At 40.6% G+C, this 243,152-nt stretch overlaps 4 protein-coding genes, 1 non-coding gene and 2 pseudogenes across 18 annotated transcripts; 5 read left to right on the top strand and 2 right to left on the bottom strand.

Moving 5' to 3' along the window:
* Positions 1-9,321: 9,321 nt before the first annotated feature.
* Positions 9,322-131,422, bottom strand: LIN52 (lin-52 DREAM MuvB core complex component). 6 transcript variants are annotated; one of them, XM_046009908.1, is made up of 6 exons: positions 131,280-131,422; positions 125,862-125,936; positions 123,790-123,827; positions 118,523-118,589; positions 117,088-117,171; positions 9,322-11,354 (listed from the first exon to the last, which is right to left on the bottom strand). In XM_046009908.1, the coding sequence occupies exons 1-6, from the start codon at positions 131,308-131,310 to the stop codon at positions 11,299-11,301; spliced, it is 351 nt and encodes a 116-aa protein (XP_045865864.1). In that variant the 5' UTR covers positions 131,311-131,422; the 3' UTR covers positions 9,322-11,298. The 6 variants fall into 6 exon arrangements, with proteins under 6 accessions (XP_045865864.1, XP_045865859.1, XP_045865862.1 ...); XM_046009903.1 differs by lacking the exon at positions 131,280-131,422 and adding an exon at positions 130,665-130,893; XM_046009906.1 differs by lacking the exons at positions 9,322-11,354; positions 131,280-131,422 and adding exons at positions 76,133-76,173; positions 130,665-130,895.
* LOC123944632 lies at positions 48,437-48,903 on the top strand (annotated as a pseudogene).
* A 375-nt stretch (positions 131,423-131,797) lies between the features above and the next one.
* Positions 131,798-154,161, top strand: ALDH6A1 (aldehyde dehydrogenase 6 family member A1). Its single transcript, XM_046008739.1, has 12 exons — positions 131,798-131,940; positions 139,866-139,922; positions 140,908-140,982; positions 141,160-141,321; positions 141,548-141,626; positions 142,040-142,342; positions 144,320-144,441; positions 146,421-146,610; positions 146,827-147,008; positions 148,607-148,786; positions 149,047-149,145; positions 152,168-154,161. The coding sequence occupies exons 1-12, from the start codon at positions 131,890-131,892 to the stop codon at positions 152,270-152,272; spliced, it is 1,605 nt and encodes a 534-aa protein (XP_045864695.1). The 5' UTR covers positions 131,798-131,889; the 3' UTR covers positions 152,273-154,161.
* BBOF1 (basal body orientation factor 1) lies at positions 149,155-190,548 on the bottom strand. Of its 8 annotated transcripts, XM_046008743.1 has the most exons (13): positions 190,377-190,548; positions 186,566-186,794; positions 180,509-180,574; positions 177,596-177,739; positions 167,451-167,531; positions 164,706-164,776; positions 163,597-163,741; positions 162,625-163,118; positions 159,770-159,871; positions 155,765-155,787; positions 155,063-155,134; positions 154,780-154,894; positions 149,155-149,280 (listed from the first exon to the last, which is right to left on the bottom strand). In XM_046008743.1, the coding sequence occupies exons 1-12, from the start codon at positions 190,436-190,438 to the stop codon at positions 154,821-154,823; spliced, it is 1,563 nt and encodes a 520-aa protein (XP_045864699.1). In that variant the 5' UTR covers positions 190,439-190,548; the 3' UTR covers positions 149,155-149,280; positions 154,780-154,820. The 8 variants fall into 8 exon arrangements, with proteins under 8 accessions (XP_045864699.1, XP_045864696.1, XP_045864697.1 ...); XM_046008740.1 differs by lacking the exon at positions 155,765-155,787; XM_046008741.1 differs by lacking the exon at positions 154,780-154,894.
* On the top strand, positions 178,871-180,094 carry LOC123944806 (annotated as a pseudogene).
* Positions 190,549-214,982: 24,434 nt separating the features above from the next.
* Positions 214,983-239,826, top strand: ENTPD5 (ectonucleoside triphosphate diphosphohydrolase 5 (inactive)). Of its 2 annotated transcripts, XM_046008208.1 has the most exons (15): positions 214,983-215,078; positions 216,686-216,754; positions 219,583-219,866; positions 220,509-220,588; positions 222,170-222,313; positions 226,381-226,456; positions 226,729-226,764; positions 227,089-227,177; positions 227,492-227,571; positions 228,633-228,694; positions 230,069-230,170; positions 230,981-231,121; positions 231,827-231,883; positions 234,734-234,849; positions 237,331-239,826. In XM_046008208.1, the coding sequence occupies exons 3-15, from the start codon at positions 219,650-219,652 to the stop codon at positions 237,415-237,417; spliced, it is 1,287 nt and encodes a 428-aa protein (XP_045864164.1). In that variant the 5' UTR covers positions 214,983-215,078; positions 216,686-216,754; positions 219,583-219,649; the 3' UTR covers positions 237,418-239,826. The 2 variants fall into 2 exon arrangements, with proteins under 2 accessions (XP_045864164.1, XP_045864165.1); XM_046008209.1 differs by lacking the exons at positions 230,981-231,121; positions 231,827-231,883.
* Positions 218,707-218,851, top strand: LOC123945261. The gene has a single exon (XR_006819138.1). It is a non-coding gene; the product is annotated as a U4 spliceosomal RNA (small nuclear RNA).
* Positions 239,827-243,152: the final 3,326 nt, after the last annotated feature.

The following is a 243,152-nucleotide window of genomic DNA, read 5'->3' on the forward strand; positions in this document are numbered from 1 at the left end:
TGTCCATCAACAGATGAATGGATAAAGAAGATGTGGTATATATATATATACAATGGAATACTATGAAGCCATCAAGAGAAATGAAATCTTGCCATTTGCGACGACATGGATGGAACTAGAGGGTATTATGCTTAGCGAAATAAGTCAATCAGAGAAAGACAATTATCATATGATCTCCCTGATATGAGGACGTTTAGAGGCAATGTTGGGGGGCTTGGGGGGTAGGAAAAGAATAAATGAAACAAGATGGGATCAGGAGGGAGACAAAGCATAAGAGACTCTTAATCTCACAAAACAAACTGAGGGTTGCCATGGCAGGGGGAGGGGGAGGGTGGTTGGGTTATGGACATTGGGGAAGGTATTTGCTATGGTGAGTGCTGTGACGTGTGTAAACCTGGCGATTCACAGACCTGTACCCCTGGGGCTAATAATACATTATATGTTAGTAAAAAAATTAGAAAAAATATTCATTGAGCATTTATTATGTGTCAAACACACTGCTAAACTATAAACAGCATCTCTTTGGATCCTTCCAACAATCCCCTTGACTGAAGAGAAAACGTTTCAATGAGGCCAGGATTATTATCTGAGGCCAGAAAACTATGAAGCAGCAGAGCTTTGATCCAGACTAGAGTGAACAACTGTCCCATTAGTGGGACTGTCCCTTGCCTTGGGTAACCCCCAATCCCAAGCAAACTGGATGGTTAGTCACCCTAATTCAGATCTGGATTGGATTCAAAAGCTGGGTTCCTTTCCTTTGGGTTAAGATTTCATCCTGAGCCACCCAGGTGCCCCTTAAAGAAAGATTTCATTGAAAGTAGATCTGAGGGGCACCTGGGTGTCTCAGTGGGTTAAGCCTCTGCCTTTGGCGCAGGTCATGATCCCAGGGTCCTGGGATCGAGCCCCGCATCGGGCTCTCTGCCCAGCGGGAAGCCTGCTTCCCTTCCTCTCTCTCTGCCTGCCTCTCTGCCTCCTTGTGATCTCTGTCTGTCAAATAAATAAATAAAGTCTTAAAAAAAAAAGAGAGAGAGAAAGTAGATCTGAGTAGGGTAAGAACAAAATTATTCCTATTAAAAGGGAATTCTGGCACTACCAACATATCAAACAAGGACTTATTCAGCATCTATACACTGAAAAAGAATTTTAAGATAGTCCCTGTCTTCAAGAAGTTTATCCTTTATTTGGAGAGTTAGGAGTAAAGCTTAGGGAATAAAATTAGAGAGTAATAAATAGTAATAATAATCATCCACATAGCGCACACTATGTCCTGGGGGGGCTTACCTACTCTATCTCATTTAATCGTCACCATACAGCTATGAGATACGTACTGCTGCTGTACCCATTTTAGACAAATCAGGGCTTGGTGAGGTTAAGAGATTTGCTTAAAAAATTCACTGAACTGTTCACTTAATATTTGTATGCTTAATGCAAATGAATTATACCTCCACGCAATGTTTACTGAATGTTTACTGGGAAACCACTGAAGATGGGGAACATATTTTTTCCCATACTTAAAAAAAAAAAAAATACTCTCTGCACCCCACATGGAGCTCAAACTCACAACTCCAAGATCAAGAGTCAAGTGCTCTTACTAACTGATCTAGCCGGGTGCCTCTCCCTTACTCCTGATTAGCTTATTTTCAATAATTTGGGGCAACATTTTAAAATAAATGTGTTTTGGCTTGTTTCATCTTAGTTCTTCAAGTCAAAATGCCATTTTTAGCTTCAATGGCTTGAATGCAAATAGGCACAGCGTGAGGCTGTGAAGTCAGAGTCCAGCCTTGCCCAGGGGCCCGGGCTGACAAAGGCCACAGGGCCACAGCCACCTGCCTGGCTCCAGTCTTCGGGCTCTGGTCAGGCCCGCCAGGAATATACAGGGGATCTGTCCCCTGGGTCCTCAAGGCCAGCTCCTCTGTCTACCCCCCACCCCCACCCCAGACCCTATCCCTCACGCAACCGCCTGCCCCACCACCCATCTCTGCTTTCCAGGTTCAGAGGCCTCCACCCAGAGGCACCTTCATCATTCCTGCCTGACACGTCGACTTTCATTTTCCCAAGACGAACCTCATTTGACAATCTCCTGCCCATATTTCTAAGCTCTCTGGGTCTCCCGGTGCTATTTCTCTGTCCTCTCTGGGGTTTGGGACACCAATCATCTGCAGGTTTCATTAGCATGTTGTTTACCCCTGTCTTTCAGATCATTAATGAGGATGCACAGGGAGCCACCCAACCTCACAGCCCCCACCACGCGCCCCCTCCGGGGCCCCCGCGCGGCAGGAATCATTATCCTTCCTGGCGTGACAGGGTCAGAACCAAACCAATTTGCATCAATCTTTGGTGATGTTCTGAGGTGTCGCCTGTCCTGCTATCCTCATGTAACAACGGCTTCGGCTCCCTGTTCCGGCGTGTTCCTCGCTGCTCCGGGAGGATCCCGGAGCCCCGGCTCTTCAGGCTCAAAGGCCCTATGGGTCAGGCAGGCTTCAGGGCCGTGTGTGGTGGCTGACATTTCCCCCTTTGTCTCGCCATCCCGAGCTGGGCAGGAAGTAGCCCCTCTCTGGGCAACAGGATGGACCAGGACACATACACTGGTGACCCAGAGGAGGGAGCAGGGGTCTCAGGCACGGCATTTTTCTTACTCATCATGACTTCTGTTTCTGTTGCAGGGAAGGGAGGAGCAAAGCTCCTTAAGGCCCTCCAAGGCCTAGTTAGATCCCTGGGCCTCTAGATTCCAGGTGCCGGGGCCCGGGGTGGACGACCCATTTCTGGAGGATGGAGTTCATTCTTCTGCATGATTCCATGTGAACCAGCCCCCGAGGCTCTCATCTCTTCTTTATCAGTTCCACGGCCCTGCTTCCCACCTTGCAGGGACCCTGACTATACACACACGTGTTCCCAATAAAGGTGAGAACCTCCCCCCCCACGCACCCCTTATGTCCCTCAGACTCACACAGACTCACCCCCCAGCTCACACAGAAGGCACCTCACGTTCTTTCCGGAGGGTGTAGTGCCTCTGTCTGGCGCTCTGGGATGAAAACAAAGGAGTATCACTCCAGGCTGCCCTGACCCATGCCTACCCCTGACCCCAAGTTCCTCTATTGTTTAATTTTTCCTCCCCTTCTCTCCAGTTTGGGAAGGGAAAACAAGCAGGAAGAAAGCAGCGAAGGAAACTCTCACAGCACAACATTTGGAGGAATGTTTGGCGTGCCCCTGAGCTGGGGAAATTCATCCTTAAGAGTCTACATCAAAATTAGGTGAGATACAGTTTTCTGTGGGGGCATGGACTGAGGAAAAAGAGCTATTTGGCAGCCCTGACTGAACATGTACCGAGAGAACATTTTTCTGTTCCTGAGCAAAGGCCCTGTGGCGTGTGAGGAGGGCCAGGCCCTGGGAAGGAGCATGCTTAGGGCACAAGTCATTTCATCCATACTTTACCTGATGGAGTAGGGTCTGGGGCAGGGCTGGATGGGTGCTCAGTGGGTGCTCGGTAAATACTGAAAGGTTTACAGATTGATAGACATGTTCATACACAAGAATGAAGCTCATTACCATAAACAAATGTCACCGGTGAAGTCTGCGCATGCGCAAGCACACGTGCATGGTACTAGGTTGGGCTGATCGGGCATTTTAAGCCCCATCTACCTGTTTACTCAGCTCCAGAGGCTTCCCCCGCCATATGATGACCACAACACGTGATTCTGTAGGGAGTTTGGAAAATGCAGGAAAAAGCAAAAATTACCCCTCCCCCCCCCATCCTCCAACCAGGCAGTAAGTACCGTTAACACCTTGGGTCTATTTCCTTATAATACCCTGCCCCCCCCCCCATATTGGACATCATGTCGCATTTGTCATTTTACATCTTGCTATTTTAGTTTTGCTTACCCTTATGACAAACTATTTCTTCCATGATATTGTAACCTTTTGCAAACATAACTGGCTGCATCATAGTTCACTATGTGAATGTACCATAATTTAATCAATAGTTCCAGGTACAAAGGACCAGTTGGCTTGAGGTAAGCAGCCCTGTGAGAAAAGCAAGGGATGAGGGTCTGCCGAGAAGAAGGTGGGGGCAGGGGCGCCTGGGCGGCTCAGTCGGTTAAGCATCTGACTCTTGATTTTTGTCTCAGGTTATGATCTCAGGATCATGAGATTGGGTCCAGCCTGGGGCTCTGAACTGACTGTGGAGCCTGCTTGGGATTCTCTCTGCCTCTCCCTCTGCCCCTCCTCCCCCCAAAAAGGTGGAGGCAGTGACAGCAGAGACAAATGGAGAAGAGGAGGCCAAAGAAGAAGTTCTCAGGAGTTGCTTTCCCTATTCCTCAGTGACCCTTATGGTTCTGACCCCTACACAACCCTCCTGGTCCTACCCAGGGCTTTGCTGGTGGCTGCACCCAATGCTTCTCATTTCCACTCTGCCTAAAGTCACTGACTTTTCCAACCTGACTCTTCTCAGCTGCTCCTTTGTGTGAAGCCGCTGGCTCGGGCCTGCTCTGCTCCTGGGGCTTGGCCGCATCCGGGAAAGCCCTGGGATGTGACCTTCAGCCCTGCTTGACCCTGAGGCCCCGGGCTGCAGAGGCAGGTCAGGCTCTTCTCCGCAGGCTCCTAGGGAGGGCAAAGCCCGGACGAGGCTGCTGCGGGGGGAGTCCAGACCCAAGTGAATCCTGCTCGGGCCTGGAAAGGGAGCATCTGGGAGAAGCATGGCGGGATCGGGGTAAGGGTGGGGTGGGGTGGGGGAGGACACAGCAAAACAGGGAAGAGCATCCCTGTGCAGTGACTGGAAGAGTATGGATGCTCAGCAAATGGGAGGACCATCAAGGCTAGTGAAGTACAGCGAGCTGAGGCTCCTGCCGAGCTCAGAACCAGCTCAGAAACCGCCACTGTCACAAAGAACACCTCTCCTTCCCTTGTTCGTGAGCAACAAAGTCAGCCGTGATACTTGCTGAATGTCCACGCCAGCCCAGGCTGCCCCGGAGGGTGGAAGGAGGAGGGCAGGGGTACCCAGGAAACCGTCAGCTCTCGGCAAAGAGTGAGAGAAATGGCTTCTCTGCTTTACCCTTTCCAACTATTCTAGGTAACTGAAAGTTACTCTATTTTCCCTGTAAGAATTACCAATTCTTAACAAATGTGAGTATAATAATTAAATAATGCATGGAATCCATTTTTAAAGCTATATCCATGTAATGGGTATACATTGTTATATATATGTTATTATATTGTTATATATATGTTATATATATGTTATTATATACATTGTTACATTGTTATATATATGTTATTATACCCATGTATACATGGGTATACAGGCACCCATGTAATGGGTAAGATAGGCCATGTGCTGTTCCAAATACTTGCAAGTACTAGTTTAATCTCCACAATGACCCTAGCAGTTCGACGCTACTACTGGACCCACTCCATAAACGGGTAAACTAAACAGACAGGTGAAGCAATTTACTTATGCTCACATGTCTAGCAGACAGCAAAAACAGGATTTGGACCCAGGCAATCTGACGTCAGGGTCTATGCCCTTATCCAGGATGCTTGCCTGCCTCTCTCTCTCTCTCTCTTTTTTTTTTTTTTTTGAGGGGGAGGGGCAGGAGGAGAAGGGGAAAGAGAATCTTAAGCAGGTTCCATGCCCAGTGCAGAGCCTGATGCAGGGCTCGATCTCACAAAAGCCCTGAGATCATGACCTGAGTTGAAACCAAGAGTCGGGCGCTTAACTGAGCCCCCCAGGCGCCCCTTGCCTGCCTCTTTAAAGTAGGAAATGTCCCAAGGACACTGTGGTTTAGAGAGAAGTGAATTGCCTGACCGCACCCTGCCTCTCTTTCCAGATCCACACTCTAAACTGAGACTAGCAAGAAAGCTGTGAACACTGACTGCCATGGTGCAGCTCTTCCAACAAATTCTTAGTAAGCACTTACTATGTGGCAAGTACGATTCTAATCCCTGTTTATAACCAAAGAAACCGTAAGAGACTGCACGAATTTGGATCAGATTCTTTGACATCTCCCAAAAGTTATTTTAAAAAGTCAAATCTTATCGGTACTTCTGTATGTCTTAGGGAAGATGGAAGAACAACAAAGCAATTCTTATTATATGAGCTTTCTGGCTCCTTGGATTCCAGATAATTGTTTTCTGGTATTGGAGGTCCCTTTCCGAAGCATCAAGTAGAGATCCAAACAGAAAGCAGAGAACAGGATAAGATGAAAATATGTGTGAGTCCAACCCCAGCTCAGAGTTTTTTAATTGCGATTCCACATGCCACTCTCCCCTGCATTCCTTTGTCCCTGGCTATGACCAAGTTCATAGCTGTGTCACTCCTAGTAATCCCAGTAATGGGCTGCAATCCTGAGGGAGCGGTGTCTTGTTTATTCAGTGGCCAACCTTTGAGCCACATGGAGTGTGGCCAGTGGTGCTTCTTGCCCTAGCCATTGATGGGCCACTGCTCTGTTTAAAAGGGCTTTGGTGCAGGTCCAAGGATGGTGCCACGGTTGTAGCTGCCCACGATGCCCCCAGTGTGGACATGTGGGAGAAGAGACAAAGAGACCCAAAGGGGACAACTGGCCAGAGGTGGCAAATGAATGGGGTGAGGCAATAGCAGAGAGTGGGTCTCTCCTGAGATCCCAGAATTCTCAGGGTTTCAGGCAACGGGAGCGGGCTGCACCTGGAGCTGTTCTCCCAACAAATGAATGGCCTCTTCCTTCTCTGCCCACAGCCCCAGTGTCTGCCTTTTGGAGTTGGGGAGACATTGCCGCAGCTGCTTCGCTGTTTAGACACCCTGTCCCCTCACTATGTCCCCCCCCCCCCCCCCCCCCGGGCATCTGTCCTCTGGTTAGAGTTGTGTGAAGCGGAAGACAATTTGGGGCTTATTAGTGTCCCAGGGAGACATGTAACTTGTGTTGCTGGGACCCAAACAGCAAGAGTCTTAGCGGCAAACTCCAGCCGAGAAAAGACTGAGGAATTGTCTCACCTAATTACAGGGAATGGCCCTCTTTGTGTTTGTGATTCGGTACGGTTGTCCGATCGCTTTTGATCGCTTTTCTCCATTTGCTGGCTCAGGCCATGCTGGAATTGTGCTAATTAGAAGAGAAATGGACAGAGTGATCCTGTCAGCCCTGGTTACTGGTGGGGACAAAGCGGAATATTATTCTGAGGCAGTGTTTTGTGAGGGCCCTTCTTCCCGCTCTCATTAGGAGGAAGGGGCCCACAGGAGGGGAAGGTTCTGAATGCCTGGCCTGGCTAATGGAGCATTGGGGTGTTCATGTGCTAATTAACAGGCTCTGCCAGCCCTGGTGCCAACCATGAGCCTCGTGGTTGCACCTGGGGCCACCTGAAGCCCCCAAATGCCCCTGATCATGAAGAAAAAGTGTGGGGCGGAGAGTGGGAAGGCTGGTGGCCTCTTTAGGCAGAGTCGGGGACACAGCCCGCAAGGGCCAGAGAAGCCTCAATAGATAGGAACAGTCAGTTAGAGGCCAGTCAGAACTTACAAACTCGATTTGTAAACCACTGTTTGGGGTGGAGGCTCTAAGGCTCTCCGGGGAAAGAGAAGCCTGTGCAGGGGCCAACTGGTTGGCACAAGACAAAGCAAACAGAAAATGGAGAACGTAACCAAAGTGTTGGAGATGGATTTTGTGTAGAAGTTGAAAGCCGGTAAGGAATCATGTTGTCTGACCCCTGTGACCATCTACCTGGGCCCACCAGCCCATTTCCTCCCTTCCTGGTCTGCCTGTTTCTCTTTTTTGCGAGCCCTTAAACCTGGAGGAAGGAAACGGAAGGGAACAGAGCATCCCCCTGGAAAGGAAATTTCTTGGTTTCATCACAAAGCTCCTATGGAAGTCCAAACACCCTTCAGAAACTGAAAAGGCAATGGATTGACTCACCAGCTCCATTTTCACGGCCCAGAAGACAGGAGCTGCCGCTAGAGAACCACAAACGAGCAGCAGTTCCCAAGTGTCCAGTTAAAAAATATGATAAGTGGGTCACCAAAAGACACAGAAAAATTAACAATGGCATCTTGCTATTAATACAGTTAATAGCCTGTGAACTTTTGGTGCTCTGACAATGGAAGGAAGGCCAGGCGAATCAGCAGAGGCCAACCAAGAATCCGAGACACGGAAGAGAGCGAGAAGCAACAAGACTGCTGGTGAGAAAAGACCTGAATAAGAATCTGAAAACTGTCTCCGGAGCCCTGGTGCTATTCCTCTCAGCCGACAGACGCTTCTGTGAGGAAGGCACTCGGAATGGCAAAGGGAAGGCCAAAGAAACCTGTGGGCAAATCATATATAATTGTTTATTGGAAAAATAATCTCTCAAGATTTAGAGCGGCGCAGTGATGATGCTGTCCCTGCGGAGGCAGCTGGCCGGCCGGGCTTTTCCAGGTCACAGAAATCTACCGCCCACCCAGTTGTTTTCTTGGAAATCAGTGATGAGCCAATGGTGCCAAGCAACTGGCTTTCCTCACATGGAATGTTTCTCTGAAAGGGCATGAGGCTCTGCTCGAGGGCAGGTAAACTATCCGTGGGGGACAGCGATGGCATTCATCTTCTTCTCTAGTTCTAGAGAACTTCTCCTCTTCTTCGCATTCTTCTCTAGTTCTAGAGCGGAGTCCAAAAGGAAGTCACACTAAGGATTTTAGTAGGCAGCAGAGAAACATTTGTTTCCAAACCATCATATTTAACTGGAAGTCTGCAAGCAGGTACGGACCCTTCCAGCTCAAAGAAGACACAGAAGAGTAATTAGATGCATAGGAGAGGAGCTTACAGTTCAGTGGAACAAGAGAGATGCACTCAGACCACTTAAATGTAAGGTGGAGTTGGTAAGAGTCAGAAGGATGGGATATGTAAGTGTTGTAGGAATACAGGGAGAAAGATTGTTTCCAGGTGGTTCATCAGGGGTTTGTAGGAAGGGTAGGTTTGATATGTGCAAAAGAGACCTTCCAGGAACTCAGCATCATGAGCAAAGGTACTTAAGGGAGAAAATGGAACTGTTCAGGTTAACTAGAACAGATTCCATATACTGGAGAGGAGGGGTGATGAGGATTACATGCAGAGTGTTTTAAATGCCAGGATAAGAGACCCAGACTTTATTATTAGACACAAGGAGGTATTAAAGGTTCTTAAGTAATACTTTAGGGAGTTGAGCAGTAATGAGGTTGGATGGCCGGTAGAACAGACTGGAAGCTGGGAGATCAAGTAGTAGATGGTCGTAAAGCCCCGCACCACCCACTATGATATTAAGAGGAAAACAGCAGGTTACTTATCATTATAGTTGCACTTTCTGATGAATCCTTTAAGTATGCAACTTGGCCCTTTGAGGAAAAGAAAAACTCACTCTCCTACGAAAGGGACATTTATTATGACGACACAGAAACCATCAAGTACAAAGCACAGTCCTCTAACACCCTGACGTACACACACATTACACATCCATTTATATTATCAATATAAAAATACATCATTAACATTTCTAAGGATGACAAATACAAAACCAATAAATATCACAATTCTAAAACATCTACTTATGTGAAGTGCTGGTGAATAAGATGACAATAAAAGAAAGGCCAAAGCAGACCAGAAAACCAACTACACAGCCTTGGGTTACAGACCTGAGTTGGTTTTGGGGAGGTATCCTCATATTCTCCATGTATGTCTCAATTTCCCCAAACACTTAAAAGTGCCTGATGTCATCAACTCTCAAAAACCAAGCAAAGGAAAAATTTGACGTTGTGGCACTATTTTTTGCCCTCTCCTTCCCTCCCACTCCAACTGCATTTTGAGAAAAAGGAATGTCGATAATAAGCCTAACTTAAAATCTATGCCTCGCCAGCCTAAATTTCTATATCGCATCCAGGCAGAATCTTTTCTTCCTCACTTACCCATCCTTTGTGACTCGTGTTCAAGTTTTCTCCTTATCAATACGTAAAATCGCGTGGATGGCAAAAATGAGAGAAAAACCCAACATTAGTTCTAGCATGGGAAACAAGGCACAAATGTCAGAAATGGTTAACAGACCAGCTAGCTATTTAACTGAAGAGTGTGGCACCCTAGCACGGACACTCAGGACCAATAGTTTAACCACAACTTTCCTTGTAACCAAACACCCTCAGACAACTACTATGTGGATGTTCTTTGCGTGAAGGTTAGGAAGCCTCATGTACTTCTCGAAACATCAGAGGCTGGGGGCTGGCTTACAAGACAAAATACGGAGAACATGTGTAACCAATTTTACGCATGGGTTAGGTTTTCAGGTTTTAACATAGAGACAGATAACTGGCAAAGAGCTCCATAGGAATTGCATTTAGATCAGGAAATTCTTTTTTTCCGCGTGCGTGCGTGTATTTCTGTTACATTGGTGAAATATCTGCTGTGAGAGGGGACAAGGGGGGGCAAAACACTGCCACCATTCCACAGCACGTTCCTTTCAGGTCAATTAGAGATTCTAGTTTTTAATCAAATGGGAACTCCTGTCAACAATCCCCTTCTCCTACCTTTTCGGCCATACTGACTTTTTTGTGTGGGTCTTTAACCGATTCCTGGAACTCAAAAGTCCTTTCTTTCATCTTTAACTTGGTCTTGAGGTCTAGAACCCAATGCAACCTTGCATGGGCCTTTCACTAGTTACTCCCAGGAGGGACTCGATACGCAGGGATCCCCTTTCCTGGAATCAGAACTGATGGTGGGGAATGAAAGGCACTGGGGAATGGGGATACTGTGAGAGGTACAGAATTGTTAAAGCAGGTATACATGTCAAGAAGACTCTGGCTTCTCCAGCTGGGGATTCTTGGAACCCAATATATAACGGAGAGTTCACAGGTCAGTTCACTGGTCTGTTTCAGAATCTAATTGTTCTCTGGTCTCCTCGCACCATAAATACTTCCTAAGATATCAAGTACAAGCCAAAAGAACCTGTCCAATCAACGTGCCACAACTGACTTTGCCATCACCGAATCAAATCAGGTGTAAGATCCTGGGGCTCCTGCATCACTTTCTGAAACGACAGAGCAGAACTTTGACCTTAAAGAATGATGTGCTCTCTGGAATCACCCACATCCAAGGCTGAGATGGTCAAAGTCTGGAAGCTGACTGAGTAACCGCGCTGATCCTTCTGTTGCGATTCAACAGAGCAAATTCCTCTCTTGCCGCCGAATGTCCTCAGAGGTACAGAGTGCCAGGAGCAGGGGAGAGGGTCAGTCCTGGAGGGGCACCCTCCGGCCTCTCACCAGGAAGCAGAGAGTTGCACATCGTCAGAGCTCCACTGGGAGGGAGGGTGCGGTTCCAGTCCCCAGGACATCCCGTCCACAAGCAGCTGCTACTTCTTGGGTTTCTCCAGAATGTTGAGAAATTTCCCCCGTGTCATCTCTCTGGCTGCAATCACAGCAAGTGGAAGATCAATGAAAACCCACAATCTGCACAAGAGATCTCAGGTAAATATGTTTTAAAAAGGCAAACTAAGTCAAATTGTAAAAACAAATTGCTACCACAACAGACTGAATCACCACTAACCTCCAAAAAGAGGGAAAAACCAACCACCACTGACAATGAAAACTGCAGGAAGCCAGCAACTGCTACAGGGCCGACTGGGGAAGACTGTCATCCCCCACCCCCCGAACAAAATTCCCAGGGAATTCCCCCAAACCAACCAACCTCTCTCTCTCTCTCTCCAGAATGTAACCAAATACTCATGTTCACTACGTCAGGGGGTTTGCTCTTGGAGACTACAACCCAACCAAGATTAGAGTCTTCTCTGGGTTGCTGGTCTCTGGACATTTATAATCTCAGATCAGAATCAGAGATCATTTACCCCATCTCTCAGCAGTGGAAGTCCCTGGATGCTATAATGTAACAGGGTTTATATTCCCTCAGTGCAGCTCATCTGTGGATGGTGTAATAAACTAGGGTTTATAGAGCTTTGGTCTTCTCTCTCTTGGCATTGTCAGTCCTTAGATATTTAATACAGCCAGGCAAGGTTTATGTGTCTTTCTCTGCCTTTCGGCACCATCAATCTTTGAATGCTGTGGTTACAAGAGGGTTTATACAGCTACTTTCCTACATATGAGGCTCCAAAATGAAAGTAAAACATTTCTCAATTACAAGGGCCACTCCAGAAGCCCACTGTTGCAGCTTTCCCGAGCAAACCCGCAGGAAGTGGATGTATTATAACACCCCCTTCATCCTCATGCCGACAAAGTCATCTTCCCAGATCTCATCAATAGATTTAACAGTGCTCAAAGTTTCCAACCGTTGGTCCCAGAGGCCAGGAGTCTCCTGGCACCGTGCAGTGGGCTCACAGCAGGCTGCACCTGTGGCCTCTTAAGAGTATGTTCCCATCCTGGCCAAAGACTGAGATGGCTGGAGAGGCACCTGCAGAATGAGAAGGACCTTTGCTCCACCTCTTTGTGGCTTGACTCAAGTCCAGACCGGGTGCTAGATGAGTGGACTCCCCTCCCCCTCCCTAGTAGCTCCTGGTTCATTTGTACAACAGAGAACTACAATAATACAAACTCTGTAACCACAGGGAAGGTTCTGGTACCTGCAGTCCATATGTTCTTCACCTCTCACAAATTCTGGAGCTCCAACAAAGGGCAAGGAAATCCCACTAACTAGGAATGGAAGCTCCAGTGCTAAGTGCTGCCGCAGGTGCCCACGACCCCACCCGGGCTCAAATCAAAACGACTGTTCCTTTCCCTGGTGGATTCGCACCAAACCCTATACAGACAAAGTTCCGGTATGACTTGCAGTTATCTGTTTACATATGTGTCTTCCTGCCCTAAAGGGTAAGAACTGAGGGTAGAGGCTCATTATTCTTTCTATTGCGAGCACTTAGAGGTAGTATGTGCTAAATAAAAGTTGGCTGGATGAATGATAATATACGAAAAAGATTCCAAGCAGGAACACAATGTCTGTTGCCTTCCTTTGCAGAGACAATAAGACCTGTTAAGGGCCTCGGAGCTTCATTCTCTACATTGTGGGTAGTGGTTGTTTTCCCTAAATTTATCTTGCTTATTTGGCAAGAAAAAGAATTTCCTTTGATGAAAGTAATGCCAGATTAATGGAGAGACAGAGGTAGGACTAACTACTCTAGAAGAAATCCAAACAGGTATTTTTCTTCCCAGGGGAGGTGGCGTGGACTTGTAGATGACACGGAGTCTGAGCTCAGTTTATGTTCCAGCTCTAGCACTTAGCAGCGGGGGGACACCTCGGGCTAGGCAAGATCTATGAGCCTGTTTCTTTACCTGCAAAATGAGTAGCACAAGAATGCCACCGCCCTGGTTTTCTCTTGGCTATTCAGCAACGAACATGCTTGGTAGAGTGGTACCATTAACACACCGCCTTTCAAAGGAGGGTAAGTAGTCTGCTGCTTCTCCCGCACTAGTGTTTCCTGAGTGAATGAGTGAAAGAACTATGAAAAGGGATGCTAACAACCTCAAAAATCCCATTCCTTGGAAGCTTTCCCCTTGGCCTGATCCTCTAGGAACTGACTTAAACTTTTGGCCAGAGTGGGTCTCATCATTTATTTCTGCTGGTTGGGTCTCCTGCCTCCTCTCTGGTGCTGACTAAGGAGTGGCACATCGTATCAAATGATCCCGCAGCATGGCTAGAAGCAGGTACTTTGGAAACCAGACGTGGGTAATCCAAAACTCTGGGTAGAACAGAGCCTTGCTCCAAAAATCCTGGGCCTGGAGGTCTGTATTGATCTTACTAATTACTTCTGCCTGCTTCCCTTCATATCCCCGATTCTTTACTGTTTTTTTCCCCAAATGGGAGAATGACCAATATTTTAAGACATCAAATTTAAAAAGACCCAATCTAGTTGAGGGATCAAAAGGATTTAAAAGGCAAAATAAACCGTTCTTCCAAAGTCTCTCAGTGGCAAGCTCTCCTTGAATTTAACCAATCCTTTTTAACAACCCTTTCCCCACTCAATCATTCCCCCCCGCTCCAACCTAATCTGAGCACACAGAGCTGCAGAAAACCACCGTAAAAGTAGAAGTAATTCAAAGACCTCATCTTCTACATGGGAGGGGAGAAACTTTCCCTACTCGCCAGTCCCATATAGGAGATATACGAATTCGTGACATAGCTGCTCCCTAAAAGAGGGCTGTGCCCTATAAATCACCTCCTAAGCACCAAGCCCTCTTTGTGTGCAGAGAAATTGCTGTGGGTCAGGGGCAGCTTCAGACCTCGAGCCCTCCTGTTCACTTGTTATCAGAGATGTTAACATCTCTGATTAATTCACATAACCCCTTATTTTATTCCTCATTTCTTTATCCTTGCCTTGCTGTTTTGCTGTAGCGCAAGGATTCTTACCGACCCGCGACAGTAATCGCCGCCTGCTAGCCGCACCCCCCTAAACCTAGTGAAATTGTTTAGTGATGCCAACCGCGCTTTTAATTTGCAAGACATCAGACACAGAGGTAATTTATACCAACATCTGTTCATTTTTGACTTCTGAAACAAACTCACACATGCTGCTACAAAATCCCATTAGGAGTAGGGAGACAGCCTTCTGCTACTATTCTGTATTCCTCTTAAACACACACACACACACACACACACACACACACTAGCGCGTGCACTCGCATGCAAGCACATACACACCCCTTCCAGCAGGGTTTTATATGTAAATGTATTTTATGAAAAAACTCCCACCAAGGAATTCAAATCTCTCCAGGGAAGAGCCTTTAGAGATGTCTCTGGCTTGCTTACAGAAGAGAGGAAGACATTTACTCCCTTGCCTCATTCCATCCCTCTTGTTCCCACTAGTTACGACTTGGTGCAATTCTTGCATTAATGGCCCTGGTAAGATTGTATGCTCCCCAGCTTGACACTTCCAGTTCCTCTCTTTTCTCTCTCTCTTTTTTTTCCCCACCATGTGTTAGAAGACAATCTTAGAGATGGCAAGATTGCTGGAGTTTTACCTAGAGTCAGTAAAATTTCTTAACCATTTTCTAGTTCTGGGTTAATCCTCTAGGGTTCTGAGGTTGAATAGGAAGGCAACGCTGCTTCCACATTCTAATAATTATGCCAAGAGGGATCCCCTGGTCATCCGCCACCACAGTATCTGTGTGCAGAAGAGAAGCACGGCCTCCATGCCAAGTCATGATCACAGGCTCTCCTCCGCAATGCAGCCCGTGAACGGAGTTAAGTCACAATACAGACTGTCGCCGTAGGGGGAACATGTCACTTGCTGCAGAGAATGTGGGACAGGAGACCACTTGTACACACTCAAAGACAGCAAATGGAGAAACTACAATCAACTTCCAGGTTTATGCAGTTTCTATGTCCCCCCTTCATCCTTTCCCTAAGGCTGTCGGGTTCACGGCAGCTGTAAATACCAGGTCTACTTAGAGAGGTCAGGGCTGAAGGGAGGTCTCTGTCCTGCTCGCTCCGAAGGTGGTGTGTGGTTTAATACAATCTCCTCTTCGGATTCTCCAATTCCTCCATATACAGTTAGCCTTGCCTCTGGCTCCCTTTCTACAATGACTATCCCCAAACTGCCTTCTCTGCAGTAAATTTTCTTGGTGGCTGGTTGAAAAAGATTCAGTGGTACAGATTGATTTCTCACCAGTGAGGGGATGAGGGATTACCAGAGGCACCCTGGTTAACGAGATTGGGTGCAGACTCTCTCACGAGACCAACCCTCTCTGCCAGGGCTTTGCACCTTTCGCCCATGACATATGGGTTTCATTACAGAAAGATTTTCCAGATTATAACTTTGAAGCAATTGCCTGATAAAATTCTGCTCGGCTTTAATGTAGAGAACAATGTAAAGATTAAGTAACTTTTTAATGAAATGGGAGAAACTCATAATGTTTGGTTTTCAATTCCAATGCAAACTACTTTAAATATTTCTGTGCCTCAACATAATTAAAAACATTAGCAAGATGGAGAAAAGTTACACCAGGCTGTCTTTAGGAGACTCTAATACGACTGGCAGGAAACAAAGGAAATAGCAAAACCCTGCGTAAAGAGCAGGGCTTTGAGCATCAGACCAGCTTGGAGTTGCTTCCCAGCTCCTACATGGACCCTGGACCAATGGAGGCAAGTCACCCAAGACATCTTCCCGAGGTTTGGTTTCCTTTTTTTTTTTTTAAATAAAACTTTTATTATTTTTTTAAAGTGAGGTCTATGCCCAACGTGGGACTCATACTCATGACCTGAGATCAGTTGTGTGCTCTATGACTGAGCCAGCCAGGCGCCCCTTGGTTCCCTCATTGGTTCAAGGTGAAATTAACATAAAGGTCACAAAGGTATTTAGTAAATGCTAGCTTCTGTATAATTATCTTTCTTCCATTTCAAACAAGACGTTTATTTAAGCAAAGAGACGCCTGATGGGATTCATTTCAATCTAGGATTCATTTCTTTTCTTTTTTTAAAAGATTTTATTTATTTATTTGACAGAGACAGTGAGAGAGGGAACACAAGCAGGGGGAATGGGAGAGGGAGAAGCAGCCCCCCCACCGAGCAGGGAGCCAGATGTGGGACCCGATCCCAGGACCCTGAGGATCATAACCAGAGCCGAAGGCAGACACCCAATGACTGAGCCACCCAGGTGCCCCTAGGATTCATTTCTTTTAGAGCAATTGTTTCTATTTAAAGACAAAATGCCCTACATGTAACAGCTACGTACAAAAAAGTTATACAACCGCGCTTGGTTTTATAATGATAAATGAAAAACATTAAAATTCTCCCAAATGAACAAGGTACACAAGGAGTTTTTCTTTTTCTTTTTCTGGTTAAACAGTGAGAGCAGAATAACTTACTGGAATACGAGGTAAGAACTGAATGAGCACACCACTAACGGGGAACGGGGATACCGCCACTGAACCAGTATTGTATCCCACTCCGTGTCCGTTCAATGTCGATCAGAACATAGCACTGGTCATGTTGTTTTTAAAAAGCCATATGCTTGTTTGTATATACACCAGTTACTTTATGTACCATGAAGGAGTGAGGAAGTGGAGAATGAATGAAGAGAGAAATCCGTGCTGCTGGGATCAGGATGTGGCGGGAGCAAATTGCAGTTGCCCGAGAATGGGTCCGTGTGCTCTGTGGGAACTGAGTTTTGGAGTAAACAGCAGGTTCCCTTCGTAGTAGACATTTCCTGTTTGCTGCTGGAACACACGTCAACCGTCTCATCAAACTCTATTTCCAGTCAGTGGTGCAGGTGTGTCTCTTTTGTGACTTGGCTGCCTATCAAAGTGGTGTCTGAGCTGCCCCACTGACAAAGCCCGTCATGCACAAGAGGCCTTCGTGAGACAACCGAGTGGCGTGTGCCTCTGAAATCCCACCACATACCTCTCCCACCCCACCACCTTCAAGTTCCCATGACTACTGCTCTTCGTCTCGACCTCTTCCTTCCTTGCGTTCTTCTCTGGCCAAGGGGAGCCCTGGAGCTCCTCAGCTGCCACTTGGAGAAAGAGGTAACAGGTCCGCTCCGAGACTGCACACAGGCAGTCTTGGGAGTGGCCAAAGGAGATCAAACAATTTCCTTCCTAAAAGATCTCAAGGGGCGCCTGGGTGGCTCAGTGGGTTAAGGCCTCTGCCTTCGGCTCGGGTCATGATCCCAGGGTCCTGGGATCGCGAGCCCCGCATCGGGCTCTCTGCTCTGCAGGGAGCCTGCTTCCTCCTCTCTCTCTGCCTGCTTCTCTGCCTATTTGTGATCTCTGTCTGTCAAATAAATAAATAAGATCTTTTTTTTTTAAGATTTTATTTATTTATTTGACAGACAGGGATCACAAGTAGGCAGAAAGGCAGGTAGAGAAAGAGGAAGGGAAGCAGGCTCCCTGCCGAGCAGAGAGCCCGATGTGGGGCTTGATCCCAGGACCCCGGGATCATGACCCGAGCCGAAGGCAGAGGCTTTAACCCACTGAGCCACTCAGGTGCCCCAATAAATAAAATCTTAAAAAAAAATCTCCAATGCGAAACGAAAGGAGCCAGGAATGACCTGCATCCGTGTAACACGTCTCACCTGGAGACCCACACTTGCCGGAGTAATGTTAGGGACTAGAGGCAGCCGCCTTCCTTAACTCTACCAGCAGCTGCTTCCAGCGAAGAGGAACACATACAACCCTAGTTTAGTTTACATCAGGACTCTCAGAAGCGATTTACTGAGTTAGCTTCATTGAAAGAAATGAAGCCATTGGTTTAAAAAATTACTTTTTTGGTCCTTGCAACCTTGAATGCATTCTAATAACTGTGACAGGAGGGATCTCCAGTCATCACAGTGCGCTGGGCAGGAGAAGCATGAAGGGGGTTGGATGAATGGTTATGTCAGTCACACGAAGTGACCACTCCGTACTAGATATTAGGGAAGATTCCAATACAGGAGAAGCGGCCTTTGAGACGGGCTAGTTGTTCACAGGCTATTTTGGTGCGTTAGAGGAGAGCAAAAGGAAATCGATGTGATTTATAATTCCGTGTTCTCTCTCGCAGGAACGTGGGAAGTCTCCGGTTGCTCTGGCAGAGAGCTGGGGTTCAGCAGAGCAGCTCGCCAGACTGGGATCCTTCCCCACACTCCTGCTCAGACCTCCGCACAACACGTACCAGCAAATGATGGATAATTCAAGTTGAGGACAAAGCACTTCTTCATGCCTCTAATCCAAGAGCAGCTGTGCTAGGGCGGCCATCAAGAACTGAAGGTGCTATGAACTGAGTACCGTGTCGTGCATGAGGAGGGGATTTTGGAGCCTCATTTAGACACTTGGTGGCCCTCAGAAGGTGGTGTAATGGTAACAAAGTCTCCTCAACATTCTCAAAGAACTCATGGGAGAGTTCACGAGCGAGAGTCTCTAGTAGAAATCTGACTTTTCTCTAAATTACCTAGAAGAAGCATTTGAAGGTAAGCAGAACAGCTTTGAGGCTTTTGCCTAAAGTTCTTTGGGCATAAGCATTTCAAGAGGAGACCGAAACATGTATCTGACAAAAGAACAGTCTGGATGCTATATCTGTGACCAAACTATCACTGACTATGAAAATCTTCCTCCTGAGAGCGCTTTTAAAAAAGCCTTTTTTGGGGTTGCACACTTTCCAGATTCTCTTTCTATTGGGTGTCTTGTTTCTCTAACAGGATTTTTTTCTTCCAAAAGGGTGGGGTGCTAAGAACAGTGTTCCCTCCAGGGAATTCAGAGAAGGACAATTTTATATTAAACATTTCCCCCTCAGTTCACAGTAAGGCCCATTTCTGGAGAATGTTTTACCTAAGATGTAATATAAAAAAGAAAAGCCAAGACTCAATGTACAGGTAAACAAATTTGGACAGTCCCAATATGGAAAATAATTTTAATGGCTTTTCATGACAAAAAAGAAAAAAAAAAGGATAGAAATATCCAGCCAACAGATTTATTCTCAGAATATAAAACATCAAGCAAGAACATAAAATATGGGAAGTGTCAGCCATGATGCCTGAAGATTGAAAGCAGAAGTAGAAGAATCTTAATTGTCAGGCATTTGAAAAATGTTGTATTCAGGTGCAAGCCTGTGTTTCTCCCATCAACTCTCCTTGCCCTGCCTTCTTTTAAGAGTAAAACAAGACTAGTTTTCAAATAGCCTTCATCATCCTTCTCCCTACTAAAAAACAAAACAAAACAAAACAAAACAACAACATCAAACCCCTGAAGATTTGGTTCAGGAATGAGAGCTATCGAGTTTTTAATTTGTATTTTGTAACCTTTTCAGAGCACTTCATAGTTTTGCTTGGTTCCCCTTTCAAGAGTAAACTCTACTGAATGAAAGGCAATGAGATCAAGCAATGGATTAATACTCTTGGGGTGAGAACGTATAATAAACACTTAGAAATTTGTGCAGAACACTCGTGCTTCAGGGCATGGGTAGTAATACATGGTGGTGAAACCTTTCTTATGACCAAGGGCTAGTAGCTTCACACAGTCTTAATTTCTTCATCTCTAAAGTGAGTAAAACAATAAATCTATCATGTAAGGTTAAGAAAACAATAACTAGTCAAACTGACTTGATCAATACAAAAATATTTTGCCTCAAGTTAGAGTAATTTATCCATAGGCCACATCCCACTCTCAGGAAAATCAGACCAAGATCACCATATAGATAAATTTCAAATCACCTGGACATTAAGACAACTTTCCCGCTTGGAACATCCCCACTTCAACATGCTGGCAGTAACTAAAGTCTACAGAGGATGAAGGCCCAGTCTTCTTGACCCCTAGGGCAGGGAAAGAGTTACATCCTCACACTGAGAAGCCAATAAAAACCTCTCTTGATTATAATTTAGATAAGAACCATTGGATTGAATAATAATGTCTGAAACTCCCCTAGCTGTTTCACCTTGAGACGTCCATCACTGGGTTAAACATGATGCTAATTGCATTTGGATTGATTAATTTCTCTCACTCCTGTCTATTCGAATAACGCTTAACAAAATAATCATAGCACCCAGAGCCAAATCTTTTCCGTCAAAGGAATGAAGCCATCAGAACAGGCAGAGATGAAAGAAATGAAGATGACCCGTAATTACTGCAACGGTGATATCATTACCATATTATACAAAATGAGTGTGGGGGGGGAGGGGGAGTGGAGGGAGGAGGGGCTGAGATTATTTATTTTTTTTAATGGAACCTTACAATCTAAGAATACAGATTTGACATCAAGTGGAACACACAGAAATACAGAACTTTAAAAAAAATACAAATCTTGCTCATGAAATTACAAAATCCAACACACACTGAGGCTCAAGATACATCACGTGTCTTGGGCTATGAGGAGGTATTATTCACGCCACTAGTTTTTCACTGCCATAACACTTTGTGTATGACTTGCATAGAGATTTAAGATGTTGTCTTCATGCCACAGCATTCCTATAGTTACTGGGGAATATTTCTTTAAGCCAGGAAATAATGCCATTTTATTTTAATATTGTTAGAGGTGGCCTTGTTTGTAACATTAGCATCTGGGTTTTAACTGCTAAACTAGTTCTAGTTTAAGACACCAAAGCAAATGTCTATGAGTCTTTATGCATGATTCACTGGACAATAGTATGGACTTAAATTACTGGCGAGGAAGAATATAATAATAGTTTCCTACTTTCTTATTGCTTGAGATGACCTTTTTAATACTTAGGATATAAAACCAATGACTGCATAGGATTTGAACTTTAGGTCTAAAAACTATCACTTACTAGAAGGTGATCGCAAGTAAATTAGGTAGCCTCTCTGTGCCTCAGTTCCTTCATCTATAAAATGGGGATCACTACTGACCTGACTGAGTTGTAATACTTAAGAGAATACATTTAAGTGCTCAGTAAGTGCTAGTATAAGAAAAAAAACTTTCCCCCAAGATTAATTTTATGGTTACTTATAGAACCCTGAACAATCTGGTTATTTCACTTACTAAAGTTAATTTAAAAAGACACTTTAAAATACCTTTTATATCAGTTTTAACAAATATCTGTGAAGTAAAAAACAAAACAAAAAGTAAACAAAAAGGATACTCAGAAGGTGCATCATTTTAATAGGTTAGAAATATCTGGACGATATTTGTGCTAAAGTACTTTAAACAGAACCATTATTAAATTGAAAACAATAAAAACAGATATTGAAATAATTTCCTTTAGTTTGGACAAGAAGGTCTGTTTTCTTATATAACAAATATTCCCAAATAAAATAATCATATGTATCCTGAAATTATAACCATTCAGTAATAAATAAATTAAACCATTTACTATATTAACTGGTGTTCACCGCTTTCTTTCTGTCTAAGAGGCAATGCAACACAGGAAAAGGGTATGTCTTATCTGGCTTTGGAATTAGGCCTAGATTTGGTCCAAATCCCAGCCCCTTCTCCGAAGTTTCAAAGTCTTGAGCAAGTAATTTACTTTTCTGAGCATCAGTTTTCTGATCTGTAAAACAGGAATTATAAAGTAGGCTTTGCAGAGTCTATGGAATAAAATAATGCAAGAAAATCCTTTATACTGTCTGGCATATAGTAGGGAAGTCAATAAACGGCAGCACTGATCATTTTTATCCTTCATGTCTCAGCTCAGAAGTCACCTTTTCAGAGAGGTCTTCCTGACGACCCTATCCAGAGTGAGTCTTCTTAGTTTATTCTTTCATATCGACCCATTTACTTCCTTCATAGCACTTACCAAAATCTGCAATTACCTTTGTTTATTTACCTTCATGCTCCATGAAGTTCTGTAGAACTTCCCGCTGTATCACCATCAATTAGAACAATGCCAGGCACACAGTAGGCGGCCAACTATGTATCTACTTCATGTATGCAATAACGTATTCATATATCAGGAAAAAGGAACTCTGCTTCCCTTTCAATTCTTGTTTTTTAAACAAGATTTTATTTATTTGAGAGAGAGTAGAGTGAGAGAGAGAGAGAGAGAGAGAGCACAAGCAGGGGTGAGGGGCAGAGGGAGAGGGACAAGCACACTATCCATTGAGCAGGGAGCCCGATGTGGGGCTCCATCCCAGGACCCTGAGATCATGACCTGAGCTGAAGGCAGACGCTTAACCACCTGAGCCACCCAGGCACTCTTTCCTTTTCAATTCTTAGTTAAACACTGTGTACAAGAAATTTTTGTTCTACTAAAACTACATATGCATTTTATCCTTTAACCCAGCAATTCCACTTCTAGGAAGCAATCCTAAAAATACACCAGCAGAAGTATTAAATAGGGCAATCATATTTCCATTCATTTCAGCACTATTTGTAATAACTGATGATTGGAAACAACCCAAATATCTATTTTTATGGAGGGACTCCTTTTGATAGAATTCAGCTATAAAAAGGAATAAAGATACTTATATATTGTTATGGAGAGATCCTCAGGACACACTGTTAAGTGAAAAAAAAAAAAGTAAGGCGCAGAAGACTGTATATAGCATGTAACCTTATGTGGAAAATTAGGAAAGGGGGAAAACACATATGCACTTTTTTCTTTTTAAGATTTTATTTATTTATTTGACAGAGAGATCACAAGTAGGCAGAGAGGCAGGCAGAGAGAGAGAGGAGGAAGCAGGCTCCCTGCGGAGCAGAGAACCGGATGCGGGGCTCAATCCCAGGACCCTGAGATCATGACCTGAGCCGAAGGCAGAGGTTTTAACCCACTGAGCCACCCGGGTGCCCCCACATATGCACTTTTATTTATATTTTCAAAAGATAGGTTTGTTATTAGTTTTACTAATAAAGATGGTTACCTCAGGGATGGAAATGAGAGGGAGAAGAAACGGAGATGGAAGGTAGACACTCTGAATGTACCTTATTTTATATGTTTTTCTTTTCTTTTTTTTTTTAGAGGTGGGGAGGGGCAGAGAGATAATCTTACACAGACTCCATGTCCCAGCATGGATGGAGCACAACATGGGACTCATCTCATGATCCCAAGATCATGACCTGAACCAAAAATCAAGAGTTGGACTCCTAGGCGCCCCCATACATTTTTCTTTGGGATACCATATAAATATTTTATATACTGAAAACAAAATTCATTAATTAGAAAAAAGCAATCTCTAAAAATTGAAATGATTTGAATTTATAAAGTTTGCATAACTATACAGTACAAAAGTTTAAATTATTTTATTATTTTTTTACATCTAATTTTATTTAATTCTAGTATAATTAACTGATTTTAAAAAACATTCTGACTGGGGTGCCTAGGTGGCTCAGTCGGTTAAGCATCTGCCTTAGGATCAGGTCATGATCCCAAGGTTCTGGGATGAAGGCCCACATCCGGCTCCCTGCTGAGCAGGGAGTCTGCTTCTCCCTCTGCCCTGCCGCTCCTCCCCACTTATGCTCTCTTGCTCTCTCTTTGTCTCAAAGAAATAAAATAAAATCTTAAAAAAAAAAAAGACATTCTCATTATACATCCCAAGTATATATGATAAAGGTATAAAAGAAGCGGAGAAATCTTAAACTGTATCCAACAGTCTCGTTGCATGTAATTAACTCTTTTCATGCTAGTTTTACTGTGGTTTAAAGCAAATAATTATGTTAATTATTAGGAAATAACTTCTCAGCATCGAAAGAAAAGAGATATCATCATAAAATCAAATACATCAAATAAAAACCTTATAACATCTTTAGTTTGAACTGGGCATATTGGGAGGAACATAATTTCCTTTTCTCTTTTCAAAAAACCAAACCAGAGCGCCTGGGTGGCTCAGTTGGTTAAGCGTCTGCCTTTGGCTCCGATCATGATTCCAGGGTTCCTGGATAGAGTTCTGCATTGGGCTCCCTGCTCAGCAGGGGAGTCTGCTTTGCCCTCTTCTTCTGCCTTTCCCTGCTCACCCTCTTTCTCTCTCTCCCTCTCTCAAAAAAAAAAAAAAAAAAAAAAAAAATCTTCAAAAAACCAAACGAAACCAAGCAAACCAAAACTTATTTACCAGCCCTATCTATGGGAAAGGCCTAGAAGCAATGACAGCCCAGTAACAATGAATACTGTTAGTACTTGTATTTCTACTAAAAGGGACCAGCGTTCCTTAGAGGAATGAATGAGATTCCAAGTCTGAGGAAGTACATGAACCGCCGCTAACTTGACATGCTGAAAGCAAGAAATTACCAAAAATCACAGCGGTCATGTCAAATGACACAGAAGGCAGCCTGAAGGGATATTCACTCACCAAAGGCAGGACAGTTTTGAGTGTTAGAAAGAATAATGATTATAGTAGATTGAAACACATCAAATATAAACATCCACAATAATTTTTTAAAAGCCCTCATCACTTCAACTCATTTTGTGTTCTGAAAATTGATAAATGAAAGGAGGGGAAAATCTAGCATTTTCCCTGCCATTCCTATCTGGACTGTTTCAGGAAAACCAAACAGTTAGTGATTTATTAGAATCATCAACATCATCATCATCATCATAAAAAGGATCAGACCGATACCACCTAAAACCACTGATCTTCACTGAAACTGGAACAAATGGAAGGGATGTGGTTCCTGATGTGAAGTGGTAGTAACAAGCAAATAGTACCACTTATGAGGCATTCTACTAAAGAGACTGAATCCAAACTCCATTTCTTCTCTAACTTTATCAGATTCCAGGAAATATGGGGGGAAAGAAGTACATGTGGAACACTACCACCAGGATAAAATCATCAAAATTTAAAATGTGGGGTAGAGGACTGGGGCGCCTGGGTGGCTCAGTTGTTTGAGTGACTGCCTTCAGCTCAGGTCCCTGGAGTCCTGGGATCAAGTTCCACATCCCGCTTCCTGCTCCGCGGGGAGTCTGCTTCTCCCACTTTACCTTTCTTCAATCATGCTCTCTCCCTCAAATAAATAAATAAATAAAATTTTTAGAAATAGAATAAAATAAAATGTGGGGTAGAAGACTGAAAAAAAAAGCAAAAAAAAGAAGAAATAAAATGTGGGAAATCCTGCAGGACAAACCCAGTTCTTCAACAATTAAATAGTATGGTGGCAAAAACTTAGAGGAAGTAGGGAGTGTGGTTACAGAGAAGCTTAAGAAACTGAGGATTCGGGGCGCCTGGGTGGCTCAGTGGATTAAGCCGCTGCCTTTGGCTCAGGTCATGATCTCAGGGTCCTGGGATCGAGCCCCGCATCGGGCTCTCTGCTCCGCGGGAGCCTGCTTCCTCCTCTCTCTCTGCTGCCTCTCTGCCTACTTGTGATCTCTCTCTCTGTCAAATAAATAAATAAAATCTTTAAAAAAAAAAAAAAAGAAACTGAGGATTCATGTCAACCAAATACAATGTGTGGGATCTGGTTGCGATTTTGATTCATACAAACTCATTTTATTTTTAAAAATTATTTATTTTAAAGAGAGAGAAAGAGCATGTACATGCGTCGGGTGAAGGGCAGAGGGAGATTCTCTGCCCCTCCCCCTGCACTCTCTCTAAAATAAATAAATAAAATCTTGTGTTTAAAAAAAATTTCTTTTAAATAAAATCTTTAAAGCACAAAATTTTGAGCCAAATTGGACATGGACTATTAGATGTTATTAAGAAATTATTTTATTTTGTTCAGTATATTAATGGTGAGGTTGTTTTGTTTTGTTTTTTAAAGATTTTATTTATTTATTTGACAGACAGAGATCACAAGTAGGCAGAGAGGCAGGCAGAGAGAGAGGGGGAAGCAGACTCCCTGTTGAGCAGAGAGCCCAATGCGGGGCTCGATCCCAGGACCCCGGGATCATGACCTGAGCTGAAGGCAGAGGCTTAACCCACTGAACCACCCAGGCGCCCCATTGGTGGGTTTTTTTTTTTTTTTAAGATTTTATTTATTTGAGAAAGAAAGAGAGCACAGAGCAGGCTTGGGAGGTCAGAGGGAGTGGGAGAACCAGATGCCGCACTGAGCAGGGAGCCCAACTTGAGGCTTGATCCGCAGACCCGAGGATCATGACCTGAGCTAAAGCAGACGCTTAACTGCTAACCCACTGAGCCACTCAGGCACCTCAATGGTGTCGTTTTTTGTTTTTTGTTTTTTCCTTATTTATTTATTTATTTATTTTTAAAAGATTTTATTTATTTATTTGACACAGAGATAGAGAGCACAAGTAAGCAGAGCAGTAGGCAGAGGGAGAGAGAAGCAGTTTCTCTGCTGAGCAGGAAGCCGGATGTGGGGCTCGATCCCAGGACCCTGGAACCATGACCTGAGCCGAAGGCAGCTGTTTAACCAACTGAGCCACCCAGGCGCCCCCTTTTTTCTTTCTTTTTTAAAGAAAAAAGCTTTCTTTAAAAAAGAAAGGAAGGAAGAGAGGGAGGGAGGGAACAAAGGGGAGGGGAAGGGAAGAGAAGGGAAGGGAAGGAAGGGAAAGGAAAAGGAAAAGAAAAGAAAAAGGCCTTCTCTGTTAGGATTTCCTTTACAATATTCCAGCCAACAGAGGAATATAACAAACAGCATGATACAAGGGAGTAGGGGTAAAATAAGAATTACTGAAGATGGGGATGTGAGCCCATCATAGCATTCTCTCTACTTTAGTTAGTATTTGCTTGGAAAATCTCCACAATAAAAATATCCTTCTCTGGATACACAGCCTTTTCTCCTTGTCACTACGTATCATAATACAATGAAGAGTAAGCCAGGGAACAGAGACCTGGGTAATTCACTCTGCAGAGGGCTTGGGAATGGATGGCCAGGGAACGCTTTAGAAAGCGGGTGACTTTTCATGTCATGAATGTTTGTCTCTATCGTTAAAGTCTTTGGATGAGGAACAAATTACACATGAACAAGCAATCAAAAGCAGATTATCTATATTTTTAAAGTCTACCAAATCTAACTCAAGTTAAGCCTAATATTAAGGAGCAGCTGCCCTCCAACTTTTCTCTCTCTTAATTATTTAAGAAATCAAACTGACAAATCTACGAGCACGGTTTTCAATTTATTCATAAAATAGCCATGAGAGGTGCTCTCTGGCTCGATACTCTGCTTCTACAAAATCCTCTGGGATGTGGACAGAATGAGTCCTTGGTTACTCATTTATTGAATCTTCTCAGGAAAACCTTTAGAGGCCAGGAGCAAGACTAACTTCAAGCTGTCAATTCCAACAGTTAACAAGTTGCGAAAAGAGATAGCTTAATCTAAACTTTCACTAGTCCAATGAGATTTCAACTAGTTTGCCCTCATACTGTCAACAACTGTGTATACAAATGATGACCTCACCGATCCTACTTCACTTTGAACACCCTCTTACTTCATAGATGATTTACACAATGTAAAACAAATTACTTGTTCTAGCCGATAATTTGATTTTTAATTGTTTGCACTGTGGTTTCACGTACATACGGTTCATGTTCTCAACCTGACCAGACAATAAGTTCATCAATGGATGAGACCTTTTAAGATGATTTCCCTGATGGACTTAGAAAAAATGTACAATATACAGGAGCTATCCAGTAGGCCTTCATTTAAAAAATCTTTTCCCTCTAAAATCATGTAGTAATACATAGGTATGACATTTATTGCCTTATATGACCATGAATTTCTTTTAAAACCACATAACAATCAGGTAAGAACTTGACTGTATGGCATGTCTACTTGGGAAGTAATATGGTAGGTTCATTTTCCTTCCAATTAGAAATAACAGCTAGGGGGCACCTGGGTGGCTCAGTGGGTTAAAGCCTCTGCCTTCGGCTCAGGTCATGATTCCCAGGGTCCTGGGATCGAGCCCCGCATCGGGCTCTCTGCTTGGCAGGGAGCCTGCTTCCCTCCCCCCTCTCTCTGCCTGCCTCTCTGCCTACTTGTGATCTCTGTCTGTCAAAATAAATAAATAAAATCTTAAAAAAAAAAAAAGAAATAGCAGCTAGTTAACCTTCTGAGTCCCCTCCCCCCCAAATACTTGGTTACAATGTTTTTAAATAATCTTATTTACAATATTCATGAATTATTAATTTAAAATGATTAGAACACAAAAATATCTTCAACCAGAAAATTACCATATTACTGTGTATAATAGTGTGCATTACTGAAACTCCAGAGCTTAACCAAAACATAGTTAACATATAATAAACACGTATTAAATGAAAAAAACTTTTGACAGTACAAGTAATAATTTAGTATCTTAAAAACAATTTTTGGGTAGGGCCACCTTGCTGGGTCAGTCAGAAGAGCATAAGACTCTTGATCTCAGGATCGTGAATTCAAGCCCCACCTGGGGTGTAGAGATTACTTAAATGAATAAATCTTAAAAAAAAAAAAATTGGGGGCCCCCTGGGTGGCTCAGTGGGTTAAAGCCTCTGCCTTCGGCTCAGGTCATGATCCCAGGGTCCTGGGATCAAGCCCCATGTTGGGCTCTCTGCTCAGTGGGGAGCCTCCATCCTCCTCTCTCTCTGTCTACCTCTCTGCCTACTTGTGATCTCTATCAAATAAATAAATAAAATCTTTTAAAAAATAAAAAAACACAATTTATGGGTAATCAATATAGTTAAATATGATGGGGAAACCCAGATGTCCATTGACATATGAATGGATAAAGAAGATGTGGTATATTTATACAATGGAATATTACGCAGCCATCAAAAATGAAATATTGCCACTTGCAATGATATGGATAGAACTAGAGGGCATTATGCTAAGCAAAATAAGTCAATCAGAGAAAGACAATTATCTTATCACTGATATTTGGAATTTAAGAAGCAAGGCAGAGGATCATAGGGGAAGAGAGAAAGAAATGAAACAAGAGAAAACAAGAGAGAGAGACAAACTGTAAGAAACTCTTCATCTTAGGAAACAAACCAAGGGTTGCTGGAGGGGAGGGAAGTAGAAGGGACAGGGTGGCTAAGTGATGGACACTGGAGAGGGTATGCATTGTGGTGAGCACTAGGTGTTATGGAAGACTGATGAATCACAGACGTGTACCCCTAAAACAAATAATACATTATATGTTAATCAACTGAATTTAAATTAAAAATTAATTAATTCAAAAAATACGATGGGGAAATCTGGTTAATTAGATACCATAATGATTAATACTTAAATTTAAAATATTATTTTCATTAATTTTATTTGCATTCAAACCAATATAGAAGTAAAATGAAAAGAAGCATCTTTTTTTTTTTTTTAAAGATTTTATTTATTTGATGGAGAGAGAGCACAAGCAGGGGGAGCGGTAAGCAGAGTGCGAGGGAGAAGCAGGTTCCCCGCAGAGCAGGAAGTCTGACACATGGCTCGATTCCAGGATACCAGAATTAGGACCTGAGCTGAAGACAGATGCTCAACTGACTGAGCCACCCAGGCGCCCCAAAAAGAAGCATCTTTTTTTTTTTTTAATGGAATTTTCAGTATCTTTTTTTTTTTTTAAGATTATTTATTTATTTATTTGACAGAGAGAGATCACAAGTAGGCAGAGAGGCAGGCAGAGAGAGAGGAGGAAGCAGGCTCCCTGCGGAGCAGAGAGCCCGATGCAAGGCTCGATCCCAGGACCCTGAGATCATGACCTGAGCCAAAGGCAGCGGCTTAATCCACTGAGCCACCCAGGCACCCCAAAAAGAAGCATCTTATAGATGCTAGACCCCTGGTTTCAAAACAAGGAGGTTAGAGTTCTGAACTAGTTTCATCAAGCAGTCACCAAGTTCCTACTGTGCGCTCACATATACTCTTATAATTGCAGATGATGAGACCAAAAGAGATCAACCAATCTTCCTCAGAAAACCCCTCCCAGCTTCTGTGGGGACCAAAGTTGGCTCATTAACAGCTTAACTGTGCTCTGGGTAGATACCTGTAGAGAGCTTTGGAATCATGGAGTACTCTTTTCCCCCTAGACCTTAAAAAGAGGGCTAGGTGGGAAGATCAGAAGAGATCCATTTCAATATACTGAAGGTCTTTCAGATAGCTTAGTTAGAATCTGCAATCTATATCAGTGGTTCTCAAAGTGTGGTCCCTGGGCCAACTCCACTAGCATCACCTGGGGAACCTGTCAGACACACACATTCTTACGTCCTCATCCCAGATCTTCTGCATCAGAAATTCCAGAGATTGGGCTCAAGAATCCATGTTTTAACACGCCTGTCAGGTGATTCTGATGGATGCTAAAGTATGACTACCACCAATCTACATTATCTAGGCTTTCTGATTTTTGTCTCCAGTTCTCTGTGGTTCTAATGCATAACCAAAAGAGAAAGCATGGTTTTATTATATGAAAGTTATGATCTGAAAGTTAAAAACTGAAGAGACTATCTTTTAGAAAATATGAGCAACAATGGGAGAAATTAAAATATTCAGCCAAAGGATTAGAACTTTGTTTTTAAGTAGGCTCCTCATCCAACTTGGGGCTCGAACTCACAACCACAACATCATGAACTGCATGTTCTACGGAGCCAGCCAGGTGCCCCCCATGGGATTAGAATTTTTAACAAGACTTCAGCTCTATCTCTGTTGTCACGACTGTGCTTAGTGTTAAGGTTACCATACAATCCTTAATCTTGAGAACCTTGACAGAAGACAGGCTGGAAAACAAACAATTATCAAACAATGTCGTGAAAGCTATAAGAGCAGCTTATAACACATTAAGAGGACAGACATGGGCATACTTAATTCTGCACACAGTATGGTTTGGATGGGCAAGAAAAAGCTTTAGAAAAAGGGGTGATGTTTGAACTGAGCCTTTAGAAATGTACTACCTAGGAACACATAGACAAGCTAAGGACAACTCCTTTTTAAAAGCTTTCCACTAGGCCACTGGTGCGAAATGCAACTGAATGTTATGAAAAGATCTTAAAACCCTTAAGTACCTGCTTAAAAGTCCTAAGTACCTGCTTAATTCCCAGCACTGTTTGGGATTTCTTGTAGCTACCAAAGTAGTATAAAACATGGCCCTACTTTTAAGAAATTAAACCACAAATAATGAATCTGGTCTATTTAAAATTTGGCAGAAACTAAGGTAATTTTAACTATTCTTCATCATATTCTGTTGAGCAAAAAAACTGTGACAGTCAACAACCAAAACACAATTAAGTTATCTGCCCAGTGTCCTCTCCAGACTGAAGTTTTCACATGATTTACAAAAAATGGAGACATCTACCATGCTTTTACATAAAAAAGCTTTACTAAAATACTTTTATTTTTTATTTGAAAGAAGTAGATGCTTTACAAAGTCCAGGCTGGATAATGCTATCTTAATGAATTAAAAATCCTTGGGCTTGTTAAGATCAACCTGATCTAATTCTGTGAAATAGCCAAATTTTAAATCAGTTTTTTCCTCTATACTCGTGTTGATTTCAACAAACTAGCATTTCTATAACCAAATATATCTGACTGAACCTCATGTTTTCAGAAGTAGAGAGACTTAAAAGCTAGCTCCCATAATTTGCTAAAAGTTTATTTTAATAAAGACTACTTATTAAGTTGCCAGTAATCTAGCTCTGATTTGATTATGGGGTCCTATTTCTAATAAATAAACCTCCAGATCCAGAATTGAGTCAAAGGCTAGAAGACAATGTGAATAAGACACTTAAATATTCTTACTATTAATCACATTCTCTGAACTACTTTCTTAATAACTGCCCAAGTTCAGCGTAAGTTACTGGGTACATTCACTTCATTTGTACAATCAATGACATGTCTTTGAGGTTAAAGTCAACACAGAAATTAAATTCTATATGCCAAAAGCTGTTCAGCATTCCAAGTCTATAAATTCTTTCAGAAAAACAAAAACGAGAATATATAAGATTAAAACTAACAAAACAGAGGATATGACCTAATGCTGTCATTCAGCTTTTCATGCCCTCAAAGAGCCAACCAACTGTAAATGAATTCACAATCAGCCATTCTTCTCCAATTGAGATCAGGATATGAAATATCAAACTCCAGAGTCCTTTGAAATGGAATCCAACACAGAATGATGAAAGCAAACAGGGCATTTCGCTCACTCAGTTTTTAAGTGACTCCAAAAGACAAAGGAGAGACTACTAAATGGTTGAGTTACCTACTAGTTTAGCAAAATGTACTTAGATCATTGGATGATATATGTTATACTAAGTTAAAATTATACCCAGGGAATTCCAATGCAAATCTTAAGATATAATATACATCCTCACATCAAAAGAAAGTTTAAAATGGTGATGACACAAAACCTTGTACATGAATATTCACAGCAGCATTACCATAATATCCAAGAACTGAAAATAACCAAATGTTCATCAACTGATGAGTAATGTGGTATATCCATATAACAGAATACTATTTGGCAATAAAAAGGAATGAAACCCTGCGGGGCACCTGGGTGGCTTAGTCGTTAAGCATCTGCCTTCAGCTCAGGTCATGATCCCAGAGTCCTGGGTTCAAGCCCCACTTCAGGCTTTCTGCTCAGTGGGAAGCCTGCTTCTCCCTCTCCCACTTCCCCTGCTTGTGTTCTCTCTCTCTCTGTGTCTCTCTCTATCAAATAAATAAAATCTTTTAAAAAAAAAGAAAGGAATGAAACCCTTAGACAAAAAGTAGGTTAGTGATTATTTAGAGCCAGTTGAAGCAGTGGAGTCGGGGGGATGGGAGAGACTGCTAATGAATGGGTATGGGGTTTCTTTTCGGGGTGATGGACATATTTCAAAATTAGACTGTCACGATGGTTGCACATTACTGTGAATATACTAAAAACTCACTGACATATACTTTAAACAGGTGAACTTTATAGTATGTGGAAAATATCTCTAAATATACTTTTATAAGCAGATGTGTACAGCTGTGGCAAAATTAAACACATAAGTGTAAAAGCTCCTTGGGCTCAAGTAAAATCCTTCATAAAAAGACCTCACACAGAGAATATGCAAGGCAATAGAACCCGAGTTTCTCTCCTAAAGACACCGGCATCCAGTTCTTACCTACAGCACAAAGGAAAATAGCCCCTTCCTTCTGGCTTTGTTCTTACTAAAAAAGTGATTGAAAATCTAACTAATCAACGTTTTTGATAAAAGATCTGGGCATTGGAACATTACTGCCATACACTTCAAGAGAAAACATACTTCATAAATTCAATTGTGTAAATTCAAGTAACATCAGAATTTGTATTTATGATGTACTTTTAGAAAGCAAAGAAACTATATTTTGAATTAAAATAACTACAGTACTTAGATTATTTAGACAGTATGAATAATTATTTGAAAAATGTTCCTTTTGTTTAATGACTAAATATTCATCCCAGGAAGTCAGAATGCAATTAGATTTAATATAAGTAGATTAGATTAATGCAAATGCATTAAATGCAAAAACATTGAACAAAGCTATATATTTAAACACATCAAAATCCATGAAATGAAAGATTAAGGTTGCTATGAAAACTAAGTAATCCTCAGTACATGTAAATAATTGGTTAAATGCAATAACTGAATTAGCAATCCTCACTCACATCATGAGAAATGTAGGTAACTTCATTTGCACAAAAGCATTTAATTGTAGACTGTGTGCTCATTATAGTGTTATGCTCTGAAGATATTAAGAATAATAATGCTGATAATTTCTGTTTAAAAATTGGTTCATTCAATATGTGTTCACGGGACATAGCTTTATACATTAGTAATGCTCGCCTGTTCACATTCACATATTTTTTAAAAAAGATTTTATTTATTTATTTGACACAGAGAGAGTGATCACAAGTAGGCAGAGAGACAGGCGGCGTTGGTGGCGGGGGGGGAACAGGCTACCTGCTGAGCAGAGAGCCCGATGTGGGACTCAATCCCAGGACCCTGAGATCATGACCTGAGCCGAAGGCAGAGACTCAACCCATTGAGCCACCCAGGCACCCCACATTCACATTTTGAAGAGATTAAAAGATTCAGGTAATCACTATAGAAATTAACACAATCATTCCTATGGTATAATTTCTCACTGGGTCCCTAAGAACCTCTAATCGTCACACTAGTCACTTGGTTGTTCCTCAGTCCTGTGTGGCTATTTGAGTAGAATCATCTTCTGATCTGAACACATTCTTCCATTCTTAATATATTCGTGAGGCAAAGTTCTCACTTGTTCTGGTAAGTACCGTCTTTCCTTGGCGTTAACGTGACATCATGCTTCTGACTCCTTACTTAGAACAAGCTGTATCCTGCTCCACAAATCACATAACCTGCTCAGTCCTAGGTTTCATCTGACTGGCCTCACTGTAATGTTTATGTGTTAATTACACATTGTTCAAAATGTATAGCACGCCCAGTGAAGGGTTTGTGCTGCTGAATGGCTAAGACTACAGTCGCCAACATTTTTTTTTAAAAGATTTTGTTTATTTATTTATTTGATAGACAGAGATAACAAGTAGGCAGAGAGGCAGGCAGAGAGAGAGAAGGAAGCAGGTTTCCTGCTGAGCAGAGCCTGATGGGGGGCTCGATCCCAGGACCCTGAGATCATGACCTGAGCCAAAGGCAGAGGCTTTAACCCACTGAGCCACCCAAGCACCCTGATCGCCATCATTTTTGAGTGGTGATTAATACACTGGGTACTATTCGAAGTACTCAACATGTGTTACCATTATTTAAAATCCTCACAACAAATAGGTACCACTTATTATTTCTGTTTTATAAATGAGGCAGAGAAAGGTTACTTAACTTGCTCAAGTTTACACAGCAAGTAAGTGGTAGAGGCAGGATTAGAACCCACATGCCTTAACTCCAGAGTTTGTACTCTTAGCTACTTTGCCACAGTATCTTCCCATGGTTCTGACTCATAGGAGTTCACAGACTAGAGATACAGATATCATTTATTGAATAGTTTTATACTGGCTGTAACAGCAATGTACAGAAGCACAGGAAAAGGGTTAGGAAAAGGGACAAAGTATTCCAGTGGTAAGAAACAGCATTCAGGGGCGCCTGGGTGGCTCAGTGGGTTAAGCCACTGCCTTCGGCTCAGGTCGTGATCTCAGGGTCCTGAGATCGAGTCCCACGTCGGGCTCTTTGCTCAGCGGGAGCCTGCTTCCTTCTCTCTCTCTCTGCCTGCCTCTCTGTCTATTTGTGATCTCGCTCTGTCAAATAAATAAATAAAATCTTAAAAAAAAAAAAGAAACAGCATTCAGTCTTCCAAACATTCCAGGTATAAATTTCCCAAGAGCATTATATGTTAATGATAAAAAATGATGGGGAGAAAAAAAATTTCCCAAGAGATGTGAATTAGATTTGTCTTAAGAATTACAGTGATATAGGGGCACCTGGGTGATACAGTTGATCAGGCATCCATCCGCCTCTTGGTTTCAGCCTGGGTCATGATCTCAGGGCTGTGAGACTGAGCCCCACATTCGGATCTGTATTCAGTGTGGAGTCAGCTTGGATTTCTCTCTCACTCTGCCCTGCCCTCAATACATAAATAAATCTTTGGGGGGCAAAAAAGAATTAGTGATATACAACTCAACACCCAAAAAACAACTAATCCAATTAAAAAATGGGCAGAACACATGAAGAGACATTTTTCCAAAAATGGCATAGAGATGGCCATCAGACACATGAAAAGATGCTCAACATCACTCATCATCAGGGAAATACAAATATAAACTACCATGAGATATCACTTCACAACGGTCAGAATGACTAAAATCAACAACACAAGAAACAAGATGTGTTGGCAAGGATTCAAAGAAAGGGGAACCCTCTGGCACTGTTGGTGGGAATGCAAACTGGTACGGTCACTCTGGAAAACAGCATGGAGGTTTCTCAAAAAGTCAAAAATAGAACTACCCTACAATCCAGTCACCACACTAGGGGTGTTTACCCAAAGAATACAGAAACACTTATTCAAAGGGATACATGCCCACTGATGTTGACAGCAGCATTATTTACAATAGCCAAATTATGGAAATATCAACAGGTGAAGGGATAAAGAAGATGTGGTGTATATATATACAATGGAATAATACTCAGCCATAAAAAACAAAATTTTGCCATTTCCAAGGATGTGGATAGAGCTAGAGAGTATTATGCTAAGCGAAATACGTTAGTCAGAGAAAGACAGATACTGGATGATTTTATTCATAAGTAGAATATAAGAAACAAAACAAATGATCATGGAGGGAGAAAAGAGAGAGGCAAACCAAGAAACAGACTCTTAACTACAAAGAACAAACTGATGGTTACCAGTGGGAGGTGGGCAGGGGGGATGGGCTAAATAGGTGATGGGGATTAAGGAGTGCCCTTGTTGTGACGAGCACAGGGTGTTGTATGGAGGTGTTGAATCACTAAATTGTACACCCCAAACTAGTATTACACTGCATGTTAACTAACTGGAAAAAGTTTAATTAAAAAGTTTTTAAAAATTAAAAAAAAGTTACAGTGAAAGACATATGAGCAAACTGGATCTAAATTCACTTTCCTATTTCCGGGTCTACATAAAGGCACTCTTTACTCACATAATACCTGTTTACTACTAATTAGATAACTTAAAAAAAAGTTTTTAGTATAATGGCTTTTGTTTTCTTTCTAGTTCATGATATTTACTTGGGTTTTCTTTAATGTTTCTCAGTAAAATGTACAATTTTCTCCATAAAGGTTTTACAAAACTTTTGGTAGATCAAATGCTTAAGTATCTTAAGTTCTTCTTAAATTGGGAAGTTATCTTTTATTCTTATTATTATTATTTTTTAAGATTTTTATTTATTTGACAGACAGAGATCTCAAGTAGGGGGAAAGGCAGGCAGAGAGACAGACGAGGAAGCAGGCTCCCGGCTGAGCAGAGAGTCCGATGCGGGGCTCGATCCCAGGACTCTGGGATCATGACCTGAGCCGAAGGCAGAGGCTTTAACCCACTGAGCCACCCAGGCACCCCAGAAGTTATCTTTTAAAACTGTGTTATATTCTACTTTTTTCTGCTGTATAAAATACAGCAGACTTCTGTTTTTATAATCATTTTATAAAAACTGTGATTTCAGATTGGTGCATTCTCTTCAATACCACCAGTTCTCCAATCAGAAACATCACATGGACCATATTTGTGTTGTGTGCTCATATCTGAATGAACCCAACATCTGCTTTGACTTTGTGTGCCAAGAAAGAGGGATGATGGGATAACATCATCTGTAATTCTTTAATTACTTTGCACTTCAACTATTTCCATGCGATTTAAACCATTCTCATGTTTCTGCTATGACGTTAAGTGCAGTCTGAGTGCAAGAAAATCTGAGCCCCCAAAAGGTTGAAAAATTAGTGAGGAATATGGTGCAGCAAGAAAAAAATGCATCTTCCAAAAGATGATGCTCTCACACTCATCTCCACTACTGCCCCCTACCAAATCTTCTTTTTCCCTTGGTAAACACAATCAAGTTTCATTACATTATGTTTGTTATATAATCTGTATTTACATACTTTCAAATTATTCTTTTTAAAAGATTTTATTATTTATTTGAGAAAGAGAACACAAGTGGAGGGGAGGGGCAGAGAGAGGGAGAAGCAGACACACTGTGGAGTAGGGCGCCCAATGCAGGGCTCAATCCCAGGACTAAGGTTATGACCTGAGTCAAAGCCAGATGCTTAACCAACTGAGCCACCTAGGTGAAACTCAAATTTTATTACTTAAATCTACTGTCATTGTTCAATTTATACATTTTTCTACCTACAAAATTTGTTTGGGTATCTTGGGTTGGGATGGAATGCACCACAGTTTTTCCTACTAAAATCAATAAAAATCGTTTTATAATTTTTCAGAAGCACATTCGAGATAATAGAGAGATAGATATATTTATTCAAGTACTGGTTCTATAAAATGTGTCCCATCAGGAAATGTGTAGACATTCCCTTGAAGACCCCAAATACACCCCTCAAAATTCAAAATAAATTTCAACTAACACATTCTTTGAAAGTTAATCCTTGAGCTTTAACTTACATACAATAAATTGTACCCATTTTAATCATACAGTTTGATATTTAAAATTGCATAAGTGTCATTAATCAAGATACAGAATGTTTATATCAATCGAAATCATTCCCTTATATCCTTTTGCAATCAACTCCAATATCACCACAATCCTAGGCAACCACTAATCTACTTTCTGTCTCTACAGATGAGATTTGCCTTTTCTATAATTTCATTTGAATAAAATTATACAGTAGGTACTCTTCATCATAACATTTTAAATATTCACCCATACTGTTGTATGTATCAATAGTTTGTTGTTTTTTAGTGCTAAGTCATGTTCAGTAGTGTGTGTATACAATAAAATGTTTACTCATTCACCTGTTGATAGGCTTTTGGGAAAAAAAAACTGTTGTGAATATTTTGTACAGTCTTCATACAGACATATGTTTTTATTTATCTCGAGTACAAAATTACGAGTGGCAGTGTAAGGCTAGATGGTGAATGTATGTCTAACATTATAATAAACTGTCAGACTTTTCCAAACTGGCTATACCATCTTACATTCCCATCAGCAATATGTAAGTTTCCAGTTATTCCACATCCTCCCTAGTACTTGCTATCATGCATCTTTAATTTTAGCTATCCTAACGGGCATGTAGTAGTATCTCATTGTAGTTTTTAATTTGTACAATTCCCTGATGACTAATGATGTTAAGCACACTTTCACATGCTTCTTGGCCATTATTAATCTTCCATTTTTAGATGATTCATCTTTCTATTATCAAATAAATTTAAAAATATATTTTGGGTAAAGTCCCTCATCAAGTACAGTTGATTCTCATTATTCTAGGTAGTTATGTTCTATAATATCACCATGAACAGTGAATTAGCAAATACTGAGTCACTGCTCCTATGGGAAATAACAGGCTAGGTTCCTGAAAGCCTCTGGTCACAACATTTTCGTCAACCAGTCAACATAAAACCTTGTTTCTGTTTAAAGACAACTAATTTAATAGATATTGCTGAGTCGCTGACATTAAACTCCCAGCCAACAACACTATATAACTCATGCCTGGATGAAGCTTACCTCACACATGTATTTTTACCGCTTATGCACAACCTTGTACTTAGGAACATGGATTTCACTTCAGCTTTGTACTTTGGGGCCTGTTCTGAATCACAAAATCATCAACAAAAAGAATAAAAATGCAAAAATACATGGCACTAAATCAATAAAAAGGCCACAAAAGTGACACTTGTATGAAAACTAAAACAAGAAGGCAGAGCACCACTTCGTTTGACATGCTGGGAGCATGCATGTAGGCAACTACAATTTTTGCCACCCTGCGCATTTCCATAAATGATCATGAAAGCACCACGGACTCTGGGATTTTAATTTTAGCAAATAGGTGAATTTGCAAACACAGAATCCATGAATAAGGTTTGAGTGGGTATGTGTTGCAAATATATTATTCCAGGCTCTGGTGATTTGTCAGTCTTCTTGTGATCTGTCTTTTCATTTTCTTAAGACTTTATTTTTTTGGGAGAGAGAGCACGAGCACACAACAGAGTGGGGAGGGGTAGAAGGACAAGCAGACTCCCTGCTGAGCAGAGAGCCTGATGTGGGGCTCGATCCCAGGACCCTGCGATCATGACCTGAGCTGAAGGCAGACGCTTAACCAACTGAGCCACTGAGTGCCCCTGTCTTTTCGTTTTTCTTAACAGTATCTTCTGAAGAGCAGAAGTTTATAATTTTGAAGAAGTATAATTTATCAAGCTTTGTTTTATGGTTCATGCTGCCTCTGTTATCTAAGAAATCTTTGGCTTTACCAAGGCTGTGAATATTTTCTCTTATGCTCTCTTTCATTTTTTTAAAGATTTTATTTATTTATTTGACAGAGAGATCACAAGTAGGCAGAGAGGCAGGCAGAGAGAGAGGGGGAAGCAGGCTCCCCGCCATCCCAGGAACCTGAGACCATGACCTGAGCCGAAGGCGGAGGCTGAACCCACTGAGCCACCCAGGCACCCCTCTTATGCTTTCTAGTAGAAGTTTTAGAGTTTCAGGTTTTACATTTACATCTATTACCTATTTTACATTCATTTTTTTCTTTATGTTGTGAGGTAAAGGTCAAGGTTAATTTTCTTAAAAGATTTTTTTGTTTTGAGAGACAGAGAGAGAGCATGAGAGAGGGGGAGGGGCAGAGTGAGAGAGAGAAGCAAGCTCCCAGGGAGCCTGATTTGGGGCTCAATCCCAGGACCCCGGGATCATAACCTGAGCTGAAGGGAGACACTTAACTGACTGAACCACCTGGGCACCCTGCAGATTCCTTAGGTTTCTATGTAAACAATCATATCATCTTTGAATAAAGACAGTTTGACTTCTTTTCCCATCTGTAGACATTTAATTTTTTGTCTTTCTTTATTTCACCAGTTATGATCTCTTGTAAAACATCAAATAAAAATGCTAAAAGCAGACACCTTTGCCTTGTTCCCAGTCTCAGGGAGAAAACACCCAGTTTTTGATGACTAAGTAGGATGACAGATGTTTTTTGTATATCATATAGACTTTAACAATAGGCACAAGTCCAGAATGCTTAGTATCTTCCCTGGGATTTGTAGCAGAAAGAATGGGTTTTCAGAAAAGGAAAGGGAGGAAAGGAAGGAAGAGAAGCAGAGCTTATAGTATGGACTACTTATCATTTTATTTTTACTATCAAGTTCATTCAAACTATCCCCCCCAATCTTTTTAATCTCTCTGTTTCTAGTCAGAAAGTAAATGGAACATTCAAACTCCAAAACCACTTGTAACATGTTAAATAAGATACTGTGGAGTTCACCTCACCAGGAATTATTTTTATTTTTCTTTTGTCAGATGTAATTTGGCAAAATGTAGCACTATAAATTCTGGCAGGTAATCAAGAAATTAATATTTCATATTTATCTTAGATACACACAAGGGAAGAAACGCTTATTAGTAATTGTGAATTGGCTTGAGGATCTGAAGAAGATATAAAAACCCTAAAAATGAAAAAAAATCCTAAAATGTGAAAAAGGCTAGTCTTAGTAAAATGTAGATGAAAATTACATTGACCCTTGAACAATATCAGGCAAAAATCCACATATAACTTTTAATTCCCTGAAAACTTTTCTTTTTAAGATTTTATTTATTTTTTCCACAGAGAGGGAGAGACAGCAAGAGAGGGAATACAAGCAGGGGGAGTGGGAGAGGAGAAGCAGGCTTCCCGCTGAGCAGGAAGCCCGATGTGGGGTTCGAACTGAGGACCCTGGGATCATGACCTGAGACAAAGGCAGACGCTTAATGACTGAGCCACCCAGGTGCCCCTGACTCTCCTGAAACTTAATTACTAATAGCCTACTGTTGACAGAAGCCTTAACAGATAACAGAGAGCATAAACAAGCCGATTAACACATATTTTGTATGTTATATATATTAAATACAGTATTCTTACAATAAAGTAAGCTAGAAAAAAATGTTATTAAGAAAATCGTAAGAGGGGCACCTGGGTGGTTCAGTGGGTTAAGCCTCTGCCTTCGGCTCGGGTCATGATCTCAGGGTCCTGGGATTGAGCCCCATGTCGGGATCTCTGCTCAGTGGGGAGCCTTCCCCCCCGGCCTCTCTCCCTACTTGTGATTGCTCTGTCAATTAAATAAATAATCTTTAAAAAAAAAAAAAAAGAAAGAAAATCTTAAGACAGAGAAAATACATTTACAGTACTGTACTGTAAAAAAAAATCCATGTGTAAGTGGACACGGGAAGCTCAAGCTTGTGTTGTTCAAAAGTCAACTATACTTTTCTGAACATTGTTAATTGGAAGTATTACCTAGCTTTTCACAAGAGGGCAGCAAGAAGCTTTTCAGTATAATAAAACTCCTATTTGAAAGGTATGATGGAATTTCAAGCTATTACATGATTATTGGGACAATCTGTAAAAACCTTAATGAACACAAAGGTGATAAAGATTTCAGGAAGTGCAAAAACTTGTTTATCTACCTTTACAAGAGCTTATTAAGTTGCCAAGACAAGTAATATAAACATTTGATCCCTCCTTCAAAGACTTTATTTTGATAACACAAAAGATATTCTAAGAATGAATAGACCAACAAATAAACAACCATTAAGACAAAGTATGATAAGGATTATAATACAGGTAAAGAATGAGTGCTACGGGAGCCCCAAAAGGTAAAGAGCAAGATGAAGCACTACTAAGGCCTGGAAAATTCATAGCATAAGCCTGAATTGCGTCTCAAGTGTGAATTAGATATGGACAAGTGGAAAGGGAAGGCCAAGGCATTCTAGATGGCAGTCACAGAAAAGGACAAGACATAGGATATTCTGGGAGACAAAAATTAGTTACATCCTTTAGAAATCCTCACAGATAAAGGTTAGAGGAAAGTACACAGCCTGGAAGTATAGGTTCCCAGAAGTGTATGAAGAGACAGAAGCTAGAAATTTTACACTGGATAAATGTAAAATATGATACTTATTTTTTTTAAGATTTTATTTATTTATTTAACAGACAGCAATCACAAGTAGGCAGAGAGGCAGGCAGAGAGAGAGAGGGGGAAGCAGGCTCCCTGCTGAGCAGAGAGCCCGACGCGGGACTCGATCCCAGGACCCTGGGATCATGACCTGAGCCGAAGGCAGAAGTTTTAAACCCACTGAGCCATCCAGGTGCCCTAAAATATGATATTTAATTTAAAAGAAGGACTATGCAGGATGGAAGGAGACACATCATTTGATAACAGAAAAACCTAGAGTTTTTGGTTGATTTTCAAGTTCAGTATGAGCCAGCTCTGGAAAAGGTAAGTACGAACCAAAGAACACAAATCTTAGTTTCCATTAAAAGAAGCAGTTTCCAGATCAAAGGAAACCACAACACAGTGCTCAGGGAACAGCCCACGGAGTGCTGTATTTAATTTTCATTGTCATATTTTAAGAAAAGTGTGGATAAATTAGAATCTATATCCAAAGAAAGGCAACCAGAATGGTTATTGCCACAATAGGAAGTTAGAGACCATGCCGGTTTTATTTACATTCAACTTTCCCTTTCAAGCCTGCTTCGCTATCTGTCTTCTGGTTCTAGGCAACAGGAGGATACCACTGAGTCACCTCACCTGGAAACCTGGGAAGACCATCCTAGGTCCATTCCCTTCACTCTCATCTTCATCTGGTGACTAAATCTTGTTGAATCTCTAGCTCAAACAGCTCCATCAGCCACACTTTCTGCCTCACCACTGCCTTTCTTGAGGTCTTCTCCAACGTGCCCCGGATTCAAACTGATAGCAAACTGATCTCCCAGTCTTGACTTTACTCTCTCACATTCTCAACACTGCAGCAACTGGACATGGAGACCAGCTACTTATTTTGCTGTTGAAAGCAAAAAGAATAAGTTCCTTAACTCTCTCGGTTGAAAAGGATATTTGATATCACCTAATCTAAGCTCCCATCTAATTCCGAACAGCATCTGGGAACATTCCAGAGAGGGCTGAAGAGCTCTGCCTAAGCATTCCCAGTGATAGGGACGTTGATTCTTTTTGAGAATCCATGTAATTTCTGGACATTTGGGAAGTTCTTCCTTAATGGCGTGGCAAAAACAAAAAACAAAAAACAAAAAACAAAAAACCCAAAACAAACAAACAAACAAACAAACAAAACACAAAAAACAAACCTCTAACTTCACTCCATTGTTCCTAACTCTGTCCGTTGAACAGGGCACAGATAAATGCCCCCAGTTAGTCGAAGCAGACAAAACGGAATGTAAAGGCTTTAATCAAAAGTAAGGCAAAAAAGGTGAAGTTATCAGGGACAACTACGTCAATAGACAACAGTCCCCTGAATACTTTAAGAGCAATAAAATGAATGCCCTACCATCTTCCTTGACACTAGGATTCTGCTCAAACCCAGAGTGTTTACAGAAATCATACAATTCTTTTGTGCCTCCAGATATTCACTATTTCTTCAGATGAAACACACAATAAGGAGAAATAGCATGTGACTCCATAGCCAAACATGGGCGATCCATTAAAAAGACAAGTGACAGCTCAACCCTCTCTCCAGGAACACTTGTCACCTACGCCTTTACCCTTCAGGGATTTCAGCTGAATGACATTTGCTGCAGGTTGATAATTAGTTTTTCTTTCTTTCTTTTTCTTTTTTTGAAAAAAAGCATAGGAGGCCAATGTTGGCTTCTTCCCCATGAGAGACACTAGCCTGAGTGGTTTGGGGAATATATGCCTTGATCAGATTTGCACTATGACTCCTGAATGCATGAGCCACCCCAGCAACACCTGCTCTCCTGACAGGCCACCCGGGACTAGCAGCAAAAGGATCCATCAATTCCACTCTCCCCAGAGAGATCACCCAGACCCAGTGGTAAATGTACAGTTGAGTGCCAAGTTAAAATAAAATTCCATCCACCAAAACCTACCAGTTACCAGAGGTCAACTTAGCATAGCATTTAATTTTTTTTCCAACTGATTTGCAAGTGAACTAAATACAAGAAAAGGTCCACTTATATCGAAGGAGGAAAGATGGGAGGTAGTGAAATTCCTTAATCAAATCCAGTCACCAATATATTGCTAAGGGCTTGCTCTGGGGTTCTATTTCTTATCACAGAGTGGAAATACAGTTGCTTCCTACCCAAAAACTGTCAATTACTTATTCCATATTACAGTAAGTTTGGGCAAGCAGATTTTACAACACAAAAACTGAAAATACATAAGCAGTCACATTTTATTTTATAAGATTTTATTTGTCAGAGAAAGAGAGAGAGCGCGAGAGCACAAGCAGGGGGAGCGGCAGGCAGAGGGAGAGGCAGACTCTCCGCTGAGCAAGAAGCCTGATGTGGGACTCCATCTCAGGACCCTGAGATCATGACCTGAGCCGAAGGCAGATGCTTATCTGACTGAGCTACCCAGGGATCCCAGCAAATCACATTTTAATTCAAAGTAATTAGTTTCCTTTTCATAAAGAGAGGTAGACATCTTTTATTTTGGCCTATCCATATACATTTTCTGGTTAGGTTTCCATTTATTTTTCTATTAAACTTTATTTAGCTTTGTCATTCTAAATGTTACAAGATCCAGTCTCTGTTCCTCTAAGTACCTATTTTACCTATAACAATGATGTTCTTTTCTTTTCTTTTTTTTTTTTTAGGATTTTATTTATTTAACAGAGATCACAAGAAGGCAGAGGAGGCAGGCAGAAAGAGAGGAGGAAGCAGGCTCCCCGCGGAGCGGAGAGCCCGATGTGGGGTTCAATCCCAAGACCCTGGGATCATGACCTGAGCTGAAGGCAGACGCTTAACCCACTGAGCTACCCAGGTGCCCCTATTTTCTTTTTTTTTTTTTTAACTTAAAGTTATACAAGTACATGTTTCAAAAATCAATTTAATGAGGTTAAGAAAAACAATAGTTCACCTTTAACTCCTCCTCAGTGGTAACCATTTGACCCTGCTTAGTTGATTATTTTGTATTAACTCTATAGTATCTACATGACTAAATAACACACTTATATTACTATCACTTGATTTTTCCATTTGAGGCATTATCTATTGACTTTCCCCAAATATAGAAGGTAATGATTTAGTTCCTTTCTCCAGCCCCACCTAAATTCTTCCCAATACATGTGCAAGCATCGCATCTCCTATCCTCTCATGTATTTTAACTTTACTTAGATCAATATTCATATTCTATATTATTATGATTATATAAATGCTATTTATAGCTAAGCCATTGTAGTAAACTATGATTACCTTTCCTTTCTTGCATACTTCATGTTTTCTTTGGGTTTTTAATTTTACTTTCTTTCAATATTATTTTTAAGTAACCTCTAAATCCAATGTGGGGCTTGAACTTCCAACCCCAAGATCAAGAGTTGCATGCTCTACCAACTGAGCCAACCAGGGGCCCTTTCTTTGGGTTTTTAAATTTGCGTGGTTTTCAATGTACTTACCTCTAATTCAGCCACAGTCTATGCCTGCCTGTTGTCTAAATCTTAAGATATTGAGAGGTATCCGGTAGTTTATCAACTTCCTCTGTCTGAAGAAGTCTCCAATATCATCCAATTGTCCTCTGTGCCTGGTATGCAGCAATCACCCTGGGAAGCTTACCCTCTCACCTTAGGGAGCCCCTGTTTTCTATAGCTTATGTTGTCTTTTTTTCTAGGCTTATTCCCTCATGACTTCCAATAGTTCATAAGAGTTTATGGGAGGTCAATTTTTTTGGATCTTCCATGTCCAACATGTCTTTATTTCATCTTTTTTTTTTTTTTTAATATTTTCTTTATTTATTTGACAGACAGATATCACAAGTAGGCAGAAAGGCAGGCAGAGAGAGAGGAGGAAGCAGGCTCCCCGCCAGGCAGAAAGCCTGATGTGGGTCTCGATCCCAGGACGCTGGGATCATGACCTGAGCCGAAGGCAGAGGCTTTAACCCATTGAACCACCCAGGCGCCCCTTTATTTCATCTTTTCACTTGAGTTGGCAGTCTAGGTTGAAAATAATGCTGAAGACATCCTGATTCCCATCCTTTGTCTGAAACTGTTTTTTGTCTCTCTTCTCCAGAAGCTTCCAAGACCACATCTTCTCCAGAGTTCTGAAAATTCATGATGTGTGCTTTGGAGCAGGTTTATTTTCATGTATTTTGGTTGCAGCTATCAAGACCTTTCAGACTGGAAATACATTTCATGTCTTTCAATTTTGAGAAGTTTTCTTAATGTATTTCATTAATGATATCCTTTCTCTTTCTCTTTTTCTCTTTCTGGAACTCCTACTATTCAGATTTTTGGCGCTCACAGATTGGTTCTCTTTTCTTTGCTTTTCCCTTAGTTCATGTCTTTTTGCTCCTTTCTATTTCCTTAACTTCTGACAATATTTGTTGAATTTTTCATTCCCATTACATTTTTAATTTCCATGAGCTCTTTCCTGTTCTCTGTATAGTCATTTTTAATAGCATCCTGTTTTTAATTATGTTTGTAGTATCTTCTCTTTTTTCTATGAGTTTTGCATAGTCTTTTTTCTCTGAGCTGATTTTTTCCATTTGTTACTTTTGTTATTTAAATATTTTATGTCAGGGGCTTTTCTCAAATGTTGACAATCCTTTACTGTTTTTTTCATGTGTAAGAACAGGGGGACTAAAAAGTTGCTTGAAAAGTCTAAGAGTATAGCAGTTGGACTTGGTGACTGTAAGCTTCCCTGCAGTATAACCAAGCTGTTGGGTTGTAGAACTTCCAATGTCAGTACCTTTATTCTTCTTGGGCTGGTCAGATTCCTCTCTTCCACCTTCCTGACTGAAGGGTAAAAGCCTGGTTTGTGGAGAATGGGGTGGTCTCAGCACAGAGTGTACATAATTCCCTACATTTTCAGTACTGAAACCCACCCTCGGGTGGTCTGTATCCACCAGTTGAGGAATCACTTTGTTTTACCTTCTCTAGAAAATAAAGCTCCATTCTTTTGTGGGGTAGAATAAAGCAGGTGATCTGGGCATCTGACTCCTCCTTAAGCAGACTTCAATGAATTCTTATTTAAACCATCTCACCCATCCACCTGATACCAATCTTTAGTCCTTTGGTGGATTGTGAGATATGAAGTGGCTTGGTTCTTGGCTTTCTTCTTTTTAGGATTATTTTTCTTAGGTCTGCTAGGTTCACATATCTACCAGCTTCCAAAATTTTATAACTGTTGTCCTCTTTCCTTACTCTCCTTGAGGGCTTATATCTTTCTTTAAGAAAAAAAAATTATTTTAGTAGGGTTTGGGGGTTTGGGAAAGGAAGAAAAGCAAATGCATGCATTAAAACCATCAATGGGTGGCTCAGTTGGTTGAGCAACAGATTCTTGACTTCAGTTCAGGCCATGATCTTGGAGTTGTGGGACTGAGCCCTCTGTCTGGCTCTGGGCTCAGTGGAGTCTGCTTCTCTCCCTCTCCCTCTGCCCTTCCCTCCACACATGCACACACACACATACTCTTTCTCTCTCTAAAATAAATAGATAAATCTTAAAAAAAAATAAAATAAAATCATCATTAACCTGGAAGCACTCTCTTCCCAAACTTATTGTTCATTGTACATAGATACCTTCCAGCTTTCTCCATGATTTTAACTGTTTTGTCATACTCCCCACTTCCACCTTGGTTTTGTCTTTATACTTGTAATATTAGTTATAGTCTTTCTAAGGGGAAAGAGACAGGGGATAACTTCTGAAAAAGTAGCAGTGGAGATTCCTTTTACGAAGATGGCGCCGAAAGCTAAGAAGGAAGCCTCTGCCCCTCCCAAAGCCGAAGCCAAAGCAAAGGCTTTGAAGGCCAAGAAATCGGTGCTGAAAAGCGTCCACAGTCACAAAAAAAAGATCGCACATCACCTGCGTTCCGACGACCCAAGACTCTGCGTCTCTGAAGGCAGCCCAAATACCCTCGAAAGAGCGCCCCCAGGAGAAATAAGCTTGATCACTATGCCATAATCAAGTTCTTCCTGACTACTGAGTCAGCCATGAAGAAAATAGAAGACAACAACACACTTGTGTTCATTGTGGATGTCAAGGCCAACAAGCACCAGATCAAACAGGCTGTGAAGAAGCTCTATGACATTGATGTAGCCAAGGTCAACACCTTAATCAGGCCTGATGGAGAGAAGAAGGCATACGTTCGACTGGCCCCTGACTATGATGCTTTGGATGTTGCCAACAAAATTGGGATCATCTAAACTGAGTCCAGCTGGCTAAATCTAAATACAGTTTTTTCATGATAAAAAAAAAAAAAGTAGCAATGGAGAAAAGAATGGATAAGTACCTATCTGTTCTCTAATTACCTTGAAGACTTTCCATTTCTTATTCTGTAAATATAAAAAGATCCCATCTATTTAACAGACATTTGTACAATACAGTTTGGTTTTAAAAAAAAATGGATTTATTTTAGACAGCATATAGTTAGGTCTTGATTTTGATCTTCTTTTCTTCCTTTCTCTCTTTTTCTCTCTCTTTATTTCTTCCTAAAGCAATCTCTAAACCCAATCTCAAATTCACGACTGGGAGATTAAGAGTTCCATGCTCTTATCTACTGAGGCAGTCAGGAGCCCCTACACAATATTGTTTTATAAAATACAAAAATAATATAAAGCATCGTACCTAACACCAAGGGTCTTGCAATTTAGTTGGGAAGATAAACATAAATAGCAAGTATTAATCCTTGTTGTGGCTAAAAAGAAAAAAAAAGAGAGAGAGAGTGTAATAGCAGTTCAAGAACAATAAAATGGTTAGAAGACAGAATTAGTCATAAAGGAAATTAGGAGAATTCAATGGGATTCAGAGGTTAGGAGAGCATCTTCTATCCATATTTATGTTCTGTCTTCTAATTACAATCTAATTTTTCCTTAATTTTAAATCTTTGTTAAAACTTATTAATTAAGTAACATCTGTTGGGCATGTGGGTGGCTCAGTTGGTTGAGTGACTGCCTTTGACGAAGGTCATGATTCTGGAGTCCTGGGATCGAGTCCCACAACAGGCTCCTTGCTCAGCAGGGGGTCTGCTTCTCCCTCTGACCTTCCCCCTTTTAGGCTCACTCACGCCCTCTCAAATAAATAAAATCTTAAAAAAAAAACCCAAAAACTAGGGGTGCCTGGGTGGCTCAGTGAGTTAAAGCCTCTGCCTTCAGCTCTGGTCATGATCCCAAGGTCCTGGGATCGAGCCCTACATCGAGCTCTCTGCTCGGCAGGGAGCCTGCTTCCTCCTCTCACTCTCTGCCTGCCTCTCTGCCTACTTGTGACCTCTCTCTCTCTGTCAAATAAAGAAATAAAATCTTAAAAAAAAAAAAAAACTGTTAAGGCCCTCTGCGTGAAGTAGCCAATGGAAGTTTGGCAGACATTTATAGCTAAGTCAATCACTGGCTGGGATGGGACTGTCAAGCCTGTGAATGGTACCCAGCCAACTGCAAAAGTTACAGGTGTAACCTGCTTTGAGAAAAATAAACATCTATTAAAAAATGAAAACAAACCAAACTGTTCATAATGCAAAATGAAATTATTTAATTTGCAAGACTGAACTTTACACAAAGCTTTTTTTTAAAAAAGATTTTATTTATTTATTTGACAGACAGAGATCACAAGTAGGCAGAAAGGCAGGCAGAGAGAGAGGAGGAAGCAGGCTCCCCACTGAGCAGAGAGCCTGATGTGGGGCTCGATCCCAGGACCCTGGGATCATGACCTGAGCCGAAGGCAGAGGCTTTAACCCACTGAGCCACCCAGGCGCCCCTACACATAGCTTTTACTCACTGTGCCAGTTATTCATTTACTGCTTCTCCGCTCCTAACTCACCTTTCTCTGCCTGCTGTGTGATACGTGGGCTGGACCGTACAGCAGGCGCCATTTCTTCTCGGTCAGCTGGCTTGATGTTAAGTTTGCCAACAGAGAGAGGACTGGTGGGAGACAGCGAGGCTGAAGCAGAAAGAAAGAACTTTTCTTCCTTTTTACAGCATCTGGGTTTTTCCACAGGGACGAGGAGCTTGGCATCTGGGGGGCCCCGCACTGCTCACCTTGCCCACAGAGTCCCTGGGTCCCGTGGCAGGGCTTGCTCAGGTTTGGATAATTCACCACCACAGGGCAGCTCCTAAAAGTCACCCGCAGAGTACCCCTGGCATTGGGCAGCATGTTCCGCTGGCAGCTGCGTCCTCTCTTCAGAGGGCTGAATCTCAGCCTTGTGGGACCTCCTTTAAGTGTCTAACTTCCTCTGCAGGGCACTCTCCTTCAGCTCTGGCAGAAGTGGCTTTCTGCAGCGTCTACCCCTGCACCCCTCAGAGTCTTCTTCTACCCCTTTCACCCAGTTAACAATTCAACAGCTCTTTATATCAAATTTCCCCTGTTCAGAGTCCTCCTCATTGGATTCCGGCTCCTACAGTCACCCAAAGAGACCAAACAAATGGAACACATATGATACCAAGTAAAAACAGTCCACAATTCTTAATGTTAAAAAAAATGAATTCTAGCAGTTACTGTTATAAATTTAGAGCAACCCCCCAACATCAATTCTGAATAAGACAACCATAAATATAAGGTGACCCAAACCATGAGTACTAAGCACTGAAGAACGAGAGTAAAGGGCCAACTATGTCAGAGAAACTTCTAGATTCTGTTGTGATAAAATTACAAGATTAGTGGCTGACAAGAACCCAATAGATGAAAGAACCTGATTATAAGAAAGCATTTAATAGTGCTTCTCCTGGCATCTTCCTTGCAAAATTAATTAAAACTAGCCAGGATATATGAGTCTCATGAATTGAAAACTGGCCTCAAGACCGCAAGGAGTGATTATAAACTGCCTTAAATCACATGGAGGAAAGTGTCTGGTATAATGTCCACAGAGTATTAGATTGGTTATAATCCAGTATTTCCATTAGTGCTTGGGAAAGTAAAGAGTAAGTTAATTAATGTTTAGTAGACATTCACTTGAAGGGATTTGTAAAAACCAGTATTGTCTAAAGTAGAAAAGATTTAGAAAAGTGAGAAAGATGTATAGAAGGTAAACTCTTTCCCTTTATTACAAATAATTAATACAAAAAGTAATTTTCATGCAGTCATCTCAAAACCTCCATATGCAAGTGGGACTACCTACGGTTGACAGAAAAGGACTGGAGGTTTTTAGCTGGGTTAACTAAGAACAGCATCCACCTCGGGGGATCTAATTCCTTTCATTCTATAGAGATTATAAATTCATGGAGAGAAGAGTGTTTGGGTCTATAAATAATCCTTTGCATAGCTACATCATACGGCAGCTTGAGTTAATGCCAGAATTTCCTTTCTGGGTGGATTTGTAGATTTACAAATACACAAAGGCAGAGACAAAACAGAAGAAGTTAGAGCAGCAGTGACACTAGCAGCCAAACTGAATTTTTAAAAACAGATATCACTGATGCCTTAATAAAGAGATGGCTTAAACCCAGAAATTGTCTGCCCTTTCCCCTCCTTCCCTGCACGTTCCTGGCACCTATGTTGTGCATCAGGCACTGGGGACCCAGTGGAGAACAAAGCCGACACTCTAGGAGGGAGAAGTAGATTGTGCCAATAGACTGTATATCATGAGCGTAGGAGTGCAAGTAGGAATAATCTGGTCTAGCAATCACATATAGCTTTCCGAAGGACCTGCCATTTAACTAAGCCTGGAGTTTGCTTTAGTCACTATGTGGACTCCTTCTCAAGGGAGTGAGTTGTCAATGCTAATATCTTGCTATGGGACAGAAGACGGTCTGAGGCTTGCTCTCAAATTGCCTTCATCTAGTCAAAAGGCATCCCAGGGTCTGTTCTTCTTGAGAAATTCAGGGCTCTAACAATGCGAGCAAGTCATAATTTAGCTAGGAAAGGGCTGGATTAACCTCCTCCCCCACCCATACCCGTACAGATACAGTATGCTTCATGTTTCTTTCTAGTAGTTAGCTGGGTAGGGGGAAGACGAGTATTGACCTTAAGAAGTGACATTCGAGGCAGTGCTAAGCACTCCTCAGGAGAGCATTCAGGGTCAAGATCAGAAGCCTTCCCTAGTTACTGTGGTCAGAGCACTCAGGCCATGTTCAGCAAGCAAGTTAAGGAGCAGAGGCTTTGGAATCAATCACACAGGCCTGAGTTGCAGTCTTGACGCTGTCATTCAATACCTTTCTTCATCTGTACAATGAGGATAGGAACAGTAGTTACCCCCCACAGAGGTGGTATCAAGATACGGATAAGGAGCTGGGCAGAGCACCAGTTACATATCAGGAAATGTAGGTTGTTGATGTTAATAAGAGACAAGACTATATCTGAATGTGATGGGCTATATAAGTAGCAGAAGGACTAGATATGAGTAAAGTTGCATATGCCTACATTGTTTATTAAACCAATAATTAGCTAAATAAAAGTGGTATTTATTTCTTTATTTTTTAAGATTTTACTTATTTATTGGACAGAAAGAGACACAGCAAGAGAGGGAACACAAGCAGGGGAGTGGGAGAGAGAGAAGCAGGCTTCACACTGAACAGGGAGACCAATGTGGCCTCAGTCCCAGGATCCTGGGATCACGACCTGAGCCGAAGGCAGACGCTTAACTGAGCCACCAAGGCAACTCTAAAAGTGGTATTTAGAATGTCCCATGAGAGCACTGGGTGTTGTGCAAAAACAATGAATACTGTTATGCTGAAAATAAATAAATAAATAAATAAATAAATAAATAAATAAATAGAATGTCCCATGAGTAAGTAAGACACAACAGGCTGAAAGCAAGTATTTCCCAGCCCCAAATAGTACTTTTACTCACATTCTCTATTCTGGTTAATAAAGCCAGTTAAAAACTACTCAAGTTAGAAACACTTATCTGAAACTCCTGCATCACTGCATCTTTTAAAACTGATCTTCCTGCTTCTAGTGGTCTATGAGTCATGAGTACCTACAATGTGCCAGACCCTAAAAAGGGGGGGAGGCACCTCGGATCCTGTCTGAGATAAGTACACTTTCCTAATGCTTTCTAATAAACTGTAATCTCAAAGACAAGAACGTTCTTTTTCTCTATAACCTCATACTCAGCAGAGTATGTTCACATAGGAGACACTCACTTAATTACTGAGTGATTAAGTGAAAAAACAAACACAACCCTTTCAGTTACTATTAACTTAGAAATTCTTAAACATGGGTCACTCTTTTGATATCTGAACAGAGCTTAACTTTGACTAGGTATCTCGCTTTAGAAACACTGCCTGTCTTACAAACAGTAGTTCTTAACCTTTTAGGACTCACAGACTGGTTAGACATACGTCGTTGTCTACACATCGCTATTTCCTCACTTAATCTTTGTTAACAAAACCCCGATTTTATTTGGGTAAAGGGTGAGCATGTACTCAGGGGAGACTGGGCTCCTTCCTAGTTCCAAGGAGGAACCAATCTTAGTCCATCTAAACTAATGATGGTAGGTAGTGTAATTTCTCTTGACAATGGTTAGTTTAGGCATAGGAGCATGACTGGCACTGTTCAATGGCATGCAAGGGGAAATCTGCCTCAGAGCTTCTGGGGTTTTTCTCACTGATAAGAAGAAGCATAGGGGAAAACAACTCTCTTTTCTATCTTAGGATAGTGTTGTCAGCCCATGATGTCCAAAACTGTAGCAGCCATCTTGCAAACATGATGGAAACCAACCCTAACAGGGGTCTCTGGTGATAATGTTAAGTGAATTAACCCCCCCCCCCCAAAATGAAGTACCTATATGGAACAACTTTATCCTTTAGGCCACTGTAGTTGGGTTTTCTGTAATTTGCAGACAAAAGCATCCTAACCAATAGAGAGTCTATTAGTTTTCTGGGACTGTTGTAACAAACTACCACAAAGTGAGTGGCTTAAATGTTAAAAACTTACTCTCACAGTTCTGAGGCTTGATGTCTGAGATCAAGGTATCAAAATGTTGCGTCTTTCTGAGGCCCATGAGGAAAGGATCTGTTCTAGGTCCGTCTCCTTGGCTTTCAAGATGACTGTCTTCACATCATCCTCCCTCTATGTATGTCTGTCTTTGTGTCTAAATTTCCCTCTTGTATAAGGATACCAGTCATATTAGACTAGGACCCATCCTACTGACTTCATTTTAACTTGACTATCTATGTAAAGACCCTATCTCCAAATAAGGTAACATTCTGGAGTACCAGGGGCTAGGATTCTGACATATCCTTTTTAGGGCCATACAGTTCAATCTGTTTTGGTTTTTTTCCCCTAGTATTTAAGTTTTGAAATTTTTTAAAATTTTATTTTATTTTTCCAGTGTTCCAAGATTCATTGTTTATGCACCACATGCAGTTCAATTCCAACAGAGACCTTTAAAAAAGTCTAATGAAAGCCATTAATACTCTCTGCAGAGAAATATACATATATAAGCATACACATACAATTTTCTTTAAATTTCAGGAGATTCATGGATTCTTAGGTTAAGAACCATAGCTACAGTATCTTCCTGAGCAAGACATGCACCTCAGCATTAACTCTACCCACACAGAAACTAAAATTAGTAATTGCCTACGTAACAATATTACACTGCAGGTAGTTCTAAGGGTACTATGTTATATATACAAAGGAAGGAAAGAGATAATTTATTGAATGAAGGTTATGCTAAGATCACCAGCTTTAGGAAAGGAAGTTACCAACAGTCTTCTCTTATACGGATAAAGTCAGTATCCTTTATTTAAAATTTTTAGGGAGTATTTGGTAAGTTTTTTTAACCTCAGAATTTCTAGTACTAAATTTTTGTTATAATTAAATGAAAATATACAATCTACACTGAAAATTATTAGTACAAAAAGAAAACACATTTTATTAGCATAAATCTATTAGTGTTAAATAAGGCTTAAAACTTAAAATAATTGAGATCCAACCATTGGGAATACAGAGCCTTTAAAATGTTGCCTTCCATGGCCCCAGCAAACCTGCATTGTCAATAAGGGGAAAGAGTTCTGGAGCCCAGAAAAATGGCAGGTTAGGGCAACTGGAAGGAAAACTAGAACCATCTAAGTACAATATGAATGTAATGTGCAACATGCGAGGGCCTAGAAAATTCTGAAATTTGCAGTATTTAATTCTGAGAACTAGCATTCAAAATCATAAAGCGTCATTTGCGAACCGTGGCAATCAGATTAGGTAAGTTTGATTTCTTTGCATTTGCAAGGACATGGATGGAACTAGAAGGTATTATGCTGAGGGCAATAAGTCAATCAGAGAAAGACAATTATCATATGATCTCCCTGATATGAAGAATTTGAGAGGCAATGTGGGAGGTTTGGGGGGTAGGGGAGGAAAAAAATGAAACAAGATGGGATCAAGAGGGAAACAAACCATAAGAGACTCTTAATTTCACAAAACAAACTGAGGGTTGTTGGAGGGAGTGGGGTAGGGAAAGGGTGGTAGGGTTATGGACATTGGGGAGGGTATGTGCTATGGTGAGTGCTGTGAAGTGTGTAAACCTGGCGATTCACAGACCTGTACCCCTGGGGATAAAAATACATTATATGTTTATTAAAAAAAAAAATTTTGGAAGGGGAGGCGAACCATAAGAGACTATGAACTCTGGAAAACAACCTGAGGGTTTTGAAGGGTCAGGGGTGGGAGGTTGGGGGAACAGGTGGTGGGTAATGGGGAGGGCATGTTTTGCATGGAGCACTGGGTGTTGTGCAAAAACAATGAATACTGTTACGCTAAAAAAATAAATAAAATGGGGAAAAAAAATTTAAAAAAATAAGTTTGATTTCTGCTCTCCAGAGAAACATAACTTAAGGTAGCAGTAATGACAGGGACAGCAAACAGACTCTTTCTTTCTTACCATTAAAGATCAACACAAATCAAAGTTAAAATATAAAGTGAAATACATAAGGACAAATGATTAAAAATTTGACCATCAAGCTACCTCTTAAGTTGAAACAAAGAACTAGGAATGTTTGCAATTGGCAAACAAAGCCCTTAATTATTAAGACTAAGAAGTACATTTTTTCTCCCATGGGCAATCCTCAGAACCACCAAGTGGAGAACCCACACTAAAAGGTAACAAAAATGTAACTCTGCGGGAATAGGGAGACATTACATGGAGAGACTGGGATTTGAAATCACCTTGGAGGATAAGTATAAGTTTTCCAGATAAAATTGGAGAGAAAGGCTAGGTCAACGTTAAGAAAGTCCTTTGTGAAAGCCTGAGGAATCTGAATTTTGTCTTACAAATAAGACCCAAGGAGCCAAAGAACTTTTGTAAGAAGGAGTATGACAAAACCAACTTCATTTTTTTTATATTTAAAGAAATATTTGGGGCACCTGAGTGGCTCAGTGGGTTAAGCCTCTGCCCTCGGCTCAGGTCAATATCTCAGGACCCTGGGATCGAGCCCCACATCAGGCTCTCTGCTTAGCAGGGAGCCTGCTTCCCCCTCTCTCTGCCTGCTTCTCTGCCTACTTGTTAACTCTCTCTCTGTCAAATAAATAAATAATAAATAAACAAGTAATAAATAAAGAAAGAAAGAAAAAATATTTGTGGGAGCAGAGGATAGACTTTCTAGCTGTTGACCATTGCAACTAAAAATGCCACCCACCTATCAGATGCTCAATACTTGTTGATAGACTTACTGACTGAAGCCTTATGAAACAATTATCAAAACATTTAGACTGACAGATAAACAAAGGTTAGTCCAAAAAGCCGCTACTGGGTATTCATACAGAAACAAAAGTATTTAGGGCTTGATGTCTGTGTTTTGGTATTGCTCAAAAAGGGGTATTATGACCTGTAATCAAATGATGCCAATTCTTCTTTTTCTACATTAATAAGACTTTATCTGGCTTAAAATAAAACAAAGCAAATCAATAACCTTATCTAGAGGAAATAATACCAAATAAAATAGCATCTAAAATATCAATTTTTATTTCAGTCTGTAAGCCCTTTTTTTGCTTGGCTGTACAGTCTCCAATCATCCCTGAAATACAAGTGATTGGGCTCTTCTGGACCCACCAGTTAAGGGGAGGGAACATTTATCTACCGTCAATTCATGGGACACTAATCTCCTTCCCACTCCTCTGATTACAAGCAAGCAGGATGCTAGAGGAAAGGCCTCAACAGAAGCTTTAAAAATAAATAAATAAACCCAGCCCCTTCTGCTCCAGGAATACAGAAAAGATTGGCATTAGTACAAGAGAAGTGATCTGTCCAAACAAAAGCCAATCTGAAGGAGGAGTAAACCCCACAAGCTAGCCTGGCATTATTGGTAGGAAGATAGCACACTTGTTAAAAATGTATATTTTAATTTTCTGTATTGCAAAAGGCCCCAATTTGCCCAGGGATCTAGCTAAGCTGCCATTTTCTACTACGACAGAGTCTAATCTTTATTTAATGGATTTAGCATCTATCTTTACTAGAGTGGTCTCTAAGGAAAAGGGGAGGGGAGAATGAAGGGGCAGAGAAGAGATGATCAGATCCCCCCTCCCCCTTTCATCCATCCGGCGCTCATGTTTGTGTTCAAAATTCAATTACCTCCTTATTGATACTTCACAGAGATATTTAAGCTGCAAACATGAAGCCCTGATTTCCCAAGGGGCCATGCCCCTCTCTATTTCACTGCTCTGCTTCCCCCTGGGTGAATTCCTGAGGCGTCCATATTAATAGGTAATCAGTCACAATTCATTTATTAAACAGCTAGCAAGGTTTATCAGCCTGCCCTGATTAGCCCGAAGAAACCACTGAATTCCTAATTTATTTATGGAAATGTAAGTGTCTTTCTGAATTCCATTCAGGAGGTGCAGGAGTGTTTTGGTCGCTGCATCCTGCAATGTAACAGGGAGCACCAGCAGCAAGCAAGCTTTCCAGGATGAAGAGGGGCGACCAGAAGGCAAAGAGCCAGGGACATACACTGCAGCGATTCTTCTTCTAGCCACGGGATTTGGGTCCACATAATCCTTGGATTAGTACTTATTTGATTGCTTTCTGTTTACATAAAAGAGTTGGAAATGTTGTCACTCGGCAGCCATTACTATCCACTGTAACAAAAATCAATCTCAGGGATGCTGCTTTTTGATTGGCAGAAAAGTGGCCCTTAATGGAGTAGAACTGAGGACCTTGGTGAATTAAAAGACAATCATTCTCAGCAGAGTTAAGACACCAGGCTGGAACAACAAACCCAAACCACGAAAATAATACTTTGCAAACATTCATCTTAGAATAGTAACTAAACCAGATCCCGTTTTAATCTTCTACTATTCTAGGCTACAGTGACAAAACAGCTTTTCAGATAATTTCCACAATTCTAATCAATTAACAATTCACCCAAAATTGCCCATTACTAATTAAAAGGCCAATACAGATTAAATAAAGCTCTTAAGAGTAACATTAAAACCCATGCTAACTGCCCCAATAGGTGCAATTAGAAAAGAAACTGTTCTGGGGACATGAGCAGATCATACAACCTACACTCTTATTTTCAGCCAGAATTAGGACTAGCTTCTTCTGAAAAATGATAAAATACAAAAAATATAAAGAATGTAGCCAATGTTTCAATGCCAACAAAGAATGTTAATGCTTATCTTTGTGTGGGTTATCCACAGCCAATATTTTCAAATCCCAACCTGCCTTCCTCAGAGTTCACTATGATTTAGAGCAACCTCCCCATATAACCTAGTTTATGCAGTGAAAGGTAAACCATAATCTTAAGAAAAACATCAAACCCCAATTGGGGAACATTCTACAATGCACCTGACCAGTTAGTCCTTAAAACTGTCAAGGTCATCAAAACAAGGAAAGCCTGACAAACTGTCACAGCCAAGTGGCAACTATGGGGACATATGATTACTAAATGTTATTATGATATCCTGGATGGGACCCCAGAATTAGGACAAAAGTAAGCAAAGCTGAATAAAGTACAGGAAAAATGTTAAACAAATTTAAAAAAAGTTCATGAAGTTCATTAATTGTAATAAATGTGTAACAAGGGCACCTGGGTGGCTCAGTTGGTTGGGCAACTGCCTTCGGCTCAGGCCGTGATCTTGGAGTCCCACGGGATCGAGTCCCGCATCGGACTCCCTGGTCAGCGGGGAATCTGATTCTCCCTCTACCCCTCCCCCATCTCATGCTTGCTCTCTCTCTCTTTCTCTCTCTCATTCTCTCCCTTTCAAATAAATAAATAAATAAATAAATAAAATGTGTAACAAATGTACTATCATAATAATAGGGGAAACTGGGTGTGGGTTATATGGAAACTGTCCTTTACAATTTTCCCATGAAGATCTAAAACTATTCTAAAATTTTAAAATCTAACTAAAAAAAAAAAGAACTGACAATACGTAAACTAAATTACAAGGTGGCCAAAACATGAATAAGTAACTTTTATGTTTTTACAACAGAAGGTTGAAGATATAGTTTCAAAAAGCCATTTTTCATTAAAAACGTATTTTTAGAATAGTGAAAATAACACATTTATAAGTGAAAATTTTCATATATATTTATTTGTATTTACCTGACAGGAGCAGCAAAAACATTTGTTATTAGTATATTTACTTTATCAGTTTTAAATGTATTCTCCCAGGGGACGCCTGGGTGGCTCAGATCGTTAACCATCTGCCTTCAGCTCAGGTCATGATCACAGGGTCCTCGGATCCATCCAGTCTGGGATCCAGGCTCCTTGCTCAGCGGGGAGCCTGCTTCTCCCTCTGCCTGCTGCTCGCCCTGCTTGTACTCTCTCACTCTATCAGACAAATAAATAAGCAAAATCTTAAAAAAATTTTTTAAAAATGTATTCTCCCAGAAATGTTATCTCTATGCGAAATGTTAGTATTATAATTACAATAAATGGGAAACCCCTGGGGGCCTGGGTGGCTCAGTAGATTAAAGCCTCTGCCTTCGGCTCAGGTCATGATCTCAGGGTACTGGGATGGAGTCCCACATCGGGCTCTCTGCTCAGCAGGGAGCCTGCTTCCTCCTCTCTCTTTCTCTGCCTGCCTCTCTGCCTACTTGTACCATAAATAAAATATTTAAAAAAAAAAAATAAATGGGAAACCCCCTAAAACACACACACACACACACACACACACACACACACACACACACACACACAAATATACAGAAAAGAAAAAAAGCAAAGCAGTTGTAATACGGAAAAATAAGTAATTAGGAGGGGTGTTTGGCAAAGAAAATCAAAATATATCCTCAAAACAAATATTAACACTCTTCAGGTTGTGTCACTGTGACTTTAGGTTGTGTTGATGTTACTGTTCCTCTCTTTGGGTTTGAGTCATCAAGAAATGATTTGCATGTGCTTTGACTAAAGATGAAACAGGCTCAAGTCAGGAGGACCAACCCTCCTCATTCACAAATTAACAAATGCATACATTAGGATTCTGTTAATCACTCATAATGAAACATAATCAAGTTTTAAGGCCCAAATGTCTTTATTTGAACTCCCCAATACATAAAAATGCAACATATGGCCCTAGCTTCTAAAACACTAGCTAAGGAAAAAGTAAAAACTGAAGTGCATCAGGCAGGTATAGCCTACTACAAACAACGGCTGTGGTCAGATGACACGGCCTTGATTCACAGCTCTTGGGTCAGTCCAAACCTTTGCAGACGACAAAATAGGGTCAATGGTCCAACCTACTCCTAGAGTAGCTGTGAGGCTTTGGAAACTATGCGGTTAAAGCACTTAGCACAGTACCTGTTAGTAGGTACTCATACAAGGATGGCTTTTGAAGATACGCTTATCAACGTTTCCCAGCTAGCACCTGATGACTAAAGGCAGAAAAACGTGAGGGAACAAACAGTTAATTGAATAGTAATAAAAATCAGAGTCTATCCGCAGAGTTCATTAACATTAATACAGCACCCTTACAGACAATGCACCTAACTTGATGCACTTAACACCCTATACGGAAGCCAAAGCAGTCATTTACACCTGTATTTCACAGATAAGAAAAATTAGGCAAGTTAAGTGATTTGTCCAAGGTCAATAGCTAATAATGAGCAAAGTCAAATTTTGATGTAGTTCTTCTGGCTCTGTCTAGTTTGATCGTTGGTCTCCCATTCTGCACCACAGGCACGTTCTGTCCTTTGGCTGGTAACTCTTGACTTCTCTGGCATATTACTCTGATCCATGTCAAATTCCTTACTACCCGAAGTCCTATAATGCCACAGGATTTCTTAAACCCCACTGCCTTCGAGTACTACCATTTTAAGAAAATTTCAGTACAAAAAAAGAGAGACTATTCAAAAGAGTTGTATTAAAATAACCAACAAAAACAGACTGGTCAATCACTTTAATTTTTCTTTTAATTTGTGCTCAAGTACACCTAATCTCCTCATCAATAAATTTCATTGACATCCTTGTCCAAGGCAGTTAGTCATTATCTCAATCTTGACATATATATATTCCTACATATAAGATGGGGGGGGGGGGAAGGATGCTGCTCAAATTCTTCCTGAATATTCTATGCATTAACACCCACTTAAAGTAATATTACATTAAACAAACTTTCTATTGCAGGCTATCATTCTGGGGTATTATGAGGAAAAATCTGTCCTCTATATTTGTGGACTCTACATCTTATGGGTTCATTCAAAATAGTTCTTAGCAATACATGAAATAACACATAAGATGAAGAAAAACATTAAAATGTTCTTTCTGGTCTAGTTGTCCCAGTAGGTGACCCTTTACCATTCCTACTGAAGAAAGTTGCTAAGAGTTATCCCCACATATCCACATTTTAACTAAAAACTTCAAAGGGAATACTGCCATCTACTGAATCACATTTATCACCATTCTGTCTCTCTCACCAGGATACCTAATTTAATGGCTCCCTGGAACAAAATTTTTAATACTAAAGACGTTTATGTTAAAAGCAAACTTTTAAGGCACAAAAAGTTGTATATATTCACAGCTACCCATGAGAAAAATATCCTAGAAAATAATTCCTATTATTCTTATCCAATGACATAAGACCTGCTCAAAGCAGTATTTGAAATCTGGCTGGAATACTATTAATGCCTGACAACTTTCTTTCATGAAATTCCCGTATCAAACCAGAAAGACTGGCATTTCAATTTTTTTTTTAAGATTTTATTTATTTATTTGACAGAGAGAGATCACAAGTAGACAGAGAGGCAGGCAGAGAGAGAGAGAGAGAGAGGGAAGCAGGCTCGCTGCTGAGCGGAGAGCCTGATGAGGGACTCGATCCCAGGACCCTGAGATCATGACCTGAGCCGAAAACAGCAGCTTAACCCACCGAGCCACCCAGGCGCCCTGGCATTTCAATTTAACAACACCTTAGCTATTCAACTTCGGAGTGAATTACTTTCACTTTTTTATCTCAGCCACTATTTGTCTTCAAAAAATTTTTTAGTTAACTTCTAAAGTGCAGCATATAGACAGAAAAATGTACAAATCATAAGTACATGTGTGGAATTTCACAAAATGGACACACAACCACATCCATCTTTATAGAGAACCATTACCAGCCCCCCCAGAAGTTTACCTTCTCACACTCCCTCCCAGCCACCCACCATACCCACAGTGCAATCATTATTTTGATTTATATCATCATAGGTTAGCTTTGCCTGTTTTTGAACTTTATATAAATGGTATTGTATAATACGTACTCTTTTGTGTCTATCTTTATTTATCAATGTTATGTTCCTGAGACCTATTCATGCTATCTCATGTAGCAATAGTTTGTTCATTTTCAGGGCTATTCTAGCATGTGAATGTATCTGAATTTATCTGTTCATTTTACTGTCAATGAACTTTTGGATCATTTCTAGTCTTGACCTATAGGAACAGCACTATTCTGAATATTTCTGTATGCATCTTTTGGTATACAAATGTTTGCATTTCTATTTCTAGAGTATATACCTAGCACTGGAATTGTATTAAAATATTTATTTGTGTATATGATAGAATATATGTATGATCACCTTAGAAGATACTGCCTGTTTTCCAAAATGGTTGTAGCCATAATCATTTGCTATTTAAAGTCTCATACTTCTCAGTTAACCTTTCAATTGGAAATTGTTCCTAGTTAGAAAAATTGGGGACACTTGGAAGCAGGTTGGGAGTACTTAGGGGAAGAGAGGTCAGAGAGTTGTTAGGATCATTACTAGAGACCTTCCCAGACTCTTGGTTCCCCCTTGAGGACTATGACGTATAGACCACGAGATGCTGGAAGCCTATTTGAGTCTGTATCCCATGTCACTGTACCCTGGTACCAATTAACAGAAGGTTTCTCCCATTCAGGTTCTCCTAAACACTCTCTAAACCCTAATCAATACCTCAAACTCCCAGATAAACACATTGTAAATTTTTGAGCACAAGCTAAATTGTTCCAGCTAGAATTCAGTTTAGTACCGTAACTCCCTTTCTGACTTCATGGAATGCGTTTTAATGTAGTTTCTGAAAAACAGTATTAGCAGAATTGAATTAGAATCACTATAATGGGAACCCCTCCTCCAAGATTTCTCCTATTTACAGTGACAAAGACTCTTGTCAATAATATGAGAATGCTGTGCCTAACTTCACTCATGTACCAATTAGGACTGGTAGAGTCTTATCTCATCATGATGTCTCAACTTGAAGGCAAAAAGGAGACAGCAGCCAGAATATTTTAATACCCATGTATTTAGAGAATTGCTCTATGTCAGTCTAATCATTTTGTAGAGTTATAAAAATATCTGCTACAAAAGTGGCCTTGTAAGGATGTGTCCTAATGTAGCTGAGGGTAATAAAACATTGCAGTCATGGGGGCGCCTGGGTGGCTCAGGGGGTTAAAGCCTCTGCCTTTGGCTCAGGTCATGATCCCAGGGTCCTGGGATCGAGCCCCACATCAGGCTCTCTGCTCCGCAGGGAGCCTGCTTCCTCCGCTCTCTCTGCCTGCCTCTCTGCCTAGTTGTGATTTCTCTCTGTCAAATAAATAAAATATTTAAAGAAAAAAAAACCAAAAACAAACAAAAAAAAAACCACATTGCAGTCATGGGTCAAAGGATGCCAAGTCAGAACTGATATACATCAGTGTTGCTGCAGGTTTAAAAAACCGTTTTGGCTATCTTTTTAAGGGACTCTTGTTTATGTAACCAAGAATTAGCTGCAAAAGTAACCAACTGCTTCAGTGCTTCAACAATGAGTTGTGCCTAATGAAAATTCAGAAATCATTACCACATGTCATAAGGAGGTAACAGTCAGCATGCAGAAGACTTAAAAAAAAAAAATCAATGTATTTTTTAAATTAAGGGTCTTTGAGACTCTGATGGGTAGTAAATCCATTCAACATAGAAAGCAGAAATAATCAAAATCATTGTCAAAGTGCAGGTCAAACTCACCCTAGGCCAGAGATGCTTGACAGTGGCTACTTTCTTCTGTCTTTGTTATCACTTTACAGGCTAAACAGAGAAAACCGATAGAGGCGACTGCATGGCTCAGTAGCCAAATTATGATATAAGGTCCCTTTGTCTCCCTACTTAATTACTTGTCCATATGTAAACAAATAGACAAATAGGCAATGCCTTTTACTGTCCTAAGGAAATCTGGGCTGCCAGTGAGGGAAATGAGTATGAGAAAAGAGGATTTGTGCAGGTTAATCAAATAGTAACTGTTAAATGGAATGTTACATTTTACATGGAATCTTACACTGTGGAGGAAACCAATTTGCCAATGATGATATATAAAATTTATTTTTTGGGGCACCTGAGTGGCTCAGTTAGTTAAACATCTGTCTTTAGTTCAGATCATGATCCCGGAGTCCTGGGATAGAGCTCCACATCTGGCTCCCTGCTCAGTGGGGAGTCTGCTTCTCCCTCTGCTCTCTCACTCTCTCTCTCAAATAAATAAAATCTTTTAAAAAATAAATAAAATTTATTTCTTTCATTCCAGTTTAAATTTTTTTTTTTTAAAAGACTCTACCCAGGGGCGCCTGGGTGGCTCAGTGGGTTAAAGCCTCTGCCGTCGGCTTGGGTCATGATCCCAGGGTCCTGGGATCGAGCCCCACATCGGGCTCTCTGCTCAGCAGGAAGCCTGCTTCCTCCCTCTCTCTCTGCCTGCCTCTCTGCCTGCTTGTGATCTCTGTCTGTCAAATAAATAAATAAAAATAAAATATTAAAAAAAAAAAAGACTCTACCCAACCACTTCAACCCACTATGAACCCTCATTTCCGAACTTCTATGGTACTCAAGTGACAATCAGTACATGCTCTTTTGTACTGTGATCTTTTTATGTATTTGTCTTTTTACGTACTTGTCACCCTAATCAGATTATAAATAGAAGAGTTTATGTGTTTTTGAAATCCAGGGTCTAGCACATTGCTTTTCATAGAAGACCATTAATAAATGTTTATTTATTATAATATCTAAATCCTAAGAAACAGATGTGAACCCTTAGTAGAGTCAGATGTTACAATAAGTAACAATGATGATCAAGAGATTATTTCAAATCTACTTTGGGAAAGAATAAAAGAAAAGGAGGGGTAGAAAAGACTCATTCAAGGGACATGTGAGTGGCTCCATGGGTTAAGCTGCTGCCTTCGGCTCAGGTCATGATCCGAGGTCCTGAGATCGAGTCCCGCATCGGGCTCCTTGCTTGGTGGGGAGCCTGCTTCTCTCTCTGCGTCTGACTGCCACTCTGCCTGCTTGTGTGCACTCTCTCTCTCTCTGACAAATAAATAAATAAAAAATAAAAAATCTTTAAAAAAGAAAAGACTCATTCAAGAATTGAAGGGAGTGGAAAACAAAAATCATTATACGTCAAAAAAAGACCTTCAGTAACAAAGACTGGATTCAACTCTGATTTGTGTCAGTCGAGTGGACAGATGGAATGGTCTTGGAAACTGCCTTTTCTTTTCTTTTTTAAGATTTTATTAATTTATTTGACAGAGAAACAGTGAGAGAGGGAACACAAGCAGGGGGAGCAGGAGAGGAGGAGCAGGGTCTCCACTGAGCAGGGAGCCTGATGTGGGGCTCAATCCCAGGACCCTGGGATCATAACCTGAGCCAAAGGCAGACACTTAACAACTGAGCCACCCAAGCGCCCCTGCCTTTTCTTTTCTAACAACCTTTCCTAATTAGTGTCCAAGTCCTGCCTTTGGTGAATACTAGATGATTTGGATCAAGAAAAATATCTCTGGGCATGTGCTTCACAATGGCATTTGGTACATAGCCTGTGTATCCTGCCCCTCATAAGGAGAGCTGCAGGAAGGGTGGGCATAGGAGGGAAAATGCTCCCTCCTGTGAACTGAACTGAGCATGCACTCCCCTCCTACCATCTTGAAACGTGGTAAGAGAGCAAAATAAAATTTCAGGATAGCTTTACCTTCTCTGGCTTACCATGATAATTAGGTAATAGCATTAACAACGCCTGAATCCTATCTGCTGGTCTTTTTTCATTATTTTTTTTCTTTTTCATTATTTATCATTTCTTAACTAGGAATGCCTCTAGCTTATGTTTTCTGTTATATTTAAAAGATTTTTTGGGGGGTACAGATGGCCCTTCTTTTCACTACATCTGTATTTTGCATAGAGCACTGGGTGTGGTGCATAAACAGTGAATTCTGGAACACTGAAAAGAAATAAAATAAAACAAAATAAAAGATTTTTTTGTAAAGTATGTTGACATTAAAACAAAAAATAATTTCATTACTTTGGAAAGGGAAAGTTTTTTTTCTTGAATGAATAAGTGCTGTGGAACAGGCATATAATGGACTTCCTCAAATCCTTTTGGGTTTCCTGGACTGGTTTTATACCTTTGTTTTCTTCTTTTTCTCATATAATTTGTTTGAAAATTGAAATATAATTCATATACCATAAATTTGTCATCCCCCCTTTAAACTGTGGTAAAGTACGCATAACATACATTTTACCATATTAACCATTTTGGTTTTTTTTTAATATTTTATTTATTTATTTCACAGAGAGATCACAAGTAGGCAGAAAGGCGGGTAGAGAGAGAGAGAGAGGAGGAAGCAGGCTCCCCGCCGAGCAGAGAGCCTGGTGTCAGACTTGACCCCAGGACCCTGAGATCACAACCCGAGCCGAAGGCAGAGGCCTAACCCACTGAGCCACCCAGGCGCCCCAACCATTTTTAAAAAAATATTTTATTTATTTATTTGTCAGAGAGAGAGAGCAGAAGCACAGAGCAGCAGGCACAACAGGCAGAGCAGGCAGATGGGAGAAGCAGGCTCCCTGCTGAGCAAGGAGCCAGATGAGGGACTCAATCCCAGGACCCTGAGATCAAGACCTGAGCCGAAGGCAGATGCTTAACCGACTGAGCCACTCAGGCATCCCACCATCTTAACCATTTTTAAGTGTACCTTGCAGTGGCATTAGTATATTGATATTGTTGTGCAACCTATGTTCAGACTTTTCTCCTCTTGCAGGATTGGAACTATATCTATGAAATAACTCCCATTCTCCCTTCCTCCCTTCCCTGGCCCTTGGCAACCACCATTCCACTTTTTGCCTCTGTGAATCTGACTACTCTAGGTGCATATAAGCAGAATCGTACATTATTTGTCTTTTTGTGGCTGGCTTATCTTACTTAGCATATCCTCAAGATCATCCATGTTGCAGCACCTGTTAGATTTTCCTTCCTTTTGAGGCTGAATCCTATTCCACTGCATGTACATACCACATTTTGTTTATCCATTCATCCATCAATGGACACTTGGGTTGTTTCTACCTCTTGGCAATTTCAAATGCTGCTGTGAACATGAGTGTACAAATATCTGTTCAAGTCCCTGCTTTCAATTCCTTTGGGTATATACCCAGAAGTGGAATTGCTGGATCATATGGTAATTCTATTTTTAATATTCTGAGGAAGTACCATATTATTTTTACATTCCCAACAATAGTGTGCAAGGGGTCAAATTTCTCCACATCCTTGTCAACACTTGTAATTGTTCATCTTTTTCATTACAGTCATTGCAGTGGGTATGCAGTAGTATCTCATGATTTTGATTTGCATTTCCTATTGATTAATGTTGAGTATCTTTACATGCGCCTATTGGCCATCTATATGTCTTTGGAGAAATGTCTGTTTAAATCCTTTGCCTACCTTAAAAATTGGGCTGTCTTTTTATTGTTGAATTATATGAGTTCTTTATATAGTCTGGATACAAGTCCCTTATCAAACAATACAGAAATGATTTACAGAAGTTCTCTCCCATTCAGTGGGCCATGTTTTCAATTACCCCCCACGCCCACACCAAACTCTACACCCAACATGGGGCCTGAATTCACAATCCCAAGATCAAGAGTTGTATGCTCTACCAACTGAGCCAGTCAGGTGCCCCATGCCTCTTCACTTTCTTAACGGTGTCTTTGAAGCACAAAACTTTTACATTTTGATTAAGTCCAATTTTTAATTTTCTTTTTCTGCATGTGTTTTTGGAATTGTATGTAAGAAACCACAACCTACTAAGGTCATAAAGATTTACGCTTATGTTTTCTTCTAAGACTTTTTACAGTTTCAGCTCTTACGTTTAGGTCTATATTGGGTTTCTGAATGAGTAATTGTATATAGTATAACATGGGGGGTTCAATTTGGGGTTCTCGTATATAGATATTGTGTTTTCCCAGCATCATTTGTTTGTTTGTTTGTTTTTAAAGATTTTGTATTTATTTATTTGACAGACAGAGATCACAAGTAGGCAGAGAGGCAGGCAGAAGGAAGGAGGAGGAGGAGGAAGCAGACTCCCTGCCGAGCAGAGTCCATTGTGGGGCTCAATCCCAGGACCCTGGGATCATGACCCAAGCCAAAGGCAGAGGCTTTAACCCCTTGAGCCACCCAGGCGCCCCCCGCCCCCCAGCATCATTTGTTAAAGAGACTATTTCCTACCCATTGAATGATCTGGCACCCCTGTCAAAACTGACTATAAATATGAGGGTTTCTGAATTTTCAATTCTATTCATCTATAAAGATACCTATATACTGATACCACACTGTCTTGATTACTGTAGGTTTTTTTTTTTTAAGATTTTATTTATTTATTTGACAGACAGAGATCACAAGTAGGCAGAGAGGCAGGCAGAGAGAGAGAGAGAGAGAGAGAGAGAGGAGGAAGCAGGCTTCCCGCCGAGCAGAGAGCCCGATGCGGGGCTCGATCCCAGGGCCCTGGAATCATGACCTGAGCTGAAGGCAGAGGCTTTAACCCACTGAGCCACCCAGGTGCCCCGATTTCTGTAGTTTTGTATGAAAACTTTGAGACTATGAGTCCTTCAACTTTGTTCTTTTTCAAGATTTTTTAGCTATTCTGGTTCTCTTGTATTTTCATGTGACTTTAAGGATTTCATTGTTAATTTGTGCAAAACCAGCTTCATTCTGGACCTAAATAAAGTACAGGGTAGTTCCTACATTTGGAAGGATCCATAGTCCTTATAAGGTTAATCATGCAAACTGGGATCTCCTCACTGCTTGCACCCTCCAAACACCAAAGCAAATGTAGGTGATAACAGACCATTTTTGCATATATTCATTTCACACACTGGTGGTGAACAATAAAAACAGAATCAAATATAATCTCAAAGGACAGAATTATTAATTTAAATAATTATTAGATCTCATTTGTGCAAAAACCATTTATTTTTCTTCTAACAGTGTTATAAAATATTCCCTCCAAAATCAGACCGCAGCATTATATACAATACTGAATAGTTCCATTACACAAGAATTGAATTTTACTATAATTTCTATTTAAGGAGGAAAACAAGTTATTCTAAACAATTCATAACTGTTATCAGTGTATGAGTCCAAGTCTTTCATATCTGTGGGATTTCAGCTATAAAGGCATGAAAGTTAATATAACACAGGAGTTTGGGGCACCTGGGTAGCTCAGTGGGTTAAAGCCTCTGCCTTTGGCTCAGGTCATGATCCCAGGGTCCTGAGATCGAGCCCCGCATTGGGCTCTGTGCTCAGCAGGGAGCCTGCTTCCACCTCTCTCTCTCTCTCTGCCTGCCTCTCTGCCTACTTGTGATCTCTGCCTGTCAAATACATAAATAAAAATTTAAAAATCTTAAAAAAAAAACCCACAGGAGTTTACTTGCAATTTTGCTGAGGAACTAATCCAAACAATACAAACTAAAGAACAAATCATTCAGCTAGTTAGTGAGCCTAGCAGTCCACTCACCACCAGCATCCCACTGAGGCTGTGATGTTTCCTAGTGGTACTTTTACATATAGTGAAGATAACACAATGGCAACTGGAGAGGACGAGAAGTTTCTACAAATTTGTAATAAAAGATGGATACATCTTTTATTTGTTTGTTCATTTGTTTGTTTTTTTTGAAGATTTTATTTATTTATTTGAGAGAGAGAGAGAGATCACGAGCAGGGGGGAAGGGTAGAGGGAGAAGCAGACTCCCCACTGAGCAAGGAGCCTGATGTGGGACTCGATCCTGGGACACTGGGATCATGACCTGAGCTGAAGGTAGATGCTTAACTGACTGAGCCATGCAGGCACCCCAAAAGATGGACACATTTCTTGAGGCTAGCTCAGATCTATAACACAAGTAGTTCCATCACACATCCAGCAGTGTATGGGAATGTTTTAGCAAGTGCATCAAGTTTTACCAAGAATATTCATAAGAAAAGAGAAAAATGAAAGCTGAAAAGGCAGTGAGGATGATACAGGAAACACGGGACTCATGACCACAATGTGATTTAGGAGAAAATGTGAAGTTAAAGGTTTCATAAAAAGAGTTATCAGTCATAACAAGAAATTGTTTGGTGCACCTGGGTGGCTCACTCAGTTAAGCATCCAACTCTTGATTGCAGCCCTGGTCATGATCTCAGCGTCATGAGATCCAGCTCTGCATCAGGCTCTGTGCTCAGCTGGGAGTCTGCTTGAGATTCTCTCCCTCTCCCTGTCTTATGTTTTCTCTCTTTCTCTGAAGTAAATAAACAAAATATTTTTAAAAGATTATTTACTTATTTATATATTTTATTATTTATTTTATTTATTATTAATTTTATTATTTATTTATTTCAGAGAGAGCGAGCGAGTCAGAGGGATAAGCAGACTCCTCACTGAGCTGGGAGCCCTATATTGGACTCTATCCCAGGACTCCAGGATCATGACCCGAGCTGAAGGGAGTCTCCCAACCAACTGAGCCACCCAGGTACCCTAAAATCTTTTTTATTTTATTTTATTTTATTTATATATTTGACACAGAGAGAGCACAAGCAGGGGGAGTGGCATGCAGAGGGAGAGGGAGAAGCAGGCTCTCTGCTGAGTAAGGAGCACAATATGGGGCTTGAACCCAGAACCCTGGGATCGTGACTTGAGCGAAGGTAGCAGCTTAACCCACTGAGCCACCCAGGTGACCCTAAATAAATAAAATCTTCAAAAAAAAAAGTTGTTTAACATGGATATGAAAAGAAAATGCCTTTGTATATAAATCAAAACAGATCTATTAGACAATAGATATTTATCATGTACCAATTAAAAGAAGTGTTGGGAATTCAGTGGTGAAAAACCCAGACACCCAGATATCCTTATAGGTGTTTGGAGTTTAAGGTCAGGCTACCTTATCTACTTGGCAGCAATGTGCAGACATTATGCAAAAATTAAATTTGCCCTACTAATCTGAGAATCTCAGGACATAAAAAAAAATTATATTCCAAATATGGATAGGTCAATAAAAGAACCTCAGATACTGGGCACCTTTTGGGAGGTAGGTCTTATAAATACTTCATGTCAGAAACAGAGAAATATCTATTTCTCCAAAGCCTGAATTCCAGGTTCTCCTCAACATGGACGAACCTAAATGGCTATGGTTTGCAACTTTAAATCTCAAGTGGATGTTCCTTCCTCTTAAAGTTTCTGACTTTTCTACTGGGGTGTAAAATACAAACCCAAGATATATGACCTTGCCATACTTTGCCTGGCATCATAAAATGCCATGGACAAAGATCTCAAACATGATTACACGCTTTAGTAGAGGTACCTCCTTGGTAATGTAAGAAATGTTATGGAATCTCTTACTGGAGAGTGGGCAATCTTTGGATGCTTACTAGCATCCCTTAGACAAGAGAGCAGGAGATTATTTTCATAAGCAATACTATTAATATCAGTGAGACAAGAGTGTGGCAAAGGTTTGGAGGGCACACATAAAAGTGACATGGGAGAACTCAAAGAGCAAGAAGATTTAGAAATGATCTGGCAAAGACTGGCAAAGAGGGGACACCTGGCTGGCTCAGTCAGGAGAACATGGACTCTTGATCTTGGGGTTGTGAGCTCAAGTCCCACACTGGGTGTAGAGATTACTAAAAAATAAATTTAAGAAGTTAACGGTTTCTTTCAAAAACAGAATGGCAAAGAGGATGGAACTGAAAAGACTAGAACAAATATGGGGGGTTTTCATAAATTTAGTCAAAGTTCTACCATGGGAAATTTGCTGATTGAAACCATAACCAGTTATGATGAATGAATAAAACTATTGAGTATTAAAATTTTCACTGATTTTGTACCAGGGAATAGAAGCACAACACAGCTACCATTCTTACTGTTCTTTAGAAAGAATCCATCACTTCATGATGGTTTCCTCTCAAAATACTGCCTCACAATTCTCTCCCTTTATCTCCTCTACCACTTGCCTCTTTCTGCAGGGCTAATGTTGAAATTTAACTTTTTCAGGGGTTCAGTATATTTCACAATCTCACCACATAGTCCATAATAATTGGGACATCACTATGTTAAATCTGAAGATTCAGGGAAGTTCAAATTAATGCTTCTACTAATAATTCAATATATTATAGTATAACATTTTAGTGGGGGAATTACTTTAGTCACTTCTAATTATGAACTAATTTACATCAAAAACCCAGAGGGAGAACTTAAGGTTTTTTCAAATGTACCTTACTACATTTTAGAGGAAAAATAATACGCTATGGATTAGCACAAACCTAGGAAATCACGAAGTTCCCTCATGAATATCAAGGTCCTATCTTGATGGCAACAAGTTGACTCTACTTACCACAGAAGTGCCAGATGCTCACTTTTCTAAGCAGATTTCATAAGCTTTACATTTAGTGAGAAACTGTTAGCTACATTTGGCAAAGGAAGATTATCTCTCAGATGTTGAGACTACCCACAGAAGAATCTTTCTGCTTCATTCTTCCCACGAGAGATTGGCTGAAATAATTTGTCAGTTAAAAACAACTGAACAGGGGCGCCTGGGTGGCTCAGTGGGTTAAGCCTCTGCCTTCAGCTCAGGTCATGATCTCAGGGTCCTGGGATCGAGCCCCGTATCGGGCTCTCTGCTTGGCAGGGAGCCTGCTTCCTCCCCTCTCTGGCTGCTGCTCTGCCTACTTGTAATCTCTCTCTCTCTCTCTCTCTGTAAAAAAAAAAGAAAAAAAAATTAAAAAAAAAAAAAAACAACTGAACAGTTAAAAATCTTCATGGTAAATTCTTTGTTGAAAGGTCAAGTACATGTGCTGAAATGTACTCATTCTATTTCTTTCAGAGCAAGATGGGAGGATTGAATACTTAAAAATCACAAAATAGTGTATAAAATCAGAATGATGTTCTGTTACATTAGGTATTATTCACAAAACTGCTGCAAGTTGATCATTTATACTACAAAGAACTTTTCCTATTTCTAAGATTTATTTATTTATTTATTTGACAGACAGAGAGAGATCACAAGTAGACAGAGAGGCAGGCAGAGACAGAGAGGGGAAAGCAGGCACCCTGCTGAGCAGAGAGCCCAATGCAGGGCTCAATCCCAGGACCCTGGGATCATGACCTGAGCTGAAGGCAGAGGCTTAACCCACTGAGCACCTGGTTCCCCGAGAACTTTTCCTGTTTCGAAGCTCATCCCTCTTGTACTAGCTCCAGGGAACTGATTTGTGTAAGCTTTGACTCATTCCATGGTTTATCTATAGTAAAAAAAAACTTTACTCCTAAGTTGGCCTGTCTTGCTTAATAGATTCACAATCTTCTGATGGTGTAGGGAAACCCCTAACCTTAACTTGCCAGAAAGCTGAAATGTTATTAAGCGAAGTAGGCACAGGTCCAAGGGTCAGCAAACATTTCCTATAAAGGGCTAGGTAGTAAATACATGAGGCTTTGCAGGCCACAATCAGTCTCTGTCTCATATTTTTCTGTTTTTGTTGTTGTTGTTGTTTTATTTTAATGACCCTTTAAAAAAGTAAAAACCAATCTTAGTTCACAGGGAATACAAAAACAGGCCATGGGCCAAGTTTGCCAACCTTCAGAGTAGTGCTACATACTGGAAATGTTCTCTATCTATGTTGTTCAATATGGCAGCCACTAGACACACGTGGCTACTAAGCATTTACAAGTGTGACTGAGGAATTAAATTTATTTTATTTTATTTTAATTAATTTAACTTTAAACAGCTACAACACAGCTAGTGGCTTATATTTCGAAGAGCACAGGTCTAATGAATCTCCAATACCCCACAAGAGCCACTGAAATCCCTGATATACCCATGTTGTCTCAAGAATCTACTGAATGCTGGGACAAGAGGTAAATAGGAATTGTTACTAATAATAGCCTCCAGGGGTGCCTGGGTGGCTCAGTAGGTTAAGCATCTGCCTTGGGCTCAGGTCATGATCCCAGGGTCCTGGGATCGAATCCCACGTTAGGCTCCCTGCTCAGAGGGGAGCCTGCTTCTCCCTCTCCTCCCTGCTTGTGCTCTCTCTCTTGCTATCTCTGTCACTGTCTGTCTCTCTCTCTCTCAAATAAAGATTTTTAAAACTCTTAAAAAATAATAATTTATTAAGTTAAGCATTGTGCATCAATTCAAATGCATCAAGGAGAGGAAAATAACAAAGGAGAAACTAGAAACAGTGGGTTAAAGCCTCTGCCTTCAGCTCAGGTCATGATCCCAGGGTGCTGGGATTGAGCCCCGCATTGGGCTCTCTGCTCAGCAGGGAGCCCGCTTACCCCCCTTCTCTGCCTGCCTCTCTGCCTACTTGTGATCTGTCAAATAAATAAATAAAACCTTTAAAAAAAAAACTAGTTGGCATCTCACAACTTATCAGTATGACATCTCTTCAATAATGATTGGGCAAATCAGACCTTTGAAGTAATGAGAGAATGAATCTAAAGGCCTTTGAGTTAAAAGACATATAATGTGGGGGCGCCTGGGTGCCTGAGTCATTAAGCATCTGCTTTCGACTCAGGTCATGATCCCAGGGTCCTGAGATCGAGTCCCACATCGGGCTTCCTGCTTAGTGGGAAGCCTGCTTCTCCCTCTCTCCCACTCCCCATGCTTGTGTTCCCTCTCTCGCTATCTCTCTCTGTCAAATAAATAAATAAAATCTTTTTAAAAAAGACATACAATGTTCCTATTTTTGATGGAAGTGACAATTTCTATCACTCTATCTGCATAGATCCTATTGAAGACAGATGCAACTAAAATTAGTTTGCCTGAGAAGACAAGTGATTTCTCCCATCACTGACCTGAAATGCTCCTGGAAAATTGCTTTGCTTCATTCATCACACCGCCACTCCCAGCAAGGCCCCTAAAGTTCACAAGGTATAAACTTGCTTTGTTAGCCAAGCTGTTAACACAAGAAACCCAAGTCCTCATTTTCACGTGCTGACAAATCATTTCCTGAGTCCATTAATGCATTCATAACTTGACACTTGGAGCTTCTGAAGTAGAAAATTCGGGGAGAGAATACTCATTCAACTTGAGAGGAAGCCTCTAGTTAATGCCTGAGACAACATCCATTAAGGGCTATTTGTTTTCCCCACCTGTCTGGACTAAGCAAAGAATTTAAGACACGCAGTAGATACATATCACTACACAGATGTCCAGCTGGTGGTACGACAAGACTCACATTACCCCTCCCCAAAAGTTTTATATCCACTGTTTCCTATTTTAAAAGTCTCGGAACATTCCTAAAGAAAGTAAAGTCACGGAGGTAAAAGGGTGAACCACAGAATACAAATCCATGAGTGCAACCAGCTCACACAATAAACATCCACTCACAGGTCCAGGTCAAACTATCTAGTAAGAGTCTACAATTGGCACATCAATACAATAAAATTTTATGCAGCAGTTGGGAAACAATGAGGTAGGTCTATCTATAACACTGTGGAAAGATATCTAAGCTACACTGTGGGGTAAAAAAGCAAGTCGCAAAACAGCTCATATATTGTGATCTCATCTCTATGTGGTAACATACAAACCTGATGCTGCATAGAAAATGTCCAGTAAGTTCAGCAAGCAAGGTTTTTACTTTTCACTTTATGTCCTACTATGCTATTTTAAAGAATTTTAAATCAAGAGTGTGAATTACTTGTGTAAGTTTAAAACATTCCTTTAGGGGCACCTAGGTGGCTCAGTCGGTTCAGCATCCAACTCTTGGTTTTAGCTCAGAGCATGATCTCAGGGTGGTAGGATCAAGCCCCATGCTCCATATTCATTGGGGAATCTGCTTGAGATTCTTTCTCTGTTCTCTTCCTCCCCACACCCGTCCCCACCCCCGCACTCTCTCTCTCTGAAATAATAATAATAAAATTTTTAAAGAAATATGAAAAAAAATTAGTAAAGCATTCCTTTAAAGCGTAGAGATATCTCCGCAGTAGTCTTCAAGAGACTAAGGATATGTGGTAGCTCTCCTTTACTGTTGCAGTGTTGATAATTTAAATGAAAAAGTCAGAGCTGTACATGAAAATCCTTTCGGAACTTCTTTTGGTTGTTACTTCCCCCACCCCCAAAGTATATAAACAGTTGCTTCTCACAATCCCAGGGCAGCAGCTCTTCCTACCCATGGGTCCTGTCCCCATGCTTTAATAATTTTTTGCACCAAAAAAAGAAAAAAAAAAGTCAAAGCTGTTTTATTTGTACTTAAAGCTACAACAATGTTCCTAAGTCTGCTTCTGTCAATGAATTTCTACCGTGGGGAGGAGAGAAGAAAATTCACACATTATTATGTAACACAGGGAAAAAAAAAAAAAAATGAAAGAAAGAAAGGCAGGCACACTTCAAAAAGGGCCTTGGTAGGAAAGACAATCCACAAGTGCCAACCAGCTCCAGGGCCGTGAGGATCCCGGGAGAGCCATCACATTTCAATTACCATCACTAACATTACTTATTATTTGGCCTGCTCGGGTCTCTAAGGAAGGCAGCTTGTGATGACAATACCCAGCCTCTTCTTGTAAAACAATTCATTAGGCAAAGCAGAACAGCTGGGGCAGCCACGTGCTAGTTCTTAAAGCACCACCCCACTGGGACCTCTGGCCCAGATTTCTCTTTCGGTGAGGGACAGCCACCACCCCTGTGACAGCTGCAGAGTCCTCCAGGGACCCTTCAGGTTTAATCAGTACTTCCTGCACTGGAGAGAGCCATTTGATTTCTAACATAAACTAATGGTACTCCCGCTTTCAGCAGGTTTCACCAGACATCAGATAAGAGGCTTTAGGGCATTTTTATCTTGTTCTAATGCTCCTGAGTTAATTAGGCAGCAAAAGATATTGTCATAGAGCCCCGATGTAGCTATATTATCCAATAAACAGACTCTTTCCAAGACAGGTTTAATATGGATCGAGGAGGTAAGGAAGGCTGGCTTAATATTGATCCTATTGAAAGGATGAGAATCCAGTCACCAGAAGCAGGGCAAAATCATACACATTCTGCAGGAGACAAAGTGCTATTAAGGAGAGAAGTCATCTTTAACTATTAAGTAAAATGCCGTGCATTTTTCTGTTTTTGTTTTTCTTTTCTTAAGATTTCATTTATTTATTTGACAGAGAGAGAGACAGCAAGAGAGGGAACACAAGCAGGGGGAGTGGAAGAGGGAGAAGCAGACTCCCTGCTGAGCAGGGAACCCGATGCGGGACTTGATCCCAAGACCCTGGGATCATGACCTGAGCCGAAGGCAGAGGCTTAACAAATGAGCCAGCCAGGCACCCATGTTTTTATTTTTGTTTACCATTTTAAGTGGCATAAACCTGAAAGACTGATTTGGCATTTTGGGTTATTTTAAACAAATGTTTCTAAATGACACTATTTTCATGCATTTTGTTGAAAAGTGTTCTTAGGGGCTAGTTTTTGTTAAAACTAGCAGTAAAATCATTGTAAAAATAGCTTATTATATCAATAGTATAAAATTAATTATAATTATTAATAAAAGACATTAAAGGTTTTTTTGGCTATAAAGCAAATTTGATTATGTTAAACAATGAAGACTGCCTTTAACTTCAAATTTTACCAGAGCCTACATCATATTGGGCTTCAGAAATAATTCAACCATTGACTCAATAACACTGATACCCTATTATAATGAAGGCTATGTGAGATACAGTGAAAATAAAAATCAGCCCTTGGATTCACTGTTGTTTAGTCCAGGCTAACTGCATAAAAGAAAATTTTACTAAAACAATTTAGAAAAATCTCTTAGAATCTGCTTTGATAAATATACAGAAATCAGAGAACCAAGGTGTTCTACTTCATAACTAAAAATATGTAACCAGAATCTGCTGAGTAGATATAAATATTAATAAGCTGACCATTAAAAAAAAGGGTCAGTTAGTAAAACGCCGACCATTTTTGAGTGGTTTGTCTCCCAAAAGTTTTTTTTTTTTTTTAAGTTGAGATTGTAATTCCTTAGAAAAATAGCTCACACCCCCTAAAAAAAGGTCTGCAAGATCTCTTAAAAGGACTCACTGGGTATGCATTTACTGACTTTTGGAATACCAAACATACCATATGGTAAAGAAAATCAATCCCTTACTTTTGTTTATAATCCACACAACATAATCAATAAGGTATAAGCATGAAGTCTAATTCACAGATTAACAACCAACCATGCACCTCTAAACTCACTAATTCTGAGTTTTCACAACATAACCATCACCTCACATTCTTCTACTTCTACGGACCCATCGCTGCTCTTTGCACTGGCTTCCTGTTGCCTGCGGCAGGGGATACTGATTGCTTACCCCAATATCTATTATCCCCCTCTTCGTTATTAACAAAACCCCTGATTTTTAGTCAGCAACATTACAGCCCAGAATAAAAGATGAAATTCTTTCGCAGCTAGGTTGGTCCAGATGATGACGTTCTATGGCACTATTCTAGGAAGCTGCTTAAAGGAAAATAAGTGATGTGCACAACCTGTCTACCTCGAGCCTTCCTTTTTGTGGAAAAAAAGGAGTTCTGCTCTGTGTAAGCCACAATTACTTTGGGTTTCTTGTTATATGCAGCTAAACCTCAACCTAACGAATACACGTGATATCCACAATTTTTGAGCCAATAATACCGATAGTTGTCTAAGTAATTCATTTCAGTGACCCCTTAACACTTTGTACCCCACTTCCACCCTAAATTGTATTCTCCTGGTCACAGGGGCTTCACATCTTAAAATAATTTTGACTCTGTGTCCTTCCAGTCTGTTACAATTCCGCATCTACTTTTCCCTCCAAAGATCTCTCAACCGCCCTCTCTCTTGCATTCACTCTGTCCTTATCTAGTACAAGCGGCACTGCATTCTTGGATTGCAACCGCGTCCAAGCTCGGCGTCCAAGCTCGTCTCTCCGACCCATCACCACACCCTTCAATTCTCCCCGGAGGTAGCTAGCTATCAGGCTTCTGAAAATGACTCCCCCCTTGGTCCTTCAGGCCTTCCATAAGTCCTTCAGGCCTTCTAGTACTCTAAACAATCCATATTCAAAACCTGCTTCCAGGGGCGCCTGGGTGGCTCAGTGGATTAAGCCGCTGCCTTCGGCTCAGGTCATGATCTCAGGGTCCTGGGATCGAGCCCCACATCAGGCTCTCTGCTCCGCAGGGAGCCTGCTTCCTCCTCTCTCTCTGCCTGCCTCTCTGCCTACTTGTGATCTCTCTCTCTGTCAAATAAATAAATAAATCTTTAAAAAAAAAAAAAAACCTGCTTCCAGTCTGAAGTGTCTTCCTTCCCCCCATATGCAAATATTAGCCATGAAGTCCTACTTCAAGTTTCATCTCTTCCAAAAGGTGTTCCCCAGATTCTTTATCTCATTTTTCCCTCTTGAGGAATTTGTAGAATCCATGGTCAGGGAGGGAAGCATGGCGTCAGAAAGGCCAGATCATGCAGAGCAGTAAGGCCAAGTTAAAGATTTCTTATTTTTTCTTAAGAGCAACGAGAAGCTATTGATGGGTTTAAGAAAGGAATGAAGTCACATGTCAAATGTGTTTCAAAAATGTTACTCTGACTGCAGAGTGGAATAGTTATTGGCGAGAGAACAATTCTACAGCTAATTTGGTTAGGAGAAGGGGAGAATACCAGAAACAGATTAAGGAAGCTTGCTAAAATAGGCTTGTTGTAGAGGGAGAACTTGAAACTCAATATTATAGTGGAAAACGATAGTCATTTGAGTAAATATATGTTCACCATAGGAAAAAACTGGTAAATATTTATTAAAAGAGCTGGTGTGCAGAATTTAGTACTAAATAGTCTCCTATCAAGAATGTACTGACACGGTTAAGCGTCTGCCTTTGGCTCAGGTCATGATCCTGGGGTCCTGGGGTAGAACACTGTATGGGGTTCCCCACTCAGCAGGGAGTCTGCTTCTCTCTCTCCCTCTTACCTCCCTCAGCCTGCTTATGCTCTCGCTCTCGATCTCTCTCTGAATAAAATAAATAAATAAAAAATGAATAAATAAAAAAAATCATAAAAAAAAAAAGAATGTACTGACATTTGCAATGCCTGAATCTTGACTGGATCTTGGTTTTAAAAAAAGAGCGCATTACCTCAGTCAGTTAAGTGACCGATTCTCGATTTCAGCTCAGGGCACAATCTCAGAGTCATAGGACTGAAACCCACCTCAGGCTCTGCGCTGAGTTCAGAGTCTGCTTGTTCCTCTCCCTTTGCTCCTCACCCTGCTCACTCATTCTCTCTCTCTCTCTCTTTTCTCTCACTCAGATAAATAAATAAATAATAAAATATATTTTTTTAAAAAGCTACACAAGATTTTTAGGAATAACAGGAATTTTGAATGTGAAAGGATATTAGATATTTTGCAATTATTGTTAGTGTTTCTTGGACATAATAGTTACAGTACTGTTGGGGCACCTGGGTGGCTCAGTCAGTTAAGTGTCTGCCTTCAGCTCAGGTCATCATCTTGGGGTCCTGGGATCGAGCCCCACGTCGGGCTCCCCACTCAGCAGGGAGTCTGCTTCTCCCTCTTTCCTCTTCCTCTCCCCCCCACCCCTTGCTCCTGCCCTCTCTCTCCCTGTCTCTCTCTTTTAAAAGATTTCATCTATTTATTTGAGTGAGTGCGAGAGAGAGAAAGAGCGCATGTGCAAAGGGGAAGGGTAAGAGGGAGAAGCAGGCTCCCCACCAAGCAGGGAGCCCAATGTGGGGCTCAATCCCAGCACCCTGAGATCATGACCTCAGCCAAAGGCAGACTCTTAACTGAAACACCCAGGCACCCCATCTCTCTCTCTCTCTCTAATAAGTAAACAAATCTTAAAAAAATACTTATAGTATTATTATGTAGGAAACTGTCCTTATTCTTAGGAAATGTGTTCTGAAGTATTGAGGGGTAAGGTAAAGTGCCTGATGCATGAAACTTAGTCCAAATAGTTCAAGGAGAAATAAAAAAAATAAATATTTTAAAAATACACATATTTTTGTACATGTATATATGTATATATATATACATATACATACGTGTGGCAGTGGGAGGCTCACGGGGTATTTAAAATGTGTTTTCATAAAAAGAACTGTGGAAGAAAAAAAGGCTTAATGACCTATCTTCTTCAGTTAGTGAAAGGAAGCTTCTTTCTTGACCTATTTGTGGCATTAATATTCTTTTACTTGGAAATCTGAAATACACTTTTTAATCTATACGAGCCAAGGAAGTCTGAGACCTTAAAAAGTAAAACCCCACTTGAGGATTTTTCACCCAAGAATGGTCTCTCCTACAAGCAGTTAACAGATCAATACTCCAGCCCTCCCTTTAGTTTCAAGCCTGGCTACTCTTGGATTCCATTCTCAGCCTGATTGAGGAAAGTGAGGAAGAACTGCCTGTCGTTTTTTAGTCTGGAGACATGTTCCGGAATCATTCTCTGGTGCCTACATTTATTAACCCTTTAATACAAAGTCATCAATTCCTGCTGTGGAGCCATTTCAGCGAATAACAGGTACACAAATTCATATTCAAATAGTGTTTTATTGTGTTGCTCTTTTCTTTGTTCATGCTATTATCCTCCAACACTGAGATACTGTTGACTAATTAGACCCTTGTTTTTACTGAATTTGACAGCTGACGGCAGCAGAAACAGAAGCAGACAACCATAAACTATTTTCCCTCCAACCAGAAGAAAAGTGCTTCCCTTGCAAAGCTAGAATACTATACTCTCCCCACCTCCAAAACTATTTTCTGAGAGGGGATAGTCATAGTAATAACAAGCCTTTCAACTGAGAAATCAGAAGGCTTATTTCTATAGTCAGGCCGAGACTTCTCATTCTTTCGACCAAGTGAGCAGGCATATAGATGAAACTCCTTAACCTCGTCCAAACTTGTACAGACAACCAGATTGTATAAAATGGATAAAAGACAAAAGAAAAAAATCAAATGAAGAAATACATCAAAATGGATGCTGAGCACTTCCAAAAAGGCATTCATTAAAGAAAACTCTTTAAGTTCATAAAGCAAAACCGGAAGTTACAACACCAAGTTAAGAGGACAACTTGGGGTTTCGTTCGTTTGGTCGTTTTTCGGTTATCATGTATGTTTGTTAAATCAGACCGAGGAAGCCATATACCAGAAGTTCCCCAAATTAGAATTAGGTTAAAAATATCACATACTCTGTGAGGAACACTGCTTGGTGTGATGGCAAGGAAGAAAATGAGCACAGAGTGGGCTCCTATTCTAAAAAAAGTCAAGATCTGACTGACAAATAAGGGGCCTGAGTGGCTTACTCCTCTCACCCAAAGAAAGTAGTTTATCCCTTGCTGAGTCAGAAGAAACTCTATTATGGCAACAGGAGAGAGAGAGAATTAAAACCACAGATAATTTCACATTTCATTTTAGCCACAATTTTCTCTAGCCATACTTTTCACCGCAGCTTCTGGAAAGAAGCCAAACAATTTTGTATCATATCTTCTCCTTTAATCTTCCCTCTCCCATCTACTGGTAGAAAGATGGCAAAAAGAATGCAAGCAGAAGAAGGAAGAGAAGTTAAAGGTACGGAAAAATCAACTAGATAACTCTCCGTATTACTTAGATGCGTGGGCTGACTGAGGGTCGAGATTCATGCTGCATCTTATCCTCTCTTTGTTAAAATGTACTGTCACCTACTATCCTTTTAAACTGCCCCGCAGAAGGTTCAGGGTATGCAAGGACAGTTCTGATTCTTGAGGGATGTGCTCCAATACAAAACGTACTAGGAGAAAATATATGTGTGTTTGCTTCTCCATCTATTTTTAAAGGACTTCTCTTTGGTTTCTTTCACAATTCCTCTAAAAAAATACTAGAGAAATCCTGAAGGGTCTTTAAAGTCGGAATATTAAGAATTTCTCTATGATTTAAGACTTCCTTTCTCACAGCAAATGGTTGAGGGCACCCCACTTCGAGCAATCAGCAAAGAGCCGTTAAGAGCTGAGAATTAAGACATGGCAGATGGAATCATCGCTAAAACTCCAGCTGGCCTCACTTGAGGAATGAATGTTCTGAAAGAGAAATACTGTGCTTTAAAACTAATGAAAGGAAGGGCACCTGGGTGGCTCGGTGGGTTAAGCCTCTGCCTTCAGCTCAGGTCATGATCTCAGGGTCCTGGGATCGATCCCCGTATCAGGCTCTCTTCTCAGCAGGGAGCCTGCTTCCCCCCCCCCCCTTGCCTCTCTGCCTACTTGTGCTCTCTCTTTCTCTCTGTCAAATAAATAAATAAATCTTTGGGGGGGGGGACTAACAAAAGGAAAATAGAAAGTTTAATTATCAACAGTGATAGAAAATGGGAAGTCATCTTAAAGGCAATACATAACAAGAAGTTAGAAGAGATTTTTTTCACATCTAACATCTCAATCAAGTTGCATCTATCTCACTTAGGAAGTAAGCATTGTCCATGGTCTATCTTCAATACACAGTTATCCAACACAATGTCATCTGACTTTAAACAAACAAACAAGAGAGGCCAAGGTCCAGTATCAATTTCTATCCCACCATTCCTACCTAATCTCCCAGCAAGTTAATGCAAATCAAAGCAAGCATTTCGGTGTGGCTGGTAGTGAAGCCTGTTCCTTTCCCAAGAGAGGCCTGTAAAACAGGACAGTCACTGACAGCAGTACAATTACTGACACAGATACAGACTTTATGGACATGTTTATCTCCGCTGTAAATCCATACTCTCTCTCCACTCCGATTCACGAGTCATAAAGAAATTGCAGATAATGAAAAAGTTGGGGAAATTTACAGCATGTCGGAAACCTCAGACAGCCAGAAGAAATTAAAGAGCTGACTAGGGATAAATCACACAGGTACAATTAAAACTTCCCGCATACCTCCTTCATTTCCAAACTGAGGCACAATCCAATGGAGCTGATGAAAAGTTGAGGTCATGACTCCTCAGGCTGTAATCATTTCTTAACTAACTGTGGGTTAAAAATTAGCCAATTCACAGGTCATGTGTAAATGCTGATTTCTCGCTGCTACCTTGATTTCCTTCCCTCTCTACTGGAAGAACCCCCAGAGCAGTTCTGTCTGTAAACAGGCCAAACTGCAACAAGCAATAAATGGAAAGGTGATGTCCCTTGTCCCACTGCCATCTCTTACCGTCGCCACTGTGGACTGAGCATTAAAATGAGAAAGTGGAGCTACAATGGGTGAATGAAATTGGAGGCTTCTTCTTCCCCAATAAATAACCATTCTGAAGGTTTCATTTGATCTCTTTTCAACATTCCAAAGGAGATTTTAAAGGACTGTTATGTTTGATACTAGAATAAGAATTACTTCTGGTGATACTTGTTTTTCAGGAGTGGACTGAGCTAATGGCCACCTTGGCATGGGCAGAAACGTGATGCGGCTAAAGCATACCACTGCCCTAAACCATTCAACTTTGATTTTTTATATTCTTCCATTCACAAAAGCTACAGGAGGGGAGGAAAAAACAAAAAGGAAAAAACAAAATAGGCAAAATGAAACAGAAACCCTTACTTTACTAGAATCTATATATGCTAATCAATGTGTAACTCTTACGCCAATAAAGTAAATCAGAAAAAAATACCAAAGAAATAATGTCTGTTTCTTACATAATGCAACTTAACAGAGCCCCGTGATTAAAGACTAGAATGATATGAGTTAATTGTTGGCCCCCTATTCTATAAGTCTATAAAATCCACTGTAAAGGGGAAAAAAAAGAACATTCTATCAGATGCTGCACTCTTCATTTCTCCCCAACTGAGTTAAATGAAACTAGCAGGTTGAAAAAACATCAACCCATTTACAAGACCTCTCTGGAAAGTAGAAATGCAGAACACATATTTTTACCAACTAACTTCTATACAAGTGAAGCAAACCAACAGCGTCAGCGAAGTGATACAGAAGTCAATACTAGTCTCTGTACATCTCTGTAGGACGAAGCTTCAACCAAATTAGCTCTAACATGATTTTGAAATTCTGAGACCTGTCAAGAAATGAAAGTTAACAGGCGTGTTTTTTTTTTTTTTTGAGATATGGAGGATATAACTGACATGGTTTCAATTTTGTTCCTATTGACTCCTTGATGATTTCAGGTCCATTTTACACTTCAGAGAATCCACATGTCATTTTCATTTTATATGTTAAGATTTTACTCTCTATGGAATAAACATGGTTCTAAGGAAATACTGAGAGTTTCAACCCAGACATCTCCATTATAAAAAACTTAGGTTATATCTAGCTCATGGATCTCAAATCTATTCACCCATAAGCCATAAGACATGGCCTCTGGTCTGTTTTTGCTTTTTTTTTTTTTAAGATTTATTTATTTATTTGAGAGAGAGCATGTAGGGAGGGGCACAGAGTAAGGGAGAAAGAAACCAGCCAACTCCTCATTGAGCTCAGAGCTGAAGCGGGGCTTGATCTCAAGAACCTGAGATCATGACCTGAGCTGAAACAAGAAGTCCAATGCTTAATAGACTGAGCCACCCAGGGACCCCTGATCTGTTTTTGCTTATAATGAAAAGTTCCTTAAGTTCCTAAGTGTTAGGTTGGTATCCAGTATCAAATAAGAACCATTAAACAGAGGCAGAGATTTTGTTTGTTTAAAGATGTTTTTATTTGTTTGTTTGAGATAGAGAAAGAACAAAATCAGGGAGAGAGGCAGAGAGGGAGAAGCAGACTTCCTGCTGAGCTGGGAGCCCAATGCTGGACACAGTCACAGGACCTGGAGAGCATGACCTAAGTCAAAGGCAGATGCTTAACATCTGAGCCACCCAGGTGCCCCCAGAGGCAGAGTATTATTTATAAGTTCTCAAGAGGCAAATCATATGTTATCAAATGAATATTTAAGTGAAGTCAAGAAACATGACTACTGTTACTACTCTATGAGGCAAATGATATCCCTGGATTAAGCATCAGAAGACTTGAATTCTAGTCCAGGTTTGCGAATAACCAGGTGTGTGACTGGGCAAATCCCTGAAGCTCTCTGAACAGAAGAACTTTGGTTGCCTCATCTGTTCAAATGGGAGTACAGCTGATCCTGGGACAACACGAGTTTAAACTACACTTTCCTGTGGATATATTTTTGACAAATACAGTACAGTACTATAAATGTATTTTTGCTTCCTTATGATTTCCTTAATAACATTTTGCTTTCCCTGCTTACTTTATTGTAAGACTACAGTATTTAAATATAACATACAAAATATCTGTTAATGAATGCTTTACGTTATTGGTTAAGGTTTCAGGTCAAAAATTGGTCACTAGTAATTAAGTTTTGGGGGAGTCGAAAGTCTTATGAGGATTTTGTCTGCACAGGAGGGTTTGGCGCCCCAACCCCTGCATCATTCAAGGGTCAACTATATTAAAATGATAGTGAGAATTAAATGAGAAAACATGTAAAAAGCACAGCAGGCTCAAAAATATTACTTGCCTCCCCTTCTTCATGAGACATGATTCAGATTCCTGGTTCTGTCATTACTGAGCTGTGTAGCTGTCCTTAGTCAAGTCACCTAATATCTTTAGGCCTGTCTCTGCATCTGTAATATTAGGGGGCTGGGACTCACTGATACCTAAAATCCCCTGCCAGCTGCAGCATGCTGTGGATTACTGAATCTCTCCCTAAATTGCTGGCTGACCATGAGAAAGTCACTTCATTTCTTTATACCTCAGTTTCCTCCCCTTCAAAAACGGAAAGCTGGGCACCCGGGTGGCTCAGTGGGTTAAACCCTCTGCCTTCAGCTCAGGTCACAATCCCAGGGTCCTGGGATTGAGCCCTGCATCAGGCTCTCTGCTCAGCAGGGAGCCTGCCTCTCCCTCTCTCTCTCTCTGCCTGCCTCACTGCCTACTTGTGATCTCTGTCTGTCAAATAAATAAATAAAGGGTGCCTGGGTGGCTCAGTGGGTTAAAGCCTCTGCCTTTGGCGCAGGTCATGATCCCAGGGTCCTGGGATCGAGCCCCGCATCGGACTCTCTGCTCAGTGGGGAGCATGCTTCCCTTCCTCTCTCTCCGCCTGCCTCTCTGCCTGCTTGTGATCTCTGCCTGTCAAATAAATAAAATCTTTAAACATAAATAAATAAAATCTTCAAAAATGGGAAGCTGACCCCAACAGAAACATAGATAAGGATGATAACAGGAAATTCATAAAAGAGGAAAACATGTGACCAATAAACACAACTTTATTAGAGATCAAAGAAATGCATGTAAAAAATACAGAAACATAATTTTTCTATAAAATGGGCAAGTATTAAAAAGTTTAACAATATCCAGGGTTGGCTAAGTTGGAGGAATATGGTGCTTTCATTCACTGCTCTCAGAAATATTATTTGGACAGGTGTGGAGGTCACTTTGTCCATATGTATAAAAAAATGTTAAATGCGCCATTCACTTTGATCTCGCAAAGGATGCTCACTGCAGCATGAGTTCCTTTGGTGAAACACTGGAAACAACCTGAATGTCCACTAGGAGAGAATTAACAAAATATTAGGTAAATAACCATCTAATGGTATTCTGCACAGTCATAAAACTAATGATTTTACTACGTTTTCATGGACACTGAAAGATGTCCACAATGAACTGAGCTGAAAAAGCAGGTTATAGAACAAGAATAGCATGATGCCATCATGTAAATTTATATTTATATGTGTGTGTGTGTGTGTGTATGTACGTGACTATAATATCTCTTAGAGATGTTTGGATGACTTGGAAGAATGTTCGCTAAAATGTTAAAAGTGACTACCATTTTGGGACGCTGTGATTTTGTTGGATTTTTGCTTTCTTTATATTTTCTATAATGAATATGTATTGTTTTATAATGGTAAAAAAAATAAAGCTCATATTTAACTTTTAAAAATACACACTACAGGGGTGCCTGGGTGGCTCAGTCAGTTAAGCGTCTGTCTTTGCCCAGGTCTTGATTCTGGGGTCTCGGGGAGTCTGCTTATCTCTCTCCCTCTGCCCCTCTCCTCCACACTCTCTAAAAAATAAATAAATAAAATCTTTTAAAAAATACCCATTACAAAAAAAACCTCTGCGGCTTTAACAATTATTTTCAGTTAGATAAGCAGTATTTCTGGTTCTTCCAGTCTCTGGTCAGACGTCTAACCGTGTATACAGCTACATCATGAGGACTACAGTGTACTTTCTTTACTTACACCTTTGCTAAGCACTTCACACACCATTTCTCATCCCTCTGCAATGCTATATGACCATTTTTATCCTAAAGAAAACCTAGCAGGGCATTTGCATTTTAGAATCCATTTTCCCCACACTAGATGTTATTTTAAAGAGCGTAAGAAACCACAAACTAAGATCTTTAAGACCAGAACACTGTCTACTTCTTAAATAAGTCACTTTGTAAATAAAAACAAATTTTATTCTTGGTTATTCTCCATATCTCAACTAGAAACACTCCTGCATTTAGGAATTCCAAGCTGACAACAGGAATATACTTCTAAGATTGCCAACCCAGGAAAAACACAAGTGTGGTATTTAACAAACCACACTGGATGATGGGAGACAGGATCTGGCTGATTATTTGTTGTAGGATGGCCTGGGTAGGTAAAGAAGAAACCAATGTACTTAAGAATAAACGACTTTTTTTTTTAAAGGGGAGGGGCAGAAGAGGAGAGAGAATCTTAAGCAGGTTCCACATCCAGCACAGAACCCAACACAAGGCTTGATCTCACAACCCTGACATCATGACCTGAGCAGAAATCAAGAGTTGGATGCTTCACCAACTAAGACACCCAGGCACCCCAAGAATAAACAACTTAATTCCTAAGTCATGTTGGAGTTTTGGTGGCTGTTCACATTAAAAGCATATTTATTTACTTCTTCACTTGCTGATATGTTTATTCAATTTAAATTGGAGAGGTACAGAAAAGGAAACGCTCTGATGTAACACACAGGCACTCCCTCATCTTTCCACCAAGGCACAGACCTGCACCATCACCTGTTCTCCCCATCGTTTGCTTACAACACAGTGGCTCTCCCTTCCAAGGTAAAGCCAGCACACTTGCGTTCTAAACCCTGGCCCCTCCTTCCCAGGATGCTTACTTATACTTCACCACTTTTCACCTGTGTCTCCCATCCTTGCCACCGGAATTTAAATATAAACAAGTCTATTGTCAAACAGCAAACAATACACTTTGACTCCACTTCTCCCTCGAGCAACCACCTTCTCTTCCTCTAAACTGCTGAACTCTGAAAGCATTATTTACATTTCCTACCTTCCACTCATTCCTCACTCCATTCCAAACTGCCTCTACCACTTGACAAAACTACTTGGCTCATCCACACATTCAACTGCCTACCCAATGTCTCCAATTAACATCGAAAGCCAAACCCCAAGTCAGAAATCAAACTCATCCTCTCTTCTTGCAAATCTGTTCTTCTTCCACTGTTATTTTTTAGAAGTTTGGTGAGATACGATTCATATATGAACTGCACATACTTGAAACGTATAGTGTGGGAAGTTCCGACAAATGTATTCACCACAGCTAAGGCAAAACCCTTCTGAGTCCTGTGAATGATGAGCTTTTTCCAGTCTGGCTGGTGGGACTAGGCACTAGTCCTGGACTGGGGTGTCAGCCACTGTTGGCCCCAACCCTTTCAGATGGCACTCTCTTCAGACGCAAGTAGGTTGCTTACATGAATGTGCTGACTGGTACTCAGCTGGGGCCTCTACGATGACCCTCTGCAGATTTCCAGGATTCTCTCTCTGTGCAGCCTTCTCCTTTCTGGAACTCTGTCCCGTGAACGCCAGCTGCCTTGGTCTCTCCAGACTCTCAGCTCTGTTTCTTCAACTCAGGAAGTTAGCCAGTCTCTGCCTGGGATCCCCTTCCCTATACCACAGCTTGAAAACTCTCGAAGCAGTAAGCTGGGACAGTCATGGGGCTCATCTCATTTACTACCTATTTCTCAGAGACCTCTGTTTTTTGTTGCCTGCTGTCAGTATCCTAAAACCACTGTTTCATATATTTTGTCATTAAAAGTTGTTCCAGGTGAGAACATGAATCTAGTCCCTGCTATTCCAACTCAGCCAAAATCAGAAGGCTTTCCAATGTTCTTTACGTGCCACTGATTTACCTGATCAGGGGAGAAATCTGGGACTCATTGCTGACAATTCCCTCTCCTTTTTCATGTCCCACAGCAAATCAATCAAGACTTTGTCCTAAATCACTGTCAAACTCCGTGATTTCCCTCCCTGGCACTAGGCATCAGTTCTAAGCATCACAGTCTTGGCTATTGCAATGACCTCCTACTTGATGTCCCTGGTTCCTCTTGCTGCCCTCCAAACCATTCTCTACATGGCCAGATGCTGAATATTGCTTGTTTAAGCCCTTCAATGATTTCCCCCTGTTCTTAGGATAATGTCCAAAATCCTTAATACAACCAAGAAGTTTTACATGATCCAGCCTTTGTCTACCTCAGCAGTCACAGTCTGTTCCAGGCATATTAGCCTTCTTTCAGCTCTGCAAGGACCCTATAGTATTCCTTCCCACAACCAGAATTGCTATTCCTTCTAGAAAGCTCATTTCCCTTTCCTTCACTCAATTAACTCCAATTCATTCTTCATACTGAAGTATCTTTTCCTCAGGAGAACAATCACTGCCCACTTGACCTCTGCCCCCACATTGTGCTTAAAACAATTTATCAGCAAACAATTATTTGTGTAATGCCTTTTCTACGAGAACATTACCCGTGACAGCAGAAACCATCTCTCTTATTTACTGCTAAGTCCTTGGTACCTAGCACAGTACCCTGAAAGCACACAATAAATATTTGCTGTATGAATGTGAGATAATAAAAAGTATATATATTGGTTTCTGTCCCTGGTTCCTGGCACAAAGTTCCTAAAACTCATAATTTCCTAAGTGGCAAGAACCCTAGGAGCATCTTTTGTTCTAATATTCAATCTCTGACTCCAGCTCCCGACACAGAGTTGCTAAATCCCCTGATATCTTCTGGGATAGAGCAGTGTCTTTTGTTCTAATGAGGTAACTCTGGGTGGGCTCCTGGATGGGGGCTGCTCACCAGAAAGACCAAGCCATGATTAGAAGCTTGGGATTGTCATTGATACCACTCCCCTCTCCAGAGAGGGGAGAGGAGCTGGAAATGGAGTTAATGATTGATCATGGCTATGTGATTAAAGCCTCCATTAAAATGAACAAAGTATGGTTTGTCAGGCTTCTGGGCTGGTAAACACGAGGAGGTGCTTCTCATCTAGAGAAAGCATGGGAGCTCTGCGCCTTTTCCATACGCTGTGCCCCACACATGTCTTCCAGATGGATGTACCTCTGCATCCTTTACCATATTCTTTTATAATAAACTGGTAAACAGTAAACTTTTCCTGAGTTCTGTGACGTGCTTTAGCAAATTAATCAAACCCAAGAAGGAGTTTGTGGGAACATCTGATTTATACTTGATCAGTCACAGGCACAACTGACAACTGGGCCTTGCGACTGGTATCTGAAGTGGGAGGGAGGGGAGTCCTGTAGGACTGAGCCTGTACACTGTGGGATCTGACAGTATCTCCAGCAAGTCAGAACTGAGTTCAATCTAGGACACCCAGCTGGTGTCACAGAATTGCTTGGTGTGGGGACAAAAAACCCATAGGTGGTGTCAGAAGTGTTGTGATAGGGCACCTGGGCGGCTTAGTGGTTAAGTGCCTGCCTTCAGCTCGGGTCGTGATTCCAGGGTCCTGGGATTGAGCCCCACATCGGACTCCCTGCTCAGCGGGAGGTCTGCTTCTCTCTCTCCCACTCCCCCTGCTTGTATTCCCTCTCTTGCTGTGTCCCCCTCTATCAAAGAAATAAATAAAATCTTTAAAAAAAAAAGTGTTTTGACAGTACAGTGTGACAGCAACCTGACAGTAAAGGAGAAACCCAGGAAGAATTAAGAGTTGGTCTTCCTTACACAATGAATTAAATACTATGTCTTAAAATAATAGAATTTTAATGCTGTAAGGATCTCAGAGGTCTTCTAGTCCAACCACTTTGTTTTTCACTGAGAAAACTAATGCCCAAGGTCACTCATCTAAATCAATGACAAAAGTGACACTGGGCAATAATAAAATCTAGAATTTATTGCTAGCTTCCTAGGTGTTAAGTACCATCCTATGTATTTTTCTTACTGAGGTGAAATTTTTAAGCGTACATTTCAATGGCATTTAGTATAGTCACAATATTGTGCAATCACCACTTACATCGAATCCCAAAACATCTTCATCACTCCAAAAGAAATTCCTGTACCCATTAAAGCAGTCACCCCCATTTCTACCCCATCTCCTGTCCTTTCTCCTGATTGGCGACCACCAATCTGCTCTCTGTCTCTATGGGTTTATCCACCCAGGATGTCTCATATAAATGGAATCATACAATATGTGACATTTTTGTATCTGGCTTCCTTGTTAGTATAATGTTTTTGAGATTCATCCATGTTGGACTATGTATCAGTACTTCATTCATTTTTATGGCTGAATAATATTCCAGTACACACACACACACACACACACACACACACACACACACTATATTTTGCTTATCCACTCATCTGTTAGTGGACATTTGGTTTGTTTGCACCTTTTGGCTAACATGGAATAGTACTGACATGAATATACATGTGCAAGTATTTGTTTGCGTTCGTCTTCAATTTTTCTGGGTATTTACCTAATAGTAGAATTGTTGGGTCATGTGGTAATTCTCTTTAACCTTTAGGAAACCACTCAATTTTCCCACAGTGGCCACATCATTTTACATTTCTACCAGCAATGTTTAAGCGTTCTAATTTCACCACATCCTTGCCAATACTTGTTATTTTCTGTTTTTTAAAAACTATTAAAATTTTATAGCCATCTTAGTGCATTTGAAATTATATCCCATTGTATCTGTGATTTGCATTTCCCTAATGACTAATGATGTTCAACATCTTTTTCTGTGCTTATTGGCCATCTGTATATCTTCTTTGGAGAAATGTCCACTCGAGCCCTTTGCCCATTTTTTAACTGAGTTGTTTGGCTTTTTGTTGTTGAGTTTTAAGAGTTCTTTACATAGTGTAGGTACTAGCCTCTTATCAGAGAAATGATTTGCAAAAGTTTTCTCCCATTCTGTGGGTTGACATTTCACTTTCTTGATAATGTCCTTTGGCGCACAAATGTTTCTAACTTTAATGAGGTCCAATTTATGTATTTTTTATTTTGTTGCTTGTATTTTTTGGTGTCATATGTAAGAATCTGTGGCCAGATCTAAGGTCACGAAGATTTGTACTAGGCATTTTATAATCATCATCCAATTTAATTCTCTCAACAACCCAATAAGGTAGGTATTATTATTACCACCATTTTATAGACAAGGAAAATGAGGTCAGAGAAAGATAAGCTGTCAAGTTTATTAAGTATTAGAATAAGTCTGTTCCCAATGACCAGGCTCTTATAATTCCCAAGCCAGTTTTTCTCTCCACACTCACAATATGGCAGCTTGCTTTTCGGAAAGGGTAATGAGGGAGAACAAGACAGAAGTCATGGTCTTTTTGTAATTTAATCAGAGAAGTAGCATTCCATCACTTCTGCTGTCACTAGATCCAGCCCACACTCAAGGAAATAATAAGATCACGCAAGGGCATAAATACCAGTAGCAAGGATCAGAGAGACCACCTCAGACTGTGCCTACCACACCAGAATTCTGTTTTAACATCACACATTCTTCCTGGATGATCTCTTTCTCACTGATAGCTTTAATTTATACTTTATACTATTTATACTATAATTTATTAATTAGAACCTATAAGCTGATGATCTTCAAACTCTTTTTCCTGCCACTAGAACCATACATTTAACTATCTTCTGGGTAGATCCTCATAAATTGCCTACACATAGACTTACAACTGAATTCTCCAACCTTTTTTTTTTTTTTAAGATTTTATTTATTTATTTGAGAGACTGCATGCATGAGCACAAGCAGGAGGAGAGGCAGAGGGAGAAAGGGAGAAGAAGACTCTCGATTGAGCAGGAAGCCCAATGCAGGGCTCAATCCCAAGCCCCTGGGATCATGACCTGACCTGAAAGCAGACTCCCAACTGATGGAGCCATGCTGGCACCCCTTCTCCAATCTTTCTTCTCAAAGGTGATCTTCTTCCCATATTTATCCAAGCCAGGAACCTAACCGTCGTTTTTTTAAAAATTGAAATATAACTCTGTGCAAATTTAAGATGTACACTAAGAGTCTTTCTTTCTTTCTCTCTTTCTTTCTTTCTTTCTTTCTTTCTTAAATGTTCCCAGTTACCAGATTGCTAAATAGGGAAAAAAAATTTTTAAGTTTTTTTTTTTAAGTAATCTCTGTACCCAAAATGGAGCTTGAACTCACAACTTCGAGATCAAGAGTTCCATGCACTTTCAACTAAGCCAGTCAGGCACTCCTAAGAGTCATTCTTGAGTCCTCATTCTTACTTCCCAGAACTCCCTCAACCCAATACAAACAGTCAGTTACTAAGACATGGAATGTCTTAATATGGAATGGAATGGAATATTCCACTACCCAGATTTCTAGAACCCGTCCTTCATTTTCCATTTCCACTTCTACTCTCTTAGTTCAAGGGCTTACCATTTTAGTCTGGCTTACTGAAGAAACCTAACTTGTCTCTCCCTGTCTCTACCGTATTCCTTTTATTATTAATCCATCTTCTACTATATTAGCAAAGTGATATTTTTTAAGAATGTAAATATGGTCACATGCCTACTATGCTTAAAATTTCTCCTAAGTTCCCTAACAATAACAGTTGATCATTTTTAAGCACTTAAGTGCCAACACTATGCTAAAGTTTTATAAATGATATTGTATCAAATCATAAAAATAATACTCTCAGGTAAAAGCTCTCAAAGTGAGGTCAGAAAAGATCTTAAAGATCACTAAGCATCTTTCAGGGGGTCTGTGAAACCAAAATTACATGCATAATACTAAGATACCTTTTTCCACTCATTCTCTCATAAGTGACCAGTGCAGTTTTCTAGAGCTTACCTAACATAAGATATAACACTTTGAAAGCAGAAGCAGATATGAAAATCTTTTTCAGGCTGTCTTTTATCAAGCCAGACAGTAAGGAAATTCGAAAAAAAATGTAAAAAAATGCCACTCTTATCAATATTTCTTAGTGTAATGGACATATTCCTATTTTAAATTTTATTAATAAGTGTTTTTAAAGATTTTATTTATTTATTTATTTGACAGACAGTGAGAAGGAACACAAGCAGGGGGAATAGGAGGGGGAGAAGCAGGCTCCCCACTGAGCAGAGAGCCCGATGCAGGGTTGGATCCCAGGATCCTGGGATCATGACCTAAGCCAAAGGCAGACATCCAACCACTGAGCCACCCAGGTGCCCCAACATTTTAAAATTTTCTCACTTTTAGTTTCTGAAACAGTAAATATAAACAGATTTAACCCACACAAACAATAGCTCTTTCGGGTCACCATAAATCTTTGAGAGTGTAAAGAAATTCTGACACTAAAATATTTGAGAACCACTGCTCTAAGGTTATTATCTCCATTCCACAGACAAAGAAACTAGGCTTAGAAAGTTAAGTAAGTGGTAGACTGATGTGCACAATAAAGTTGTAGGATTCCAGAACCCAAGCTCTTAATCACTGTATTGCCCTCACCTGTTAGTTATTTATAATCCGGCTCCTACCTACTCGTCTCCAAGTTAATGTTCTTTCTCTTATTATCATATTCAGGCCATCACTTCTTTCTACTAACCTTAGTTTCTTCAAACAGAGGTACTTTTTTTTTTAAAAGACTTTTATTTATGTGTGTGTGAGAGAGAGAGAGAGAGAGACAGGGGGAAGAGCAGAGGAAAAGCGACAAGCAGACTCTATGCTGAGCGCTGAGCCCGATGTGGGGCTCGATCCCAGGACCCTGAGATCATGACCTGAGCCGAAAACCATGAGACAGACACTCAGCCGACTGAGCCACCAGGAGCCCCAAATAGGGGTACTTCTTAAGCTATATTTTGAAAAATCAATTCCTACAAGCTGTTCACTACAATGAGATAGTATACCCTTCTAAAGCTTTCTGTAAACCAGACAAACTTAAGCTTTTCAACCTATCAAATACAGTTATAATTCCCTGAATCTGACCTAAGAATTTTTTTAAAGCAAACCTCACAGGGCACCTGGGAGCTCAGGTGGCTAAGCATCTGCCTTCAGCTCAGGTCATGATTGCAAAGTTCTGGGATCTAGCCCCGAGTTGGGCTCCCTGCTCAGCAGGGAGTCTGCTTCTCCCTCTCCTCTCAAATGATGCATGTTCTCGTTCTTAAAAATGAATAAGATCTTTAAAAAAAACACACACAGACATGGGGCGCCTGGGTGGCTCAGTGGGTTAAAGCCTCTGCCTTCAGCTCAGGTCATGGTCCCAGGGTCTTAGGATGGAGCCCGCATCAGGTTCTCTGCTCAGCAGGGAGCCTACTTCCTCCTCTCTCTGCCTGCCTCTCTGCCTACTTGTGATCTGTCTGTCAAATAAATAAATAAATTCTTTAAAACAAACAAAAACACACACACAAAACCACCACCCCAAACCTCACAAAATGTCTACAGTGAGGCCAATTATCATACTACTCTCTCTGAGGGGACGTTTGGAACCATGAAACAAGGGACTTAAAGTCATTGCTCACACGTTTTTACGTTAGCTACAGTGTATTCATTTCTACAAAAGGTCTATGAACTGAAAAAGAAAACTATGCTGGACAGTAAGCCACTAAAGATTGTGTACAGTGCTTCAGTGATTTCCTAAACCGTCACGACAAAGATGCCCAAACCAGCTCTTTTTCCTCAGGCGTCTTTACAGCAATGCATTTCCTTTTTCACGCTGGCTTTTCTTTCTAAAGAAATTCACGCTGGGGAATTTGACATGGGTTCATTTTCACAATACGTAGTTCCAATCCCCATGAAGTTACTTTTTCTTTTTTAATGTTTAAAACTATTTCCCAAAAGAAACCTATCTAGTAGGCTCAACTGTTTCTAAAAATAATCCACTGCACAGGGTAGATTTCCCATTTAGGGTCAAACTGTAAGGTCTATAAGCACAGCACTTAGATAAGACATTAATAATCCAACTGAAATCAATGGCTCGAGTATAATTCCCTATGGTTTTCACATCCCACCCAAACAACTTTATTCTTATAATTCTCCATTGCTTAGATCCGCTGTTTCCGTTTTATATTACAAATGTACTCTGTATTTCTTATGCTACTAGCCATAATGTTTCCATACACATTCAAAAAGATGTCTTCTGCTTTTATAAAAAAGTGATGCAAGTTTTAATTACTAATGTGAGACTAAAATCTTCCTTATTCTTTCCTTTCCAATTCTAAAATAATTATATGCATCAACTCGGCTATTAGTTCATTATGCAAGATCTTTGTCATATGGTGCCCAAGTTAGTCAACAAACAGTTAAAGCAGCTTTGGTTTTTCAAGGAAAGTGGTTTTCCAAGGATTTTCACATGACAAATGATAACACATTTAAAAATGCATCACTCAATAAGGTTGTCAGGAAACTTACACATCAAATCAGGAAACCAGTGAGTTGCGGAAAACACAGTCTCACTTTGTGTGAATTTTTTCTATTATGTAACCAACAATGATATTCCGATATCCCTATGAGGGAGAAGTGGGGGAAGAAAAGAATTCAACCAGCCCAAGTCACATATCGAGTAATTTAATACTTAGTTCTAAGATACTACAGCTTTGACATTATCATAACCCAAACTAAAATGACAGGCATGGCATTAACAAAAAGGAAAAATACTGCTAAAATGAACTACACTAAAATTCAAAACTTCTGTTTAAATTGGAGAAATCTGGGGCGCCTGGGTGGCTCAGTTGGTTAAGCGACAGCCTTCGGCTCAGATCATGATCCTGGAGTCCCAGGATAAACCCCACATGGGGCTTTCTGCTCGGCAGGGAGTCTGTCTCTCACTGACCTCCCTCCTCTCATTCTCTCTCTCACTCGAATAAATAAACAAAATCTTTTTAAAAAATTGGAGAAATCTGGATTGTATGTCAGACGATTGTATCACATTAAATTTCTTGAGTGCACTAAAATTATATTGTAGCTATGTAGGAGAATGTCCTCATTCTTTAAAAATAATGCTAAAGTGGGGCGCCTGGGTGGCTCAGTGGGTTAAGCCGCTGCCTTCAGCTCAGGTCATGATCTCGGGGTCCTGGGATCGAGTCCCGCATCGGGCTCTCTGCTCAGCGGAGAGCCTGCTTCCCTTCCTCTCTCTCTGCCTGCCTCTCTTGTGATTTCTCTCTGTCAAATAAATAAATCTTTAAAAAAAAAAAAATAATGCTAAAGTACTTATGAAGTGTCATGGTTTCTGTAGCTAGCTCTCAAATTGCTCAAGAATAAAATAATAAAATATATGTGGAAAGACAGAGCAAATGTGACAAATGTTAACAATTGGTGAACAGGTGAAGGTTATGTAAGTATTGTACTATTCTTGAAACATTTTTTTAAAAACATTTTATTTATTTCTGAGAGAGAAAGCTTGTGTAAGAGAGCACAAGTAGGCAGAATGGCAGGCAGAGGAAGAAGCAGAACTCCCTGCTGAGCAGGGTGCCCAGTGCAGGGCTCAATCCCAGGACCTTGGTATCATGACCTGAGTCAAAAGCAGATGCTTAACCAACTGAGCCACCCAGATGCCCCTATTCTTGAAACATTTTAAAGAGATTTGAAACTTGACAAAATGTAAAGTTCGGAGAAAAAAAACAAATTTTGGTTCATTAACATATACCATTAAGAAAAATCAAAAGGCGGAGGCCCCTGGGTGGCTCAGTGGGTTAAAGCCTCTGCCTTCGGCTCAGGTCACGATCTCAAGGTACTGGGATCGAGCCCCATGTTGGGCTCTCTGCTCAACGGCAAGCCTGCTTCCTCCCCTCTCTCTCTCTCTGCCTGCCTCTCTGCCTGTCAAAGAAATAAATAAAATCTTTAAAAGAAAAAAAAAAAAGAAAAATCAAAAGGCAAGCCATAAGGAGGGATATTTGCAATTTTTATAACTGACAAAGAATGCATATCTGGATAATGTTAACAATACTTACAAATCAATTTTTAAAAAATTGACAATCCAATTTTTAAAGATGGGCAAGAGATATGATAAACACACTTCACAAAAGATGTTATCCAAATGGCCAATGAACATATGAAAAGGTGCTCAACCTCATTTAATGGAAATTAAAACTACACTGAGATACCAGTCCATTAAAATAGTTAGAATTAATTAATTAATTAATCTGTTTATTTATTTTACAATGGTTAGAATTAAAAAGCTGAGAATATGTCTGTTAGGAAGGACCTGAAGCAAGTGAGATTGCTAAAGTGTTTGTAAACTGGTAGAACCACGTTGGAAAACTGTTTGGAAGTAGTATCTATTAAAACTAAACATACAGGGGCGCCTGGGTGGCTCAGTGGATTAAGCCGCTGCCTTCGGCTCAGGTCATGATCTCAGGGTCCTGGGATCGAGCCCCGCATCAGGCTCTCTGCTCCGCAGGGAGCCTGCTTCCTCCTCTCTCTCTGCCTGCCTCTCTGCCTACTTGTGATCTCTCTCTCTGTCAAATAAATAAATAAAAATCTTTAAAAAAAAAAAAAAAAACTAAACATACATATACCCATAACCCAGCAATTCTACTCCTAGTTATATATAGAACAAAAAAGCATATACCAGAAAAAGACATACCACGAATGCTCAGAGTATTTATTTATAATTACCAAAAGCTAGAAACAATTCAAATGTTCATAATGGGCAGAATGAAAAATGTTATGTTCCTGCAACAGTATACTACACAGTGATGAAAATAAACAAATGACTACTAAACACAATGGGTGGATATTGTAATCAAAAATGTTGATGGGGCACCCGGGTGGCTCAGTGGGTTAAAGCCTCTGCCTTCAGCTCAGGTCATGATCCCAGGGTCCTGGGATTGAGCCTCGCAACGGGCTCTCTGCTCAGTGGGGTGCCTGCTTCCCTTCCTCTCTCTTGTCTATCTCTCTGTCTACTTGTGATCTGTTTGTCAAATAAATAAAATCTTTACAAAAAAAAATGTTGAACAAATGAGGCCAGACACAAAAGAGTATGTAACTTGTGAGTCCATTTACATAAAGTTCAAAAAACAAACTAAATTCTTTCATGATACCATGTCACAATAGTGCTTGCCTTTGGGGAATGGGCAGGTAATCACTGGGAGAACCTTTGGAAAGGTTCTATATTTTCATCTGGTCTGGGTCGCAGTCATGGGAAAGAACTAATTTTCTGAAAATTCATTAAGCTGTAATTTGTGTACTTTTCTTTATGTATATTTTACTTCCATTTTTAAAAAGTTAATTAAAGAACAAAAAAAATGATGTCACAGTGGAATATTTTCAGATCCTGAATCTGAGGTCTCATCTTACTTCTCAACCAAAGACCTGCAATTTCATTTAAGACTGATACACATTCAAACAGTTCTTTGCTCCTACTGAGCAGTTAATACTAAGACTATTGTTCTCCAACTACAAGAGAGAAAAGCCAAAAGCATTAAGCTGGACAAAATCTTGGCCAGTGTTTGCTCATGAAAAGACAGCTCCTTCACCAACTAAGCCATCTCTTGCCCTTGACCCAACAGGTTACCACTTTTATTCCCAAATTTCTACTTCTGGAAGAATGTGCTAAGGATAGGAAATGAAGTATCACAACTTTCCCCTTGCTATTCATCACTTGCTTAAAGTAATCAATTGTTGTTAATGGATCTAGTCATTTTTATTTAGGAACAGTCCATAAAAGAGTTTATAATTTTAACTGCGTAGAAAAATTAGGAGGTAGATCTTTCAAGTAACTGTAATTTTGGTTCTAGATGGTATACAATTTTTCTCTATTTCTTTACTTTTTCTACTCAGCAGAATAGAATGTGCTCATTGTGGGTAATAAGGAAAATTCAGAAAATTTTAAATGACAACAAAAATATCACTTGAGATAGGCAATAAAACATATTTGTGCATTTCTGGTGCTTATAGGGCAGAAAAAATGTCTCTTCCTTTAGGGCAGAAAAACAAACCAAAAACATATTGGTGTATTTCCTTTCTATCATTTGTCCATGTCCATGCTCTCAAAACAAAACAAAACCAGAAAGAAAAAGAAGAAAAAAAAACCTTGATTTTGTGTTCGCATTATGACTTTTTCACTTGCAATTATCCTTACAGATAATGAGCAGTTTTCTGTAATTAAATTCTCTTTAATGCTTTAACATTTTTAATGCTCACATTGTCTACTGTAATTCACTTGATTATGCCCCCAATGTTGGACTTTAAATTGTTTCACTATGTACATTTCCCTACCATACATGCTGTACAATTAAACAGAATGTTACTTTGAAACCAACCCCATCCAAATCAATGTATGCCCTGCTTGCTTTCCTCTATCCTTGCCTGCCCCAACCCCCACCCCAAATCAGAAGAGAATAGAATACCACAAGCATTTTATGGTAAAATCCTCTTTGTGTAAAAAGCCATTTCAGAGGCAACATTGGGTTTATGAAACAACTTGACTAATGGACAAAATATATGAGTGCTTATAAGCCTTAAAGGTAATTTGAGGCTTTGTGTATCCTAATTTGTTAACCAAGGGAAAAATGAGAAAGAATGGCATGTTTTATTTCCCATTATCATAATACATTTTGAAAAACAAAATACTTAAGGCTAAACTGACAATTTCTAATTATGAGGACTAACCCTGATCCCTTCAAAGTGGGATTTCTAGATTTTATCTGTATTACTACCTAAACAGGATGCCATGCTAATGACTACGACAGAACGGTAGGGCAGTGTCTGAAACAAAGAAAACAAAAGCTAAATTTCATTTGGTATTTGAGAAGTGCAGATGACAACACGGTCCTTAGGTGCTTTTGCATCAAGTTCCCTGGCTTTATTATTCAGGTTAAAATAATTTAAATTTATACCTTCTTAAATTTCCCTGTCAACAGATACAATCAAGAAACATTAAGAAAAAAGTTCATCCTCACAAGGAACAAACACTAAAGATATTAATATTTTGCCTACCAAGTTAGCAATGACTTTAAAATTATAATACTTGGTGTTCACAAGGGTGCAGGGGTAGGAAGTGCCCTTCTAGAAGACAGTTGGGCAGTGGATTTCCTCTCTGTCACAGATCTCACAAACCTCCAGCTACTTGTAAAATGCTGCCTTCACTTCTGGGAGGACCCGCCCCTGTTGCTGATATAATACAAATATAGCTGTTGATTAACAGATGTATCTGCATCAAATATTTGGGGCCAATTACAGTTATTTTAAACATATTTATTTCTGAAGTATGGTTGACATACAATGTTACATTAGTTGCAGAGGTACATACAACAGGGTGATCTGACAATTCTATACATTATACAATGCTCACCACGTAAATGTAGTTACCACGTCATCTCAAATCTGTACTTCTGAAATTGTTTTCCAGTTAACAGATTTGGAAGTCAACACTATATAAAGGCCACACCAATTTCCTGAATTGCTACAGGAAGGCAAAGTGAATAAAATACCACTACTAAGGAAGAAAACTATACAAAGGTAATTTATTCAACTGAGAGGCCTGATGATCTGCCAAAGAGTACTGTAAAGGGACTACACAAACCCGTTTCTGAAGTTATGGATATCTTGTTTCATGTGTTTATTTCCCTGAGAGAAAAATATCTACCCAAAACATTACCTGTTGCCCAAACTAGACAAGAGACTGCTGTCACTCTATTAGTAATATCCACCTATGCAAACGGCTTTTACTTATTTAAAAAAAAAATTAAGGTGCCTGTCTCCTAAGAAACATATAGGAGAGTTTGGTGATGTTTTTCTGTAACTGAATCTCTCTCCTTCTGCAGTCCCTGTAATTAGTCAGGCTCAAAACATCATGGTAGACTCTAATTTCAGCTCACCCCCTAAGATCCATCCAGACAGTTACCCAGTTCTGGAAGTGACAGAGCTGAAACATCTACCGTCAGTTCACTTCTTTCCATTCTCACTGCCGCCATTCATTCAAGCCCTCACCTCTTCTTGCTGGACTCCCATAATGGCTTCCAGCCTCCTGGCTCTACCATTCCATTCTATCCTATGCACCAATGCCTGCTAATGGTATGACTTCCCTACTCAGAAATCTTCAATGGTAGAATTTTTAGTGACACAGAAAAGTGCTTAAGATAGAATAAATGAAAAAAATGCACAGGCTAAAACTATGTATATATACACTATAATCTCGGTTATGTTAAAAAGCACATTTGTACATATGTAGGGACACAAGCAGAAACATAAACACAACATCCATACACAAAGAGAAAAGAGTGGGGCAAAAAACACATTCAATGTTATTTCTTAGTGGTAAGGCTATACAGCTTTTATTTTATCTTTACAGTAACAGATTTATGGTGAAGTCTCTTATAGTAAGTGTCTCTATAAACCATCTATAGTGAACACATAGATAATGTTAGAGCCATTAAAATACCTTATATTTTTTAAAAGATTTCATTTATTTATTTGAGTGAGAGAGAGAGACAGAGACAGAGAGACATGAGTAGGGTGGAGGAGCAGAGGGACAGGGAGAAGCAGACTCCCCGCTGAGCAGGGAGCCCTGATATGGGCCTCAATCCCAGGATCCCAAGATCATGATCTGAGTCAAAAGCAGACGCTTAATCGACTGAACCACCCAGATGTCCCTGAAATTTCTTCAAAAAAAGGATTTCAGGGGCGCCTGGGTGGCTCAGTGGATTAAGCCGCTGCCTTCGGCTCAGGTCATGGTCTCAGGGTCCTGGGATCGAGCCCCACATCGGGCTCTCTGCTCCGCGGGGAGCCTGCTTCCTCCTCTCTCTCTGCCTGCCTCTCTGCCTACTTGTGATCTCTCTCTCTCTGTCAAATAAATAAAATCTTTAAAAAAAAAAAAAAGGATTTCACTTGCCTCCATCACCTTTAAGCCTAACTCCTTACTTCCCAGAATTCAAGGCTCTCCTTAATCCAGTCCCTGTCTCCTTCCTTGTCTTAGTTTTTATGACCTTGATGTTACCTGGGCTCCTTACGAACCAGATTAGAGATCACTCTCACCATTCCTTGAGCACAGCTATTCCTTCAAACTCTGTTTTGCTCTGAATATTCACTCCACCTGGAATATGGTTCCTTCCCACTCCCACCTAACAAGCTCCTATATGTTCTTTAAGATTTATTTTCAATGATTCAGAAATAGCAAATACTACCACACCCCTTCCTCTTGCCCATAGCAGATAACACTGACTGACTTCTCTGAATCCAGGCTCCTTCTCAAAATCCTCAATTCAATGGCCCTAGACAATCCTAACTAATCAATCCATGTTGGTATACAAAATGACACATACCTGCCATTCCTGTAGTAATCTAATGTAATTACCCTCTTCTTCCCTACCCCCTAGGTCTTTGTACTCTTATGGAGCTTATCTCCTCTACCTTCTATTAAGAATCATTTACTTAATTGTCTTATCTCCCTTTCCTACTAAATTTTAATCTGCACAAGGCAGTAATTATGTCTTATTCATCTTCATATCCTCTGCAGAGCCTTGCAGGAGGTCAGCACTCAAACAGTTACTGAACTGAATACTTCTTTCTTTTCCTATTATCTCATCACTCAAAATGGCTAAATATTTGCAAGTTTTATTTTAAAACAATCAGATTCTTCTTGAAGAACGACTAATGAGTTCAAGTTCCTTTCATCAATTTTAGCCAGCATTCCTGCCTTAACTTAATACAGCAGTGTCTGACCTCACACAGTAACCTGCAGAGTGAAAGGACAGAACAAGGTAGGCTGAGATGAGAACTAAGCCCATTCTGAGGGGGCTTATACCCAGATACAGAAGCTACTGAATTAAACTACCACATTTTTAGAATCTTTTCTACCAATCTCTTTAATCAAAAGCAAAATGTTACTTCTGACAATAGAGAAATGAAAGGAACTCTGAGCATCAGAAATACATATTGCTTTGAAAAGGGATTTAAAAACTGGGGAGACGAAAAGAAAAAACAAAAATCTAACAAATCAAGCAAGGTATCAACAAAGTTAGGCAAATAGTCTGGTCAAGTCGCAAGAACGTCTTACCTAAATCAGAAATCCAGTTGGAGAGAGAGGGTGGAAGCAAAGCTGGTAGTACAGTAAGACTCCTGCTGCCATCTAGAGGCTAAACGAGTTAAAGGATAGACGATTTTCCTCCTCAATCAAAGGCAGTTAATTTAACTCCTATTACAGAGAGAGACTCAACAGGCCTTATAAAGTAAGCCAGACAAATATCTCTGCTGTCAGGCCACAAAGAATATCGAAGCTGTAAGAGTCCCACATTTTCTCTCCTTCTCTTCCTTCATAAATTAAAATAAAAAATCTAAAGACCAGAGTTATCTGTTCTTTAGAATTTTATCTAGATGGGAAATAATTTCTAGATATAAATGGTCTTTTTTTTTTCCCCAAAAAATTATACACCTAGAGGTAGAGAAATCAGAAATCTACTATACCACAGGCTAACTTGAAAGTTTTCCTTTGGTAGCACCTCCTAAGAAAGCTGTACGAAACAGTTTCTGGTACAGGCAACTTCATCACTGACAGAATGAAATAGCAGGAATGGGGTCATCTCAATCTTTTTACAATACAATGTTGCTTTTAAAAACTATGTAAGTGATTAAATTTAGCCAAATAACGGTCCCAGTGAAAATTCTAAAGAATACACAGGATTAGACTACAAATTGGAAAAAAAAAAAACCCTGTATCAAAAACAAGCTAAATTTCATAAAGCTATTCTTAGAGAGTAATATGCTCATTGTGAAATTATTTACATTAGTAACTGTTCAGCCTATCTTTTCTTTTTTAAAAAATTTTATTTATTTATTTGACACAGAGAGAGATCACAAGCAGGCAGAGTAGCAGGCAGAGGGAGAGGGGGAAGCAGGCTCCCTGCTGAGTAAGGTATCTAACACCAGGCTCGATTATAGGACCCTGGGAACCCAGGTGCCCCTAGCCTATTTCTTTATACTACTAAGTAAATTTCAACCCGGACCAAGTAAATGAGTATAAATTGAGATTTTAATTTATTTTGTAGTATAAGATAAAGCATAACCAAGAACAAATACATCAAATTCAATACCTCTTCATGATAAAAACACTCAACAAAAAAAAAGGTAAAATTTCCTCAGACTCACAAAGGACATCTACAAAAAACCCACAACTAACATCACACTTAATGTTTTTTCCCTAAAGTCAGGAAGAAGACAAGCATGTCCACTTTTGCCACTTCTATTTAACCCTGTACTGGAATTTTTAGTCAGGGCAATTAAGCAAGACAATGAAATAAAAAGCATCCAGATTGGAAATAAAGAAGTAAAACTATCTCTATTTGCAGATGACATGATTCTGTATATAAAAAATCTTTTTCTTTTTTTTTTTTAAGTAAGCTCCAAGCCCAGCGTGGAACCCAACGTGAGGCTTGAACTCATGACCCTGAGATCAAGACCTAAACTGGTATCAAGAATCAGACGCTTAACTGACTAAGCCATCCAAGCACCGCTGTATATAAAAAATCTTAAGTAACCTACTAAAACTCTATTAGAACTAGTAAATGGGTTCAGTGATGTTGCAGGATAGAAGATCAACATACAAAAGTTATTTGTACAGTTGACCCTTGAACAACATGGTTAAAACTACGCAGGTCCACTTACATGCAGATTTGTTTTTGATAAATACAGTACTACATATATTTTCCCTTCCTTATGGTTTTCTTAACATTTTCTTTTCTCTGGTTACTTTATTATAGAATACAGTATATACTACATATAGCATAAAAATATGAGTTATTCAACTGTTTATAAGTAAGGCATCATGTCAACAGTAAGCTATTAAGTAGGCTAGTTAAGCTTTGGGGAGTCAAAAATTATAAACAGATTTTCAACTGGCAGAGGTCTGGCACCTCAAGTCCCATTATTCAAAGGTCAACTGCATTTCTCTAACATACTAATAAGTTTAAGAAACAAATGAACATAGGGTGGAAAAAAAGAGGCGAATCAAGAAACTGACTCTTAACTATAGAGGACCAGCTGATGGTTACTGGAGGGGAGGTGGGCCAAACAGATGATGGGGATTTAAGGAGGCAGCTGTGATGAGCACCGGGTACTGTGCATAAGTGATGAACGACTAAATTCTACACCTGAAACTAATATTATACTGTATGTTAACTAACTGGAATTTAAACAAAAACTTGGAAAAAAATAAAGCACCAATGAACAAACTGAAAATGATATTAAGAAGACAATGCCCTTTATAACATCAGAAAATAAAATACTTAAGAACTGATTTAACAAACAAAATGTAAAACTTGTATTTTGAAAACCACAAAACATTCCTGAAAGAAATTAAAGGCCTAAGTAAATAGAAGACACAATACATTCATGAATCATTTTAATATCATTAAGATGGGAATACTCCCCCAAACTGATCTACAGATTCAATGCAATCTCTACCAAAATCCCAGCTGACTTCTTTGCAACAATTGACAAGTTAAAATTTCCTTGGAAATTCAAGAAACCCAGAGTAGCCAAAACAATCTTGAAAAAGAACAAAGTTGGAAAATTCACACAGTGCAATTTCAAAACTTACTACAGAACTACAGTAATCAAAACAATGGGGTAGTGCCATTAAGGACAGACAGACCAATGAAGCAGAATTGAGAGTCCAGGAAAAAACCCTTGCATTTATGGTCAATTGATTCTTAACAAAATGCCAAGACAATCAATAGGAAAATAATAGTCTTTTCAACCAAAAATGTTTGAAACAACTGGCTATATACATACAAAACAATGAATTTGGATCCTTACCTTATACCATGTACAAAAATTAACTTAAAATGGATCAAAGACATAAATATAAGAGCTAAAACTATAAAACTCTTAGAAGAAAACACAGGCATAAATCTTTGGGACATTGGATTAGGCAATTGTTTCCTAGGTATGAAACCAAAATACAAGCAACAACAACAAAAGTAGATAAATAGGACTTCAAATTTTATGCTTCAAAGGACATCATCAAGAAAGTAAAAAGACAACCCAAGAAAATGGGAGAAAACTTCTGCAAAGCAGATATAACCTGTTTCTAGACTATCTAAAGAACCCTTAAAACTCAATAATAAATACACAAATAATCCAATTTAAAAATGGGTAAAGGATCTAAACAAACAGTTCTGCAAAGAAGATCTACAACTGGCCAATAAGTACATGAAAACATGCTCAATATCATTAGTTATTATTATTTTAAATTTTTAAATTTATTTTAATATTATATTTTTATTTTAAATTTTTAAAAATGTATTTAATAAAATAATAATAAATAATTATTTATTATCCATTACATAAATAATAATAAAAAATAAAAAATATAAAATATTTAAAATATTTAAATAAATATTAATATTATTTCACATTCACTAGGATGAATGATAACTTTTTGAAAACAAAAACAACTAAGTAAGTAACAACTGGCAAGAATATGGAGAAACTGGAATCTTCATACTGTTGGTGGGAATGTAAAATGGTGCAGCCAGTATAGAAGACAAGACAGTTCCTCAAAGGAGTCAGATGTAGAATTATCATATGACCCAGGAATTGTACTCTAGTTAAAAGTCCAAGAGAACAGAAAGGTAAATCCACACAAAAACTTGTAAATAAATGTTTATATAGCAGCATTATTCACACTAGCCAAATAGAAAAGATACAAATGTCCGTTACCTGGGGGATAGGTACAATGTGGATAACTGGTGAATATATCTATACAAGGGAATATTATTTGGCCATAAAAAGAAATTAAGTACATGCTATAACATAAACATTGAAAACATGTTACACGAAAAAAAAGAACAGTCACAAAGACCACATACAGTATGATTCCATTAATATGAAATGTCAAGAATAGGTCAATTCAGGGCACCTGGGTGGCTCAGTCATTAAGACTCTGCCTTCGGCGAACCATAAGAGACTATGGACTCTGAAAAACAACCTGAGGGTTTTGAAGGGTCAGGGGTGGGAGGTTGGGGGAACAGGTGGTGGGTAATAGGGAGGGCACGTTTTGCATGGAGCACTGGGTGTTGTGCAAAAACAATGAATACTGTTACGCTGAAAAAATAAATAAATTAAAATCTCTATAAAAAAAAAAAAGACTCTGCCTTCGGCTCAGGTCATGATCCCCGGGTACTGGGATCGAGCCCCGCATCGGGCTCTCTGCTCAGCGGGAAGCCTACTTCTCCCTCTCCCACTCTAACCCTAACCCTGCTTGTGTTCCCTCTCTTGCTGTGTCTCTCTCTATCAAATAAATAAATAAAATCTTACAAAAAAAAAAAGACTAGGTAAATTCATGAAGACAGAAAGCAGATTAGCAGTGGCCTAGACGTGTGGGCCTAGGAGGCAAATAAGGAATGAATGCTTGGGTACTTTCCACTTTTCAGATAGGGAATGGTACAGTGTTTCTTCTGGGGGAGATAAAAATGTTCTACAATTGTGATGATAGCTGTACAACTCTAAATATATTAAAAGTCACCAAATTGCACACTATAAATAGGTGAATTGTAGGGTGTGTGAATTATATCTCAACAAAGCTGCTATTAAAAAAAAGAACAAAGAAGAGAAAAAGAAAAAAGAACAAGTGCATCAGAGTCCCAAGCTTAGCTTTAATTTCAAATGGCATGATCCTCTGCTTTCCCAATTTTCACATTCTATTTAAAAATATCTTGAATGTAGGAGCACCTGGGTGGGTCAGTGAGTTAAGCCTCTGCCTTCGGCTCGGGTCATGATCTTGGGGTCCTGGGATCGAGCCCCGCATTGGGCTCTCTGCTCAACGGGGAGCCTGCTTCCCTCTCTCTCTCTGTCTGTCTCTCTGCCTACTTGTGATCTCTCTCTCTGTCAAATAAATATTTACAATCTTTAAAAAAAAATTTGAGTATAGCCATTAATTAGCTCATCTACATGGTTTCTAGCCCTCACAGATAAGAGGGAAAACATTTTTTTAAAGGGTAAAAAGTGTTGAGAATCAGTGTTCTATAGGATTCACAATGGGCTCCATTGATTTTCCCTTTTTTTTTTTTTAAGATTTTAAAGTAATCTCTAGGCCCAACATGGGCCTCAAATTTAAACCCCAAGATCAAGAGTCACATGTTCTTTCAACTGAGTCAGCCAGGGACCCCTAGTTTCAATGGTCTTAGGAATAAAGCAACCAATGAAAAGACTAAATCAGGATGACGTCCAGGTCATAACAATGATGGAATAAAATTCAAGTAGAAGACGAAATAAAACTATCATCAATAGGCTTCACCCTATTTTTACTACGTGTGGTTGATCATCCAACCACTAGAGGAAAACTTGAAGACGCTACAAGACCTGCAAATGTTACTTTTCATCAATAAAACACCAACTATCCAGAAAAAGAACAATTTCCAGAAACTTTCACCTCTTCAGTTTTAAGTCAATGGATTTTATTAGAAAAATTCTATCATTTCACCCGAAGTCATAAGCAGTTGACCATTCATTCAATCAGCAAATACACACTTGTGCATTTACGACATGCCAAGTACTCTATGGATTAGAAAAGACAGAACAAAGTATGATTTTTTACCGGAAAGAGTTACAATCAATCAAGGGATAAGACATGTACCAAAATCTCCCAGAATGGTAAAAGTGCCATAAAAATGAAACAAATGAACCGCTCTAGGAGCAATTTGGGAGGCCAAGAGGGTTCACTTTCCAGATAAGGAATGAAAAGGAAAGGCTGATGAAAGAGTAAATCTGGGACTAAACAGTGAAAGATGAATAGAAGTTCTAATGTTAGAAATAGGTCAGGGAGAGCTCTCTTAGAAAAAGGAATAGCATGGATAGAATTAAGAAGATGGCCAAGTGTTACACGAAGAGTGAGTATTTCAAATGTGAACCGTACAGTGTTTTGGTAGGGGAGAAGTAAGGAAGAAATGCGGTCCTTAAGCTAGGGCCAGAGTGAAGAGGATTTTGAATGCCATGTTAGAATATGAATTTGATCGCATGGTCAATAAAGTACTCGTAATGACTTACAAGCAAAGGACAAAAGAAGCGAATGATACTTTAGAAAAATTACTCTGACAGCCTGGAATGGGGTGGTTGAGAGGCAGGGAGACTGGTCTACAACAGTTACAGCAAAACAGAAAGGACACTGCACTCAGAAAGAAGCAATGAAAATAAAATTCTTTATATGGTAAGGCAGTTTACAATTTTCCATATTTCTATATACTTCATGGCAATTTCATATTAATTAACTGCTCAAATCAAGCCAACGGACCCCAGTCATGACAAACTATAAACGCCTATACAAAAAATTACTGCACTCCAAAATCCCAAAAGGGTTATCTGAGACATAATCATGTACCAAATCAAAGGGCATAGTTCATCTTCCAAAAGACACAATCTAGTTACTAACAGCCCTAGAAGATACACATTATTTCTATACTAACATATAACAATGCTCTAGGGAAGTGACAAACAATCATGTTTTGAGGACAAATATTTTTTGCATTTTTTTTCTTTCCATCATCTTTATCAGTGCAGATATTTGCATGAAAACAGGATCACTGGTCCTTGGGGATTCATCAGTTCCTACTGCTTATTTTTCATCCATGTCATCCTCTCAATTAATGCAGGAAAGAGGATTGAGACATCGAAACACCAGATTAGGGTGTCAAGTAAATGTCAACCCCTAGAGTAGATGAATAATCTGTAAGGACAAAAAAAAGATCTTGTTTTTATGCAAATACACTATATACAACAAAACAAAGAGAGACTGTACCCAAGAAGTCCAATACATATCAATATAAATCTTTCCAATTCTATTAGCTAAAACTATTTTCTATATGTCAGTTAATTTGTTGCAATCAGGGAAAAATGACAGTAAGTTGCAAAGCTTTGCTACAGAAATTGAAATAAGGCTGAATTTTGAACCAGAAAATAATTTTGAAAGATCTTAGCTGTGCTCATGGGACTCATATGGCAGAAATGAGCATTTCTGTTACAGAATTTTGGTTCAGTGCTTAAGGTGGCTGAGTTAAGTGACTGCAAATCCCCACCTACAATGTCTTAAGTTTCAGAAATACAAACACTGAATGGTAATAATATTTTTAACTGTGTGGATTAAAAACTAAAACAAACCACACCAAGTTTCTGACTCTGTGGAAAGCCACTAAAATAAACTTTACTGATGTTTAGGGGAATTCTTTATTCTAAAAACTGATAAAAAGAAAGACTCATTTATCCTGTAGTAACAGCTTTCAAAGTAAAATAAATAGTTGATAAGATAAAATCCTTTATAGAAAAATTCTAGCTAATAACAAAAAATGACAGAATTAGAATATTACCATTTGGCAACCTATAATAAAATAGGGGATCTAGGCAATTACTGAAAGCTGCTAAAACTCTTGTGTAAGGCTGATGGAGAATTTTATAATGAATAATCAGGCAAACAATGCTTTCATCAACTAATTAATTTTAATATCACAAAGAGAGATAGGCAGACACGATGTACCTTCTGATGGATGCATACAATTCCATTCAGGAAACAGCCAAAATAAAAATAGACTCAACCTGTATCTGTGAAAGCTACAACCAGGAAAATCTAACAACCAGGAAATAAAAAGGGATAAAGGAACATATTAAGCACTACCATAGGAATGTGAACAACAAAATCCACAAAGTATAAAATTCTACAGAATAACTAGGTTCAATAAATGGCAAGGGAAAATAAAAGGGGGTGGAACTATGAGAGATGAAGATAGACTTAAGAGACATATCAATCAAATACAGTGTATAAACCTTATTTAAGACCTAATTCTAATAAACCAACTGTGTAAAGACAATTATAAATCAACCAGGGAAATCTGAATCCTGACTATTTGATGATATTACGCAAGCTTGTTAAAAACTTTTAGGCATGGGGCCCCTGGGTAGCTCAGTCATTAAGCGTCTGCCTCTGGCTCGGGTCATGATCCTGGTATCCTGGGATGGAGCTCCACATTAGGATCCCTGCTCAGTGGGAAGCCTACTTCTCCCTCTCTCACTCCCGCAGCTTGTGTTCCCTCACTTGCTGTCACTCTGTCAAATAAATAAATAAAATCTTTAAAAAAAATTTTTAGGCCTAATAATGGCATTGTGGTTATATTTAAAAAGGTGAGGGAAGAAGAAGACAGAGCTTGTCTTTTGGAAATACATATGGAGTTATTGGGCGATGAGGTAATATAATACCTAAGATTTGCTTTAAAACAGGTGCGCCTTGGGGCACCTGCGTGGCTCAGTGGGTTCAGCCTCTACCTTCAGCTCAGGTCATGATCTTAGGGTCCTGGGATCAAGGCCCACATCGGGCTCTTGCTCGGCGAGAGCCTGCTCCCCGCCCCCAACCCTGCCTGCCTCTCTGCCTACTTGTGAACTGTCAAATAAATAAATAAATCTTTAAAAATAAATAAATAAAATAAAATAAAATAATTATGGGAGGTTGTATAAGTGAAACTGATTGGCCCATATGCTGATTATTAAAGCTGGGTCATGGTCACATAAGGTCATTATTCTATTCTCTCTACTTTGGTATATGTTTAAAATTCTCCATAATAAAAAATGGGGGAAAATTTTATCTTTCTCAGTAGGAAAGCAAAAAAAGAAATACTAATCCGAGGAAACATAGCAATTTCAACTACAACTAACTAGAGATAATACCGTTGATAAACACATTTGGCAATATAGCACCTTCTTGATATAATGAGCATAAAATTTATTTCATTTAAAAAACTGACACAGATATAAAGTAGTAGTATTATTATTACACCATTTATTATCCAGAGCTAGCAATAGAATCAACTGTTATATTATACCAACCTAGCATTCATGAATTTAATAATCACAGATTTGCCTTTTCATTACAAATACTAGAAGTCCATGACATACATGGTCAGTATTAATTTTGCCAACACATAAATTTTTTTTAATTAATTAATTTATTTATTTGACAGACAGAGATCACAAGCAGGCAGAGAGGCAGGCAGAGAGAGGGGGAAGCAGGCTCACCGCTGAGCAGAGAGTTCAATGTGGGGCTCGATCCCAGGACCCTGGGATCATGACCTGAGCCGAAGGCAGAGGCTTTAACCCACTGAGCCACCCAGGCACCCTGCCAACACATAAATTTTAATCACGAGAAATAAATGACCAGTAACACAGAGGAGAGTTAGCTAATAATGGGTGAACCTAGCAGACCACCTACGAACCGTGGTCTGTTGTTTCTTGCTCCTTGATTCATGAAGTGATTAAACAACTTTTTTTTTTAAAGATTTTATTTATTTCCTTGAGAGAGAGAGAGTGAGAGAGAGAGAGCAAGAGAGGGGAGAGAGTCAGAGGGAGAAGCAGACTCCCTGCTGAGCAGGGAGTCCAATGCAGGACTCAATCCCGGGACTCCAGGATCATGACCTAAGCCGAAGGCACCAGGCGCCCAAAAAACATTTTTTTTGGTAAAAGAAAGCCAACTGTTAATGACAATGATGGAAATATAGAAAAGATAAAGAGGTCTAAGAAAGTGACAGACTATTAGTCAAAAATTTGAAGTTTAAATGAAATTTTAAAGTGAAATATTGAATTTGGCAGTAATTTAGATAAACAATGTGAACAAATACTCTAGATGCTCTATAAATAAACAATTTGTAAAACCGTTTTTGGGATTGTTCTAATCAGCGCAAAACTTGCATGTTTGAAGAAAATTACAAGCTACTGCAGCCTCTCACAACTGTGGATTCAGGAAGATGTCAGAAGTACCCACTGACAACAAAGTTCTAACCACTGTATTTATGCTGAGTTCCTCTTTGAATTACAAAGTGAGAATTTCTACAATTCCTTTCCCAATTTTATAATGAATACAGTATAGAAAGAAATATAATCTATAAAGAAATAAATGTACACTAAAAGAATGGAGAGCAGACAGTAACAAATGAGAAGTTTTAAAATTTTAGTCATGATAGCAGACTATGTTCTTGGTCTGCTATATGGCCCTTCCATTGGGGAACCAATCCTCCCTCCCATTCCATGGGTTTGAATCAGATTAACCCCTCTAATCTGTGTCTGCATCCTGGACCCAGACTTGGCTCGCTAGGGTTCTCCATGCTAACTGGCTGAAGTATTGGTTCTAAGATAGGTATCTGAGTCAAGATGGTACAGTGTGAGTCCTCCCCAGGACCTTTCTCTTGGAATGTTCACACAAGACGTTCCTTATTTTGGGATCATCAGATTTAAAGACACATAAACTGAAGCTCCTTTTGGCCCCCTCTTCCCATGCTAGTTCAAAGAATAAGACTAATCCAAGAGCCCTGAGATGCAAAACAAAAGCTAAAACAAGAGCACATCTCAATGACATCATCAAAAGTCAAACATCTAAATACCTTCAAAGTTATTTCTACTCCTGAAATTTTGATTTATGTGAACTCATAAGGTCCCTCTTTTGCTTAAGCTACTTTGACTTGACATTCTATCACTTTCAACTGAACGGGTTTCCAATATACTTTTACTGTAGAGAGAAAAATAATTTGTTACTGAGTAAACTCAATAACTATACTAGTATACTATATCATAAAAGGAACTCTAGATTACGGTGACTTCTTACCTTAACGATGCCAGTAAAGACACTTTCGGAATTATAGCTAGCACTCATTATGAAATACACAACATGCAACCCTGAAAAAATGTGATCTGGGTACTCACACTCATCCAGCCCCAGCTGATAGGCCAAGTTCTGTAGGCCTCGTACCTTCTCCATCAAATTAGCTGTGGTGAGGCTCCCCAGTTCTGAAACAGAATCATTTATTTCAAAACTGTATCTTTCTATTGTTCTCTAGTTAACAATTCATTCAGGCTGGAAATCCTTGTTATAAAGATTTTCGAGCTTAATTCTTACCTAATAAGTAGAGAATGGATCCGTATCTCTTCTCATCCAATCTTTCCCCTTACACACACACACACACACACCAGTGAATTTTTCCTACTGTTGCAAAATGCTTTAGATGAACTTACGTTTAAGGCACAAGTCAGTTTGTATGGAACATAATGCTATGATCCCTTATTAAAAATTTAAAGTTTCCCTAGAAAATACACACTAATGGGATGTTATATAAACGTCCATTTGGAACATTACAACAACGAACCTGAGATGCCCTTGAGACTTAATTTCTCCATGGTTGGAGGAGGGGATCTGCATTTAAGCATTTCATGCAGAACAATGAATTACTTCTGAAGTCAAAAAAAGGTTATTTTCTCCCACTTATCATGCCACACTCATTATCCATATCTGGCATAAGTAGACTTTCGTGATCTGTTCAGCTGCCTAAACAGCTCAAGAATACCAGATTTTTACCTTAATTTCAGTCTATTACTTTACAACCATCATGAATCTTATCACCGGAAAGATGATAAAAGTTAAATAAAGTAGAGCAAAATCAAGGAAAATTAATGTTTTTTAATTTAAATTTCTACTTTGTGGTTGAGTTCCAAGTCATTTATCAAACAACAATATTCACTACTTATAGTATTCCTTATGGGAGAAATTGATGGGATAGAAAGAACAAAAAGACATGTCTTAACCTACTAAGGGATTATCAATTAATAGTACCGACAACAATATATAGCAGTAATTTCTAAATAAGGCACTTGTGTTAAACTGGTAAGAGACTGGATTTAAAATATCAGTTTAAATTTTAACTCTTTCTAATAAATCTTAGGCTAAGTTAACCTCTGAACCTTGGCTATTATGATACCTCACGCACATGGCCTTTATGAGAATTAAATGGGAAAAATTTATGTGAGAGTTTTTGTTGACTATAGCATTATATGAAATTAAATTAATTCCTTTAACAAGTTAATTAAAAAGTTAATTGAAGGAATTTTTAGGATTAAAGGAATAATTACAGGAATTTAGCAGCAGAAGAAATCATTATGAGTGGGTCCTGAACTGAAGGGATTTATACATATGGAAAAATAGAGATAAGCATTCAGACATAAAGAACCATCCATTGGCTCGGTTAAGTAGGCAGTCTGACTGCAGCAAACACTTGTAAGGGAACAGTGAGAGAAAATTGGAAAGGTGGTTTGTAGAGGAACATAAATGTCAGGTTAAAAGTTAGAGGTCACCAGCACTGCTTACCTTTCAACATGTCAATGTCATCACGTTCTATTTCAGCCATCCATTTGGGTGGAGAACTAGTAATGGGCTGTCAGAATATAAGAATATAACCACTCAGATACACACAAAATGTAAAGAGACCATCATCTTCCTTCTTACAGAAGAGTAGCTTGTCATAAAGCCTTCAGGTTGTTTGAAAATACTGGCAAGTTATAGTTTCAAAAACCCAGATTTCTCTAAGTTCAGATATGATTTACAAAATAATTGACCTTGCAAAATAATTCTATTCATTTTTACAGCTGGTCTCAGGGAAATGATCTTAGAAGAAAGGTCTGACTACTATTACTACTTCATGGATAAGAAATTAGTAAAGCAGGGCACCTAGGTGGCTCAGTGGGTTAAAGCCTCTGCCTTCCACTCAGGTCATGATCCCAGGGTCCTGGGATCAAATCCCACGTCGGGCTCTCTGCTCAGCAGGGAGCCTGCTTCCATTCCTCTCTCTCTGCCTGCCTCTCTGCCTACTTGTGATCTCTGTCTGCCAAATAAATAAATAAAATATTAAAAACAAAAAGAAATTAGTAAAGCAATGAAAGAAATTACTTGAAATTCAGTTCTGGTAAAAGCCTCCAACTGAACAGTTTGGGACCATCAGGAAGTAACATTTTCTGGCAGAGGGGAAGATTCATAGAAAGATGTCTCTCTCTCCCTCTACACATACACACACACACACACACACACAGAAACACACACAGGAATATTACTCAACCATTAAAAAGAATGAAATCTTGGGGCACCTGGGGGGCTCATCTGGTTAAGCAGCCAATCCTTAGTTCTGGCTCAGGTCATGTTATTGGGAGTGAGCCCAGTACTCAGCAGGGAGTCTGCTTGAAGATTCTCTCCTTTTGCCCCTTCTTCTACCCACACTCACTATCTCTAAGATAAAATCTTAAAAAAAAAAATGAAATCTTATCATTTGTGACAACATGAATGGACCTAAAGTGTATTATGTTAAGTGAGTATAGGTTAGACAAAGAAAGACAAATAGCACCTGATTACACCTATATGTGAAACTGAAAACAAAACTAATGAACAGATAAAAAACAGAAACAGACTCATGAATACAGAGAACAAACTGGTGGTTGTGTTGGGGGGAATGGGCAAAATAGGTGAAAGGGATTGAGAGGTACAAACTTTCAGTTACAAGTTTGTACTTACAAAGTAAGTAAAACTTACAAAGTAAGGAAGTCACAGAAATGAAAAGTACAGTAGGGGACTACAGTAAACAATAATGCAATAGATATATATTTGTTGATTCACTATGTTGTACACCCAAAACTAAATATGTCAACTATACTTCAGTTAAAATTTTTTTAAAAAGAGGAAATCCTCAATTTGTGAGAAGATTGCAATGATCATCACTTCAAATTTCATTTTATTGTAGACATTTTAGAAAACTTTAGAATTTTAAATTATCCTCTCATTTCTTTTTTTTTTTTTAAGATTTTATTTATTCATGAGAGACAGAGAGAGAGAGAGACAGAGGCAGAGGCAGAGGGAGAAGGAGGCTCCCCAAGGAACAGGGAGCCCAGTGTGGGACTCGATCCCAGGACCCCAGGGATAAGTGATCCGAAGTCAGATGCTTAACCATCTGAGCCACCCGGGCGCCCCATCCTCTCATCTCTGAAAAGTGAAGTTACAAAATATGAAGAGCCCATTCTTGGAATAACTTTGGGCAACAGTTTTCAATCCTAGTTGTCCATGAGAATCATCTATGGAACAAAAAAAAAAACCGATGCCCTGGACACACTCCAGATGCACTGATTTAGAATACTGGAGGTGGAATGAGGGTCCATTGGAGAGAACAGAGCAAGGGACGTTACATATTATTTTTGAATGTAATACTGTCCATTTAACTTCAAAAACATTTTAGCATCTTAAACATACAAACCAGATAACAATGCAAACTGTGTTTAGTACAGAAGGTTCTAGAACTTTCATTGTTGCAGTGGCTCTTTGCTTTACAGACAATGAAGAGTTTTATAGCTCATTTAAAAACAAAGTTAAGCCGGGCGCGGTGGCGCGCGCCTGTAGTCCCAGCTACTCGGGAGGCTGAGGCAGGAGGATCGCTTGAGCCCAGGAGTTCTGGGCTGTAGTGCGCTATGCTGATGGGGTGTCCGCACTAAGTTCGGCATCAATATGGTGACCTCCCGGGAGCGGGGGACCACCAGGTTGCCTAAGGAGGGGTGAACCGGCCCAGGTCGGAAACGGAGCAGGTTAAAAACAAAGTTAAAACCTACACTTAACTAAAAAAGATCCAAACACATCTCACACCAGTGGAACCCCTCCTTTCCACAGGTAAGAAAGGCAACAGAATGTTGTGTCACTATCACACAAACAAGACAACGTGAAGCTAAGTGAACACCCACTGTAGTGTTCACAGGTCCAGCCTCCCAGCACACATCCCAAGCTACAACCAGTACATATGTATTTTTTAAAATCTCCACAGCTGCACACTGATGATTCCGTTGTGTAGTAGGCAGGGGTATGGCTGAGAAACATTATTTCAGCTTTCAGTCTTTTTTCTCTTTTTTTTTCTTAATTAACATTTGCTGGATACTATGTGACCAATGCATCGTACGACTTAATTTTCTAATCAACCCATGAAGCAGGTATTATTATCCTCATTTTACAAAGGAGAAAAAAAAATGAAGTACAGGAAGATTATAAATCACTTGCTTCTGGACACACAGCTATTGGAGCCAAGATTCAAACCCAGGAAGTCTGAATTCAGAAACCACTATTCTATACTTCCTTTCCTTGAAGGCTATCGGTCAAATTTGCCATTTTTGGTCACCAGTAGGGAAAGAGACTAGACCAGGGATTTTAACCTAGGGTCCCGGGATGACCCAAACCCCTAGAAACAAAATTTAAAACGAATGTGCATACCTGTAGGGAAAAGAGGTAGATACATAATCAGATTTTCAAAAAACAACATATTTTAATGAAAGGGTTTTTTTAAAGATTTTATTTATTTATTTGACAGAGAGATCACAAGTAGGCAGAGAGGCAGGCAGAGAGAGAGGGGGAAGCAGGCTCCCTGCTGAGCAGAGAGCCCGATGTGGGACTCGATCCCAAGACCCTGTGATCATGACCTGAGCCGAAGGCAGAGGCTTAACCCACTGAGCCACCCAGGCACCCCTAATGAAAGTTTTTTTTTTTTTTAAACTCTCATTTCTATTTATAACTCAAAATATTTAGTTGTTACCAAATATAATTAACTGACCTGAAAAGTAAGTATGAATGAGAATGTAAGAAAATTATGTCAGGTACTTTGTACTCAATCTACTAGACAAAAGCTAATCTAATACTAATAGATACTGAGAACTGTTTATTATGTCTTGGGCACTATGCAAAGTATTTTACATGCATGATAGCATTTTACACTAAGAATTTTATGAAGTACCTTCAGATAAGACCACTAAGGCTCAAAAATGTTACAAAACTTGCTCAGGTCACAGAGAGTGAAGCAGCAGATTCAGGACTCAAATCCAAGTGTGTCTGACTCCCAAACCCTACACCATGCTGAACTCTTCATACTTAGCCCTTACTGAATGCTAAATGAGCACCGGCCAGCTTTCATACAATCCTAGATCTTGGATAAATAGGAGGCTACAAAGTTTAAATTACCTCTGAGCAGATATTCTCAAGGAATCTGAAAGCTACAGGGCCTTACTGTATATATTTTTTTGTTTATTTTTAAAGATTTTATTAATTTATTTGAGAGAGACAGAGAACAAGCAGGGGGAGAAGCAGCAGAGCGAGAGGGACAAGTACAATGAGTAGCCCAATGCAGAGATCGATCGATGACCCCAAGATCATGACCTGAGACAAAATCAAGAGTCAGACGCTGAACTGACTGAGCCACCCAGGTGCCGCTACAGGGGCCTTAATATTTAACTCAGCACCTATAACTCTAATAATAAGTAGAGAATACTAAGCACATAGCAAGGTACAGAAGGTACCTGAACTTTCATTGTTACAGTGGCTCTTCCCTATACAGGCAATGAAAAATTCTACAGTTTATTTTTTTAAGATTTTATTTATTTATTTGACAGAGAGCGAACCAGCACGAGCAGGGAAAGCAGGAGAGGGAGAAGCAGGCCCCCTGTTGAGCAAGAAGTCTGATGTGGGGCTCAATCCCAGGACCCCAGAATCATGACCTGAGCCGAAGGCAGACACTTAACTGACTGAGCCACCCAGGTGACCCTCTACAGTCTATTTAAAAACAAAATTTAAAACTACTTTTAAAATCATTTAAAACTACCACACTTCACTTAAAAAATGAGAGTTATAGTACAAATCCCCAGTGGCATGGTTTACTAGATAGAGCATGAGCTCTGTAATAGATGGAACTTGCATTCAAATCCTGGTCTGTCACTCATTAGAACTTAGGTAAGTAATTTCCAAGGTTCTCTTTCAGTTAGTGCTTTTTTTTTTTTTAAACACTGGACTCAAATGCTTCTGCATATGGTATAAGAGTATGGATGCTAATAATCAGATAGTGGATTCAAAGCCTGGTTTTGCCATGTATAGCGTATAACCTTGGTTAACCTACTTAACCTCTCTCTCTATGCCCATTTCCTTGTCTGTAAAATTGGGCTAATAACAGTACCTACACCTCACATGGTTTTGTGAAGATTAAATAATATACATAAAGTACTTAGAAGAGTGCCAGGAATACAGTAAGCACTATGTAAGCGCTAGCTGATGCTACAATCATGTTCTCCTGGTTGTGGGACTATAAGAGAATATATGGACAGCATCGAACACAGCGCCTGCTGCCCAGAAAGTACAAAGGTTGTGGCTCTAATGGATGTCTTCCTTTGCTTTTTGATGAGTCACTGAAAAACTTCAAAAGCCAGTAAAGAGGTATAAGATAAGGTCAAATGCATCCCATAAACAACAGAGAAAAGCTTCAAAATCATGGTTTGGGCAAAAAAGAATACTGATGTTAAATTAAAGATTTCAACGGCTTTACCTTAAAAGCTTTTAAGCTAAGAAAAGAGGCTAACAGGCAAAAGTCAAAATGCCAAAACGGAATATCTGAACAGAGAAAGACATTATTATTAACATGATGATAATATACACAGACTTCTAGGGCTCTAGTTACAATTTGATTGGAAACCTATGATATTTTTCTTGAGAATAAGAAAACAGGGGATATTTGAACTTTTATTAAGGAGCAAAACACTGGATAAGCTTCATTAGGTAAGTGAAATATTACTTACACTTTTAAAGGAAGCTGCAAATTCAGCGACACCTGGTACTGAAAAGAAAAAACACATTATTTATTCAATATACATTTTAGTGCCCCAGACATAGAGGAGCCAAATAATAAGAAGAAAACAGACTTGTCTTCAAGGGGCTCATAGTCTGGAAGAGGAGAAAGAATAACTCAGTAACTATAATACTGGTTAAGTGCTCCAAGAAAAATACCAGGCACAATGGCAAAGGAGGGACGGGTGGAGAATCTATATCAGATTGAGGGGGCAGGAAAAGTTTCCTAGAGAAAATGCCTCAACCGAACTTTCAAGGACAGGAGTCAGCTGAATGAGAGAATGGGGAGATACACCATCTCTTATCCGAAAATTTAAATTTCTTTTTTAGGTATTCTGTCTTGTCAGGGATTGTTAATTAGGTAATTGTTTATTTAAATGCCTCAAGGGAAGACTCACATTGGAAAACATAAAGATAAAAAGCAGATATTCAGGGGCCCCTGGGTGACTCAGTCGGTCAAGCGGCTGCCTTTGGCTCAGGTCATGATTCCTTGGTCCTGGGACCAAACCCCGCATCGGGCTTCCTGCTCAGTGGGGAGCCTTCTTATCCTTCTCCCTCTGTCTGCCACTCTGCCTACTTGTGTTCTATCTCTCTGTCAAGTTTAAAAAAAAAAAAAAAAAGGGCATGGGGCGCGTGGGTGGCTCAGTGGGTTAAGCCTCTGCCCTTGGCTCAGGTCATGGTCTCGGGGTCCTGGGAACGAGCCCCACATAGGGCTCTCTGCTCAGCAGGGAGCCTGCTTCCCCCTTTCTCTCTGCCTACTTGTGATCTCTCTCTGTCAAAAAAAAAAAAAAGGCAGATATTTAAAAACAAAATACTGTTCAACCTCACTAATAAAGAAATATGAATTAAAAAATAATAAAAATCAGTAACATCCAGGGGCACCTGGTGACTCAGTCAGTTGAGCTTCTGACTCTTGGTTTTGGCTCAGATCATGATCTAAGAGTCATGAGACTGAGCGCACCCTCTCACCCCCACCCCCTCCCATCAGCCTCTGTGCTCAGCATGCAGTCTTTCTGAGATTCCCTCTCTCCCCTTCCCTCTGCCCCTCCCTGCCCTCTAAAATAAATAAATAAATCTTTTAAAAAAATTTTTTGGTAACATCCAATATTGGCTTGTATGTGGGTAAATGGGCACTCTCACACACAGCCATCCTCTTCCTTACGCACAAAGATACATATTGATTTGTTTGTAATATCAAACAGTGGATCTAAGGTATCCAAATAGGGTAGGAATATATAAACTACAGTTTCTCTATTATAATAAAATACTTTAGGAAAATGAAGTAGATTTACACCTAACATAGAAAGAGCCATTAATAAATTACTAGGTAGAATGAGTTAAGCCACATTAGCTTAACCATGTACATATGACCCCATCATTATACCAAAAAAAAAAAAAAATCCAAACAAACCCAAAAAGCCCTGCTGTATACTTTAAAAATACATATTTGGGGGTGCCTGGGTGGCTCAGTGGGTTGGAGCCTCTGTCTTCAGCTCAGGTCATGATCCCAGGGTCCTGGGATCGAGTCCCGCATCGGGCTCTCTGCTCCACGGAGATCCTTCTTCCTCCTCTCTCTCTGCCTGCCTCTCTGCCTACTTGTGATCTCTGTCTGTCAAATAAATAAATAAAATCTTTAAAAAATAATAATAATAAATAAATAATATTTGTTTACCTATATAATCATAGAAAAGGCCAAAAGGATTTGTACCAAACTATTAATTGTGAGTTTACAAGAGTGAGTGAAGGAGGTGAGGAACTACTACTTTGTGTATCTCTGTACTGTCTGAACTTATTACATAATGATTCAATTTTTTTAAGGCTATCATTTCCTGAGTCACACTGTGTCCTGAAAAAGTTAAACTACCAGACAGCTATTCTTAACATTAGACCACAGAATTCAGTTTCTTCCCTGTGAAGTAAAATCAAAATTTTAACCATTACAGTTAAATGATAACCAAAACTCTCTCAAAGTAGCATTGGGTTCTGCTGTATTGATTCTGATATCAAGAAACCAAAAACTTACACTGTTCTGGCCAAAGGTCTGGTGAGGCACGGTCAAGTTTTTCAAAACTTAGCAAAGATGCTTCCAGATCTGTCCCTAGAACAAAACACCAAGAAGAGCCAAGAAGACACAAAACATGTTAATTTATATCTTACAGCATTTTAGTCTCAAAGAACACAACAAATTGGAACATTCATTTGGAAGTCTTTTTTTTAGAAAGGTTTTATTTATTTATTTGACAGAGAGATGGAGAGTGCAAGCAGGGTGAGGGACAGGGGGAGAAGCCGACTCTGGGATCATGACCCGAGCTGAAGGCAGATGCTTAACTGACTGAACCACCCAGGTGCTTCAGAAATCTGATTTATATAACCACTGATACTCCTGGGGCATAATATTATACAAATAAATCATTCTCCTTCATCAAACTTCACGTCTCTGATCTCTAAAATGGGAGCAATATTTTAGCGGGGTATTAGGAAAAATAAATCTCAACAAACCCACCTCCATCTTCACTCATACTCTTAGACTTTTCCCAATTAAAACAAACTCCTCTGAAGAGCTCTGGATGTCAATTTCTCTTGCTCTGTCAAAGACATTATCTTGAATCATCTCTCTTGCACAATTTCTAGAATTCCCCTTCTTTGAAAAAAAAAAACTCTTCCATGGTCCCACTACCTCCTTACTCCTCCTTCATTACAAAAGGTCTTGCATTGTCTATCCTGACGTCTCCACTTCCTCACCTCACATTCTCTCCTTAACCTAAGACAATCAGGCTTCTGCTCCCCTATACATGGAGAGTGCTGTGGTCAAGGTCATCTGTGACCTATGTTGCTAAACCCAGTGGTCACTTCTCTGTTGTCTGTGACTTCTTTGCAGCATTTACACACTGACCACTCTCCTTGAAAAACTCCACTTCTAGGGCACCTGGGTGGCTCAGTCAGTTAAGTGTCTGACTCTTGGTTTCGGCTCAGGTCATGATCTTAGGGTTGTGAGATCAAGCCCTGCATTAGGCTCCACACTCAGCAAGGAGTCTGCTTGAGATTTTCCCACTTTCCCTCTCCCTCTGTTCCCCCTCACCCTCATCTCACATGCCCTCTCTCTCTATCTCAAATAAATAAATAGATCTTAAAAACGTAAGAGAGAGAAAAGAAAAACTCCACTTCCAGCTTCTGTAAAATTGGTTTTTCTCCTACCTCACCAACTCCTTCCTTACTTTTCTCCACTCAGGTCCCACCCCAGTCTGGTTTCACTCTCCACCTAAAGCCTCCAAAGAGATTTCATCTAGCCCCATAGCTTTTACCATCATTTATATGTCAATAACTCCACATTTTTTTTCCAGTCCCAATCTTTCCCAGGACTTCAGAAGTATAGCTAAGAGGCTACTTAACAAACTTCTCCGCCAGAGCTCTGATAACTCTAGACATCCTTCTCCATTTACATGTGTGAAAATCTTTCTGGGTCCAATAATTACGTTCAAATCCACCTTCATCTCAAGAAATAGTACCACCGGGGCGCCTGGGTGGCTCAGTGGGTTAAGCCTCTGCCTTCAGCTCAGGTCATGATTTCGGGGTCCTGAGATCGAGCCCCGCATCGGGCTCTCTGCTCAGCGGGGAGCCTGCTTCCCCCTCTCTCTCTGCCTGCCTCTCTGCCTGCTTGTGATCTCTGTTTGTCAAATGAATAAATAAAATCTTAAAAAAAAAAATAGTACCACCATGAACCCCAGTTCTCAGATCAAAACCTAGAAATCACCCATCCTTCATGCCTCCCTTTCCTTCAACCTTCCATTACAATCCATTAGTAAATCCAGTAGTTTCCATCTCCAAAACACACCATGAAACCAAATGAATTAACCAAAGAATCATCACTTCTCTCGCAGACTACTTCCGAAGCCTCTCAACAGTTCTCCGTTTCTATTCTTACCTCTTCCCCTCTCTACCCAAATCTGTTCTTCACAAAGTAGCCAGAACTGATTTTTTTTTTAATGTCAATCAATTTGTGTCACTCTTCAGAGTAAGGGACTTCTTTCCAGCTAATTTCATGCATGTATATCACCCATGCCCTAAAAAAAAAAAAATCGTATGATCCAGCCCTTACCTAATTCTTTGATACTATTTCTTTGCCACTTTTGCCTCGGCACACAGTAAGTGCTCAAAATTAATAAACAACATTTGTTGAGTACATATTTTGTGCTCAGTATCCTAACGAGTTGCATTATTTAATGATCTAAACAGTGGCTCTTAACATTTTCTAAGTGAGTCACATTTCCAGAAATCTGGGGTGGGGGGAGCAGGTACAGCCTCATTCCCTGGAAAATGTACATACATAAAAAATTTTTCAACATGTATTTTTCTCTAACCTGAATTCTATTTCCTAAATAGTCTAAGGGAATTTCCAGCAACATTCTTATCGGTAAAGAACTCAACCCTAATAAATTGTCTTAACTAAAGCATCCAAAAAGGTAACAAAGAAAAGCTGTGTGTAACACACAAAATTCCGACTTTCAAACTCCTTAGGAATGTTAGTGATGGGAAGCTCAACCATAACAAAAGTGAACCTATGGAGAATAGGATCTGATAACAAACAAGGGTGGTCTTATGATACCACAGTCTGGGGCATAACTCAGACTCTGCTATGAGTGTTACTCTCATACATTAAGTAATTTCAAAGTTTTCCTTTTTAAAGAAATCCCAAGCAGGGCACCTGGATGGTTCAGGTGGTTAAGGGTCTGCCTTCAACTCAGGTCATGACTCCAGGGCCCTGGGATCAAGCCCCACATCCGGCTTTCTGCTCAGCAGAGAGTCTGCTACTCTGTCTCCCTCTGCCCTCCCCCTCTGCTCATGTGCTCTCTCTCTCAAATAAATGAATGAAACTTTTTTTTAAAAAATCAAGTATGCAAACAGAGTGAGTACAGAGATGGCTAGAAGACCAATGGGGGAAAAATGTTTCCAATATTTTTCCTAGGCAAAAAAGTAAAAGAAATAGAGAAGACAGGAAAAAAATCAAATACAAGGAACATAGCTCTAAAACCTATAAAACTTAGGGGCACCTGGGTGGCTCAGTGGGTTAAAGCCTCTGCCTTTGGTTCAGGTCATGATCCCAGGGTCCTGGGATCAAGCCCCACATTGGGCTCTCTGCTCATCCGGGAGCCTACTTCCCTCCCTCTCTCTCTCTGCCTGCCTCTCTGCCTACTTGTGATCTCTCTGTCAAATAAATAAATAAAATCTTAAAAAAAAAAAACAATTCAATAATAAACTAAAATTTTTAATAGCAATTACTTCGACTTCTATCACCTGGCTGATTTTTTTTTAATTCTGGTAAGATATACATAACAAAATTTACCACTTCAACCATTTTTAAGGGTACAATTCAGTGGCATTAAAAACACTCACACTGCTGTGCAATCATCATTACCATCCATCTTCTGAACATTTTCACCATTCCAAACTGAAATTCTCTACTCATTAAATAGTAACTCCCCATTCCCTTAGCCAACTTTTTAAATAATCTTTTTTTTTCTGGCAAGAAAAAATACATTTTAAGACAGCATCCAGGAAGAAGAAGGAATCGCTCCCCCCCCCCTTTTTTTTAAAGATTTATTTATTTGAGAGAGAGAGAGCAGGAGCACAGAGAGAATCCTCAAGCAGACTCCCCACTGAGCATGGAGCCCCAGGTATGGCTCAATCTCAGGACCCTGAGATCATGACCTGAGTTAAAATCAAGAGTTGGCTGCCTGAGCCAAGCAGGCACCCCTGGGAATCTCTTTTGACAATACACCCATAATTTCTTATACGGTATGCACATGTGCTCAAAAAACCCAAGTTAAGCTTGAAACCTGAGGCTAATATATTATTTATGTAAATATTCTAAAAGGTCTGCTGCTTGCCAGACACTGTGCTAAACTCTGGGATCCAACTATTAACAGGACAAGATTTGGAGTTTATAAGCCAGCATGAAAGGGGCAAACAGAATAACTATGCTGACAATGAGGGTATGAGATAGTAAATAATAGTGAAGACAGGCAACTCCAGATACTGTGTGTTCTGGGAAACCTTCTCTGAGAGGTGACATCTAAAATGAGACCTGACATTATCTCAGGATCGTGAGATGGAGTCCTGCGTCAGGCTCAAGCTCAGAGCAGAGTCCGCTTGAGATTCTTTCCTCATCCTTTTTCCTCCCCCTCCTCCCACACACGTTCTCTCTCGCTTCTTTCTTTTTAAAAGGGTAAAAAAAAAGGGGGCGCCTGGGTGGCTCAGTGGGTTAAGCCACTGCCTTCGGCTCAGGTCATGATCTCAGGGTCCTGGGATCGAGTCCGGCATCGGGCTCTCTGCTCAACAGCGAGCCTGCTTCCCTCTCTCTCTCTCTCTGCCTGCCTCTCTGTCTGCTTGTGATCTCTCTCTGTCAAGTAAATAAATAAAATCTTTAAAAAAAAAAAAGGTAAAATAAATAAATAAGAAAGACCTGAAAGTGCAAAAGTATTTACATGATTGATTAATCTTTACCTTTCCCAAAGAACTTAGCCTTTCATATAATGGGAACTCAGTAATAGCTCTCCCGGCCTGAATTTCCTTATTCCTGAAATAAACTTCCAAGATTTTTTTCCAAACACAAAATGTGTTTGAGAAGAAAAAACTACATACCAATGAAATGGACATGGGGATGGTGGCGGTAGAAGCAAAATTTAAATGAGTTCAGAAATGACTGCAAAACCATAACTAAGGCAGAACAGTGCGCAAAAACATGTGGTTATACCAAAACCACTTAACTGCTATCTGAAATGCCCTACATCTTAGACAGCATATAAACAGAAATCATTCACTCACTCACCCTTGGGAAACAACATATATAGTAGAAGCAAGAGTGTATGAGATAAGTATACGACCACACTGAAGTGTTCAATTCCCATCTTCCTCTGGACTCTCATTGGGAGGGGCCATGATAGGGAAACGGTGCCAATCTACCCAGACAGGAGAGTATCAGGTTTTGCTTGCGGCTTAATCCCGGGATGAGGTCAGTCACCAACCCTAGCTAGGATTTGAGAGAATCGTTCCAGATGCTCCAAAAGAAGAAAATCGACCCTTCAATGGGGTGCCTGAGAAGGAGAAAGCTACACTAAGTCACCGCATTTACCCCAGCAGTATCTCCTCCTCGGCCCTGCCTCACCCAAATGGAGCTAAGGCAAGGCCAGGGCGACCCTAGTCCTTTCGCCTGGAATGCGCCCCCACGAGGGTGCCCTCCTTCACCCTCTTGGTACAGAGGGGAAACCGGGCACCTCCAGAGCTTCTGTGAAGAACCGCCGAGCTTGAGGACGAACACGCTGTGGAAAGCAAAGAGTTGGAGCCCAAGAATAAAAGGCGTTAGTGTGCGGGGCAGACAGAGTGGAAGTCCCCGACAGAGCAAAGAAGGAGGTTGCAGCGGAAAGATTCCTAAGCCGGCTCTTACCGTCTGTGGGAGACGCCATCTTCCAACCCATGTCACGTGACGTGGCCAACCGTCGGCGGGAAAGCAAAGATCCATAAGCCACGCCCCCCCAGAAATCCTATCCTCCGCTCGCAGCCCAGTCTTATTTCCCCGCCCTATAGGGCAATCTTTGCCTAGCCCCGCCCCCAGTGCTGGCCACACCCCCTCGCGCAGGTTGATGAGGTGGAGCAACTGCAAAGTTCTTGAAGGGTCTTATTTATGTTCTTCGAAGAGGGGGTGGGGCCGCGGTCGTACATGTGGCCAATCGGGGTTCCCGTTTAGGGGGCGTCTCCTCCGAGGGCTCAATACGGAGTAGCCTAGCCAGGGGCGACTGCCCTGCCTCCGCCAACAGAATTTGCTGAGGTGGGAGGGGGCTAGGGCTCTTCCACTTTTGACCAATCGCATATCTCTAAGACTGGGACTAAGGGGTGGAGTCAGGTGTTAGGGCTAGTGATTGGCTAGAGGAAATAGTCTTCTCCACCAATGAGGCGGTGCGGCAGGATTGCGGGGGCTAGGCCTGGCCGCGGTAGAGCTCCTGGGGAGTCACCCGCAGTAGGGGTACGTAGAGGAGGACAAGAGGAGGCTCAGGACCATGGCGGCGGCGGTGGTGGCAGCGGCGGCAGTGCGGGCCCGGATCCTGCAGGCGAGTGAGGGTGGTACCGAGGGATCGCGAAGCTATGAGTTGCGTCCTTTCCATCTCCTCTGAACCAAAAAAACCCTTCTTAGCCGACCTTCCTGTTCCCACCAGACCCGTGCGGCCCGGTCCCACCCCTTTATTTATTATGCGCCCTCGTTGGGTGCTGGACTGTCACCCCTGGCCCGCTGCCCTTTTACTCTGGGAGGTTCTCCTCTAGCTCTGGCCCACTCTCCTCCCCCCAACCCTCCCAGTCCCTGCAGTCAGTCACCCTTGCTCTCACCCCTGGTGGACCCTCTCACCTCTGTGCCAGTCACCTCTCTCACACCAGAAATTCCCTTTCCTGGTCACCTTTGTTAGAGCTCTTTCTCCTTCCCAGAGCTACCAGATTGTTCCCTTCCCCCCACGCTACTTCACTGTCTAATGATCTATGGTGAAGGAAGAAAGAGCACGAGGGGGAGGGTCAGTGAATGAACTTTGAATCTCCTTCTAGAAGGCTTACACGAGGTTTTCCCCAAAAGCAGCTGTTTGCTGAGCTGTTTTCCCTAGCTGTGTCTCTTTGCATTTTCCACAGGCTGTAGACTGTCCCTTTTCTTGCCAAGACTTTCAGTTAGACTTTTTCGCAAAGTTTCAGGATTCACGTTGGTGGTAAATAAGGACCCGTAGTTATGCTACCAGTATGTCCCAAGCACATGCCAGGGACTAAACCTCTCTTTTTAAAAAAATGATAGAACACGAGATGAGCTAGATTGGTTAAGCGTATGCCTTCAGCTCAAGTCATGGTCCCAGGGTTGTGGGATCGAGTCCTGCATCCTGCTCCTTGCTCAGTGGGGAGCCTGCTTCTCCCTCTAAATGCTGCTCCCCCTGCTTGTGCTCAGTCTCTGTCTCTCTGACAAATAAATAAAATCTTTTTTTAAAAAACTTCATATGTAGAAATAATTCTCTTTAAAAAAAATGAGGTGATTAACATCTCTACAACAGGTAATAGAAAATAAACAGGAAGTGTTAATTCCAAGTTCCTAACCCAAAGTCAGCTCCTAATGTATCTGCACACCCTCATCACTAGCCCATGGTGGGGATTGGGTCCCTTCTGAAGCTGGCCTAAAGAGAAGTGGTAGAGCTAAGGGAGCTGCATACCTGAGGCCTGTGGTTTCTAACTGTTCACAGCCCTTCCCCAGTTTTAACTGCCTAGCAAGGACTTAGAAGGTGCGATTTCCTCCAGGAAACATTCTCCAACCTACAAGAAACAACATTGCCCTTCTTACTTGTTACATCCATCCTGGGAACTTTTTCTTCTATATTGCTGGACTTTGAGATAATACTAGTACTTACCAGGTTGCAGTGAATTCTACTGCAGAAACTTATATTTATTTGTAAGATTCTTAGCAAAGTCACCAAAGTTTCATATTAAAATGCTATTTAATGGGACAGAGTGGAGCATGGGCTGGAAGAGTTTATCAGATAATCTGGTTTATCTATTTCTTGCTGTGATCCTACTTCTATTTTTCTAGTATCTTTTTTTTAGTAATAGGGGTACAAAGTTTCCACCCTGTGTTTTCCATTACCAACTTATCCTTGAATTCCTTTACTAAAACTAACTTTTTTTCCTTTGCCTCCCCACCATTAGTGAGTCACTGATCCTTAAGAAGGTATTTTGCCCTGAGATACCTGAGCAGCTCAGTCCATTAAGCATCCACATCATTTTGGCTCAGGGTTGAGGGGTGGAAGCTCTGTGCTGGGGGTGGAGCCTGCTTAAGGTTCTCTCCCACTCGCCCACCTTCTCCCTATCTTTAAAAAAAAAAAAAAGGGGAAGAAAGTATTTTGTCCTTTAAATCAAGGAGAAGAGTCTTCCTTCCTATGTACTTTATTGTGGAAATAGACACTATTTTCTGATTCATTTGAAGAAACTTCTGAGTTGACCTGGAAAAGAACAGAAATAGTAATCCTTAGCCACAGAGGAGTAACTGTAACACCAAACTTTGATAAGGGGCGCCTGGGTGGCTCAGGCGTCTGCCTGAGCTCAGGTCATGATCCCAGGATGAAGCCCTGTGCGAGCCCCACGTGGGGCTCAGCTGGAAGCCTGCTTTTCACTCTCCCACTCCTCCTGCTTGTGTTCCCTCTCTCACTGTTTCTTTCTGTCAAATAAATAAAATCTTAAAAAAAAAAAAAAAGAAAAGAAACTTCGATAAAGGGTGGTCTAGATTCTGGCAGTCATGAATTTCACAGAATTTCAAAGGATCTATAAGGGAAAAAGTTCATGTTTTCAGTAATTTTAAGTACCTTTGGTCCTTGATGTTCAATGGCTAAACTTAAAACTTTTTTCTTTACGGTGGTATGAAAGCAACTCGTAATTGTATTTGGAATTTTGAGTTTTTATGCTCTCCCATCCCCCAGTGAAATGCAGTATGATACTCTTGAGGGACGCTGGGCCTCCGCAAGGAGTCACAGCACTCGGTCAGCCACGTGATCACAAGGTTAAACAACTGATACACTTATAACCATTCTGTACTCATACAACCATTCTATTTTTCACTTTCAGAACTGTATTCAGTTGATTACATTAGCTATTCAACACTTTTATTATAAAAATAGTCTTTGTGTTAGTTGGTTTTGCCCAACTTCATGCTAATGTACGTGTCCTGAGCACATTTAAAGTAGGCTAGGCTAGGCGATGATGTTTGGTAGGTTAGCTATATTAAATACGTTTTCAGCTTACAGTGGGTTTATCACTCGCATTGAGAGATAAGAAAACCAGTCTTAAAGAGACACAGGACTTGCCTTCAGTGATTTGGTTTAAAGAGTACAGGGTTTACAATCATATTTGCATTCTTGCCCAGCTCCACCTTTTTTTTTTTTTTAAGATTTATTTATTTCAGAGAGAGAAAAAGAGAACACGATCAGGGGGAGGGGCAGAGGGGGAGAGAGAATCTCAAGCGGACTCCACACTGAGGTTGGAGACTGACACAGGGCTCAATCTTACAACCGTGAGATCATGACCTGAGCTGAAACCAAGAGTAGGTCGCTCATCCAACTGTGCCACCCAGGGGCCACCTAGCTCCACCACTTTCTATTTTTAAGAAAATTGGTGAAGACTGGAATTCATGAATATAATAAAGTCAATTACCTGATAGTTAAGGTGATCCAGGTTCTCTCAAATAGTGACTGATGGGGCTGAGAATTCAGGACTTGGTATCTCTTTTTGTGTCAGGTACTGTCCCCAGGCTTTGGGAAAAGGAGAGGTAAGTGCAACTCTCACTGAAGGCTCCTCTGTTATAATGAATGATAAGTGCTAACAGTGGGAGTGCACAGAGTACGGCAGGGTTGTAGGGAAACTATCCCAAACTCAACTTGCACATTTCAGGAAAAGATTCCAAAAGGAGTTTGCTTCAGGTTTGAGTTTTGCAAGACTAGCAGACCTTCAGCCAAAGGGAAGAGGGAGTGCCTGATAAAGGAGGAAATAGCAAGAGAGGAAGAATTTTGGTGTGACTGATTGAAGGATAGTTTCTTTAGCAACAGTGCTAGTGAATATTTCTTGGGAAATGAAGATAGGAGATCCAACTTATCAAAAACTATTGCTAATGTTTTATTATGCCAGATGCAGTGCCTTTTATGCCCTCTTGATGGCAGGGAGACTGCATGCAAATGAAAAAATAAAATTAAGTGGCCCAAAATGCTCAAGTTGGCTGATCTGTACATTTCCTGCTCTGTAAGAGAGTAAACATGAAACATAATTAATAGCAAATGATTGCTTGGTGAGTACTCATTCTTTCATTCTGCAAAAATATTACTGAATGCTTACTCGATTCCAGGAATGGGGCCAAGGGTAGAGAACACGGCCATCTAGTGATCTAAGAGGAGAGAGACTTAATAATTAAACTATTATTCTATAATGTGGTATAAGAAATAGAGGAATTTAGGTGTTATGTGAGGACTATAACCAGGTGCTTGGCCTAGATTTGAGATTGTGACTTAAAAGCTTCTGACTCTGCTACTTCTCCCTCACTCTCAGAAGTTAACCTTGTTTTTCCCACTTCAGAGGCAACAGAAACCATCAGTTGAGAATTTCCTCAGCTTCTTACTAGCAAACATACGAAACTGACCTGCACTGATGCCCAAAGTGATGGCTACATAGGGAGCCAAGGAGTAGGAGTGAGCCAAGCAGATGGGACGAAACAATTGCAGGCAGGAAGGGGCAGCACGGGCACAAGCAGAGAGAGCACAAAACATGTTCCAAATGCCTACAGCATAGAAACGAGGAGGACGTGGCCAGCTATGAAACTCGATTAGTAAAGATGCTGTGTGAAGTCTTTTTTTTTTTTTTTTAAGATTTTATTTATTTATTTGACAGACAGAGATCACAGGTAGGCAGAGAGGCAGCCAGAGAGAGAGGAAGGGAAGCAGGCTCCCCGCTGAGCAGAGAGCCAGATGCGGGGCTCCATCCCAGGACCCTGGGATCATGACCTGAGCCGAAAGCAGAGGCTTTAACCCACTGACACACCCAGGTGCCCCTGCTGTGTGAAGTCTTGTAAGCGGCATCAAGATTAGACTTTAAGAACAGAGGAAAGCCATTGGAGCTCTTTAAACAAGGGAGTAATCTGCCCAGATTTGTGTTCTAGAAAACCCCTCTAGCCATGGGTTGGGAAACCAGATTCAGAGTGCATAAGAGTGGAGCCTGTGGGGCGCCTGGGTGGCTCAGTGGGTTGGGCCTCTGTCTTTGGCTCAGATCATGATCTCAGGGCCCTGGGATCAAGCCCAGCGTCGTGCTCTCTCTGCTCAGCGGGGAGCCTGCTTCCCTCTCTCTCTCTGCCTGCCTGCCTGCCTACTTGTGATCTCTGTCAAATAAATAAATAAACTCTTAAAAAAAAAGAAGAGTGGAGCCAGGAAATCTGTTAGGAAACAATTATTGAAGTCCAGGTGAGAGACAACTATGATAGAGAGTATGGTGATGGCAGGAGGGGTAGAGAAAAAGGGCTGGGTTCAAAGGACTTCTAGGACAGATTGCCAGGATTTGTTTGATTCAGTGTGGAAGGGGGAGGGAGGAGTTGGGGTGATGATGTTCAGGTTTCTTCTTGGGTAACTAGGTGAATAGTGGCTCCCTTCTCTGAAGGTGGGATATAGAAGCAGGGCAGCTTGGTAAGAGAAAGGTGAGTTCAGCTTTTTCACTGTGCACCGAAGTAACATCCATGTAGAGGCGTGGTAAAGACACTTAGACACTTCCACTGAAGAGGAAGAGCTGGCTGAGAACTACAGATTTGGACGCCATCAGAATCTAGAGCCCCAGGCCACAGGAGCTGATGAAGTCATCCAAGGAGAATGTGCAGAATGAGGAGACAAGAAGGCCTAGGACCAAGTCTTGAGGAATTTAATTAGTTAGTGGCCAGGTAGCAGAGGATGAGTCTGCAAAGAAGGCAGAGAAGTGGCAGAAAAGATTTCAGGACATCCCTGAAGACGAGTGAAAAGGGCACAAAAAAGTCCAGTACAGGAGGACCAGGAAGCACCATGGGATGTAGGAAATCACTGGTGTTAGTCATGAAGGCTGGAGTAGATTGAAGGGTTAGTGGGAAATGAGGAAATAAGGTCATTAGCAAAGAGAATCCTTGCTGTTGGATGGAGAGAGGTTTAAGTTTCAGGAAAGGATAATTGGAAGTGTCTGGGGTGGGCTTTAGAGCACAGGGGCAGAGATGGCCCACAGTTGGAGGAGAGGAACCTTGTCAGTCGGTTCATAGGTAATAGTTGTGCACTTCTGTGCACAACACAGAAGTCGCTTAACCCTCACAGAGCTTGCTAGCTAACTGTTCCCTTCTAAGAGGAAGGGAGGGAAAAAAATGATAGGTATAAGTCAGTCTTGTAGATTGGCTAGTAAGAAGTTGACATTCTCACCTGTTGGTTTCTGTTCCCTCTGAAGGAGGAAAAACGAAGGTCAGCTCCTGGCGAGGGGGTGGGGGTGGGGGGGGAGCAGCGGGGTTGGAAGCTTTGAGAGAGTAAGGTTTGAAATAGCAAGGAGTGAGATAAGCTTTGAAGTAGCCGGGAGTAAGAGCAAGTAAGTGGCAGGGAGATAGAGAATGCAAGGAGATACAAGATAGTAGCAAGGAGATAAGTTTCGAAATAACAAGGAGTGAGAGCAGAAAGTGTAATAATAACACGGAATGAGCACCGACAACTTGGCTATTTTCCATATCTGGACAGTCTTGATCACAGTAACTGTAAAGTCGGTGACTAAGACAGATGTAGTGCCTACCTTCGTGAAACTTCAGCCTTTTGGGCAACAGACAAGTACCCAGGCAATTAAAACACAGACAGATAAACCTGATAGGAGAAATACTGTCTGCTAACCTGGTCTGGGGTGGGGGCAGTCGGCCACCCAGTGGATCTTCCATTTGTTCTGTAGATATTTCTTAAACACCTACTAGGTACCAGGTACTATGTTGGTGTTGGGAATATGGCTATAAATAAGACATGGTGGACTCCAGAAGAGTGTTGATTTACTCTGAAATAGTTTTTGTGGGGAACGGGAGAGGAAGTAGATGAGGCATTTGGAAGAACTATTTGCTGGCCCAAAGGACGTGCATCCTTTCCCCTGGACAGTACCGCAGGAACACAAATTCTTACACTTCAGGTAGCCCTAAACTCTTTGGTTAATATGTCTGTCTTCAGACAAAATAAAAGATTATTAGATTGCAGTTTTCCTTTATATCCCGTTCCAAGTGTTTCAGTTTTCTCACTTTGACTTGAATATTTCTTAAATCAACTTCTATAGCACATATACAAATGAGGAGTTATTTTATTGTAACTGACTCCTCCCCCCTCCAACTGGATTATACCCTATTACATGTTACCTATACCTCACATTCTTTTCCTACATGTGCATTTTTTAAAACAGATTTCTTGAAATAAAATCGATATAAAGCATACATATTTAAAGTATACCATTTGATAAGTCTTATATTTGTATACACCTGTGAAAACATCATGACAGTCAAGATAGGGGACCTATCCATCATCACCCCAAAAATATTTCCTCTTTCCCCTTCTGCATTTCTGCCATCATCCCCAGGCAACCGCTGATCTGCTTTCCAACACTATGTTTGTGTTTTTTAGTTTTATATAAACGGCATCATACACTGTGTACTGTTTTTATGTCTGACTTCTCTCACCCGGTATAGTTGTTATAGTTTTCCATGTTATTGCCTGTGTAATGGTTCCTTTTCCTTGCTGAGTACTATTCCAGCATATGGATATAGCTCATTCGTTTCCCTGTCCCAGCCAATGGCAGATATTTGGGTCATTGCTGAGTTTGGGACTATTACAAAGCTGCTATGAGCATTTGTGTTCAGGTATTTATGTGGGCTTATTATCCTCACATTTGACACTTGGTTATATACTCTCTGACATTTGACACCTGTTGTGTTCGATACCATCTAAGAGTTTTCATATTAAGATTTGTGGTGACTACATTTCCAGGCCAAAAATTAGGAAAACATGTATTTTGTATATGATTTATATTATGGTTTCTTATTTTCTCATAGTCTGCTGTACCTCATAGTCTGTTATCTTTCTCTTTAAAGACTCTATGACCCTGGGGCGCCTGGGTGGCTCAGTGGGTTAAAGCCTCTGCCTTCAGCTCAGGTCATGATCTCAGGTCCTGGGATCGAGCCCCGCATTGGGCTCTCTGCTCAGCAGGGAGCCTGCTTCCTTCCTCCTTCCTTCCTCTGCCTGCCTCTCTGCCTACTTGTGATCTCTGTCTGTCAAATAAAGAAATAAAATCTTAAAAAAAAAGAAAAAAGGCTCTATGACCCTTAAGAGCAAACGCCAAGTCCTTTTCCATATACCCACAGTAACTAGTGTAATGTTAAATATATGGTAGCCATTTGCTACTATATATACAATAATTTTCTGCTCTCGTTTATCAAAATAATAATTCTTTTACCCCACAGGTCTCTTCCAAAGTGAATTCCACCTGGTATCCAGCATCCTCCTTCTCTTCATCAGTGGTAAGTTTATTTGGTACTAAAGTTGGACTTCTGAGAAGCAATACGGTTTAATTTGGGGGTATTCCCATTTACCTTCTTAACATAATTGTGATCAGAATATATGTGAAATTTTGGTTTTCTTACCTAATGTTATGTTTATTATATGTCATAAACATTTTCAGTATTGCAAAATCCTCTTTATAGTTATGATTTTAATGGCTGCATAATAGTCTATCAAATATATATAGCCAGAATTAAATAAAAATGTTCCCATCTAACACCTAGATTGATTTGGTTTTTCAATATTAAAAACCCAACATTTACTTATATAGTTTTTTTCCTTCTTTTACATTATTTCCCTTCTGAGGTAAGATTGCTAAGTCAAAAAATACAGACATTTTCATAGCTTCTGGAGGTTTTATCGATCCTGCCAGGTAGCTGTTCTCTTCACAATCTTTTAAAAATTGTTTTTATAGAACTGTCAACCATTTGCAGTACCTAAAATTAATAAATAAGGATAGGTGCTCAAAGTCCTTTCTATTTAGAAACATATACTGTTAAGTAACAGTGTAGTCCTTCACCTTTTTTGGTCCACAGCCCCTCTGAAAATTTAATATAAGCTAGCTACTTCTCAGAAGAACTACCACAAAAATGTTTAAAAAAAAAAATCTTTTGACCATTAAGGTCATACCTGCTCATGGTGCCAACAAGTCATACTAACTAATCTTTGTTAACACAGAAACTGCTACTTTTTTAATATAAGCCTCACAATGACATCAGGTTCCACGTTGTGCATTAGTAGGGAATTTTCCTTTCTCAGAGAGATCACAGTATTGAGAGGCTCAGCCACATGTTAATGAACGCTACAGACAAGTACCTCTTTCCTAGTGGTAACATTTCTAGAGAACAGAACATTCACCTACCAACCCTAAATTCCTTCCTCTTTGTGAAAGGGAGAGAAGCAATGAACTAATCCAAGGTTTTATGGGGGGTTCTTATTTTCCAGCCAACTGTAAAGCTCTTCATCGATGGGAAATTTGTTGAATCCAAAAGTGACAAATGGACTGACATCCACAACCCAGTAAGCAAAGCTGCCTTGGAATTTAAGCTGGCTAGCCTAGAAATCCGGGAATGTGGTGGGAAATGAGGGACCTAGGTGTCTGTCATATGAAGTACATAGTGGCTGCTGCTGTGACTAGATGAAAAATGCAGAAGGCAGAGCAGGGGCAAAAGATGATGTATTGCTTTTCCCCATCAGGCCACCAATGAGGTCATTGGTCGGGTTCCTCAGGCTACCAAGGCTGAAATGGATGCAGCTGTTGCTTCCTGCAAACGTGCTTTTCCTGCATGGGCAGACACTTCCGTGTTAAGCCGCCAGCAGGTCCTACTCCGCTATCAACAGCTCATTAAAGAAAACTTGGTAAGAAATCAGAATGGTATTATTTTCCAAACTGTTGCCTGGGATACTTGTCACACCCATAGAAGGCCTATCAGCCACCTTCCATAACTCTGCAATCCAGAAAGACACAGATCATGGCTTCCTCCCTGGTACTGCCTGAAACCCGGTTTTGTTCTTTCTTGGCTACCTAGGAACTACAGGGAAGCACATCCTTGCATTGGTTTCTATTTGCATGTATTTTCTCTAGAAAGAAATTGCCAAGTTAATCACACTGGAACAAGGGAAGACCCTCGCTGATGCTGAAGGAGACGTATTCCGAGGCCTTCGTAAGCTGGGAGTCCCTCTTGGGGGAGTTCAGGAACTCTTTGGGAAAGAGCAAAGAAAGATGGGAGACAGAGATCTCAGAATGGGAGGTTACTTCTTCCTGTATGTAGATTTTGCTATCCCATGATATCTTTTTTAGTACTTGCGGAAAATGGCAGTACTTCTCCGGTACATGGGAGATCAGTTTACTTCGTTTATCTTACTTGATCTTCCAGTGAATGCACGTCACTCTCTTCCCCCGCCCCCCAATTTGGAGAATCTCATTTTGCACATCCCCTTCATGGAAGGGCAAGTCAGTGTTTCTTCCCTGTGTCATCGGCCTGAGCCATTCTCTAGCCTCAGGGATGACTAGAGCGTGACACAGCTAGGTAGTGCACAGTGGAGAGCTGGTGGCCTGACTGCTTCTCTGCCCCAGAGGTGGTCGAGCATGCCTGCAGTGTGACGTCCCTCTTGCTGGGAGAGACCATGCCATCCATCACCAAAGATATGGACCTTTATTCCTACCGTCTGCCTCTGGGGGTATGTGCAGGCATCACTCCATTCAACTTTCCTGCCATGATCCCCCTTTGGATGTTTCCCATGGCCATGGTGTGTGGAAATACCTTCCTACTGAAACCATCCGAGCGAGTTCCCGGAGCAAGCATGCTTCTGGCTAAGTTGCTCCAGGACTCTGGTGCCCCAGACGGAACACTGAACATCCTCCACGGACAACATGAAGGTAACTAACTGTCCTTCTGTATGTGGCACTTAATCTGGCTGCGAAAAAAAATCAAGGTGTTGAGTGGTGAAGGTTGAGTGATTTTAGGATGAGGAACTGAGGGAAGAAGGGATTTACTAAAAGTAAACCTCCATTTCAGAGGTAATGTTTATTGGTACATTGGTACATCTGTGTGCTCAGTTAAACTAACTGGGGAATAATGATGCTTCTTGTCCTACAGAATAGATTGAGACAAAGAAGTAGGGATTAGGGGAAGACACAGATAAAAGAGAAAGTTTTCTCTTTAGTACTGAGAGAATTTATAGATCTCACAGAGACTGAAGGCATTCTAATTCACATAGTAACAGCAAACACTTAAAAAGCACTTCTAGCCTCTGCCTTCGGCTTGGGTCATGATCCCAGGGTCCTGGGATCGAGCCCCACATCGGGCTCTCTGCTCAGCAGGGAGCCTTGCTTCCTCCTCTCTCTCTCTCTCTCTGCCTACTTGTGATCTCTGTCTGTCAAATAAAGTCTTTTTTTTTTTTTTTAAGATTTTGTTTGTTTATTTGAGAGAGAAAGAGAGAATCCACACAAGCAGGGGATAGGACAGAGGGAGAGGCAGACTTTTTACTGAGCATGAGCCTGATGCAGGACTAGATCCCAGGACTCTGAGATCATGACCTGAGCTGAAGGCAGACGCCTAACGACTGAGCCACCCAGGCATCCCAATAAATAAAGTCTTTAAAAAAAAAAAAAAAAAAGCACTTCTGTGTTTCAGGCACTGTTTCTAGGGCCTTTCAAATATTATCTCATTTAATCTTTATAACAATCCTCCAAGGTAAGTACTGTTGTTTTTCCATTTTACAGATAAGAAAACCAAGGCATAATGAAATTAAGTAATTTGCCCAAAGTCACACAGCTAGAAACTACCAAAGCCAGAATGTCAGTACCCAGAAAGGCTGACTCTGGTTTTTACTTTTAAATACTATGCTATATTGCTGTTCACATGAGGGTACAAGAGTACTTGAGAGTCCCAATATATAGGGGCAGTTAAGAAAATATCACATTCTTTTTTTTTTTAAAGATTTTATTTATTCATTTGACAGAGATTACAAGTAGACAGAGAGGTAGGCAGAGAGACAGAGAGAGGAGGCGGCAGGCTGCCTGCTGAGCAGAGAGCCCAATGTGGGGCTCGATCCCAGGACCCTGGGATCATGACCTGAGCCGAAGGCAGAGGCTTTAACCCACTGAGCCACCCAGGCGCCCCAAGAAAATATCACATTCTTGATAAAAGGAAGAGTTGAGTATTTTGGAAGAGAACAGGAGTTGCAGCCTTCAGAATTAAAAGGAACAGCAAATGAGAAAAACAATGAAAGGGAAGAGGCAAAATAGAATTAGTAGTCAAAAAATTTAAGAGATGGGTGGCTCAGTCAATTAAGCATCTTGACTGTTGTTGGTCTTTTTTAGATGTATTTATTGGGGAGGAGGGGCAGGGGGAGTGGAAGAGAGAATCTCAAGCACACTCCATGCTAGTGCGGAGCCTGATGCCGGGCTTGATCTCACAACCCTGAGACTGAGGATTGAGGACCTGCGCCAAAACCAAGAGTCAGAGGCTTAACCGACTATGCCACTGGCTTGCCCCCAGCCCTGCCCCCAACTCTTGGCTCAGGTCATGATTTTAGAATCCTGTACTGGGTTTCGTGCTCATCAGGGAGTCTGCTTGGGGTTCTTCCCCTCCCTCTCCCTCTTCTTTTACCTCCTCTACCTGCTCATCCACATCCATGCGCAGGTGCACAGACTCTCCCCTCTCTCTCTCAAATAAAATCTTTAAAAAAAAGAATTTTAAGAGATAAAAAGAACTTCAATTTGGAAATCCAGGATAGAAAATAAAAGTATGGAAACTTCTCATTCACAGCAGTGGGAAAGGGGTAATTTGCCATGTTGAGAAGCCCATAGCCGTTTGTTCCTTTGTGGTAATTATTTATTTTCTTCTTAAAGCTGTAAACTTTATTTGTGATCATCCGGATATTAAAGCAATCAGCTTTGTGGGATCCAACCAGGCAGGAGAGTACATCTTTGAGAGAGGGTCAAGATATGGCAAGAGAGTTCAAGCCAATATGGTAACTTCCTATTCCTTTTCCCCCTAAATCTGTTATATGTATTAAAATTACCTGTGAACAGCCCTGCAACAGAGAGGCTACTATGCCACTCTAATGCCAGTGTGTCTTTATTTCCATTTCATCCTGGATGTTTTCCCTCTAGCCATGAACCTTGCGATGAGTTTTATGCTAAGTCGCTTTAATTACCTTTTTATCTTATACACCTCATCTTGGTAAAAAAAAAAAAAAGGCACCTTTCTTCCTAAGAATGTTATTCAGATTCTTTGGGCTTTTGCAGTAAAAGCCAGCTTCTGATTCTGGTCCTGTATCTTTCTTCATACCATGCTTTGTAGCCCTTTATCCTTCATTCCTCTCAAGGCACTATAATGTCAAAGATGTGCTTTTCCTAAGAGTCTGACCTATTTAAGGTACTGGGAAGAGCCAAATATCCCTGTATATGGGTGCGGTTTACCTGGTTGCATAGTTTTGCTGTTCTCTTACAGGCTCCTTGCCTAATACGTAGTAATTCCTTGATACTGAATATAAAGTCCAGTGGCCACTTTCTCACCTTTTAGTTAATGTTGCAGAAGGGATAGCCACCTACGCACAGGCTTAGAAACTGTTCTGATCTGATACGCCTACTTACTTTTTTTTGTGGCTGAATGTCTTTTGGCCAATTCAACTTAAGTCCCTCCCACTTTACTCCATCATATTGAGTGTATTCTGTGTAACAGACATGGTCTCTATCCATGAACTCCATTGTAGTTGTACAGTAGTCCCTCTTCATCGGTGGGGGACACCTTTCAAGACCCGCAGTGGATCCCTGAAACCGTGGGTAGTACCAAACTCCATGTATGCTGTATTTTTGCCCACATATACATATGTATGATACACTTTATGAATTAGGCACAGTAAAAGAATAATAATAATAAAATAGAACAATTCTACCAAATCATTATAACAATATGACCTCTCTTTCAAAACATCTTATTATACTTAACTCACCCTTCTGATGATGATGATGTGAGATGATAAAATGCCTCCATTAGGACATGAAATGAGGCGAATGATGTGGGCGTTACGACATAGCTTTAGGAGGAACATCTGCTTCTGGGCCTCAGTTGACCTCAGGTGACTGAAACTGTGGAAAGTGAAACTATGGATAATGGGGGGACTAGTGTATCTGGAAACCTACGTATGGAGATGGCCATGCTTTCCTACATAGTTGTGTATCATGAGGCTGGGTATCTAGAAGCAAGCCAGTTTGGGGAACCTCTTTCCAGAAATGGTGTATCAAGAGGTCCACCTAGTTTGCCTCTCAGCTAGACACTGACATTATTACTGGCAGCTCTTTATTTACATTGCTGTTCATATAACTGGAAATCCCAGCAGACAATAAATTGTTTCCTGTCTAACTTAGGAAAAAGAAAGGAGTTCTTGGTGCCCGGATGCAGTATGTAGCCTGTCGGTTTGACTGTGATTATGTGGCTGGAGGTTTTGTTTTGTTTTGTTTTGTTGGTAATGGTTTGGATCTAAATAAACACGTACCACTTTATCAGCTAAGAAAGTAGGGGAAAAAAAGTAACTTGGAGGGGCATCTGGGTGGCTCAGTGGGTTAAAGCCTCTGCCTTCGGCTCAGGTCATGATCCCAGGGTTCTGGGATCGAGCCCCGCATCGGGCTCTCTGCTCTGCGGACAGCCTGCTTCCTCCTCTCTCTCTCTCTCTGCCTGCCTCTCTGCCTACTTGTGGTCTCTGTCTGTCAAATAAATAAATAAAATCTTTAAAAAAAAAAAAAAAAAAAAAAAAGTAACTTGGAGACTTTCTCTGTGCTACCACAACTTCAGCAGTATCGAAATGATAATAAATCTAGCCTCAAAGCAACAAAGTGTAAATTCTCCCTATTTTTAAATTCTCATTTGAAATCTCAGGTTCTTTGCTTAATTTCTTAGCCTCATTATATTTTCCCAAGGAAGATTCATGTACTTTCTGTATTTCCTTAGGGAGCCAAGAACCATGGGGTAGTCATGCCAGATGCCAATAAGGAAAATACCCTGAACCAGCTGGTTGGGGCAGCATTTGGAGCTGCTGGTCAGCGCTGCATGGCTCTTTCCACAGCGATCCTTGTGGGAGAAGCTAAGAGGTGGCTGCCAGAGCTGGTGGAGCGTGCCAAAAACTTGAGAGTCAATGCGGGTAATCAGTTATCTGCCGAGTTCCTTTAGGCTTTACATCTGTGGCACTAAGCACTTGGTTTTAGCATTGGTCTTGACTTACTCCGATGGGAGTAATCACATCTACTCTTTAACCACTGCCTCTCTTTATACTGTACTTGCCATTTGGATTCATCTTTAGTTAACAGTCATAATTTGTGATAATGAAGACCTTAAATGGTTTTCTGTTGGTTTACAGGAGACCAGCCTGGAGCTGATCTTGGCCCTCTGATCACCCCCCAGGCCAAAGAGCGAGTCTGCAATCTGATTGACAGTGGAACAAAGGAGGGAGCTTCCATCCTTCTTGACGGTCGAAAAATTAAAGTCAAGGGCTATGAAAATGGCAACTTTGTTGGACCAACCATCATCTCAAATGTCAAGGTGAACAACTGTGGATTATTTATCTCACAAACATGAGCACTAAAGGCACCTTAGAGGCAATGGAACCCCGTCCTTCCAATTTATAAAGGAAGGCATTTAATAACTGAGACCTCGACTCTTGACAGGATTCCTCAGTTATTTTATCTAGAGTCTGAGTGAGTCTCCTATCCTGACTCCCCAGCTCCTCCACTGTGCTAGCGATTGGCAGACTTTCCGTAAAAGGCTAGCTGGTCAGTCTTTTTGGTTTTGCAAGGATAGGCAGTCTCTGTTACAACTACTCACTCTTGACATTTAGTGCAAAAGCACAATAACATCGTGTGGCTGTGTTCCAAGAAGCCTTTATTCATGGACAATGGAATTTTAATTTCAAATAATTTTTCATGTCATGATTTCTTTTGCAGCCATTTAAAAAATACAGAAGCCATTCTCAGCCTGTGAGCTGTACAGAAACAAACAGCAAGCCACATTCAGCCCATAGGCCGTATTTTGCCAACCCTATCTTCTTTTTTTTTTTTTTTTTTTTAAGATTTTATTTATTTATTTATTTGACAGAGAGAGAGGTCACAAGTAAGCAGAGAGGCAGGCAGAGAGAGAGGAGGAAGCAGGCTCCCTGCAGAGCAGAGGGCCCGATGCGGGGCTCGATCCCAGGACCCTGAGATCATGACCTGAGCCGAAGGCAGCGGCTTAATCCACTGAGCCACCCAGGTGCCCCCCAACCCTATCTTCTATTTTTTACATATTTAATGCAAGTTGTTTCTTCCCACTCCTCGTTCTCTAGCTTATAGCTCTTGCAGTGTCTCCATCAATATAACCACGACTCAGTATTTATTGAGTACCTTCTCTGTGCTGCCTCTTTATAAGATACGAAAGAAAAAGAATGACTCTCAATTTTTATTTATTAAAACCCTGCAAGTCTCTCAGCTAAAATTAATGACTGAATTTTTAGAAACTCCTATGTCCCCACTAATCCTGTTATAATCCTGAATAATTAAAGAGTTGAATGTAAGTGTAGCAGAAATCATGAAGTCTCTTGTCACAGAACCATAGGGGGAAAAATCCACTTATTAGCCACAAACACAGCTAACTGCAGCGGTGAAGGATGTTTTGAATGTTTAGTGTGACCTGATATCGAGTTATAATTGCACAGACTCATTTGGGAGGCAAAGGATTGAATGAGAATGAATTATGTTACGGAAAACGTAGCACAGGTTTTCTTTAAACAGAAACACCTTCCTGTGGTGTTTCCAGTATACATTTGATTTATAAAAAATGAATATTCATGTAACTTTTCAGTAACATAACAATTGTATAAACAGGTTATACAGTTATAAAAGAGGAAATTGGTGATGGGTCATGGGACCTAAAACTATGGTGCTTAAAAGACAGGAGTGAAATTTTTGTTAATGGGAGTTTCAGGTTGTTTATATGATTGGCAGCTTAGAAGATGGAACACAGCAAGGACAGACTTTTTTTTTTAAAGGTGGTTTACAATGAAGAGAGGTTCCTAGCATGAAAGCTGTCCATGTAAGCAGTGGGTAATAAATTACCAGATAAGCATCAAGTACTGACTTCTTTTCTGGATGTATCACTCCTGACAGCCAACAATGACCTGTTACAAAGAGGAGATTTTTGGTCCAGTTCTTGTAGTTCTGGAGACAGACACTTTGGATGAAGCCATCAAGATAGTAAATGACAATCCGTATGGAAATGGAACTGCCATCTTCACTACCAATGGAGCCACTGCTCGGAAATATTCCCACCTGGTGGACGTTGGACAGGTTTGTGAACAGGATTTTTAGGAGATTCTTGTAGCCGTATACTGTTTCCTATCTAAGGGAGATAGTGAAGTGATTGGTCGCTGCCCCTCTGATTTCCCATACTGCCCCATTTCTTCCTCAGGAACCAAAGCTCATGCGTGGGATGCAGGAGAGCGTACAAGTTGGGGTATTGGTCTCTGTGATGTCAGGCATTTGTGCTTCTAGATGGAGAGTTCCTTTGTTTGAGTCCTTTTATTTGACGTGGATTTGTTCTGCTTTAGGTGGGGGTGAATGTCCCTATTCCAGTGCCTTTGCCAATGTTCTCGTTCACCGGCTCTCGATCTTCCTTCAGGGGAGACACCAATTTCTATGGCAAACAGGTAACTGTAAGAAAATGTTTTTTCCTCTAAGAAAGTTTCTTGAACATATTCAGGAACAAGGATTCTGCAAGGAAGGGCCTGCCAGTAGCTTTTGTGGGGTCATATGTTGTTCAGCAGGGCTTGTCAGGAGGTCCCCTAGAAAAGATTTAAAAGGTAACAAAATTTTGCCAAAGCTGCTCCTTCCTGAATAACTCAAGGCGGCAAAGTTTTGGAGCAAGAGTAAGAGGAAGTCTAAGCCTTTATGTGTATCCTTTCCTCTGCCTGAGATCCTCTCCTCCTGCCTCCCCTCTTTCATCTAACTCTTATTCATCTGTCTTGTCTAAGTTTAAGGGATGGACTCCTCCAGAAAATCACCTCTGACTCCACCCCCCCTTCCTCAGTGCTGGGTTGGGTACGCCTTCATGTGTTCCCATTGCACATTCTCCTGTATGTTACTCATTTACAAAAATTTTACTGAGCACCTTCTTTGTACCAAACCCTATTCTAGGCACTAAACTACATCGCTGAACAAGGAAAATAAAGCAGATCTGGAACTGAATGGCCTGGTTTCAAACTCCAGCTCATCTAGTTACTAACTGTGTGACTTTGGGCAATACCCTGTGTCTCAAGTTTCTTATCTATAAAATGAGACTAACAATAGTACCTGTAATTCATAAGGTTAGGAAGATTAAATCATCACTATTACCACATCCTTCAGCAGCTACATATTTCCTAAGGCAGAGGCACAGCAGGTTCACATTGTAGCAGAAATAGGCTGAGGCACAGACAGTGAATTGAGGAGGACAGTGGTAAGAGATGCGGTTAGAGAGGTAAGGAGGGAAAGTCCTGTCGGGCTGTGTGAGCCACGAATAGAAGTCTTCATCCCACCGTAATTATTATTTACTTCTTAACTGCAGTACCTGGCAAAGAGCAAGTGTTCAAATATGTGTCGAACAGATTGGCTGGTGGAACTTCTTTGTAGCCCCAGAGTGATGCAGCCATTTTGGAACCTTCAGTAATTAAACCATGTTTCCTATACAGGTCTCTTTTATAGTTCAGTAAAAGAAAGAATAGTGTGTATCGCGTAGCAGAATGTTAAGAAGACATTTTGGTTATTTATAGAGGCAGCTTATTCAGTTTGTGCATTAGTCACAGGTTTGATAGAATTGGTTAGTTTGATACTATCAACAAAAATTTCTTTCGGGGCGCCTGGGTGGCTCAGTGGGTTAAGCCCCTACCTTCGGCTCAGGTCATGATCTCAAGGTCCTGGGATCGAGTCCTGCATCAGGCTCTCTGCTCGGCAGGGAGCCTGCTTCCTCCTCTCTTTCTCTCTGCCTGCCTCTCTACCTACTTGTGATCTCTGTCTGTCAAATAAATAAATAAAGTCTTAAAAAAAAAAATTGTTAAAAAAAAAATTTCTTTCAAGGGAAACAGAGTAGAACTCTTTTTTTCTCCCCTGTCTTGGTTTAATTACTCTAAGTCATCCTGGTAAGTGAGATTTCTTAAAGGAAAAGACTGACCCCATACACAGTTTGAAGTCTTAAATTCTTAGGGAATCAAACTGCTATTTTGCATCCTGGAAAGAAGACTTGAAAGTAGATTATAATCTCTCAAATTTTAAAAAATATATTAACATGGGGCGCCTGGGTAGCTCAGTGGGTTAAAGCCTCTGCCTTCGGCTTGGGTCATGATCTTGGGGTCCTGGGATCGAGCCCCGCATCGGGCTCTCTGCTCAGCAGGGAGCCTGCTTCCCCCTTTCTCTGCCTGCCTCTCTGCCTACTTGTGATCTTTCTCTGTGTGTCAAATAAATACATTAAATCTTTTTTAAAATTTTAAAAATAAAAATATGTTAACATGGCCCAGATTTTATCAAATAATTCTAAAGGAGTATTTTAATTAAGCTAGTGTTTTTTTTTCCTAACAGTATCTTCTAGCTTGCTAGAAGTTTTTTAAGACTTCATTTATTTAATTATTTGAGAGGCGTGGGGGAGGAGCAGAGGGGTAGGGAAAGCGACAAGCAGACTGCTCCGAGTGCAGAGCCCCATAAAGGGCGCCATATAGGGCTCAATCTCACAATCCTGATACCATGACCTGAGCCAAAGCACATCAGATGCTTAACTGACTGAGCTACCCAGATGCCTCTAGTTTGTTAGTATTTTTTGTGTCAGATCTGAACAGTCTATTCTTTTTTGCTCAAGCCTATTCTTACAAAATAAACTGTATATATAATCTTAAATATGCTGCATTTTTTAAAAAGATTTTATTATTTATTTGACAGAGACACACAGAGAGAGAGAGAGAGGGAACACAAGCAGAGAGAGTGGGAGAGGGAGAAGAAGCAGGCTTCCCGCCGAGCAGGGAGCCTGATGTGGGGCTCCATCCCAGAACCTGGGATCATGACCTGAGCCAAAGGCAGACACTTAACGACTGAGTCACCCAGACACTCCAAATGTGCTGATTTTTTGGGGTCCCCATTATAGGTGAATTAGAAGTGACTGTGTGTAATATCAGACATTTTACTTTAGATTTGTATGATATTGTGGATTTTACTACATTGGTATAGAGCTATTTATCACTGACAGTTGTCAGAAGCGGCCTAATATGTATCTCATCCCTTCATGCCTTTTTCTTCTTCTCAGGAAGGTCACAGGTAAGGCCCAGAGTTACATGGCAGTCAATAAGGAGAGGCAGGATTTGAGCCATGTCCCAAGATCTCAGAGCACGTGATATTCAGCCCGAGGAACAGAATGAACTTCAAGTTTAACAGATTTCATTGTTCTGTTTTTCCATTTAGATCCTCTTGAGTAGTTTCAACATGAGAGCTAAGGTTTGACTATTTACTATGTGGGAGGTATTATGCTAAATGTTTTAAATAGATTATCTTGTGAACAATAGGTTGGATTTTGGTTGCACTAATTCCTCAAGTGGGAACGTGAGTAGCACTTCATACCACCTCCTTCAAAAGTTGATTGAAAGAGAAATATGAAACCCCCAGGAATAGATGCTAACTCTTTTTTTTTTTTCTCCCCTTTGTTCTCTTTAGGGCATCCAATTCTACACACAGCTAAAGACCATCACTTCTCAGTGGAAAGAAGAAGATGCTACTCTTTCCTCGCCTGCCGTAGTCATGCCTACCATGGGCCGTTAGAAACAAGTCTGCTCCTGAGTAATCTCCCTGTATTCTTGATCAACTTCATTTGCCAACTTTGCTCAAATCAGATCCCTAGGACTGGAATACCTGGTCACTAAAATCTTTCTCAAGACCATTAGCCCCTGTCAGATTGCTCTAGGGAGATTCCTAGTATAACTCTGAAACCAGATTTTCACTTGCTTTTCTTACTTCAGTTTTTGAGGTGACTGTTTTAACTGTGAAATGCTTATATGGAATGAGAACTGAGACCTACTTTCTAGATGTTCTCCCCTTTCCTGATGACTCGAAGGGAAGATGAGTGTATATAAAGATCTTCTAATAACTAGAAGAGGACCTCTTGGATGGGGAAATTAAGACAGAAATAATTCACCCTTTGGCTGACCCTCAAACACAGTCCTGTATAAATGGCAGTAGGGGAGACCTCTCTGCCAAGCTTTCTTGAGCCTCTCATTTATCCCACACTACACAGGACGTACTCTATTTCTACTTACCCCACAGTTGTGACAACTGCTTTCTTTTCTGCTGAATGCCACTTTGTCCTAGTGACTCGTGACCACTCATTCTATCATTGTCACTGTTCCTGCTTCTTAAAATCACTTCTCAAGGATACCTCAGTGTGCACTGGCACTGGATAAATCAACCTTTTGTGGCTATAGCAAGTGTTCAATTTTAGATTCGGCTTCAAGAGTCATTAATGTTTCAGCCATTAATTCAGATGCAAATCAAGTTTCGTTTTTAGAAAACTATTTCAAAAGTTTTTTAGGCCCAGAAATCAAGGAGTATTCTAGCCATCAAAGTGTGCAAGACTTTTGCCTTAAGTAAGTATAGCCAGATATTACTTACCGAATTTTTTATGTTGTTCTTTCTTCTTGCCTGCGTTTCTCATTAGTGATCATTTTTAATGAAAGAACTCTTAATGTAGAGTAATTGACTGGGGCCTAAGAAATTCCAAAGCTCTTCATGACATGAAATAGTAAAAAAGAAGTGCTTTGACGGATTCTTTTGCTACCGTTAATCCAAGTGTCTTTATGCTTTTTGTTTCTTTTGACATAGCTAAATCTTAAGTCCGAACAAATAGATGAGTTAAAAAAACAGATTCCCGGTTGAATCAATCTTTTCCAATACAGTTTTTAGCCAGTGAACTAGGAGAAGGCTCCTGGCTCTGAGAAAATAATCTCTGGTCTCAGCCAGATGACATAGGTCATTTATTTTTCTGCTTCCCTAGTCACTTGAATAATGTTAATCTGCTCGTGGCAGTGATTTGGTGAATTAAGGACAGTGAAAACTTGGAAATTTGTGCACTCAGTGGATTTTAAGCTTATCACTACCACTACAGAATAGAATGTGAGAATCTTCATTTAAGGTGATTAGAACTTTAATAAAATACATTTATGACCCTAATGGGTCTTTTTTTTGGATTTGCCTTTCTAAACATGAGGCAATAGAAACGTCTAATTTGATAATAGAATACCCCTTATTATCTCTGCTTATCACAGCTGCAACTGATAGATATTTAATCCAATCCAACAACTGCAAGCTGGGTTGAATGAAAAGTCATATTGTCTAAATTCCAAGTGGAATTAAATATAATCCCAGAGATTCCTAAGTTTTCCTTATATTTAAGGGAAATCACTTTTTTAAAATACTGACTCATCAGAATTATGTTGCTCTAATTGGAATCATTTGGCTAGCTATTTGCTACTTAGAAGAGTTTCTTGTTACTTAGATGGAAAAAAATCTGCAGTTATATTCCTGCTAATAGCAGCTTCAAAATTTAATATTTTCTTTTTGCTCTGATGTAGCCTCATTTGAAATTTCTGAGATCCTATGTTGTACTAATTGATTATAAATAACAAATTACAAATAAAAAGCTCTTAAAAAGAAAACCTGGCTTTTTTAATTTTTTTTTTTTAAAGATTTTATTTATTTGACAGAGAGAGATCACAAGCAGGCAGAGAGGCAGGCAGAGAGAGGGGGAAGCAGGCTCCCGCTGAGCAGAGAGCCCAACGCGGGACTCGATCCCAGGACCCTGAGATCATGACCTGGGCCGAAGGCAGCGGCTTAACCCACTGAGCCACCCAGGCGCCCCAAGGCTTTTTTAATTTTTTAATAATGCCTTTCCTAATAATGCCTTTGTCCCTAGCTTGTAGGGACTCAGACTTCCCAGCTCTGTTCAATGCCAAGAGTTAGGTGGTCATTATGTTTATTCTGACATAAAAGATAGTACATACTGTGGCTAGCCTGTATATTTCACAAGGCAGTTGATAGGTTTTTCATATTTACCAAAAGAGGCACAAATGTGCATTTGCATTAAGTATAATATGCCTGTCATAGTGCAGATATGTTATAAAAATGTCCATGATCTCACTCGTGTCCTTACTCATTTTACTGATCCCTGAGAGCTCTTGATTAGTAGAGAAAAGCACTATGACCTAGAAAGAAGTTGCATGGGGAAAAGTAGCAGTAACTCTGCGTATTGTTTGGTTAGATTATAGACTCCTTACTATGTCAGACTCTTGTGATCCTTTCTGAATATTGGGTATCATCACTTCACCAGAAGAGTCTGAGATTGGTACTTGCTGAGTGATGAAGGTTTGATCTTGAAGCTTACTGTCATCCCTGCAGTAATAACAAAATGACAGACCTGTCAGCAACCACATACACATGGAACCTGGTTCAGAACAGTAGACTTGTCAGTAACTCCCACACAGTTCTAGCACATACAAAATGTATCCACAACCATTCTGATTAGGCTCATGGTCATTGCTTTGTCAAGAGAGCTCTTACCCAAATTCCTCTCTCTCTCCATCAAGAACAACATAGTCTGGAACTGGAGGCCTAGAATGCTGGCTGTATTTCCTGTGGTAGGTAAAAATGAACAGTGAGTGTCTGCTTGTGCCCCGTATTTCAACTACACTTAAAGTGCTAAATGAAATGTTTCAGTTGGATGAGATGCTTATTTTCAAAACTGAGCTTTACACACACATAGAGTGAATATAAAGTCAGGCAAGTTAATACAAACTTATTTTCTTTTAAAATTGAGACGTGTTGAACTTAAATGGAAATATTTATGGAGATGATCAAGATGGTGATACACATACAACAGCTATTAATAGTGATAGTTAAGACTCAACCAGAGTACTGACCAGAAATATGGCCAGAAAAATTCCCTTCCCACAAAAAGAACCTCAGATACAGAAAAATTACCCAATGGAGATAGACCCAGTGTGAAAATTCTTTTGCATTGGAAAGTCTGACTTAAGAACAGAAAATAATCATATCCTAATTCAATAGGCTAGTGGAAAGTAAGCTTAACAGGATTATACATATATATTAGGTTGATTTGCCAGGAGATAAAGACACATACTCTCCTAAAACTGGTCCTCATTAGATGCATATGAAAGCAGGAAAAACCCATTCAAAATATGGCCCCATTAAATAGTCTAATAATGATACATAAAAACAACGTACTTTGGATACTACTCATACCTGAGTTGTAGCCACAGTGATTGCTGATGCACAAAAGAGTACAATTTATTGGTTATACTCCTTGACTTTGTTTAAGCACAAAGAAAAATACCATACTGTGAGAGTCACAATCATACAATCAACTGAACTCATAAACTTCTAGTTACTGTCTTTGCCTTGACCATTCATCATCTAATTCCTCTCCCCTCTGGCTTGAGCTTTCTCATTAAATTCATCTTCACCTCACATTTCGCTATTCTATTCCCATCTTTTCCCTTCATCCAACTCTGGCATGAGATTCTCACAGGCTTAGATTTGTTCCTTTGTGGCCAGATTTAAGTTCATTGCTTTGGTGTGAAATATTTCTACTCAAATTCCTTTGTTTTTCCAGTGTTGAAAACAATACAGTATGGAACTAGAACTCTGGTTGTTTCTTGGGGTACAGAAAAGTCAACTCACAATGAGACAGACATTCTGTACCTATGGTCTGCATTCTGCCTCCACCTCTTAATAAAAAACAAAACTTTGGAAGGCTACCAGAGACACAAAGTCCATTTCAAAGTCCTCCATTTTCCATTTAACTATAATTCTTTAAGCTCTATAATTCTTTAATTCTATAATTAAATAATTATAATTATTTAATTCTTTAATATAACTCTTTAATTACATAAATATAATTTAATTATAATTTATATTCTAAATATAAATAATTCTTTAAGCTCTGCTCTTTTCATTGTCCTCTTACTTGTTCTCCTGTTTATTTTAGTGGTTATTCCTAGCCTCAGCCCTTTACTCATCTGCCTTCAGCCACTCTCCTATACTCAACTACCAGTTTTCACTAAAAATGCTCAAATCTCCCTCCCTAAGCTCACCTGTACTCAAATCCCTATTTACAAATGCCTCAAGTATTTTCACTTCAATATAATGGCATCATCTCCAATTCAACACTGAAAATACTCCTTGCTATTTCTTCTGCCCAGAATGTTTTTTCCTCCACCCCCTGCTCCTATATTCACCTTTTATTTTTTTTTAACATCTTTATTTTTTTCATGTTCCAAGATTCATTGTTTATGTACCACACCCAGTGCTCCATGGAATATGTGTCCTTTTTAATACCTACCACCAGGCTCACCCATCCCCCCACCTCCCTCCCCTTCATAACCCTGTTTGTTTCCCAGAATCCACAGTCTCTCATCTTTTGTCTCCCCCCGCCCCGATTTACCCCAATTCACTTTTCCTTTCCTTTTCCTAATGTTTTCTATGTTATTCCTTATGCTCCATAAGTAAGTGAAGCCATATGATAATTAACTTTCTTTTCTTGACTTATTTCACTCAGCATAATCTCCTCCAGTCCCATCCATGTTGACAGAAAAGCTGGGTATTCATCCTTTTTTTTTTTTAAATTTATTTATTTGATAAGAGAGATCACAAATAGACAGAGAGGCAGGCAGAGAGAGAGGGAAGCAGGCTCGCCGCTGAGCAGAGAGCCCGATGCCGGACTCGATCCCAGGACCCTGAGATCATGACCTGAGCCGAAGGCAGCGGCTTAACCCACTGAACCACCCAGGCGCCCCAGTATTCATCCTTTCTGATAGCTGCGTAATATTCCATTGTATATATGGACCATATCTTTACCCATTCATCTATTTAAGGGTATCTTGGCTCTTTCACAGTTTGGCGATTGCGGACATTGCTGCCTTACCTTTTAGAGGGTCAGCTCAAGCTTTTACCTCCTTAGTAACTTTCCCAAACTCCTTAGTTAGGTCAGATTCCCCCAATCTACGCTATCTTACCATTATAAACCACTCCTTGGAGCCAATGTCATAGTTCTGCTTTTACATTTGTGTGATGATTTGAATAATGTTTTTCTTCCGTGTAGGCTATGAACTCCCTGAGATTAGAAATGATGTCTTTATTTGCTCAACACTATCTTCAATAAGTAGTAGGTACCCAGTATGTCTATGCTACATGAATTAATGGATAGATTAAATAAAATTCAAACATTTCCTTCATGCTAGCTTTCCAGATTTTTCATTTGCCTTTCATACCACCATTCTTGCATTTCTAAGCTAAACACCTTAATGTTTACACTTTGCTTTCTTTATTCCTTTTTTCTCTTATCACCGAGTCCTGTTTCTCCTTCCTCAGTATCTCAGTTTGTCCCTTTTCTCTGATGGCTTCCATTCCCACCTATACGCGCACTGCCACACGTCCAGAGGAGTGTGGCAGCTTTTGCTGTTCCCAGCTCTACTTCTGTGCTGTGGTACACCCTACATGTCAGTGTGTCAGGTTCAGGTCAGCTCTGGGAACAGTGGCCTGTGAACCCTTCCAGTGAGACAGTATGAGAGTAGGGCTTACTGCTCTTGCATCCCTTCAAGGCAGGAAAGGAAAGTGTGTTACACTACTCTAGAATGTACAGTGACCTAAGACTTGGTTTTTTCTGCATGGATTTTAAGGGTCATCATAATTTAATCTATAGATCCAACCTTATTTCTTTTTTTTTTTTAAGATTTTATTTATTTATTTGACAGACAGAGATCATAAGTAGGCAGAGAGGCAGGCAGAGAGAGAGAGGGAGCAGGGTAGAAGCAGTCTCCCCGCTGAGCAGAGAGCCCGATGCGGGACTCGATCCCAGGACCCTGGGATCATGACCTGAGCCGAGGGCAGCAGCTTAACTCACTGAGCCACCCAGGCGCCCCAACCTTGTTTCTAATTACTAATTACTTTCTAGTACCATCAGGTTTCTTCAGCCTGGGAAGTGTTTCCTCAATATCCCCCAAACACCCCGCCTCCATTCCTACCTCTGGGCTTCAGCCTAAGCCCCTCTGATATACCCTTCCCACTCTGTGTACTCCTCTCTCCTGCAAGGCACCTTGCAGGTGATACATACTCTTTGAAATATACTGAAATATATGAAATATACTTTCTCAGTCTTCCTGACTGAAGTCTTCGGTGACTACTGTAGGCCACTGATACATTGTCTGAACTCCAATGATACTTTATTGTGCCACCTAACCTTTTTCTTTGCTGTTTGGTTTTGTTTGGGCAACTAGATTATAAACTCTTAGAGATCAAGGGCAATGTCTCTTGGGGTACCTGGGTGGCTCAGTGGGTTATGCCTCTGCCTTTGGCTCAGGTCATGATCTCGGGGTCCTGGGATCGAGCCCCACATCGGGCTCTCCGCTCAGCAGGGAGCCTGCTTCCCCCTCTCTCTGCCTGCCTTTCTGCCTACTTGTGATCTCTCTATCAAATAAATAAATAAAATCTTAAGAAAAGGGCAATGTCTCTTAATTCCTTTGAATGCCCATAGTCCCTAACATAGTACCATGCATGTAAGCAATTAATAAGTGGTTGATCTATTTTAGCCACTTTATAGTTCATTACCAGGGTTATAGTCACTGATAAAATATAGCGGAGAAAGAAAGTGAAATGAATCGTTAAAAATAATTAGTTGGAATATCTCAGGATTTCTGTTTTCTAGGTCTTTTTCTTGGTATTAGAGGTTCTCTTGAATAATAATCAGCTTAAAAATCATTTACTTGGGAGAGGGTGGTTGGGTTATGGACATTGGGGAAGGTGTGTGCTATGGTGAGTGATGTGAAGTATATAAACCTGGCGATTCACAGACCTGTACCCCTGGGGTTAATAATACATTATATGTTAATTTTTAAGAATCATTTACTTATCTTTGCGAAAATTGTTAAAATCCTAACATTACTGTGCTGCTCTTTAGTGACAACTCACGCAGCCGAGCAACATTGTACCTTCTTAGCAAGCATTCCCTTCAACATCTAAACTGTCTCTTTTCTCCCCTCTTTCATTCTAACTCATCTTTCATTTTTGTGCTCATTCATTCATCTCCCATTCTTCATCTCTGGGAGTGGCAGGTGCTAAGCAGTATGACCGGTTTGTATTTTCTGGTCCTTTCCCATTCTTTTAATTCTAAATGAGAATATGTTCATTTTTCCTATATGGTTTCTAGGTTTGGTAACAATTTGGTATTTTGCTACAAAAATAGGGAGTTACCTAGGAACAAAACCATTCATTTTTGCAAAAAGCAATCTCAAGACTTTCTCCTTCTGCTCCCAGGTCAAATCTCCAATATCCACATTTCCTTGAATATCGGTCCTAAAGAATTTCAAAGAAAAAAAAGAAAAAGTATACATAGCCAAATAAGCATCTCATCTTTTTAAAAAAAATATGAAATATGTAAACATGAGAAAATTTCCAAACCATAACTGAATATTAAGAGGCTTCCAAATGTAATAACTACAATGCAAACTGTGTCCGTTACAAAATCATAAAATTGAAATGGATATCAATAGGCTAGCCATTGTGAAATGTTATATAGGTATTAAGATAAAAATAAGGAAAACTGGGCGCCCGGGTGGCTCAGTGGGCGCCTGGGTGGCTCAGTGGGTTAAGCCGCTGCCTTCGGCTCAGGTCATGATCTCAGGGTCCTGCGATCGAGTCCCGCATCGGGCTCTCTGCTCAGCAGCGAGCCTGCTTCCCTCTCTCTCTCTCTGCCTGCCTCTCTGTCTACTTGTGATCCCTCTCTGTCAAATAAATAAATAAAATCTTTTAAAAAAATAAAAAAAATTTAAAAAAAATAAGGAAAACTGTAATAGGAAAAAGGTTTGTGCTCAAACATTCAGTAAATAAGCAAAATAGAAAGTTTGCAGTATAACATGCATTGAGATACAAAGACAAAAGGAACAATAAAACAATAAAAAAGTTATTTACAAGGTGAGATTATTCCTAAATTCTTTTTAACGTTTTTTTTTGTATCAGATATTTTGCTATGAAAACAGAGTGACGGGGCGCCTGGGTGGCTCAGTGGATTAAGCCGCTGCCTTCGGCTCGGGTCATGATCTCAGGGTCCTGGGATCGAGCCCCACATTGGGCTCTCTGCTCTGCAGGGAGCCTGCTTCCTCCTCTCTCTCTGCCTGCCTCTCTGCCTACTTGTGACCTCTCTCTCTGTCAAATAAATAAATAAAATCTTTAAAAAAAAAAAAAAGAAAGAAAACAGAGTGACAAGAGGTATGTTTAGAAAATTACACATAACAGGGCACCTGGGTAGCTCAGTGGGTTAAAGCCTCTGCCTTCAGCTCAGGTCATGATCCCAGGGTCCTGGGATCAAGCTCGGCATTGGGCTCTCTGCTCAGCGGGGAGCCTGCTTCCTCCTCTCTCTCTCTCTCTCTGCCTGCCTCTCTGCCTACTTATCTGTCAAATAAATAAATAAAATCTTAAAAAAAAAAAAAAGAAAATTACACGTAACTTATCTAGCCTATTTTCTTACCTTGAAATAAATCTGCAGCTAAGCTTTCCAGGCATAAATGCTATCACTTCCCAGGGGATTTGTAGTCTATTTGCTATCTATGAAAGCTGGCTGGCACTGTAGAGAGTACTGATGTTATACAATGTAAGAAACGTTTTTCATATAGGTCTATTGGGGTAGTTTTCTTTAAAAGTTTAGGTTTTGCCTTAGATCACCGTATACTTCAACTTTCCTTCCCCAATCTGCCTCTTAAGCAGATGATGTAATATTCTAATCACCATTTCTGCCCTGCTGGTACAGTCAGTAGTACACTGGGGTTAAGATGAGAAGTAGTTCAGTAGCAAAAATGTCACACAGGGCAGAAGAGGAAGAGTCTGGTTTCTGCAATAACGATGTGGAGAATCATTTTATATACCGCCCTCTGAAAACGTACTACTTTGGAGCCAAAAATGTAAAAGAAACTGCCTTATGTATGGTAGGGACTCAATTTTCTTGACATATTAAATTAAAAAAAAGAAATTATAGCAAACCTCTTGGTAATGGAAGTAACAGACCTCTGAATATGGCAAAAAGTTTTAAAAATCATAGCATGGACATTTTTGAAGAAGGGTCTTGTCTTTCAAAAGCCACTGACCATGTCTAACCTTCCCAACAGCTATATAATTTAAAAGAACCTACAGGGGCGCCTGGGTGGCTCAGTAGGTTAAAGCCTCTGCCTTTGGCTCAGGTCATGATCTCAGGGTCCTGGGATTGAGCCCCGCATCGGGCTCTCTCCTTGGCAGGGAGCCTGCTTCCTCCTCTCTCCCTCTGCCTGCCTCTCTGCCTACTTGTGATCTCTCTCTGTCGAATAAATAAATAAAATCTTTAAAAATAATAATAATAATAAAATAAAATAAAATGCACTATAATTCATGGTTTAAGAGTGTACTGACAGACAAAAATGCTAACAGGAAACAATCATCATATCCAGTCTACAACTGTCTCAAGCATTCTGCTACCTTTATCACAGTGGCAGTAGATCTCTGGTGTATATTTTGGAAAATTGTGGGGACTTTCAGTTAAAACAATGATGGGGGCCCACTACTGGATGTCCTCCAATCCATGGGACAGTTCTGTACAATAAAGAATTATCACAAAGAACTATTATATTGGTTTTTTAAGTTATATGTTTAGTTAGATATTATTACCTATTAATTTCATCTCAGAATAGTAAAGGGAATATTACAAAATATTTGTGAAAGTACACTTATCAAAAATGTTTAAACTGAATCTGATCAAGCATTTGTAATGAGTTTACAGAAAGTAAAATAAAAGAATACGTTAAAAGATGTTACAATGACATTCTATGGAACAAATGATCTAGTCTCTTTAAGAAGTATCTGTGATTAAAAAAGGGAATCTGCTAAGAAAACCTACTAAGCCCCACACACTGTGCTAAGCATAGGGGTTATAAAGATGAGTAAGATAGTTCCCGCCCTCAAATAACTTATTGAGTAATCTATTCAATATCTAGATATTAGCAAACCGAACTAATGAACTTACTTCTGTAAAGGGCACAAAAATAGCAGCACAAAAGAAAAAATAGTAAAGGTATGATTAGTACCATTTCTCAGCCTCTGTAAGATCGTGATTCACACTGTTGGTGCTGTGCTCTTTGCCATCAAACGTTCGGATTTTGGGATATTCTGTTCTTCCTGCACACGCCTCTCTCATTTTAAAATCGAAAGCAGCTTGTGCTACCCGTTTATAATGCTTCCTGCTAAATAGGATCTGTTGCTTCACTTGGTGTAGAGCATCTAAAAAGAACCTTTCCACTTCTGTTCTCTCGTCCAATATGTTCTTGGCCAGCTTCTTTACTCGATTCATTTCTTTGTCCTTCATCTGGAGAAGTTGCTGCAGCTTGTCAATTTCAACCTGCCCTGCTTCGTTCTCTATCATTGCCTGTTGCTGTATTTTACAAACTTCAATCTCAAACTCTCTGGTCATACAACTCAGGGCAGTCTCCAAGCTCACCACTTTCTTCTGAAGAGTTTGAATTTGCAATCTCTGCTGGGTAAGTTGCATAATCTTTTCCTTAACCAACAGATCATTGATCTCCTAAAAACAAAGACGAGAGAGGTGAGAGGTATTTTTAGTCGATTTCGGAACTTAAAAGTTCCTAATTTTCATTACTTCATGAGATTTAAATTTGATGCCAGGTTGAGATGGTGATATTTGGTGTTCTATGTATGAAGAGTAAAAAACATCTGAGGGTTGTTCTTCTCTGGGCTTGTGAAGGCCATTACGTTTCCTAAGTAAGAAACTGTCCTTCCTCCAAAATTCTGAAACTTTCAATATTTTGTATTATCAAAAAGGGTGGTTTCAAAATCAGTAAAACAATAGAGTAACACATTAACAACTATATACTGGAAATTGTTGCCTATCGTCAGGTAGAGACTAGTTGCCTATTTCCTTTTCATTTTCCCTTTCTTCCTTACTGATAAAACTCTAGTTTTATTCAAGAGAGTAGGAAGTCCAAATGACAAACAAACAAAAAGCAGAAAGATAGGAAATGAAGTCTAAATGGAGTGGGAACCTTTTGATGTAAAAGGAAAGTCTGAGTCTCTTGCAACTTCTGGGAGTTTTTTTGTAGAGCATCAGCTTCCTTCAGATGGTATGCGAGAGCTTTCTGGAGATAGACATTCTCTTTAAAAACAGATCTTCCAGCATTGTTCAATTGCCTGAAATAGATAGACAAAAGATCCTAAAACACAGGGCTAAGTCTGGATATTACCAAACTGGAACAATGATTGCCTTATCCCCCGATATTAAAAATAATGACCACCACTTATTTAGTTGATGGTGGGTACTCAACTGTTAGGTGGGGATCTTATGACTAAATTCTCACCAACGGAAAAGTAAAAAGTTATGTGTTACTTCCAGTCCAAGGCGGTTAAGAGCAGACAGGAATTTCCCATGCTCTCTCCTGTCCACATGATTGGATGTGAAGAAGTCCAAGATGGAAGCAGCCCCGGTTCCTGAATCACCACTCAAGTAGAGCTATCAGACTCATATTGGATTGTTAAGTGAGCAAGAACTAAACCATTGAGACTCGAGAGTTAATTTATTAACAACACAATTAAATGTTACTTTCACTAACATACCTCATGACAACTCTGTATGGTTGCTATGATTATCTGCATTTTTAAAGATTTTATTTATTTATTTGACAGATAGAGATCACAAGTAGGGAGAGAAGCAGGCAGAGAGAGGAGGAAGCAGGCTACCCGCCAAGCAGAGAGCGCGACGCGGGGCTCGATCCCAGGACCCTGGGATCATGACCTGAGCGAAAGGCAGAGGCTTTAACCCACTGAGCCACCCAGGCGCCCCGATTATCTGCATTTTTAAATGAAGAGATTTAATCTCAAAAATGTTAGGGAAAAAAAAAATGTTAGGAAATCTTCTGACAGTCAGTCAGTCAGTATACAGACTGGGAACCAAAGTCTAACTTCAAAGCCAGAGTTCTTTCCTCCACCCAACCCTCTTACAGAAAGGGTGGGTGGGAAAGGGGCCAGGACACAAAGAGAAACAGTGAGGGAAAGTAAACAAGAGAGAAAGGGAAGACAACAGGGTAATAACAAAACACACCGGCAAAGAGGTCAGAGAGGTTAAGAGAAAAAGGAAAAGGAGCCGGCAGTCTCTTACACAACGGCTTCATGGTGAGCTCTCTCTGCCAGCATTATTATCTTCTTCTCAGCCTCTTGTTCTAGTCGGTGCTAAAAAAGAAAATAGGCTGTTTTAATACAGAGTTCAAAAAGTGAAGTATTGATTTCATGATGTGAAATAAAACACTCCTGTCCCATAACCTAGTGTGGAGAACTCCAAGTACTGGCGGAGGAACTAGCAGAGAGGAGCGTGTGAACACAGGAACCTCAGGGTACCTCCAGGTCTTCCCGCTGAAGAAGCAACACAACAAGAAAATACCAAAAAAAAAAAAAAAAAAAAAAAAATCCACATCAGTACTGGAGAGCAGAACTGGGAGAAATTTCTACTATATACCAAGTGGCAAGAGTCATTTATTTACTTATACAACATACTCCTACTGGGCACTAATATTGTACCAGATTTTTTAGATGCTGGAGATTCTATGGTGAAAAAACAGATAAAGTCCCAGATAAAATCTCACCTTATATTCTAGGTGAGATCCAAGCAACAATAATAATTAAAATGCATTGTGCATTATTATGCGCCAGGCATGGTTCTAAAAGCTTTATATTTACTAATTACTTCTCACAACGACCCTAAGAATTAGACACCATTATTATCCAAAAACAAGGATGAGGAAACAAAAGGGGGAAGGAGGAGTTAGTGACTTGCCCAGAGTCAGATAGCTTGTAAATGGCGGAGCAGAGATTCATAGCAGGCAAGGTGACACTGTACCACCTCCCTAATAAGTAAACGAATAAGAGAATTAGACTGTGATGTGTTGTCCTGCAGTCATGAGTTAATGACACAGACAGTAATTGAGGGAGATTCTTTTAGATTGGGGTTTAGGGACTTTATCTCGGAGGAAATAACATTTGAGCTCTGAAGAATGAGAAGAGCCAGAGCTGGAGGAAGAACATTCCAGAAAGGAAAAGCAAAGTATAAAAATATGCCATTGGGAAAGGGCTTGGTGGTTCAGGGGACAGAAAGGATTAAATGGGGAGACAAAACACCAATAACCTGAGGGAAGTCTTTGATATGACCAGGTGGAGCGTGGAGCACGCTACAGTCTGAGATGACTAAACAAGCTTACTGGAAAGCCGGCTGCCAGAAGCCAGCAGCACTGGGGTTCACGCCAGCTCAGGAGTCCATACTTAACCAGGTGGTTTACACCTGACATGGCGAGATGGCTACTGCTGCAGCTGGCCATCCCAGCACTCACTCCCATCCTCCCTTTTCCTTCCCAGTTCCCACTAGGGTCTAGAAAAACAACACACTCACTTTTCCAGCATCCTATATAACATGGTTCTGGCCAATGAGATAGATGTGAGAAGAAATCTGCTAAGAGCTTTTGGGAAGGCTTTTCTGGTTTGCAGATCAAAAAGAAAAGCTACCACAGCTGGAGCCTCCCCTTCTTCCTGCCTTAAACACAGACAAATCTTAGAGCTGCCTTAACCATCTTGCATGTATGAAGGAAAGGCCAGCAGCCACCTACTTCCAGACATAAACATCCTGTTTATATAAGCACTGTCAGTCAGGTATGCTATAAACTGACCAAGCACTCCTAACCTTTGTAGAATGCTACAGTTAGCAGAGAAGAGATCAAGCTTAGGGTGGGACAGAGTTTTGGAAAAGGCAATTGAAAGCAGCCCAGGCCTGAGGACTTCCATTCCTAACAGTGCCAGGAAGTACCCCAGAGGGAAAGCACCAAGATTCTGCTCCTGCCCCACTCCTAGGTTACATGTACTGGGTATCTAGAGCCACTTTTTGAAGCAAATCCTTTATCTAAACCTGATAGGAGTACTTATTAGCCCCACTCTCAACTTGCTACATCCCTATGAATTTCTGGAAAAAATCTGTACAATTCTTCCCAAGAATGAAAAATTAGAAGAATTAAAGAAAAACCATGGTTCCTTTGAAAAGCCTGTGTGGAAGAGAGAAGTGTTCCAGTGCACTTCCACAATTCGGAGAATTAACATCAGAAGCACAGAGAAACATGGCAGTTTGTGATATGCTAAGGAACATTTTTGAGCCCCCTTTTATTAACACCCTTAGTTTAGCTTGGCTTAACCAGGGAAACACCTTCATCTGTACCAGAGTGACCTCTCCCATCCTAGTCTCCCTATATAATGTGGTACATGGGGCTCCCTTCCACCAGGGGAACACCAAGCTGCAGGGGGTGTGTCCTGAAACCTTGGTGAGATGACAATCCCCCTTGAGGATTTCAAGAATCTCTAACTAGGGGCGCCTGGGTGGCTCAGTCAGTTAAGCATCTGCCTTCAACTCAGGTCATGATCCCAGGGTCCTGGGATTGAGCCCTGGACTGGGCTCCCTCCTCAGCAGGGAGTTTGCTTCTCCCCTTCCTACTGCCTCTTTCCCCTATCCCCTACCTCTCCCCCTCCCCCTCTTTCCCACTCTCCCCTCTCTCTTTCTCCTCTTTCCCCTTCCCCTACTCATGCTCATCCTCTCTCTCTCTCTCTCAAAAATAAATAAAATCTTTAAAAAAAGAAAAAGAATCTCTAACTAGAGGGGGAAATGGACTAAACATTGAGATATCCTGAACAGGTTTTGTTTTCCCTGTTTTTGTTTTTTTTTTAATTCTGCTGTGACTTGATAAACAATTCTCTAATAAGATCCAAAGGGAAGGTTCACATGTCTCAGAATGCATATAGATACTTATATCCTTTTAGTAAACAAAATATTTTTTAAATAAAATATTTCTTAATTAACTCTAAAATGTCGTACCTTTTCTTCAAAAAACCTGCCCTCCAGTCTTCTAAGTGTCTCCTGATGTTTCCTCTCTGTGTTCCTTAAATTCTCCTTCAGCTATAATTAAAACAACAACAAAAGATGAATAGGAAATGGAGGGATTGAGGCACATTCCTGGAAAAGAAATTTCAGGAGAAAAGGAGATTTTCTTCAGGAGAAAAGAAATTTCTTCAATAAAGAAACACTTTATGTTATATATTATTTCTTAATCCTGAACACAGAAAAACTCCATGTCCCTGCCTATGAGTACCATCTTTCGGACCAATCTTCTACAGACTTACAAGATCAGTACTGAGTTTTTATAAAAGCTATTCATGAGCAACCGTTCCCAAGACAAGTTGTTCTCATAATCATATTTTTAAAATATCATGTAGACTGATAAGAATCATAATATTTTAGAATTGGGGCACCAGTCAGAGGATAGATAGTGCAACTCTTGATCTTGGGGTCATGAGTTCAGGCCCCATGTTGGGTGTAAAGATTACTTAAATAAATACACTTTTTTTTTTAAAGATTTTACTTATTTATTTGACAGACAGAGATCACAAGTAGGCAAAGAAGCAGGCAGAGTGAGGAAGGGAAGCAGTCTCCCTGCTGAGCAGAGAGCCAATGTGGGGCTCAATCCCAGGACCCTGAGATCATGACCCCAGCCGAAGGCAGAGGCTTAACCCACTGAGCCACCCAGGAGCCCCTAAATAAACTTTTTAAAAAATAATATTTTAGAATAGAAAGAGATCTTAAGAGTCACACTTAATATAGGATTCCCTGTATGAGAAAAATACCTACAGACAGAAGCATCACTAATTCAAATCTCATTAATTCATTAGACTAGTATTTCATAGTTCCCATTTTTAGAAAATTCTTCCTAGAATTAATCTAAAACACATCTCCCTAAGATTCCCACAGACAGAGCCTTCTGTCCTCAAAACGTGTATGCATGGAATAAAAAGGACATAAAACTCTCTAGGCAAAGAAAGGTAAACTGATTTAAAGCTATGATGCTATAGTCTACATTTCCTGGCTGGCAGGCGGAAACAGGCATACTCAATCTAATCTTAATGCCATAAAAAAGGCAGTAGAGAAGAGCTTCCCCATGAGACAGATCTTTCTCACTTACCAGCTGTTTTACTCTGGCAAACCACTTCACTTCTCTAAGTCTCAGGTTTCCAGGAATTAAAAGAATAATAATAGTAACTAGCTCATAGGGTGTGGCAAGGATTAAATAACAAACAATGCAAGTAAAGTACCTAGAATAGTAACCATTTAATATAAAGGCTAGTTATTACTATCTTTAAAAGAAAGGGATTTTATTTATTTATTTGACAGAGAGAGATACAGCGAAAGCAGGAACACAAGCAGGGGGAGTATGAGAAGGAGAAGCAGGCTTCCTGCCAAGCAGGGCTGGATCCCAGGACCCTGGGGTCATGACCTGAGCCCAAAGGCAGGTGCTTAGCGATTGAGCCACCCAGGGATCCCCAATAAATAAAGTATTTTTTTAAAAATTCCATTTCTAAGACATTATCCTAAATGCTAATTACAGATAGAGAAGAATATTGCTACTTAGATGTTCATAACGGTGTATAATAGTGGAAAATTTTTAAAAAGTCCAGGGGAATCTGGGCCATTCAGTCACTTAAGCGTCTCCCTTCAGCTCAGGTCATGATCTCAGGGTCCTGGGTTGAGTCCCACATCAGGCTCCCTGCTCAGTGGGGGGGGGGGGTCTGCCTCTCCCTCTCTCTCTGCCCCCTTCCACCGCTCCTACTTTCTCTCTCTCAAATAAATAAATAAACTCTTTAAAAAAAAAAAAAGATTGTTACATATTCTTTAAAAAGAAAAAAGAAAACAGTCCAGATGTCCAAAAACAAGGGACCAATTAATCAATCATGATACATTGAGGCACCTGGGAGGTTCAGTTGGTTGAACTTCAGACTCTTGATTTTGGCCCAGGTCATGATCTCAGGGTCATGAACTCAAGCCTTCTGTCTGGCTCTGGCTGAGATTCACTCCTTTCCCTTTCCCTCTGCCCCTCTCCCTCCTCTCTATCTCCCTCTCTCTCGGTCAATAAATAAATAAAATCTTTTAAAAAAATAAAAAATAAATCATGATGCATCTACCCGTGGAATTCTATGCACCTAGTCAAAAGATTTTATAGAAAAATATATAATGGCATTGGGGCGCCTGGGTGGCTCAGTTGGTTAAGCGGCTGCCTTCGGCTCAGGTCATGATTCCAGGATCCTGCGATCCAGCCCCGCATCAGTGGGCTCCTTGCTCAGCGGAGAGCCTCTTCTCCCTTCCGCTCTGCCTGCCTGCCTGCCACTCCCCCTGCTTGTGGGCGCTCTCTCTCTCTCTCATTATCTCTCTGTGTCAAATAAATAAAATCTTTTTTAAAAAAAGAAAGAAAAATATGTAATGGCATCGAAAAACATTCGCAATTAAAGTAAAAGAGTTAGTTAACCCTTTGCACATAATGACATTTGTTTATGACATTTGTTTATTTATTTGAGAGACAGCATGAGAGCAGGTTGAGGGACAGAGGGAGAGGCAGACTCCTCACTGAGCAGGGAGCCCAGTGTGGGACTAGATCCCGGGACTCCAGGATCATGACCTGAGCTGAAGGCAGCCGTTTAACCCACTGAGCCACATTGGCACCCCAATTTTCAAATGTTTCTAAATAGAGGAAGAAAAGGGGGAAGAAAATAAACCAAAATATTTACCAGGTCTCTAGGTAGTATAATTGTCAGGGGAGGGCTTAATTTTCTTCTTTCTTAACAGCTAGATTTGTCAAAAGAAAAAAAACTAAAACAAATTATTAAAATAACTGCAACCTACCATTGTATACTCCTTCTGTTAATCACACAGAAATCATTTTTCTTTAAAATTTATGCTTTGAGTAACTTGTGATAATCTAAATTTAATTAGCCTCTTTTAATTTGTATAGTGAACTCAACATATACACTATAATTAATTTTCTTCCGTTAGGAATACACCTTCCCATTTTAAGTTCACACGCCCCTATACCTGACTTAATTCTTCCATATTTGGGATTCCAGAGAACCACCTTATTTTTTCCCATCGTCCAGTATCTTTTGCCTTTGAATTTTTAGTCTTCCATGCCTGTGCCCCTTTTCGAAAAGTCCAAAATCTATTTCTCCATTAGGTGGCAATATTGTTCTTAAAAAAAAGAAATCATACCAGCAGCCCACTAGAATATGCGCTAGTTAATTCACTTTGATTCAGAATGTATGCCTATACCTATACTTCTGATAGCTATTTTGAGAGTTCAAAAAAAGTTATGGATCTTAACGTGATTCAGTCTTCAACATTTTCATACAATTTTTTTATATTCCTTTTAGAAAATTTTTAAGCTTTTTTGAGGAATTATTAACAGTAAAGCATTTCAAGTGTATAATGATTTGATATGCATATGTATTATGAAAGGATTCCTCCCATCTAGTTAGTAGGAAACTTGATATTTCTTTAATTACATTTTTAATGAAAACACCTACTCAGCATTTAACAAAGATTTACGGAGCATTACTGTGTATCTTACATTTCAAAAGCAAGGTTTTTTGTTTGTTTGTTTGTTTTTAAAGATTTTTTTATTTATTTGACAGAGAGAAATCACAAGAGAGGCAGGCAGAGAGAGAGGAAGGGAAGCAGGCTCTCCGCTGAGCAGAGAGCCCGATGCGGGACTCGATCCCAGGATCCTGAGATCATGACCTGAGCCGAAGGCAGCGGCTTAACCCACTGAGCCACCCAGGCGCCCCTGTATCTTACATTTCAATGAATACAAAGAAACAACCCGGTTCATGCCTCAAAGATTGTAACCTAGCGGGGGAGATAAGACAAATGATAAATATATCAAGGTAGAATGGGCTAAACGGTATAAAAGAGATACAAAATGCTTGGAAACACACAAAGAAACTTATTACTTTTTTTGCTAATAATCTTTTTATTTTTTCCCTTTTCTCCAGCTTTATGAGATAAATGGACATATAACATTGTATAAATCTACGGTGTACAATGTGTTGATCTGACAACACTTAAATACTGCAAAATGATTACTACCATTGAATTAGCTAACACCTCCATACTGTCACCCAATTGTCCTTTCTTTTTTGTGGTAAGAACATTTAAGATCTACTTTCTTAGCAACTTTCAAATATATAATACAGGATTATTAGCTGTAATCACCATGCTGTCCTTTAGATTCCTGAGAACTTATCAATCTTAGAACTGGAAAGCTTATGTCCTTTGACCAGTATCTTCTCGTAAGCCTGTCCCTCCCAGCTGGGGTAACCTTTAATCTATTCTGTTTCCCTGAGTTAGGCTCTATTTAGATTCCACATATAAGTGATATCATACAGTATTTATCTTTCTGATTTATTTCACTTAACATAATACCCTCAAGTTTCATCCAAGCTATCATAAATGGAAGGAAAGTATTACTTTTTTAAAAATTTTTAAATTTTTTTAAAGAATTTATTTATTTATTTGACAGAGATCACAAATAGGCAAATAAGCAGGCAGAGAGAGAGGAAGGGAAGCAGGATCCCTGCTGAGCAGAGAGCCAATGTGGTGCTCAATCCCAGGAACCTGAGATCATGACCTGAGCCAAAGGCAGAGGCTTAACCCACTGAGCCACCCAGGTGCACCAACCTCCTTTTTTTTTTTTTTAAGAAAGTTAATACTTTTAAACATGACTCTTGGGAGTCATAAAGGAGAACATGAATTTGTTCTGAGCTTTTGAAGGATAGGTAAAATTTTAATGGATAAAGATCTAGTGGAGATATATTCCAGTTAAAAGAAACACTGTGAACTATGAGAAATGGCAAAAAAAAAAAAAAAAAAACAAAAAAACTTCAGGGATGAGGGCGCCTGGGTGGCTCAGTGGGTTAGGCCGCTGCCTTCGGCTCAGGTCATGATCTCAGGGTCCTGGGATCGAGTCCCGCATCGGGCTCTCTGCTCAGCAGGGAGCCTGCTTCCCTCTCTCTATCTCTGCCTGCCTCTCTATCTACTTGTGATCTCTCTATGTCAAATAAATAAATAAATAAATCTTAAAAAAAAAAAAAAAAACTTCAGGGATGAGTTAATATCCAGTTTGGGTGGATTAAAGGGTGTGCACGTGGGGAGGTGTGGTACAAGGAGAAAATTAATATTCCAAAGTAGGTGTGGGGTCTTGACTTTCACACTAAGGCGTCTGGAAAATACTGGGTTTTACAACAGAGAAATACTAAAGAAGATTCTTCAGGGAGGTGATCAGAACATTCCTGCATCAATGCATACTTTGGACTGTGGTCCTGTGGTGGTTTTAAAATATATCTGCAATTTCTATGATTTCCAAGGCTAGGTCAAGAAAGGGATAGCTTCTGTCTGGCTTTCTTTGGGATTATTCGCTTTAGGTAAATTCATCGACCAATTGTGAGGACACTCAGTGCACCTTTGTAAGACCCCCATGGGAAGATGTTGAGGCCACCCAGTAATTACTGGCTCCAACCTGACAGTGTGTGAATTGGCACCTGGGAACAGATCCTCAAGCTCTAATCAAGCCTCCAGATGACTAAAGCCCCGGCTGGTATCTTTTTTTTTTTTTAAAGTAAGTTTTCTTTTTTTTTTTTTAAGATTTATTTATTTATTTGACAGATTGAGAGAGATTACAAGTAGGCAGAGACTAGCAGAAAGAGGGAGGAAGTAGGATCCCCGCCGAGCAGAGAGCCCGATGCAGGGCTAGATCCCAGGACCCTGAGATCACGACCCAAGCAGAAAGCAGAGGCTTAACCCACTGAGCCACCCAGGCACCCCTCTGGGCTGGTATCTTGACTGCAACTTCATGAAGGGCCCTGAACCGGAACTGCCAGGTTAAACTGATCTCAAATTTCTGACTTGTGGAAACTGTGCTTTTTTTTTTTTTTTTTAAAGATTTTATTTATTTATTTGACAGAGAGAGATCACAAGTAGATAGAAAGGCAGGCAGAGAGAGAGAGAGGGAAGCAGGCTCCCCGCCGAGCAGAGAGCCCGATGCAGGACTCGATCCCAGGACCCTGAGATCATGACCTGAGCCGAAGGCAGCGGCTTAACCCACTGAGCCACCCAGGCGCCCGGAAACTGTGCTTTTATTAAATGTTTATTATGGTTTTAAGCTCTAGACTTTCTGCAGTAACAGGTTACTAATGCAGGTGAAAAAAACAGAGGGGAAAAATAAACACAGAGGGAGAAGGACTAGAGGTACTGCACTGGGATTCAGATCACCGGGCCTCTGCTGCCGACTCTATAACTCACCACGACTGTCACTTAACATCTTTGCGTCTGTTTTCTTGTCTGTAGAAGGCTAAAATAGGCCCTAAAGTTTCTTCCAGTTCTATGATTCCATGAACTCCATGAAAGGATTTAGTTTTAGATGGTTGCCTTATAACACTCAATAAGCAAGTTTTATTATTGTTGTTGTTGTTGTTGTTGTTATTACTATTATTATTATTCCTTAAGAGGCCCAATGCCCATCCTGGAGCCCAATGTAGTGCTTGAACTCACACTCCTGAGATCAAGACCTGGGCTGAGATCAGGAATCAGATGCTTACCAACTGAGCCACCCAGACACCCTGCAAGTTTTATCATTAAGTACTAATCTAGGAACTAATGAGGAGTGACAAGGACATATGCAAATAGATGACTTGTCTCCTTTTATTCTCCTCAGTTTACAAAATTAAAGAACAACACAAATATAAAATAACTAGAGAAGACAGTTATACTGCTATTTTAAGGACTTTAAAGGTCTGGAAACTTGGGAGTACCTGGGTGCCTCAGTTGGTTTAATGGCTGCCTTCAGCTCAGGTCATGATCTCCAGGTCCTGGGGTCAAGGCCCGTGTCAGGCTTCCTGCTCAGCAAGCAAGGAGTCTGCATCTCTCTCTCTCTCTCTCTCTATCTGTCCCTCTGCTCCTCCCCCACCATTCATTTTCTCTCTCTCTCTCTCTCTCAAATAAATAAAACCTTTCTTTAAAAGATTTTATTTATTATTTTACAGACAGAGATCACAAGTAGGCAGAGAGGCAGGCGGGGGCGGGGGTGGGGGGTGGGCAGGGGTGGGGAGCAGGCTCCCTGCTGAGCAGAGAGCCCAATGCAGGGCTCAATCCCAGGACCTTGATCATGACCTGAGCCAAAGGCAGAGGCTTAACCCACTGAGACACCCAGGCACCCCAAATAAATAAAATCTTTTAAAAAAGAAATTAAGAACAATTTTAAAGCAATAGTTATAAGAACAGTTATAAAGCAACAAGTTATCAAGTTCAAAAACAAAGCCCTAATGGGAAGGTTTTGGGATAACTTTGCAATTATGACAGAAAGAGTTTTTTTTTTCCTCTCTTTTTTTTTAAAGATTTTATTTATTTATTTGACAGAGAGAGATCACAAGTAGGCAGAGAGGCAGGCAGAGAGAGAGAGAGAGGGAAGCAGACTCCCTACTAAGCAGAGACCCCGACACAGGACTTGATTCCAGAACCCTGAGATCATGACCTGAGCCAAAGGCAGCGTCTTGACCCACTGAGCCACCCAGGTGCCCCTGACAGAGTTTAAAACACATTCCTCCACATTCCTCCAGTCTAAGAAAGTGTCTTCTCCTTTCCTGGGCTGAATGTACCTTTAATTAGAGTTTTTAAGAGTATTCTATTAAGATTTTTATTTTTTTAAAGATTTTATTTATTTATTTGTCAGAGAGAGAGAGAGCACACAAGGAGGGGGACCAGCAGGGAGAGGGAGAAGCAGGCTCCCCGCTGAGCAAGGAGCCCACTGCAATGTGGGACTGAGTCAAAGGCAGACACTTAACTGACTGAGCCACCCAGGCATCCCTCTACTAAGCTTTTTAAAGCTGTGTAATTAAAAACAAGTAATCATCAATAACTACTATGCTACTACTCTAACCAAGGGTTAGTGGGAATGAATGTGCTAAGTATTTCACACATATTACATTATTTAATCCATATAACATTCTAAGAGGAGACACATGATATTACAGCTACATTTTATAAGTGAGGAATCCGAGACCCAAGAGAAGTGAACAGACTATCCAAAGCCATACAACTATCAGCTGCAGAACCGGACATGAAGTCCATAATTTCAAATACTACATTGCCTGATATGATTTATTCATTTCTCATATACTCTTTTGATTTGGCAATTAGCTAAATGGTAAACAGAAATGATACAGGAACTCTGGTTTCCCATCAAAGCTTCTTGTTAGATGGGCCTCTGGGTAGCTCAAGGAGGGCTTGAGAGGTATTGCATGCTTGGAGAACACCATGCCCAAGAGTGAGAGGCACTGAAAGGGATGGTGGAAGGGCCTTAAATAATACTCATGGTTATAATCATAATTTTAGCAATAGTAATAATGTGGCAGGATCAGCAACAGGTAATATTGACCCCACATTGCTATGAATTTAAAACAGATTATTCCATTTAGTCTTCACAATGACCCTTTAAAGTTGGTACCATTATTCTCACCTCCATGTTTTAGATGAGGAAATTTAACGAGATATCCAAGTAGTAAACACAGTATACTCTGGCTGTCTGACTTCAGAACACCGATTTTTAGTCCCTCCACTGCATGAAATATGGTTATCCTAGGTGGTAATACTGCTACTATTACTAGTAATAGCTGCAATGTTCAGTTGCACATTGGAGCGGGCTCATACCAGAAATGTTGCTAGCATGTTGTTAAAGTGTTGGTAGCTTGGAATTGGCTATAATAAAAGTATTTATACTAAGGAAATCAGAAAATTCTACAAATCAGGACTTTTGTCTGCGGAGAGCTACATGCCACTATAAATATAATTTTCACTTACATGATATACACTATTTTAAGCACTTTAAATATATGAACTCATTTAGTCCTTAAAACAACCCTATGAGCCTATGAGTAACCCTTATTATCTTCATTTTACAGATCAGGCCACCAAGGTATAGAGAGGTTAAGTAACTTGCCCAAAGTCACAAAGCTGATTTCAGCTACTATCCCCAGCATAAATGTGCCATTTATTACATTGGTATTAGTGCAATAAAACTATATTGAGTTGAGCAGATGGAAAGAAACAGAAAAAGTACAGCAAGGTCAGAGAAACTTTCAGAAAGTACTCATTTTTCCTTGCCCTGCCTACCCTTACCTACTGAGTCTTCTTTTTTTTTTTTTTTTAAAGATTTTATTTATTTATTTGACAGACACAGATCACAAGTAGGCAGAGAGGCAGGCAGAGAGAGAGAGGGAAGCAGGCTCCCTGCTGAGCAGAGAGCCCGATGCGGGACTCGATCCCAGGACCCCGAGATCATGACCTGAGCCGAAGGCAGCGGCTTAACCCACTGAGCCACCCAGGCGCCCCCCTACTGAGTCTTCTAAAATGTTCTAAAATCATCCTTTATCAGTATAAACCTATTTTTCTTTAGGACTTTGCTACTTTGCCCCTAATGTTTCCCAAGATATTTAATTTACTCCTTCCTTCCTCTCTTCCTTCCTTCCTTCCCTCCCTCCTTCTCTCCCTCCCTTCCTTCCTTCTTTTTTCTTTTCTTTCATTCATTCATTCATTCATTCATTCCTTCTTTCTCTAAGATTTTGTTTATTTATTTGAGAGAGAGAAAAAGAGCATGAAAACAGGGAGAGGGAGAAGCACACTCCCCATTGAGCAGGGAGCCTGACTTGGGTCTTGATCCCAGATCCTGGGATCATGACTTGAGCCAAAGGCAAAGAAAGGCTTAACCGACTAAGTCACCCAGGTGCCCCTGTAATTTGTTTCTTACTGAAATCACTCCAAAGGTTTAACTGCTGATAAATGTGGAAGGGCGTGTTGGCTAACATTTGGTAAAGTCACCAAGAAATGCTTAGAGAAGTCTTAGAAGTAAGACTTGCTCCTGGTGCTACACTCATTATGTCTTCCACTTTCTCTCAGATAACCTCTAAAATGTCAAAGGGAGTCCTTTACCATCTCACAGGAGTAAATGTCTATGAAGGCTTTTGTACACTTAAGTACAGTACTGTGATACTCACTTTATTGTGGCACTCTGGAACCGAACCTGCAATATTTCCAAGGTATGCTTGTAGTTAATTCTAATCGCCTTTATTTAAAGAAATAAAGAAACTTACATCATCTAATTCTTTCTCCACTTGGATTTTTCTCTTCTGGAATTGTTTTATTGTTTTCAGCTCTGTCTGAATCATGCCAATTTCTCTGGCTTTTTGATGGAACTGTCCCTCCAGCTCATTTATTTGCACAGTATACTTTTGTTCCTGCATGCAAGAATGAGTTAGGAAATGAGTTAGATAAAAGAGTTAGGAAAAAGAACAGAAACCCCACAGAGTTGTGTTCCCTTTGAAGCCTTGAGCCATTTGCCTATCTTTGAAGAAATGTTCCCTTTTTATTTTTGCATAAAGTTTCATTTTTTGTTAGAAGATACCCAAGTGCCTTGAATAAGAAAAAATTCTTAAATGAGCTGATCTTACACAGAAAATGCAGATAATTATTAAAAAGAGGTATGAGAAGACTAAACACACCTTTAATTTGTAAGACAAATAATATCCCTAACCCTAAATTAAAATTAGTGAACCAAGAGATAAAGGAAGGGCCAATATCTCTAATAAATCAACAGAGGAGGAGAAGTTGGGAAAAAAGAAAGGAAGGGAAGAGGGAGGAAGAGGCTGAGAATGAGGAGGAAGGGTAGAAAAGGAAGAAAAGGAGAGAAGAGAAAAAAAGGAGGGAGGAAATGGAGGAAAAAAGGGCCAGTAACACAATTTTTTAAATGAATGAAATACCAAAAAGAAAGGCAAATGACCCTCAAACCTGAAAAAATGCTCAACCTAGCTCATAGTAAGAGAAATACAAATTAAAATACACTGAAATACTCTTTCTCACCCATCATGCTGACAAAAATCAATTCTGACAATATACTCTGGTATATTGTGAAGACATGGATAGGAATTAGATTTCTCAGAATACAGCATTTTGATAGATTTCAACTTTGGAGCCATAGAAATAGTTTACGTAATTATATAATTATATAATTTTAGATGCACAATTTAATGTGATCTAAAAATCAAAAGCAAAATGTGTTCTTGAGTTGGTGGCATAACCTCACAGGAATTATTTCAAATGATAATGTAATTTGATCATAGTTCCCTATTGGTATATATCCTAAGGGGGAAAAGCACCCCCTAAAATCTTAAAACTGTTTCCACTAATCTGTGTTAGTGGTAATATTGGTATTAGTGTTTTGTGACTGTTGGTGTATTAAGGTTTAAAGCAACTACTCAATTATACCAATATCATTAAGAATAGGATTTTTGGAGAAGCATTCCCTTGGCCGGTGGGAGAGCTCATAACCTTGTGGGTAGCAGCTCTAACAGCAACAGCAATTATTAGGGATGGCAGCAGCTGCAGCAGGACCTGCAAGCCCAGAAGTTTTTCCGGAGCTTCTCAGATCCTCTGATTGATGAGGACCCCCAGGCAGCATTAGAGAAGCTGACTGAGGCTTTGGAACAGAAACCAGATGATGCACAGTATTATTGTCAACGAACTTATTATCACGCTCTTCTTGGGAATTACCATGATGCTGTTGCTGACGCAAAGGAATCTCTTGAACTTGATCCAAATAATTCCACTGCTATGCTGAGAAAAGGGATATGTGAATACCATGAAAAAACTATGCTGTTGTTCTAGAACTTTTCTAGAACAGGAATTAGATAGTGCAGGTCCTTATTTCAGTCTCTGGATTAAAAGCTGTCAAGAAGCTCAGAATGGATCAATCCGAGGTGTCTGCGTCCCAGAGGATTCATCAGTCAAAAATCGAGTACTATGGGTATCAAACAATATCTCAAGTAATCATTACACTTGGGATCAAAAATGGTCAAATCAAGAATGTTCAGAAGGATAATGTGATTGTGGGATTTTCAGAAAAAGAGGTGTCTGCTTTGGTGAGACTCCCTTCTGGAGAGGATCACAATTTGAAACTGAGACTTCTTCATCCTATAATACCAGAACAGAGCACATTTAAAGTACTTTCCCAAAAAATGAAATTAAAATGAAATCAAGATAGGGGCGCCTGGGTGGCTCAGTGGGTTAGGGCCTCTGCCTTCGGCTCGGGTCATGATCCCAGAGTCCTGGGATCGAGCCCCACGTCGGGCTCCCTGCTCTGTGGGGAGCCTGCTTCCTCCTCTCTCTCTCTGCCTGCCTCTCTGCCTAGTTGTGATTTCTCTCTGTCAAATAAATAAAATATTTTAAAAATAAAATAAAATGAAATCAAGATAGAGGCTGTGAGATGGGAAAAACTAAGGGGGCAAGAAGATGTGTCTAAACCAAAAACAATTCATAGCAGACATAAGGAATTTATATCCATCATCATCTCATTATGCAAGAAATTGGGATAAATTGGTCAGTCAGATCAAAGAAGAAAAAATGAGAAGTTGGAGGGAGGCACAGCTTTTAACAAATTATTTCAGCAAATCTATCCAGATGGTTCTGGTGATGTGATGATCAAATCATTTCCGGAGTCTAGTGATACAGTTTTGAATACCAATGAGTCTGATGTAGGCAAAAGGAAAGTTGAAATCAATTCTCCTGGTGATATGGAATGGAAAAGTACTAAATAATTTGTTATCACTGTATTGCAAAACAAACAAACAAACAAAAAAAAACAGGACCTTTGTTGAGGGAGAAAGGAGACTCAGATCAAGTAATAAATCCTGTCCTCCTGCATCTGAATTGAAAACATCGGTAAGGGCTCATTATACAATCTTTCGAAAATACATATTTCTTGCCTCTGTCCACTGAAAAGCCATAGAAAGAATGGACAAACTCAGTAGTACCACTACTACCAGATTATTTTTTACAAAAACATAATTTTATGTTATTTTTGAGCTTCTGTACAATAAAGTGTGTGAGCTTTAAAGTCACTGAGCTACTCGGAGGACTTATTCACATACTCTTCTGTGTCTTAAATATCTAAGTTTGCCAGAAGCCTGACCACCCAGTAAGTGAAAGTATTAATGTACCTATACACTCACCAATTTTTCCTTCTCCTCTTGGGCTTTTTCTTTTGTTTCATTCAACTGTTGTTTCAGTTTTTCAATCTGTAGAAGTTGGAAATATAGAGTCAGGAAGGTAAAAAAATTGCCCTGTATCTTACCTTTATTAAGTAGCCTAGTATTTCCATGATATTAAAACGTATAGTTGGAGAGAAGAGAAAAGGGGACATGCCTTCAACCTGTTATTACCAGTTCTAAAACCTGGCTATCATCAGAGTTGCTTGGATAACCAGTATTTTTGTGTTAAAAACAACAACAACAACAGGGACCACTGGGTGGCTCAGTGGGTTAAAGCCTCTCCCTTCAGCTCAGAGCATGATCCCAGGGTCCTGGGATGGAGCCCTGCACCGGGCTCTCTGCTCAGCAAGGAGCCTGCTTCCCCATCCTCTCTCTGCCTGCCTCTCTGCCTACTTGTGATCTCACTCTGTCAAATAAATAAAGTCTTTTTTTTTTTAAAGATTTTATTTATTTATTTGACAGAGAGAAATCACAAGAGAGGCAGGCAGAGAGAGAGGAAGGGAAGCAGGCTCTCCGCTGAGCAGAGAGCCCGATGTGGGACTCGATCCCAGGATCCTGAGATCATGACTTGAGCTGAAGGCAGCGGCTTAACCCACTGAGCCACCCAGGCGCCCCAATAAACAAAGTCTTAAAAAAAAAACATTTTGTTTACCATCTGAACCATTTTTAAGTACACAGTTCAGCTGTTACATATATTCACATTGTTGTGCAACAGATCTCTAGAACTTTTTCATCTTGCAAAACTGAAACTCTGCATTTATGAAACGCTAATTTCTTCTCCTACCTACTCCCCAGCCCTTGGCAACCACCTTTCTGCTTTTCATTTCTATGATTTTGAGCGCGTCAGATACTTCATTTGAGTAGAAACATACAGTATTTGTCCTTTTGTGACTGGCTTATTTCACTTAGCAGTATGCCCTTGAAGTTCATCCATGTGTAGCATGTAACAGGATTTCCTTCCTTTGAAAGTCTGCATTATATTCTATTTATGTATTTACCGCAATTTCTTTATCCGTTCTTCTGTCGGTGGACATTGGGGTTGCTTCCACCTCTTGACTGTGAATAATATTTCAATGAAATGGGTGCACACATATTTCTTCAAGATCTTGCTTTAAATTCTTTTGGAAATTTACCCACAAGTGGATTGCTGGATCATGTGATAATTCTATTTTTTATTTTTTGAGGAACCGACATACTGTTTTCCATAATGGCTATGCCATTTTACATTCCCACCAACAGTGCACAAGGGCTCCAATTTCTTTGCCTCCTTCCCAGTGCTTGTTATTTTCTATTCTTCTGACAGTAGTAGCCATCTTAAAAGGCACGAAGTAATATCTCACTGTAGTTTTGATTTACATTTCTCTTATCTGGGTAGCTTTTTTGAAAAAAAGTTTCAAGAAGAGTACAAAGATTTCTCATATATTTTTCACCCAGTTTTGCCCAATGTGTTGCCCTGTCTATGTATGCATAGATAGATCTATCTAAAATATGAATATATTAATATATAAATGATATATATTTTTTCCTGGACTGAGTAAGTTCAAGACATCATGCCCCTAAATACTTAGAATATATTTCCTAAGAAAAAGGACATTCTTTTAGAAGCACAGTAATCAAAATCAGAAAAATAATTTAACATTGATATAGGACTATTGTTTCATCTATAGTCCATACTCAAAATTTTGCCGATTGTCCCAGTAGTGTCTTGTATTGCGACTTTTGTTTTTCTGGTCTAGGATATAATCCTTGATTATGCATCACATTTAGTTATCATGTATCCTAGTCTCCTTTAATCTTGAACAGTTTCTCAGACTTTGTCTTTTAGGGTCTTGACAGTTTTGAAGAATAGCAGCCAGAGTTGGGTTTGTCTGATGTCTCTGCACGAGCGAATTCAGATTATGCATTTTTGGCAGGCATATACTGTCTAAGTGATGATGTATGCTTTTCAGTGCATTACATCCTGAGGTAATTGATGTTAATTTTCATCAGTTGGTTAGACTATGTCTAACTTAACTTCTCCACTTAAAAGATACAATTTTTCCTTTTATAATTATTAAGTAATTTATGGAAAGATACATTGAGATGTTGCAAGTACCCTTCTGCTAATCAAACTTTTACCATTAGTTTCAGCATCCACTGAAGATTCTTGATGATATCAATTATTACCATGATGCCAAATGGTGACTTAACTCCCCCATTCTTTTTTTAAATTCATTTAAATTCTAGTAATTAACATATAATGTAGTATTTGTTTCAGGGGTACAGGTCTGTGATTCATCAGTCATATATAATACCCAGTGCTCATTACAACACATACCCTCCCCAACGTCCATCACCAAGTTACCCCATCCATTTACCCTTCCTCCCCTCTAGCAACCTCATTTGTTTCCTATGATTAAGAGTCTCTTATGGTTTGTCTCCCTCTCTGGTTTCATCTTGTTTCATTTTCTCCTCTCTCCCCCTATGATCCTCTCCTTGTTTCTTAAATTCCACATATGAGTGAGATCATATGATAATTGTCTTTATCTAACTGATTTATTTTGCTTAGCCTAATACCCTCTAGTCCCATCCATGTTGTTGCAAATGGCAAGATTTCATTTTTTATAGATGAATAATATTCGTGTGTGTGTGTGTGTGTGTGTGTGTGTGTCCTGAATCTCCTTTATCCATTCATCAGTCAATGATTATCTGGGCTCTATCCATAGTTTGGCTATCATGGACATTGCTGCTATAAGCATTGGAGTGCAGGTGCCTCTTCGGATCACTACATGTGTATTTTGGGGGTAAATACCCAGTAGTACAACTGCTAGATTGTAAGGTAGCTCTATTTTCAACTTTTTTAGGAAACTCCACACTGTTTTCCAGAGTGGCTGCACCAGCTTGCCTTCCCACCAACAGCGTAGGAAGGTTCCCCTTTTTCTGCATCCTCATCAACATCTGTTGTTTCCTGACTTGTTAATTTTAGCCATTCTGACTGGTGTGACATGGTATCTCATTGAGGTTTTGATTTGTATTTCCCTAATGCCAAGTGTTGTTGAGCACATTTTCATGTGTTTCTTGGCCTTTTGGATGTCTTCTTTGGAGAAATATCTATTCATGTTTTCTGCACATTTCTTGGATTATTTGTTCTTTGGGTGTTGAGTTTGATAAGTTCTTTTTAAATTTTGGATACTAGCCCTTTGTCATTTGCAAATATCTTCTCCCATTCCATAGGTTGTCTTTTGGTTTTGTTGACTGTTTCCTTAGCTGTGCAAAAGCTTTTTATCTTGATGAAATCCCAATAGTTCATTTTGCCTTTGTCTTCCTTGACTTTGGAGACATGTCTAGCAAGAAGTTGCTGTGGCCAAGGTCAAAGAAGTTGTTGCCTGTGTTCTCCTCTAGGATTTTGATGGATTCCTTTCTCACGTTTAGGTCTTTCAACCATTTTTGAATCTATTTTTAGGTATGGTATAAGGAAATGGTCCAGTTTCATTCTTCTGCATGTGACTGTTCAATTTTCCCAACACCATTTGTTCAAGAGACTGTCTTTTTTCCATTTGATATTCTTTCCTGCTTTGTCAAAGATTCATTGACCATAGAGTTGAGGGTCCATTTCTGTGTTCTCTATTCTGTTCTAATGATGTATGTGTCTGGTTTTGTGCCAGTCCCTAACTCCCCCATTCTTTGGAAATTTAATAATTTACTACATTCTACTGTAAGGAGTAGAATGTATTTATTAATCTTATTAATTTATTTATTAATGTATGTTTTATTAGCACTATGCACTCATGGACTTATTTCATTCAGTGGATTATTATCTTTTACTATCATTTATTTTGATTGTTTCAGATTTGGCCAGTGCGAGCCCCTTCAAGCTAGTACCTGTGCCCTTTAATTTTTTAAAAGATTTTATTCTCAAATAATCTCTATACCCAACATGGGGGCTCAAACTCACAACCTTGAGATCAAGAGTCACATGATCCATCAACTGAGCCAGCCAGTTACCCTGCCTTTTAATTTTCTTACTTACCTTCTTATACAGGTATTCCAGGCTCATTTTTTACTTGCCCTGCTCTAGTCAAGGAATCAATCATTTGCCCAAGGCTACTAGTATGTTTTAGTAGGAAACCTGAGTAGCTTTTGAAACTAACAACTCCTTGGCATGGTTATAGAATCAGAGGATACATAAGTGAAATATTGTTATAATTAGACTAGTTTACGGAAAACCTAAAAATTCTAAGATATAAATAGTGACAGTTCTAAGTCATTAAGTCATGTGTGAAATATGAGATTAATTTGTACATGAACAAAGCCTTAAATGCAAAAACACTAATTTTTTTCAAGATATGTTTCCAAAACACATTTCATTTCTAATATTTCTGTAATTAACATAAGACTATAAACAGGTTAAATAAAACTTAATGACACATTTCTAGGATATAGTAGAATGAGCAACACAACTATAGGAGAGCTAGTTAAATAGGATATATTGAATCTACTTTACATCTTCCTTCCAAGATAGTCTCTTTGGTTTTAATGGGCATCTGCGATTGCGATTATGAGAAAATTATGTTACTTGCTGGTAACCAGATGTTGACCTCTGATATACGAAGGCAGATGAAAATCAGGAAATACAAGTGACCCTGATCAACGAAGAGCAATCAGCTAATGCAGGCCACGAAGCTTCTACGTATTTGGAAAATTATTTGACCTAAAAGCTTACTTTAGAACAATACTTTATAGAAGACAACTTTAATAATGCCTACTATTGAAAGAGTAATTATTAAAATGGAAGTTGCCTAGAAAAGGTGAAAAAAAAATAACAGTAGTGCATAAAAATTACTTAACAAAATTCACAAAATCAAGGCAAATGTTCAGCTACCTGATTTCTGTAATATGCTTTCACTCTCATCTTAAACTAAGTTTTGATTGGTATTAACTATTTCAAAGTATCAGTACACTCACAAGCCTTTCACTTATGTATGCAAAAAATATATTTTAATGAGTACCTACTATGTGCCATGCCTGTACTAGGTACTGGAGATGTAGCACTGAACAACAGTTTAAAAAGCCCCCAAATTCTTTATTTCTGTGAGGTTTCATTCCAATCAGGAAAAGAGACAATAAGCAAATATATAAGTAATATTCATGCAGCTCATAGAGGCAGATGGGAAAGAGAAGAATTTGGAGTTGCACCTAAATTCCACTTTAACACCCATGAGCTGTGTGACTTTGGGTCACCCAGGTAGAGTGTAAATTGGTATCTGTCCTTTGGAAAGTCAATTATCTATAAAATGGCAATGATAATATTGTAGCTATAGGGGGTTTTAAAAGTCCTTAATGAATTGCTTTATAAATCATTAAAATTATTTATCAATATCAAAAAACATATCAGTCAGGGGCACCTGGGTGGCTCAGTCAGTTTAGTCTTGGGATTCTTGATTTCAGCTCAGGTCAGATCTTGGGGATGTGAGATGGAGCTCTGTGTCTGGGCTCAACGATTAGAGGGGAGTCTGATTGAGAATTCTCTTTCCTTATTCCCCTGACCATTCCCCACTGCTTGTGTGAGCACTCCCTCTCTCCACCCCTCAAATAAATCTTTAAAAAAATATATAGGTCATAACCTATGCTCTTCTTAAAATAAAATGGATCATAATGTTCCCTTATGACCATCAATCTTTATTTCAGACAAGAAAACAATGGTGGGGAGGGGCGTGGGGGTGGCTCAGTGGGTTAAGCCTCTGCCTTCAGCTCAGGTCATGGTCTCAGGGTCCTGGGATTGAGCCCCGCATCAGGCTCTCTGCTCGGTAGGGAGCCTGCTTCCCCCCTCTCTCTGCCTGCCTCTCTGTCTACTTGTGATCTCCCTTTCTGTCAAATAAATAAATAAAATCTTTAAAAAAAAAAAAAAGAAGAAAACAATGGGATCAGGGCTGAAAATAAAAGAGCCAATTCTAACAGTAAACCCATTCAGAAATAACATACTGCTTCACGTATGACAGAGGTAGTTACTGAGGCTCAGGAGGGTTTCTACCTACCTACCATATTATCTTTTTCCTGATCCTGCTTCTTCAGGTAACTTAATACAGACATTGTGTCTTTTTCCATTTTATACTGCTGTTTCTTTAAGTCCTCATTACTTTTTGCCAGTCTCCGGGAAGTATCACGATACTCAATCCTAGAGAGTTCTGTGACTTCCAGCCTGGCCTCCCAAAGGGAGGCATTGGCCTTGGCTCTGTCCACTGCAGATTCATCAGCTTTTATTATCTTCCTGCATAGGAAAAGGACATTGACAATATATAACCATTTCTTTACTATATTAGAATTATACCTTTCTTTTTACTACTATTTATTTGGTTGGCATTGCCTGGCACATAAGACCAAATATTGTTGGATGAATGAGTTAATAAGAAATACACATTTATTTAAAAAAAAAGAAATACATATTTATGATAAGGTAGTTAAGTGGGTGACTTCTTGGAAGAGGGGAGCTTTGGAGCATTACTCTAAAGGACTGGAAAAACAAAGAGGAGAGGCATTAAGTCACATTCATTTCATAAATCTTTCACGTCTTTTCATTTACTTCTTTCTCATATTTGAACTGTCACTTCTGTTCCTACTTACTCAGTTTTAGACCTTAGTTCTCACTCCTGCAAATCCAGTGCCTTAGTTCCCCTTCTGCATGATACTACCTTCGTAGTGTAACTGTAAGTCCATTGTTTTGTAATTTCCATGTACTCCAACCCCAGTTTTGGTTTTGTTTTAGGTTGTGTGCGTGTGTGGGGTGGATTTCCTGGCTAGACCTTGGACAGAAGATCAAGTCACTAGGACGAGTACGTTAAATGCTTTATTGGCTGGTGCCACAATGTCCCAAGCTTCAAGAATGGCTGAGAAACAAACCATTATCATTTATACAGAGGTAAAAAGAAATTAAAAATAATAACACTAAAGTATGGCTTCAAGGATTAAAGTGACAAAAGGAAAGTTTTTCAAAACAAAGCTGTATGAGGATTAACAAAAAAATGTCCCTTATATACGATGGGCACTGGATGCATAAATATTTAGATAATAAGTAAGAACTTTAGGGACACCTGGGTGGCTCAGTGGGTTAAAGCCTCTGCCTTCGGCTCAGGCCATGATCCCAGGGTCCTGGGATCGAGCCCCACATCGGGCTCCCTGCTCTGCGGGGAGCCTGCTTCCTCCTCTCTCTCTGCCTGCCTCTCTGACTACTTGTGATTTCTCTCTGTCAAATAAATAAAATATTATAAAAAAAAGTAAGAACTTTACCTGTATTTGAACTCTAAATTTAATTTTCATACATAGATTTGTGGGGTTCTTTCTATACTGTCACCCTCCATCCCCACCAGCTCCTGGTTCTCCATCCCTTTCCTTTCTGTTCTCTTCAAATGAAGGCCAGCCCCACCTCCAACCCTTTAGCCTGTTATAGCTTTGACCTTCCTTTCCAGCATGATTTAGGCAGTAGTGATAGGCTGCCTTGCTATAATCATCCAATTACTCCCTGAAGGTATCAGGTCTCCCTGAGGCTGCTCAGAACTGTTCATGCACCTAAGATTTCTCATAAAACAACCACTAATACTGACTGTAAAAACAAAGCAGTATTTCTCAAACTATGAGTCATGGAAAAATCCAAGGAATACAAGGTCTGTTAACCTCAATGTTCCTCATTGTTGATAAATGTACTTTTGATACATGGTCAAAAATAGAAAACATATGTTAGTGAGTTCTGAGAATGTGATAAGCCCTTGACACTTTAAAAAAGTGCAAGACTGGGGCACCTGGGTGGCTCAGTTGGTTAACTGTATAACCCAGCACGGGTCATGATCTCACTTCAGCTCAGATCATGATCTCGGGGTCCTGGGATCCGGCTCTATGCTTATTGGGGAGTCTGCTGAAGGATTCTCTCTTTCTTGCTCCCTCCTCACTCTGCTCATGCTCTCTCTCTCCTTCTCAAATAATCTTTCTTAAAAAGTGCTTAACTATGCAAGTATGTAAAAAAGAAAGAAATTACACCGCAGAAGAATACTTATATTAATAGAGGGGGAGAGCTAAAAATAAATAGGTACACTGGGCTATCATTTTATAAAGAAGAAAAAGAATATCCCCAAATGATAGTAGTGGTTATCTTTGGATGATAGGATTACAGGTGATTTTTGTTTTCTACTTTGACTTTCCATGTTTCCTAAACTTTCTGTACTGAGCATGTATTACTCTCTTTAAACAAGTTACCTTATAAACTTTACAAGTCTGGGGGATTCGCTTTTGGTCCCATTTATAGTGATTGATGCTGGACACCATGTGTGATTCCCACAAACCACGAAAGTCGCCCATTAGATTCAGCGGCAATCTAGCAGCAACTCCAAGCCTGGAAAGGGTCAGTGCTAGAGCAATGCCTACTTTAGGGGTTCTGACCAGCTTGGGGAAACCTGAGCAATTACCCAATTTGTTTGTAAATCTTTTAGGTTTTCCTTTGAACCAAAAGGAATCCTTCAAAAAACCCAAGGAACTACTTCTTCAATCACCCAGAGATTCTCTAGATGTTTAAGATATTCTCAACTACACCACAGTGATCTCTCAGGCTGGGGTAGGAGGGTAAAGAATGAACCCAGAGCATAGTTCCCATGGAAAAAAGAGAAGATTCAAGTTAAAGCATATACAAACAGACCCCTTAATTTGTTTATTTAACAAATAATAAGCATCTACTAGTTCCAGGATCTCTGCTAGGTCCTGGAGATATGGTGAATATGCTTAGTGCCTCTTCTACAGAAGCTTACAATCTTGAGCAGGGGTTTCTAACCCTGACACTACTGACATCCTAAGCCAAATGATTGTTTGGAGAGTAGGTGGGGGTGTCCTGTGCATTGCAGGATGTTTAACAGTATCCTTGGTCTCTGGGGCGCCTGGGTGGCTCAGTGGGTTAAAGCCTCTGCCTTCGGCTCAGGTCATGATCCCAGAGTCCTGGGATCGAGCCCCGCATCAGGCTCTCTGCTCTGCGGGGAGCCTGCTTCCTCCTCTCTCTCTGCCTGCCTCTCTGCCTAGTTGTGATTTCTCTCTGTCAAATAAATAAAAAATATTAAAAAAAAAAAAAACAGTATCCTTGGTCTCTACCCACTGGATGCCAGTAGTACATATCCCCAGATGAGAATCAAAAATGTCTCTAGATAGTGCCAAATATGCCCGGGAGCCAAAATCGCCCCCAGTTGAGAACCACTGGTCTAGAGCAGTACTGTCCCACGGAATTTTCTGTGGTGACGGAAATGTACCATATCTAGGCTGTCCAATACAGTAACCAGTAGCCACATGTTGAAATGTGTATGAAATGTGGCTACTACAACAGAAGATCTGATTTTTAAATTCTAATTTTAATTTAATAGCCACACATGCTGATCATCACCCTACAGGACATTGCTGGTCTAGAGGACCTTCATTATACCAAGAAATGTTATCCCGACCTTCTGTTCTTCAGCGTCAGAACCAACTCTTCCTCCCCATTCCCAGTTCTGTGGGTTTTTTTTCACGATCCCCTATTTCATTTGCTCCTGTTATTTTATTCTTTGGGAACGTATCTGCCTCCATAGTTAATGCATACACATAGGCAGGGGCTGTGTCTAAACTATTCAGGGTCCCACATCTCACACTCCATTGTTTAGATCGAAGCAGTAGTTTCGCATGCATTTGGGGAATTTTTGAAAAACGAAGCTGTCCTTTTCAGAAGCCAGGAGAGCAAGAGGAGGGCAGTTGACCAGCCGGCCAGCCCCAGCGCCCCACCTGTACAGCCCCGCATCCCCGGAGGGTAGGTTCAGGGAGAGGGGACCCCAGAGTGGCTTCTCCTTACTTCTTGTCTTTGCCTTTGCCTTTACTCTTGCCTTTCCTTTTATCCTTTCCCTTGGACGGCATCCTAGCTTCACCAGGGGCCCGACTGTAGCTCTCGTTTCTCCACCGCCTCCCGGCGCGGCTGCGTTTCTAAGGAAACCAGCATGCCCAGCGGGTAACGTTCCGTCCCGGTCGTTGCCGGTGCGCGCAGAGAGCGCAGGCGCCCGTGACGTAGCCCCGACGCTGTCGCCGCAAGGGGCCCGGTCCACGGGCCGGGCACGGGGGCGGGGCTGAGATCGCGCCCGGGGCGGAGGGCGCGGGCGGCCGCGCCGTGGTGGCGCGCGCGCGCGGTGAGTGTGCGGGTGGCGGGGACGCGGTTGGGCAGGCTGGCGGGCGGGGGTTCGAAACCGCCCGGTCCGAGGCGGCGGCGCGGCGTCCTACAGGCCGGGCGTTTCCGGCGGCGCGACGGTTGGGACGCCCTAGCCTCAGGAGGCTTGCTTTCCTGAGAGTCCCGCCGCCCGGGCGCGGGCGGTGGAGCGCCCCCTGTACCCGCTTTGCAGCGTTTCCCCATTTGCCTCACGCCGCAGCCAGCGTGGCCGCGGCCGCCCTGCTCCGCCTCGTCCTCTCCCGAAGCTGCCCTCTTGACTCTTTTGGTTTCCGTCTCCTCCTAGTTTCTAACTCTGGCTACTTCTGGAAGGGATGGCGCATTCTGCGGACTTGCCAGGCCACTCACTTTCTGATGAGGCCGTGGAGGACTTTTCCGAGAGCGGTGGTTGGGCGTGCGGCTGGCAGCCTCCTCTGGGCAGCGCGAGCGGGGCGTCTGAGAAAAGTGCTGTCGGCTGGGGTCGGAGGGGCTCCGACGAGGACAAAAGTGTTGTCACCTGGGGTGGGAAAGGCGGCGGGGCCACGAGAAGAGCTCTGGGGACAGGCCCATTCTGTCCTGTGTGTCCGACGCTGCCCGCCCAGAACGGCCCCGGAGTCGCATTTGCTGATACCTGACTCGCCCACAGCCCCGTGGTCTGCAAGTTGGAACTTCGGCCTTTTGGTTTTCCGGTTTTGGGTTGTTTTTTGTTTTTTGGTTTTTGGTTTTTTTCTGAGCACACCTGTGAAAAGGCGTACTCAGAAGTATTGTTCTGTTTCAGAGGAGGAGTTCTGTGATTATGCCTTCATTCTGTGAGAGTTAGTCATTGAGGGAATTCTGTGTGCCAGAACAATGCTTGGGAAACTTGTGACAGAATTCTGGGTGCCTTAGGAAACTTGTGACTGAAGCTCTGCTGTGCGTTATCCTACATTGCAAATTGAATTTAAGGTTTCCTGAAAATCTTTGTACATCTTCCCTCTCCATTTCTCCAGGTCTCTGTCCTGATTCCCCCTTCCTTTTTTCCCCCCTCTAGTTGGCGTAGCTTGTGTTTTTTAATTTTGTGGATAGAGAGAACATGGTGACTTGTTAATGAGCGCTGAAAATGGTTTTGTTTTTTAAGATTTTTTATTTATTTGACAGACAGAGATTACAAGTAGGCAGAGAGGCAGGCGGGGGTGGGGGGGGGGGGAAAGCAGGCTCCCTGCTGAGCAGAGAGCCTGATGTGGGGCTCGATCCCAGGACCGTGAGATCATGACCTGAGCGGAAGGCAGAGGCTTTAACCCACTGAGCCACCCAGGTGCCCCTGAAAATGTTTTTAGATACAGTGTGTGTTAGCATGATTTTAGCTTTACCCCCCCCCCCCCATTTTTAAAGAAGTATTTATTTGACAGACAATGAGAGCAGGAACACTAGCAGGGGGAGTAGGAGAGGGAAAGCAGGCTTCCCGCCAAGCAGGGAGCCGGATCTGGGGTTCTATCCTGGGACCCTGGAATCATGACCCCAGGGAGGGAGGCCTAGGCTTCTAGACTGAGCCAGCCAGGTGGCACCCTCAACTGCTTTTTTGAGTATAGCTGATTCAGTCTTAAATTAGTTTCAGGTGTACAACATAGTGATTCACCTCTATAGGCTCTGCTATGCTCACCACAAGTGTAGCTACCATATGTCACTGCAAAATACTGTTACAGTATCATTGTATTTTCTGGGCGTTAACGTATTCCCTAAGTCCCCTTTATTCCCGTGATTCATTCATTCTGATGTAGGAAAATGGTGGGGTTTGGAGCTGATGGCCAAGAAAGAATTCTTGAGACATCTTTCGTGCAAAAATGTGGTTTTATTAAAGCACAGGGACAGGACCTGTGGCTAGAAAAAGTTGCACTGGAGTTGTGAGAAGTGGCCGATTATTTTCAAGTTGGGAGGGGGTTAGGGATAGCTTAAGTCTCCAAGGAATTTTGGAAGCAAGGTTTCCACGAGCTTGAGGGGGCTAGACGTTGTTTGAAATAAGTCATTTATTACTGTCTAGTAAACCCTTGTTCATGAGACCCTTCAGATGTACATCAGTGGGGCATATCCTTGGGGGGTGATTGCCTATATATGTCTTGGTGGGGGAGTAGAGATTAAGGAAGTTTCCAGAGGAATTTTTTTTTTTTTTTTTTTTTTTTCCAGAGGAATTTTTATATATGAAAGTAGACCACAGGATCCTGGGGAGTCAGGCTAAGATTGCCTTTTGCCCTTAGCAACATCAAGGTAGCTGATTTCCTAGAGGAATGTCACTCTGCCTGTTTCAAGGACTTGTCAATGGGTTGTAAGTAGTAAGGCAGTTTAAGAATTTCTTTTTCTTTCTTGTTTCTTGTTTTTGTTTTTTTGTTTTGTTTTGCTTTTGTTTTCTACATCATTCCCCCGTGGAAAATTTTGACCCTTAAATCTTTAAGGTTCCTGAGGTGGAAGGCCTCATCTTCTGTAACTTTTTCCAGCTGAATAGAGGAGTAGAGCTATCCCTACCTATGGACCAACATTGGGCTTATATATAGAGAAGTTACAAAAGGCAGAGGCAGCTGAATCCAAGGGAGACCAACCACATGTATGAGTCTCTTTCTGATGACAGGATCATCTATCGGCTTGAAGTTTTGGCAGTGATGAAGTCTCTGTACCAGGTGGAGAGACATGGGAGAAAACAGCAAAATGTGATTAGAATAACAAAAAAAGCCAAATAAGAGCCCTTTGACAGTTGACAAAATCCTTCTCTAGTCCAAGAGTTTAACCAGTCATTAAAGGAAAGAGAGGGATGCCTGGGTGGCTCAGTTGTTTATCGTCTGCCTTCAGCTCAGGTCATGATCCCAGTGTCCTGGGATCCAGCCCTGAAAGGCTCCCTGCTTGGCAGGAAGCCTGTCTCAACCTCTCCCACTCCCCCTGCTTGTGTTCCCTCTCTCACTGTGTCTCTCTCTGTCAAATAAATAAAATATAGAAAAAAAAAATAAAGCACCAATTTGAGTATTCATATCAGTTAAAAACCCAGAAATGAAATTTAAATTTTAAATTTGTGGTTATCTGGAATGTATGCACAGCATTCTGTTTTTACAACAGCACAAGTTCTACCTTGTGCAGCACTAAAGCATCTAGTGTCGTACTTTGTAAAACTGCTTTATGCATTTATGTTACTCGAGTATTTAATAGAGAAATGCCATTTTTGAGTGTCATTTAGGGCTTTGTGTATTTATTAAGAGCTTTCACGTGCCAAACAACACCCTCAGTTTCAAAGAAGGAATAAATATGGATGCTAGGTGGTCATACCAATGAAACAGCAGAATGTATTGAGTGTTGCTTAAGATTGGAAGGTTAACTGGGTTGGTAATGGTTTTGATAACACGTCTGTACATCCAGGCAAAACCTAGAGTACTGTGGCCTACCAGCCTGGGGGAAGCTGTGGACACAAGGTAGAGCTGCATAGCCTGTGGGCCCCGTTAGGAGCCAGCCATCTAATTCTGGGCCTCCTTGTTCTACAGTCAGGATATCAAGGGCCATTTGGCTTTGGAAGGCCACCTTTTGAATTTGTGGGTGACTACAAGTTGGGTCTGGTTAAAGGTAGCTGTTCTATGTTCAGCTAAAGCCTTTATTTGCAATTTTGTATCAATAGGGGTAACTCATGGGATAAATATAACTAAGGAATAAAACCATCTAGAAGCCCTCTTTGTTTGAGGTCTGTCCTTAACAGTATTTGAATTATGAGGAATCACTGGAAATGGGAGAAGTGTTGTCTCAGGAGAGAGCAGCAGATCACCTAATCCAGTCATAGGGAAGGTGGGGTCATCCATTATCTCCACAAGTCTGTAGTTAACCCTGTAGAGTGGGGTATACTCTGACTTTTTTAAAAAAGATTTATTTATTAGAGAGAATGAGAGAGCATGAGAGGAGAGAGGTCTGTGGGAGAGGCCAACTCCCTGCCGAGCATGGAGCCTGATGTGGGACTGGATCCCAGGACTGCAGGATCATGACCTGAGCCGAAGGCAGTCACTTAACCAACTGAGCCACTCAGGCACCCTATTCTCTGGCTTTTAAGGAATGATTTTGTTACCCCTGCCACACAGAATTGGTCAGGGAGATAGTTGAGTTATGGAGTTGTTGGGGAATCAATCCCATTTGGCAGCTGTTCCAATAATCATATGCCCATGGGCTCCTGTTATTATTCCCACAGAATAACCAGGAAGGATTGTCTATACATGAGCTATTGTGGCAATTTCTCTGAAGTTACTTCAAGTTTTCTAGCTTAGGCAAACAACATTCAAAGACAGAACTAGAATTTAACAAGATTAACAAGGTGGGTTATTGAAACAATTTTTCTCTCTAAAATCACCATTATTTCCAGAGATGGATAAATTGAGGTTAATTTGTAAAACAAGTTCAATTTTAACAAATTTGGTCTATTTTCATAAGCTCAGCAAGAGTAGCGGTTGGCCATATAGATCTTTAAAATCTGCTGGAACTTTTCATAAGGAGTCTAGATTGAACTTTAATACTCTCTAGGCCAGAAGCCAAGCCAAGTTCTTGCCATCAGACATGCCTGCAATATCTGTAGATTTGGGTGAATTTCTCTTCCTTAGATCCCCCAAGTATCCTGAAGTTCTTGCACTTGCCAGGAATTGACTTTCTTTATTCATCTGGTAAGACTGCTGGGAACTCTGTAAGCAAGGTATCAGGCCAGCATTTCTAAGGGGCTTTATGGCTCCATGTTTCATAAAGTCAGCCTCAGTGCCTTTGGTCATATCTGAGTCTATGAATGTGTCTCTCAAATATGACATTCCAGTCAAAGCCTTTGTAAAAGCCTTTGTAAAATAACCAATGTTTCTATTGGTATTCTGTTACAAGGAGAATAGATTCTTACTGAACTTATGCAAAGGACTATGATTGCCATGAAAGAAAATACTTACTGAGACCTTTGAATTTCACAGGGTTCTGATAGAAAAATTAAATGCTTCAATGTGTTCACAAATGAATACTTTATTATATTTCTGTAAGTCATAGATACATTAAGAGAAAGTTTCCTTAATCCGGAAGAGTAAACATTAAAGAATCAGCAGTGTTTCAAGTGAGAATCATAAAACTATCTTTTTCAGTTCATTTAGTGCCATGTTACTAATTCTTGTTTAGTTTGAATCTAGCCTTTTAGTTCTGGAAATTCTCAATCCATTTCAGTTTTATAATTGTAAAGATGTCAAATATCTGTTATTTGTGAAAAAAGTCCTTTATATGAATCTCCTTGAAGACAAAACTCATCTTTTTTAAAGATTCTATTTATTTATTTGAGAGAGAGAGTGAGCGAGAGAGAGCACAAATAGGGAATGGCAGGGAGAGGGAGAAGCAGACAGGAGCCCAAGTGGGGCTTGATCCCGGGAACTTGGGACAATGACCTGAGCTGAAGGCAGACGCTTAACCAACTAAGCCACCCAGGTGCCCCAAAACTTATTTTTCAAGAGAATAAGAACAATTAGAAATGACAAAAACTCAGAAATGGACATTGTTAATGATCTGATGAGAGTTCATTAGAATGCAGTTGACAAGGAAATTCAGTTATTTCTGTGACAAAGAACACTTCAATAATCACAATATTGAGTGATAACCCTTTTTTTTTTAAGATTTTATTTGCTTATTTGACAGAGATCACAAGCAGACAGAGAAGCAGGCTCCCCGCTGAGCAGAGAGCCCCATGTGGGGCTCCATCCCAGGACCCTGAGATCATGACAGAGTGGAAGGCAGAGATTTAACCCACTGAGCCACTCAGGTGCCCCGAGTGATAACCTCTTACCAGAACCAACATACCATATAAAGAAGCCTAATTAGTCGGAGACTTCATTTATAATTTAATTCTTGGGGAATCTTGTTTAAAACCTTAGAAAATTTTAAAGCACATGCCTAAATAGGATTACAGATCATTAAAGACTGGATAAAGACAAAACCTAGAAACCGGTTTGTCTGGGTGGATAAAAGAGAAAACAACTTTGTTTATATTTTCTTATCAAGAGCAGACCAACAGTCCAAGAAAACTTGTCTTTTTAACAGAGAAAGCAGAATTTCAGTCTTATACCAGTGTAGTTTTAAAATCCATTCGTTTCAACCTTAGTCCATCCTGACCACAATAAAATTCCTTTTCAAAGATTTCCCTTGAAGCCCTTCTATAGCTTTCCTTTGCATTCAGATTTTGTCCCAAGCCATGTTTCTCAGAACAACCAGTGTCATTTTAGGACAAAATTACTTTCTTTTACCTTCAACAAAAATGTATTTCTATTCCTTACGTCTTTCTTACACTTACAGAGTTACTTCCTTTATTTCTCAGTCTTAATTACATTTTGCAGAATTCTGATTCTTAGAAACTTAGTCTCCAGTGAAGACTAAGTAGTAACCAATCATGAACTGTTACACCAGAATTCTTTAGATAGTTAATTTATGAATCAGCTAAGCACAAAGCATGTTTCCAACAGGCCCAAATATCCCTTTTTTTTTTTTTTAAAGATTTTGTCAGAGATAGCGCCAGCATGGGGAGAAGCAGGCTCCCCGCTAAGCAGGGATTCCCATGCAGGAATCGATCCCAGGATCTTGGGATAATGACGTGAGCCTAAGGCAGACGCTTAACCAACTAAGCCACCCAGGTGTCCCACCTTTTTGGTTTTTTTTTTTTTTTAAGATTTTATTTATTTATTTGACAGAGAGAAGGAAAGAGGGAAGACAAGGGGAGTGGTAGAGGAAGAAACTGACTTCCGGCTGAGCAGGGAGCCCGATGCCTGGGACATTGGGGGGAGTGTCATGTGGGGGTTTCAATCCCAGGACCCTGGGATCATGACCTGAGCCAAAGGCAGACACCAGACACTTAACGACAGAGCCACCCAGGCACCACAGACCCAAATATTCTTATAGTTTCTCTGCAATAAGAAGTCAAGAACACAAACCTATGTTTGGTAATCCATGCTTTAGCACTTTATCCTATCTGGAAAAGACCTAGATGTCCAGTGATTTCAATCCCAATTTATCATCCAAGCAAAACAGAGTTTCAGGTTACCGAAGGACTTTGAAAGCTATCTTAACAATTACCCCTGAAAACTTTGAGACAGACAAAATTAACCATTTTAAGTCATCTACTTGCTAACAAATTGCAACAGAGGTAACACGGTTTATTTGACCTTCAGTAATCCCTGGTAGAATGAAAGTTGCATATTTAATGCTGGTGACTCTAAAGACATGTCTTTTAATTAAACCAGTGAACTTAAATCAGTTAAATACCGAATTATGTTCCACCTGGGTCCACTGTAAAGGTCAATTTGTTCCCCACTGTCAGTTTTTACCTGGGGCACTGGTGGAGACATCTGAAGTGGGCTGTGGTAACTCTAGGGAAGTGCTCTTCTCTCCTTGGCAGTGAGGGGAGGAAAAGGAGCCAGTGATGCCAGAGGCACTGAGGATGGTATAGGAACCTGGCGGCGCCTAAGGTGGTATAGAAACAGGAGGAGGGGATGAGCTGACACCATGGTTTTCTCCCCACCAAAGTGGAAATATGCAGTCCATGTCAGGCCACAGAAGACAGGGAATTTCCCTGAAACAAAGGGAGTTTGGGCAGCTACTTGGGAATATTCCTTAAACTCCTGGCACTAAGGTAGACTAACCATAGTTGGCTCTAATTATAGCCATTAACCTGGGAAATGAGGAGAAGCCTATACCTCTTCTTAGGAGAGGGAACAGTGAGAGAGTCAGAGTCCCCTTCATTAAGAATGGCCTGTGTTTCCTCTAGCAACCTGGGTTCTATCAGGAGGAGGCCTATTTAGATAATTATCATTTAATATATCAGAAGGGAGTTTACTAGCCTGGTTACTGACCAAACATGTTCTGCAAGAGGCCCTTGGGTCCAGGTCCTGATTTAGAGCCTTGATGGCCTGGACCTAGGGTGTCTCTGCTCCATTTGCCCTGTTGCTTGTAGAACAGATCTAACTGAGATCCTCCTGAGGCCATGCAGTATTACAGATAACCAGTCCTTTGCTAAATTTTGCAATCTGAATTGTTTCCAGTGGGTTAAAAGGGATCCCAAGGGAGAGTCCTTGGGAACTAAAGAGAAAAGATCCAGTACCAAGAAAATACCCCTTCCCCCCTGATTTCCTGGGTGGAATCAGATGTTCCTGGTGTCAAAGTGGCCTGAGATGTCCCTTGAACAAAATCCGTATGATCACTGCCCTGTTGTTAAAAGGCCTGGGAGGAGGGACGCTAGAGTTCTCTCCCCAACCCCCACTTCGCCATCACATTCTGGACTGCAAAATGGGTGCCAGTGTATGGACCAAGATATCATGCCGTAGAGGTCATGCTATAAGGACCATACCTTATTTTACCTTGCCTTAAAGGTCATGCCAGGAAGGACATGCTTTATTTTACCTTGCCTTGAAGAACCTCTCGTTTTTAACTGATGGGAAACATTAGGAAAGTTTTACAAGGGGAAGTTAACCCAGTCTTATAGCTTAAGTAGTTATTAGAGGATATTGATCAAAAACAGTAAAGACAGAAGTCCATCATGGTCTAAACAGCATTCTAATAAGTACAGTCTTTACCACCAACTTCTCTAGGAACCATCCCTGGTAGGACTTTAATTCAATATGTATTGAATTAATTATTTTGGCCACTTGGAACTGGCCAAAAGCGGCTAGACCAGGGATATGAAAGAGATCACAGACCAGTGAGGAGGAAACCTTGTGCTGGAGTCTTAAGATAAGCAGCCATACTCGTCTCTTCGGTGGCTGTCCTATGCCCAAGACAGACAACTTTGTATAAGGACAAGAATAAAGAGAGGGCATCAGGTTTCTGGGTCTTATTACCATTCCAGCCAGGGTACTAACTTTCAGCCAAAAGGCAGGCTTTCTTCTCCCGGTAGCGTAGCAATGGGCTAGAAGACTGCAGCCTGAGTAATTGACATGAAAGTGTTCCAAGAAGACCATACCCCTTGAAAAGCCCTTGGAATGAAAGTAGAAGAGAAGTGAAAGTACTTAGCAAGTCTGCACTGAGGCTCACACTGGACGTCAAATGATGTAGGAAAATGTTGGGGTATGGAGCTGATGGCCAAGAAGGAATTCTTGAGATATCTTTCATGCAAAAACGTGGTTTTATTAAAGCACAGGGACAGGACCTGTGGCTAGAAAAAGTTGCACTGGAGTCGTGAGAAGTGGCCCATTATTTTCAAGCTGGGAGGGGCTTAGGGATAGCCTAAGTCTCTAAGGAATTTTGGAAGCAAGGTTTCCAGAAGCTTGAGGGGGCTAGATGTTGTTTGAAATAGGTCATTTATTACTGTCTAGTAAACCCTTAGTCATGAGACCCTTCAGATGTACATCAGTGGGCCATATCCTTGGGGGATGATTGCCAACATACATCTTAGTGGGGGAGTAGAGATAGAGGAAGTTTCCAAAGGAATTTTTATATATGAAAGTAGACCACAGGATCCTGGGGGGTTGGGCTAAGATTGCCTTTTGCCCTTCGCAGCATTGAAGTAGTTGATTTCCTAGAGGAGTGTCACTCTGCCTGTTTCAAGGACTTGTTAATGGGCTATAAGTAGTAAGGAAATTTATTTTTTTTCTTTTGCCTTTGTTTCCCACATCAATTACACAGCTAGAAGCCTGCATCTCCTATTCTTCTTCACCTATTTTGCCCACCCGTCCATCCCCTCCTCTCTGGTGGCTTACTGTATTTCTGGTGCACTTTCCCTTTGTATGTCACACTCTGGATAGCCATAGTCATATCACAACAATTGTAACTACAAATCAAACCTATGGTCAATATAAATGTATGATAAAAAACTATAAAGTCCATGGTGGAATCACCATACACTTGAAGGAATTTCTTCTGATATGGGATCCATACAATTAGGATTAATTTTTGTCTGAGGTTCTGAAAGTACACCCTATTGATAACTTGCAGAAAAGATAGGTTAGGTCATCTTCTATACAGGCTATATATTTGGAATTCTAAAAATTGGTTATTATATAATATGAAAGTCCAAGACTTCCCTTGTTTGAACACAGGCCTATAGACTCATTTATAAACATGAAAATTTGATTGTAACAAGATTATGTCTTAATGTACACATAATATTTTAAATTACATATACTTTATAGTTTTTTATCATACATTTATATTGACCGTAAGTTTGATTTGTAGTTACAATTGTTGTGATTTGACTATGGCTAAGAGAAATGCGCATATTTATACTATAGTAGAGGTAGTTCTAGAATTTGCAGTCTTCTGAACCTCACATTTTCTGCCAAAGAGCTGGATATTATTATTTAGTCATCTGTTAGCAAGAAACGTCTAAAGATACAGATAGTAGAGTAGGAAGCTGCTATTTAGCAATTCATCTGATAACATTTCCTTCCATAATTTCTGGTAGGTAGGTTTACTGTGAAGTTTCAGGATTATCTTGCTGAGTAAATATGCTTTGTTTTATTTTTTTAGAATGCTAATGCTTTTAAAACTGGGAATAGGCCACTTAAGATTACTATTAATATTACTATTAATACTATTAAGTTTTGTTGACTTGGCTTTACAATTATTTTTTTTTCCCCCCAGTTTGTATAGTTCCCGGTCAACATAGAAATGTGGAGTATCTTGGCAGAATCCTCATGCAGACAAGGTCGTTATGGTCCTGGTAGGTACGACAAGTAATCTGATATAAGGTAACATCTGTGCTAGCTTAAAGCTCTAAATGTACTTCATATGCTCCTGGGTGGGTTTTGTTGGTGGTTTTTTTTTTCTGAATTGGATTCTCTGTCCTTGCCAAATGATGACTTTTCTCTTGTCCTGTTGATTGTAATATCAAGTGTAGAGTTGTTCAAAAAGCCAGGTAACTTAGGACTACATATCAAAATATATATTTCCTGATTTTCTCTTTTTTTTTTCGTAGTATATAGTATTTCTAATTGTCTCTTTTAGTAGTTCCCAAATTGGGTTTACTCTGTAAAGTCATCTGTGGCTCTATTCTTGTTCCACCTGGAGACTCAAGTTTCTACTCATAAATCATCCTTGAAATCACCTGATCACAGATGCAACTCTATAGGTGGAGGAGAGTAGGTGAACAACTTTTGATTTTGTTTTCATAAAGGGTTTAGAGTCATGCATAAATATATTATCCAAACAGTATCTGAAGGGACTAATTAGTGTTTCCAGATATCATGGGGAGTCAGTTACTTTCATCTTCCTTTTTTATTGCCCTTGGTACAAATACAGAATTCTAAATAGGTATTATATTGTGATATTGACTAGTTCACACCCCTAGAAGGGATAAGAAATCCTGGAGATCAAGGGTTTACTGTTACCAATTTTAAAAGTAAGGTTTTATGTTTTTTTTTAACATTAACTATTTTATTTTTATATATAAGATAATTATTATCACTAGCAATTTATTTGCAAAGTATCAATTTTTATTATCTGTCCATTCTGACAAAACCTTTACACAGGACTAAAAGTTCTCTAAGAAAAATTACACACTCAAATTTCAGTCCCACTTGTTTTCACTTCAGTGTCATGGATCTGTCAGATGTTCATTTAAGAAATGTTTAGTGGTGGGGGGGCGCCTTGCTGGCTCAGTCAGTTGTGTCCAACTCTTGGTTTTGGTTCAGGCTTTGATTTCAGGGCTGTAAGATTGAGCCCCACATCTGGCTTCCCACTCTCTACTTCTCTTCCCCTGCCCCTTCTCTCATTTGCTCTCTCTTCTCAAATAAATAAATCTTAGGGGTGCCTGGGTGGCTCAGTGGGTTAAGCCTCTGCCTTCAGCTCAGGTCATGATCCCAGGGTCCTGGATTCGAGCCTCGCGTCGGGCTTTCTGCTCAGCAAGGAGCCTGCTTCCTCCTTTCTCTCTCTCTGCCTGCCTCTCTGCCTACTTGTGATCTCTATCTGTCAAATAAATAAATAAATAAATCTTTTAAAAAAAATAAATCTTAAAAAAAAGTGTTTAATGAGTACCATCCGTATACCATGCTACCTGACAGCTTGAGGAGTACAAGCCTTCAAGTGGCTTATAGTCAGGCATATAAGGTACTGACCTGAGCATTGATCTGTGAGAGTGCACAGCTTCACTGACACTAATATACAAAGAGTTTACAATAAAAAACACCAAGCAGGGTGCCTGGGTGGCTCAGTTGGTTGGGCGACTGCCTTTGGCTCAGGTCACGGTCTTGGGGTCCTAGGATTGAGTGCTGCATCAGGCTGCCTGCTCAGCAGGGAGTCTGCTTCTCCCTCTGACCCTCTCCCGTCTCATCCTCTTTCACTCTCTCTCAAATAAATAAATAAAATCTTAAAAACAAAACAAAACACCAAGCAGTGATGGATAAAGGGGAGATGGCATAAGTGCTGCAGGAATGTGGGGACATGAAAGGCTCTTACAGAGAACGCTTACAGAGTGGGCTGAAAGGAAGAGGGAAAGCTTTCTGGAAAGGTAGAGTCATGTGAGCAAAATTCAGTGTGTATTTGAGACAAGGAGATGTTTAACTAGAGCAGTAGTTCGCAAAGTGTGGTCCATGGACCAGTAGCATCAACATCACGTGGGACCTTGTTACAAATTGGAAATGGAGGTTCTCAGGCCCCATTGGAGACCTGCTAAATCAGGATGCTGGCAGTGAGGACCATCAGCCTATGTATTAACAAGTCCTCTAGGTGGTTCTGATACATCCTAAAGTTTGAGAATTGCTAGACTAGAGCAGAGGGTTCTTGTATGAAAGTAGTGGGCAAAAAAGCTTTGGTTAAGGTAGCCTAGGAATTCACGGTGAAGGACTTCAAATGTTGGGCAGGGAGTGTGTCTTTTGTTCTACAAAGCAGAGACACCAACTTGAAACTTGAAGGCTGGATTTGACTCATAGATGTGTTTTGCCAGCGTGCACAGTGGCTTTTGTGGTTTTTTTAAGTGGAATTAGTTGTCACTGTTTAGAAACCAGATTCCACAAAGGAATCTGTGCTTTCAGTTTGTCTTGAAAAAATCAGAAGACCTGGCAGTACTGGGCCTGTAGTTTATCACAGCAGCAGTCTGTGGCAGCAGCAAGCAACTGCCCGTTTAGATGGGATATGTCCTCTCTAGCTTGCCATAGTCCCCACCACTTCCTGTTGGTTTACACCTTTACTCACTTATATTTCCTGCTTGGCCCCAGTAAGTAGTTAGGTATTTGAGTTTGTACCTTCTGTTACGAACTCTGGGAAATTGTTGAAAGTTTTATTTTGTTTTTAAAGATACATTTATTTGTTTTAGAGAGAGAGGGAGCAAACGAGTAGTGGGGAGGGGCAGAAGGAGAGGGAGAGAATCTCAAGCAGACTCCCCACTGAGTGCGGAGCTGGACATGGGGCTCCATCTCACAACCCTGAGATCATGACCTGAACTGAAATCAAAAGACATAATGCTCAATGAACTGAGCCACCCAGGTGTCCCAAATGGAGGAAAGTTTTAAAGAGAGTGACATGATTTATGCATTCATTAATTCATTCAACAGGCATTAATTAAACATATATGGCGGGTTATACAGTGTTCAAAGATAAATGAATTCCTGACATGCTTTGGGTTAAAATCTGGTGGGAGAATGATAAAAACAGTTGTGTATGGATTTGACAATAGAGATATTGGTAATTGGAAGACCAATTAAGAAGCTGTAACAGTCCAAGTCTGAAGTAATAAAGGCCAGGATTTAGGTGCTAACAGGGTATTAAGGGGGTGGGTGGGAAAAGAACAAGATGGGAAAGATACCGTGAAGGAAAAATCACCAGTTCTTGATAACAGATAAGAATACAGAAAGGTATGAGAGTGGAGAATTCAAATATGATAAGGATTTGGAGTTATGAATTAGGGACTCTGTGATGCCACTTACAGAAACAGGAAATAAAAAAGAGAATTCACTTAGCCTGTGTGTTTGTGTGTGTGTGTGTGTTGGGGGGCATGGGTGCCAAGGAAAAGGGGGTATTTGGAGATGCTAGTTTGAAGTGTCTTGAGTTCAATGATTGACATACAATATTAAGTGTTTTAAAGGAAAACTTAATAGAAATGTCAAGATTGCATGCTTAGAGGTAGATATCACTCATACCATCCTTGAATTCCAAAGGTTTACTGGGAGAAGTGTGTTTTGTAATGAACAAAATATTTTGAAAATGTTTGCTTTGGGGGCTGCATAGTTAGAATTTATAACCTTGTTTGAATCCTCTCTTGGATGTGTAATTTTCAGATTTATGTTGCATAGGTAAGTTTAACATTCTGGGAGAATGAAAGATACTGTATAAGTTCAAATGCTTAAAGATATTTTCTGAGTATCAGTACTACCTTCAGATTTTAAATCGTAATTGACTGTGTACCTGTTAGATATCCAAAGGATGGAGTGTTGGCATAACCATTGTTTCATTGAAATCATAGCCAAAGTTTTTCCTCTTATGATCTTACATTTGTTTCCATCTGCCTGCCCGCCATTCCTTCCTTCCTTCCTTCCTTCCTTCCTTCCTTTCATAAGCGCTATGCCTAATGTGGGGTTTGAACTCAACCACGACATCCAGAGTTGCATTTTCAACCAACTAAGCCAGCCAGGTGGCCCCATCTGCTTTTTTTTTTTTAAAGATTTATTTATTTATTTGAGCGAGAGAGAGATAAAAAGAGCACTTGTGTGCAAGGGGGCTGTACAGAGGGTGAGGGATAAAGAGAAGCTCAAGCAGACTCCCTGCTGAGCACAGAGTCTGATGTGGGGTTCAGTCTCACAACCCTGAGATCATGACTCATGAAATCAAGAGTCCAGTGTTCAACCAACTGAGCCACCTAGGCTCCCCCCTGCATATGCTTTTTTTTTTAATTAAATGAAATTTAATTATTAATTAATTATTTATTTTTTAAAGATTTTATTTATTTATTTGACAGACAGAGATCACAAGTAGGCAGAGAGGTAGGCAGAGAGAGAGAGGAAGGGAAGCAGGCTCCCCACTGAGCAGAGAGCCTGATGTGGGGCTCTATCCCAGGACCCTGAGATCATGACCCAAGCCGAAGGCAGAGGCTTTAACCCACTAAGCCACCCAGGAGCCCCTTGCATCTGCTTTGTTTAAAAAAAGTTTTTACTATGGTAAAATATATAACATAAAAACTGCTGTTTTAACCATTCTAAGTGTGCAGTTCCGTAGTATTAATTATATTAATAGTGTTTTATAACCATCACTACTGTTTCCAAAACTCTGTCATCACCCCTAAAGAAACTCAGTCTGTTAAGCAATAATTCCCATTCTCCCCATCCCCAATCCCTGGTAACCTCTAATCTACTTTCTGTCTCTATGAATATACCTATTCTAGACATTTCATATAAGTGAAATCATACATAGCTTTTTGTATCTGGCTTCTTTGACTTAGCATAATGTTTTCAAGGTTCATTGATATTGTAGCATGTGTTAGAACTTCATTCCTTTTTTTTTAAGTTTGTTTGACTTAAGTAATCTCCACACCCAGTGTGGGGCTCGAACTTATGACCCTGAGATCAAAAGTCATATGCTCTTCTGACTGAGTCAGCCAGGCACAGCAGAACTTCATTCCTTTTTTATAGCTAAATAATATTTATTGAATATATGTATCATATTTTGTTTACATATCTATTGATGGACACTTAAGTTGTTTCCACCTCTCATTGTTGTGAATACTGTAATGAACATCCGAAATATTTGAGTCCTTATCTTCAGTTGTTCTGGGTATGTACCTAGGACTAGGATTGGCTTGGTGCCTTTTAACCATGTACTCATACATGTAATAGTAAATGGCCCCTCTTGATCACACTGTGGAATATGCAACTTGTTATATGAGTTCTTCACAGTCAAAAAAAAAAGACCCCATTAAGTGCATAAATTAGATTTTATCCACTTTGCTTATGGATTAGCTCCTTAGTCACTGCGCCCCATACATTGACACACATACATTTATACAAAAATATACACTAGCTTTTAGAGGATGTGTGACTTGCCTCCTTTTGCTGTTACTGATTTTATAAACAAGTCATTTTATAAGCGTGGCTGTGGTCGTAGTTTGAATGAGAAGAAAGTATGAAAGAAGTCAAGAGTACTAGAGTGCCAGTCAGGAGATGAGTGTGGTGATCTGGTTTCCAGAGACTGAACAGATTAGAAATGAATGTGGAAAGAGAATTCTACCTCAAAAATAAGCATACTGACAAGAGAGAACTTTGGTCTTATGATTATCCATGTCCATCTTCTGTAGGTTGAAAAAATGGCACATTAGTTGAAGGAAACAAAGGGGAATGCCCAGAAGAAAAAGAAAATATTGGTAAGTAGCCAATTTAAAGTAATACCCCACTTTTCTATAGGTCACATTTCTGCACATTCTGCACTTTTATTCCTGAGAGCTCATAGTCAATGGAAAGGGATCTCTGAGCCACTAAAAGACCTGTCATAAGGTCTACACCCCTTATTCTTTTGGAGAGGCTCTTGTTTGCATAAGTTGACATAAAAGTCTAACAATTATGGCTCTCTGATTTACATCCCATTGATTTTAAAGATTTAAAAAAATTATGTGATGGCAGCTTGTTGAAGAAATCACATGTATGACAACACTCATCAGTGATAACATAGCATGATGTCAGGGAAAACTAGCTCAGAAAGCATAGTAATCTGGGACCATTTGGTGGCAGACAGGCAAATAGTCCTGTAGACCTGTAGCCCCTAAAGGCATCCCAGGTTTGCAGAAAAATATAACTGATGATCATAACTATGACCCTGAATCATAAGTCACTTTAGAAATATTTGTAGCCAACATTGTTAAAAGTGTTATGTTATTTTAAGGGGAAGCATTTTATACACATTTGAAGAAATGTACTTATGTGGTAGTCCTATTCCTTGCTTTATATATCAGGTATCATCATAATATTTCAGTCTTTTTTGTCATTTTGATTTAACATATTTGAAGCAGTAGACGTTTTTCGATTGGTAACAAGAAAAGGAAAATGGGTTTTCACTTCTCTTCCCACAAATTCCAGTGTACACAGTGACAAAGGGCGCTGAACCTTGTAATTACTCTTCTGCACATAAATGCCTCCCACAATAGAAATGGGTTTGACGGCAGAAATAGTTTATCACTTTAGGTTTTTATTATATTTGCTCACTGGGGCAATGTTAACCCTCTCCTGACGGGTAGTTTCTTCCTGTGTAAAGGTTTTTCACTTTTAATGAATGGGTAAGAAAAGGCCTTGTGACTTGTGACGAGAGAGAGGCAGCAAGAGCAACAGCTTTCTTTCCCCATGCAGTGATTATTGTAGCTAAGTCAAGCCCGGAACAATGAAGAATGAAGTCAGGCACTGCCTGATCTCATTTTGGTATAACACCCAAATAGTTTCATTGTATAGAATCTGCCTTTTCAACACTCATCTAATGATGTTTTGATTAAAATGGAATGAAGTACAGAAAGAAGTGATCTGTTCATAGGAAAGAATTTTATATTTGTTGGTAACTACCAGTGTACCAACTCTGATTCCTTTATTGGGAGTATTTGATCTTAGGGTTGGAGAGACCTTAAAAGAGATCTCATTCAACCAGGCTTCTGATCTGTGAATCCACCTGGGACAATGTCATCAGACTTGAGCTGGGCCCTTGGGGCGAGAATCCTCTCACCGCCAGCATAACACCTGCTGTTGGGAAGTTCTCCCTGTTTCATCTCTTCCCCTGTAGTTTCCATGCTTACAAGTCTTATTACAGCTCTTTGGCAGCATTCTAAAACAAGTTGATTACTTAATAACCCCTTTTCATTTTGTTGATGCTTGGAAAATGCTTGTTATAAAGGTTTTCAGTGGTTTTTGTATCTGTGCCAGTTGTCAGTCTTATCCCTTTCTACCAGACATCTCTTCAGTACCTAAGTATTAATGCTACCATTGTCTGATTGGAAATTTTCTTTTTACATATAGCATGAAGAAAGTTGTTATTCTGTTAATATAATTATTTTCACTCTATACTTTCCTTGATTGAGCATTTCATTTCACTGTGAGGTTTATTATTCAGTTATTTTTTTATTTTTTTTTAAGATTTTATTTATTTATTTGATAGAGATTGTAACTAGTCAGAGAGGCAGGCAGGGAGAGAGAGGAGGAAGCAGGCCCCCTGCTGAGCAGAGAGCCCGATTGGGGCTCGATCCCAAGACCCCGGGATCATGACCTGAGCCGAAGGCAAAGGCTTTAACCCACTGAGCCACCCAGGCGTCCCTATTATTCAGTTATTTTTTTTTTTAAGATTTTATTTATTTATTTGACAGACAGAGATCACAGGTAGGCAGAGAGGCAGCCAGAGACAAGAGGAGGGGAAGCAGGCTCCCCGCTGAGCAGAGAGCCCGATGCGGGGCTCAATCCCAGGACCCTGGGAGCATGACCTGGGCCAAAGGCAGAGGCTTTAACCCACTGAGCCACCCAGGTGCCCCACCTATTATTCAGTTATTAATGGATGTTTATAATCTTAACAAATGTAGTGGCTCATTTATTTTCTTCCTACTCTTTCCTAAATATATCTGACTTTTTTGAAGTATTTTCATTCCTTTCACCCTTAGGAACAAGCAAGATGTTATATGAGTTGTAGTTTTTCTGACTTTAATGCCTTTCCTTAAGTAAAATATTGGGATGAGAGGTGCCTTGGTGGCTCAATTGGTTAAACATCTGACTCTTGGTTTTGGCTCAGGTCGTGATCTCCGGGTCATGAGATCAAGCCCCACATCAGGCTCAGACTGGATACAGTCTGCTTAAAATTCTGTCCCTCTGCCCCTCCCCCACGCTTGTATTTAATCACTCCCTTTCTCAAATAATAAATAAAATCTTAAAAAAAAATCAGGACTATAAAAAAAATGAAAAGCCTCAAGTGGTAGGATATGATTTTTTTTTCAGTATTTAAATTTATTTATTTTTTCAACGTAACAGTATTCATTGTTTTTGCACAACACCCAGTGCTCCATGCAATACGTGCCCTCCCTATTACCCACCACCTGTTCCCCCAACCTCCCACCCCCGACCCTTCAAAACCCTCTGGTTGTTTTTCAGAGTCCATAGTCTCTTATGGTTCACCTCCCCTTCCAATTTTTCTTGGGGGGGATAAAAATACAGGATATGATATTTTAAGAGAAATTAAGTCTATTCTGTTTTTAAATTTTTAAAGTTAATGTCATTGGAATAACATGTAGTTCCTAAAACAAGAAGAATGTAAGCTCCGTTAATAGAAATACTTATAAACTGGGGAAAAAAGGGTTGAACACAAAATATTATGCAAATACTGGTTATAACTTGCAGTAGCCTCTAAGATGGCCCCCACTGATCCTTGCCTCCTGGTATTCGTGCCTGTCCTCTCACACATTTCGTCAGGGTTGGTCTGTAGGACCAACAGAATATGGGGGAAGTAATAATGTATGACTTACAGGGCTAAGTCATTAAAAAAACATCGCTGCTTCTACCTTGCTCTCTCTGGGATCTCCTCCAGAGTAGGAGACACCATGTTGTAAAGATATTCAAGGTTCTTTGGAGAGTCCACTTGGGAAGCAGCTGAGGATTCCTTCCAACAACCAGCATCAGCTCTCCGCCACTGAGTGAACCATTTCGGAGGTGGGCTTTCAGCGTCAGTCAAGCCTTCAGTAGAGTGCAGCCCCAGCCTGCATCTTGACTAGTATCATGAGAGACCCTGAGACAGAACTGCCCAATTAAGTCACTCCCAAATTCCTGAACTACAGAAACTGTGTTTGTTGTTGTGCAGCAGTAGGTAACAATGTGCAGCATCCCAAATACTTACTGGTTTGATAAATAGCAGAGAACTTAGACAATGTAAATGATATTTAGTGTCCTTTAGATTGGGGGGGGTAAGTTACTTCAGTTTATCACAATTTTAACAAAGTGTATTTGATTAAAGAAATTCAATATAGCTATAAAACTAATAGATTCAGAAAAATAAAATTATAGTTTCTCCTAAAACAGTATGACTAGATTAGGCATTCATTAATTCTCTTAAAATCTATTTATATAAGTATATATTATTTTCCCCCTTTTCTAAAAATTTTATTTATTTGAGAGAGAGAGTACAAGGATGAGGGAGGAACAGAGGAAGAGGGAGAAGCAGACTCCCCGCTGAGCAGGGATCCTGATGCAGGGCTTGATTCCAGGACCCCGAGATCATGACTTGAGCCGAAGACAGATGCTCAACCAGGTGCTCCATTTTTTTCTTTTTATGTCACTTTGCAATTTATTCCTATTATCAGTTTCCATTGAGTAAGTGAAGTGCTTGGGCTACATCAGTAAACAGATTCCTACTCTCTAGGAGCTTGTATTCTATCAGAGGAACACAGATAATAGACAACACATAAAGTAACATGTTAGACGTGATAAGGTGCAATAGAAAGAAAAAGATCGGAGTAAGGGATGTTGAGAGAGCGGGCAGAGGTAAGGGACATATGAGGGAAGGAGGTTAGTATTAAAGCTAGGTCTCAATAAGAAAGTAGCATTTGAACAATGATTTGAAGGAGTTGCAGGAATTCATCAAGTGGATATATGTTTCAGACAGCAGGGACAGCTAGGGCAAGACCGTAGGCAGGAGCATGTTTGACTTGCATGCAGATGTCAGTATTGGGGGAGTGAATAAGGTGAAAACTTAGATAAGGTCAGAGGTAATGGGGGGGGCGAGGGAGACAGAATAAGTGGATCCATGAAAGCTGTTGTTAGAATCTTGCTACTCTGGGGGAAATGGGAAGACGTTGTTGGATTTTGCGAGGAGAGACCTGCTGTAACACATTTTAAAAGGATGGCTTTGGTTGCTTGTTAAAAATAGACTCCAGGGGAGTGAGAGCAAAAGCAGAGAAGTGTTAAGACAATGTTAGAGTAAATCACATGAGAGATGATGGTGGCTTGGGCTAAGGTAGTAGCCCTGAGTGATCAGAAATGGTCAGATTCTGGAAATGTAATGAAGGTAGAACCAGCAGAACAGAGATCAAAAGTTTTTGGTCGTGTATAGGCAGGAGATCAAACTACTGTAAGACTTCTGCATTTCAATGCTGGTCTCACTTCTCAGCTTCATCTCTGATCATTCTTCTCTGCTCTACCGTCTCCTCCCATCCCCATATCCATTTTTCTCTGGAGTTCTAGATAACTCTTCCCTGGCTGATCTACTGCTTAATACTGTGGACTCTGGAATTACACTGTTTGGGTTTGATTTCTGACTCATTTTGCTTGCTACTATATGGTCTTACCTAGCTTCCTGTGCCTCAGTTTTCTCATTTCTAGAATGGGGATGTTAATAAATAGAACCTACCTCACAGAGTGGTTTTGTAAGATTAAATGAGATAATATATATAAAATACTTAACAGTGCTTGGCAAGCATTAAGATCACAGCCGCTATTACTATTAGCTCAGTCTGTGTTCCTTTGGCCACAGTCTTTCCTCTGCATTAAATGCTAACCCTCTCTTCTGTACTTTTCCACTACAGTCTACTTTTTGTTTTTGTTTTGTTTCTGAAATCCGTATGACAGAAATTTTTGAGGAAATCAAAAAGTGAAATCAAACCATCCATAGTATACTTATCTCTTTTCATCTTTTTGTAGTCCCTCTGTTCTTTATCCACATGTCTGTATTATTTATGTAGTTCTGGTCATTGTGCATCATCAGTTCAAATGTCATCTCATGATGCCTTTCCTAATCCTGTAGGTAGAGTTAATCCTTTAAGACTTGGGGTTCCTTTAGTGTTTTTATGATTAACTTAAGAAGGTATAGTTATTTGTGTCTATGTCATCTCTGCCAGACTGAGCATCTTGAATCAAAACGTCCATTTATTCATATTTAATTCTCCAGCACCTCGCACTTAGTGGGCAGCAGGGAACATTTGTAGAATTAGACACTGGAATGGAGCCTACTAAGTCTCCCCAGTTCAGTCTTTCTTACATCTAACAGCCAGATTCTTATTTGTGACACTCCCTTACTCACAGCCTTCAGTGGCTTCCCATTCCCAACAGAGTTTCATCTAAACTCAAGTATTTGGTGTGCTGTACTGTCTGACCTGACTTTGCCCTTCCAACTTTATTTTCTGTCACAGTTAGTCAGACTGGTATGTTCGTGATTCCCCAGAGGCCTCCATCCCTTTTCTACCTTCATGTCTTAAATCAGTTTCATGAAAACCACTCCTCTCCTGTCTTAATGTCCCTTCTCAGAACCCTCTTCAAATGCCATTTCTTTTGCAAAACCTTCTCAGTTATTCCAGATAGACGTAATCTCTCCCTGCTTTGAAGTCTCAGAGCATGGTAACTGAGCTGCTTGTCACATTTTAACTTTACAGAGGTAGTTAATGGACACATGGTTTTGGTTTTTTTTTTCCTGTTTACTGTATTCTCTTAAAGGGCAGATCTAAGATGATTCATCTTTGTGTGCCATACTTGTAAGTAGCACTGGGCAACTGGTAATTTCTGCAGTGGCTAAATGAATGAATATGTGAATAAATAAGATTCAAATGGGGAGCTGGGTATGTGATACATAGCCATAGTAAGACACTGGGGAAGGTGGTACCCCCTTCTCTGATGCTTTTGTCTCCAGATATTATTAACTCAATTGTACCAAGTCTATTCATGAGAAACTTACTGATGTCTAACACGTTCCAGGCTTAGTACTTGAGTTTGATTGATACACAACTGATACATAATATACAAAAGATATCAATCATGTACCCTCACCCTAGTCACCATTCAGATAGCAGAGTGTTCCAGGGCCCTGGTCCCTGGTATTGGGTATGTAGGTCCTAATTTATATTCCCAAATGAGACTTTGCTCACTGTGCTGAATCTATTTCAGACTTAACTAATTAGACCAGTCTTGGTTTTGCTCTGCTTGACTAACTTATGCTCTGGGTGGTTTAGCTAATCCATTTCTGTAGTTCAGCTTATTGTTTAAAATTTTCATTCTGGTTAAATTTTAAACTTGCATTATGTTTAATTTTTAGCTTTATTAAAGCCAACTTCTCTGTGGATCTCAGGAGAATTGACAGTGGGAGTTTCCCTAAGACTTTCTGGTGGAACTTTCAAGTCACCTGTCCCATTCTATTATTTTAAACTGTTGAGAAATACTGTGTCATCTTATTCAGTTCAGTCAATACTAATATTTGTTTTGGAAGGGAATAGAAAGATTAATTAACAAGCAGGTGTTACCATGGAACTGTTAAATGAAATTAAGTCCACTCTTTTTGAAATCTGATTCCGTGCCCTCAGGTTCTTTCTCACACTTGTGCTCTGTTCTGCTCCTCTATACTCCAACTGTTTAATACTTAAAAGTTCTCAGGGTTCTCCTTGTGTCACTTCACCAGGTTAATTCCTACCTCTGATTTAGGACTCAGCTTAGGCCTCTTGTCCCTTAAGGAGCCTCCCTCTCCCTTCCCACCTCCACCCTTCCCCTTCTGAGATGAGTTACCTTCCTCTTAAGTCCAATCCTGTAATAGTCTGCATATTCCCATAAGAGAACTTCCCGCAGTATGTACATTATACCTCTTGGTTTACTTGTCTTTTTCTTTCTTTCTTTTTTTTTTTTTTTTTAGATTTTATTTATTTATTTGACAGACAGAGATCACAAGTAGGCAGAGAGGCAGGCAGAGAGAAAGAGGAGGAAGCAGGCTCCCCGTTGAGCAGAGAGCCCGACGCAGGGCTTGATCCCAGGATCTTGGGATCACGACCCAAGCCAAAGGCAGAGGCTTTAAACCAGTGAGCCACCCAGGTGCCCCAACTTGTCTTTTTCTTCTAGTAAGCTGAAGCCCCAAGAGCTGGGCCTGTACCTGATTCCTCTTTTGTATCTAGAAGCTAGCACAGTGTCTGGTGTGCATTAGACATTCAGTAAATGCTTGTTAATTAGACAGCTTAATACCCAGATTTCTAAATTCATCACAAGGATAGAAGCCATCAAGGAGTGCAGTTAACTTTCCTACTCTTGGGCTAAGGTTGTAAAAACATGAAATAGTAGGGAATTGATAACATTATTATGTAGTTACATATTTTGTAACTATAAATGTAATGTTATTTAATAATATAAAAACATTAGTAGATAATCAATGTCCTGTATAAAAACACAGTTCCTGAGCAACTTTGGCCCTACAAGCAATAATGCTACTAGTTGGCAGTTACCTCTCACAAAAGTAGATGAACCAGACAATCGTGTGTACCCAGAAAAAAAAGTGACTAAGGGAGGAGCTAAGGATCAAGAAGGGAAAGAGTTAACAAAACGCCATGTAGTTATTTGCAAACTAGCACAAAGGTGAATGTGGTTCATGAAGCTAGCTTGATTCAGAAGGGCTGAAATAGGGGCAAAGAGCAAAAGGCAACCAACAGTGAAAGCAAGGATTCATGGGGGAACAGGCACACATGAGCAGGTGAGCACCCAAATGGGGCCCAGGTTCTATGGGATTGTCTGTCTCTGGGTGACACGGAAGAAGGGACTCCGGAGTGTGAAGCTCTAGGGAGGGCGCCTAGGGAGCATTAGTGTTTACTCTAGAGACAAAGATATATTGAAAAGACCTTGGAAGGAAATGAGAACAGTGACAAACACTAGCTGGCACCAAGGTCTCTAAAGAATTGACGAGGGGGCTTTGTTCGGGTGAAGAGACGAAAGTGAGCAAGAGATGTTGAGAAGACCAGTTCTGAGAGGAGTGAATTTCAGTACACTAATGTGTATGCTCCTCAGTCTGTAGGAAGTAAACTTGACTAGCTGCTTTATTTTGAGTAGCATAGAAAACATATAGTTGACATTTGGGGAAACAATCCTGTCTTGTGGAAGTTTGAACTCGTGATCTTCCAGAGGGTAGGTAATTAATCTTCTGTTGGAAAGAAGTCAGCTATTATATTTTTGTTAAATGGATAGGATCCACTGCCTGAGTTATTGGGTCACTGTTCATCTTTTCAGAGTATGTATTCAATACCTGCCATGTGCTAGCCCTGTTCCAGTGCCGGGAACACATCAGTGTATACAACAGACAAAAATTCCCACCCATAGATAGCTCACATGAGGATGGCAGGGAGCAGGGAATCTGAAAAAAACAAACACTAAAGTATAAATTATACAGAAGATGGAAAGTACTGTGGAAAAAAATAAACAGGGAAGGAAGGTAGAAGTGCATGTGGCCCGGTGGGTTGCAATTTTAAATAAAGTAGAGAAATTCTCTAGAAGGTGACATTTAGAGCAAAGACTGACAAAATGAGCAAACTTTGCGGGCTGGGGTCACATGAAAAAGGATGCCATTCTATATATTCTCAATTGTAAGCCTTTCTAATACCATTCTTAGTGAAGAATGTGAAGTAAAGAAAATTGACATTAGAAATGGTGTTAGAGGGGCGCCTGGGTGGCTCAGTGGGTTTAGCCGCTGCCTTCGGCTCAGGTCATGATCTCAGGGTCCTGGGATCAAGTCCCGCATCGGGCTCTCTGCTCGGCGGTGAGCCTGCTTCCCTCTCCCTCTCTCTGCCTGCCTCTCTGTCTACTTGTGCTTGTGGTCTCTCTCTCTCAAATAAATAAATAAAAAAAAATCTTTAAAAAAAAAAAAAAAGAAAAGAAATGGTGTTAGGAGATAGGGATTGAAAGCAGAAGGTACTGGATGTGTTCACCCTTTGTTTTCTCTAAAATCTACTGTTTATTTACTCTGAACACCTGGTATGACTCTGCACTTTTTCACTCCATGAAAACAGATACCTAGCATGCATTTTTTCCCCCCTTGAAATCTCTTTTGGAAGAAAAACAAATGTTTGCTTAATGGAAATGGAAGCTGGAGAGGCTTTTCAGAAACCATAATAATAGAGAAAATATGAGTGAGCCCTGAGAAGCTTGTGTGGAACTAGTCACAGGTAGAGGAAGTTTGGTGACTGGAAAGCCCCTAACTGTTCTTCCCGAGGGACAAAGGGACCAGGGACTGGGTATGGCTTGACGTCTGGACAAAGCAAGGGTCCGTTAATACTCAAGAGAATCTGAAAGGGTAGTTTTTGTTTTCAGATTGATTGACCTACATGACCGGCCTGTTTGCTGTGAAAGAAGAATCAGCCAAAGGGAGTGATTTAAGATGTGAGTATGAATCTGGCCAAGCAGCTCCCCTACTTCAGTGTTCTTTTGCTGGGATAAAGTTTCCTTTGAGACTCTATGAAAGGTTTTTGGTTTTTTGGGGCGCCTGGGTGGCTCAGTGGGTTAAGCCTCTGCCTTCAGCTCAGGTCATGATCTCAGGGCTCTGGGATCGAGCCCCGCATCGGGCTCTCTGCTCAGCAGGGAGCCTGTTCCCTTCCTCTCTCACTGCCTGCCTCTCTGCCTACTGTGATCTCTCTCTATCAAATAAGTAAATAAAAATCTTAAAAAAAAGGGGGGGTTGGTTTTTGGTTTTTTTTCCTAGCCAAAACCTTTATTCTTAACTATCAAGTAGAAGTCCAGCCTTGAATTGTGTTCAAACTGATTATTCTTTTTTTTTTTTTATATTTTTATTTATTTGACAGACAGAGGCTATAAGTAGGCAGGCAGAGAGAGAAGGAAGGGAAGCAGGCTCCCCACTGAGCAGAGAGCCCGATGCGGGGCTCGATCCCAGGACCCTGGGATCATGACCTGAGCTGAAGGCAGAGGCTTTAACCCACTGAGCCACCCAGGTGCCCCCAAACTGATTATTCTAACTCTGCCTTTTACTCTCTCAGAACTACGGTAGTTATTTTAAATAGTTTATTTTTTTTAAAGATTTTATTTATTTATTTGACACACAGAGAGAGAAATCACAAGTAGGCAGAAAGGCAGATAGAGAGAGGGGGGAAGCAGGCTCTCTGCTAAGCAGAGAGCCCAATGCGGGACTCGATCCGAGGACCCTGAGATCATGACCTGAGCTGAAGGCAGAGGCTTAACCCACTGAGCCACCCAGGCGCCCAAATAGTTTAAACTCCAAATGCAATTAACTTTCATTTACATTATTTTATATAATATCTCACCTTTGGGAAGAGAAACATTTTGATAAAATGAACCCAAGGACGTCAACAAACTTGAGGATGACCGAGAATCCTCAGTCTATATTCCAGATATACTCAGTTATTCTGTTGGAAATCAAGGAACTGGATAGTGGGAACTTTGGAATTAGATCTTGTTTAACCACCTGTTTACATAAGGAGAAGTCCAGAGATGAAAGCTCAAATAGGACACTCAAAACTGTTTTGAGCAAGGTACATAAAGGGCAATTAAGGAAGCCTTAAATGTTAGAGGATTGGTGTAGCATTCTTTACGAATACCAGAAGATAATGAAGCCTAGAGCAAAGACAATATAGCTCATCCAGGAGACATTTTTTTCATGTAACCCTGCTCTAGGTTTTCAGCATCATTTGTATCCAAGCTACCATGATACACAGATCTAAATTAAAGCCGAGCACTAATGCTAAGATTTTTGGCTTTGCTAAGAACATATTAAGAAATAAAGGCAATAGTAACTTGCCATAAGGGAGGCTTTTGGAATCAGAGAAGAAGAAAGCTTGGCAAGAGTGAAGACTGATTTCTAATCAAGATTTCACTATTGACCTGCTTTTGGACTTTCTGCAAGTCATTGAACCTCTCTGGCTTAATTTGCCCATCTGCCTTAAGTGTTTTTTTGGGCTTTTGTTGTAGTAGTTGTTGTTGTTGCTTTGTTTTTTTGTCTTTTTTTTTTTTTTGAAAGATATGGGGTACAGGGAGAGGGAGAGAATCCTAAGCAGGCTCCATGCCAGATGTGGGGCCTGATGCCAGGCCCAGTCTTACAACCCTGAGATCATGACCTGAGCTGAACTTAAGAGTCAGACGTTTAACTGACTGAGCCACCTGGACACCCCCATCTGCCTTAAGTTCTTACTGGGATACCATGGCCTGAAACCTGTGAAGGATGTTTTTTAAAACCATAGTGTCCAAGAGCCTGGCTGGCTCAGTTGAGAGAACGTGCAACTCTTGATCTGTGGGTTGTGAGTTCAAGCCCCATGTTGGGTGTAGAGATTACTTAAATAAACAAACTAAAAGAAAACAAAAACAGCTTTGCGCAGTGGCAGTATCGTAGCCAATGAGGTTTATCCGAGGCGCGATTATTGCTAATTAAAAGAAAACAAAAACAAAAAACCACAATGGTCTATTTAAATGTTTTTAAATTAAGCTGATTTCCCTAAAATGCGATTGCATGTACAAGCCACTGGCAATATTATTGGTCACAAGTAGTGGTCCAGTAGCCTGAATTTTAAAGGCTGTAGATACCCCAATGCTAGTGACTTTCTAACTTCTTTGTAACTTTATGACTTTAATTCAGAAATTGAAACATATTATATCAATCAAAAACAAAGGGGGGGGCGCCTGGGTGGCTCAGTGGGTTAAGCCGCTGCCTTCGGCTCAGGTCATGATCTCAGGGTCCTGGGATTGAGCCCCATATCGGGCTCTCTGCTCAGCCGGGAGCCTGCTTCCCCCTTTCTCTCTGCCTGCCTCTCTGCCTACTTGTGATCTCTCTCTTTGTCAAATTTAAAAAAAAAAAAAAAAAACAAAGGAGAGGGAAAGAGGGAGGGAGAGTTAGTATATGATCTAGAGGCAAAGCTGCCAAAATGGAAAAGAAGACGATTAGACTCAACAATAAGAGCAGAGTGGCAGAGAAAGCCTTGAGTATGAGAGATCCCACCCTACAATTGAAAGCAGAGAATGGGGAAATATATTTTAAATCCCATTTTCTTTTTGCAACAAGATACTCTTCAGAACAAGGTGTTAGGAGCCTGTGTTACCCTGATCTAGCTTGTTGTGCTGGTTAGGAAAAATAGAGAAGGAGCACCTTGGGGGAAGGGGTGGGATTTCTGTAGTGGGTGTTTCTTCCTTTACAGGTATAAACAAAAGACCAGTTGGCCTAACCATGTGTTTCTTCGTCCTATAAGCCACTGCAGGTGAATGACCAGCACTGCTTCTGCAACAAAAGCCTAGACTCACCACATCTTGAAGAGAATGGCCACTACCTGGGGGGCAGTCTTTCTCATCCTGGTGGCATCCTGTGTTTGCAGCACTATCTTCCACAGAGACCAGCAGACGTGGTTTGAGGGTGTCTTCCTGTCTTCCATGTGCCCCATCAATGTCACTGCCAGCACATTGTATGGAATTATGTTTGATGCAGGGAGCACTGGAACGCGAATTCACGTTTACACCTTTGTGCAGAAAATACCAGGTAAGTTCAACCCTCACCAGTGCCTATTAACCCACACTTCAGCATCTCCTTCCAGAAACCAATGTGCTGAGTGAATGCGATATGAATTATGGTAAATTATAGCTACTGATTGTCTTTCTTCAGAGAAGATTTCGGGCTATAATTGAATATATGGTTTAATTCAGTGTGAGATTAGATCTGGGTTGCCTGTAGTCTGAAACCCATATGTCCAAGAAGGATAGCTTTATTTTGTCCTTTTCTCTAAAGGTGGTTGATGCTCTAGGGTCAGAATATGGAGAATATTAGAAGTGGTCTTCAGAGAGGATCACTGCCATCCTTGGAGAAGGAGATGAGGGGACCTTGAAGATGAACTTTTTCTGAATTTCCAGTGTTCTCAAGTTACACATAGAGCCTGGGGCAACAGTAGGAGCTAGGTGTCCACCCTGAGAAATGCCAGAGGGACTCTTGAGAATCGCTTGTCATCTTCTATCCCCCTACTCAGTACTCCTGCAAGCCACTCCTCACAGGTGGGATTACTTGGGATGGCTTGGAGGAATAGCAGGTTAATCTAGTGGGTCATATGATACAGAGCACACTATCAAAAGCAGCCTAACTTTTGGTAATTAGCCATCTCACTTCTGTTTTGTTCCATGGACAAAATAGGACAGCTTCCAATTCTGGAAGGGGAAATCTTTGAATCTGTGAAGCCAGGACTTTCTGCTTTTGTAGATCAACCAAAGCAGGTGAGTTTTTTTACAATTAGATGTTTAGATTCTTAACTTAATGCTTTGATAACTTCACCGCACAGCTGTGGTTAAATATCTCGTGCTGTTCACTGCTGATATTGAGACCCCGTGTAAGATCAGTTTTCTGTCCTCAGCTGTATACCAGAAATTATACACCCCAAGCTCACCAGGGCTTAGGCAGAAGGAAGCTAGAATAGACTGTGGACATGCAGGGATGACACCATCTTTTTAGAGATAGCTCCCTTTGTATTTACTGTTTAAGATTTTGAGTTGAAGCTGTCAACTGCATTGATGAGTGTAGATGCAGAAGATGGACATGGAGTTCTCTTTGAGTGTGAGGTATCAACAGGGCGGTTGAGGCAGTGTGGACCCAGCGAACTTCGTTTCCGCGTACCCTGATCTGGGACAGACCGTGCACGCCTGTACTCTGGAAATTAGGCAAGAACTCATGAAAACAAAAATCTTTGGTATTAGAGGATGAATGGAGAGTTTTGTCATCACTGTATTTCACATTCGAGCCCCCATAACGTGCTACACCCAGTGTGTCAGAGGCCACACTGCAATAGAACAAAGCAGAATATTGAAGTTTGGAAGCAAATGTGAAGGTATTGTTCTGTGTTACAAGTATAATCATTAACTAAAGGAGAACCTTATATTAAAAATGGCTTGGGGGAAAAAATACCTTGGGGCATCTGGCTGGCCCAGCTAGTAGAAAATGCAGCTCTCAATCTCAGGGGTTGTGGGTTTGAGCCCCATGTTGTATGTAAAGATTACTTAAGAATATACTCTAAGAAAAAGTGACTTGAACTTGAAGAACTGAGAAGTTTATTTTCTCAGCATACTGTTATGAAGTGGTAAATGCATCAGAAAATTAGGAGCTGTTGAAAGCAAACTACATTATCAGAAACTGATTTGACATTTAGAGGAGGTTGTGTTGTGGTTGCTAATAATTAGAATGATGTAGAGGCAGCCTGTTGTCAGAGTAGGTGTTCACTCAGGGAAACAGTGGATTTAAAATAACGGTTTTTAATTTCGTAAATTGAGTATCTTCTGTGCACTAGGCGAGTAGGTACTAGTGATGCAGATCCGAACCTGACGTGTTCGTACACCAGCATTTGTGTGCAAGTACACACACTCTGCCTCATCTAACACGTTCACCGGTGTTTTAGTGGTCTGAGGTGTATCTCCCTCATATATAGATACACATATATGTATATATATATATGGAGGAAACCAAGCCCCTTTGTTAAGCCCCAGGGCTAGCAAGCAAGCCTTCTGACTCCACATCCAGTGTTTTCTTTACTATACCCAACTTTCTGGCCTCAAGCTAATTTATGAGACACAAAATAACAGTTAAAATGACCATGCTATAACAGAATCATTTTTGTTATTATGCAATCAAAATTAAATGGATTTTCCTTCAAAGAAGCCTACTTCTCTGGGTTTCTTCTCCTCCAGAGCAGAGAGTGGTTGGAGCCCTCTGCTGCCTCACTCTTGATAGCCCCAGAATGTGTTGAGGGAAGAGACAAGTGCCCCCAAATGACTGTTCATTGGATGAGTAGGTCACCTCTTTTGAAGGGTGCTGAGACTGTTCAAGGACTCCTAGAGGTGGCGAAAGACTCAATCCCCCGAAGTCACTGGAAAAGAACCCCAGTGGTCCTGAAGGCAACAGCGGGACTGCGTTTATTACCCGAACAGAAAGCCCAGGCTCTGCTTTTTGAGGTAACTTTTGAAGTCTTTTGCATCTTGGGTGATTCTTTTTCCCTGGGTGAGTATTTTATTTGTGGGTTTTTAGCTCTTTAGTGTGTGGCTGCTGCCTTCAGTATTCCACCATGGCTAAGGCACTAGGGTAACTGTGCTCTTATTCTAGCCACTTATTTACATATTTAAATATTGCTCTTGAATTTATGTAGCTTTTCCTAAAGTTTAAAGTACTTTCTGTCCATGGTATTCTTGATTCTCCTACCTCATTAAAGCAGAATCACAAATTATGTTTCGCCCACTTTATTGAGGTAGAACTTAAAATGTGTATGTTTTAAGTGAACCATTAAATGAATTTTGATAGATATAGACGTTTCCTTATACTCCTTTGTAGTTGTTTTACCCGTCCCCTGAAGTCAGGCAACCACTGATCTGCTTTCTACCATTGTAGATTAGTTTTGCTTGTTCTTACACTTCATTACACAGTTTATGTTCTTTTTTTTATGTCTTTTTTTTTCTCCCAGCATAAAGTTTTTTTTTTAAAAGATTTTATTTATTTATTTGACAGAGAGAGACAGTGAGAGAGGGAGCACAAACAAGGGGAGTGGGAAAGGGCGAAGCAGGCTCCCTGCTGAGCAGGGAGTCTGATGTGGGGCTTGATCCCAGGACACCAGGATCATGACCTGAGCTGAAGGCAGACGTTTAATGACTGAGCCACATAGATGCCCCATCATAAAGTTTTTTTTTTTAATTAAATTCTTTAATTTCAGTATAGTTAACATACAGTGTTATACTAGTTTCAGGTGTATAATATAGTGATTCAGCAATTCTGAACATTACTCGGTGCTTATCGTGATAAGTGCACCCTTAATCCTCATCACCCATTTCACCCATGCCCCTCACCTCCCCTCTGGTAACCATCAGTTGGTTCTTTATAGTTAAGAGTCTGTTTTTCTGTTTGTCTCTTTGTTTTAGTTCTTAAATTCCACATATGAGTGAGATATCATATGTTTTGTCTTTCTCTGACTTATTGTGCTTAGCATTTACTCTCTAATCCACCTATGTTGTTGCAAAAGGCAAGATTTCATTCTTTATGGCTGAGTAATATTCTGTCACTTATATATACCACATCTTTATCCATTCATCGTCGAAGGACATTTGGGCTACTTCCGTAGTTTGGCTATTATAGATAATGCTGCAATAAACATAGGGGTGTTTGTATCCCTTTGAATCAGTGTTTTTTGTATTTTTGGGGGTAAATACCCAATAGTGCAATTACTGGATTGTAGGGTAGGGTTTTTTTTTGGTTTTTTTTTTTGTTTTCCACAGGGGCTGCACCAGTTTGCATTCCCACCAGTGCATGAGGGTTCCCCCCCCTTTTTTTTACATCCTCCCCAACACTTGTTTCTTGTGTTTTTTATTTTAGCCAATTAGACAAGTACAAGATGATATCTCATTGTAGTTTTGATTTGCATTTCCCTGAGCATCTTGTCATATGTCTGTTGGCCATTTGTCCATTTCAACTTCTTCTTTTTTTTTTAAATGCATTTGCTTTTTTTTTTTTTAAGATTTTATTTATCTATTTGATAGAGACACAGCGAGAGAGGGAACATAAGCAGGGGGAGTGGGAGAGAGAGAAGCAGGCTTCTGATAGAGCCTGATGTGGGACTCAATCCCAGGATCCTGGGATCATGACCTGAGCTGAAGGCAGACACTCAATGACTGAGCCACCCAGGTGCCCCCCATTTCAACTTCTTGTTCAGATAAAAAATTTAAGTCAAAAGCTTTTTTAAACTCAAAATTTTTAATATTACTCAACATTTATTTTGCAAAAAACATATAAACTAGTAATATTTAAATTACATGTTGTGAAGAATATTTATAGGTGGGATCCCATTATAACAAAAATCACAGTTGGGGTGCCTGGGTGGCTCAATTGGCTGAGAGTCCAACTTTTGGTTTTGGGTCAGGTCATGATCTCAGTGTCATAGGATCGAGCCCTGAGTAAGGCTCTGCACTCAGCTGGGACTCTGCTCAAGATTCTTTCCCTCTCCCCCTCTGCCCCTCCCCATGTGTGTGTGCTCTCTCTCAAGTAAATAAATCTTTTTAAAAAATAACAGCAAAAAATGATTCTGTATTATGTGTGCTAATTCAGAGCTCAAAATCTATTTTCCTGTGACTGTCAGTACAGAGGTCTTAAGTCCCTTATCCAAGGACAAGCTGCCTACTGTGTCTGCATGAGAATCTGAATCCTGGTTCCCCATTCATTTATTCATTTATTCAGCACATGAGTGCTTACTATGTACTGGGCACCAGTGAAGTTCCTGGGGACATGCTGCAGGGAGCAAAAACTGACAGTCTGTGTCCTGGAGAGCTTGCATTCTATTTGTAAGTGGACAGAAACTAAACAACTCACTACAAAGTATGTCAGTTACTGTAGGTGATCTGGAGAAAGAAAAAGCAGGGTATGTCAGCTAGGGAGTGCTGGTGGCGGTGTGGAGGGATATTGCTTTAAACAGGATGGTCAGGGAAGACCTCACTGATTAGATGCATTTGATCAGAGACCTGAGAAGAATAAAGAAGCACGCTATATAAGACATTTGTGGGAAGAATATTCCAGGCTAAAGAAATAGCAGGTGCAAAGACTTAAAGCATGGAATGTGCGTGGTATGTTCAAAGAAGGGCATCCTGAAGGTCATTGCGGCTGGAGGGGAAGTGAGTGATGGAAGGGAAATAAGAAGATGAGGTCAGAGAGACTTGAGGGGTTTATCATGTAGGATCTTAAAGGCAAGTGTAAGGACTTTGGTTTTTTCTCAAAGAAGGAAGTCACTGGAGGGTCTTGAGCTGAGAGGCAGAATATGACATCTGTTTTAAAAACACCACTCTGGGGATGCCTGGGTGGCTCGGTTGGTTAGGGATCCAGCTCTTAGCTCAGGTCTTGATCTCAGGGGTGTGGAGTTGAGCTGGCGTTGGGTTCTGGGGAGTCAGCTTGAGATTCTCTCCCTCTCCCCTTCCCCCCACCAACACATGGACACTTTCTCTCTCTCTAAAAGAAATAAAAATAAATCTTAAAAAAAAAAAAAAAAAAAAAGAAGCACCACTCTGGCTCCTGTATTAAGAGTAAACTGTGGGCAGGGGGAGAAGAGTGGAGAGGGCAAGAGCGGAAACTCTCTTTCTGTGTTTATTCCTGTTTGCTTATCTGTCTTCTCTTTAAAAGCTTATTTATAGATCACTTGACTGGCTTTTCCTGGATGAAACAGGGTCCAGAGGTCCTCACATGAAGTGTTTCTTCCTGTCAGGAATGAGAACAGCCAGCAGACCGGAGTTCTTCTATTTCTGTTTGGAAAGTCTCCCCCGCCTCATGATAATCATGTAAAAAAATAAGACATAACACCCATGTCATTGACCTATATTTATGGAGAGTCAAGAGTGGGTGAGATGTCCATTCCCATCTTCTAAAATAGGGTAAATAAATCTAGGTCTGGGGTCTCTGTGGACTCTTGAGGCTTTAGCCGTGTGCCAGAATCTCACAGGGGCTGACAGCAGAGTACCCCAGCCTACGGACATGAGTCCCTTATGAGCCCCTTTCCGAGCACGGCCAAAGACCTGAAGAACTTGGTGTGAGAGTAGAAGAAATGTTTCTGTAGCCTCCGGAGCTGCCGAGGCCCAGGTCTTCTCTACCATCCGTTTATCTTGCCATCTAAGAAATCAAGTGGGAAAGGGTCCTCCTAGCTTCATGCCCAGGTGTATTAATAAGGTGTTTTTAAAAAAAAATGACAGGATCCTGATTTGAGCTGGAGGGAGTCAAATATATGCCCTTTCCTAGGTCTGATTCACCTATACATGTTGATAGTTTGGTTGAGATTTATTTTAAAGTCAGAGGAATCCCTATGTTTTTTGTTTTTACAAGAAACCAGGAATGGCTTTTGTAGTTCCTTCTCTAGTTTTTTAGGGAAAAGGAATGTACTGCTAAAATTTTATCTAGGGAAATGGAGAGTGTAGTTTTCTAAGGCTTAATAAGATACAGCCAAAATATGGAAATCTTCTTTATTGCCTTAGAGAATCCAGAGTTTTTCCCTTTTCTCTAGGTAAGAGAAATCTTCAAGAAGTCACCTTTCCTGGTACCAGATGACAGTGTTAGCATCATGGATGGATCTTATGAAGGTGGGAGAAGTGTTAATACATGTTCTGGGGGTGAGGGCTAGAGTTAATAAAAGATGTGATTAAAGAACTGCGAACAGGACTGAAGTAAAAGGAACTAAACAAGGAGAAACAAATAAGCAAGGAGGAATGGGCTAAGAGGAAATGGAAGGATAAGGAAAAGGAAAATGTGTGTTTTAGACAACATTTTTTTAAAATGAGAAAAAGAACAAAAACGCGGTCAAGGAAGATCGGGGGGGATGCTCTGAGTTACAATCTCTGTTTTTCTCTTTCAGGCATCTTAGCTTGGGTTACTGTGAATTTTCTGACAGGTAATACATTCTCAAGTTTATTCTAAGACGTTAGCTGGGTTTCACACAGGGTCAAAGAGTAAATATCCCTGTTTGCTTGTATTGTGTTTAAAAAAAAAAAAAGGAAAGGAAGAGATAGGACGTTAATGTTTATAACCTGTGTTCAAGGCCTCGGCTGCCACAGGCGTCCTTATAGGCTAGCACACATACAGCCTTCGGGGCTGGGGAGCAGTGGAGTGTTTATGGAACACCTGCCGAATGCAGGAGCGGGAGAGAGATTGCAGGCAGAGGAGTGCTGGGCTGGCCCGGAAGCAGAAGGTATTCAGAGCTGGCTCTCATTCATAGGTCAGCTGCATGGCCACAGCCGGGAGACTGTGGGGACCCTGGACCTGGGGGGTGCCTCCACCCAAATTACGTTCCTACCCCAGTTTGAGGTGAGTTGTTTACACGAAGGCCTGGTTAGCCGCCCACTTGGCAGGTATGTCACGGTGCCAAGAAAGTGGTGGCCCATTTTCAGATAGCAGCTCCGCCACAGAGGGGTTGAGTGGAGTCTGTTAATGACTGGGTATACTTCCCCTTGTCCCCTCACTGTTCACAGTCCCTTTGATTCCTCCAGCCTTGTGAGGTCAGCAGCTTAGTCTGTCTCTTTCATCTCTGATTTTTTGGGGGGAAGGACAGGGATGGTGGTGGTAACATCTCCAGACATTTGCACATCCTGAATAGTCTTTTTGCTTTTTCCGATTTGCAGAAAACCCTGGAACAAACCCCTAGCGGCTACCTCACTTCATTTGAAATGTTTAACAGCACTTATAAGCTCTATACACACAGGTGAGGAGGGGGACAGAGCGGAGTAATATTTCCTGTTGTATGATTCTTCTAACTTCTCAAAGCATTTTCACATCTGTTACTGCATCTGACTAGCCTTACAAAGTCTCTGCCAACCCTCAGAGGTATGGTCACTGAAACCAGAGCCACTTACCAAAGCCCAGGGACCCAAGAGGTTTCTCCATTCTTGGTCTCAAAAGTATATAACTTAAGGAGTCCAAGGTTTTCTCTAGAGAGGGGTGCCTGGGTGGCTTACTCGGTTAAGCATCTGCCTTTGGCTCAGGTCATGATCCCAGGGCCCTGGGATTGAACCCCCAGCAGGCTCCCTGCTCAGCAGGGTGTCCCACTTCTCCCTCTCCCTCTGTCACTCCTGCCCACTCATTCTCTCTCCCTCTCCCTCTCTGTCCCTCCCCCATGCTTCCCAAAATAAATAAACTTCAAAAAAAAAAAAAGTTTTCTCTAGAGAGAGGACACTTGAGGGATCTTCAGCTATATCTCGGTGCCAACTCCTTTTGAGTTTGTTTTCAGATGTTCAAAATCCATCCTTAGATTTGATCCCAGTGGAGCTGAAAGCTAAAATAATGAGAGCTATTCTGGATATGGTTCCCAAGGTGAGCCTAGAAAGTGTCACTGTCTCTGGCCTTTAAATCATAGGCATAGAGGGGCGCCTGGGTGGCTCAGTGGGTTAAGCCGCTGCCTTCGGCTCAGGTCATGATCTCAGGGTCCTGGGATCGAGTTCCGCATCGGGCTCTCTGCTCAGCAGGGAGCCTGCTTCCCTCTCTCTCTCTCTCTCTGCCTGCCTTTCTATCTACTTGTGATCTCTCTCTGTCAAATAAATAAATAAAATATTAAAAAAAAAATCATAGGCATAGAAAGTTCTGGATGGCCTTGATCTGAACTGGACGGAACTTACCATTTGTCTACACAAGTTGAAGAGGTCACAGAGAACAAGGCTTTCCTCCCTCCAGAGGGAGAGAGAGAATCCGTACTGCTCTTGAAAGAGTTAGCTTTAGGCTGGGGAACTTCAGGACCAGCCTGAAATTAGTCAATCCTGTATTTTACAGTTACTTGGGATTTGGATTGAAAGCTGCAAGACTCGCAACCCTGGGAGCCCTGGAAACAGAAGGTTCGTCTGGGTACCTCTGCTGGTTGGTGAGAGTGACACCCATACTCAGCTTGCCTTTCCTCTTCCTTGACGGTGATTCTGTGGACGAAAGGGTTCTGCTCATTTAGGTGGCATGTGTTGTATAACGGACATGATAGCAGATTCTTTTTCTACTTCGTGTTGCATTCTGTTGTTTTGGCATACATTATTAGCCATTTCTAGAATGAAGTCTATGTGTAGGGCGAACACTTGTGACCAGGAGGCTGCAGTGTGCAGAATTCAAAGCTCCAAGAGTGGATTTGGCAGGAGTTTGCTCAAACCCTTAGTTGTACATGGGAGGTGCAGCAAGCAACATCAGCCCACTTGCTAGGTGGGGTGACGGAGCAACTTTAGTCCTCTCTTCAAAGGTGGTCGAGCAGTTACAGGCAGAACGGGGTTCCGTCCCGCTTTGTGATTTGGGGCAAGTTAGCTAACCTTTCTCTTCCCTGTTCCTCACCTTATATGAGATTTTACATTTAATATACTTTTTACAGTGCCTGGCTCACAGTAAACTCTTACTGTGATAATGATTATATAGCATTTTGGAGTTTACAAAACATCTCCAAATATATTTCATTTCAGCCTCACAATAACTAATGAGAAAAGTAGAACAGTATTTTTTTTCCCCTTTATTTGAGATGGGAGGGAACTTATTCCCTTCTAGGTTTTGGATTCTTTGAGACATGTTGAAAGCCGTGGACCCCTCTGCCCAGTGTACAGATGCACAAAAAAATTTTTTTTAATATTTTATTTATTTGACAGAAATCACAACTAGGCAGAGAGGCAGGCAGAGAGAGAGGAGGAAGCAGGCTCCCCGCAGAGCAGAGAGCCCGATGCGGGGCTCGATCCCAGGACCCTGAGATCATGACCTGAGCCAAAGGCAGAGGCTTTAACCCACTGAGCCACCCAGGCGCCCCAGATGCACAAAAATTTATCTGTAGTTTCAGAGGGTTCACCAACACCACAGAGCCCATCTGTGAACCCTGAGTTAAGAATTCCTGTTGTAGGGGGCGCCTGGGTGGCTCAGTGTGTTAAAGCCTCTGCCTTCGGCTCGGGTCATGATTTCAGGGTCCTGGGATCGAGCCCCGCATCGGGCTCTCTGCTCAGCAGGGAGCCTGCTTCCTCCTCTCTCTCTCTGCCTGCCTCTCTGCCTACTTGTGATCTCTGTCAAGTAAATAAAAATTAAAAAAAAAAAAAAAAGAATTCCTGTTGTAGGATGAAGTCACATAACTACCTACTTTTTGGTGATTCCTTTCAGCTCAATTGGCTTCTCGCTTGCATGCGTGTGTGTGTGTCTCTACTCTTACACATGCTCTCACATCCTTGCCTCTTACTCTGTGGTCTGGCTTCTTTCAGGGATTGATGGACACACTTTCCGAAGTGCCTGTCTACCAAGATGGTTGGAAGCAGAGTGGATCTTTGGGGGTGTGAAATACCAGTATGGTGGTAACAAAGAAGGCAAGTGATGTTTTTTTCACTGGTTGAAATTACCTTTGCAGTAGAAGTCTGGAAAAGTTCCATGGGAAATGTTTTCCAGAACTCAAGAGAAGCTTGTCTTTTGCAGGGACTCATTCCAGATAGATCTTGGTATGCCATAAAGGAATGATGTGAAATGACGGCAAACAAGGCAATTGTCCCTCTGTCCTGCTCTTTCCCTGCCCTGCCCTCCCATTAGTAACCTGTTCTTAACCTGGGCCTAATGCTTTAAGGGTCTCTGACCTCTGCAAGGAGAAACTCTATCTAGAAATTTTAGATTCTGTTAATGTTTAGTTGCTTTTTAAAAAGATATTTTATTTGTTTGAAAGAGACAGAGATAATGAGAGAGAGCGAGAAGGAGCGGGAGAAGCAGACTCCTCCCTGAGCAGGGAGTAATTATAGTAACACTAAAAACTGAGACATTAGAAAGAATGATTCATCTTAGATATTATAAAATGCAAAGACCTTAAAATCAAGGAAAAATCTCAGTGTTTCCAGTGAAGCCAGTGTTGACACTTCTGGATGCTTCTCATAAATACCAGGGAACATAGGCGAGGCAGCAGCTTGAAACTGGATAAGACAATTTTTGGTGAACACAGGTTCAGGAGGGAAGCTGCCGTGGGGAAGCAGGTGCCTTCCCTCCAGAGTGACAGGGCTGGGGAAGCGCGTCCATCTCTGTCAGCCCTTTGTCCCGAGCCTCAGCATGCTGCTTTCCTTGATCCTCCTGCTGTCTCTCTTGGCTCTGGCAGCTTGCCTCCGCGAGCGCTCATTTTCCTCACGGTTCCCTGGCAGGGGAGATGGGCTTCGAGCCCTGCTATGCTGAAGTGCTGAGGGTGGTCCAAGGGAAACTGCACCAGCCGGACGAGGTCCGGAAGAGCTCCTTCTATGCTTTCTCGTACTATTACGATCGCGCTGTGGACACGGACATGATTGGTGAGTTTAGTCCGGGAAGCAGCTGGGGAGGAGACTGGGCAAAGCTGTCCTGGGGAAGGGAAAGGGAGAAGAGGAGTGTTTGAAATGCTTTGTCATAAGTGATCAGACGACTCTTCTCTGGTGCTGGCTGTTGAATGACATTAGACATCACCCAGTGGAAGGGTGACTATGATTTAGAACCTTTTGCTAGAAAGTGGTGTAAGGAGATACATATGAAGTCTATTTTTTTACATTTTTGTTGAGGGATAATTGCTATAAAATAAAATACAATTATTTAAATTGTATAATTTAATAAGTTTTGACATAGGTATATACCATTAAGCCATCACCAAATTCAAAATAAGATATCCATTACCCCAAAAAGTTTCTTCCTCCACCTTGATAACTTCTATTTCCTTATCACAATAGTAATGCTTTTTGTTAGCTCTGTGAATGTATATATGCTCTGTGATGGCCTGAGACAGGAATTAATTTCCTATTTTCTGTTTTTTTTAGCAGGTCAGGTTTTTCATTGTGATTAAATATACATAGAAAAATTATTGATAAAATAGACTACACAGATTATATTGTATGGCTATGTCATGTTTGTTTAGCCCATTCTGTAATGTTAGAAATTTCACTTTTTTTTTTTATTATAAATATCACTAGGATGAATTTCCTTGTTTCCTTGAAGGCTTTTTGACATTAGCTACTGTTTCATTGTAGATTATGAAACGGGGGGTGTTTTAAAAGTCGAAGATTTTGAAAGAAAAGCAAGGGAAGGTAAGTGCCAGTGGAAGCCATGAAGGCAAGTCTGTGCATCTGTGCCTGTGAACTCCAGTGACCTGAAAGTGACCCAGAGCACCGCAGTCAGCAGAAAGCCTAATTTCCCATTTTTGCCCAGAATTAAAAGCATTAAGTGGCATAAAAATCCATGGGACTACAAGAGGCTGTGGGGAGATGGTGAAAACCTTTTCTTCTTTTCTACATTTCTTTCTTCCTTCCTTTTTTTTTCTATTACTGAAGTATAATTAACATACAGTGTTCTATCAGTTTTAGGTGAACAACATACAGGTTGGACTGTTCTGTACATTATCCAGTGTTTGCTGTGGTAACATAGTCACTGTCTGTCTCCGCACAGCAGTGTTGCAGGACACCCTGTGGTGCACTTTCTATCTCTGTGACTCCTTTATTTTGCGGGTTTGTCCCATCCCCCTACCCATCTCCCCTCTGACAGCCACCAGTTCTATTAAAGAGTCTGGTTTTTTCTTTGTTTGTTCATTTGTTTTTTGGGGGAGGGTTCCCTGTATAAATGAAATCGTTTGGTAGTTGTCTTTCTCTGTCTGACTGAACTTCAGCATAACACCCTCTAGATCCATCCACATCATAACAAATGACAATGTACCATTCTTTGTTATGGCTGAGTAATATTCCGTTGTGTGTGTATGTATATATTATGAATACGTATATATAGAAGATGTGTGTGTGTGTACACGTAATACGTAACGTATGCATAATGTACATTGTGTTTGTATATTATTATGTATACATACACACGCACCCCGTCTTTATCCATCATCTACCAGTGGGCACTTGGGCTGCTTCCATAATTTGGCTCTTCTAAATAGTATAATAAGCCCAGGGGTGTTTATATATTTTTGAATTACTATTTTCATTTTCTTGGGGTAGTAGGCAGTAGTAGAACTACTGGATCATATGGCATTTGTTTTTAGTTTTTTGAGGATCCTCTGTACTCTTACCCATAGGCTGCGCCAGTTTGCACGGCACAGGGGTTCCCTTTTCTCCACATCTTCACCAACACTTGTTATTTCTTTTCTGTTTGATACTAGACATTCTGATTGGTGTGAGGCGACACCTTACTGTGGTTCTGATTTGCATCCCCTGATGATGAGTGATGCTGAGCTTCTTGGCCTGTGTCTGTTGGGTGCTATAAGTTTTCCGTGGATAAATGTCTATTCAGGGGGCGCCTGGGTGGCTCAGTGGGTTAAGCCTCTACCTTCGGCTCAGGTCATGATCCCAGTGTCCTGGGATGGAGCCCTGCATCGGGTTCTCTGCTCGGCAGGGAGCCTGCTTCCCCCTCTCTCTCCGCCTGCCTCTCTGCCTACTTGTGATCTCTCTCTCTCTCTCTGTGTCAAATAAATGAATAAAATCTTTAAAAAAAATGTCTATTCAGGTCCTTTGCCCATTTTTTTTCAAATACTTTAGTAAAGATTTATTTCCTACAGTGGATAATACCAGCAAATTGTACTTTTTTTTTTTTTTAAGATTTTATTTATTTATTTGACAGAGAAAGATCAGAACAGGCAGAGAGGCAGGCAGAGAGAGAGGAGGAAGCAGGCTCCCTGCTGAGCAGAGAGCCTGATGTGGGACTCGATCCCAGGACCCTGAGATCATGACCTGAGCCAAAGGCAGCGGCTTAACCCACTGAGCCACCCAGGCGCCCACAAATTGTACTTTTTAGTACAATTCACATATTGCATGAAATATTAAAACATAGAAAAAGAAATTTTACTTTTTAAATTTTTTAGAGAAGGAGGGAGGGGGAGAGAGACAGAGGCAGGGAAGAAGGGAGAGGGAAGGAGGGGCACAGGAAGAGGGGGAGAGAGAGAATCTGCAGGAGGCTCCATGCCCAGTGCAGAGCCCAACGCGGGGCCCGATCTTACAACCCTGAGATGGCTCAGTCGCTTAAGCGTCTGCCTTTAGCTCAGGTCATGATCCCAGGGCCCTGGGATGGAGCCCCGCATTGGGATCCCTGCTCAACGGGGAGCCTGCTTCTCCCTCTCCTCCCTGCTCATGCTTTCTCTATCTCTGTTTGTCTCTCTCTCAAATAAATAATAAATAAAATCTAAAAAACAAAAAATCAAGAGTTGGACGCTTAACTGACTGAGCTATCCGGGCACCCCTAAAACATAATTTTTAAACATTTGAAAATTATTATTTGGAAGTATGAATACACGTGTATAAAATTAGATTATTCTGGGATGCCTGGGTGGTTTAGTCGATTAAGCATCTGCCTTTGGCTCAGGTCATGAGCCCAGGGTCCTGGGATGGAGTCCCGTGTCTGGCTCTTGCTCGTCAGAGAGTCTACTTCTCCCTCTGCCTGCCACTCTCCCTGGTTGTGCTCTCTTCCTCTCTGACAAATAAATAAATAAAATTTAAAAAATATATAGGGGCAGGGCGCCTGGGTGGCTCAGTCATTAAGCATCTGCCTTCACCTCGGGTCGTGATCCCAGGGTCTTGGGATTGAGCCCCGTATCGTGCTCCCTGCTCAGCGGGAAGCCTGCTTCTCCCTCGCCCAAGCCCCCTGCTTGTGTTCCCCCTCTTGCTGTGTCTCTCCCTGTCAAATAAATAAATAAAATCTTAAAAGATTTTAAAAATAAATTAAAAACTAAGCAAACTATGATCCCAGGTCCATTTGAGGGGGTGAGATGGGATATCCTAACCCTGCATGAGGCTCCGTCAGTATGCACAGCTCCAGTCTCCACGACTCCCAGGCATCAACCACATGGAGAATTCTGCTTTGCTTATCCTAAGTGTCTAGTGAGAGAAAATCATACACCTGCCACTTGGCGGCAAACTTAAATTCCACTCTTCACTCTCCCTCCCTTTCAGTGTGTGATAACTTGGAAAACTTTACCTCGGGCAGTCCGTTCCTGTGCATGGATCTCAGTTACATCACAGCCCTGTTGAAGGATGGCTTTGGCTTTGCAGACAGTACCGTCTTACAGGTAAGAGAGGATCACAAAACAGTCTGCTGACTTGGGAATTAGGAAAAGCACTTGTGTGGTAATCAGAGTAGCTGCAGGCGGAATTATGCGGGCTGTGGGTGAGGCACTGTGCAGGACATCATGAATGTGGGAAATTAGCTTGATGCAATGGTAGCTTCTAAGTATATTCCCAGGCAAGCTATCCCAGGGGTCACAGAGCAGAAGGCTTGCATCCCGAATTAAGGGGCCCAAGTCACATGGTTTATTAAAGCAAGTTCAGAGGGCAAGGGCAAGAAGCAAAGGGAAGGCAATGGGCTGGGAACCCACAGGATAGGGTATAGGCGTGTTGGAAGTGCCGTCCTCTTAAATCCTGGATTCATATTTCCTGCCTCTCTCTCTTGCTGACAGTATGGTTATAAGTACTAGAGCTGATCAAGGGGACACAGGGACAGGAGATGCCTGTGGCTGTCACATAAATTTGCTCAGGTTGGAGAGGCACAGGGACAGGTACAGTGGCTGGTAGCAATCGTGCTCTCATTAGCCAGGCAGGTGGTTTTATATTCGTGCGCTCATTAGCCCAGCAGGTGGTTTTATTTGGCAGAGGACAAAAGGGTGTCCTCAGTGAGTGGGTTATTCCGGTTCTCATTAGCGTCGAATGCCATGTGTGTATGTAGTATGTCTTACTTTATATGTGCCGCATATATTTAGTGTCTCTTAAATCATGGATCCCTCTTTGTCTTCCTGTTCTATCTGCTTGTTTCAGCATGTGCAGGCTCCGCTTTATCTGTAGGAAGTTATTTATTCTAAACACATCTTTTCATGTTTCATCCATCCCATTTACTTTCTTGTTTCCTGTACCGTAGCTGAATGACTGTACATTATGGTTATAAGATAATTAAGATAAAAAATCTTGTCCTCAAATAGCATATAGTCTATTAGAAGAGATGTGACAGAAATAGAAGTATGGCACGGGCAACTTTGAACTTTGCACTAAAGGTATTTGGATTTAACGCGTTGTGTCTGACAAGAATATCAACATTTAAGCTGCTTACCAAAGAAGCACTTGCCAGAAGAGTCAGTATCACGTGGTATTTAAAGGATGGCTCCATTGTCCATCAAATCTGGGCTCACGGTCTGAGTCTGCAAGCTTACCTCCTCTGTAACCTTAAGTGATTTACTTCCCCTCTCTAACTTTTAGGTTTCTCATCCAAACTTAGGGATCTTTACCTATTTCCTAGGGCTGTTATGAAAATTGAGATACTGTGTGTCAGGCAAAATGCCTGGCACATAGGAAGTTATCAATATTGGTATTATCAGTGTAGGCATTTCACATCAGTTGGGGATAGATTTGTGGATAAGAAAGGTTATCCTAAGTCCTTAATACATACAGAGTTACCTTCCTCTACTTAAGGATCAACAATAACCGTGTCATTTAAAGACAGTTTTCTGCCATTTTCAGTGCTGCCATCCTTTTCGTCTTTGTTACTTCAGTGGTAACAGAATTAAATTCAGTGACAGGCATTTCTCTGGCCCAGGGGCCACTTTATTTCAGCTTCTTCACACTTTGGCCATCAGCCCAGGCCTGAGGGCAAAGGAGCATTGGGGGCCGTGGGGGGCACTCCCAATTTGACTCACATGTCACAGACTAAATCTCAAGATGGTGGTTCACTGCCTTTCTTCCCAGTTTTTGGCACAGTGCCTAGTGTAGATTTCATCAGGTCAACACAGAAGCAGAAGCATTGTATCATAAGAAATTAGTCCTAGAAAGAAAGACTAAATCCAGTTCACTAGTTTCCAAACTCTTTCGTGTGTGGTATCAGTGTTGGCATCAGTGTTCAACAGAAGCTTACACAGAAGGCCAGTAAAGCTGATCAAAGTTTCACTGTCTGGTGGAAGCAGAGAAAGGGGGCCTGGAACTCCTTTAGCATTTGGCCTCCCTTGCTCTTTCAAAGCACTTCCAAGAATTCATAAGATTCTAAAGAAAACAGTTTGACAAATACTAATCTATCCGTTTGTTACATAGTGGAGGAAATCAGGTCTAAACACTTGCCCGAAGTCACTGAACTAATTGAGGCACAACCTGGCTAGAATGCCTTAAATGCCTTGATTGGTTATTAATTAGTGCTTAAGAAATTTTGGTTATTTACAGAGTATGAATCGAGAAGTTTGACATGTTCTTTGCTACCCCTAAATCTATTCCCAATTCCTCATGTGTTCAGTTCTGGGGTAGGGAAAGAATTCAGAAGCCTCTGTCTAGAAGGCCTGAGTGCGACCCTTTCCTGGGCCAGAAGATTCAGAGATCAGATTGGCAGGTGTAAGCCACGCCAGGAGGGAAACTGTTATAGTGTAAATAGTGGGAAGCCTCCCAAGACTGGCTACCCCAAATTTTACCCTGGTTTGGCCTTGTGGATGGTCTTTGTAGATACTGTCTGCCTGTGTCATGTTTGCTAGAGCTGAAAATTGATGACAATGTGAACTTTTTTTTTTTCCCCTCCTCAACAGCTCTCAAAGAAAGTGAACAACATAGAGACAGGCTGGGCCTTGGGGGCCACCTTCCACCTGCTGCAGTCCCTGGGCATCTCCCACTGAGGCCGAGCCCTTCTGAGGACTGCATTCTCCAACAACCTTTCTAAAAGTAGGAGGAGAAAGGACTCAGTCATGTTCTGAGCCAGTCTGAGGATAGCCTGGCCTGAAGCCCAGCAACTGGATTCATCAGGTAGAAGGACGCAAGTCTTGCCCTTGAGTCTAGAGATTTGGGGCTCATTAATTATATACATTTAATGTGAACTGTGGGCCTAACCACTCTGCCTGCACAGCCGACACCAGAGTCTAAAGCTTTGAGATCCTTCGTGTGTCACGAAGCCGAAAGGAAGAGCTTCGGAACTTAACCTTGGAGAGCCTAGGGACAGGTCCTTGGGAACCAAAGAAAAATCTCATTTCAACCCTTTGAGTGCCTCATTCCTTTGAACATACTCGTTTTCCTCTTCCATGTTAAACTAAGCCCACTGATTGCAGTCTCATGAGCCGTCAACACCAGTATTTTTCTCCTCCCTACACATTGCTGTGTCCCACCTTTATTTCCACCCACCTCCCCTAAAAAAGAGAAAGAAAAAATACCTGGTTTTGCTTTTCATGTGTAACTCAAGGGGGAAAAAAGGTAACGAATCTGAAATTATGTGATCCTGCTTTCTGCCATTTCCAGCCAGACAGCTGAGAGGCATCCTAAATCTTGGCAAGATGGGAGAGCAGCTCCTAGCTGTGCAGACCCCATCTTAGAAACAGAGGGCAGCCAGTCTCTAAGGACAAGGTTTGGGAGGGGTGGCTCCCTTGAACAGACCACCTTATTTAATCAACTTTTAATCAGACACCCTGGGATTAACTAACATCCAACTTCACAGGACTGTGTGTGTGTTCAGCACCCATACCTCCTCCCAGGCTAATGTATTTAATTTCTCATCCTAAACATGTTTTCTTTGTATTTCTAAGGTCTGGCCTCTAGATTTTGGTCACTGCTCCTTTCAGGTTGTCCTTTTATTCTCCATTATTTAGCAGTACCTCTTACTGCCCTGGTGCTGATTATTTTAGCTAACTTCCTGTAAATTGTTTGCCTAGTTCCACAGTTTCTGAGATCCTTCTTGGTGGTACCTAACATTTGATTTGGTTGGACCTTTGGGCCCACATCAGTACAGTGGATTCTCTTTCTGAGTTTGAGTGCTCAGAACTCTTGATTCTGTGAATTATTTCCCCTAAAAGTCATTATCTTGTTTTTTTTTTTTTTTTTTTTACATGACCATTATCTGCTGCTTCTCTACCCACTCGAGTGCTCTTGGACTTGAAAGATCTTTCCGTAATCTGGCTCTTTTGCCTTGGCTCCTTGCCTCCAGCTTCTTCCCAATACAGTTTATGTAAATCTCTGCAAACTTGTAGCCTTCACAGTAGACTCTTTCAGATCCTTCAAAAAGATGGTAATATACCTGGCCCTCACATCAGCTCCTGGGGAACCTTATTTTTTAATCTTTCCATTGAGTCAGTATTTGACATCTGGTATGTGCAAGTAACTAGGCAAATTTCCATATCTTCATCCCCCAAATTTTAGTTATTTTTAAATACATTGTGGAATTTCTTCAGATTCTTCCAACTTTTACGATACTGAGGTCACCTTTGATACCTGTTGTCTTTTTCAAAAATGCTACATAATGAAATAATAGAATCTTTAGGATTGGGAACAGCCAAAATTCAAACCCCATCTTATGCCCATTGAAGAATTCTCTTAACATATCTGACTGGTTATCATTCAGCTGCTGTTTAGGGATGTGTTCAGAAGCTCATTCCATTTTTAGACTATACTGATGTTTAAAAGAAGATCCCCTTTATATTGAGCTCGAATTACTTATCTTCTCAGTGGTCTTAGTTCTGCTCTAATCCCTCCTTCCACAGCCTTTCAGTCCTTTGAGAAATTTCCCAAGTCCTTTATGGTCTCTTCTTTAACATACCATATGGCTTCTAGACCCATCTTTATCCAAAAAAATAGGGTGTTCGAACCTGTCATCATACACTAAATGTTGTTTCATATGACCAGGGAGAGAGACCATTTCCTCCAGCAGAAACTTGTTTTCCCAAGAGGTAAACTGTGTTCACTGGACTCGTCCAGCTTGATGGGCCCAGAGAGCTAAGATTCCATGGTGTTCACCAGCACAGCTTGTCTCTGAAGCCTATGAACACGGGCCGGGTATTGTTCAGCAACTCCTTTGATCATCCCAGGTACCTTCAGAAATCTTGGGTAGATGCAGTAAAATTCCAGAAGTGTATCTACATATATTCTGATTATCTTGATGAGAACATCTAGAGAATTAATTTGTCCATTTTAGGAGCAGTTTGGAACGAGAATTTTTATTTCTTAGAAAAACCAATTTTTCTATAATTGTCCTTATTTCCCCTTAGTGTACCTTTTGGGCCTCTTGTTAAGGGGTCCTGCAGAATATAATATTGCTGGTTGTTCCCTCTCTGTAAATGTGTTTTTAATGTTTCTAATACTAAGGACACGGCCAGGCACGAGTGGATGTTCTGTGTTTGTTACCGTCACTATCGTACGAAGAACATCCTCTGTGGGTCGTGGAGGTCCTTGCAAGGTGTGCCTTAAATTCTTCTGTCTTGCCTGATCTGGTTTGCGTACTTGCAGAGTCCATGATAGCCCTTCCTGGGTGGGCAAAACCTTTCCATATTTTGTTAAAAATGACCTTTTTTTCCCTACAGTGACCTTTCTGGACTCTGCGTGTACTCACATGGCTTTTCACGGCAATTGTTCTGTTCCATTCTGGGCACATTTCTCCTGAGATCCCAGGAAGGTTCATGGCTGTCACTTTTTTAGCATCTTAAAAATATCCTTTTGCCTGTAAAGCTACCCGTGTGGTAACAGATTTCTCATTCCTTCAAAAATTATTCTAAAAATAGTTTGCCCCAAAAGCAGACTATTTTCTCTCATTTCATCTTCAAATCAGACTTTTGGGCAAGGTGTTTTCTACAGTGTACAAATCCAGGGGATGCACAGATCTCTTTAAAAGGATTCTCTAGTACTATCAAGTGAGGTTTTTCAAAAACCCAAAGCAAGATACCCCTTCCCCTGCAAGTCAGCCACCAGTCTGCAACCACACATGAACAGATTCTGCTGCTAATTGAGTTTCCTTTTTGACCTGGTTCCTTTTGTCAGACCTGTGCAATTAAATTATTTATTGTTTTATTACAGAACAGACAATAGTGTCCCAGAGAGAAACCATAAATAAATTGAAACCTGGTGCTGTGGTAAGGAAATAATTAACATTCATAAGATTTTTTTTTTTTTTTTAAGAAAGTCCTGTGCGCACCTTTAACAAAGGTTAAAGTAATTTGTTTCATCTGCATTGCGTTAGGAATTTTAAAACAGCAATTTTAACAAAAATGCATGAATTTGGTATTTTTAATTTTTATCTTCATTAGAAGGCAATTGTGTAAGTTTGACTGGCATTAAAAAGAATTACATAAATTTTTTTTATTATATAAGTTCCTGGTGTACAGCTCTATAATTTAACATCCGTATACACTACAAAATGATCACCACCACAAATCTAGTCATCATACAGTTGACCTCCTCCTCCTCTGGTAACCACTAGTCTGTTTTCTGTGAGGTGGTTTTTGTTTTGTTTCTGTTTTGTTTGTCCTTTTGTTGAGATTCCCCATGTAAGTGATACTGACTTTTCTCTATTACATGTGATCTTTGGCTTCTTTATGATCGGTTAATTGCCTTGATATGTGTGGGTTTATTTCTGGACTCTCGGTTCTGTTCCATTTGATCTCTGTGTCTGTTTTTGTACCATACTGTTTTAAGTACTACACCTTTGTAGCATAGTTGGAAATTAGGGAGTGTGACATCTCCTGCTTTGTTCTTCTTTCTCAAGAGTGCTTTGGCTGTTCGGGATTTAATGTGGTTGCATACAGATTTTAGAATCATTTGTTCTAATTCTATGTCCTATGCTGTTGGAATTTGGAGAGCTACTGCAAGGAGTCTAGAGATTGCTTTGGGTAGTGTGGAGTTTTTAGTAATATTATTCCAGTCCATAAGCACAGACTAACTTTCCATTTGTGTGTTCAGTTCCTCAGTTTCTTGCTGTTTAAGTGTCCAGCTCTTTGCCCTCATTGATTACATTTATTTATAGGTATTTTACACTTTGTGATGCAATTGTAAATGGAATTGTTTCATTTTGGTTTTTTAAAGATTTTTTATTTATTTACTTGACAGAAAGAGATCACAAGTAGGTAGAGAGACAGGCAGAGAGAGAGAGGGAAGCAGGCCCCCTGCTGAGCAGAGAGCCTGATGCGGGACTCGATCCCAGGACCCTGAGATCATGAACTGAGTCGAAGGCAGCGGCTTAACCCAGAGCCACCCAGGCGCCCCTCATTTTGTTTTTTAAATGGGATTGTTTTCTTAACTTCTGGCGCTTTGTTTAGTGTTTGGAAACACCACCAGTTTCTGTGTATTAATCGTATATCCTGTAACTTTACTGAATTTATTTTTAGTTCCGATAGTTTTTTGATGGAGTCTTTAGGGATTTCTATATATAGTATCATGTCATCTGCAAATAGTGAGTTTTACTTCCTTTCTGACTTGGCTGCTTTTTATTTTTCTTTCTTGCCTAATTTCTATAGCTGGGACTTACAGTACTATGACAGATAAAAGAGGTGAGAATGGGCATTCTTGTCTTGTCCCTGTTCTTAAGATGAAACACTTTCAGTTTTGTACCTTTGAGTATGATGCTAGCTAAAGATTTGTCATATATAGCCTATATTGTGTTGAAGTACATTCCCCATTCCCTATTGTATCCACTTTGTTGAGAATTTTTAGCATAAATGGATACTGAATTTTGTCAGATGATTTTGTACATCTATTAAGATGATAAAATGACTTGTCTTTCCTTCTATTAACCTATCTAATTGATTTCCGTAGGTTGAACTGTCCTTGCATCCCTGGAGTGACTTGATTATGGTGTATGATCATTTTTTTTTTTTAAGATTTTATTTATTTATTTGACCCAGAGAGAGAGATCACAAGCAGGCAGAGGCAGGGAGAGAGAAAGGGGGAAGCAGACTCCCTGCTGAGCAGAGTCCTATGCGGAGCTCGATCCCAGGACCCAGAGACCACGACCTGAGCCGAAGGCAGAGGCTTTAACCCACTGAGCCACCCATGTTCCCGTTTGATACTTTTTAATATATCATTAGATTTGTTAATATTTTGTTGAGGACTTTTGCATCTGTGTTCATCAAGGATATTGGCCTATAAATTTTTTGCGGTATCTTTGCCTGGTTTTGGTTATTAGAGTAATACTGGCCTTATAAATTGCATTTGGAAGCTAATCCTTCTCTTTTGGAAGAGTGCGAGAGGTATTAAATCTTCCTTAAAAGTTCTGGTAGAATTTGCCAGTGAAGCTGTTTCTAGACTTTGGCTTATTGGGAGGTTTTTAATTTACTGTTTCAAATTTCCTTACTAGTAATCAATCTATTCATATTTTGTTTCTTCATGATTGTTTTGGAAGGTTGTAAATTTCTAAGTATTCACTTCTAGGTTGTCCAGCTTGTTGGCATGTAATTGTTCACAGTGTCTCTTAGGATCCTTTGGATTTCTGTGGTATCAGTTATAACTACTTCTCTTTAATTTCTGATTTTGAGTCTGCTCTTACTTTTACTTGGTTAGTCTACTGAGGGTTTGTAGATTTTATCTTTTAGAAGAACCAGCTCTTAGTTTCATTCACTTTTTGTAATTGTCTTTTGTCTGTTTCTGCTTTAATCTACCTTCC

Source organism: Meles meles, chromosome 6 (assembly GCF_922984935.1).
Source record: "Meles meles chromosome 6, mMelMel3.1 paternal haplotype, whole genome shotgun sequence".
Taxonomy (NCBI): Eukaryota; Metazoa; Chordata; class Mammalia; order Carnivora; family Mustelidae; genus Meles; species Meles meles.

What these genes read in the sequence shown, in the direction of transcription:
- ENTPD5 (XM_046008208.1), top strand. Translation starts at nt 219,650, where the DNA reads ATGGCCACTACCTGGGGGGCAGTCTTTCTCATCCTGGTGGCATCCTGT. An exon ending in GTATGGTGGTAACAAAGAAG is followed by an intron (nt 230,171 to 230,980) that starts GCAAGTGATGTT and finishes GTTCCCTGGCAG; the next exon opens with GGGAGATGGGCTTCGAGCCC. An exon ending in CAGACAGTACCGTCTTACAG is followed by an intron (nt 234,850 to 237,330) that starts GTAAGAGAGGAT and finishes CCTCCTCAACAG; the next exon opens with CTCTCAAAGAAAGTGAACAA.
- LIN52 (XM_046009903.1), bottom strand. Translation starts at nt 130,761, where the DNA reads ATGAGAGTCCAGAGGAAGATGGGAATTGAACACTTCAGTGTGGTCGTA. An exon ending in TGACATTGACATGTTGAAAG is followed by an intron (nt 117,172 to 118,522) that starts GTAAGCAGTGCT and finishes ATTCTGTTTCAG; the next exon opens with AACTGGGGAGCCTCACCACA. An exon ending in TCAGCTGGGGCTGGATGAGT is followed by an intron (nt 11,355 to 117,087) that starts GTGAGTACCCAG and finishes CTGTGATTGCAG; the next exon opens with CCAGAGAGATGACACGGGGG.
- BBOF1 (XM_046008740.1), bottom strand. Translation starts at nt 190,438, where the DNA reads ATGCCGTCCAAGGGAAAGGATAAAAGGAAAGGCAAGAGTAAAGGCAAA. An exon ending in AAGAGGAGAAGGAAAAATTG is followed by an intron (nt 177,740 to 180,508) that starts GTGAGTGTATAG and finishes TCTTGCATGCAG; the next exon opens with GAACAAAAGTATACTGTGCA. An exon ending in CTTACAGAGGCTGAGAAATG is followed by an intron (nt 159,872 to 162,624) that starts GTACTAATCATA and finishes GAAATTCTTTAG; the next exon opens with GACCGATATTCAAGGAAATG.
- ALDH6A1 (XM_046008739.1), top strand. Translation starts at nt 131,890, where the DNA reads ATGGCGGCGGCGGTGGTGGCAGCGGCGGCAGTGCGGGCCCGGATCCTG. An exon ending in AGACGTATTCCGAGGCCTTC is followed by an intron (nt 141,627 to 142,039) that starts GTAAGCTGGGAG and finishes TCTCTGCCCCAG; the next exon opens with AGGTGGTCGAGCATGCCTGC. An exon ending in CCATCATCTCAAATGTCAAG is followed by an intron (nt 147,009 to 148,606) that starts GTGAACAACTGT and finishes CACTCCTGACAG; the next exon opens with CCAACAATGACCTGTTACAA.